The 285,392-nt window shown below is 49.3% G+C and overlaps 3 protein-coding genes and 1 long non-coding RNA gene across 4 annotated transcripts; 1 reads left to right on the top strand and 3 right to left on the bottom strand.

Annotated features, from left to right (window-relative positions):
* Positions 1-59,162: 59,162 nt before the first annotated feature.
* On the bottom strand, positions 59,163-63,632 carry LOC130457061 (uncharacterized). Its single transcript, XR_008916054.1, has 2 exons — positions 63,550-63,632; positions 59,163-59,836 (listed from the first exon to the last, which is right to left on the bottom strand). It is a non-coding gene; the product is annotated as an uncharacterized LOC130457061 (long non-coding RNA).
* ERI3 (ERI1 exoribonuclease family member 3) lies at positions 61,785-204,868 on the top strand. Its single transcript, XM_007507846.3, is given in 8 exon segments — positions 61,785-61,911; positions 61,913-62,069; positions 88,125-88,241; positions 94,677-94,736; positions 109,393-109,484; positions 128,440-128,512; positions 176,428-176,527; positions 204,262-204,868. Coding segments are annotated over 8 exon segments (792 nt in total). The 5' UTR covers positions 61,785-61,801; the 3' UTR covers positions 204,345-204,868.
* DMAP1 (DNA methyltransferase 1 associated protein 1) lies at positions 204,112-221,095 on the bottom strand. Its single transcript, XM_056815255.1, has 10 exons — positions 220,871-221,095; positions 220,330-220,421; positions 219,809-220,004; positions 211,870-212,028; positions 211,525-211,692; positions 211,032-211,217; positions 206,908-206,979; positions 205,835-205,907; positions 205,213-205,496; positions 204,112-205,126 (listed from the first exon to the last, which is right to left on the bottom strand). The coding sequence occupies exons 1-10, from the start codon at positions 220,970-220,972 to the stop codon at positions 205,067-205,069; spliced, it is 1,392 nt and encodes a 463-aa protein (XP_056671233.1). The 5' UTR covers positions 220,973-221,095; the 3' UTR covers positions 204,112-205,066.
* An 8,307-nt stretch (positions 221,096-229,402) lies between these two features.
* Positions 229,403-230,949, bottom strand: LOC103106255 (vasodilator-stimulated phosphoprotein-like). Its single transcript, XM_007480265.3, has 3 exons — positions 230,871-230,949; positions 230,084-230,753; positions 229,403-229,903 (listed from the first exon to the last, which is right to left on the bottom strand). Exons 1-3 carry the CDS (start codon positions 230,937-230,939, stop codon positions 229,809-229,811), a joined length of 834 nt encoding a protein of 277 aa, XP_007480327.2. The 5' UTR covers positions 230,940-230,949; the 3' UTR covers positions 229,403-229,808.
* Positions 230,950-285,392: the final 54,443 nt, after the last annotated feature.

Below are 285,392 nucleotides of genomic sequence, written 5' to 3' on the forward strand. Positions count from 1 at the left end.
ATGGCCAGGCTAGAAAGGTAATATCTTTCATTTTTGAGTGATAAATCTTTTTTTGTTATGCCTGTGTTTGGCTGGCCCATTGTTTAATGGGAAGTGCAATAGGATTTTCTTTTTTTCTCCCTTTCTTTCTTATTGGAATTTGATTTTTCCCTTTTTTTAACTTGAATATATGGAATCAGTATTGATATTTTGATATTGAAGTGATTGTCTCTTTCTCTTTTATTCCCCAAATTATTGTAACTTCTTCCATGAAATGTTCAATATCTTTTCTATTTTTATACCCCCTAGAGAGAAAACTCTATGATTCCCTGGGGAGACCTGACATGTAATAACTAAATTAAATTCCTGTCCCTAATTTCCATAGAGTTTATTAATATTTACTTGAATAAGAGAAGGCAGACAGAGAGAGAAAAAGGTTATTCTAACTAGCCATGTGGGTGCTCTCCCCATGGCTCCCTTAGCCACCTTCCCTTCTCCGTGTGCCAGAAAGAATAGAGAGACCCCCACTTTCTGCATCCCCCACTTTATTTTCTCCCTTTACCGCCCGGATCGATTTCCCCATCATTTTCCCATCAAGTGCCCTGTGACCCACGATGGAGTGTGGCAGGGATGCAGGGAGGACCCCAAAGGTGATCCTGGGAGGGGGTTCTCTTTACACAATGTTAATCTCCTGGAAAAACGAGAATGGGGAGACTTAACATGCTGGCCTCCCAAAGAATCAGAGCAGGGGATTATGTGAAGTAAATTATCTCCATCCTGTGGCACCCCAAGGGTGGGTGTTACTGAGTAAGGTCTGAAGTCCCCTGGACTCAGCTGCAAGGTCACCACAGGGGGAGGAGTTGGAGGGCTTTAAAGGGCAAGTGAGGGAAGGACAAAGTGAACAGACTGATTCCCTGTACTGAGGCTTGGCAAGCAGCAGCATGGAGGGGACCATGCTGGGCTGAAACCTGGGATCAGATCTTACCTTAAATTAATAAGGTTGACATCTCTCTCTCTCTCCCTCTCTCCCTCTCTCCCTATCTCCCTCTCCCCCTCTCTCTCCCTCTCTCCCTCTCTCCCTCTCTCCTCTCTCCCTCTCTCTCCCTCTCTCCCTCTCTCCTCTCCCTCTCCCCCTCTCCCCCTCTCCCCCTCTCCCCCTATCCCCCTCGCTCCCTCACTCCCTCTCTCCCTCTCTCCCTCTCTCTCTCCCTCTCTCTCTCTCTCTCTCTCTCTCTCTCATATTAATAAATATTTATAACTATGGCCAGAACCTCTTTTTATGTTATACTTCCTGACCGTGTGACCTTGGACCAGTCACTTAACCCCAATAGCCTAGCCCTTATCACTCTTCTGTCTCAGAACTGAAACCATGACAGAAGGTATGGGTTTAAAAAAAATAAGAAGGCAAAAGGCTTACTCTCCTCTGCCTTTATCAGACATAATCTAGAGCACTGGGTCTTGGGTGTCATTCAGAGGCATAGACACATCTACAGATGGAATGAATAAATTGCTGGTTCTGGAAATCAAGAAGACCTGAGTTCAAATCCTCTTTTAGATATTTAGTGACTATATAAGTCACTGGACAAGTCATGAAACATGTATTTGCCTCACTTTCCTCAGTTGAAAAATGGGATAATAACAGCACCTACCTCCCAGTGTTGTAGTGAGGATCAAATGAAATAATGTTTGTAAGGTGCCTAGCACATAGTAAGCTCATTATATAAAAGCTTATTCCCTTTCCCTTTCTATATTCTAGGGAGTATATTGAAAAGCCAGAGAGTATCCAAAAGATAGGGCAGCTAGGTGATGCAGCGGACAGAGCAGCCTAGAGTTAGGAAGACCTGAGTTCAAATCTGGCCTCAGACACTTCCCAGCTGTGTGACCCTGGGCAAGTCACTTGACCCCCATGGCCTAGCCCTGACCTCTCTTCTGCCTTGGAGCCAATACACAGTATTGAGTCCAAGGCGGAAGGAGAGGGTTTAATAAAAAAATAAAAGAAATGAAGGATTCTAAGAGGAAGCAATGGGAGATAGAGTGTGGTAGGTGAAGAAAGAGAGGCCAGTTTGACTGGACAGGCGGAGTGACTGCTAGGAAGAGAAGATTCCTGAGGACAGAGTTGATGGGGACCTGGAGCAGGAAGGGGCTTGTGAGGACTGGCCTCAGGAGTCCGACAGAGACTCAATAGAAGAGTCCACACAAGCCAGCCTGCTGGCACAGGCTTGCTTCTGCCCCCCTCTTGGCCAGGGTCCCCCAGGGTGTGTCCAGTGGCGAACAGCATGATTCCCCTGGGAGGCTCTTCTACATCTGCCAGAAGTCCTGATCAGGAAGACCTTCCTGAGGTCTGGCCCAAGTTTCCATTCTCTCAGTCACTTCCCATTATTCCTAGACATCCCCCACTTCCCCCTCCCTGCCCCCTGCCCCAGCTGAGCCCCTTCCACCTCCTCAGAGCTTCTCCTCTTGAAATATTTTCAGACCGAAGTCACATCCGTAGCCAAGGTAGCATTGTTTGGGGGCTCCAAGACAGAGCCAGGATGTAGAGGCCTATTCCGGCTCCCGCTGGCAGCCCGCTGGCTGCATGACCTTTGGCAGGGATTCTAGCTACCACCTGGGTGACTAGGGGAGGCCACAGAACTCTGCTGGACCAGCCTCAGTATTGCCATTTTAAGGAAAAGGCTCAAGAATGCAGCCTTGACCAAGCCCTGGAGCCAGGAGGTCCTGGGTTCAAATCTGGCCTCAGACACTTCCCAGCTGTGTGACCTTGGGCAAGTCCCTTAACCCCCATGGCCTAGCCCTTACCACTCTTCTGCCTTGGAACCCATACACAGTATGAATTCTAAGATGGAAGATAAGCATTAAAAACAAACAGAAGAACGTAGCCTTGGAGATCGACACCGTCACCTGGCTGGGGCCAGCAAGGATTAATGAGGGGTATAGCATATGGACATCTAGTGTGCCAATCTCTGATGGCAGAGGACTGCCCAGGAGAATAGGGAAGGTCTCCAAAGGCATTATCAAAGGCAATACTATTGCTGCCTTGACACAGACTCAGCCCTTTGGGGCGTTACAGGCAGCTCAAGGCATAATACCCCACCAGCAGCAACAACGACGCTACCGTCATCAAAAGAGAAGGAAAAGAAAAAGGATTCTTTCAGCCAAGTGAGCAGAGCAAAGAGAGCCAGAGACTCGCACCTGCAGCACTTTGCCAGAAGCACAAGCTCCCAAAGAAGAGCCCCGCAGGTGGGTCTCAGACAGGTCCTACGTCTCCTCATGTAAAATAAGGACATAGCTTCAAAGGATGCTGGGAATGTAGCTCAGGGGTGGCAGATCTTCCACCTGCACACCACACAGAACCCAGGGCACACGAGGAAAGGCGAGATCTCCTCAGCCTCTCTTGTGTTCTCTCCTTCTAGCACCCATCTCTGGACCGGCGGTTTAAGGAGTCTCAGTCCTCTCTGCTTTTATCTGCAGCTCCCAATGTCAGAGAGGGGCCAGTGCCCTCATTAGAGCTGCTGGGAGCAGCTGCTGCCTCTCTGCCCCCACAGCTCAACTGGCCTGCCTCGGATCCCATGATTCTTGCCTCCACAAGCCATCCTAAATGACATCTTTCATTTGAAATGCTTCCCTTCAAGATCCACCTCCTCTAAGAAGTCTGCTCTGATTAACCCCACGTACCCTGTCTGAGACTTCACGTCCCCTCAGCATTTATCAGTCACAAATATTGAATTATGCTGTAACGCATACAAGAGGGAGGGCAAGAGGTGAAATTCCAATCAGTCAGTCACCTTGGCTCCTCCAAGGAAGCGATGATAAAAACTGGGTGAGAAGGATGCTGACATCACGGGGCACCAGACCCAATAGGTCCTCGGGGCAGGGCAACAAATCTTGCAGGAGGTTACAGAAACCCTGGCTCCCAAGCCTGGTCTGTGCAGTGATCGCCAACATCTCCAGTCTGCGCCCCTGGGATACAGGTAGGCCAGCACCTACCCTACCGAGCCTCCCTCATGGGGCTCTTTTCCATAAGATATCAAAATGGGAGCTGGCAAACCCCCTGAAAGAGGTGTTGCTACAACAAACAGGAGGGTGGCAGGACAAAGAAAGTGTGGCACGGGAGGTGAGCCATAAAAGCGATGTGTAGAAATCAGAGAAACTTGAGAAGACTCCTATGAACTGATACGGAATAAAGTGAGCAGAGGCAGGAGAACAATGTACATAATGGAGTAAAGGAAAACTGCAGAGGTGGGCTTCAGAACTAACTCACCGAGTGACCAATTGTGCCTTCAGGGCTCTGAGAGTGATAGAGTTGCAGAATCAGGTCTATATTTTCAGCCATGACCATTGTGCGGATTTCTTTTCCTTGACTCTATTTATCAGATCAGAGAGGACTCCATGGGGGTTGGGGGGTGGGGGTGGAGGAGGAATGAATTAGTAAAAAGTGTCAGAAATAAAAAGGGGAAAATAAGAAAAAAAGAGAACCAAAAATCTATAGAAGAAATTAAAAAAAAGAATTCCAGAAAGGTCAAAGGAAAAAAAAATTGGGTAATTTTGGGACTATTTTGTTAAATTGTGTATAGAGTTTTTGTAAACAAACTGAATATCATAAAAATCAAGTTTATTTGGTTAGGGGGGAAATGAGCCATACAGGGTCGCTAGGTGCCTCATTGGATAGAGTACCAGGCCTGGTGACAGGAGGTCCTGGGTTCAAGTTTGATCTCAGATACTTCCCTGGGCAAGTGTGACCCTATTGCCTATTATATAGCTCTTACCACTCTTCTGCCTTGGAACCGATAGTATCAGTTCTAAGACAAAAGGTAAGGGAGGAAGAGAAAAAGAGGAAAAGAAAGAAAGAAAGGAAAAGAGAGAGAAAGAGAAAGAGAGAGAGAGAGAGAGAGAGAGAAAGAGAGAGAGAGAGAGAGAGAGAGAGAGAGAGAGAGAGAGAGAGAGAGAGAGAGAAAGAAAGAAAGAAAGAAAGAAAGAAAGAAAGAAAGAAAGAAAGAAAGAAAGAAAGAAAGAAAGAAAGAAAGAGAGAAAGAGAGAAAGAGAGAGAGTGAAAGGAAGGAAGGAAGGAAGGAAGGAAGGAAGAAAAGAAGGAAAGAAGGAAGGAAGGAGGGAAGGAGGGAAGGTGGGAAGGCGGGAAGGTGGAAAGGCAGGAAGGAAGGGAGGATAGATGGGGGAAGATGGTGAACTCATCACATTTCAGATGTAATCAAGTGATACAAATGTAATTTACATAAGTTTGGTTTTCCTTCTGAGTTCCAGTCTCACATCACCAATTAACTGACTGATGGACCTCTCTCCATCTGGATGTTTCCTGAGCATTTCAAACTCAGCATGTCTAAAGCAGACCTCCACCCAAAACTGAACTTTCTCCCATTACTTTTTTTTAACCCTTACCTCCCATCTTAGAATCTTAGTGGAAACAATATTGAGTATTAGTCCCAAGGCAGAATAGCAGTAAGGCCTAGGCAATGGGGATCAAGTGACTTGCCCAGGCTCACATATCAAGAAAGTATCAGAGGCCAGATTTGAACCAGGACTTCCCATCTCTGGGCCTGGCTCTCAATCCACTTAACTACCTAGCTACCCTATCGCCCATTACCTTTAAAGGTATCACCGTTCTTCTAGTAACCCAGACTCCAAACCTCAGGGGCATTCTGATCTATTCCATGTCTCCATCCTCCCATATATGCAATCATTTGCCACATCTTATCATTTCTTACCTCCTAATGACCTCCTAATTGGTCAGTCAACAAGTATTTATTGAGCCCCTATTATATGCCAGATTCTGGACTAAATGCCAAACACACACACACACACACACACACACACACACACACACACACACACATTCTCTTGTGTTCTCTCTCTCTCTCTCTCTCTCTCTCTCTCTCCAACATGCTTAGTCTAATGGGAGAAAGGGCATAGAAACAACTATGTACAAACAAAATATACACAGAATAAATTGGAAATAATCACAAAGGGAAGTCATTAAAATTAAGGACTAGGAAAGGCTTCTTGCAGAAGGTGGAATTTTAGCTGGGATTTGAAGGAAGCCAGGAGATATGAAGAAGGATAGAGAACATTCTAGCCATGGGGATGGGGGGAATTAGAAAATGGAGTGTCTTAATGGCTGGATCCCAGAGCATGTGGAGGAAGTACTTAATTCCATTCTCTACCCACTCCAATCCAGCCGCTATTTAGCTGCCAAAGTGATTTTCCCAAAGAGGTGATAAGGTAACCTTCTGATAACCTGCTCCCCACCTACCTTTCTACCCTAATATAAACCACTCTCCTTCACACTATGAGTTTCCCTCAACACTGGTCTTCTCACTATTCCTCAAACATCACATTCTATCTCCCATCTCCAAACATTTGCACTAACTGCACCTGGAGTGATCTTCCTCCTCACTTCAACCTCTTAGAATCTCGATTTTCCTTTAAGACTCAGTTTAGGCTCTGTCTCCTTCATGAAGCTTTCCTTTAGCCTCCCAGTTACTACTTCACAGGTTTGCTATGAGAATCAAAGGAGAAAATATTTGTAGTGTGACTATCATGTAGTAGGTATGTAATAAATAAATACTTGTTTCCTTCCTTCCTTCCCTCCTTCCCTTCTCTCCTTCCTTCCTTCTTTCCTTCCTTCCTCCCTCCCTCCCTTCTTTCCTTCTCTCCTTCCTTCTTTCTTGTTTCTCTCCTTCCTTCCTCCCTCCCTCCCTCCCTTCCTTCCTTCCTTCCTTCCTTCCTTCCTTCCTTCCTTCCTTCCTTCCTTCCTTCCTTCCTTCCTTCTCTCCTTCCTTCCTTCCTTTCTTCCTTCCTTCCTCCTCTCCTCCCTTCTTCCCTCCCTGAAGCTCCTTGAAGGCAGGAACACTTGCCTGCTTGTGTCTGGATCAACAGTATCCAGCACAGTGCCTGGTGAGGTGGGCACTTTAGAAATGCTTCTTCTTGAACAGAGGAGGGCACCCCAGGCATCATCTGGAAACATGTAGCCCAGCTTCTAGGGCAGAGTTGAGGGAAGGTGTCTGAGTTTAACCTAGTTTAAGCTAGGTGGCCTCAGGAGGTCGTAGGATCACACATTTAAAGCTGGAGGAGAGAGAGGAGTCATGTTCAAGTTCCTCCCCACCGCCAGAAGTGCCCGTTCCAGTGGAGGGATTGAGACACAGACATTCAGAAAAGTAAATGAGCAGCTGCATCATTAGATCATGGCTCGAAGTCACCAAGGAGTCAAGAGTTGCAATGAAGTATCTATCCCAAAGGAAGTTCCCAGTGGGGACCCAGACAACAAAGGCACTCAGAGCTCAGCAGCAAGGGAGGGAGAAGGGTGGGCTCCCAGGGTCTTTGGCAAGGTTGCCCCAGGGGGAACATTAGAGCTGGGAACACTTCTCATTCTGCAGTGTGGAAAGGGAGGGGAGAAAGTGGCTTTGAAGCAAAGGATGCTGGTGCGGGCATCCATGAGGGATGGCATCTCTATTTCAGGGCCAAGCCCAGCACAACAGAACCCAGTCCTCCTAGGCTTGGAAGAGCCGAGCTTCATTCATTTCTTCAAGCAGCAGCTCCCAGCAAGTGTTTGCCTGGCCACACATCAATGCCAGATGGGAGCACCATGCTCCCTGCCCCTCTCAGCCCACTCTGACCACAGCTGTGTGCCCCATTCTCCCCTCCCTGGTTTGCCACCTTCCCCCCTCCCACCCCCAGTTTCATGAGCTCTGAGCCTCTTCCCTCTGCTGTGGCTGTATCTGGATCGATTGCACTTTCCCTCCAGATTAATCTCCCTTCTCGGGGGCCTCCCTCCCTCCCTGTGTCCTCCCAGAGCTGGTGTTCTCAGCTTCTCTCCATTTAGCATCATCTGCGGATTTCATTAACTCTCTACTTAACCCCTCTCTCCCAGATCAGCCCTGAAGATGATAAATAAGGCCCAGGGCTAATCCGTGCAGAGGCCCCCACTCGGCACCTCCTCCGTCTAACAAGACGTGGGGCCTCGCTATTTATCACTCCCCGGGCTGCCAGGCCCTTGGACAATCTTCACTCCAGGTGACAGAGTTATTATAGCCCGGCAGGTCTGAATTGATTTGGGGCGCCAGATTTCCGGTGGGTTTCCACAATGTGGGTTGTGGCCCAACTTTGATTCTCCCGTCGTCGTGGCTCCTTTGGGTTTGTGAGTCGGTCCTCAGATGGGTGAGCCAGAGCCAGCCTTCCCTAGTCCTGTCACCTGCACATGGCATGAGCGATGTCATTACCCAGCAAGCTTGGGGCTAAGGACAGCCTCTGGTTGGTGTATCACAGAACAGTCTTCCTGTGGAGGGGGAAGGACCTCCAGGAAGCTGGTGGGGAGGCAGCTGGGCCTTCAGAGGCTGGCACGTCCCCTTGTGTCCAGAGCATCCTGAAGGTGGTTTGGGGGCATCTGTTTGCTGGTTCCCTTCAGCTTTCTCCCTGAGACAGAATCCCAAAAGCGAAGCCTGCCAGAGCTAGAAGGGAACCTGAGCATCCATCCTGGGCTCAAACGAGAATCCCCTCTAGATTATCTCCTGCCAGTGTCCATCCAGGCTCTAGGGGCTGACCTCCACACAGGGAAAGTTCTCATGGTTAGGAAGTTCATTTAAGGGGGCAGCTGGGTAACTCAGTGGATTGAGAGCCAGGCCTAGAGATGGGAGGTCCTAGGTTCAAATCTGGCCTCAGACACTTCCCAGCTGTGTGACCCTGGGCAAGTCACTTGACTCCCATTGCCTACCCTTACCACTCTTCTGCCTTGGAGCCAATACACAGTATTGACTCCAAGACGGAAGGTAAGGGTTTTAAAAAAAAAGGAAGTTCATTTAAAAGAAAAAGAAAAAAGTCTTTACCTTCCATCTTGGGAATCTAAGGATTGGTTCTAAGGAAGAAAAGTGCTAAGGGCTCAGCAGTTGGGGTTAAATGACTTGCCCAGGGTCACACAGCTAGGAAACCCCTGAGGCCAGATTTGAATCCAGGATCTCCCATTTCCAGGCATGGTGCTCTCTCTACTGAGTCACCTAGTTACCCCAGAAAATTCTTTTTTTGATACCAAATCAAAACTGACTACTTTGCTACATCACCCCTTTGCCTTCTAGGTCCAAGCAGAAAAAAAGTCTGACCCTTCCTCCATTGACCAGCCCTTCACAGGCTAGAAGACAGCTCTTTTGTCCCATTTCCATTCCCCACCCCCTAAAATAAGAGCACCCAGCTGCCTGAGAAAACATTTCTCAGTTCTTCCCCATCCTAATAACCCTCTTCATCCTCTAACGAATCTGTATCTTGCCTAAGCTTTGGTGCTCAGACTTGCACACAATATTCCAGATGAGTAGATAATGCCAACAAGGCCAGAGAACAGAGGAATGAGCTCTTCCTTGTTCCTGGAAGTCTGGCCCCTTGACAGGCCCCAGATCACCCTGGCTTTCCAGGCTGCTCCATCCTGGGGAACTCACAATCCACTAAAATTCCCAGATCTCTTCTAGCTCAGCCTCTCCCATCTTGTCCTTGTGAACTTGCTTTTTTGAGCCCAGATGTCAGAGTTCATTTCTCCCAATTACATTTCATTTTCTTAGATTCATTCGAATGTCCTAGCCATGTCAAATCAATAAACATTTATTAATCACAGACTGGGTGCCAGGCACTTCGGAGAAAGGCTGGGGATGCGCAGAAAGACAAACCAACAGTCCCTGTCCTCAAGGAGCTTCCAGTCTAACAGGGGAGAAAACAGGCAACCGAAGGATACACCAGACAGATATCTGGGAAAGCCTGATAAGATCTTTTGGGTCAGTGCTCCCTCCCTGCTGTGTCACCTGCAAATTCGATAAAAATATCCTCAGTCCAAGGCATTGATCAAAAATATTCAACTCCCAGGGGCTGAGCTCAGACACCCCTCCGGGGACCTCCTACCAAGATGTCACCAAGCCATTCATAATTACAACTTTGTCTTGGCTTGACCTTTCCTTTCTTTCCTTTCCCTTATTTTCTATCTTAGTACCAACTCTAAGACAGAAGGGCAAGGGCTAGGCAAATAGAGTTAAGTGACTTGGCCCGGATCACCCATTTGAGCCCAGGACCTCCCGACTCCAGACCTGACTCTACCTACCCAGCTGCTCCTTGACCCTCTTTTCCACAATCCTGCCAGTCTCTGTCCTGGTCAGTGTGCACTTTGGCTCTGGGCGTTATCCACCGGAAGGTGGGGAGCCCCTTGAGGTCAGAGGAACCAGAGTGATGTAAGGGGTGCCAAAGGAGCCCTGCCTTGGAAACACGTAAGGGCTGTCTTCAGATATCTGAAGGGTTGCTCCCTAGAAGAGTCTTCTTCTGCTGTGCTCCTGAGGTCGGGGACAGGGGCTATGGGAGAAGTCGGGAAGAGCTGTCCCAAAGCAACCTGGGATAGGTCTAAGAGCCTTGGAGTCCGTCCTCCTCATTTGAGGATGCAGCCCAAGAGAAGAGGTTTTCGTTGGGAATTTGAGCCCAGAGTCCTGTCCACTGGGCCACCAGCACTCAAAGGCAGACGTTTGACACCCAACTGAAGAGCCTTCGGGCCAGGATGTGGCTGGTAGGGCTTCCGATGCCTCCCAAGGAGGTCCTTTCCAGCCCAAGTGCTGTAACTCAATGAAAGGGCTCCAGGCTGTGCCTCCCCTGCCCTCCCCCCCTAACCAGCACCCCTCATCCGGAACTCCTTCTCTGCAGACCAGTTGGCTCCCTCCCTCCGGGAGAAATCCACACCTCGCCCACAGGGATGGCTGGTACACAATGGCGCCCAATAAATGCTGCTCTTTTTGAATTGGGCTGCAGGCCCCTTGGGAGTCCTGGAGCTGAGGCCCTGCCCTGTCCAAGCTGCCGCGAAGCTGCGCAGTCCAGCGCCATGCTGGGGGGGGGGGGAGCGGATAGGGAGGGGCCCCCACTTTCAGCCCGCTCCCTCACCTGCTTTTTGTCACCGCGGCTTCTGCAATGTCTCCATTACCTCCTAATTGGCCAAGTCTCTTTTCTTTATTTTTCTTGTTAAGGACAGATTTAAAAAACGGGTTCAGGGCTCAGCGATTTCCGAGCGCTCATTAATTTCCCCCGCGCCGCTGCGCCTCCGGGTTTATTAATGGGGCCGCTTCCTCCCTGGGATTTCTCGTTCCCCTGATGTCCCTGAACCAGCCTCCCTCCCTCCCGCCTGCCTTCCCTCCCTCCCCCCCCCTCCCTCCGCCTGCCAGCCCACACGTCCGCCAGCCCCTTCCCAGATTTGGGGTGTCCTCAGCCAGACCCAGAGGGGGTTATTCTGCCCCCTCCATCTCCGCCAGGGGGAGTCGCGGCTCCCCAGTGACCTCTGGCTCCTTTCTCCTCCCCCTCGCCCCCCATGGGCTCTGACCCATCCTTCTCCCCAAACGGCGGCCCCCTCCCCATATCCTGGCCTCCCCTACCCCGGCCCGCCTTGGCTCCTTCTCCCCTTCCCCACGGCCCCACCCCGTGCCCGTGCCCCTGCCGCTGAATTGTCGCCAACAGACAGACAGCTCCAGCCCTAGAGCGAGCCACCTCCCTTTTCTGCTCCATCCCTCTGGCCTTTCTTTCTCTCTCCCTCCTCTTCCTTTTGTCTTCCTCCGAGCCCTCCGCCTCCTCCCATCTCTGCGCCCATCCCAGAGATAGGAGGCTGAGCCTGGACTCTTTGGGGAGAAAGCTGGGGCCCTTTCCTTTCCCCAGATCTCTCTGACGCCTCCCTAGGGTAGAGAAGTCACGCCCTGCCTTCCCCTGCATCCCCAGGCCAGCTTCCCTCAGCCCCAGGGACTGGGCTCCTAGGGAGCAGGGACTCCCCAGGCCCCCTCCTAAGCCTTCCTTTTCGCGGCTGGGTCTCCCCACTTTCTCTTAGAGGATTTTCCTGTGTGCTTGGCTGGGAGGAAGTGTTGGGGAGGAGGGAGGTGGCCCAGGAAGCAGGATGGGGGAACCACAGGTTTTGGAGCCCAGAGGGGAAGGGGTTTGGGTCCAGCCAGGAGAGGAGCTAGTAGAAGAGCCTGGATGTGAACCCGGGTGATCCTGGTGACTCCAAGTCTCCGGACCCAAATCGCCAAGCCCTGGAGAGAGCTCCAGGCTTAGGCCATCTGGGGAGGAGGAAACCAGACCCACCCAGGGCCAGAGCTTGAGGGAGGAGGCAGCAGAAATGGCAGACTTCTTGGGGCAGTGAATGAGGCAAGATCAGCCCTAGAACCCTGGCAAGCTCTTCTGGGAACTTCCATTTCAATAAGGACTTCTCCATTATGCCCAGCCCCATCTCTTCCGGCTCTCCAACTTTCCTATTGTAGGGTGTCTCCGGCATTGGCCAGTGAGCTCCTTGAGGGCAGGGGCTGTCTTTTGCCTTCCTTGGGATTTAGAGAGTCCCTCCGTCCATCCTGTGGGGGGGCTTGCCAAGCCCTTTTCAAGGCTGCCCAGCCACCTTTCCCCCAACTCTCACCTGTGGCTCCAGGGAGCTGTAGTGTGTGCAGCAGCCTCACCCCAGGAAGCAGAATTCAGCAGCAGAGCTGGCCAAAGAGAAGTGGCAGGTCTGAAACCAGGAGGTGAGTCAGGGGAGACAAAGATGGGGGGATCTTCATCAGCAAATGGGAAGGGTTTGTCCAACAGCCATGAAGGCGGCCAATGCAGGTGCTGTAGAGCCCTTAGAGGCCATCCACTGCATCCTGAGCCATCTCCAGTCATCCTGACTTTGGTCTTGCTCCTGGACTTCCATAGCAATGGAAGAGAGAGTGTGGCTGATGACTTGGTACAACTCTGCCTCAATTAAATCCATGTGAGTTAAGATGTCACCCCGTGATGTCATTGGTCCTCTTCAAAAATGAAGAACAGCGGCCAGCTGGGTGGTTCAGTGGATTGAGAACCAGACCCAGAGACAGGAGGTCCTGGATTCAAATGTGACCTCAGACACTTTCTAACTGTGTGACCCTGGAGAAGTCATTTAACTCCCATCCCATAGCCCTTACTACTACTCTTCCACCTTAGATGGAAGGGGAGGCAGAGCCAAGATGGCAGCATAGTAGCAGGAGGCTTCTGAATCTCCTTCCAACTGATCTTTACAAAGCATCTCAAAAGGATAGAAATCAAAACTGGACTAGTAAAGGGGTTGCACTGGATGCAGCCGTAAAAGTAGGCAATGATGTTTGGGGATTCCCACTCTATAAGGGGGCAAAACTGTACAAATCAAAATGCAAGCTAATCACCCCTCCCCCTATGCTAACTGCCACGCAGGGAGTCAGAGTGAGGGCCAGGGAAATCTTTAAATTCTTGGGGACTGGCTGAAAGCACCACAGACTTAGCCCTGAGGGTAATGCAAGGCCTTGGCAGCAAGACCAGAGACTGGAGGCTGAAGAATTTGGAGCCTGGGCAGTGGAGTGCACAGTTTGGACAGAAACAAGATTGGCCACAGCCAAGGTAGCAGGGGCTGGAAAGATAGTCTCAGGGCAAAATGATTTAAAGAGCACTACACAAAGAACATCACAAATCTACCTGCCCTCCATCAGGCATCTGATTGGGAAGGGAAGATATTACCAAGGCAAAGTCCTGTGAGACAGAAGCTAAGAAAGCCATGCCCACCAACATGCAGGAACCCCAATCCACTAGTGGCAAAAGGAATAAGCAACAACAACAAAAAAAAGAAAAAGAAAAAAGAAAAAATCTCCCGACCCTGGATAATTTCTATGGAGAAAAAGAGCAAAATACAGAAGCAACGGCAGAGAACACATCCAAACTTTAAAAAAAAAAAAGGAAATTGGTCACAAGCTCTTGAGGAACTCAAAAAGGAGTTCAAGATCCAAGTAAGACAGAAGAAAAATGAGAAGAAAAGTGGGAAAAAGAAATGAAAGTAATGCAAAAAGAAAATAGCTTAAAAGACAAAATTGCCCATATGGAAAAGGGGGCACAGAAATAAAATGAAATAATAAGCAAATTGGAGATCAGCATTAACCTACTGGAAGCCAGGAAAAACAGGATAGACCAAACTGAAAAGGAAAATCAAAAGATCATAGCAGAAAATCAGTCTTTAAAGACTAGAATTGGGGAAGTAGAAGTTAATGATCTCACAAGACAGCAAGAATTAATACAGCAAAATCAAAAGGATGAAAAAATAGAAGGAAACACGAAATATCTCATTGAAAAGACAACTGAGATGGAAGGTAAGGGTTTTTAAAAAATGAACAATTTATAAAAAGGACAAACAACCTAAGCATTATGCCTAGTACAAAGCAAGAGCTTAATAAATGTTTTTTAAACTCACTGAGTGCCCAGATGAGCCCTGGGAAAAGAGCTTGAGGCCTCAGTCTTTTCTCTAGCAATATGTTGTGTTCTGATGCCTGAAGGTCAGGGTTAAGAAAGTCTTCTCTTCTCCAGGCTAAACCCTCATCTCCTTCAATTGATTCTTGTTTGGGAGTCCTTCACTGACCTGATCTAGTCACTTCCATCTCCCTTATTTGGGGTTCTGCTATTTATTAATGTCCTTCATGAACAGAGATGGCCAGAACTGAACTTCAGTTACTTAAGATGGGGTTTTACAAGGGCAGAGGTCAGGTTGGGTTTCTAAAGGGGAGCTCATTTTTTCTCTCAAAGTATTAGGAGAAATCCTGAGGAGTCTCAGTTTTTAGGTGCAGTACAATCACTGGTGAGCCCCCATCTGGTGTGCTCCCCAGTATTGATTTTCCAGTTAACATCAACTAACTATTAGAAAGGGATATTTTCTGAGAAGGCATAGTAGGTAATAATATAACAGTAGTTATAAAATGTCCTCTTCCCCCCAGAACAGGAGGTACACTCTCCCCTAATGAATGTAGGTTCAAACTTGAAGCATACACAGAAACTCAAGATTCCTTCTTCCCCTGGGATTCTGTTTCTCCTTTCAGGGAGTCCCCATGCTCTCTTTGGGACGTGGCCTTCCAGTGGATGAGTGGCTCCCTTGACTAGCTGGGCTATTTCCTTGGATGAGTCAATGTCTCAGCTGATGGGTCAATCCACTACTGAGTCAGGTCAGACAGGGCTGACTCTTCAACTCTTGTCATTACTGATTCTCTGATACTCACTCTACTGTTATCTACTTTTGAATCCTTGGCCCTAGGACCTTTTGCCAGATACCAGCCCCCAATCACTCCCACCTCTACCAGCCCCAGATCACTCCCACCTCTACTTGTCTTTGCTCAGGTGTTACTGAACAGAACTAAAGGAAGTCACCCAACTGTGCTGACTTGGTCCATGACTAATTTATGTGATCAGCTCCACCTGAAGCATAAGTGTCCTTGTACTGCTCCTTAATTGATTCCTTATTTCTCTCACTGGCATTCCAAACCTCTCTTCTCTCCTCAAGCCTCCCTCCTACCACTATCCCCCTCTCCCTCCTCTCAGCTAGGGAGCTCATCTCTTCCTTTCTTTTCTGGGTCTCTAGTGGCTGTAGCTTCAGCATCTACAGGAGCAGTTGCCAGGCTACATCTGCAGAGGGTTTCTTCCCAGGTTAATGACTGGGCCCAAAGCAATGCTGTAATTGATTGTCAGATCTCTTGGGTTCAGAGTTCTGGGCAGTCAAGGGCATGGTGGTGGTTGGACTTGCCTGGCTAATGCTGCTTCCTGTCCTCCCTTAGGGTACCTCACTGCTTCTACCCTCCGTGATAACTGCAGGGATTGAGCTGCAAATGGTTCTGGTGGTTCATAAGACACTGCCAATGTCCTCTTGGTCCTGCTTTTTTCTTTTCTTTTCTTTTGTCCAGTATTGCTAAAAAACAACAAAACAAAGAAATCCCTTTCATTGTCCTTCCCCGACCAGCCTCTGCCAGTTCTCAGCTTTAGAATTCCTAACGCTGCTTACAAGACCATGCCATGTGATTATTTTCATCCTCTCTCGTTGTCATGGTGCTGCTCTGTCCTGGTTCTCCTCCTCCCAGTATGACTGACTGTTCCTCCTGCTCATTCTCCAAGTCAGGGCCATTAACTGGGAGTGCTTCCCAAAGCTCTGCTCTCTTGGTCAATTCAGATTCCTTTTGTTACCTTATGAACTCACTCGAGTTCAAGGATCATCCCTAAATCGACATATCCACCGGCAGGTTCTAGCCTCTCTCTTGAGATTCTCTAGTCTCATACCTCAGTTGTTTATTTTGAACTGGACCGTCTCACAGTCATCTCAAACTCAGCACATCCAAAATTAAACTCATTATGTCTCCCACCTTACTCCCTCAAAAGAAAAGAAAATCCTTCCCATCTTCCCAACTTCCCCTGTTACCATCAAAAGAACTACCATCCTCAAAGTCCATCTCTCAATTTCCCAACCCAATTATCCTTCCTTGACTCCTCACTATCTCTCACCGCCTCTCCCCCATATCCATCGGGATGCCCAATCAGGTCACAACAGTTCTTGTGGAAGCCCCCTTGCCTCCTCTAGCCTCACTAGCTAGACCCTCAACCCTGGATTATTGCATTAGTCTGCTGGTAGGTCTCTCTGCTTCTGATCTATCCTCCTCCAGTCAGTTGCTGAAGTAACATTTCTAGAGTGGAGGTCTGATCAAGTCACTCTCCCATTCAGTAAATCTCAGTGGCTCTCTGTGAACTCTGGGATCCAATTTGGTCTTTAGGATGTCTTCACCTGGTTCCAGCCTACCTTTCTGACTTTATTATATATTTCTCCCCTTTGTGAACTCTTCAGACTGGTCAAACTGGGGTTTTTTTTCCTGTTCTTCACACAGAATTTTCTATCTCCCATCCCCTCATCTCTCCTCCCATACTGCTCTCCCTTCTCCCTTCAGCTTCTTAGAATGCCAAATCTCCTTTTAAGCTCAGCTTAGCTCCTATATGAAGTTTTTCCTGATCTCTCTTAGCACCTTACCTCCAAGTTCCTTTGTATCTTCTCTAAATCCATTTTGCATAGACTTATATGGGCACCTATGGCTCCTCCTATAGACTGGAAGCTCCTTGAGGGCAGGTATTGTTTCATCTATATCTTTGTATCCCCATCATCTCATACAATGCCTGGCATATGGCAAATGCTTAATAAATGCTCATTGATTGATTGACTCTCTGTTATCTGTTCTTCCTTACATCATACATATTTTTTAAAAGTCTGAGCTGACTGGTGAGTTCCCTTTGCATCTACATTGATCTCTTTAGACAATTTCTTTTTTTTAAATTAAGTTTATCTATTTAATTAATTTAGAATATTTTCCATGGTTACATGAATTATGTTCTTTCCCTCCCCTCCTCCCATCCCCCTCCTGTATCTGACATGCAGTTCCACTGGGTTTAACATGTGTCATTGATCAAGACCTATTTCCATATTATTGATATTTGCACTAGGGTGTTTTTTTAGAGTCTACATCCCCAATCATCATGTGATCAAGCAGTTGTTTTTCTTCTGTGTTTCTACTCCCACAGTTCTTTCTCTGGGTGTGGATAGCTTCTTTCTCATAAGTCCCTCAGAATTGTCTTTAGACAATTTCCATTTTTCATCCTCAATGGAATTATTTCCCTTTGTGCCCTTAAAATTTGATTTTTTAAATTTTTATTTCTTTTTCAATTACATATAGAAATCTTTTTTCCTTTTTTTTAAACTCTTACCTTCTATCTTAGAATCAATACTATGTATTGGTTCCAAGGCAGAAGAGTAGTAAGGGCTAGACAATAAGGGTTAAGTGACTTGTCCAGTGTCATGCAGCTAGGAAGTGTCTGAGGACAGATTGAACCTAGGATCTCCCATCTCTAAGGCCTTCGATCCACTGAGACACCCAGCTGCCCCCTAGAAATCATTTTTAACACTTTTTATCAAACATTTTGCCATCCAGAATCTCTCCTTCCTCCATTCCCTCCCCCCTCCCTGAGATGGTAGTTTTATGTAGATTATTCCAGGGCTGTCATATTTCCATATTCCTCATGCCATGAAAGAAAGTACATATCACACAGAAGAAAAACTCACGAAGGAAATAAAATGAAAAATGTTGTTTTTTTATAGTACAGATATGGCCTGGATCAAATTGTTTACCATCTCCAAGTAGGAAGAGGGGGGGGGGGGTCAGATGGACAATGTGGATCTTATAACTTTGGAAGATATATGTTGAAAATTTTTATTACATGTAATTGGGAAAATAAAATATCTTTGAATCAAAGAAAATGGTATGTTTTTAGAGTACATTCTTGAGAATGTCAGCCTTGAAAAACACAGAACCACCAAAGTCATTAGAAAGAACAAGTCTTTAATCAGGACAAGGGAGACAATGCTCTATTGGCCTCCACACAGAGTCATGCACAAAGTGACACACAGAGACAAGCTCTGGGACTCCGGGAACACTGTCTCTGAGAAAACGAACCTTGGAAGGGGATTTTCCAGTGAAATGAAGAACTCAGGGGGTCTTATATATATTCTTGGGAATGAAAGAAAGGAAACAAGAGGCTGGGGTACCAGGGAGTGGCCTAAGAGAGGCTAAGAAGACAAAAAGGGTACTTAAAGTTTGGATATTTCTATCACTCTTATTTAGGAAGTTTAATGGATGCTTAATGGTCCATTGGTTCAGTCTAAGACAAAGGTCAGTCTGGAAGTTCCCTGAAGACAAGTTCCCAAGGGGCAAAGGTAAATTTGGGGGTTCCATAAAACAAGGTCACCTAGAATTTACCATCTTTTGTGGTCCAACTTATAGAATTTTTGTTCAGAAGATCCTCCTTATGCTTCTTCTGAACCATTTGAAATAGGGTTTTTAATTGGCATTATTTTATTGGCATGATATTTACCCATTCTGGTTATCATGACCACGCTCTATCCTGGTTCTCTTCCTACCAATATGACAGCTCCTTCTCATTCAATTTTTCTAGCTCATTCCCTAAGTTTCTGCCCTTAACTGGGAAGGTCACCCAAGGCTCTGCTCTCTTTGGTCTAGGGTTCCCCCCACCAAGGTTGCTATCCTTTTCCCTCCAGCAACCAGCTCCTCCCTATTGTGAGAATGAGATATAACATGGAATATTCCTTTGTTATGAATCTGTCCTTATGGCAAGACAAGAATTTCTTATCTGCTCTATTTTTGGCAGAGAGAACTCTGCCTGGTGTCCATACAATGGAAGTCCCCAATCCACATCCCCAAGCACTATTATGCTTTTGTGCAAAGCTTGTGGTCTGTTTCCTGAATTACTCATCTGTTTCTTCCTTCTGTCTGGTTCAATAATAGCAAGCATTTATTGAGCACCTACCCCTTTAATCCCTGCTCTCAAAGAGCTCACAGTCTAATGGGGGGGGGAGGGGGACAATATACAGGACAACTATGTGCAGATGAGCTATAGATAGGATAAATGAGAGGCAATAGATTTACAATTTAAAAGGTAAATTAGACATAATAGTCTGTAGTTTACTTCTATGACAGTATTATAACTTCTTTTTTTCTCTCCGTTGATCTTCACCCTAATGTTTTCGGTCCTTGCTTCCAGTGATTTTTTTTTAAACCCTCACCTTTCATTTTAAAGAGTGGTAAGGGCCGAGCATTGGGGGTTAAGTGACTTGCCCAAGGCCACACAGCTAGGAAGTGTCTCAGGCCCCCCAAACCTAGGAGCTCCTGTCTAGGCCTGACTCAATCCCCTGAGCCACCTAGCAGTCTTCTCCTCTGTGATTCTTGGATGATCTCTTATCTATGCTCTCATTAACTTCTTCTGACCATGAAGTGCACGGTCACACACACACACACACCTCCCCCACTTTCTGTTGGGGGGTGCTAGTGGTGATCCCCTAGGGTTCAGGATGGTTTTTTTTTTTTTGCAAAAAATGCAAGATTTTGCAAGAATGCAAGACTCCATAACTTAGCTTAGAAATAAAAAGAGAAATTTATTCGGAATTCATATTGAATTTGGCTGGGAGGTCAGCATAGATGGGACGCTGCCTCCTCCTTGAAGGGACGAATTCTGGAGGTTTTATACTATTTACAGCAGGTGATACATGACTTGAGGATGGTATGGATTCTGGCAAAAGTGGGGAGGGTTGGTCACCTGACCACCATGGTCCTGAAGACATAGGGCGTGGCTGGGCATAGTTTAGGGGGCAAAGCGATGTCCTAGATTACAACCAATGGAATCGGGACATAACCAAAATCCTTATTTCTATGTCCATCTCAAAACTAGGGAAGAATCCAAGGAGGATACTTCTCTCAAGGGTCTTTCTCACCATGAAGTCTTTGAAGTCCAGGCCCACCCTTTCCTTAGCCTTGACAAGAATGCTGGGAAGCAAAGAAGGAATTTCCTTGCTTATAGTTTGACTTGAAGCACTTCTATAATTTGGGGGTACAGGGTAAACCCAGAATCCCATATCGTTTGTCTCCTTCCCATCATGGGCCCCCCAAAGCCTTAGCACAGCACCCTGACCTCCTTTCCACCTGGTGTCAGCCTCCTCTCTGAAGTCCCGTTCCCTTCTCTTTAGGATCTCGGCTTTATCTTGCTTGTCTCTCATTCTTGGTTCATGTATACTCCTCCAGCAGAGGCCAAGGGTTTTCTTGCTTGTCCCCTCTTTAGATTTGGTGGTTCCCCTCCCCCCAGACTTTCCCAGAGTTCTCCCTGCTGCCGCCACCATCCTTCTTCCTGGGCACAGCTCCTTGCTATGGTCCCGCAGCTGCTGGGTATTTGGAAGCTGTTTTCTTGCTCCCTTCCCCCTCCCCTGGCAGGTTAAAGCCCTTTGGATTAGATTTGCAAGACTCCGAGTCACCAAACTCATCGCTGGAGGGGACCTCACACATCATCAGTCCATCCATCCATCTATCCGTTGAACCTGGCCCAGACCTGAAGCAGAAACTCCTCTCCAACATCACCAATAAATCATTATCCGGCCTTTGCTTAAAGATTTATGAGAAGAGCCCACTACCCCAGAGCCAGCCCATCCAACTCAAGACCCTTCACTAGCTTCCCTTCTCTGGATTCTCTCCATCTCAGCAACCATCTTTGTTAATGTGGTACCTAGAACTGACTACTGTCATCTAGATGTGGTCTAGGGGACTGCCACCTTTCTCATCCTAGAAACTCTGCTTCCCTTAAAACAGCCAAGCTCACAAGAGTGCTCCCCACCCCCCAACCCTCACCTTCGACCTTAGATCAATACTAAGTATTGGCTCCAAAGCAGAAGAGTAGTAAGAGTTGGGCAATTGACTTGCCCAAGGTCACACAGCTAGGAAGTGTCTGGGATTCTATTTGAACCTAGGACTTCCTCTCTCCGGGCCTGGCTCTCTACCCACTGAGCCACCTTCATATCAGCTTTTAAATTTTTTTATCTTCATGCTGACTTATATAAGCTTGCAATCCACTACAATTCCCAGGTCTTGTGTGTGTGTGTGTGTGTGTCAAACTGCTCTCCACACATTGAACTTGTGATGATTCTCTGAATACAAGTGAATAACTTGAGGTTTTGGGTCAGTCGCATTGTTATCATTTGCAATTATTTCCAGCTCTCCCACTAGCAGCTACTCCTGCATGTCCAGCAAGCACTGACATCTTTTTTAAAATTTCCCCTTAAATCCTTATCTGTCTTAGGATCAATTTTAATACAGAATAGAAGGGCTAGGCAACTGGGGTTAAGTGACTTGCCCAGGGTCATACAGTTAAGAAAGAATCTGAGGTCAAATTTGAACTCAGATCCTCCTGACTTCAGGTCTCTTGCTCTATCCACTGAGCATTCTAGTTGCCCCCAGCCCTGCAAATTTAATGTAACCAACACTGAATTTATCTACTGTCCCAAATCAACCTGTCTTGACCCAGCCCCTCTTTCTGGAGACATCAGCATCTCCTCACCCAGGAAGGCAGCTACTCTTAGGCTTCCTTTTCCTTTGCCCCAACATCTGATTGAGCTAAGTTCTGAGATTCCATCTCTAAAATGTGTTTTAAATGCATTCTCTTACTCCCTCCTCCACAGCCTTGATGTTTAGGCATGCTCCTTCCCTGCTCTAGCTACCATTATTCACACATTTTAAGCCCTGGTCCTGCAGATTTCATTCTCAGCACCATCTTCTTCACCAGATGTTGGCTTCCCACTCCTATTTCTTTCCAAAGCTGCTGCCTTAAATTGTTGGCAGTGGTGAAAATGACACTGGTGTTCCTAATCCCTCAGGTTCTTTCATAAATTCTTCAGAACCTCCTAATCTTCCTGAATTCTTTCTAGGAGGAACCCAGTTTCTCTTTTTTAGGGGAGGTCCTAGCCATGAGTCACCTCTCAGCTTTGCATCAGAGAGTGTTCCTAGAACACTTGATCTGTGTTACTCATCACCACATGAGTCATCAAAAGAAGAGAGTAGGGAAAGCTAGGTGACTTAGTGGACTGAGAGCAAAGCCCAGAGGCAGGAATTCCTAGATTCAACTCTGGACTTAGATACTTCTTAGTTGTGTGACTCTGGACAAGTCACTTAACCTCAATTGCCTAGATTTTATTGCCCTGATACCTTAGAACCAATATTTAGTATTAATTCTAAGTCAGAAGGTAAGGGTTTTAAGAGAGAGAGAGAGAGAGAGAAGGAATGGGAGGAGTCATCAAGTCATCAAGTCTGGCAATGCTACCATTGCCTCTTGGAGATGAAGCCCATATGGTAGCAAGCCATTTCTTCTGCTTGTCTAGATGATCTCCTACCTCCCTCATCACCATATCAGGAGGGTCTTCTCCCCCTCATAACTTGATGGAAAAGTAGCTGCTCACTCTTTCTGAGAGTTTCTGAAATAGGACCTGGTTCTAAGAATACAAGATCCTTTGCCATTGTTTCCTCCTGTATTTCAATTTCTCATCATCTTTTTCTTTTGGAATTTAAAAATTGTATTTATTTTAAAAACCCTTACCTCCTATCTAAGAATCAATATTGTGTATTCATTCCAAGGCAAAAGAGTGGTAAGGGTAAGTTAAACCGCCCAAGGTCACCCAGATAGGAAGTGTTTGAGGCTAGATTTGAACCAGAACTGCCTGACTCCGAGCCTGGCTCTCTATCCACTGAGCCACCTAGCTGCCCTGTTAGTTAGTTTGTTTTTTTTAATTACATGTAGAAACAATTGTTATTTTTATGATCCAGATTCTCTCCCTCTGCAAGGAGTTAAATAATTGGATATAGGTTATACCAGTGATATCATGCAAAAAATATTTCTCTATTCCTCCTGCCATGAAAGAAGCCACATATCACACACACAAGGAAAAAACTCATGAAGAAAAATAAAGCAGAAAATGGCCTGCTTTGATCTATAATCACGTGCCAACTTTGTCTGTGGATGGGGTTATCTTGGAACCTTGTTTTGGTGATAATAGTTTTAGTCCTTCACACTTGATCATCGTGCAATATTTCTGTTACTCTGTGATAGTGTTCTCCTGTTCCTGCTCACTTCTCTTTGCATCAGTTCATATAAGACTTTCCAGGTTTTTTTGAACATATCTGGGGCATCATTTCTTATGTTCCAATAATATCATGACAACCATATGCCACAACTTGTTCAGCCATTTCCCAGTCAATGGGCATTCCCTCAGTTTCCATTTCTTTACCACTACAAAAAAAAAAAGCTGCTAAAAACATTTTGGTACAAGTAAGTACTTTTCCCTTATCTCTGATTTCTTTGGGATATAGACCTTATGGTAGTATTACTGGATCAAAGGATATGCATAGTTTTATGGCCCTTTGAATATGTTTCTATATTGCTCTTCAAAATGACTATTTACAGCTCTACAAACAGGGTATTAGTATCCCAATTTTCCCACATCTCCTCCAACATTTGTCATTTTCCTTTTTTGTCATATTAGTCAATCTGATAGGTGTGCGTTGTTATCTCTTGCATTTGTATTTTTCTAATCAATAGTGATTTGGAGCATTTTTCCATATGACTATAGTTTTCATTTCTTCATCTATGAACTGTCTACTTGTATTCTTTGACCATTTGTCAATTGGGGAATGACTTGTACTCTCATACATTTGCATTAGTTCTCTCTCTATATGAGAAACCTTATCTTCCCACTTCCTATCCCAGGTCTGAATTCTTTTCTCCCTCTTTGGATGTTTTTCTCTTGTTTTCTCCTCAATTCTCCTTCCCATTTTCCTTAGGAAATTTCTCATTCCCTCTGATATCATAGAGTGGAAAAATGTTCCTCAAAGCCTTTCCCTTTCTTTCTTTTTACTGAGATATTATAAGAAGACCCAGCAGCCCTGCTCATTCTTCACTTCTGGCTTGCCCTCTTCTCTCTGTCTTTCTCCCTGACACGACACAGGTACAGTCCTTTCCAGCCCCTCTCCACTTTCTACTTCCCCGTTTGTGTTGTGTTCTCCATTAGAACATAAACTTGAGAGCAGCAACCATCTCACCATGCTGTGTTTGTAGCCCCAGCACTTAATATACTGGTAAGTCTCCATGAATCCTCTATCTGGCTATCTTTGAGGAAGGAGATCTGAATCCTTCCCCATCTGTGCCCACCAGAGATCAAGAAGGACCAGCACAGCAAGGTGACATGTTGCACAAGGAAATTTAGGATCCGGATCTGTCCCTTACCTTATTCTGTGACCCAGGCCAAAGGCAGTTGGCATGGGACTCTCTCCTCTTTGGTGGAAATGAATGGCCTGCCCCTCAGGAGAGATAGTGTGGGGTGGAGCTTTCCTCTCTTCAGTCATCTTTGAACTCTCTTCAAGTGTCTTCAAGTTACTCTGGGCACTTTTGGCTTCCATACTTGAAGACAAGAGAGGAACCAGCATCCTCTATCATGTTTCTATTCCCAACTTGCTACTCTGGAGCCTATGGAGATATTCTCTTAGGTGAGATCTAGGACTCTCTCTCTCTTGCTTCAGCCAAATTACCATGTTCCTAATGAGATAGTTCCTTCACTCTATTGCCTGGCATATGTCCTCTTGTATATGCCTTTTCTCATTTCTGTTTTGCTGTGATTGGATAATGGATCTTCTTGATTAAGTGCTTTGTGTCATCAAAGTGGAACTGGTACTTGGTGGAAAAGGAGTCAGGCCTTAGATAGAAAACTTGGGTTCTTCCTTTCCTCCCAATAATGAAAAGTGATCAGAAGTTAGCTTGAACCAGATCACATTCCCTAGACTAACAATATGTAAGAGGGAAGATAGCTTTGATTCTCTCCTGCTATCCATCTTTTCTCTTAAAATAGCAGAGTGGCCTCCTGGCAGGAATGAAAGTCTCCCTTGAAGAAGGGTAGAAGAAGTTAGAGATGTCTACCCTGTTCCTCTTCAGGCTACATAAGGACTTCCTCATGCTATGTGGCGCTGGGAGGATAGGAACAGCCCTTGCGATACAAGGGGAGGCTTGCCACATAAAGATCTTGGGGAGGTTGGGACCCATCTGGCCTCTCTCCTGGGTTTGATTGTGGTTCTGAGCTAGGCTTTAGGACAGTTTTCTTCTGAACTGTCCAAAGAACACTTTGGTCTGGTGGCTTCTATCCAATCAGATCATGCCAATCTATGCCTCTGTCCCAAGTTGTTTATGGTGGACCCAGCAGTGTAGACAGAGAGAGCAGGAATAGTGATCCCAGAAGGGCCCAATGTGGGTTTTGTATGACTTGGGTCTCCTGGGGGATCTCCCAGCCCTCTGGGCCCCTGAAGAGGAAGAGACCAATTGCGCCTGCCCCCCCTTGTCTAGGCAGGCAGGATCCCCACAGTCCTGGCCTGGGGAACCAGGTTTCCATACTCAAAGACCTTGTTCCTTGTCTGGTCCTGGTCATAAACCTGTTTAATAGAGACATTAAGATGAATTATTGAGGCGCACTGCTGGGCTATGGCAGGGGTGGGGGGTGGGGGCAGGGTGGCTCATGAGAATGGCTCTGGCGGCCCATATTCAAGAGCTGGTGGGTGCAGGGAGATGAAGGGGAAAAGGAAGAGGGGCCCACAAAACAAAAAGCATGAACTGAGGGGGCACTGGAGACCAGAAAGAGACACAGAGGAGACATGAACAAAGAGGGGATTCAAGGGGACAAGGAAAGGGCGAAGAGGGGGCCATAGAGAAGGTGATCTCAGAAGAGACCTGGAGGGAGGGAAGAGGATGCACAGGTGACCCAGAGGAGTAACTTGGGCTCCTAGATGGAGGAGGAGAAATGCTGAGATCCAGAAGATTGGCCTCTCCTTCAGGCTCATTCTTCCCTCAAGTGCCTGTCTTCCCTAAACTAGCCCCAGGAAAAGAACTTGCCAGGTAGCCTCAACCTGATTGCTTGTGGCTGGTGCTGCTGGTTCCCTGGGCAGTCCCTTCCTGTCCCAGTGAGCAGGGCATGGGCATTCCTAGGTCCCTGACTGGTCATTCTGTGACAAGAGTTCCACCTCTTTGGTTGACACTAAAGGGCAGGCCATTTGGGCAGGGCAGAATAGCTGGGAATGGAGAAGAGGAGCTCCGTTGTCCATCCCATGCCGCCTTCTGGGGTTTTCTCAGGGATCTGGCAGCAGGGGATGGGGTTCAATCAAGACAATCAATTCAGTTGCCAAAAAGGACAAGCAAGGTCAGCTTCCTTGGGTAGGGAGGTGGGGACCAGAGACAGTCATACTTTCAGCACTTGACCTTTGACTGGGGCTACCAAAGGGATGGGGAGGAGGACAGGGAGGACACTGTTCCAGGAAGGTTACTGGAGCCCCCCTAATCTCCAAACTCAGCATGGGATATCTCCCCCCACTCCTGACCAGACATCAGAGCAGGAATTCCCTCTGTGGACTTTACTTGAGGACCACCATTGGCAAGAGAGAATCCAAGGGTCTCTGAGCTGGAAGGGAATTCTCTGGCCTCTATTCTGCCATATACCTGAGCAGGAAATCCCTCTATTGCATCTCCATTAAGTAGTCATCCAGTTTGTGCTAGGAGGCCTCCAGTGACAGAGAACTCACTGCTTCTCTGTTAAACAGCACTAGAAACCTCTCCAATTTGACAGGGAACCATTAGTGACCCACTGTGCCTTGTGTCTAGCCATTTGACCAAGTCTGAAGTCATGTAGCTGTTCTGTGGTCCAGCCTACATCTCTCCATCTTCTTCACAAGAACAGCAGGAGATGCTTTGTGGAATGCTTGGCTAGAGCTAAATTAATTCTGTCCCCACCACCCCTTTTCCCGGATCTCCCAGGCTATTAAACCTGTCAAAAAAAAGGAAATACTGTGAGTTTGGCAGGACTGGCTCTTGATGAAGCCAGATTGTCTAATTAGAATCATTTCGTCCCTTTCTAGTTACTTACTAACCTTCTAGTTAATAATGCCCAAAGTTAAGCTCATTGGCCTATAGTTTATAGACTCTGTTCTCTTCCTTTTTTCTGAAAGTCTGGACAACATCACCCTGTGATCCAGCCCTCCTTTTCTCCACAATCTTTCCAAGATCTCTGACAGGGGCTCAGCCATCACCTCTGACAGTTTTTCTAGGATTCGAGGATGCAGCTCACCCAGGCCAGATGACTTGAATTCATCAAAGACAGCTTTCTTACTAGCTCCTTACTTATCTTGGGCATCAACTCCCTATTAGTCATGTTTGTTCTGTCTTTTCCTGTTCAAAGGTCGTTCTTCCTGGTGGAGAAAACAGAAGCAAAATTAGAATTGAGTAGCTCTGCCTCCTCTCTGTGGTTGTCAGTTAGCTGAGCTGAGACATTTAGGGAGATGCTCCCGGGGACCATGTAGCTCCTCTCTATCCAGCCATTTTTAGCACTGCTGTACATTATCTGTGTACATAATCCTTTTTCTCTTTCCCCCTCACTTTCCCCCTCTTACTGTGAGAACTGCAATCAAATGAACCCCTCAATTGCCTCAATTTCCCTTTTGTTCCATTTATCAGTTTTTGAGGCTTCTCAGACTATAGGCTACTCCTATAACTTCCTATTCCTATAACTTCCATTATCATGTAAACTTCCTGAGGGCAGATGCTGTCTTAGTTTTGTATTTGTATCCCAGTTTCTCTAAGAGGGACATCTTGGGGGCAGCTGGGTGGCTCAGTGGATGGAGAGCTGGGCCTAGAGACAGGAGGTCCTAGGTTCAAATTTGACTTCAAACACTTCCTAGCTGTGTGACCCTGGGCAAGTCACTTGACCCCCATTGCCTAGCCCTTACCACTCTTCTGCCTTGGAGCCAATGCACAGTATTGACTCCAAGAGGGAAGGTAAGGGTTTGTTTGTTTTTTGTTGTTTTTTTTTAAAGAGGGATATCTCATACCTTAAACCCAATTAATACAACTAATGAGAGGTTATAGCCTTAATACCTTTATAAGTGAGAACCTCTATTGGATTGAGTCATAACCAATCTGTCAAAGGAGTGAAATAGGGATGAATGCCACTGAGTTCAAATCCTTTCTCAGACACTTATTAGCTACGTGACCTGGGAACCTCTCTCAGCCTCAGTTTCCTCATCAGTAAAATGGGGTAATAGTAATATCTACCTTCCAGGGATATTGTGAGGATAATATGAGTTGATGTTTATAATATGCCTTATAAACATTAAAGTACTATATAAATGCTAGATATTATTGGGATTGGCTGGAAGAATTAGACACAACTTTGAGCCTATATAAAATGTGGAAGGAGATTACAAAAAAAGCATTTCCATAGCTGCTTTGAGGAAGCAGATCCCTGCTCCTTAACCATTCTAATCTCCCCCATGGACCATATCTGTCAAAAGTTGGACTAGTAGCAAACACTGTATACAACTGGGAACAGAGAGGTTTAACTAGGTATACTGAAGAAAGGAAGCTTCGGGGAGTATGAACTCTTTGGAATGGAGAGAAGTACAACTTCAAGACCTTAGAGGTGACCCAACTCTCAGGTCCTAGCAGGAGAGGCACGCATACCTCTGAGAAACTTGACAAACACTCCAGGAAGAGAAAAGAACTTCTGTCAAACTAGGAAATGTGTGTTACCCCTTTGCTACTCTCTAAGCCTGAGCTCATTTTCCTTTGGACTATGCACATATTTGTGGGAGAGTTTGTCCCTGATTTTGAGGGGTATGTTTTTTGTAACAACTTAACATACAACTTTACTAAATTCTCCTTCCTAAAATACAATGAACTCTTTGGCTGATAATCAAATGGAAGCACATTTATGGGGGCTCATGAATAACAGAATTGGAAATGCATCCTCTCAATCCCTCTGTGTTACCCCTAAAACCATAAAGGGGAGAGCAGTCTGGGACCTTAGCCTACCCAGTCCAAAAGGGTGTTGGGAAGTAGCCCTAAAAGGTGTGTTACATAGAACATAGTGAGCACTTAAGTGCTTTTCTTCCTTCCTTCATTTGTTACCAACCTATTAACCTGAAGTCATTATCTTTCCTTTCTTTTTATCCTCAATGCCTGGCATATAGTAGGTATTTAATAATTATTTAATAACCAACTCATTGTCTCATCTATCATGAATAATGGTACATCCTTTCTTGTATCCTTCTCTTTCCCAAAATCTAGCTTTTAAAAAGTTTCCTCTTTAATTCCATTTGAACTGGAACAACCTCCAGGGATTGATGCAGAGTGAAAGGAGCAGCATCAGGAGAACCTTATACACAGAGATGGATACATTGTGGTACAATCAAATGTAATGGACTAGCAGCAATGCAATGATCCAGGACAATTCTGAGGGACCTATGAGAGAGAACACTATCCACACCCAGAGAAAGAACCGTGGGAGCAGAAACCCAGAAGAAAAACAACTGCTTGATTACATGGGTCAAGGGGATATGGCTGGGGATGTAGACTCTAAAAGATCACCCTAGTGCAAATATCAATAATATGGAAATAGGTCTTGATCAATGACACATGTAAAACCCAGTGGAACTGCTTGTTGGCTATGGGAAGGGGGTGGGAAGAGGTAAGGGAAAGAACATGAATTATGTAACCATGGAAAATCTAAATCTAAATCAATTATTTAAATAAAAATTTTCAAATGAAAAAAAGTCTCCTCTTTGTTGTCCTTGGCTTCTCTTGTCAACCACAGGTCATTCTGAGCTTTCACACTCCTGATATTATATATTTAAAAGACTGTTCCACATTTTTATATCAGGTTTTTTATTACCTCCTGTTCCTCATATCATCCATATACATCCTTTAAATATCTAAATTAATTGTTAAATAATTTAGTAAATTAATTGGTAAAATACACCCACATCAGTCACCTTTAGCCTTTATGTCAGAATTGTTTCCTTAAAAAAAAAAGTCTTCAGAACTTTATCCTTCAGTTTCTTATCCTTTCTGGGTTAATTCTCTATAGAATTTTAGTATATCCTATCCTTTCTCGGAACTCTTTGAAATCTGCTCAATCAAAATCTAGGTACCATGTCAGAATATGCCTGGATTTTTCTCATTCTCTATCACAAACTCTAGGGGGTTGAGGTAGGAGAGAATGGTCACTTTATCCTAGGGTTCTCATCATTTCCAAACCAAATCAGCTACTCTTTGTTAGTGAGAAGCAAATCCAAAAATAAAATAAAACTTCTTGTTGATTCCTCTGCCTTTTGAAAAATGAAATGATCACTAAGGGGATTCATGAAATTATTAGCTAGTGTGGCTGGGGAAGGGTAAAGGGGTTGAGGAGGAAAGTGAGAGAGAAGAATAAGGAGAGAGAGTGGGGAGGGGGGAAAAAGGGGAGGGGGAAAAGTCCCCATCACTATCATGTCTCTATGCTACACTTGTAATTTGTTTCCTGAACCTAATCTATTTCCTCTTTCTGTACAGGTGGGCTGTAGTCTACATCAATGACAAAATCATTTCTTTTCCTTCCTCCATTTTTTATCCAAATGCTGGGAGAGAAGTGGTAACAATATGAAAATACCTTATCTCCCTACAAACAAAAGCTAGTGATCTCAAGGACAGGTCAGGCAGAGACAATTTTTAGAGATGATATTCCCACACATGGCACTTTCTTTCCCAACTGCATACCTTTGTACTAGGTAACAAGCAGTGTTCTGGTAAATGTTTAAAAACTGGCTCTTTAGATTAAGGTGTGTGTGTGTGGGGGGGGTGGTACATGCACCACAATATCCTTCTAATTTGAATCTGTGTTGTTGACTTTTTCTCCATTACTTTCTTAAGATTATACAATTAACAAAACAATGTATAGTCAGGATTTGTAGTATTTGCTGATTTCTGAAGTATTAATGATGACAATGAAGATTTAACAAATCAGCTCCTTTGAGCTGGTTCAAGATGGCTCCAATAACCTACCTTTACAAGGAATGATGTCCTCCATTCCTGGAACGTTCGCCTTCACCACATTGGTCTCCCATCTTCCCCAAATTTCTTCAAGACTCAGTTCAAAGCAGGGGCAGGTACCTTATGCATAAGACTTTTCCTGGCCCTACCTACTGGATGCTACCTTATATCTGTATCTCCAAAACCTAGCACAGGATCTATAAGCAGTTAATAAATTATAAATGTGTACTGAATGACTGAAAAATGTGGCAAATCAAAAAACCTAAACATCATTAAGGAAATAAAACAAGAAAATTACCCAGAATTTGAGAATATAGAAAATGTTGACAATCAAAAGAATCCAGAGATCACCTTCCAAAAAAAGGAAACAACAACCCACTATGCTTAAAACTCTAAACACATATATGTAATGGCTACATTTAAAAATTCTGATGAAAGAGAAAAATTCTGCAGGCAGCAAAGAAAGACTTTTAAGTATAAAAAAGGAAGGAATTAAAAAAATTCTCACCAAAAACTGAGGAAGGGAATGGAATAACAATTTATGAAAAGCAAAGAAATCTAAGATGCAACCCCAAATATTATATCTTGATATCCCACACCTACCCATAAATGAAAAAAGGCTTTTAAAGCAGTCCATAGCCTTACTTCTATCCACTTATAACAATCTTATTTCCCTGTTTATGCACTTCATGTTCTATCAAAATTGTTGTAATAATTGTTCCCAGAATCCAGCATGTCATTTCCCACCTCTTTGCATTTGTACAGGTTGTGCCCCTACCTGGAATGGATCCACTCCTCATCCCTGCCTTTCAGAATCCTTTTCTTTCTCTCATCTGCTCAACAAATATTTATAAAGTTATCACTATGTGCCATGCACTGGGCTAGGCTCTAGAGATACAGATGTAAGGTACAGTCTATTACAGTTCTATCCACTCCTATGGAGCAAGTTGGCTTTGCTCAGAATTCTAACAGAAACAGTTACTGACTGTTGTGACAAACTGTAGCATAACTGGAGAGATGGACCTGAACTGGTTTATACTTATAGGACAAATAAAATACACCTGACAGTATAACTGAGGATAAGAATGTGGTTATTAGCCATAACCTAAGGTGGGATCATTTGCAGAGAAGACCCAGGATCTGAACTCAAAAAGATAAAAGGAAGGAGAGGAGTGAAAGGAAGATTTCAGAACTGCATCAACTTAGCCGAAAGCTGGAAGTGATTCATATACAATTGTTGCTGAGAAGTAGATCCAACTAAGTAAGGGACCATCTTGGAAGCAGGGAATCAGAGAAGTGACTGCATTGACAGGTCTGGCTGAGACATCATGCTCGGGGAAGTGCTAGTAAAGAAATCTGCATCTTCTCCACTTAGCAATGGAAGCATGTACTGAAGGCAGAAGCTCCATCCATCGGGGAACTTGTACCAGAAAAAGAGATACCGAATTTTACGATTCCAGAGTTGTGAGTTACCTTGAGCATATGAGTATTTCTCATTCATGCTCTTTTTGGCTGTCTTCTTTAAGTGAGCTCATGATTTCCCCAAAGATACTTAGTAAGACAGAATGTGGTCCAAGTTTCTGTGTATGTTATGATGTTATTATGTCTGTCAACAAGCATTTACTGAGCATATACTGTGTCCTAGTAACTGTGTAAAACTGGGGATGAAAGTAAAGACCAAAAAAAAAAATAAAATAAAGCAGTCTTTACTTGCAAAGAGCTCACCATCTGGTGGGGGGAGACAACATTCAAACAACCATGTCTGAACAAAATATAGACAGCATCAATCAGAGATAATCAAAAGAGAGAAGGCACTAGAATGAAGAAGAAAAGCTCAGGGATTAGAAATGGCTTTTTATAGAGGGTGGGATGTTAGTTGGGTCCAGAAGGAAAACAAGGAAGCCAGGAAATACAGATGAAGAGAGAGAGACTCCCAAGCCTGAGGGATAGCCAGTGAAAATGTGTAGATGATATATTTGTTATTCATGTTTTTTTAACATATGAATAGCTAGGATATTATTATTTCCTGTGATTTACTGTTAAGAAAATAGTTATGGCTAAGGACCATAAGTAGCACTATTTTGAATGCCTAGTCATATAAATGGAAGCATACTGGTGGGGGCTTGATAGTTAAGAGAGGTGAGTAGGGGGAATATGTTCTGTCCAAAACAGGGTTATTCCTGAGACTATAAAAAAGGTGAGTGAACCTATATGGTAGTAGTCCACTGTGGGGGCAGTTTGCAATACGCAGGATAGCCTAGAGTAGAAAGTGCTACAATGTGGGTGACCCCCCCCATGCAACTATAGCAAAACCATTGTTGCCTTCAAGGACCTTAGATTATTTTGGACAGAAACAACATGAACATAGATAAGAAACTACAAAATGAATACAATTACACGGTAATTGGGGGAAAGGGATTTGGCGATGCGAATAGCTAGCAATGTAACAGGTTGGACTCCATTCAAGAAAGCCTTATTAAGCACCTAGGAGCTCTGTCCACACCTAACCTTCCCTCAGAGAGCTTATGGTCTTCTTTGAGGAAGGAAAAATGCAGAAAGGACTGAGGCAAGACAGCCCCAGAGAGTCGGGCAAAAGGCTCTGAAGAGTCCACCAGGGAAGAAGGACTTCCCAGCTAGGGGAGAGCTGGGATGGGAGGCTGGTCTTCTGGAGGCCATCTTTCTTGGACCTTGAAAGAGGGCATGGGGATGGACCATGGAGGCATGGGAAGCAAGGACAATTTGCTTAATAAAGAATTGTTGACCAGCTGAGGGGCATCTTAGCAGGCATTTCTAGGGCACTTCAAGATCTCCCAAGGGTGCTACCGACTGTCACTCAGGGGAGCCCCAGGCATGGACATACTCCCATAGTACAAGTGAGGAAAGGATGGTGGTCCTTCTTCTGTACCAGGGAGAACTTTCTCCCCAAGAGACTCTAAGGAGAGCCCAGTAGAAAGTCAATAGGGGCAGGCGTTCTACCCTGCCAGTAGAGAAGATTCTTCGCCATGCCACTGGCATTCTAATCCAGATCTCTCTGCTGGTTCATCCTAAATTTGGCTTAGGACCGGTTGGCCGGGGATTTTTTGCAAGGCTAATGTAGAAGCCACCAGATGAGGCCAGGGTTGGCTGGGGCCCTGTCAGAGAGCGCAGGGGATCTTCTTGGACTGTGGGACGTGGCAGTCCATGATCAGGTGGCGCCATTTGCTTTCCACTTTAAAGGGGGAAGCCTTCAATGGCCCAGAAGAAAGGGGCTAATCAGAAACCTCTGAGAATGTGGCAGCTGGTCCCCAGGGAGCCCCTGTGGCAGCGCTGACCTCCCGGAGTGCGCCATTCGTCCCAGTGCCTGGCAGCTTTATGGGCGCCTGGCCGCCTTCACAGAGCACCAATTTGCTGCTGTAGTTGGTTTGGGGGACTGAAACTTTCAATAAATCTATATTAAAATCAAAGAGGGAATTAAACAGGCCCCCACGAGGGCTACCCAAGATAAGGCAGCCCATTAGCACCCTGGCCTCCCGGCCCGGCGATCTGTCTCTCAGTTCAGGAGCGGGTCACCAGGGTGATGAATGGTCAGGGCCCAGACTGCAGCCGGCTGGGGATGGTAGCCCAATAGCCAGCTGGCAGGTGGGGGAGGAGGGAGGGCAAGGGGGAGGGTTGGCACTTGGACCCACAGCCCCCAGAAGGGCTTGGAGGAGGATAGGAGGGAGACCCAAATGGGTGCAAGAGCCTCATTCTCTCTAACTCCCTGAGCAAACATCCAGTTTAAAAGCAGCCAAGACAGCACAGGGGTCAAGGGTTGGAGATTGAAGAAGAGAGAAAGCCCGTTGGCCCGGGGCCAAGCCACCAAGCTCACAAGTAAGCACATGGTGCATGAGCCTCAGGATTCCAGAATCTGAGAGCTGGGAGGGACCCCAGTGGCAGCCAGCCTAACCCATCACAAAAAGAATCTTCCTCTCCGGAAGGGGAGTTCACAGCTTCAGGGACGCAGCCCATTCCACAGTGGGGCAGCTTGGATTGTGGGGCATTTCTGACATCCAAACTGAATTCCTCTTGGCAGCCTCCTGCCATTGCTCCTGGTCCTGTGCTCCAGGGCCAGGCTGAACCAGGCTAATCCCTACCCCTTGGAGGGGTTTGTGTGGCAGTTTCTGAATATAGGAACATAGCTGTCAAGTCTCTCTTTTTATCCCCTACTCCCAGACTCATCTTCTCCTGGTAAAATTTACATCCCCATTTCTTCCACTCTCTAGGATGCAACCTCAGGGGCTTTTCAGCCAGCTGGTTATCTTCCTCTGGATACTTAACAGTTTATCAATGTCCTCTTTAAACCATGGTCCTGGAACTGAATGCCAGATTTCACATGAGGTCTGAAGGAGGACAGGGAGGCTCTCACCTTCCTATTCCTGGAAGCTCTGCCTCTCTTAATGCAACTCAGTATGATATCAGATGTCTGTCACTTCATACTATTGACTTAGTTTGAGCTTATGGTCCACTAAAACCCCCAGATCTTTTTCAGAACAAGAGAAAACTAGCATAGAGTATAGACAGTGGGTCCATGGCTGGCCCTGTTTGTGACATGTGCTGGCTCTGTCACCCTGGGCAAGTCATTTAATCTCTTAGGGTCCCAGTCAACTGTCTCTAAGGCTCTGGGTTACAAAAAGAGTGCCAAAAAAGAAAAAAATTCTTAGGGACAACTAGATGGCAGCGTGGATTGAGAGCCAGGCTTGGAGATGGGGATATCCTGGATTCAAATGTGGCCTCAGACACTTCCTAGCAGTGTGACCCTGGGCAAATCACTTAACTCTGATTGTCTAGCCCTTACCACTCTTCTAACTTAGAACTGATACTTAATATCAATTCTAAGAGATTTTTGAAATTTTTTTTGAAATTTTTATTTAATTAGTCAATTTAGAATATTTTTCATTGGTTACAAGTCATGTTCTTTCCTTCCCCTCCCCCCATCCCCTCTCATAGCTGCACAATTCCACTAGGTATTCCATGTGTCCTTGATCAGAACTTATTTCCATGTTGTTGATGTTTGCACTAGAATGTTCATTTAGGGTCTACATCCCCAATCATATCCCCCTTGTCCCATGTGATCAAGCATTTTTCAGAAGATAAAGTTTTTTAAAATTACCTGGAACCCAGTTTCCTTTAGGACATCATCCTTCCCTTTCTAAGTTTTTGTAGATTGTTCTTTGTTCAAATATATTCAAACATTTCCATCAGCAGATGTTACAATTTGTCCACTTCTTCACATTTAAACTCCTTGCAATATGGCTTCTGCTCCTATCATGATAAGAAAAAACACTTTTCCTGAGATTCCTCGTGGACACTTCCTGAAAAATCAAAATGTCTTTTTCTTTGTGTTCCTCCTTCTTCATTGAGGCCCTTCTGGGAGCTCCTGCTATTATACGGCCCTTGTTTCATTTGATCACTTTGGGATTCCCCTTAAGTTCCTGGGGTGGGGGGAAGGAAGAGAAGGATGTTTGGTAAGGCTTTCTGCCTTTGCCTTCTTTCCTTACCTAAGCTTATTCCTTCAAGAACCTCCATTCCTATGGCTCCTTCTTCATCTCTTTTTCAATCTCAAAGTCAGGGGCTTCTGCCTTCTTTCCACCCACCCTCCAATTAGCCTTTTCAAACTCTTATTACAATTAATTTGTTTTATTTATTTTTTTATTTTAAATTTAATTTGTATTTATCCGTGTACATGTTGTACCAATCTAGTCTCCACTTGCCCATTACCCTCCTCTCTTGGATAAAATGTTACCTCCTCCAGGGCAAGGACCATCTGTTTTTGTCTTGGTTCTTCCTAGACCCTTCAATGGCTAGAACCTTCCTAGGGTTACCTCCCATCTGTTCTGTATGTCTCTGGTAGATCTCTCTCTCTCTCTTTTTAAAAATATTGTCTCTCCTGTTAAGATGTGAGCTCCTTGAGGGCAGAGCCTTGCTTTGTATCCCCATTGCTCAGCACAATGCTTATTGACTGGCGGAGAACAACTGTTATCGAACTATGTCTCCATCCTGTACTTGTGAAGTTCACATTTTGTGCCCAGGTAAGGCTTTACATTTCTCACCATTGCATTTTATCTTATTAGATTTAACCCAATGTGCTCGTCTGCCAGGAGGGTTCTGGATCCTGACTGTCATCTGCAAATTTGTTGAGAACATTCCATGGATGCCTTTATCTAAGTCATGAATGCATAAGTTGGGGGAAGTCACAAAAATCTTAAGATTCAGAAGGACAAGTAAAGACTGTATAGAAGATAAGTCTGTAGGAGAAGCTAAGTAGCAGAGTAGGTAGAGTGCCAGGCTTGAAGTTAGGAGGATCTGGGTTCAAATGTGCCCTCAGACACTTCCTAGCAGGAATTTTGGCAAGTAATTTAACCCCAATTGCTGAGCCCTTGCTATTTTTCTGTCTTAGGATACTGGGAGAAGGTAAGGGAGAAGAAGGACGAGGTGTAAAAAAGAGGAAGAAGTCATGTTGAGTCATTTCTTTGGGAGGTAGGTGCTATTTTAAACCCATTTCAGATGAGGAAACTGAGGCAGGCAGAGCTGAAGTGACTTGCCCAGGGTCACACAGCTAGTGAGTAGATTTTGAACTCAGGCCTTCCTGAACCTAGGTGTAGTGCTCTCCCCTTTTGGCTGCTCACTTTATCTAGGCTGGGGGCCTGGGTCTTTCCCCCATCCCCAACTCCTTTCAGTTCTTGAACAGCCTTCCCTCTCACAGCAAAGTGGAAGGCCCCAAGGCTCAGGGCAGTGACTGAATGCATGAGAGAAGGGCACGGACTTAGTGAAGGGCAATGCCTAGAAAGGTATGACTCACAGTGGGCCCAACCAATCCTGCCTTCCCACCTGGGGTGTGCGCCCCCAGCTTCGCTAGCTAAGGCCTGGACCTACGGGGCCCGGGGCCCACGTGCCACTAGCCGGACATGCGCGGTGGGCCGAGGGCCTCTTGGAAGCTGATCCGTAGGGACTACAACCCCCATGATGCATGGCGGTCTGGCGGCCCGGAGGGGCGCCGAGGCGCGCATGCGGGTAGAGGAGCGAGGGCCGGGACGGAGGAAGCCCAGCCCCCGAGTTTCCCATTGGCCCGCAGCTCCAGCAGCGAGCTCGGCGGTTGGTCGGCGTGGCCGCCCGTCGGCGGCGCCGCGCGGGGTCAGAGGGCACGGAGGTGAGTCGGTGTGTTGTGGGGACTCGTGGTGCGGGCTGTCGCCGCCGCGGCCGCCGAGGGGGGCGACGGGCAGCGGGCGGAGCTGGCCCCGCCTCGGTCTCCCCCGGACCCGGGCCTGGCCCGCAGTCCTGCTCCTGTTCCCCCGCCGCGGCCCGGGGGAGGCTGGTGCGGGGCCTGCGGGCGCCCGGGGGGCGGGGGCGCGCGGGGCGGTGGCGGGAGCGCGGACGTGGCGGCGGGAGCGCGCTCTGGGGCGGGGGGAGGGGTAGGGTGCAGGGAGGGGTTGCCATGGCAACGGGCACCCCGCTGCGGGGCCCCTAAGCAGGGTTGCCATGGTGACGGCCTCCTGAGGGGCGGGGCTGAGGGGTGGGCCTGGATGGATGGGGGTTCATTTCTCCCCGGGGCGATGGGAATGGGGGGGGGTCTGGATGGGGTTCTTTCTCTTCGAGGGGGAGGGATGGATAACAGGATTCCCTTTCCTGGAGGGGCGGTTTGGGCATTAAAGGGGCGTTTCTCCTTGTTAGGAGCATAATTATTGGAGATGGGGACTTAAGGAGGGGTTTATTTGGGAGCATCCTTCACCCCGGGGCATTGGTGTTAGAGAGGGAAGGCCCCCCTCCCCCCCCATTGTCTGGATGGAGAGACTCCATCTTTCTCGGGGAAGATTGGGTGTTAGTAGGGCTCCGCCCCCTGAAGGGATAAATATTAGAGGAGGTCCCTAGGTAGAATCCTCCCTCACCTCTCCCTCTGTGCTGTGGGTGCTGTTGGCATTAATTGGGAGAGTACCCCAGGTTGGTAGCTGAGTGGCCTCTGAGTCCCAAGAGGCAGACTCATTCCTGTGGTCACCCTTGTCATCGTCTTCTGGTGGGAAGGAGGGGGGAGGGGTGTGTTGGGTGAGAGCATGGTGGCTTTATGACTGTCCCTCTTGGGTAGTGAGAGGGTTGGGGGACAATCTGATCCTGGCCAGTAGAACTCTTTCACCCAGGGTCTCTATAACCCCTGGTCCCAAAAGGGAGATCTCAGCATGAGGCAGCCTCTTCTCTGTGTCCTCTACGTCTGTCTGGTGATGTTGGGTGTGGGCTAGAGAAGGTGGGTCTTTGATTAAGGGCTAGCTCTTTCTCAGATATTGTCCATGGTGCATACAGGTGTGGGTTTCTCTTTACAGTGTATGTGTGGATGGCACTGGGGCTATGGCTGGGCCTTGGACTACTCTAGTTGACTAAGCCCTGTGGTGTTGCCATAATAACTGCTGGGTTAGATGGAAGGATTCTCAAGATTTTGACTTGGCTTGGTGTTTGGACTCTTCTTTTTAGGCCTGGACAGAATCAATGTCTTTTCAAAAGCCACAGGCCCTGACAGTTTAAACTATTACCTTTGCTAATGGTCTCTGGTCACATCCTTAACATCAGCTTTTGCCCAGAGAGATTTACTGGGGTTCCCTTCTGAATGACGGCGCCACATGAGTCTGATTGGCCTAATACTAGACTGTATTTCAACTCCAGTTGGTGGGGATTGGCTCACTGATTTTGATTGTGGAATTTCTAACAGGACTTGGCTTCATCAAATATGGCTTTATCATACATGGCGTTCCTTGTTTTAGTGGGTTGGTGCTTTGAGCTTAAGTCTATAACACCTGAGTCCCCAATCGCTTAAAAGTCCATTTATAAACAGTGATTTGGAGTGTGACTTCAGTAATGTGAGTGTCCGGGAACTTGGTTAGAAACCCACCACTTGGCTGCTGTGCAGGGAAGTGATTGATAAGGCTTCCTTTATGGATTCTGGGGTGGTTCATTGGAGCTCAGAGCACTTGACTCCACTGAAGTGCTCCAAATTAAAAGCTCGTTAACAATTCCCACCCAAAGATCCTGTAAATAATCAGCTGGCTAGGTCAGAGAGTTGAGCAGCCACCAAAGCTCCCCATATCTTGTTAGCTGGAAACTTCTAAATAAAGGTGATTAAAAACATTGAAAAGTGGTGTTTTCTTTGTGGTGGGCTTGTTTGGTAAGTGGCCTCCTGAAAATGTGTGTGTGTGGGGGGCAGGAGGGTGGGGAAAGAAGAAAAGATTCCCTAGTAGAGGTCAGTGCTTCCTGAAGCTTCCCATCCTGTAGTCTTAAGACCACCCTGGGTGGCCAGCCATCCTGCCAGGGGCATAGTGGTCTGCTCTTTGATGTTAAAAAAAAATCCCTGGGGATTGGGCTTCAAGAACCTGGGGTTATGAGTACATCTTGTTTTTGTTGCCTTCAGTTTTCTGAATGAGGAGTCCTATGATTTTACATTTTTAAGTGGCTTGAAACTGGTTTCCTATTAGCTGTTGACTTAAACTCTGGAGCTCTTTGAACAGTGAACCAGCCTAGGGAAAATTGTTGTCTGAGTGAGGGACTGCGGCTGTTGAGTTTGGGGGTGTGAACCCATACTTTGAAAATTGAGGATTCAGGGGCAGTTAGGTGGCTCAGTAGATAGAGCCAGGGACTGGAGTTCCTGGGTTCAAATGTGGCCTCAGGCACTCACTATCTGTGTCCCTGGGCAAGTCACCTAACCTCTACCCATCCTGTCCAATCTTCTGCTTGGAACGGATACTTAGTATCCATTCCAAGACTATAAGGGTTTAAAGAAAAGAAACCCGAGGATCCTCCCACCCTTGGCCTCAGCAGCCTGGCCTTCAGAGTTCAGTTAGACAACCCCTAGTTGACCTTGCCCCATCTTACCCTGAGGGCCGATAGCTCATTTTTGCTCTGCCTGTGCCTGGCTCTGCTGCCAGTGAGCCTGGGGGTGAAGATAAAGATCTCTTACAGTTGTCCAAGATAAACTTTTTAGGGAGGCCAGCTTGCTGCAGGTGCCCAGGCTGCTGCCAGCTCTAGGTGGCCTAGCATTCTTCGCTTCTGGCTCTGAAGGCCGGGGCTAAGGGGGACTTCTAGAGGGATGTGCCCTGCTACATGGAAAGGGCCCCAGAGCCTGCTTGCCACCCAGCAAGGACAATACAAGGACCTCACCCTACTTTTTGTGCCTAAAAATGCAGTTCGTGGGCTGGTGCCATCACTTCATGAGCAGGGCACAGTTGGCATCTTTTCCCTCATCTCATTGATCATTGTGAGGCGGAGTACTGTTCTTATTTTCCTGTGGTACTGAGAAATCTATCAAACATGTATTGAGCATCTGCTTTGTGCCAGGCCCTGTGCTAGGAACTGGGGTTACAAAGACAAAAGCGAAACTTGTCTGGTTCTTGACATTCTGTACCCAGTGGGAGACAACATGGATGCCAGTGAGCTGAAGAGCATCAATGCCCTGGAGGGAGGGAGGCCTAGTGTTGACAATCCCATTTGAACTGAGTTTGAAGAAAACTTTTGAGATTCTAAGAAATAGAGTTGGAGAGAGAGTGCATTCCAGGCTGAGGAACTGTGTGGGAAGAGGAATAATAGAGGTTGTGAAGGGCTTTAGATGTCTAAGTAGATGTTTGACCCAGAGCCACTGGAGGTTCTTTTGGGCAGGGAGAGGGACACGGTCACTTTGGCAGCCCTATGGAGGACTCCACAGGAGACTGATTGGCAGCTATTACAGTAGGCCAGGTCTGTAGTAGTGAAGGCCTGTGCCAGGGAGGTGGCCTCTAGGAGAGATGTGGAAAAAGACCTGACAAGATTGAACAGTTGATTGGATGTGGGGAGTGGGCATGAGGGAAGAGTCTAGGATGACGATGGGAGAATGAGAGGGCCCTTAATGGAAACTGGGAAGTTCAGAGGAGGGGAGATGTAATGGGTAACATTGATGTGTTCTTTTTGGGATATGCTGAGTGTGAGGTGCCTGTGGGTTCTCTAGATCTTCAGATAAAGGCTGATCACTTTATAGGTTTTAGAGTTTGGATGTACTATTATGATCACTAAAGTCTTAATTCTGAAATTTTATAATTTTTTTTGACAAATGAAAAGTACAAATGGACAAGAACAGCTCATCCTGAATATGAATGCATGTATTCATTAAGGGAGTTTCCATGGAGGAGGCAGTGTCAAAACTGGGTCTTGAAAGATGGGAAGGATTTTAGCAGGAAGAAGTGGAGGCGAGGAAAGCAGAATTGGATGAACAAAGACTTGGAGGTGGGAAAGTGCATAGTGTCTTTAGAGAATGATAATTAGTAAAATATTGAGCTTATGAAGAAGGGAAGTTGTAGGAGAGAAGTTGAACTAATTTTTAGTAGGCCTAGAGACTTGAGATAACAGAGAAAGAGCAGATGTGATGGCCCACCTGCTGAGGGTGGTCTATAGGATGCTAGGATGAAGGGCAGAAAGGATAAGTCACTAGTAAGGAGAAAAATATCTCCATGCTTTTTACGAAGTGGAAGGTGAGCTCCATAATCTACAATCTGGTGAACCAGGCATGTTCCCAGTCCAGATTCTGAGCAGGTGTTTATGATTGTCCAGTAAAGGGAGAGCCAGCCTCTAGGAGCCCAGTAGGGGCTCACTCGGAAAAAGCCACCTCACATCTCATCCTATCCTTCTTTGGCAGGGTTACTGAACTGGTTGAGTGGGTCAGTGCAAGAGACACTGAAATGTCTTGATTTTAGCTGAACCTTTGACAAAGCCTCTGGCCTGACCTGGATGGAGATACATACAGAATGCGGATTGGATTAGGTGGAACCCTGGCTGGTTGATTAGTGGGTAGATGTGAACCTGAAGGGATCAGTCTGCTCTGTTCTGATCAGCATTTTAATTTTAATTTAAAAAAAAAATCTGAACTTAAAGACCAGACAGAAACAAGAATTTCCCTATACATAGCAGGAAGGGGGAAAAAAAGGATTTTACATACAGCTTTTGAATCTGTTTTGTATAGCTGGCTTTTTAAAAGTATATAATAAATTCAACATATAACCTGAGCTGTTCTGCTTGTTTGGGATTCCTTCTGGGTTTTTTTCCTGTTCTCTTCTGTGCATTTTGAAAGGATGCTTCAATGATTCCCCTTTTTTGGTGGCAAATCCTATCCCTAATCCTTCTTTTACTCTCCTCTCCTCTTCTTGGAAGAAAAGAAAGAAAAACAAAACTCAAAACATTTAAACAAAGTACAACAAAATAAATCCCCTCCTTGGCCATGCCTAAAAATGCATGTCCCCTGAGCCTGGCACTTCTCAGGTAGGTAACATGTTTGATCTTCTATTCTCTGGAACATGATTGGTAATTGCATTCATCAGAGTTCTTGGGTTTTTCAAAGTTATTTTACTTTATAAGGTTGTTACTATATGATTTGTTCTCCTGGTTTTCATTTCATTCTTCATCAGTTCACACAAGTCTTGCCACGTATCTGATATTATCCCCTTCATCATTTTTAAAGTGCGATAATATTTTGATACATTCACATACTGTGATTTGTTCAGCCATCTCCCAGTTGATGGACACCTCCTCAGTTTCCAGTTCCTTGTCACAAAAGACCTGCCATAGGGGGCAGCTAAATGACTCTGAGGATTGAGAGCCAGGCCTAGAGCTGGGAGGTAGTGGGTTCAAATGTGACCCAAGATACTTCCTTAGCTATGTCACTTAACCCCCATTGCCTAGCCCTTACCACTTTTCTACCTTGTAACTAATATACAGTATTGATTCTAAGATGGAAGATAAGGGTTTAAAAAAAAAAAGACCTGCTATAAATATTTTTTGTATGTACAGGTTCTTTTTCTCTTTATTCTTCTTGGACATGGGCCTATTAGGGGTGTTGCTGCATACAAAGGTATGTAGAGTTTAGTGCCTGGGGGCCCAGTTCTACATTGCTTTTTAGAATGGCTGGATCAATTCACAGCTCCACCACCTGTACATGCTTTTCCCTCAGCCCCTTCACATTTGTCATTTTCCTTATTTGTCATCTTTTTTGATCTTATGGGTGGGAGGTAGAATTCCTCAGAGTTATTTTAATTTGCAAGCCTCTGATAGTGATTTGGAACACTTTCATGAGGTTGTGAATAGCCTGGAATTCTTCCTTTGAAAACTGCAGATTCATCTGCTTTAATTATTTTTCTATTGGGGAATGGCTCTTGTTCTTATATAAATTTGAATCAATTCCTTTATAGATTGGCAATTCCTTTATAGATTGGCTATGAGACCTTTATCAGAGAAACTTGGTGGAATTTTTTCCCCTCGTGTACATATTTCCCTTTTAATTTTAACTATATTGGTTTGGTTTATCCAATACCTTTTTAATTTTATGTAATCAAAACTTTCTGTTTTGTCTTCACAATCACAGATCCTCTCTGTTTCTTGTTTGGTCATGAATTCTTTCCCTATTCACAGACACAAAAGGTATTTTCTTCCTTGCTCCCCCATTTTACGGTGTGGCTTTTAATATCTAACTTAGAGAGAGTTGCTAGGTGACTCAGTGGATTGAGAGCCAGGCCCAGAGATGGGAGGTCCTGGATTCAGATATGACCTCTGATACTTCCTAGCTGTATGACCCTGGACTTATCCCTTAACCCCCAATACCTGTCCCTCCTTGGAACCAATATACAGTATTGATTTCTAAGATGGAAGGTAAGGGTTAAAAAAGTAAATATAATATATGTATAATTTGGAATATGTCATGATATATGCTGCGATATGTTAGTTAATGCCTAATTTCTCTTGGGTTTGTTCAGCATTTTTATCTATGGACATAGACCCATACTTGTCAGATCTGTAGATGACATGGAGCTGGAAAGGATCCCTGTTAGAGTGGGTACATAATGAGGTCATTCCATCATTCTAGCTGGTTGAAGTCTTTTCAGATTCAGATTCTATTTTTTTCTTGATTAATACTGGGGGGGGGCACTTTAAAAAATTATATTTTTCCAGATTACATGTAGATACAATTTTTTTCTTTTCTTAAAAGATATCTTATTTTCCCAATTAAATGTAATAACAATTTTCATCATATGTATTCCAACATTATAAGATCCAATTTGTCTCCCTTCTCTCCCCCCTCCTGGAGATGGTAAGCAATTGATCTACATTGTACATGTATTATGCAAAACATATTTCCATATTATAGGTCATTGTTGCAAGAGGATACTCATATATAACCAAAACCCCAAAATAAAAACATAAAATGAAAAATAATTTCCTTTGATCTGCATTCTGACTTCAACAGTTTTTTCTCTGGAGGTGGAGAGCATTCTTTGTCATAAGGCCTTCAGAATTGTCCGGATCACTGTAACTAAGAGAGTAACTAAGGTTTTCACAGTTGATCATCATACAGTATACAACATCCTGCTGGTTCTACTTAATTTTGCTTTGCATCAGTTCATGTAGGTCTTTCCAGTTTTTTTCTGAAGTTATCTTGTTCATTGTTTCTTATCAAACAATAATATTTCATCACCGTCATATACTACAATTTGTTCAGCTGTTGCCCAATTGATGGACATCCCCTCAATTTCTAATACTTTGCCACTACAAAAAGAGATACTATAAATATTTTTGTACAAGAAGGTCCTTTTCCATTTTTTTATGATCTCTTTGGGATATAGGCCTAGTAGTAAGATCAGATGCATAGTTTTATAGCCCTTTGGGCATAGTTCCAAATTACCTTCCAGAATGGTTGGATTAGTTCACAACTCCATCAACAATGTATTAGTGTCCTAATTTTGCCACATCCTCTCCACATTTATCACTTTACTGTCATATTGGCTAATTTGATAGGGGTGAAGTGGTACCTCAGTCGTTTTAATTTATATTTTTCTAATCAAGATAAATTTAGAACAGTTTTTCATACTGACAGCTTTGATTTCTTCATCTGAAAACTGTTCATATCCTTTGGCCATTTGTCAGTTGGAGAATGACTTGTATTCTTATAAATTTAATAGTTCTAAATTTAAGAAATTGGACCTGGATCAGAGAAATTTTTTTTCTCAGTTTGTTGTTTCCCTTCTGATTTTGGTTTACCTTGGTTTTGTTCATACAAAAAAAAAAAGTTAAAGATAATCAAAGTTATTCATTTTACACCTTGTAAACTCTTTATCTCTTATTTTGTCATAAATTCTTCCCTTCATAGATCTGACAGGTAAATGGTTCTGTGTTCCCCTAATTTACTTATGGTATTACCCTTTATGTCTAAATCATATATCCATTTTGACCTTATATTGGTTTATACCTAAGTTTCTGCCATACTGTTTTCTAGTTTTCCCAGCAATTTTTGCCAGATAGCAAGTTCTTATCCAAAACACTGGAGTCTTTGGGTTTGCTAAGGTCACTTACTCCTAATCTATTCCATTGATCCACCATTAGATTTCTTAACCAGTACCATATTGTTTTGATGATTACAGCTTTATTGTGAGGCTACCTTCCTTGATATTTTTTTCATCAGTTTCTTTGATATTCTTGATCTTTTGTTCTTCCAGATAAATTTTGTTATTATTTTTTCTAGTTCTATAAAATAATTTTTGGTAGCTTTATTGGTATGGCATTGATTAAGAAAATTAATTTAGGTAGAATTGTCATTTTTATTATGTTAGCTTGGCCTATCCATGAGCAATGAATATTTTCAGAAAATTAGATCTGACTATTTGTGTGAAAAGTATTTTGTGATTGTGTTCATATAATTCTTGTGTTTGTTTTTGCAAATGTCAATACAATTTTTAAGAATTATTTTCTGACATTTTGTGAGCCATGTCCTTTCCTCCCTCCCCTAAACAACAGGCAATATGATGCAGGTTATGCTTGTGCTATGTATATACAGTTATTTCCATGTTTGTCATTTGTGAAAGAAGACATACTGTACATACAAGGAAAAACATGAAGAAAATAAAGTGAAGAGTGGTATACTTCAATCTGCATTCAGACTCCATCAGTTCCTTCTACAGTGGTGGATAGCCTTTTTTGTTATGTGTTCCTTGGAGTTGTCTTAAATACTTGCTTTACTGTTAATATTTAAGTTATTCACAGTTTATTGTGGTATATTATTGTTTTAAACTATGTACAATGTTCTCCTGGTTCTGCTCACTTCACTTGGCATCACTTCATGTAAGTTTTCCAGATTTTTTTTTGTGATCATTCTGTTCATCATTTCTTATGATGCACACATAGTATTTCATTGCAATCATACACAACTTGTTGAGCCATTCCTTAGTTCAGCCATTCCTATAGTTTCCAGTTCTTTGCCCCTACAAAAAAAAAAAAACTGCTATGAATATTTTTTGTAGAGTTAGGTTCTTTCTCCATATCTGATCTCTTTGGGATACAGACCTAAATAGTGTGTGCAGTTTGTTGGCTCCTCAGGGATGGTTCCAAATTCCTCTCCAGAATGGGGGTTGTATCAGTTCACAGTTCCAGTGTATTAGTGTCCCAATTTTCCCATATCCCAAGTTCCCAGCATTTATCATTTTCCTTTTTTTTTTCCATAGTCATTCTGATAAGCGAGGGGTTACCTCAGAATTGTTTTAATTTGCATTTCTCTAATAGTGATTTGGAGCATTTTTTCAATGTCTAAAGATAGTTTTAATGTCTTCATTTGAGAACTAACTGCTTGTTCATATCCTTTGATCACTTATCAATTGGGGAATGACTTGTATTTTTATGAATTTGACTCAGTTCTCTATATAGTTGAGAAATGAGGCCTTTCTCATAGACATTTACTAGAGAATTTTTCCCCCAGTTTGTTGTTTCCCTTCTTAGTTATATTGGTTTTGTTTGTGCAAAACCTTTTTAATAGTTAAAATTATGTTTTACATCTCACAATGTTCTCTATATCTTATTTGGACATAAATTCTTCCTTTATCTCTGACAGGTGAACTATTTTGTGCCCCCTTGATTTGTTTATGGTATTCCCCCACCCCTTTTATTTCCAAATCATGTCTTGTTATATGGCAAGAGATTTTGGTCCATGCCTAGTTGCTGCCATGCTATTTTCAGCTTTCCCAGTGGTTTTTGTAGATAATGAGCTATTCTTCCAAAAGCTTGGGTCCTTGGAATTGTTCAACCCTAGATTACTCTGGTCATTTACTATTGCATGTTGAGTGCCTAATCTATTCCATTGATCTGTTACTCTTTCTTAGCCAGTGCCAGATTTTTTTTTTGATGGTTGCTGCTTTCAGATTCTGATTCTAACAAGAGATTTAATATAGGGAAGGGTAAAAAAATCAACTGCTTCCAGACAGTCTTGAGGAGATGCAGCTAGATGGCAGCTCATGAGAAAAATTAGGGGGAGCCACAGTAGGTAGAAAGACCCAGAGTTCAAGTCCTCCCTCAGACACACCGAGGATGAACTTGGTAGATCACTTAAGGTCTGACTGCCTTGGTAATGGCCTCTTCCTTATGGAGTTGTGAGAATTAAGTGAGATAATAGTTGTCAGGGCCTAGCAGGGTGCTAGGTTCTATATAAATGCCGAGGGGGGTGAGTGGGCTGGGCAGAGCCTCCCAAGGAAGGTGAGATTTGGGCTGAATGTTAGAGGTGGGGGTGAGGGGGGAGAGCCAGGGCACAGGTTTAAACACCAGCAAGCAGAGAGCAAGTCTGGAAAGGCAATTTGGGGCAAGGTTGGGAAGGCCTTTCAGTTCCCAGCAGAAGAGTTTGTATTTGATCTGATAGGGAGTTGGGGGCCCCTGTAGCATTTTGAGAAAGGGAATGCATGGCCAACCCCACTGAGGTCATTCTTCCCCTTCCTGTTTTGTGCCTGACACTGTGCTAGTGTCAGTGCTCCTTAGGCCAAGTGTCTGTGAGGCTGGGAGATCCTACACTAAGCAGGCCTTGCCCCAGAGGGTGGTTCTGAGGAAGAGAGGAGGATCGGTCAGAGGCTCCTGGGGGCCAGGGACATGAAGAAAGACAGAAGACAGGCCCTGCCTCCAAGGAGCTCCCAGGCGAATGGAGGAACAACACACAAACGACTACGTACCAACATGCTATAGACAGGATAGATTGGAGATTGTCCAGAGGGAAGACCCTCGAATTAAGGGAAGGCATACCAAGAAATGTCCCTGTAGACGGTGCGGTTCTAGCCGGAATGTCAGGAAGCCAGGAAAGCCGGGGATGAAGATGAGGTCGTGATTCCAGGCCGCACAGGGGAGGAGGGAGGGCATCAGGTGGCAGATTGGAAAGGTAAACCGGGACTTGGAAGTGCCCACCTTTCTTTGGTTTAGGTGATGAGTGGCCACATGTTACCGGCTTGGGCTTAGATCGAAGGTGATGGCTTTGTCTAGTCTTTGACTCTCTTGGTATTGAGCAGCTCTTGTGCCCTCCTCTGGCTGGCACAGGCTTTCCTCCTGATGTAGCCTTGGGTGTGGCCAGCGGACCACTCGGTGGTCCTCGCATCTCTCCCACCTCCCCGACCTCAGCCTCTGTGGAAAGGGTCCCGAGGAAGGGTGGAGAGTCCTGAGCCTCTTCTGGGGGGGAGGAGTGTCCTTCCCTCTGGCACAGGGCTGGAACCCCTGCTTGTCATAGGGCTCTCCAGTAGCTGTTTCTTGCCCCTTTTGGGGTCCCAGGTTTGGCCTCCCCAGACAGAAATGAACTAACTGGGCAGGGAAAGGAATAGCAGCCCACCTATGCCCCTGACCTCTGGCTTTGCCTGTGGTCCTGCAGCAGAAACGAGGGTGATCAGAGGCATTCCCCGCACGGTCAGCAGCCAGCTAGCAGGAGGCCAGAGTTCATTAGACAGGGCACAGCTCTATTTTGGAACAGGGAAAATCTGTGACCGGGAGTGGTTTTGCGGGGCATCTGCACCACACTCGGCTTTAGCATTAACAAAGGGAATTCAGCTCCCAGTCTTTTGATTGGCTTCCTGATCAAAATCCACCAAAACATGTCCATCCCCACCCTGTCTGGTGGCTGTGGTTTATTGTGGGTGGTGGCTGCAGCCCATCATTTTAAAAAAATGATTATTCTTTGTTTTTCAATTACACGGAGAAACAATTTTTGACAATTGTCTTCTGACATTTTTTCATTCTGGTTCTCTCCCTCCCTCCCTGATAGGTCCTATCAATGCTTTCATGCATATTTATTTCCATATTCCCCATGTCGTGACTGAAGACATATCACACATAATAAAAGACTCATGAAGGAATACGTGCTTTGATCTGCAGTCAGCTTCCAACAGCTCCTCCTTTGGCTTGGAGAGTGGTTTTTTTTTAATCATGAGTCTTGTAGCCCTGCATCTTTGTGAAAGGTCTCCTTCAACACCTCTTTGGGAGGTGGGTCTGGTCAGTATTCTTATCCCTCTTACTCATGTGAGGAAACAGGCTGGGGAAGCAGCAGTGAGTGGCCCAGGGTCGTGCTGGGAGGTGGAGGTAGAAAAGCCGGATGAGATTTGCTTCTGCAGTTTTTCTTCCTTGGAGGGAAAGCAGAGGAGGCATCCGCTTAGACCTGCAGTCTAAGACTGAGAGGAGCAGCCTGGCCTCATCTGGGCCCCAGCTGCCCTGCTGGTGCCAGCCAGTTGTGGATGGGTCCATGTTTGTAGAGTTTGCTAGCCCCCCCCCCCCATTTGGGTGTTTTTTTGTCCTGATCTCCCTGGGGTGGTCCTCAGGAGCCCCAGGGGGGGCAAGGATTGCTCTGGTGGGTGTTCAGACTTGTGCATATACCCCACAGCTCCAGGTAGAATCCAGAGGCACATAATTTATGGGAGTGTCAGAGCTAGCCGCCAGCAGGCACCTCAGCGACTTGAGAGGCCATTAGTATGCCTGTTCAGACCCTGTCCTTGCAATTGATTCTCCTTTGCATGTGTCTGATTTGGGAAGTTGTAGATCTGTGAGTAGTGATTGGGTGTGACAGTCCAAACATGGGTCCCTAAATTAATCCTTTTAATAGTATTCCACGCCCAAGGTAATGCTCTCATCTCCTCCCCGGGGGGCGGAGGAGGAGAGAGTAGAGATCAGCCTGGCCTGCTGCTTCAGGGCACCCCAGCCCAATAGTCCTTGGTTCTGGAGAGGAGGGCTGGGAGAACGTAGGTTTGGAGCTGGACTTTAAGGCCACCTCTCAGGTTACAGAGGAGGAAGAGTCGGGCCAGGACAGGGAGTGCCTTCGCTTTGGCAGTGGGTACCTAGGTGAGGAGCCAAGGCAGGATTTTAACCAAGAACCTTGGCCTCTTTCCATTACTCCTTACACCTATTGGCTGTTTCCTCATTGTTCCCTTCCTGAAATAATTCCTTTAGAATAGTATTTGGCAAGGAATTTGGAGATGCTGGCATTAACGGTGTCTAAGTCCTGCTGGGTAGGTGGGTGAGTGGGGGTCGGGGCTAATCTTTCAAACAGATCTCAAGTCTTCTATTTGTCTTGGCTGCTTCTAGTCAGTCAGACTTTGTTTCTACAGGGAGCCGAATTGTAGATTTGGGGAGGTAATTCTTCCCATTGGTGAAAATTCAGTTCAGTGAGCTGGGCCCAGGGATAGGCACTGAGAGCCCCAGCAGAATGCCCCCCAAAAGGCAAGGCAAGTAGAGGAATGCAGTCCCAGATCATTCAGGTCACAGGCCGAGACAGTCAGGGGCAGGTTTGAGTGATAGATGTAGGGAGAGACATGGCTCCCGGGCCAGGGAAGGAAGGTTGCAGGAGCCCAGGGCTCTAGGCCATTTCTGCATTGAGCTCGGCCACAGGCCAGCAAGGTCATTTATTAGCCACATGTTCTTGGGCCAGTTACATTTGTCTCAGCCTCAGTGCCCTTCATTGAGCTGTGCGGCCAATTCTGCTCACACCATGTGCCTCACGGGTGGCTGGGATGAAAGCACCATAGAAATGTGAGTTATTGTTAGTTTCCTGGGCCCATTTGTCCTTCAGCTCTGATTGTCTCTGATGGCAACACCCAGGCCTGGGTGCTTTATCAGCAGGTGGGACGAGCTGGCAGGGTGGTAGCCACTGGCCAGGGAAGACCGAAGCAGTGCAGCCCTTCTCCAGATCATCAGGGAGTTTGGCCAAGGGATAGAAAGTCGGCTCTCCTCCTTTTCCTCTAACTAGTTTACATGGTCCTTGCTCAGGGTGGCCTATGTCCTTTGCTGCTTCCCCTCCCCCGCCCACCAGGGCTTGGGGTTTGAGCAGGAGAGCCAGCCCGATGTGCCAATCTGCGACAGATGAGCCTCCATCCCCAAGTCTGCGTGACTGGGGCTGGGGAGCAGCAGCGATCTGTCCGATCTGCAATTATTCTGTCGTCCAGGAGGCTCAGAAAGATTAAGCTGCTGGTGGATCCATGTGTGGCCTGAAATAAAGTGGGTAAAAACAACTGTTCCTTCCCAGCTGTGACCCCAGATGGAGGCTGCCCAGGCTTTGGGGAGTTGCAAACTGGTTAGTAAATGTTGGGTAAATCATGGGACACATTTCCTCTTATTGTGTATAGTCTGATGATGATGGACGCCAAAGGGGAGTCTCTGCTCTCCCTCTTTGCTCAGGCCCATATTGTTACACACACCAGCATTCTGCATCTTCACCTTCAGCTGGCAGCTAGTCCTCAGTGTCAGATATGTTGTGGGTGGTTTGGAAGGTTCTGAATCCTCTGGTTCTGTGGGGGAAAACAAGACTGGAGGCTGCTCTTGGATAAGAGAGCCAGCTAAGACAAGGACAGTAATATGCTGCAGGGGCATTGGCAGGGGTGGTTTGGACTTTGCCCAGCCCCATCATCACCCTAAATCCTGAGGCTAGCCTAAGTGTTGTAGAAGAAGATTTGAGTTATGCAGATGATGGCAGTCAATTCTACCGTTTCCCTAGCACCATCTTGGAAGAGCTGCTTGAATCACATCTTTTTTTTGTGGTCCCCTGAGCACTCTCTTTGCTCTAGGCCCCTGCCCCCACTTCATCATCATCACTGGGTGGGTCAATGTAGTTGCCCTCTTTGCCTTTTGTATGGATGGGATTTTGCAGGTCATTTGATCCAACTCTCTTTTCTTATTTTTTATTCAGTGGGTTCCTTGAAGATGGAGGGTTGGCTGGTGGCAGAAGGACTTACGGGTAGAGTTGAAGGGACTTGGTATATTTGTGGCTACAGGCTTAGACTCCTATTCTGTGAGCACTTCCAGAGGGGAGGTTGTAGATTCCACAGGCTAGTGATTTGACTACAATTCCTGATACAACTTAAAAACATGTTATTAAAGAGATGGTGAGCATTTATGGAAAGAAGTGTAGATAGAAAATGGAAGCTCGGACATGTGAGGAGCAGATTCTGGACATGCCCCTCATTTCCTTTTCTGATAGGGTCACCAGGAAGGTAAAGTAGAGGATCTAACATACTTGTTTTTCAGGAAATTGTTTGTTAGAGTGTCTGATGCAATTCCTGGGAACAGAGTGGAGAGGTGTGGGTCTGGATAATGGTCCAGTCAGATTAGAACTAGTTGAATGACTGGACCTGAAGAGATTCTCTCACTATCCTAGTTACCTTCCTAAGGACATATTCCAACTCATGAATATCAATCCATAGATTTTCTGCCTCTGGGTAGCTTAATAATAAATGTAAAGGAGGCAGCTAGGTAGCTCAGTGGATTGAGAGTCTGGCCCAGAGATGGGAGGTCCTGCATTCAAATGTGGACTCAGACACTTCCTAGCTGTGTGACCCTGGGCAAGTCACTTAATCCCCATTGCCTAACCCTTACCACTCTTCTGCCTTGGAACCAAGACAGAAGGTCAGGGTTAAAAAAAAAAAAAAGCAAATGTAAAGTCCTCCAATTATGGTTCAAAATGCCAATTGCAAAAATACAAGATGAATTCATCAGTCAGCAAACATTTTTAAAAAATAATTTTAATATCTTTCATTTTTATATTTTTCTTGCCTAGAGTTCCATTCCTTAAAGTTTAAAGAGAAAAACTAGTTCAGTGAAGCTAATAAATTCATCAAAATATAGTTCATTCCATCACCACACACACACACAAACACAAAAGAGAGGGAAGTGCCTTCTCTTGCCTCTACTTTGGGCCTGACTTGATTCTCATCATTTAAATTATTTTGTTTTTCTTTCTATTAATATTGTTAGTCATTGTTTTGATTGTTTTCCTGCTCCTTTTTGTTCTCATTCTTTCCCAGATTCTTCAGATTCATCCTTCCTTATATCCCAGTAAGATTTTCTTCCATTCATGTTCCAGAACTCCTTAGCCATTCACTAAATGGATATGTATCTGTTTCATTTCCGATTCTTTGCTACTACTGCTTTGTTGAATACGTTGGAGACAATTAATTTCTACTTTTGGTCATTGATATCCTTGGAGTAAATGCTGAGCAGTGGGATCTCTGGATCAGAGGGTATAGACTTTTTAGTTGCTTTCTTTGCATAATTTCAAGTTGCTTTTCAGAATGTTTGGACCAATTCACAGCTCTATCAACAATGCATTAGTGTGTCTGTCTTTCCAAAACCCCTCCAACAAATGACTGTTCCCATCTTTTGTCTTCTTTTCCAATTTGATGAGGGTGAAGTTAAACAATAGGATTCATATTTAGTATTAGTGTCAGAGTTATCTTTCGTATGGTGTTTAATAGTTTGCAATACTTCATTTGAGAATGGTTTGTTTTCATCCTTTGCCTATTCTCTATTGATGAATGGTCAGAGATTCCATTGCTAGGGACTTTTCTTCTTACATAGCCACTAACCTGGTGTAGGGCCTTGTCACTCTCTCCCTCCCTCCCTCCCTCCCTCTCTCTCTCTCTCTCTCTCTCTCTCTTTCTCTCTCTCTCTCTCTCTCCCTCTCTCTTCTCCTCTCCTCTCTTTTCTTTCCTTTGTCTCTTTCCTTATCTCCTCCCCCCTTCACCTTCTCTTCTTTTTATCTCTCCTTGTTCACTCCTCTCATTCTTTCTGTCCCTCTCCCTATTTCTCACCTCTCTCTTCTTCCTCCTGCCCCTTACACCATGCACATACATATATATTTCCTTTAGAGGCCTATATTTATCAGTTACATGTAATAACAAATTTCCACATAAGTTTTCCAAAATTATATGATCCAAATTGCCCCCCCCCCAGCTTGAAAGCACTTTGATCTGGATCATACATGTATTATCATGCAAAACATCTCCAGATTGTTTATTTTTGTAAGAAAATAAATCATATAAAACCCAAATCTCAAAATAAAAACCCAAATAAACTAAAGTGACAAGTCATTTGCTTTGATCTGCATTCTAACTTCAGCAGTTCTTTCTCTGGAGGTAGATAGAATTCTTTGTCATAAGTCCCTCAGAATTGTCCTGGATCATTATATTGCTGAGAATATCTAAGTCTTTCACAGTTGATTATTCCACAGTAGTGCTGTTGCTGTGTACAGTGCTCTCCTGGTTCTGCTTATTTCACTCTGCATCTGTTCATGTAGGTCTTTCCAGCTCTTTCTGAAACCATCCTGTTCATCATTCCTTATAGCATAATAGTATTCCATCACCATCATATACCACAGTTTGTTCAGCCATTCCCTAATTGATGAACATCCCTTCAGTTTTCAATTCTTTGCCACCACAAAAAGAGCAGCTATAAATATTTTTGTACAAGTAGGTTCTCCTCCCCCCTTTTCTTTTTATCTCTTTGGGATACAGAGCTAGTAGTGTATTACTGGATGAGAGGGTATGCATTGTTTTATGGCCCTTTGAGCAGAATTCCAAATTGTCCTCTAGAATGGTTGGATTAGTTCACAACTCCATCAGCAAAGCATTAATGTCCCAATTTTGCCACTTCTGGGGGCCTATATATCTCGGCTACAGTCAGTGTGACCTTAGTCAGGGAGTCATTTTTTAGAATGAGAATTCCTCTGCTCTCTGCTTGGTTAAGAACAGTTGTCATGGAGGATTGTGTCTAATTCTGGGCCATTTTGGGTAGGATCAGTTGATAAGATGAAAAGAAGAGTGATTAAACCAGTGAAGGGCCTTGAGCTTAGACTATGTGAGGATTTGCAGAAGGAACTAGAGATGTTGACTCTGGAGAAGATCCTGTTGCTGGCTTCAAGTACTGTACTGTACTGGAAGGACTATCTTTTGGAGGGAGGATTAGCCTTGTTCTGCTTGGCCCCAGAGGACTGAACAATGAGGGGAAACTATGGAGATGAGATTGAGACTTGAGATTGTAGGATATAATAGGCCATCCTTCTTAAAAGGGGTTCTTTCAGAGACCTTGAGGGGGACATTGGGGTCCACTTGGCAGTGGCAGGGTAAAAGGGAAGTATGGATTCTGATGTCTCTGATGTCTGTTCCTGCTCCATCATGATTCTATCTAACAGAGCTTGAGGCACTGAGAGAAGAGGGAGGGAGGCAGGCAACCCTGACTTCATTGTGTTGGATGCTAGATGGGTCTCTGCTCAATGAATGTCTTGTTGGCATGTTTAGCTGGCCTGGGTCTTGGATTAGCAGAGGGGGAGAGAGGTGGCATTTTTCTGGAGCTGGGTAGAGTGTTTCCTCCAAGATTTAAAATTGTTTCACATACACAGAAAATCACAGAAGTTGCTCTGGAGGATTATGGGAATGAAAAGAGATTTGAGACTGGGAGACAGACCCGCCAGCAGGCTATTGCAATCTGTAATGAGACCCTGAACCAGGATGATGATGATGTCAGAGTTGGTGAGGCGATAAGTGTGAAGAGTTAAGAATGACACCTAGGTTGCCAGCTTGGGAGGCTGGGAAGATGATAGATAATGCCCCAAACTATTAGCCAGTTGCCTAGTCTTTACTGCCTTGGAACCAATGCTTAGTATTGATTCCAAGACAAGGGTTAAAAAACAAAAAGATTCTGGTATGGGGCAAACAGTACTTGTTGGGTTGATGATTGCAACTTATAATGCCCTGTGATTTATGAGGAACTTTCTCTGGCTCCTGGCATCTTCTCAAATGTGGCACCAGATGTGCCCAGCCTGGCATCCATCCAGGCAGCCAGGCAGAGGCCCTGGGTTGATCAGGGTCCTGAGTGCTAATGAATGTATTAAGAGGGAACTTGCTGCCTGGCCTGGATCGTGATCTTTAGCTTCTAGGCTGCTGTTAGAGACAAGTTTGGGGCTCTTTTGGGTTTCCCTGGAATGGACATACCTCTGGCCATGTTGAGTTAAAGTGGGGGTACTAAGGAAAGCTTCCCCAGCAGCTCTAGGGGGAAGGGACCTTCCTTCATGGCCCACTTCTCATCCTTCTGCTCCATAATCAGCACTCTGCCCCCCCTTCTCATTCCTCCCCTCCTCCCCAACCAGACACTCTTGTGTAATGGAATGCAGTGAAATGTCTGTTTACCCAAGACGTAGGGCCGAGTCTGACCCCTCTCGAGGTCTCCTCTAGTCTGGGGATGCCTCGTTTTCTTGGTCTCTCCGGTAAATACAGATTGAGTCTTTTTATAAAGGCATATTATTTACCTCATTAAATGTGTGTTTTGGCACATGTGTTATTTACCTGATACACACTCAGGGCTTCAGAGCAGCCATTTCTCCTGGCTGTGTAAATACTGTTCACAGATGAGCCCTCGGTGGGTGCTGTGGGGAAAGCCCCTTCCTCTGTCCAGATCTGACTGTCCCATGGTGGCATGTTGCTTCATCTATTCTCCCTACTTCCCCTTCCTTCCTAAATGGGTGACTAAGTCTGTTTGGATATTTGGGCCAAGGTGTGGGCTGTAGGCCTCTCAGCACACAGGGGTCACTCATTCATTTCACCTTGTTTGAAGAGCCTTTCCAGCCCTGGGCAGCCCAGTGGGGAGCTTCTCTGTGGCATTCATCTGGCCTTTGGGCTTTCTTTCCTAGGCTTGGCTCCCCCTATATTGGCAGAGGGGAGAACAGGTGGGAGGCTTCTGGAGTACTGATGTGCTGGGCACTGGATTTGTAATCAGACCTTGTCCTCATCCTGTCTTAGCTATGTCCTGTCAGCATGGCTTTGGCCCAGTCACTTCATACCCAGACCTGCTCCATCTATCTACCCCCTCCATATGTTTTCCTACTCCTCTTCCCCTTCATGGCTGAACTCCTTACAGTTAGTGCCTCTACTTTGTCTCCTCTCTTCTTAACTCTGTAGTTGGACTTCCAACCTCACCATCCAACTAGAAGAGCTCTCCAAAGTTACGAGCTTTTCCCAGGTCTCTCCCTCCTTGACCTTTCTCATTGTTGATCACCTTCCTTTTGATAGTCTCTTCCCTAGATTTGGGTGACACTGTTCTCTCCAGGTCCTTTGACTTGTCTGGCTGCTCCAATGTCTCTTTCTCCTAAGTTGAACCAGCCAGCTGTGGAAATTCCCCAAGCTTTCCCCTAAGGGTCTCTGCCCTTGGCCTTCTCATCTCCTTCTGAACTATTTCTCATAGTGATTTCATCAGCTCCTATAGATTTAGTTATCATCTCTGTGCTGAAAATTCTCAGATCAGTATCTCCAGCCCTCGCCTCTCTCCTGAGCTCCACTCGAGCCTTTAGATTCTCAGACTGACTATCCCATCATCAACTTAAACTCAGTGGGTCCAAACTCCTGCTCTTTCCTCCCAATCCCTTCTCTTTCCTGTTCCAGTTGAGGGCAACAGCATCCAGTCTCCCAGGCTCACAGCTTAGGTGTTACCCCTCTCTCCTCACTCATCCCCCCCCAAAGCCAGTCTGTCCTGAGGCCCAGCTTCTCTCCCAATCCAACATTTCCAGCCTCCTGGTGCAGTTCCTTCATTATGAAGATAAGTTTTTGGACTGGTTTCCTCAACTCTTTTCTTCTGCCCTCTAATCCATCCTCCACCAAACTCTTCTAATGTGCAGGTCTGACCAGGTCCCCCTTTAAATAAATCCCAGGACCTTCCTTTCACTTCCAGGATCAAATCTAAGCTCCCCTGTCTTTAAAGCCCTTCATACCTGGGCCTGCTCCAACTTTTTCAGGCTTATACCTTATCCCTCTTCACAGATTCAGTGTTCTAGTGAAACTGGCTTCCACACTGGCCTTAAACCCTACGCCGTATCTCCTGACTCCTGTCCTCCCTCGTCAATTTTGCCTCCTGGCTTCTCTGGCTTTCTTCAGTGCCCAGTTAAAACCAACCTTCTGTAAGAGGCTTTTCCTGATTCCCATAGTGCCTTTACTTGGGAATTGCCTCCAGTCTTCCCTGTCTGTGTCTTGCTTGTACATAGATATTTGTATGTAGTTTTCCCATCATACTGTGAGCTCCTCGAGGGCAGGGAATGTTTTTGCCTTCCTCTTTATTCCCAGCACTTACTGCAGAGCCCGGCACATAATAAATGCTTGTTGCTTTTCTCAGCTGCTGTTTCTAGACTCTGCAGGTGTCCAGTGAGTGAGGAGATGGGCCCTAAAACTGCTCCTGGGCTTTGAGTCAGGCTCTAGGCCAGATTTGAGGGCCTTAGCTTTGTAGAACAGCTGCAGTCAGTGCCCCTAAGTCTTGGTGATGTGACTAAGGCATGGCACCTTCCATGGAAGTGATGCAGTCATGGTGCCTCCCGGTAAAGCCCGAAGAGCTGATGCCATTTGTCCACAGTTGTCTGGCTTCCCCCAGATATGGGAGTCCAGATGTGGTCTTTGGGATGAAAGCAGCATGCAGGCAGACCTAAATGGCATGTGAAGGAGGGATGAATCTTGTCCTGTGTGGTCCCAGAGGCAGAACTAGGAGCAGTGTGGAGAAGGTGCAGGCAAGCAAACTGAGGCTGGACACCAGGAAAGCACCGAAGGGGCCTGGACTGCTCCAAGAGGTGGGGTAGTAAGCCCCTCATCCCCAGAGCCATGCAAGATGGGCCTTTCCTTTCTGGTTTCAGCTGGATCAGTCGAGATGCTCTGGTGGTCCTTAGACTCAGATCTGGGGATTTCTGTGAGGCTGTCCAGACATTCGTGTGGTGCCTGATTGCCTAAAGGAGCAGACAGAGATGGGTGCCCAGACTCAGCCCTTGCTCTGGAGACTGATCACCCCAGAGTGTGTGAAGAAGAGCTACGTAATGCTATGGATGTTGGGAAATGGCACTGGGGGAGGGGGAGGCACCAGCCTCTAACAAGCATTATATTATAGCCCGAGGCCCAGAGAAATGAGAGTCAGCTTCTGGCCCCAACAGCTGTTTTCTTATGGGCTCCTTTTGCTGTTACTTGAAAAGGCTGTAAAATAACCCTCTTCAGGTGGGACTTGTGGTAATACCTATCAGATTGCATTGAATTACCCATTTCATAGAGAGGGAAATAGGCTTCATGCTGGGCTGGAAGAGTATCAGCATTGATTGGCCCAAGCATGGCAAGAGGGCCTCTGGCCCCAAGGGCTCACCAAGGACAAGTGGGACTGGCCCTATCTGTGTCCTGAACAGTGCTGCCCTGCCTGCCTCAGTGGGTGGGGCCTTGAGCCCCTGACAACCCCTATTCCCCATCTTTCAGGTCCTGGGTGCTGCACTGTCTATTTTAGAACTGCCCCCTCTTGTCCCCTCTGACCGGAGCTGTGGTTCTGTGGGTCTGTGACTGTCTGTGGTTGCCCACTAAAGGACTCTGACAGCATAGAGGTGCCCAAAACAACTGGAGCTCCATCTGGGCTTAACTCAGGAGGCTTCCTGCCATAGGCCACTGATTTAGTTGAAAGGAAATAGGCCTTGGGTGAAAAGGAGGGACAGAATCCCTGACTCTGAGTGTCTTGTTTTCTCCCTAGAATTGCTGGAGCTTAGAGGGTAAACTGGCTGAGAAGTAGAGATTCCTCTTTCTTTGCATGTAGGCCCTTAGATAATTAGATTAGAGCCCTAGCCACATTACTCTTCCTGCCCCAGCTGGTCCTACTGGGCCTTTGGTAGTACAGTAGCCAAAACTTCTGATCACCAGGCTTGCTGTCATGAGTTACCCAAACTGGTAGGGCACTGAGGCAGAAAATGGTCATGTTTTTGTCTCACAGGCAGACTGGGGACAACTGTCCCCTCCCTGATTCTGTTGTACAGGCCACATTGGAGTGAGGAGGATGGACAGGTCCTGTGTAGGGAGTTTCTAGAGGCTGAGGGGACTGGTGAGGCCCCCCACTCCTATCACTGTCCCTAGCCCTCTTCTCCATCTCTCTTATCTCCTTTGGTGCAGTGAATCATGACTCCCAGGTCTCTGTATCTGGCCCTGACCTTTCTCCTGAGCCACCATTCCCTTATCTAGAACTGGCTCTCTTATGGGCATCTTAAATTCAGCACGTGCAAACATTCATTCCCTTTCCCCAAAATTCTTTCCTTTTCCTAGCCTCTGTGTCAAAGGCTTTACTGTTGTCTTTGTTGCCTGCCCCCTCCACACAGGAGAGAATCCAGCAACGATGGGCTTGCTGTTCCTCGAGGGTGCCATTCCCCCTCCCCTCTGGGACCTTCCCCCTGTCTGATCCCCGCTTCCCTTCCTCTTCTCTGCCCCAGCTTCCCTGGCTTCTCTCAAGGACCCGTTCAGATTGTGCTTTCTGTGGGAGCGCCTTTCCTCAGAGATGGCCTTCCATGGATGTGGCTTTGACTTGGGAACCTGGTTCTTTGCATGATGCTCTGGCTGGGACCGTTTTCCCCACTTTGGGGCAGTGCGTAGTGTGTGGTGGGTGTTGACTGACTGGTTCTCCCTCTTCTTGACTGCTAGGCCTGTTGCTGTGTGAGCCTGGGGAAAGGGTGTCTGAGCCGGGGGTTCTCTGTTCTCAGGGTTCCGGGGTGGGGAGGCGCCAGCATAGTGCCTCATTTCTTGTTCCTTTTCTGGTGCCTGGGATTCTTCTTGGCCACCACTCTGGGTAGCTAGGTGTGGGCGAGCACCCTGGGGAGGACTCTCCTGGGGGTGGTGGTGGGAAAGTAATGGCTGTGTCTGTCCTTTCCTCCTCTCCAGAGACTTCTGCATGTTCAATGGTAGCAGCACTTGGCCGTCCTGGGACAGTGAGGCTTTCTCTGGACTCGCTGTGGAAGGCGAGGACAGTGTTGGGCTCTTCTCTGCCTCCTTCTTCTTCTCCTTCTTGTCGTCCCGGAGCTCAGCTCCATCACCGTCAAGACGCTGGCGACTCACGGCTTCGGGGTGGCCATGGCAGCCATGGCGGCCATCCCTCCGCAGAGATACCACTACTTCTTAGTGCTGGACTTCGAGGCCACGTGTGATAAGCCGCAGATCCATCCCCAGGTAACTGCTGGGGCCTTTAGAGTTGGGAGGGGCAGGGGCTCTGGGGATGGGGTTACCCCTCATCTGATCTTCTGCGTCCTTTTAGACCGGGGCTCTCTCCAGCCCCCGGGGAATGCCCACTGAGTGTGTGGGCACTTCTTGTCCAGTGTACAAGGCAGTGCTTGGTCTGTGGGTTGGGCATGCTCATTGGCATGCAGGGGCTCTATCTGCGAGGTGCCCTGAGAAGGCATGCGATGTAAGGGTTGTGCACGACTGACAGAGTGTTATGTTCTTGCCTGGTACACAGTAGGGCCGTGGTGACGGTTCACAGGCTTGGCTTGTTGTTCACAAAGGGTTTTTTTGCTCTTTGGCTTACCATTAGCATGGCAACCTTTTGAGTAAGGTATTGAGTCTCAGGCCAGGCCTGGAAGATGGCTGTAATTTGGAAAAGCAGGGAAGCCTCATACTAGGGATGCAGCTGGGCTTGTTAAGACCCTTTGGGAAATGAGGAGTTGACCTGTGATTCTTGGCCTGAGCCAGGGGCTGTGGTACAAGAGGGATTGATTGGGACGGTGCTCAGGTTCCCAGAAGGCAGTGGGTACCTCCAAGGGGGAAGATGGCAGAGGGAAGGTGGCACAGGTAAGTTTGGGAAATACTTGGAAAGAGGGAAAGCAAGACTGGATGACAAACTGAAACCCTGGTAGACAGAATCAGAGCTGATTGGCTCTCAGGCAGGTCCTGAAGCATTCCTGAAGGAATGGAGGTGAGAGTCAAGTCCATTCCTAGACAAGGGAGTCTGTTGAGATGCTATTTTTGAGGAGCACTGAGTGGTACCTCCTTTTGGAGCTGCTCTACAGGCCTGCCAGAGGGACCAGGAGAGCCATGGTGATGGGTGGCAGGCCAGGAAGGTACAGATAGAATGAGACAAGATGGAAAGAACCAGGGTAATGGAGTATCAGAGAGGCCAAGGGGTAAGGTGCCAAGAGTGAGGAGAACCGTATATGCTTGGAGCTAGTAGGGTGAGAAGGAAAGACTCCTCTGGGCTGGCTAGTGACTCCTTAGGGCAAAGGGCACTGTGGAGTCAGGAGGACCTGGGTTCAAGCTGTGTGATTCTCAGACCAGTCATTTCACTTCAGCCTGCCTCAGTTTCATCAACTGTAAAATGGGGATAATAATAGCACCTACTTCACAGGGTTGTTGTGGAAATCAAGTGAGATCGTATTTGTAAAATCCCTTTGCTGTCCTGAAAAGACTATAGAAACACTTGTCATCATTATTATTTTCTATTCAACCATGTAGAAAGCTATGAGATCCAAAGTCTGTCAGGCCTTTAAAGCCCCCTGTAACCTGTCTCCAATGCCCTCTCCAGCCTTGTTATACATTTCTATAAAGATATTGTTTGTGAAGAGCAAACACAGACCTCCCCTCCCTTCCTTCCCCCTTGGCAGAAAAGTAAGACCCTTAGAACAGATATGCATGGCCAAGCAAAACCGATTCCCACCTTGGAGATGTCCTTCTGTGCCCCTGAAGCTCAACCCCCCTCTTTCTGGAGGTGGGGGGCCTGCAGAAGCATTGGGCTTCTGGAATCTTGGTTGGTATTGTGTGGTCAGAGGCCTCACTAACCTTCTAGACTCCTGAGAATCCAGCCAAACAGCTCTTCTTGCTATTCAGTTTGTGTGACCCTCCAGACATTTTGCACAGGCTACGTGTGCCCCAGGCCTGGAATGCCTTCCCTTCCCTCCTCCTCATCACCTCCATCTCTTAAAATCTCTCGTTTCTTTCAGAGCTGACCCAGGTTCCACCTCCTCCATGAGGCTTTTCCACAAGTCACATACACACACACACACACGTATACACTCCATCACCTTTTATTTCCTTTGCAAACACTTCTATCTATACACAAGGTCTCAGTTGCTAGAGATATTAACTGCTTGAGGCAGGGGCTGAAGGGACTCCCCGGGCCCTTCTCGGTGCCTGCATAAGACCCTGCACTCGGTAGATGCCTAATCAGGGTTTGTGGAGATTTATTCCACACGCCTCTGGGCAGTTAACTTCTCTGTCCCTTGAGTTTCATCTGTAAAATGAAAGTATTGGGCAGGAAAGCTTAGCTATTTAATCTTGAGGGTGTGATTGAGAAAATGCTGTGGAACCAGCTGATGCCAAGACCCTCTGGCTTTGGCCCCGGGGTGGAAAGAAGCCCGATTCTTGGGATCTTTGAAGGTGGTTAGATGAGACCACACTGGAGCCCCAAGCTTTGGGTAAGACCAGGAAGCTGTGTGACTTAAGGGCAGAGGTTCAGTCTCAGCCCCGATTAAAGAACCCTCAACTATAGGGTTGTAAAAAGGCAGCTTTTTCAGACCTTGGGTATCTTTCACTTGCTCTCATCCCGGTGAGAAATGAGCATCAGATGGGGAGGAGTGCTCCTGGTCTTGTTCTGCCCATGACTGGGCCAGCTGCAGGAGCAGCAGGGCTTGTGTGTGAGGCCCCCCTGGTGGACATCCCCAGCCTGGAGCACTGGCCTTCCACATCCCCTTCTCCCCCTAGGCTCTGCCCGGAGAGAAACAGATCTCCTCATGGGAATGAGGAGAGCTTAAAGAGCTGGGACAGGATTTGCTTTGAGAAGACTCAGAGAGGGCATGGGAGCTGTCTTTTAGTGTTTGAAGGATTGTGTTCCGTGGAGGGGGGATCAGCCTATTTTTGTTTGGCCTCAGAGAAAAAAATCAGGAACAGTGGGTGGAAAGACATAGAGGGCAGGTGAGGCTTCATACTGAGAGCTATCCCAGTGTGGGAAGGACTCTCTCCCAAGTAGGTTTGTCCTTTGAGGTCTTCAGGCATAGGCTGGTGGCCACCTATGTGAGGACCCTTCCATGTGAGCTTCTCCAAGGAACGTTGTGAAGATGGCCCAGGGAAAGGCAAGAACACAGGGACATGGAAGTGAAGGAGCACCGGCTTTGGGCCTAGAGGGCCCAACTCAGATTCTGGCCAACCCTGTTACTTCTTAGCCATGGGATGCCAGGCAAATCGCCTATGGTGTTGGACTAGATGACCTCCAGGTTCCTTTCTGGCTCTGAGTTCTCTGATGCTGCTTCAACACAGAAATGACCCAGTCTTTGGAAAGACAGCTATGGGGAACTGGTGCCAGAAGCCCAAAGCTGTGCAGACACTAGATCTCCCCATGGGCCATCATTCTTCTTAGAGACACTCCCTTAATAGTAGACCAGGTTTCCACCTTCCCTCCAGTCTTTCCTGGGCTTTGCTCTCAGGAACTCAGTGGGTTCAGGGCTGGTTCAGGAGCAGGCCCAAGTCAGGGGGCCCTACAGGCAGTAGCTGTGAGTTGGGAATCTCTGAATGCCTCAGGGAACCTCAGCTGTTGCTTCTAAATGCTCAGATGGGAGAGGCTCCTAGCCTGTTGGTGTTGACAAAGGGAAAACTGACCAGGGGCAACTCCTGAGACTTAGAGACCCTTGAGTGTGCTAGGATTCTGAGCAGAACCTTGACCGGGTGAGTTAGCCAAGAGCTGAAAGAGTATGGGCTTCCAGTGATAAGTGACATACATTAGGGAAGTTCAAATCTTGCTAGAGCAGTCTCATTCCTTCCTGTGACAGTGTGATGGAGCTGAAAGAGATCCCAGTGAGGTCATACGCATCCCGTGCCTGGCTCCTAAATCCCTCTTGTTCCACAAAGAATTAGCTTCCCTGTGTGTTTCTAGAAGTTTTCAGTATCTGTCCTTTCCACTGGCTGGGCCGTGTTGGCAATGCCTTTGGTCAGGCTGGACCTCACCCAGCAGTGTGGGTATGGGAGCTGGAGAGAAGCTATGTGTGAGAAGCCTCTGGGTTAAAAGCAGCTCCAAGCTAATGTCCCTGGCCTAGATTTGTGAGGAGGGGTCCAGCCTGGCCTTGTAAGTACTTTTTTGGCTCCCAAGAGTTTCTTGCTGGCCCCACTGCTATGAAAACTGTCTCTGCTCTCCTACTCTGTAGTCCAGGATCTGTAACTTTGGAGAAAAATGACCTTTGGGATGGAGGTTTCCTAGTGTTTGGTCTGAGTCCGGTGGGGATTTCTTTCCTTAAGAAAATGTGCAGAAAATCCATCTGCATTTTGAGTTAACCTTCTAGTAAATGACTTTTGCTTATAAAGAGAACTGTTAAGGTGCTGTTTTTAGAGGTGGGGGCAGAATCGTGGAGAGGGGGTGGGTAATTGGAAGATTCCAGAACAGTTGAGATTTCAGATGTGTTAGACATGGGCATCCTGGCAGTCCTCTATGAGGAAGGAAGGAAAGTATTTTGGAAAAGTTGGAGGAAATTTAAGATTTTCCTCCCCACACCCTGGCCTCCCTCCTAGCCACAATTAAACTATGTCTCCTCCTTTGGGTGTTCCTACCCTGGGGCCCCAGCCACAGTCCCTTTTGCCCAGCTCTGCTCTGGAGTCCTTTTGAGTATTGTAAAGAGGACCCTGAGCACAGACTTACTTCCCTGCTGGTCCTCTGGCTGACCAATCCTCCTCCATGTGAAGGACTGGGCTTGGAGTACCCCCTGGACTTACTGTGCCTAGCCACGTGTCTACATGGAAGGCCCTGGCGCTCTTCTTTTAAGCTGGGAAATGAAATGCAAAACTGACGTTAATGTAACATTATGGTGGAGATTAAATGCACCCAAATCAGGAAATTCAAAGTTATGCTTAGCACAGCCTCAATAACTCAGGCTCCCCTGGCGCATGCCGTATTTCCTGTTAGTGTGGAGGGGTTATATGTTATGGCATTAAAAAGCTGGCTCTCTCTGCTAGACAAGCAGAGTTGAATGATGGGTGGGAGAGCTCTGGGAGTGGACTTGCAGATGTCCCCCACTCAGGGAACGTTTAATTTCTTCCAGAGTCACTGTTAACTCCCCAGGGATGGGGGCTCCCTTGACTGGCTTTAGTTTTTTTCACAGTTCAATGTTGTAGTCATCTGTTGGGGGGGGGTTCAGAGGTATGGGAAAGACAAACTTGTTTTTTCTTTGGTTTGGATTGGGGGGGGCAGTCCTCCTCCTGCCCATCTGGTGGGTGTTTTAGGGGCCCAGGGGTGGGATGTATCTGTCAGCCTTCTCAAAGCTGTAATTTGCCTCTGTTTTCAGGCAGCTCAGAAATGCAGGAAGAAAATAGTTACATGGGTCTGGGAAGGGAAATGAGGCAATTGTGGGGTGTGCTCAGGGTTTGGGCTGCTCTGGAGACCAGACTCCTGCTCCTGGGCCTTCCCTGGACCTGCCCCACCAAGTACTTTCTTTCCCAGGCACAGCCAAGAGGTGATGCTTTGGGCCCTGCCAGCTGACTATCCCTCCTGGATTCTCCTGCCACTCTTCTTTGCTCACGTTCTTCCTACCTGTGACTGCTGCTTCTTAGTCTCCTTTACTGTGCCCTATTTAATTAGACATGGGGGTTTCTAGGGCTCAGTCCTGAACTTCCTTCTCCTCTCTCTACTTATCCTCCCTTTTGCTGAACATTAGCTTGTCATCATCCCACATCCTTTTATTGGGCCTCATTTCTTATTTGAGCTCCAGGTCCATGTTACCAGCTTCCTTTCGGACATTTCCATTTGAGTGTCCCATCATAGGCCTCCCAACTTAACATGTTTAAAGTATAACTCAGTGTTTTCCCTGCTAAATCTATCCCTTTCGCAGACTTCCCTGTTTTGACAGAGGATACCACTTTGTTTCTCTTATCTCTGATGCCCAGGAGTGTTTGGCACTTAGTAGCCATTTAATAAATGCTTGTGGATTGGAGTTGGAAAAAGCTCAAGAATAGGAAACTCACCCAGCAGCTACTGAAATAATGTAGGCATGAGGGGATGAGGGCTTATACCTCTTGTGGAAGTGTCAGAGTAGAGAAGGGGGCACATATGAGAAAGGTTACAAAAGTAGAAATGACAGGACTTGGCCACTCATTACATGTGGGGGCTGAGAAAGAGTGAGAAGCTGATAATGACACTTAGAGTACCAGCCTGGATGACTGGGAAGATGGTGAATTATCTTAAATTTGAGATGTTTGAGATGTCCAATAGGCAGTTGGAGATTTGAGACTGGAGGTCAGCAGAGAGGTTAGGGCTGGATAAATAGATCTGAGAATCTTCAGAACCCATGGAAGCTGATAGGCTCACCAAGAAGAGATAGGTTAGAGGAAGAAGAGAGAGAGCCTTGAGGACTTAGTGGAAAAACCAGCAGTGTCACACACATAGGAGAACCAGGAGGGAGTTGTGCCTCAGAAACCTGGAGAGGAGAGTATCCAGTAGAAAAGGGTGATGGACAGTGTCACAGGCTGCAGAGAGGTCAAGAAGGATGGGGATGGAATGGAATAAAAGCCATTGGATCTGGCAGCTGAGAGATTATTACTAACTTCAGAGAGAGCAGTTTTACTTGTATGATGCAGAGGGTTAGAAAAGTATGAGAGGAAAGAAGATGGAGGCATCATTGTATGTAGTCAACCTTTTCCAGGAGTTGAATCAAGAAGGAGAGGAGAGGTGGAGTGTGAAATAGCAGGGAAGGTAGGGCCAAATGAGGGTTAGATAGATGTGGGCTTGTTTGTAGGTAGTAGGGAAGTAACCAGTAGGAAGGGAGAGATTGATGATGAATGGGGATGATTACTAGAGAAGAGATGGTATGGGTTTACTTGTGTGTGTGTAGACCAGTTAGCCTTGGGAGGGAAGGCACAAAGACCTTTGAAGAGAGATACAAAAAGCATTTGAGTGATGTGAGATGAGGAGGAGGAGAGAAGAGAGAACTCTTGGCAAATGATCTGTCTTTTCAGTGAAATACAGACACAAGGTTCCTTTTTTTAAAGTTTTATTAATTAATCAATATTTTTACATGGTTACATGATTTATGTTCTTTCCCTCCCCTCCTCCCACTCCCCTCCCATAGCCAATGAGCAATTCCATTGGGTTTAATATGCGTCATTGATCAAGACCTATTTCTATATTATTAATATTTGCACTAGGGCGATCTTTTAGAGTCTACTTTCCCAGTCATAGCCCCATCAACCCATGTGATCAAGCAGTTGTTGTTCTTCTGTGTTCTACTCCCACAGTTCTTTCTCCGGGTGTGGATAGTGTTTTTTCTCAGAAAAAGTCCTCAGAATTGTCCTGGATCATTGCATTGCTGCTAGTAGAGAGTCCATTACATTCGATTGTGTCACAGTGTATCCCTCTCTGTGTACAGTGTTCTCCTGGTTCTGCTCCTTTCACTCTGCATCAATTCCTGGAGGTTGTTCCAGTTCACATGGAATTCCTCCAGTTCATCATTCCTTTCAGCACAATAGTATTCCATCACTATCAGACACCACAATTTGTTCAGTCATTCCCCAATCGAAGGGCATCCCCTCATTTTCCAATTTTTTTGCCACCACAAAGAGAGCAGCTGTAAATATTTTTGTATGAGTTTTTTTCCTCATTATCTCTTTGGGGTACAAACCCTGCAGTGGTATGGTTAGATCATAAAGCAGGCAGTCTTTTAAAGCTCTTTGGAAAAGGAAGGAAAGGGAGGAAAAGGAAGAGCCACCATGGTCATTAGAAACATGAATTGATTAGGGGAATAGAAGACTTGCCTTGTAGCAGTGAAGGTCCAGTTGATTATGACACATACATTTGTATGGAGATTGGCAACCTAATTTTTTTATTTTCTCCTGTTTCATTTAGCAGCACGTGAATAGGAATTCAGGCAATATTAGGTGTTGGGAGTAATCCAAGGCTGAGACATAGCAGAACAAGATCAGTAATTGCCTTAAGGGGCAAGGGTCTTCAGAAGAGGATAGTGGAGGTTTGAATTGATTCACCAAGAGGTCAAAATGGAGAGGGAGGAGAGTGGCCAGGAAAGGAGGGAGATGGCTTTGGAAAGAATTGAGGGATTGGAGGTCAAATTGAGGATGAAGTACAGGCCTAAAGGTCATAGGCAAGAGAGTGAGTTGGAATGATGGAATGATGTGATCAGATAAAGGAATTTTGGGTCAAAAACTTTTTTCATGTTGTTGATGTTTACACTAGGATGATCATTTAGAGTCTATATCCCCAATCATATCCCCATCAACCCATGTAATCAAGCAGTTGTTTTTCTCCTGTGTTTCTATTCCCACAGTTTTTCCTCTGAATGTGGATAGTGTTCTTCCTCGAAATCCTTCTGAGTTGTTCAGGATCTCTGCATTGCTACTAAGGAGAAGTCCATTACATTTGATTGCACCACAGTGTATCAGTCTCTGTGTATAATGTTCTCCTGGTTCTGCTCCTTTCACTCTGCATCAATTCCTGGATGTCTTTCTAGTTCACATGGAATTCTTCCAATTCATTATTCCTTTGAGCACAATAGTATTCCATCACCAACATATGCCATAATTTGTTTAGCCATTCCCCAATTGGAGGGCATCCCCTCATTTTTCAATTTTTTGCCACCACAAGGAGCGCTGCTATGAATATTCTTGTACAGGTCTTTTTCCTTATTATCTCTTTGGGGTATAAACCCAGCATTGCTATAGCTGGATCAAAGGGCAGACAGTCTTTTAGCATCCTTTGGGCATAGTTCCAAGTGGCCCTCCAGAATGGTTGGATCAATTCACAACTCCACCAGCAGTACATTAATGTCCCAACTTTGCCACATCCCTTCCAACATTCATTACTCTCCGTTGCTGTCATGTTAGCCAATCTGCTAGGTGTGAGGTGATATCTCAGAGTTGTTTTGATTTGCATCTCTGATTATAAGAGATTTAACAGTTTTTCATATGCTTATTAATAGTTTTGATTTCTTTATCTGAAAATTACCTATTCATGTCCCTTGCCCATTTATCAGTTGGGGAATGGCTTGATTTTTTGTACAATTGATTTAGCTCTTTGTAAATTTGAATAATTAGACTTTTGTCAGAGGATTTTGTTATGAAGAATTTTTCCCAATTTGTTGCTTCCCTTCTAATTTTGGTTGCCTTGGTTTTGTCTGTACAAAACCTTTTTAATTTGATGTAATCACAATTATTTAATTTCTATTTTGTGACTTTTTCTAAGTCTTGCTTGGTTTTAAAATCTTTCCTTTCCCAAAGATCTGACATGTATACTATTCTGTGTTCACCTAATTTACTTATAGTTTCCTTCTTTATATTCAAGTCATTCACCCATTCTGAGTTTATCTTGGTGTAGGGGGTAAGATGTTGATCCAAACCTAATCTCTCCCACACTGTCTTCCAATTTTCCCAGCAGTTTTTATCAAATAGTGTATTTGGGTCCCAAAAGCTGTGATCTTTGGGCTTATCATAGACTGTCTTGCTGAGTCTATTTATTACCCCAAGTCTATTCCACTAATCCTCCTTTCTGTCTCTTAGCCAGTACCATATTGTTTTGATGACCACTGCTTTGTAGTATAGTTTGAGATCTGGGACTTTGAGGCCTCCTTCCTTCACTTTTTTTTCATTATTTTCCTGAATATCAGATAAAGGAGTTTTTGGAGGTGTCCTAGAGTGCTGAGCCAGCTTCTGAGACATGGAGAGTGAAGGAGAACTCTGCTTGCTCTGTGCAATCCAGGCTAATGAGCCATTGGACCCATTGCCTTTAAGTGTCTCTCCAAGGCCCTGGTTTAGGTGAATAGGCCCACCTTGGCATCCTGTTTGGTCAGGTACCTGTTTCCTGCTTGCTCACCCTAGGCCTGAAGTCAGTGAGCCAGGTGAGAAGCTAGGAGAACAGGCTGAGAATACCATGAGTGCAGCTCATTTGCACAATGGAAGCTGGAGTGGCCAGGAGCTGAGCAAGAAGGCCCAGGACCGAATACTAACATGGTGCTCTGGGACAGCTTCTCCTGCTCTCACCCTCGGCCTGTCTCTACCTCTAATCCTCTCCTCTGAGAGAAGGCCCAGCACAACAAAGCAGATTCCGGTTTCAGGACTGTTCTTCTCGTCAGCCTTATTTGCTAGGATTAACGAAAGGGAGAGGGGACAGGCCTTGAGGACTGCCCCATAATGAGAGATGGGTAAGGAGGACAACATGTATGCCAGCCCTCATCCAGGGAAAATATAGACTGAGGCATCCCAAGGCCAGGACTGGAGAGGAACCATAGGGCTTGGGAAGCCTGGCGGAGGACTCTGGGACAGTATACAGAAGAAGCCTGGGCAAAGAACACAGGCTTCATATGGCACATGAGCTGGCACAGTTGTGAATTAACACTGGGTGCTGTGAGCTCCTTGCGCCTCCCCCCTACTCTGCTAAGTGGAAGAGTGGTGAGTGGGTCTTCCTTGGCAGCTGTTTGCAAGCTGGGACTGGGGACTAATATCCTATCCAGAAGGTGGTTGTGGCTTTGGGGTAGGACTGTCTAGTGTTTTCTGGGGAGAGTGGGACCCAAGGAAAATAGCCTGTGAGGGAGGCCTCAGGGCTCCAGGGACATTGAGCAGGCCAGGATTTTTAAGAACTGGGTGTGGTGCTTGGGGGTGCCCAGAGGAAATGCTTCCTAGGTCTTCCTTTCTGGGTGGCCCTTTCTTGTTAGGGGGTCTGCATGCTTGGGGGGAAGGATTTGAAGGGAAAGAAAGGAAGGAAGAGAACTCTGAGGAAGAACGTGTAGGTGAAATGGGAGAACTGGGCAGAGAGGGCACTTGTGCCTCTTGCTATGGTGCTCCCCGAGTTCATCTGGATTTGGAGCCTGCCCTGGGTTTTGTTCTGGCAGACAGGAGGCCTAGAAAAGGCCTGACCCACCTGTCCCTTTGTAGAACTGGGAGCCAGCACAGGGAAGCTAGTTTTGACAGGAAGGGAGGGGAGGAGACAGAAGATGGATCCCTGAAGGCTAAAAGAGTTTGTCCCCCATGAGGAGAGCCTCAACCCAGCTCTCTTTGACTGTGACTTCTCTGTGAGGCATGCAGTCTTCTGTCTTCTGACCCTTAGCAATGGGGATATGAGTGGAAGGGTCAGGTTGTCTGGGCAGTAGAAGCAGCATTGCCATCCCATAGTGATGGGCAGTCTGGTCAGGGTTTGGCCTCAGTGCTGTTGCTTGGATAAGAGCCAAGGTCCAGAGAATTCAGACTAGACCAAGATCCCAGCCCTGTCATATTGCTGCCTTCCTGGGTGACCTGGGGGAGGTTCTTGCCCTATTCAACTCACAGGAAAGCAGAGGGAGCCCTTCAGGAAGTGGGGATAGAAGGCATTGTTGCTGCCTTGAGGACTGACTCGTTGCCCACTGTTCCCTGAAGTCATATTGACTGTCTTCCTGTCACTAACCTTGTCCACATCTGGGGACCCAGGGCTGACTGCAGACCACCCCATCCCTCCAGCACCACAGCCCAGCACACTGGTTGTCTGATTAATAGAGCAGTTGTTGGGGATCCCTCACTTACTGGGGGACCCTAGGCAAATCACTTTGTTGGGAAATTGGCTAATTGGGGCAGTTTGGGCGTGTGCACCGAGCGTGGCCTCTGGGGATTCCTGGTGACCTTTTGCTATGAGCCTCCCTGGTCGGTGCCTTGTCTTCGAGGCGAAGATAGGACCCTCCCTTTGAGGGGAGAGCAGGAAGGGAGCCCTCAGATGACAGATATGTCCTTGCCAGGTGAGTCTGCTCTTGGATTTGGCTGGGTCTTCTCCCTGCCTCCCTCTCTGCTCTCCCTTTGATTGTTGGTGCCCAACAGAGCCTGCATAAGAGCAGTAACCTGCCTCAGTGGCCCCATGGAGCTGTGTCCTTCCTGCCTGGGGGTCCTGAAATTTGTTTCCATTAATTTCACGATAGATGGATGTGTCCTGGCAGCTGCACAGAAATCTTTGGTGCCAGCTTCTGCTTTGAAGGATCTGCTTAGCAGAGGCTACTAACATCCCGGCACTTTTTATAACCAGCTTTGGAAAAGATTGGAGCCCGTATGCTTTAGTGTGGTGTGAGTTCAGGCACCTACATCCACATATCCACATATATGGCATCCCAAGGGACGTGTATTTTTCCAGTGGGCTGTGATCATTGGACTTTATTTGTGACTTGTAGCATCATCTGTTTTCTAAAAACTCAGGTTGAGGTAAAGTAAATGGTGTGTGTGTGTGTCTGTACACATACACTCTCTCTCTCTCTCTCTCTCTCTCTCTCTTTCTCTCTCACACACACACACACACACACACACACACCTAGTTGTCTGTGTTCAAGCTCTTTAATGGCCTTGAGGTTGACATGGGGTGGGGGGAGAGGAAGAGAGGAAGAAATAAGCCTTTTCAAGCCCTGATTTCCTCACCGTCCTCCCCCTGAAACTTGGAGGCGTCCGCTCTCATCTGTCAAAGTGCAGATCAACAATTAAAACACAAATAGCCAAATGCCAAAGATGACCTGGAGCACAAAGCAGCTGACAAACAAGTCCGGACAAATCGACGGATAATTTATAAGCTTGGCCCTAAAATCTAATTATTTGGCAATTCGAATTTGCAGCCAGCCAGGGCTCTGCAATAAATTTAACCCGCCATAAATTATTTAGGAGCCGTCTTCGGTGTAAATCAAAACCACGAGTGTTTGTTTAAGAAATAAGCTCCTTGTGCATAAAATGACTTCAAAAAAATACAAACCAGAGAACTGAAACAAACTGGGTTGTTTCTTTCCAATGCAGAGGTGGCACCTGGATCCCTCAGGTACTGAGACCCCATCCTCTGCATGGACTGACTCCCTCTTCTTTCTTCCTGCCCTTGTGTGTACTGAGTGACTCCACCCTTGCTAAGCTTGGCTCCCATACATGCACATTCTCTCCCCTCCATCCCATTCTTTACAGAACTCTGTTTCTAGGACCTGCACCCCCATCCCCATTGACCTGCCCTCCCCCCTGAGGAAACTGGCTCTCTGGACTTTCCCTACCTCTGAGGTACTGCCCCTCCTCAGGGATCCCCCTCTTTACAGAGCCTGGCTTCTAGAACCTCTTCTCCAAGGACTTGCCCCCTAAAGAAACTGACTCTCAGATCTTTCCCCCTCCCCACAGAGGTTCCCCCTCTTTACAGAGCCTAGTTCCCAAGACATCACCCCACAACTCCCTGAACCTCTCTCTTGAAGAAGTGGCTCTCAGGACTCTCCTCCTCACTGAGGGATCCCCTTCCCCACAACCTTGCTGCAAGGCATACCCTCTTTACCACCACCACTGAAGGACCCTTTCCCATTCAGAGGTGCCTCTCTCCAGAACTTTTCCCCCCAAACCCTACTTGGGTTCTCTGGGCTTTCAAAACTGGCCATGCTGGGAACCTCTTTCCTTTGTCTCTTTTTCCTATTGTTGATTATCCTCATCATCTTCTACCTCCTATTCATGCTCTATTGAACAGAGCTGGAGAAAAATCGCAAAACTATGCTGATGAGGTATTTATGGCATTATGTAAATTGTATTTTATTATACACATTCATATTATTATACAATCTCAACTGGGCTCTCACTGCAGTAAGACAATCCTTCTATACTTCATCTTACACTTTCTAAGATGATTCGCTTATCCCACTCTGTACAGCAGCTATTCTGAATGTTCCCACCTCTCCTCAAGCCTCTGACATCATCTTTCCCCTTAGTCTTTCAGCAGACCTCCTCACCACATACTTGACCCCAAAAATTGACACCATTAACCAAAAGTTCTTCTTTCTCTCCTCCTCATCCCACATTCCTCATAGATTCCCCCTCCCACTTCTTGTGGGTCACTTGAAGAAGTTGGCTCTTCTCTGCACACACACTTGATCCTGTCTCATCCCCTCTTCTCCTAGCCCCCACTGTCATTCCCTACTCTCCTATATTGTTCTCTCTCGATCAGCTGGCTCCTTTCCTGCTGTCTACACACTTCATGCTTAAAAAGCCCTTGCTTAATCTGATCATCTCCACTAATTCTTGTCTTATATCTCACTTCCCCTTCTTGACTAAACTTTTTTTTTAACCTTTATCTGTCCTCTTAGAATCAATACCAAGTATTGGTATGAAGGCAGAAGAGTGGTAAGAGGAAGGCAATGGGAGTTAAGTGACTTGCCCAGGCCACACAGCTAGAAAATAGAGGTCAGATTTGAATCCAGGACCTCCCATGTCCAGGCCTGACATTCTATTCCACTGAGCCACCTAGCTGCCCCTTTGACTAAATGTTGTAAGACGGTCATCCATAATTGATGTCTCTCCTTCCACTTTCTCCTTAATTCTCTACAGACTGACTTCTTATCTCATAAACTACCCTCTCCAAGTTCCAGCAATCTCTTAATTACCAAATCAAATAACCTTTTCTCATCCTTATTCTTCTTGACCTCTGCAGCCTTTGACATTGTCCACCACCCTCTTCTCCTGGATACTCTGCTATAAATGTTTGATTCCACTGTTTCTTGGTTCTTCTTTTACCTGCCTGACTCCTCCGTGTCCATTTAAATCACACCTCTAAGCATCACTCACTGTGTCCCTCAAGGCTCAGTCCTAGGCTTTTTCCCACTATCTTATTTAGTGATTAGCTTCGCTGTCAATTATTATCTCTATGCAGATGATTTCCAGGCCTACACATTCACCCTGTCTTCTATAACATCAACTGCCCAGACATCTTCAACTCAATGTGTCTGAAATAGACCTTGTTCTTTTCCCCACCTCTTCCTCTTCCTCCCTTTCCTTTTGACTCCTCTCAGGCTCCCAGGCATTCAATCCTTGACTTTTCAGTTGAACTCAAAAGGTTTGTCTCCATTCCCACATTTGAACAATGGAAATGAGAATGACCACTGCCTTCTGGGCTGGTGTAAGGACCGAATGAGATGACAAACGTAAAATGCTTTGCAGATTTGGTCCAATCCAGATGCTGACGGTATCTGTCTCTTATAGACCTAGTTCTTTGACTGTTGTCTCTCCCGTTAGACTGGGAGCTTCCTAAGGACAGGAGTTGTGCTTAGCACTAGGCCTGGCACATGATTATCGTTCATTCTTCATTTTGAAGAGGCCCAGTGACATCATGGGGGGGATGTCTTTATTTGGGCATGAATTGAATTGAAGGGAGGCAGAGGTACATAAAGTAATTGGCCTTATTCTTCTAGAGTCCTTGAAGTCCAATGATGAGACAAAAGTCAGGACAACACTGGCATATAGTAGGTGATTAATAAATGCTTGTTGACTTAAGTTGCAATGCTCGTATGAAATACAGTATTGTCTGCCCAGGGCAAAGTACGGGAGGATTATTTCCTTATAACTGAAAGCTAAGATTCTCTTAATCTAGTCTAAGATCACTTAAGCTTTTTGGGCTTCTACGTGGAAATGCCTTCAGGTGCCCAATTTTCTTGCCAAGGCTCCTTCTCTCTTAGGCTGACCATAGACTCCTTCCCTCCTTTACAACCCCTGGGGACAAAATCCAGAACTGTTGCTCCACTCCCCACCCACCCTCATTCTCCTCTCCCCCTTCCTAATTGTCATCGAGGGCACATGTGAGAATATATGGACTACATATAAAGAAAATAAATACCAAGAAAACGTTAAGGAAGGTCATTTGGGAGGGGGAATCAAGAAAGGCTTCATGTGGTAGCTGGCGCTTGAACTGCGTATTGAAGAAAGAGGTGAGGAGGGAGGGAGTTCTAGGTGTAGGGGACTTCCTCGAAGGCAGAGACAGGAGATGGAATGCCAGGTGTGGTGAACATATAAAAGTCAGATTTGCCTGGATTGTAGAGCACTGGATGGAGAGTAATGTCCAATCAAGCTGAAAGATAAGTTGGAGCTTATTTGGGAAGAGCTCTTTAAAAGCTTAATGAAAGGACAGCCAGGTAGCCCAGTGAATAGAGCACCAGGCCTAGAGTTGAGAGGACCTAGGTTCAAATCTAGCCTCAGACATTTCCTACCTGTGTTACTCTGGCCTAGTCACTTAACCCCCATTGCCTAGCCTTTGCCACTCTTCTGTCTTAGAATTGATACTAACATAGAAGGTAAGAGTTCAAAAAAGAGAAAAAAAACCTAAATGTGTTTATATTTTATTCTGAAGGCAATGTTGAACCACTGGAGTTCACTGGGAGGAGGACTGCCTCCGCCTAAGGGAAATCACTTGGTGTTAAATATGGAAATGGGGAGAAATTTGAGGCAGAGAGACCAATTAGGAGATTAAGTAATCTAGGAAAAGCATGCCAATAACTAGAACTAAGGGAGTTACTGTGTGATTGGAGAGGAATCAAGGAATTGTGGGAAGATGGTGATGTGTTAGGATCTGAAAGAGCCTTGATTCTACTGACACCCCCAGCAAATCTCTAAAAATGTACCAGAAGGAGCAATGATGAAGAAAACCAAAGAGAAGTGGCTGGAAACTCTTCTCTCCAGATCAAGACTACACAAAGACTGTCAGAGTCTGGCACAAGGCCTGAATTTAGGAAACAAGACCAGACCAGCACCAAGGCAGGAGGACTTAGGCAGACCTTCCCCCCCCCCCCCCATTCAAGCTATAACTGAACCTCAGTGGATCAGAGGGCCAGGGAAACATCTGGATTCTTGCAGGATGCCTGTTACCAGAACAGTCAGTGACATTTGATTGGGACCTGACAGGGTCACAATAAGGGATGAAGCTGTTTCTGGTTTGGGGATTATGCAATGAAAAGGAACAGAAGTAGCCAGAGCCAAAACCAAAGTTAAGACACCAAAAGTTCAGCCCAAACCTAGGACTTCCTGCACAGCCCAGGGTTTTAGTTACTGCTAAGACCATCTGAGAGTCTGAAAGAGGAAAGCCTAACCCAAACATAAAACCCTGAGCCATAAACAGAGGCTGGAGATAGGAATAAACAGAAGACAATTCCTTACATAACTAAGAAATATTCTGGACTTAGAGAATCTCAAGTTAGAACCCAGAAGAATGGAGGATTTCCATTAGAAGTCCAGGTAGAGCCTCAGAGAAAGAGCACCCTATAGCCACTACCTGACTACCTGGAAGAAGTGAGACAAGAGATAAAAGATGGAATGCTCAAGGAGACAGTAACAAGAGAGGAAAGAATAGAAAGGAGAATGAGGAACTTAAAACAGCCGGTTTTAACTTTACCTATGTATTGAACTCTTCTAAAATTAAAATGGACCAAATAGAAAGCAACAACTCTTGGAGACAAGATACATGTTTTAAGAAAATCAAAAGATAGGAAAACCCGAAGAAAGCACAATGTCAAAAACAATTGACCTCAGGATAGCTAGGTGGTTCAATGTATTGAGAGCCAGGCCAGGAGACAGGAGGTCCTGGGTTCAAATTTGGCCTCAGACACTTCCTAGCTGTGTGACCCTGGGTAGGTCCTTTAACTCGCATTGCCTAGCCCTTATGCTCTTTTGCCTTGGAATCAATACTTGGTATTGACTCTTAAGATAGGAAGACAAGGGTTTAAAACAACAAAATAATCGACCTTGAAAACAGGTCTAGGAGAAAGAATCTAAGGATCCCTGGGGCCTGCTCTGGCCTTGCTGAGGCTGCTGAGTATTGACCTGGCTATGTTGGTGGGAGCGTTTTTTTTTTTTCTTGGAAGCTAATTTACCTCTCTTTTAACTTAATTTTTCTTTCTATTTCCACATTGTTCATTTTTGTAAGTGAATAGTCATATAAAACCAAAACCCCAAAACATAAACCCAAATAAACGAGTAAACAATTGTATGTTTTCATCTGCATTCTGACTTCAACAGTTCTTTCTCTGGAGATGGATAGCATTCTTTGTCCTAAGTCCTTCAGAATTGTCTTTGATCACTGTATCACTGAGAGTAGCTAAACCTATCACAGTTGTTCATTCTGTAATATTGCTGTTACTGTGTACAATATTTTCCTGGTTCTGCTTAATTTCACTCTGCAAGAGTTCTTGTAGGTCTTTTCTAAATTTTTCTGAAATCATCCTGATTATCATTCCTTATAGCATAATATCACCATCATATGCCACAGTTTGTTCAGCCATTCCCTAATTGAAGAACATCCCTTCAGTTTCCAATTCTTTGTCACCACAAAAAGAGCAGCTATAAATATTTTTGTACAAGTAGGCCCCACCTTTAAAAAAAAAATCTCTGGAATACAGAGCTAGTAGAGATGTTACTTGAAGAAAGGGTCTGCATTTTTTATATCCCTTTGGACTTAATTTCAAATTTCCCTCCAGAATCATTGGATCAGTTTACAACTCTACCAGCAACACATTTGTGTCCCAATTTTGCCACATCCCCTCCAATATTTATCACTTTACTGTCATATTGGTCAATCTGAGAGGTATGAGGTGGTACCTCAGAATTGTTTTAATTTGCATTTCTATAATCAAGAGGGATTTAGAACATTTTTTCATATGATTATTGATAGCTTTGATTTCTTCATCTGAAAACTGCTTATTCATATAGTGGAAGTGTTTTTGTAAGTGCTGTTTTATTCTTGTCTCCTGCTCCGAGACCATTACATTTGCTGCCTTGCCTTCTACCTCCTCCTGCTTGTCTTTACTCAGAGTTTCTATAGAATTCCAACAGACATTTTGTGCACTCTTGGTTTGTATGGAAAAGTTTATGAAAATCATACCCCATTCCCCAGAGCCTGGTTTGGTTTCAAGAAATCAAAAAATCCGTTTCAAGAAATCAAAAAGTGAAAACTGCCCTGATCTCTTAGAACTAGAGGGCAAAGTAAAATTAGAAAGACTCTTAACCAATCCTCCTGAAAGAGACCTCAAAATGAAAGCTCCCAGGAACATCATAGCCAAAATCCAAAGCTTTCAGGGTAAAGAGAAAATGTTACCATCAGCCAGAAAGAAAGAATTCAGGTACCAAGGATATACAATCTGGATCACAAAAGATTTGGCAATTGCCACTATAAAGGAAAGAACTTAGAATATTCTATTCTAAAGGGAAAAAGAGAAAGACTTACAACCAAAAAATAACCTGTCCAGCAAAATTGAGTATAACCTTAGGGGATAAAATGGACCTGACTTTAGTAAAGCAGAGGATTTCTAAGCATGACTGATAAAGAAGCCAGATGGAATAGACCCTCTGAAATGGAAACATAGGAATCAAGGGAAACCTAGAACAGTAAGTATATTTCATCCTCTGGAAGGACCTGACTGCCTGATAATTTGTTCACATTCTAATAGGAGAAGAAGAAACACGGGTCTTCTCAGACCCTTGATGTCTTCAGGGGCCACAGAGAACATTAAATAAGACAGGGGGCCTGAGGGGACTCTATTCTGTTTTGATGATCTAAGAAGAAGCAAGAAATGAGAATATGCTGAGGATTTGGGGATTGAGGAGGAGAGGAAGGAAATAACTAACTCTCTCTCTCTCTCTCTCTCTCTCTCTCACACACACACACACACACACACACACACAGACACACACACACACACACAGACACATGAAATACATGAAGTCCAAACTAAGTAACTATGGATTTCATCTTACTTGTGTCAGCCCAGTATTCTGGCCTGTCAAGGTCTTTTTGACTCTTGATTCTGCTCCCTTCTAGCATTGTGCCCTCTGTAGATCTGATTACATGCCAGCTATTCCTGTATCCTAGTCATGGATAAAATGTTAACTAGCTCAGGGCCAAGCATAAATCCCTTGGGTACTCCACTGGAGACTTTCTACCACACTGACATCAAGCCATTTAAAAGCTAGTCTTTGAGACTTGAGACTGCTGATCATTACAATGATCGGCTCTGATTCCAGGGGACTCTGGAACAGGCTCCTGACAGGAAGGATGGACTCAAGATGCAGAATCAGACAAGACATTTTCAGACACAGCCAGAGTGGGAATTATTTTACTCATCTGTAAATATTTGTGATTGAATGTTGTGAACAGAAAGCAAAAAAAAAAAGTGTTACTAGGGCATCCTTTTTAAAAAAAATGCAGAGAAGACAGAAGGAAGGTTAGAAAGAAGCACAGACAAGCAGGATAACTTTGAAATCTACAGGTTGAACTAATTATTGTATACTTCAAAAGAAAAGGAAATGACATAATAGGGACCTGCAATTTCATGCGCAGTCCTTTTTCTATTCTATTGTGTATGTGGAAAGGTCCACTTTGTTTGGTGTCTAAATTCAGAATTAAAAAAAAAAAACCCAATAACAGTATTTTCTGAATCTAGCCATTTAGCCAGTTCTGAATATATCAGATTATTTTATTATCTAGTCTACATTTTTCTTCTCTACGAGAATGGTCTTGAGCTTTTTTATGGAATGCTTGATAAAAAATTAGGTCAGCTCTCTCCTCAGCATTCTTCTGATCTACCAGTTTAGTAACCAAGTCAAAATATTGGTTTGGCAAGACCTATCCTTGATGAAGCCGGACTGGCTCATCCTTGTCACTGCTTCCCTTTCTAGGTGTTTGCCAACCATCTCTTTGATGTTAATGATCTCTGTTACAAATTTTCCAGGAATCCAAATGAAGCTCCATTGACTTTGCAGACTGTTCTCCTTTTTCAAAAATCAGGACTTTCTTTCCCTTTTCTAGCCTTGAGGTCCCTGTCCTATTTTCCATAATCTTTGAGGTATTTCTAACAGTGTCTGTCACAGTGTTGACTCATATTGATCTTACACTAATCCTCCCTCCTTCTCTCCACCAGCTCCCCATCATTTTCTTTTTTTCCTTTTCTTTTTAAGCCCATACCTTCTACCTTGGAAACAATGCAGTATATGGGTTCCAAGGCAGAAGAGTGGTCAGGGTGAGACAATAGGGATTAAGTGACTTGCCCAAGGTGGTACAGCTAGGAAGTGTCTGAGGCCAGATTTGAACTCCATCTCCAGGCTGGCTCTCTATCCACTAAGCAAGCTGCCTGCTCCTGCCTCTCCCCTCCACCCCCCAGGCATTTTCAGTAAACTGCTGTTTCCCCCATTTTGTCCCTGAGAGGTTGATATCTGTATTCCAAGTGGAAGACATTTTAGTTATTCTCCATACATTTCTCCCTGTGTGACTTGGCTCCATGGTACTGGCCTGCCAGGATAGGTTGTAATAGAGGTGAGCCTAGGGAATGCCTTCTGGACACTGGGGGTGGCTTGTGCAAAGGGTGGCTGGAACAAAAACTGGGTGGGGAAGAATTGTGGGATGTAGTACAGAACAGGTAGGCACAAGCCAGATGGAACCTGACTGAGGAGTTGCTGTTTTATCCTAGAGTCAGCGAATGAACAGATTCCCAGGGTGATTGGAATGGTGGAGTTTGGGTTAATGAGGAAAGCAGGAAGCAGGAAGTTCAGAACAGGAAGCTGAATGAATGCTACCATTAATGTGGATACTGAGCCTGTTCAGGATTACCGAAAGACATACCCACTGCAGCCTTGGGCCTGGCTGTTCGTGTCCATTGGAGGTGTGGGGTCTCTGGCGGGGTGATATTAGTTTTAAAAAATTCAGTTCAGCAGATAGATCCGTGCTGTCCAGGCAGCCTGTTCCCTCTGGGATGGAGACTGTTTTAGAAGAAGGAAGGAACTGGGCCTGGCCAGGAGAGGACCAGGGCCACCAGACATGTTGGGGAAAGGCAAACCTGGCTGTCTTAGGAACACAGGATCCAGAGCTTTGAGATCACCCTACCCCAGCCTCTCATGGAGGAGAGGTTGCAGCCCAGCCTAGACAGGAGGAAGGACTTGTATCTTCCAGGATCAGAAGTCAAATAACAGCCAGGACTCAGAGCCCAAACCCTCGGACTCCCAATCCCATGGTCTTCCGGAGACCCTCCACTTCAGAGAGGCTTGTCTTCTGTCTTGTCAATCATCAAACATTTATTAAGCATTTGCTGTGTGCCAGGCACTATGCTAAGTCCTGGACATACAAAAAGAGGCATAAGACAGGCCCGGCCTTCAAGGAGCTTGCCATCTAGTGTGCTTGGAGTCGCAGAGGAGTCCAGCCAGTAACTGCTTGGATGGCCTCACTTGGATGACACTGGGGGCTTTACAGACTCCTGGACAATCTTTGTTGGTGCCAGGTTGAGGGGACCAGCTCTTGCCTCCAAGCTTGGAGTCTCCCACAGGCTTCACAATAGAAGCTCGATTTGGAACCCTTTGGTCACTTCCCCCCTCTGCCCGGTGCTGCCTCCACTTCAGTCACTATTCTCATCTCTCCCTTCCCTCGCCTCACCTAGCCTTGGACACTGGCTCTGAGAGGGGAGCTTTTACCTCATCTTGTCCTGCACCAGGCCACGGTGCCATTTCCGGGCAATCTCCACCCCATGCCATCATGGCTTACCTTTTCCCCCCGAATCTCCCTTGCTTCCCACCTCCCCTCATGTTTCCCTCCTATTAAAAGAGAAGCTTCTTGAGGGCAGAGATTGTCTTGCTCACTTGTATTTGTATACCCAGGACTGGTCTATGCTAAGTGCTAATTTAGTGCTCCATCCATCCATCTATCTCTGGGTTTCCCCAAAGTGGGTGCCTGTGGATCTTGTTATACCTCGTGGGCGTCTTGGCTCTTGGCTTGGTGAGCCGGGCAGCTTGTCTGTGGTTGGTCTGAAGGGGAATGTGTGGACCTGTCTCTCTCCTCCCGCCTCCATCACAGCCCATCAGTTACCAGATCATCCCCATCCATTTTCTCAGCCACCATCCTAATCCATCCCAGGCGAACCTGCCCCGCTCAGTCTGTGATCCACCAGCAAACCTTTATTAAACACGGACTCGGGGTCACTCAGGGCGGGCCTGAATGGGTTCTCTGCCTCTAATCTCTCCCCTTTCAGGCTGTCCTTTGCCCCGTTGCCAGAATCCTTTTCCTGATGCACAGATGTAGCTATGGTGCTCCTCAACCTTCAGGGGCTCCCTGCTTCCCTAAGTCCCACTCCTATACCTGGCCTTGAAGGCCTGACATGACCTGGCCTCCTTTCCTTTCCAGGTTTATCTCCTTTTAATATACTTTTCATATACTTGGAATTCCTGGGCACCTTGTCCCTTCTGCATTGGATGTTCCTTGGCCTTCCCAGGCTCCTTCTAGCTGTTCATTGTGGGTCCTCATTGGGCCTGCAGACCTCTCTGGGCATGTTGTTCTCTGTTCTCCTGAACCTAAACTCTTCTCTTCACCCCCTACCTGATGGCAGTTCCTGGGTTAGTCTAACCATGGCAAGAGGGATGGTTTTCCTGGGTTATTTATTTCTCTTCCTGCCCTTCCCTCTAGGGTCTGGCCAGGTCTTTCCTGGACAGAGGGAGAGGAGACCATGGGGTGGTGGCCAGTGGTGGCCAACAGTGTCTCTGTTCCCTTTGGCACTCTTGGTCACGGGAGCTGAAGTGCTTAGCATTTCATAAGAAATACTAATGAAATTCTCAATCTGTAATAGCATTCTGGATATCTAAAACAAGCCATGTGCTTGTACCAAAGTGGAAAGAGATCAACTTTAAACCATAAATTCTTGGTAATAGCGGTTTTTCCCCTTTTATTTATGTTTGATAGATATTTTTGTTTCCAGAGGAATGTCAACTCTTAATTTCATAATGTATCATGGGCTTAAGAAAATTGAATTTAATAAAGGCCAAAGATGAATGGCACCCTTAAAGGTCCCAACACTTGTCTTTATTAGCAGGACAAACTGCAGGTCTCCAAACACTGCTTCTCTCCAAATGAAAGTTTAAATGAAAAGTACCCTTGTGTCACAAGTTAAATTTCATTGTGGGTCTGGCTAACGTGGTTAGTGAGGAGTTGCCTTAGATACCAGGGCAGCAAACCCTGTCAGACAGTTGGGGAGGGAAATGTTCCCTGTTAGGGAGGGGGGCAGCCTACAGAGAGGGGCCAGTCCCCAGGAGGGCCTCCCTCTCGTGAATATTGTCTCCTGGGCCAGGTATGCGGGAGAGCCCCTGCGATTTAGCTGGATGTTTGTTTTGTCAGAAAACCAGGTGGGCTCCAGCCTCCCCCTGGGCATTGTCTGTTGTCAAGCCTGGGAAGAAGCCCAGGCCCCCTTCCTACCCCCCCCCCCCAACCACACTGTTCTGCGGTCAGTCAGCTTTGGGAGGGTGACTTGAGCTGTCCTCTGCCTGGGCCTAGGCTTTGGAGATTGTATTGGAAAGAGAGGTATAGCCCACCCAGGGTGGTGCTGACAGGGGGCTCCACGATTCTTGGGCCCAGGAGGATCTCTGCCCCCATTCCTGGGAGAGCCTTTTTCTGGACTGAGGCTGGCCTGTGTGGTTATTGAGGGGGGCCGGCTGCGCAGGGATGGGGGCCGTGAGGGTGTGCTGTGGGGCCTCCCTCCAGGCCCAGAGCAGTACCATCTCCTCTCTGCAGTGGCTGCCTTTCCCACATGCTAATTTTACTCGGAGGAGTTTGCTTTTATTTATTTTTTTATTATTTCCTATTTGTCTCTTCCAGATGTTTTCAGGGCAGTTTTTTTTTGTTGTAAACTAATTCCATTCATGTTTTAAAAATTTATGAAAGCGCTAATAAAAATGTCAAAGTGGTAAAAATGTTAGCTTTTCCTCTGTTTTGATTAAATTTCGCAAACTGTTTTTGAATATTAAAAAGCAATAATTTTTTGTATTCTCTCCCCTCCCCCTTGCTCTCCCCTACCTCCCCTCCTCCTCCCTCCTCCCCCCCCACCTTGGAGCCCCCCTTCTCCCCGAGCGGTTGGGGAGGCAGCGGCTCCAGGAACCATCACTCCACCGGCTCATTTGCACGCCAGAACCTTGGTGCTGTGCATCTCTATTAAATAACGGAGACAAATTAATCTTGGAGACACCAAACAAATTGTCCCTCCTGCTCCTCCTCCTCCTCCATTAAGTTCCTGGGCTTGTGGGGGGGGGGTACTGGGCGGGGGAAGGGGGCTCTTGGTGGTTTTATCCAGTCTCTTTCTCCTTTTTGGCTTCAGACTTTCTTATTTTTTTAAGAAATAATTAAGGAGCCCATCTCCCTGGCACGGTGTGAACTTTCTATGAACAGATCGGTGCCCATTTCTGACGGCGGGTCATTTGTATCCTTGGCGGTCCTGTTGATAAATCACTGTTCTTTGGTTCCCCTGCCGGCTGCCAGCAGAGACACATGGGCAGGCTGGCAGGCAGAGGCTGGTGTTTGGGTACAGGCGGGGGAGACTCTCGTCCCCCCCCCCCCCCCGCAGGGCTGCGGTTCTGGGATCTAGCTGGGGTGGAGACCCCCTTCCCCATCTTTGAGAAAAAGCTTCATTTCAGCATGAATATTAGCAAACCTTCCGAGTAGTAGACGGGTGCTGACGGGAGCCCCTCTGTCCCGGGGCCCTGGACCTCTGACCCTGCTGACCGCCCTCTTCTTGGTTTGGGGGCCCTTCTCCCTCCCCTGACTGGGGGGGGCGCAGTGTCGGCAGGGGCCCGGGTCCTGGCGTCCCAGTTTGGATCCAGCCTCCTACCTTACGTAAACGGGTGTCATTGACCCTCTGCCTCCATCTCCTCAGCGGCCGCAGGGCCCCTGCAGCTTGGCTTTAAGATATTGGGACAGCTCTGCGTCCCTGCCTGCTCCTGGGCACGCCTGCAGGAGGAGACGCGGCTAGCCCTTCCTGGGACCTGCCCGCCATCTGGGAGCGGGATGCTCCCCAGAGCCCGGGCCAGCCCAGCAGCTCTGCCAGCACCGTGCTTGGCTGTGCACAGCAGAGCTTACTAAATGCTGGCCGGCACCCTGGGGGACTCGCTCGCCCCAGGTCACCGAGCTGAGTTAGCGAGCCACCACGGGGGCTTGGGCCTTCTGGGGCGCTCTGCTGGGCTCTGCCTAGAGCTCGGAACAGCAGTTGGCTGAGGGGCCTCCTAGCAGTCTCCTGCCACCAGGCCTTTGCTTGGACTGGCCCTCCTGCCGGGAATGCCTTTTAGAAGTTCAGCTCAGCTGAGGCACATCTTCTGTCACCTTCGCTGTTCGTTTTCCCTCTGCCTCCTTTATGTAGCTCTCCTGGAAGGAAAGCTGCTTGAAGGCAGGGACCATTTCCACGTTGCCTTCACGTCTGTGATGCTGATCCCATTTCCTTTCTGGTCCAGATCTATGATTTCATCAGTCTGGGGAAATGCCAGTGAGGAAACTCCCTCTGCCCTTGCAGGTGGTTTAGAGAGCGGCCTGGGGTCCGAGGGGGGGCTTGCCCATGGTCAGTCTAAGGCAGAGGCAGGACTGGCTTCCAGGCCGTCCTGAGGCCGAGGCTTAGCCTCCCCATCCTCTAGGCTGGGCTTCCGCACAGGAAGGGATTCCCAGGTGTATGTTGGGGGGCAGCCGATTATTCTAAAGATGTCTCTCCCCCCTTCCCCTGCCCCGTCTTCTCTCTCCTCTCGCTGTAGGAAATCATCGAGTTCCCCATCCTGAAGTTAAACGGCCAGACGATGGAAATCGAGTCCACGTTCCACATGTACGTGCAGCCGGCTGTCCACCCTCAGCTGACCCCGTTCTGTACGGAGGTGAGGAGCGGAGGGGGTAGATCGAGGCTGGGCAGGGAGCTGGGGGGATGGGCTGGTTCCCTTTGCCCGAGGTCCCTCCTGAGGCCAGCCTCATCTGTGCTCTGGCCTCTTCCTGCCGCCAGCAGCCTCCCTCGAGCACAGGGCTTGGCTCTGGGCCCCGGGCCGGGCTGCCTGGGCACACACTGCCGTTGGAGTGGGAGCTGCCGGGCTTCCTGGAGCTTTGTCTCCCTGAGAATCTCTAATATTGCCGCCCCACTAATGTCACTAAGAAAAATTGCCCTCTTTTGGACAGTCACCTTCTCCCACATCCATATAAATGAAAGAGACAGGGCGCAAACAGCGCCTAACCAACCAGAAAATGACATTCCTGCTATGTAGAAGACCAGAGCGAGCCGAGCCGCCGGGCCCCCTCCATCGCCTCCTCTCCGGGCTGGGAGCTGGGCCCCAGCCCGGCCAGGACCGACTCTCACGCTCTGTAAGGCTGCGGTTAGTAGCGAGCTAGCTGGCGTTTAGGTGGCGCCTACTGTGTGCAGACACCTTACAAATAGCCTCTCGGCCCTTGGCAGTGTAGCCAGGTTCTCCCCGAGTCCTTAGAGCTTGCTCCCTTCCTCCCCTCTCCCCACCTCCTCTCCACCATCAGCCCCTCCGTGCCCTCCAAGGACCCTCCCTTGGGGTGCAAGGCCAGACTGTGGCCCCTCCTCCACGCTCGGCCCTCGGGATAGCATAGCCAGAGCTATCTGGACCCAGCTGGGGAGGTCCAGCTCTGTGCTGGGCATTGGGTGGGAGGGAAATGTTTGGGGGCCTTTGGGGAAGGGGGGAGGGATTTGGTGGTGTTCAATGAGGCCCTGACCCAGGGTCACCTGGAGAATGTTTTTAGTGGGTCCCCTAGATGGCTGCTGGACAGTGCTGGACACCAAGTCAGCAAGTGAGCTCCTTAAAAGTGCTTGTGGGCTTCCTGAGAGGCCTGTCTTGTCTGGCATCTTCTCCTCTCCCTCCCTGCCCAGGTCCTTTGTTCCTCGCCACCTTTCTCCGTGGCACTTTCTTCTCTGAGCCCTGAAAGGGGGGGGAGGGGACAGGGAAAGGGGGAGGGAGAGAGAGAGAGGGGGGGGGAGAGAGAGGGAGAGGGAGAGTGGGGAGGGAGAGAGAGAGGGAGGGGGGAGGGAGAGAGAGAGAGAGACAGAGAGAGAGAGAGAAAAGGAGAGGGGGGGGGAGAGAGAGAGAGAGAGGGAGGGAGAGAGAAAAGGAGAGAGAGAAGGAGAGAGAGAGAGAGAGAGAGAGGGAGAGGGAGAGTGGGGAGGGAGAGAGAGAGGGAGGGGGGAGGGAGAGAGAGAGAGAGACAGAGACAGAGAGAGAAACAGAGAGAGAGACAGAGAGAGAGAGAGAAAAGGAGAGGGGGGGAGAGAGAGAGAGAGAGGGAGGGACAGAGAAAAGGAGAGAGAGAGGGAGGGAGAGAGAGAGAGAGAGAGAGACAGAGAGAGAGAGAGAGAGAGGGAGAGGGAGAGTGGGGAGGGAGAGAGAGAGTGAGGGGGGAGGGAGAGAGAGAGAGACAGAGACAGAGAGAGAGAAACAGAGAGAGAGACAGAGAGAGAGAGAGAAAAGGAGGGGGGGGGAGAGAGAGAGAGAGAGAGAGAGAGAGAGAGAGAGAGAGAGAGAGAGGGAGGGAGAGAGAAAAGGAGAGAGAGAGGGAGAGAGAGAGAGGCGGAGGCAGGGAGGCTTATCCTCATGCCACATTGTTGAGGCTGTTTCTGGGGCCTGTGCCTCCCAAGGGGACCCTGGTCTCTCCTTGGGTCGCTCCTAGCATGAGGATCTTTGCTCTCCTCCCAGACCCCTGGTGCAGTTAATGGTCCTGTCAGGAGTGGCAGCCTGTGCCAGGAAGATTGAAACATGAACAAGGAGCCCGTTAGTCAAACCCAAGCCTGACCGTGGCCGGCCGGCCCCTCCCCTTCCTGGGAGCAGTGGCCGGAGGGTGCGGGGAGTGAGCCCTCTTGTCCCCAGCTTCTCCGTAAGCAGTATGTGCCCTGGTCCAGGATGCGGCTTGGCCAGAGAGCGGATGAGATGGGCTCATCCTCCGCGTGTGTCTATCCATTCTGTTAAATGCCAGGAAAGGGTTTTGTCTCTCACATCTGTACTTAAAAGGGGGAGATTTATGGGTCTCTTTGTCTGGGAAGAAAGAGCAGACCTGATTGTCAGATTGCACGCCAGAGTCAAGTGCTTCTGTAATCAGCACACCGTCTCCCTGTTGCTGGCAGAGTCTGATGGTCCTAGAGATAAACTCTGCAAGGAGAAAGCCCGGGACGGACGCTGACATGGGTCTGTGGGCCGTGGCGGCTGATGCCCGCTCCTCCTCCTCTCCAGCTCGGGCTCTGAGGGGTCCCTCTGGAGCCCCCGAGGCTCGTTTGTAGTGAGCAGCCTCTGGGCCTGGAGCCTGCCTAGGGCCTGCTTCTCGGCTCCCAGTCCTTGGTCCAGAGGAGGAAGCTTTGGAGAGTCAGCCACAAGTGGGGATGAGCCTCTGCCGCAGCGAGAAGGATTTAAGGCCAGGCCCAAAGAAGGACTTCCCCACAGAAATCATTGGCTGCATGGAGCCCAGGACCTCGAGTCAGGAAGTTCAGTTCAGGTCCCTTCTGGGCAGCCTGGGCAGATCCCTTCATCCCTATCACCCTGAGTTTCTCCTCTAAAACAAGGGCAACAATGGCGTGTCTCCCAGGGTTGTAAAGACAAAGCGAGATCTCTGGCAAACTTTAATGTGCTCCTGAAAGGCTCACTATCTGTAGTAGGAGGAATAACAGTGCCCAGGCACCCTCTCCCTGGGACTTGCCAGCAACCCTAGAAGCAGGTACTGTAGGTATCATTGCTCCCATTTTACAGGGGAAGAGATTGGAGTTTGTGGCCCCATTCACAGGTCCTGAGGGTCCCAGGTGGGACCTGATTACAGCCCCAGCACTCTGCCCTCTGCTCGAATGAGCAGGTCTTGGCATGGGAACCTCCCTGGGGACCAGGGAGGAAACATCCTTTCCTCTCACTCGCGCCCCCACTTTGCTTAGACAATGTGCCCACAGCAGGTGCTCACGTGGTCTCTTCCCCCGGAGTGTCAGCGCAGAGAGGCTACCTTCCTCATTGCCCTCAGGGCTATCTCTTAGGGGCCTGCTGTGGTCTCTGCCATTCTGTCCCTCTCCGCTGGGCTTCGGCTAACCCAGAGAAAGCTGTGCTTCTCACCTGACACCCAAGCCATTTTCCCACTGGAACTCAGCAGAGTCCAGAGCTCCTCATATCTCCTTCCTCTCCCAAGGAGGCCAGCCTTTTCCACGCCAGGAGCGTCCTCTCAGCCTTGGCCCCAGATCTCTTCAGAGTAGCTCCTGACCTAGGGAGGATGTGCATCCCTCTCTGTCACCCCCATACTCAGTTCCAGTGGCTCCCCAACACCTCTAGCATCCAGCATACAATTCTGTTTGTTCCAAGTGCATCCTAACCTGCAACCTCCCTTCTAGTCTTCTGACAACTCATGCCCCCTCACATGGTCTGTGATCCCAGGGCACTGACCTCCCAGTTGTTTCTCCAACAGGATCCTCTCTCCCGCAGCTCTGGGTATTTTCCCCATCGCCGAGTACTCTCCCTCTTAGCTTTGCCATCGGGCTTTTCTGTCTGCCTGCGTGTCCCCACCACAGTGGCCTTTCTTCCAGGAAGCCTTTCCCAGGCTCCCTTAATGCCAGCACTTTCCCTCTATTGATTCTCTCCAGTTTTTCCTCTATACATCTTGTTTGGACCCAGATTTCTGCATGTTGCCCCCTGTTAGTCTGTGTACTCCTTGAGGGCAGTCACTGGTTCCTGCCTTTATATCTACAGCACTTAGTGTACGCCCTGTGTGCTTCATCAGTGTGACTGATTGATTGACTCGTTAGGCGCAGGCAGGATGAACCCACAGAAGCCAGAGCAGGGAGAGCTCTTGGTCTTATAGGCCCCTGAGGCCCTAGCCATTGACCCGCTTGGGATGAGGTGCCCAACATGGACTCCTGATGAGGGACCTTCTCCTCTGTGGCAGGCCCTGGGCTGGCTGCTGGCAACACAAATAGGGACACAAAGGAAGCGGACTTTGCCCCACAGGGAACGGACATTCTAATTTATACACAAGTACGTTCAAAATAGGGACAAAGGAAATGCCAAGCATCTGGGGAAGTGCCTAGCCTAGTGCCCCTGGGTGGCATTGCCAACACCAGAGGAGCTCTGGGTCTGAGGTGGCCTGTCCTCTGGCTGTTAGGATTGGTAGGCTCTGGCATGCCCTGTAGACACAGAGGCTCCAGCTCTGGCTGCTGCTTGTCCGTCTCCCTGGGCAGTGAGACCTTGGCACTGCCCCTTCTGGAGTATTTGTGCCCCCTTCTCCAGGGCTTTTCTTAGGGCCACCAGCCTTGGCCTTGACCCTTTGCCTTGGACTCCCTAGACAAGGAAAGGGTGCAGAGGGGACTTTCCTCTGAAACGAAAACAGGGAGGGTCTGCTGCTGGTGAGAATGGAGTAAAAGAATGGTGTCGTTAATCTTTTTAATTTATTTTCCTGTTCGACCATGGGAAGTCTGTAGGCAGTCGCTGTTACCCAATTAAAATACAGATTAATATAAAAACAGTTTCCAGAGTATCAAATGGAGTGCTATGGCCCTCCACTTCTTTAAGATTCCACCTAATAATGACTTGAGGAACTCTAGGGCCCACCTGGAGGAGTGTGGCAGTGGCATCAGGGGCAGCAAGGATCTTGCCCTTAGAGCTGATCGCTCTGCCCTTTCAGTCAGGGGTTTGGTATTCTTTAAATCTAGTGAGAGGGGGCAGCTGGGTAGCTCAGTGGATGGAGAGCCAAGCCTAGAGATGGGAGGTCCTAGGTTCAAATCTGGCCTCAGACACTTCCCAGCTGTGTGACCCTGGGCAGGTCTCTTGACCCCCATTGCCTAGCCCTTACCACTCTTCTGCCTTGGAGCCAGTATACAGCATTGACTCCAAGAGGGAAGGTCAGGGTTTAAAAAAATAAAAAATAAATCTAGTGAGAACCTAATTAGTGTTTGATCTTAAAATCTCTGCCCCCTCCATGAAAAGAGGTGGTTGGTGGCTCCAGTCCCTTCCTGGTACCACAATTGGAACTGTCCCTCTGAGCTGGCCTGAGATGACCAGGATAGGCTCCTGGGGGGGGGGGGGGGAGATACTAACCCATAGACATGGAGGATGGGCTAGGGCTCTGCATTTTGTCTCTGCCTTGTATAGCTGTTCAGCTTCCTTGCCTCAGTTTCCACATTTATAGTCTCCCTTTCTGCTACCTGAGAGGTGAATGCTGGAGACGGGGCTGTGAAAACCGTGCTTCCTCCTGCCCCTCTGCCCCCAAGCTCCCTGTTGGTCAAGTGTGGGAGTGTGCAGGAACAAGACCCCAGGGGGAGGGGGGAGGAGGTAGGGAATGGGCCAGCCTCCTTGCAGAAGGAAGAAATTGTGGGCCTGTTGGGGTTGGTATTATTCCTGTTATTTAGAGCACAGGTAGTTTTGGGAATGCCCCTCATTTCTCAGGATATTTCTGAGGCTGAGGAATGTGGCCCTAGTGAAGAGGTGAGAAAATGAGCCTTCCTCCCTTCCTGTAGAGGTGGGCACTGAGGGTGCGGAGTATTGTGTGTCCTAGTGGTCTCTGTTGTTGGTTAGTTTTGCCAAACTATTGTTCCTTTTTTCCTCTCTTTGTTATTAAAGATGACTCCTGACTAGGGGACCAGGATGGGTTATATTTAGAAATAAATAGGATATGAAAACAAACCATGTCCAGAACTTAAGAGTGGGCATAGCCAGACATCTGTACTTAGACCCACCCACACAGCACAGAGGTATGGGCACTTCCAGGGTGCAGATCCTTCCTTGTGCAGAGGCAGGCCATTGCCCTCCTATGTCTGGTCACCAGCACTGGGTCACTGCTGTCTGGGCAGGGCTGTGAGTGCCAGCCTCCAGGGCCATGCCCAGGGATTGTGCTGGGGCTTGGGCTGAAGGTTCCAGGGAGCACCAGCTCCCAGGTGTGAGGAAATGGATACAAGGGTAGAAAGCCATAGGGGCCATAACTCCTCCAAGAGGAGTTTGGTCTCATGGGGAGAAGATGATGTGTTTGTGAGTGGAATCAGGCCAAAGGTGGGGTTCCAGAGGCTTGGGGTGGCTTCCTGGAGGAGGGGATGGCTGAAGGAGGCTTTGAAGGACTAAAGACAAAGAGAGGGCAGAACAGCAATCAGGAGACAGCTTGGGTTCTGGGTTTGTCCCATGGGGGGCTGCTGCCAGATTGGGGAGGGGAGGGCCTCAGGCATCAGCTAGAGTTCTTGTTGTATACTCTAGGCAGTGGGGAGCCACAGTTAGAGACTGAGGAGGGGAGAAGCTCCTCTTTAGAGGCCTTGGGCTTGCTGCTTCTGGGTTCAATATGCTGTGTTTCTCTCCTTTCAGCTGACTGGAATCATCCAAGGCATGGTGGATGGCCAGCCGAGTCTCCAGCAAGTGCTTGAGGTAGGTCTGCTGACCCTTCTGTCCTTTGTCCCTCTCCCCCGGGAATCCAGCAGGGGCATCGGACCATAATATGGCTTCACTAGAATCCCATTTATTGTCTCTGTGTGGATGTCCAAAGTCCACCAGCGGCCAGGTGAGGCCCTGATGGGCACCCATCGTGGGCAGCCTTAGCCCTTCGGAGGTCTTGCTTGGGCCAGGGGGTGGCTCTGCTAGCTGCTGACTTCTCCTCTTCCTCCTTCCCTGTCCCCTCATCTCTCTTTTTCTGTCTTCTCCCTTCTCTGGTATCTTCTTGCCGTGGCCTCTTCCCTCTCCCTTCTTCCTCCCTCTCCTCCAGGTGAGCTTCCAGCTGAGCAGACATCTGTCCTTTGGCCCCCAGTGGGTTTGGGGCTTTGTTTTTGTTTAGCTGCAAATGTTGGCTCCTCGTGGCATGTGAGCACTTCATTAACTGCACAGCCTCGGCCCCGTGCCCTCCCCGAGGCTGGCTTTGTTTGCTCTCGCTCCTCCAGGAAGGGGCCGGCCGCCGGGCTGGCACCCCCTCCCTGGGCTGGGCTGCCTGTCAGGGTGTGCAGTCTGCACCAGGTAATGATTCTTAATCAGAATAATTACGATTGCCTGTGTGAGGGAAATCAAATTAAAGGCTTTGGAGGCCTCGCGGAGAGCACACGTGTAGGCTGGGCTTGCTCCTCGGGGAGTGGGGAAAGGTTAAGGCGGCTGTTCCTCGTCCTTCCGTCCCTTGGGGCGTGAGGCAGCGGTTGAGCGCCGGCTCTCTGGGCAGAGCCATCCCTTCCTCTGCCCCTGCACCGGCCTGGCCTCAGCGGGCAAGGACATCTTAGAGATCTCTTAGCTGATGGGCTCCTGTGGCTTTTCCTTAACCCAATAAATAAAGCCAAAACTAGGCGGGTTCTGGGGGGAGGGGAGGGGGAAGGCCCGTGTGTGGCCCCTCTGCCACTGGCCCTGCCCTTGGTGGCGTTGGGGTGGGGTGCAAATAGGAGAGCAGGGGCCATCCCCCAAAGCTGCTGCCTCTGACTCCTTCATGCGTTGTGCTGGGTCTGGGCCTGGGGGCTCCGGAAGGCTTTTTGGTGGGTGGTAGCTTGGTGTGCATGTCTTACCTTTGGTCTGAGCCTCCAGGGGCTGTCCAAACCAGCTGTGGCCACATTGGGCCATTGCCCGGATCTAGCTCAGTGGCAGCCTAGGCAAGAGGGATTTGGGTGGGACTCGCCCCAGCAGTCATTGGGCCTGCTCACTGCAGCCGGTGGGGGTGCCGGCCTTTTGGAACGAGGCTATTAGATGTGGACATGACTGGTCTGGGTTGTCAGAAAGCCCCCGTGATGGAGCCCCTTGTGCTGGGTTGTACAGAGGATGGAGGAGTCTGACAGCAGGCAAGTGAGTGTAGTGCGTCCTGGCAAGCTGGGAGGAAAGTGGAGGACTCCAGGATGGTGCCATGGGGTGAGGGGGGAGGGGAATCGCATGCACACCCTCACTGTGTGACTCCTGAGCAGGGAACCTCACTGAAAGCCATTCCCTGACCTCAGCTGGCTTTGCCATCCACTGCAACCCGCAGCTCTTCTTGTACCGGTGAGGCTGATTCTTTTTGAACCCAAGGGCAAATCTTTATCCTGGTAAACATTATCTTCCCCACTTTGGCCCAGCCTTCTGCCCTGCTGGGGCCTGGGGATCGGGGAGCTCTGAGAATGTGGCAAGAGAAACAAATAGAGGGGCTGTGACCTGCAGAGGCACTTCTGGGGGAAGGGAATAAGCATTTCTATAGCACCTACTGTATGCTAGTGACAAATAACAATCCTAGGAAGTGGGTGCTATTGTTATTCCCATTTTCTAGTTGAGAAAACTGAGGCAAACGGGGGACATGCCTTGCCCAGGGTCACACAGCTAGGAAGTGCCTGAGGCTATATTTGAACCGCCCCACTTTCTCCAAGTGTTCTTCATGTGTCCTCATGGTCACGTCCAGACACTCTCAGCTTGTGAATTCCTTCCAGAAATACGGGGCCCAGGACCAGGGACAAATGGAGCAGCCCCTCTGAGCCCCTGCACATGCTGATTCAGTGCATTCTCTCGAGTCCACTGACTGTGGACCCATATGAACCTTGAAGCCCACCGAGACCTGCATGTTTTCGGATGACCTGCTTGGTTGGCATCTGCCTTTTACTTGTGAGATTGATTTTCTGAACTCAAGAGTACGGGACTTGACATCTATTCCTTTTGCATTTCATATGATTAGTTATGGCCCAGTGAGCCATCCAGCCTGCCAATACCCTTTTGGATCCTGACTCTTACTGTTGTGTTAGCTCTCCCTCTCCTTCAAATGGGATGGTCAGTGACATCCCTGCAGCATTAAACAGTGCAGGGCCAAGCCTAGAGAGAGTCCTGAGGCACTCCACTGGAGACCTCAGACCAATAATAACTACCCTTTGGGCCTGGCCATTAAGCTTCTGTCTGAAGCCAAATAATCCCGTTACCAGTCAACTTCTGTCTCTCTTCGTCTTCTGACAAGATTGAGAAATACTTTGTCAAGTACTTGGCTGAAAACTCAGTGCCTGGTCCTCCCAGGTAGTCTTTCCTGGCTGGCTCTCCTGCCCACTTACCCTTTAATAATCTGCTAGAGCATTTGTTCCTTGGCCTGGAGATGGCTGATTTCTCCCCTTCTCTTGGTTCCAGGCCCCTTTTTCCCAGAAGATGCTCAAAGAGGACCAAAGTGACCTCAGTATGTCAGTTAGTGTATGGTAACCAGTCAGACCGTGATAGCCACATGAGCCTTTGGGCTGGGCCTGTCTCTGAATTGGTGCATCTTATGTTTCTTTTGAGCAGTAATACTGTAATTCTGCTTTGCTCCTAGAGCACAGGGCTGCTTTTGTGCCAGTCTCTCCCATGTCTTACAATGGACGCCAAAGCTCTTCAGAGAGACCTTGAGAGTGCCCCTTTAGTGTTTCTTCTGATCTCCAGGTGAGGTCTCTGTAAAAGTCTTTTAGGCAAACTTAGTATGGAGCCTCAATGTCCCATCTTCGGACCATGCCACTAAGCCCTTGGCAATTCTCTGCTTTTCCACCTTGTTCTCTGTTTTTCCCTGATTCAGACTTCGTGCGGGGAATTCCCAGATCTCTCTCCCAAGCTTCATCCTTGATCTCTGACAGCCTCTTGAACTGATTCACTTGGGTGTCCCATTGGCTCCTCAGGCTGAGCATGGCCAAAATAATTCATGATCTTTCCCTCTAAACACCTTTCCTAACCCTTTTCTAAACACCCTTATTTCTGCTAAAGTCACCACCCTCTTTCCAGTGCTCCAGGCTTACAACCTTAGTGGCATCCTCAACTCCTCATTCTCACTCACCTCTTGCCAAATCCTAGCAGTTTTGCCTTTGCAGCATCCCATACACAAGTCTCCCCACCCCACCCCAATCACTTCTTACCTAAACTGTTGCCACTGGCCTCCCTCCCTCCTTTAAGCCTCTTCTCTAATACGTCCTCCATATAGATATCAGATTCATGAAGCAGAAGGTAGGCACTTCCCTGGAGAAGAAGCTTCAGTAGCTCTTAACTATCTCTAGGACCAAATAGAAACCCTTCTGTCTGGCTTTCAGAGTTCTTCATAGCATATCTCTAAACTATCTTTTCATGCAGAAGAAAACACATGATTTATAACTTGCTTACATGGGTATATGATTTGGGGTTTTGGTTTTGTAAGATGCCTCTTGTACAAATAATGAATATTATGGAAGTAGGTTTGGAGTGACAATACATTTATAACCCAGTGGAATTGCTAGTTAACTCCGGGAGCAGGGAGGGAGACAACATGAATCGTGTAATCTTGGAAAGCTTATGGGTAAATTTATTACTGAAATAAAATAAAGAAATTAAAAATAACAGCTCTAAATAGATATAAATAAACAAACTATCTTTCCAGACTGACTACACATGGCTCCTTCCCCAGGGTGGAGAAAAGGAGACTAGGAGCCAGATCAGAGAGAGGTTGTGAAGGGTTAAATGACAAGACTTGGCAACATACTGGCTGTGTGGGGTCAAGAATGCTACCAAAGTAGTGAGCCTGGGTGACTGGAAAATACTGGTACCCTCGACAGTAAGGAAGAAGTTAGGGGGAAAGATAACTCGTTATCTCTTTTGAACACATCTAGTTTGAGCCCAAAATGTAGTTGGTGATACGGGACTAGAGCTCAGGTTGAATTTATAGATCTTGGAATCATTTGCTTAAAGGTGATTGAAACCATAGGAGCTGATGAGATAGTATTATATAACTGGAAGAGGGCTGAGGACAGAACCCTGGGGGACACCCAAGGGGCAAAGTATGGTATGGGAGCACCTTGGGAAAGAGAAAGACCAGTACTTCAGGTGAAGTGGAGACAAGGACAAGAGAGTGGGGGAAGGTTGGTAAAGTGTGAGGTGAGGTCTTCAACTGAGGGGGAACTATGAGAAGATTGAGGAGAGATGAAAAGATTTGCAAGAGTTGCTGTGCTGAGTGGAATGGTGAATGGATTAGGAAGATGTAATTCATTACACCTTGCTGCAGTGAGGGTCCACTTGAGATTATGGAGCATAAATTTGTTGTGGATCCAGTTAGCACAGTTTCATGATTCTCTCCCCACTGGGTCAACAAAACGTGACCAGGTGTTAAGGCATCAGATGGTGGGGGTGATCCAAGGCTGAGGCTTGACTGGACAAGCTCAGCAAAGAATAAGGGGGTAAAAGACTCAAGAAAAAAGGACAGTGGAGAGTTGAATTGGTGCAGCAAGGGGTCAAGATGGAGAAGTGAGCATAGGGGTGATGACCTTGGAAAGAAAAGAGGAATTGGAGGCATCATGCTGAGGGTGAAATGCAGGGCCTGGGGATGCAAGCAGAGGGACGGGTGGGATGACAACAGATTGTGATCAGAGAGGGAATTTCAGGGTACACGGATGAGGAGGGAGTGAATTTGTGGGTGATGGTGAGATAAGACACTTTCTATGGCTTCTGTTTAGCCAGCTTTGTATGTTTGTTTCAGTAGAAGAAGTATAGTGTGATAATCTTACACTTGAAGATTTGCAAAGCACTTTCCATATGTTATCTTATTAATCCTTACAACTCCACTGTGAGAGAGGTGCTATTATTATCATGTTCATTTTCAAGATGAGGCAGGCCAAGGTAAAGTAACTTGTCCAGAGTCACATAGCTAATAGGTATCTAAGGCAGGCTTGATATCAGATCTTCAAGTCTGGTGTTCTTTGCCACCTGACTGCCTCAGAGGGGAAGGACTACCTCATTTTTGTCTGTGCCTAGCAACATACAGGGCACAAAGTGTGCACTTAATTCCCAGCTTGCCACAGTTTTTCAATCAATCCATTACATAACTCCTCAGTGCATGGTATGTGCTGGGGTCAAACAGACCCATTGGCCATTTCTACTTCGCCTTTTCTGGTCCTAGATTATTCCCCTTGGCAGTGGGCAAAGAGGGAGGGATGTTTTCATGTCAACAGACCTGCTTGTGGCTTTTCAGTCTGGCCATTTAGTCAGTTCTGAATTTCCCTGGCTGCAGTGATGCCTTTTGCTGTTTTTTACCATTGTCCTTTCCCTCCCCACTGCATCCTCCCCCTGCTCCCCACCCACCCTCATAAACAATTAGGTAAGGCAGAGGGATTGTGCCAGGCAGGCTGTGTGCCACAGTTTTTACCCAAAGTTCCTTCCCTCCCCTCTTCTTCTTGACTACCCTGCCCTCCTTCCCTCAGGAATCTGTAGGAGGCCTTTCCCAGGCCCTCACTGCCCTGGCTAGGGCCTCCTCTCTGAAATTACTTTCCATTCACACTCTGTTCATCTTTTATGGACCTAGTTCTTTGGGCATTACCTACCCAATAAGACTGGGAGCTATGTTCTTGCCTTACCTTGTATCACTAGAGCTTAGCATCAGGCCTGGTACATGGTAGGAGGTTAATGAATGCTTCCTGACTGTCTATGAGGCTTGTTTGCCTTTAGAGATGTTCACTTGCCAACTTTTTAATAATATGTTTTATAATTTTCCCAAGAATGGAAGTCATATTCACTGGCCTCTAGCTTGCAGTTTCTCTTCTCTTCCCTTTTAAAATAGAATTAGGATATTTATCTATTTCTAACTTCCTGCATGCATTCATTCTCTGTCTCTCTTCCTCTCCCCCTTTGTCTCTGCTCTTTGCCTCTCTTTCCCTTTTCCTCTGTCTCTGAGTATCTCTCTCCATAGGTCTCTCTCCCCTTCTTTTCCTATTCTTTAGTCTTTCATTGACCACTGCTATTGACCCACCGATCACATGTGACGGCTCTCTCAGTACAATGACTTGTCCTTCATCTGTCTTCAGCTGGGCGGAGCTGATTAAAGGGCAGCAAAGAGCCAGCTTGCATCATCAATAAAGCCTCCCCACCACACATCCCCATAATGCCCTTCAGTGTGGTACCAGCGTCTCTTTCCAGAAGACTTCACATCATTCCACACTGTCGTGTTTATGTGAAATGACAACTACCATCTTCACACCTTCACATGGGCCCAGAAAGATCTCCTCCTCAGCCTCCACCAGGGTTAGTGCCCTTTCCCCCATAAATTACTGCATCTATACCCAGAAGCTCCCGGAGGGCAGAAACTTCTCAGTCTTATCTTTGGATCCCATTGCCTCTTCTTGGGCCTGGCACCTGCAGGTACTTAATAAGTGTTTGTTGCATTGAATCGTGGTCAGGATTCTCTTCTTACCTTCCAGATTCCTTTTCTTCTTTGTTTTTTATCCTGGAATTGCCTTTCCCTACTTTGTTCTTCCTGATAGCCTGGAGAGAGAAGTGGTTTCTGAGCCCTCTGCTCCCTCTCCCAGGATGGGAGGGCCACCCTACCCCCTTTTCCAGAATAGGCATACATCTTAGGAGCTGTGCAAGGATTAACTTGTCTAGGCCATCAAGCAACAACAAGGAGCATTGTGGGATCAGAGTCTTAGAATGGGGAGGGACCTTAGAGGTCATCTCCTCTAACCCCCAGTCTACAGAAGACCTAACTGAAACTCAAAGTAGCCTGTCTAAGGGCCTTCACGTGGCGGGGGGGGGGGGAGAGAGGCTGGGCTTCACACACGTCCTCTGAACCCAGATCCCATGTTTTCTGCTGTATTGCCTTGCTTCCTGGAGAAAGTAGCATGAGGGGCATTGGACCCCTCTTTTTCAATGTAAAGAAAGACTTGTCATGAAAGCTATTTCAGAATTCTGTAGGTAGTGAAGTAGCCACCACAGGAGTTCTTTCTGAAGGGGAAGATCACTTGGGAGGTATGTGGAATGGGATTCTGGTTCAGGTATCAGGCGACATTATCTGAAACCTTTTCCATGTGGAGGTTCAGTGATTTTGTAGGAAGGAAACTTGGGTTGTAATCCCTAGTCCCAAATGTGAGTCCTGGCTTTCCCGTGCCTCTGTGCAGGTTATTTCATCTCCCCAGGTCTGTTTCACTATTGATAAAATGCTAATAACAATACAGGAGTGTGGATGGAGGTCTGGGCCTAGAGCTTCCTTGGAACTTTGGGCTGCCTGGGTGCAAGGAGCCCAGCCTTTCAGCTTTGGTTGTCTGGCCTTCTGGGAGGCACCACCCAGCTCTTGCCCAGGTAGGGTCTGCCACCCAGAAGGTGATAAGTCAGATTCACCACAGGAGAGGTCTACCGAGGGCAGGCTCTGACTCACCGTGCCCCCTGCCTCCTCCTAGACTCTGCTCCAATTCCAGGCATGGCCCTAGGAGCAGGGGGCGCAGGGCCAGGTGCCTGGGAACTTGACATCTGATCCCAGCATTTGCTAGGCTTACCCCCTTAGCCCTGTCCTCTCCTTGGCTCATGGAAGTCACTGGCCAAAGGGGCTTCTCACAGGGCCCCTTGCCAGGCACGAGTGGCTCTAGCTTACAGGAGTACGGATACCTGGCTAAGGGGATCTTGACCTGAAATGGGGATGGGGGTGGGGGGGTCGGGAGGGACCATCTTGGAGTAGAACTGCACCAGCGTAGCACAGTGTGCTCGGGGCAGGGCTAAGCTGAGGGCAGCCCTTGACCAAAGTTAGGAGGAGAATGGCCTAGCGACAACACGTTCCTCTCCTAGCCCATCCTCTTGGGGGTCAGGTAAAGGTGGGCGTGGAGAAGCTTATCTTTGCCCTGCTTGTCATCGCTGATTCTTCTGCCCTGATCAGGGTCTCAGGCTAAGAAGGAAGAGGAAGACTTTGGGCTTTTCGAGCCAGGGCTGGTTGCGTTTGGACTGACTGGGCACTTCCAGGGATGAGGTCATCTTTGGCTCATATGTGCATTTAAAAAATAGCCTGCTGTGTGTGCATGTGTGCACGCACACAGTGGCCCAAGAGTCGGAGGATCTTGGTTTGATTCCTGCCTCAGATGTTTTCTTGCTAGGGGAATTTGGCCAAGTTGCCAAACACTAAACCTCATTTTCCCGGTCTGTAAAATGGAAGTAAAATGACTTCAGATCAAGTCAAATAGCATTTATTAAGTGCCAACTGTACGCCAGGTACCATGCTAAGTGCTGAGGATGCAACAAAAGACAGAAAACAGTGCCCTGGTGGAGACAAGATGCAAAAATTCTGTCCTAACAAGATGTCTGCAGGATAAACTGGGGAAATCTTAAAGGGAAGGCCCGAGACTAGAAAGGCTCCTAGTAAAAGGGAGGGTTTGTTTGAGGAGGCCAGTGTCACCGGGCTGATGAATATGCAGGGGACAATAAGGTGGAAGAAGCCTGGGAAGGCAGGAAGCGGCCAGGCTGGGGAAGACTTAAAGCCAAACAAAGGTTTTTCTCTTTGCGCCTGGAGGTGACAGGGAGCCCCTGGAGTTCACTGCCTGGAGGTGGGGGGCGGGGCGACGTGATCAGACCTTCATTTGAGGAGATCAATGTGAGAGCTGAGTAGAAGATGGGTAGGAGCAAGGAGACACTTGAGGCAGGGAAAGGGACCAGCAGGCTGTTGGAGTAGTCCGGGCTCCAGGTAATGAGGACCTACAGATCTCCTTGACAGACCGTGCTGTCTGCATTGTCAGAGAAGAGAAGGGGGCATGTGGGAGAGATGTGGCGAAGGTAGAAAAGATGGGACTTGGCAGCGCATTCGATATGGGGGGGTGGCAGCAAGAGAATGAGTTCTGAGCCTGGGTAGTAACTAGGAGGATGGCAGTAGCCTCAACAGCAACAGGGGCCGTAAAGAGGGGAAGGGTTGAGGGGAGAGATAACGAATGTCTAACGGGAGATTAGGGTTGGACAAGCAGATCTGAGAGTTGTCTGTGTAGACTATGGCAGCTCATGAAGTCACCAGATGAAATGCTGCGGGGTGGAGGGGAGAAGAGAAGGGAATGATCTGGCTAAGGAAACTGAGGTGGAATAGTCAGAAAAGTAGAAGGGGCACCAGCAGAGAACAGTGCCGTCAAAGCTGGGTGAGAACAAGTATCAAGCACAAGAGGGTGTTCAGCACTGTCAAAGGCTACAGACGAGGCCCGAGAAAATGCCCTGGCTGGCTCACCAAGAGCCGAGGAGAGGACAGGGCTAAGGGGGAAAGAGTGGTTTTCATGGAGTGATGGGGTCACCAAACTGTAAAAGGGGAGTCAAAGGAGGGGAAGTAGAGGCACTTACTCTATGGCCTTCCAAGGGATTCAGCCAAAAAAGGAGGAAAGACATGGGACGGTAGCTGGCAGGGGTGGGGGAGACACCCTCCAGATGAGCATGTTTATAGTAGACAGGAAGAGATTAAAGTGAGAGTGGGGATGATGGGGGGGGGGGGGTGGGTGATATACTGGAGAAGATTGGGATAGATGGGATCATTTGTGTAGTGAGAGTAGAGATTGTTTCCCTCTTTGTATTTGCATCCCCAGTGCTTAGCACAGTCCCTGACATATAGTATGCTTGTTAATTGGTTACTGAAAAGTAAAATTCTAGGACAGGAAAATCACATTCCTGATCCCTGTCATATTTAGCATTGTTGTCACTGACTCAATTGAAGGCAGCATGTAGCCTATTGGTCTGATTTGGAGACGGGATAAAGTTTAGAGGGACAGCTACTACTTTGGATGTCAGAAGATCCCAAAAGCAGTAGAGAACATTGGTTTAATATGAAACCAATGGGAATAAGTATAAAGGTTTGTTCCTGGTTCAAAAAATTATTTGTGTAATTACAGAGTGGAGTTGTTGCTTCACAACAAACAGTTTGGGTATAGAGGGGGCGAAATTCTATATCTAGTCATACAGCTACATACCATAAAGAAATTACGATATAAGAAGAACTTGAAATAACCACAAGTTTACAGAAGCCATAATCTAAGAAAGGCTCCAGAAACAAAATCTGTGGGCTTAAGAGTCTATGCACAAAGCACACATTGTGGGCAACAAACAAGAGCTCCTAACTTATAAAGGTGGCAACCTTGACCTCACAGCATCTCTCAGACTTTGTGGGCTAATTTTCATGACTTGATATACTTCATTCCAGAGAAACAGGAAAGGTCAAAGGAAGGATCCAACCCCCTTTACTTTAAGAATCAGTACTCATGTGAGAGAGAGAGAGAGAGCTGGCCTGGAAGAGGTCTGCTCAGAAGGTTCCAAGTGATGCAGGCTGCCAGGGCTCTAAGTGGAAGGTGTCAGGTAATGCCTGCCGCTTTGCCATTAGTTGGAATGACTTCTGTTAGACTGTGATGGTGAATTTGGAACTCTGAGGCTAGTGTCTGACTGGCCAGGACCCTGGATAACAGTGATTGGTGCCCAGCCAGATCTATGACAGAATTGAGTTTAGGAAGTTCCACCCAACCCAGAGGATCACTGCTTCTGCTGGGCTTCTGTGACCACCATCAGAAGAGCTGTCTGTAGATCCAATTCCAGTTTATAATATTCTTGTCTGCACTAGTTACCTGTCTTCCTTGGTCAGTCCAGCACAGGTGGTCCTCCTCAGCAGCAGTCCACATCTAGCGAGACACTGTCTGGAGGCAGAAACAAGATGACAGGGTAAAAAGAAACATTTTACCCAGCACATTTCCTCTACAATGACCTAGAAAATTTACCAGACTGAATTCTGATCAGGAAATCCAATAAAAAGTCACAGTGAATCATTTCTTCAGCTCAAGGCAGCTTAGGGAGGCACAATGAAAAGTAAGTTGACACTGAAAATGGGGGTTTGCCAGGAGTGTGCCCAGTGCCAGCAACATGAAGCATTCTAGCACCAAGGGCCTAAAAATGGACCAAGACAAAGTGCCAAGGAAGGAAGCACCTGGGGCAGAAAGAAATACCAGGGGATTCCTGTATGAGTGCTGGGTATAAGAGCTGATGCCATCTGGCATTTTTGTTACCCATTACCCAATTCCAGATCACAGATCCAAGGGTGGAAAAGAGTGGTCCTGAGCTAATGTGGACCTTAGCTATGTTCTGAGCAAGGAATAAGTTCCAGAAATGTAGCTATATGGTTTTGAGCCCAAGAAAAGAGCAGTGACTTAGTTCTAGCCTTTAGTCCAACACAAAAACCTGCAATGGAATAACCAGGGCAGGAGTCCCAGAACAAAGTGGAGCCAGGAGTTCAATTACTCTGAACCTACAGAACTTCCCATCTGCTTAACAGTGAGAGAGTCCAGCAACAGTCCATTGAAATTCAATAATGCACAAACCTAACTCAGACCTGAGTCAGGAACTTGCAGAGTTTAAACCAGAGCAGTAAGCAGACCTCTCCATCAATTTGAAAACACTGAAAGCTTGCAAACCCCCAGACAGAACTGTAAAAGCTCAGGCCAGACATTCCTGCCACAGATAAGCAGAACCCACCACTAACATAAAAATCAATAGTGAAGATATAAGCTGGAAGAAAGAACAAGCAAAAACAAAAAAGAATCCAACCCAAAAGAATTACTCTGGTACCAGGAAAGCTCAAGACACAAACACAAAGGAAGAAAATTACTTGAAAAAGTGTACAAGAAAAACCTCAAAGAAAAATGCAAATTTGACATTAGCCCAACAAGAATTTCTAGAAGAGATAAAAAGTTTTCAAAAAATAGAAAAAAAATTAAAAAAAAAACAAATGTTATCTACGGAAGAAAGCTTTGAAAAGAGAATAACTTGGAAAAAGGAACTAAACCATACTGAAGAACATCACCCCTTAAAAACTTTAGAGTTGACCAGGTGGAAGCTAATAATTCCATGAGACATCAAGAAATAATAAAGTCAAGAGACTCAAAAGAAAAGAGAAGAAAATGTGAGATCTCATTGGAAAAAACAGTTGACCTAGAAAAGAGATTGAGAAGAGATAATTTAAAAATCACTGGCCTACCTGAAAGCTATGAACAACAAAAAAGAGGCTAAACATTATAATATTTTGAGAAACAATAAAAAGAGAGGCAGCTAGGTAGTACAGTGGATAGAGCACCAGGCCTGTGAGTTGGGAAGACCCGTGTTCATATCTGGACTCAGACACTTCCCAACTATATGACAAGTCACATAACCTCAGTTGCCAAGTCCTTACTGCTCTTTTGCCTTGGAACCAACTTGGTATTGATTTTAAGATGATAGGAATGGGTTTAAAAAAAAAGAAAAAATATAAGAAAACTGCCCAGACTTCTTAGAGTCAGAAGACATGGTAGAAATGGAAAGAATTCAGCAGTCACTTCCTGAGAGAAATCTCAAAATGAAAACTCCTAGGAATATTATAGCCCAAATCCAGAGCTTCCAGATCAAAGAAAAAAAAATTCCAATTAGCCAGAAAAAAAATTTCAAGTAACTAAGGATAACACAAAATTCAGCAGCCACAATTTTCAAAGAACAGAGAGCTTGGAATGATATTCCATAAGGCAAAGGACTTAGGTTTATAACCAGCAAAACTGAGTATATTACTAGGGGGAAAATAAGGCTTTTAATGATATTGAAGACTCAAACTTTCCTGATGAAGAGACTAGATCTGAGTACAAATTTTGATGTACAAAAACAGGATAAAGTATGAAAGGGTAGATATAAGAAATCATAAGGGACTAAATGAAGTTAAACTGTTTATATTCTTATATGAGGAGACGGTACTTAAAACCCTCCAGAACTTTATCATCTCTAGAGATTTTAGAGGGAATTAAATAAGACAGGGCCTGAGTATGGTTGTGTTTAGATAATCTCAAAAAAAAGAATGGAAGAGTAGAGGAAGGAAAGCACTGTGAAATAGAGGGAAGAATGGAGAAAATTATCTCACATAAATAGAGTACAATAAGAGAGTTTATATAACAATAGGGAGTGAGAGTGGATGACTCTAAACTCACTCTCATTTGAATTAGTTGAAGATACATACAGACAAATGGGTATTTATCTTACACAGAAGAGAAGTAGGAAGGAAAGGGAGGGAGGGAAGATTAAAATAAGGGAAGCAGTAATCAGAAGCAAACCATACTCTTACAGAGTGAATAATGAGGGGACAGCTAGGTGACTCAGTGAATTCAGAGATGGGAGGTCCTGGGTTCAAATGTGACCTGAGACACTTCCTAGCTATGTGACCCTGGGCAAGTCACTTAACTCCCATTGCCTAGTTCTTACCACTCTTCTGCCTTGGAACAGATATACAATTGATTCTAAGTTGGAAGATAAGGATTTTTTAAAAAAAGAATAAGGGGAAAAGGACAATCATAAGAATAGAATAGAGGGAAATATATACAATTAACAATTATGTTATTCATAATTGTGAATGTAAATGGAATGAACTTACCTGTGAAACAGAAGAGGATAGCAGAATGGATTAGAAGCCAGAATCCAACAATATGTGTTTATAGATGCCACCTGAATGTGAATGTCTTTGTTCCATATGCTGGTCACATTTTTCAGATTCTTGCAGGGTGGGCAGCTGCCAGCCCAATGACATTTGCTGTTTATTTCAGTAGTACAGTAGTCATTTTCCCCCCTAAAATGTTTGAAGGAAACCATATAGCAAAGAAAACAAAGAAAGTTTATTTATTTGAGGAAATTCAGGAACCAGGAGGGAGAAGTATGTTGGAGATCATTTGAGTGAAGATCAAAGGAGGGAGAGGCAGAAGCAGTTTTGTCATTGATGTAGAAGTCAGAAAGCTGGGGTCTGCCCCCGTCTCTCTCATTTGGTGCTTGTGTGGCCTTCTGCTCTAGACTTCTCTGGGTCTGGTATCCTTCTAGGATCACAGATTTGGATCCTTTGGTTCTCTGCTGAAATATTGCTGCACTGCATGGGAGGAGGGCCTTTGGCACCCATCTGTGGGACACCCACTGTTGGTTTCCAGACCATCCAGCTCCTAAGAGTTTGATCCTGCTCAGGGCTTGGGTCCAGAGCATCGACTCCTAGCATCTCTAGGGAGAGGGCAAGAAGAGCTCAGGGGAGCTGACTGGATGGGAGAATTGGAGCACCAGGAACTGTCCTCTTTTTGTTTTCGTATCCTTGGCAACTGGTACCCTAGTAAGTGCTTAATGAATTTGTGAAGGATTGACTTCTGCCTTCAAGATGTGGGTTTGAGGTGCTTTTTTCCCTTGGTGACAGGTACTATGGGGGAAGCCATGGAGCCCTTCTGACTGGGGAGCAGGAGTTGCATATTTACATGGGCCCAGGGTGCCCAAGACCCCACTTGCTCCTGCTTTGGTTGCCCGTCTGCATTTGCTACCAGCTTCCTTTGCTCATTTCAGAAAAGAAAGAAGCCAATCTCCTCTCTTGTGTTCTTTCCAGAGGGTTGATGAATGGATGGCGAAGGAAGGTCTTCTCGACCCAAGTGTCAAGTCAATCTTCGTCACTTGTGGAGACTGGGACTTAAAAGTGATGTGAGTATGAGAAGGGCTCCTCAGCCCCAGCAGATCAGCCTGGGGGCAGCTTCTAGGGAGATGGGGCACCTGGGCAGGCCCTTATAGGGGGAAGCAGAGGTTCAGTTGTGGCTAGGCCTTCCTGCTTTGCTGTGTCTGGCCCTAGCACAGGCTCTGTTGCTCACAGCTCCTCAGAGAGCCCAGCCCAGACGTGTTGGATCCACGTATTTGGAAAGTGGAGGGGTGAGGGACTGAGAAAAGAGTGGGGTTCACCTGTCTTCTACTGCTGTTGTGCCCAGCCTCTGGAAAGGGAGTCCCTGGCAGTGAATTTGTAGGGATATAGGGTGGGATGTCTCCATTTTATTCTGTCTGCCTCCCCTCGCCCCCTGGGCAGTCCAGGGGGAAGCTAGTTCCTAACTCCTCAGCATATTTACTATCCTTACTGGCTCTGGGGCTTCTACTAGCCTGGGGGTTGGGAGGGGCTGAGAGGACTGGGGCTATTTGCTGAGGACTAAGAGTATTGATTCCTCTCTGTTATTTGTGGTGGAAGGTGGAGAGCATTCCCTCTGGCTCACCTCTGACCCCGGCATTTTCTCTTCAGGTTCCCCCATGCCTGCTAGGATCATAGACTTAGAGCTAGCAAGGACCATCAAGGCCAACTTCCTTGTTTTACAGAGAAGGAAACTGAGGCACTGTAGGTCAAATGACTTCTCCAGGTTCCCACAGGGAATAGTCATCAGAGATAGAGGCTGAGCTCAGAGCCAGGGTTCCTTCTACATGGTTCAGGGCTCCCCTGTACATTAAGTATCCAGAAGATGGAGCCCCTGCCAACTGACCTCTCCCCTCTTAGGGGAGAAAAGGTGAAGGACGGGAGCCACATATTATACTCAACTACTTCCTGCTGTTTCACCCTGCCCCCACTCACAGCCTTCCCCTCCTGCACCCAGATACACACGTGTCCTTGAAACCACAGACGTGGGGGTTGGGAAGGTGGATTATGGAGGAAGGGACTCTGGGATGCTCAGGGTAGGATGGCAGAGGAAGTGATGGGGGAAAGAGGAGGGAGTCAGGCCCTTGGGGCTGGGGGAGCCTAAACAAAGGGCAGAGAGAACTATGGGGGGGGGGGGGCAGGAAGAGTTCAGAGATGTGGTGAAAGAGGCCGGAGGGTTGTCCCAACCTGTATGCCCAGGACCAAGCCAGCATTCCTCGCTGAGACAGCTGGGATCACCCTGGAATCCCAGTTCTGGGACAGCCCATCTAGGAGGGATGTGGTGGGGGCCGTGAGCCCCGGCCTGGAAGCAGCGTCTGTGGGGGAGCGGGGGCTGGCTGGGAGAGGGAGGCAGCTGTTTGGGAGCTGGCTGCCCGGAGACAGGGGTGTCCGAAGGAAGGTAATGGGGTGCTCCAGGGGCCTTGTGGCTGGCAAGCCTCTGACGGCCTCTTAGCAGCCAGACCCGCGTTAGCTGCCGGGAAGGCAGCCTCTTAATTAAATGTCTAACAAAATAAAAGCCGCCCAGGCGGACATCCGCACCATGCTCCGTGACAGCGCATCCGATGCAGCGGCGTTCCTGTAACCGCCCATCTGAGTCTCGGCGCGTCTCCACGCCCGCTCACCGAGGGGGTTTTTATCCCCCAGATGAGCCAGGCAAGCTTGACACGTGTGCTGCTAAATTGACATCCATAACTTGTTAGTGGTGTGGCTCGGGCTGCATCTTGACGTCCCTGGTGAGATTCCGCCGTGCCGTCGGTCCCTGGGAGCCGGCAGCCTTCTGTGTTCTGCAGGGCTCTCCCACCCTCCCCGGAGGCGCAGGCTCTGCCTGATTAGCGAGGCTTAGACAGGTGGGGGCCGCGGCAGCCAGAGCCTCGGAGGGCCCGCCTTCATCAAAGGCCAGATCAGACCTGGGCTGCCCACTGAGCCAGCGCCTCGGCCCGAGTGCCTGGTGATGCGCCTTGTCATTAGCGGCCCACACTTCATCTGGCTGGTAAACCTCTCTGCCCCCCATTTGGGGTGCGTAAAGCCTGGGGGGCCGTACGGACCCCGAAGGATAACAAAGGCGATGGCCGAAGCTAGCTCTCCGGGCTGAGTGGGAGTGGGGGGAGCGACCCTCCCTTCTGTGCTCAGCATCCAAGGGCTTCCCACCTGGAGGTTGGGGGAAGAGCTGCGCTCCCACCTCTTCCCCCATACTTGGGGTTGCTGCCCTCTGACCTTTGAGGCGGGGTGGCTGGGCGCTTGCTCTCAGTTGCTTGCATGGTCTGGAATGGGGGCTGAATTCCCCGGCAGCCTCTCCCTGGCACCTTCCTGGCAAACTCTCGGTGTGGCAGAGGCCGGGAGCAGCTCGGGAAAAGCTTTCAAGCCAGGAGCACCGGCCCCTAGTGGAAGGAGGGGCTTCGGGGAGCTGGGGCAGAAGCGAGGCGCCCCTGGCTGGGGCATGTTCCTGTGAAGAGAGCGGTGCATGGCGGAGCGCCGTGCCCCGGGGGTGGTCGCCAGGCTTCTGGGTGGGGTCTGTCAAGAAGGAAGTCCCTTTGACCCCCCAGTTTGGGGGAGGGGGTGGCCGGGGGACCATGGTCCTAGCCTAGCCTAGGGTGGCCACCTCCCGAGTCCTTGATTGAAGGAAATGGCGCCAGGTCTTGGCTCAGAGACGGTGGGCCCGGAGCACTGGTCTCGGGCCGAGGGGAAATGCTGTTGCTGCCGCCGAGGCCGGGGAAGGAGGCTGTTAGCGAGGTGCCCATCACCCTGCGGCGTGCCGATTGGCTGCCGCCGCGAGGCGAGTCACCTCTGATTAGCGGCCTGCCAGGGACGGAGCGTGAGTGAGAACTCCCTGCCAGCCCTGACTTGTCTCATTTCCCATTACTTTTATCCATCACCACAAACGCCCAGGCTCCCCTCCTGAACTAATTAAGTTTGCATGTGTTTAGACACACGGCCAAATAGGGTTTAGCAAAGCGGAACTGAGCTACATCTCTTTCTGGGCAGGCGAGGAGAGGAGGAAGCTGATCCCTGGAAGGGAGGGAGGAGCCCAGCTCGAAGGGGGAGTACGTGGAGGGCTGCATGCCCTGCCCGGGCCCCTTGGCGGCAGCAGCCTTCTCTGGCCAAGGGAGCCGCCTGCCTGGTAGGGCCGGGGAGGGGGCACTGGCTGGGGAACGGGGCAGTCAGCCAAGGAGCACTGATGAAGGCCTGCTGTGGGCCGGGCCCTGTGCTAAGTGCGAGACATACAAAGAAAAGCAAAGAGGCCTTCCCTGCTCTCAGGGAGCTCCCAATCTAATGGAGAGACAGCTTGCAAGTGACTGGACAAATGAGCTACAGATGGGACCAAGGGAGTGGAATGACAGGCGGACACGTTCAGGGGCATCAGGAAAGGCTTCCTGGAGGAGGTGACACTAGAAGGAAACCAGAAGCAGAGATAAGCAGGGAGAACGTACCAGGTGGGGGGGGGGGGGGGAGGTCAGCCAGTAAAAATATTTTGCGAGGAGGCCAGTGTCTCTGGATCACAGAGCTGGGGGGGGGGGTACCCTTGACAGCAGTGAGAAGTTAGAAAAAAGGGAGGTTTGGGGGAAAAGAGGAGTACTCTTAAGACATCTTTAGGTTAAGAGCAGCTAGGTGGCTCAGTGTACTAAGCCTGGCGCTGGGAGGTCCTGGGTTCCAATTGGTCTCAGACACTTCCCAGCAGTGTGACCCTGGGCGTGTCATTTCACCCCATTGCCTAGCCCTTATTGCTTTCGTGCCTCAGAACCCATATGCAGTACTGATTTGAAGGCAGAGGGTGAGGGTTTAGAAAAATAAAAACATCTTTACGTCATTGCATTTGAGGTGGCTGAAAAGCAGTTTGCGAGGCCAGACCAGAGGCTTTCGGTGCCAGTGAGGAGGTGGCGGCGTATCATTTCTCTGGAGCCCTTTCAGGCTTGTACAGCACTGCAGAGGCTGGCTCTGGGAGCGGCAGGACAAGCAGGGAGTGGATGCTATTTTTAGAGCCATTTTGCAGGTGAGGAGACAGAAATCCAGTGAGTTCCTGGAGTCCCACAGCCCAGAAGTGTCTCCAGCAGGATTCCCACCCAGCTCTTCCTGCCCGTAGGCCTCCCCAGGCCTTCTGACTTTCAGCGTGTCTGGCTTGTCCTTGCACTAAAGGGAAGGGAATAAGCATTGCGCACCTGCTGGGCACTTTACCAACATTCTGACTTGATCTGGTAAAAGCCTCGCTTGGAGCCCCAGGAGGGCTGCTGGGGAGGGCCCAGGGTCAGCTTACTCTGCAGGCGGGATAGCCCTGCCCTCCGGGAGCCCCTCTTCCCACAGGGGAGACTGAGAGGTGGGGCCCGAGGCCTCCAGCAGCTTTACCTGGCCTCAGGTGGGCCTCTTGGGAAGGACCTGACCCGGCGCCTAACCACGGGCCCAGCATAGTCATCCTGAAGAGGATCTGGGGGTGAGAGGACCTCCTGCCTGATGGCAGAATAGCCAGAGAAGAGAAGGCCATCTTGGCACATTAGGGAGAGCAGGGCTGGCACGCCAAGGAGGGGAGAGTCCCTCCATCCTTGGACTTGTCCTGAGCCCCACGGAGGGTGTGAATGGAGGGCAGCCGGGACGAGGGAGGCCTTCTCCAGGAGGGCCCACTGAAGGAAAGAGGGATCACCAGCAGGGGAGTCCTTCCAGGGTCTCTGCCTAGTTCTGGACAAGTGTTCTCCCCTCTAGGAGCTGGGGCGTCGCCATTCTTTGTATTCCCAGGGCTCGGCCTTGTGCTGCTCTTGCCAATCTGTGTCCTCCCCCGCCCCACCGGATTTGGCCCTTGGCTCCTGGGCAGAGATCACCCTGTGGGAGAAAGATCTGGCTGGGGCAAATCTTGGATTTGCTGCCTAAAATGGTAGCCAGGGAGATGTGCATTCAAGGCCCTCTCCAGGCTGGCTTCCCCTCCCCTTCATGCCTTGCCCATGACCAGCTCCTACCCCATGAGCATCTCTGCCCCCAGGACGAGTCCTCCAGGGCGCCGGGAAGCTCCTGGGTCCAGGCCTGGCACATAGGTAGTCTGTGCTTAATAAAACCTTTCCGACTGAATTGCATGTTTCTGGTAGTGTTGGCCTTGGGGCTGTGTAGCCTGGGGGGCTCCCTTGGCCTGCCAGAGAGCCGGGTGCCCTGGGGGAGGGATCAGGCTTGTCTTGCTTGGCCCCAGGAGGCCGCTGGAGGCTCTGTGGCTGCAAGAGCTGTCCCAGAGGGGAGCAGAGATGGGCATCCTCCTCCTGGAGGGGCTCCAAGCTTGTTGGAATGAGATAGCCCGAGCCTCCGTGGGGGCCTGAGGCCTCCGCACACCCTGTTTTCCCTTCTCGGGCTAGTTATAAAGGAGTTGCTTGGAGCTGGCCAGCTGGGAAACCTGAAGCTGCTTCCAAGCAGGGCTCAGATTGTGTGGGACCCCTTCCCCTGGCCTCGGTGCCCGGTGGAGATGGGCACCTCCCTCTGCACAGCCATTCCACCTGCCACCTCCCTGCCCACCAGAGGATTCAGAAGTGGAGAGTCTGGCCCTCCCCTTCCCAGGATTCCTGGCCTGGTCTGTGTAGGTGGCCTTCCAGGCCTGGCCTGTGGCCGTAGCGGGTGAGACTCAGAGCAGAAGCCCCAGACAGCTTGGCAGGGCCACGCTGGGGCAGGCCTTGCCCTATTTGCTTACCTGTTCTCAGAACGTGCCCAGAGCTGAACTGCTCTTTCCAGGTCCCTCTAACGGCCTCTCCGGGGCTCAGTGCCGGGCCTCCAAGGGGGGAGCCCCGGGCAGGAGCCCACAGCGGGCACCGCAGCCGCTGCCCCTTGTTAGCAGAGGCTTCGTGTGTCCTCCGCCTCCTCCTGAATCTATCAGCCCAGCTCTAATGAGAGAGAGCCATTCATTGTGGGTGACGTTCCCTGCGGAGACTCGCCAGTGGTATTAATTAAAGGAGAGATACCTGGAGCAGCTGATGGGGGGGAGCGCAGGCCTGCCAAGCTCAAATGCATTAGTGGGGAGATGGCCTCGTTAGCCTAACAGGGCCTTAGGCCTGCGAGAGCTCAGGGAGAAGATTCATTTCACCTGCTGTGAGCAGCCTGTGGGAGGAGGTGCTGCCACGGCGCGGGCGGCCCTCTTCCCGCAGCGGTCTCTGCTCTGGGCCTGGCAGCCCCAAGGGGGCCGTGACCGGGGCTGGGCCAGCCTGGGCCCCCTTGCAGCCGCCCCTGTCCTTGTTGGCCGACTGCACTCTTCTGCAGGCAGGCTGGTGCCCAGGCTGGACTGGAGCTCCTCGGGCCTTCGGGACGCGCTGCTTTCCCTGGTGGCCCCGGGGGATGGGAACCTCCTTGAAGCCCCCTCCCACTGACTGGGATCATGGCATTTGTTAGCAGCTTGTGCAGGCTGAATTTGATTCTGGAGCCAACCCTGGGGACAGGGCGGGAGACAAGTATCCGTAAGGGCCATTATTTCTGATGAGGGAACATCCTGGGAGAGGTTCAGCAACTTGCTAGTTAATGGTGGAGATGGCACTAGTCCTGGCACCTGGTCCATTGTGGCCCCAGATGCCTTAAGAGGAGAGCAGGAAGGAAAGAGAAATTAGAACCCTGGTGGGAAGGCCTTGAATGCCAGACTGAGGATCTTGGCAGGAAGAAGCTGAATCTGCTGTTCTCTGGGTGGTTCGCTCTGCCAAGCCAGGGGAACGAGTCCTGGGTTCTAATCCTGGCTCTGCTACGTCTCAGCCCGCCCATCCTTGGAAGGAGCCTGGACTCCATCCGACTCGGGAGCCAGGCGGGGGGCTGTGCAGGTGCCCAGCCCTTCCCCCGTGCGCAGAGGGGACAGGAGGGCCCGGCGTTCTCTGGAGCTGGCGCCGTTCCAGGAGACCACTTGCCCACAAGTTCTCCCTGGTTATGTCTGTGGTGAGAGGGAAGTGCTCTGGGCCTGCTGCAGCCATAAAGCACCGGCCTGGGCTTGAAGGCTTTACGGCTGGGGGCGTGGCTCCCGGCTCACATTAGCGAATTCTTAACCATGAGTTATGCCCAGGCTTAATTTTATTTACCATTTTAATCCTCTGTGTGCAGGCTGGACCGGCCAGGCAGATGTAGTTTATGAAGGCCCTCCTTGGCCAAGCCCCACCTTGGGAGCCAAAGGTCGCCCCCTCCTCCCAAATGAGGCTGTTTGGGGGGACAGGAGAGGCTTTTTTTAAGCCCTCACCTTCTGCCTTAGAATCCATACTGGGTGTTGGTTCCGTGGCAGAAGAGCAGTAAGGGCCAGGCCATGGGGCTCAAGGAACTTGCCCAGGGTCACCCAGCTGGGAAGTGTCTGAGGGCAGATTTGAACCCAGGACCTCTCCTTTTCAGGCCTGTCTATTCACTGGCTGCCCCGGGCAGGGAGGAATTCTGCCTGCCCCCCAAGAAAGACCTCTGTGCTGGTGTGCTAGAGCCCAGCTTGGGTCACTTCAGCCAGAGGCAGCCCTGCATCCAGCATGGATGAGCTCTCAGGCCTCAGGTGCCACCCTGGAGCTTCCATTCTGGAGGGTTCAAGTTCTACAGAGCGTATGTCTCATGTCGGCACCGTCCCTCCCGTTTTACAGAAGGAGCCGTTGAGGCTCTTCTCCAGGCACTTAGATCCTGAGCGGCCCCGCCTGGGGGTCACCAGGGCAGAAAGAGGGGTGAAGCGGGGGCCCGGGGCCCTCTCCCCGCAGCCCCTGGCTCTGGCGCGCTTGCTGCCGGCAGCTGCGGCTGCTCCTGCTCCGGTGTGAGGTAGGGAGAGGGTTTCTCAGGTCCACGTTTCCCCGTGAGCATCCTGGAGGCTGATTCTGTCTGCTGGAGGAGAGAATTAATCTCCAGCTTCCCATGCCTGCAAGGTGAGTGACCCCTGTTTTGTCAGCCCCTGACAATCTGTTCTCTAATTCCCAGCCAGGGTAATGGAGACATTAGGTGGCTCTAAAGCAAATCGGCTGCCTTTGTGCAGACGGGGCTCCGGGCAGCCCGGCCCAGTGGGCGCCTTTCATCATGGGGACACGCACACACAGACATGCGCACCCGTGCCAGCAGGTGACGCCGCGCCATGGCTGAGGGCTGGTGTGCCGCTCTGGGAGTGGCCCCTGTTGGCTTTGGGGGGCTGGCTTCTCCGGGGCGCTGGGCTCTGTCTTCAGGGGCCAAGGGGACAGTGAGGGCGCACTTGCCCCCAGAGGTGTGCGGCCCCAGGAGACGGTCTCTGGGTTGGGTGTCGGGCAGCGAGGAGAGGGGGGCAGGCCAGTAACGAGATGGGAGGCTTCCGAAAGCCCCTTCCCTGTCTGCTGAGGGCTCTGCTTTGGGGAAGACGCCGCCGCCGCCGCCCGCTGGGGGAGCCTGACAGGCCCTCCTTCCTCCTCCTGATTCCTTCTTGCACGCAGCCTCAGGCAGCCTGTCTCTTTGTTAACTGAGTGACAGCATGTGACACGGTGGAGATAATTACTAACAAATCCCGGGGCTGACTGCAAACAGCTCTCAGGCTTCAGAGGCCCGTCAGGGTGCAAGGAAGCCGCTTTGGGGGAGGGCGACGGTGCCTGCCTGCCTGCCCACCACCATCCTGTCCTTCTGGGCCTCGAGGCCAGGGGCTGCTGGGGAGTCACCGATGCCCCCCACGCCACAGGGCGGGCTCATTTTTGACAAGCGGACCCTAAGTGGAGGGAGGGATCTCCCTGACTGTCAGCCAGGAAATAACGCGGCGGCTGCTGCTTTGGGGTCCGGCTGGAAGCTGCTGGACTGTACAGGGGGTGGGGGGAGCGCTGGAGGAATACTTGAGGGGGCTCAGCCCGCGCCGCCTCATCCAATATTTATCCAGGGATGGGAGTCGGCTGCGGTGACCTCCTGGGTCAGGCTGCTAAAGAGCTCCTGAATTGCCCTGCATTCTAATTGGTGCAGCTGTCCTTTGCCCTCCCATTGTCTGGCAGCGATGCGCCAGCCCTCGGGAGGGCCACAAGTGCCAGTGGCAGGAAGGGCCCGAACAAAAGCTCGGCTTTCCAGCTTCTGGCCCCCTTGTGGGGCGGCCCTGGTGTGGGGAGAAGGCTTTGAGCCCAGGGGACCTGGGTGGTCTTGGGGGATTCTGGAGGTGCCCTTTGGTGCCAGGGTCCTGTCCCGCTGCTTTGACTCAGATGGCAAAGCGCAGTGGGTTGCGGGACATTCGCTGTTGGATGGCCTATGCCGTGCCCTCGGGCTGCTCAGTAGTACCCCGGCCCCCCAAGCCCCTCGGGCATTCTGCTGCAGTCAGAGAGCCCCGTTGCCTGGAGATGTGCCAGCATTAGGACAAGGCCAACGTGTCCGCCGCAGAGCAGCATCCAGAGCGGATGGGCTTGTGCCCCACCGTGCCAGCTGCACTTAGGACCCGTCAGGGTCGTCGACCACCCCAGGCTCCAGATCTGAGCCTAAAGTGGTTGGGCCAAGTGTGACGTGTGGCCCAGGCCCTGGGAGGCGCTTTAGGAGCGCAGCGATGGCAACAGGTGCCATTTGTGGATTTATCCGAGGCAGACGACACTGCTTGCAAAGGTCGCCTCCATGATGTGCGGCTGCCCGGGCGGTCCTCGCTGTGAGGGCGCTCTGCCTCCTCGCCCCCAAGGCAGCCATCTTGGGCTGAGAGCTGCCCACCTTCCCCCCGGGCGGTGTGACATTGCCCCCGCCGGCCCAGAACAAGCGCCTCTGGAGGGCGCTAGCTTGGAAGGGCAGGGGGATGAGTGGACAATGAAGGAGGTGCTCACACTTCCCAGATGGCGGTGAATGTGGTCCAGGCAAGTAACCGCACTCACTGTGTCCCAAGCGCAGAAGTGAGTGGGAATAGCCTCCCCTGCAGCCCCCTGCTAGCCAGACATGCTCTGGGACTAGAGCAGGATATGGGTGGGCTTTGGGAAGCTCCCTGGAGGTTTGGGCCACTCTGGGCTCTTGACCCAGAAAGGGGATTAGTGTGAGTAGCTCCTGGAAGGAGCAGCCCCGGCCTGCCCCTGCCCCTGCCCAGCAGGGCATGCCTGGCTGATTTCCTAGCATGTTCCAGCAGGAACAACCATTGCCTGCCAGCCCCGGCGCAGGTGACGTCCTTTCATCTCGGCCATCGGGAGCCAAGCGGAAATTAAATGCGTTTTGCTCCCTGGGTGTAGGGTTGGTGCCAGGGCCGAGGCTTCTTCTGGAGCCCGCCCACCTGCTGCGCTGGGGAGGCTGGGGAGGCGCCCCTGGGATGGGAACTCGGGATACCTGCCTTTGGGTTCCTGGATGGGCACAATCTGCCGGGGCTGGGGTGCGTGGCAAGCCAGGAGGAGCCTTGGCAGAAGCAGGGGGTGGTCGGGCCTGGCCCCACCAGAGGACAGGAAGGCACAAGCCCCTACGGCTTGGTCAGGCTGCTGGGAGGAGTTGCCCCCCCAGAGAGCAGGTACACTGGCACACAGAGCTCAAGAAGCCATAGCACATGTCCAATGTGACCCGTGGAGCCCGAGGTGTCTCCGCAGCCATCCCCATAGGATGTTGACCGAGCCCTCCAACGTGGCTCGCCCCTAGTTCTGCAGGTGAAGAAACGGGTCCAGAGACGAGGCCCTACAATTGCGGGGGGCGGGTAGGGGGTGCTTCTAGTGACAGAGGAGCCCTGGCCTGGCTTTCCAGGCATTTGCCCAGGTCTGGTACATGGCAAGGCTCTTGTGGTTCCTTCCTTCTAACCTTGAGTTGCTAAGTTCATTCCCTTTCACAGATGAGTCCTGAGAAAGGGGTCCCGCTGAAGGCTCTCGTCCTCAGTTTCTCCTCTGGCCTGGGTGTTAGACACTCCCCAGGGCCCTGTGCAGGCAGACCATCCTGAGCATTTGGGCACAGGATCCAGGCCATGCCCCATGAGAGGAAGGGACTTGGTCAGACTCCCCTGCCCAAAGGTGGGAAGCCAAAACACACGAGGGGCATTCAGGTAGGACTTCTGGTTCCTTCGTGCCTCCCTGTACCTTGAGCCCCAAGCCCCAGCACACGGTTCTCTGCCCTTCCCTCCGTGGATGCAGTGTTGGGTGATCGATCCAGGGGTCAGGACCTCCAGCTTGCTCCCAGTCCCGGGGCCTCTACCCAGGCTGCCTCAGACCTTGGCCTTGTTGAGGTGGTGCCTCCTGGGACCCGCAGAGCACCTGAGAGCTGGTCAGAGAAGGCCCTTGAGGACAGGGCCTGGGGGGAGTTTTGTGTTCCCTGGGTCTAGCACATCATAGGGGCTCAATCAAAGCCTATTGAACTGCCAAGGCTAGATGGCCAGTTCTGCACGTGAGGGCTTAAGGTAGGTCCCCCTTGGGCTCTGCTTTCCTTTCTCGTGCAGCCTTATGGGAGAGCAGGGGGCACAGCAAGCTGCCCTTGTACCCTATGCTTTGTTGGGCTCTAGGGCAGCTGGGCTTCCCCTGTTCCAGCAAGGACCTAGGCTCCTTTTTCCCTTCCGGTTCCCCTCAATGGCTTTGGGTGGGGGGCTGGCGCCCTCCTTGACTCCGCAGGGCTTCAGCTGGAGGTGCAGCTGGTCCCTGGTCCCAACAAGTCAGATGTTGAGTTGTCCATGGGCAGATCCACACTCCATCATCTGCTTGTCATGCCAGAAAGACAAAGAAGGCTGGGGCGCCCGCAGGGGCGTCCCAGTAAGGGGGTCCCTGGCCTGAGCTCTCCCTTTGCAGAGTACCCAGTGCTCTCCGGCCTGGTCTTCACCAATCCCTAGGAGGGACACGTGTGGGTGGGAGAGGGAAAGCTTTGCTGTTGAGCAGAGGACTGGCCTCCAGGCTTAGTCAGGGAGCCCCCCTGGCCCTTGACGTGGCTTGCGCTGCCCACCTTGGGTTTTCTTTCTGACCCTCCCTCCCCATCTGCGGCACGTTCTGCTGCCTCCTGGCAGGCAGCTCCTTTGTCTGTGGGCCAGGTGGGGGCTTAGGTGGCCCAGAGCCCAGCTCGCCACCTCCTGCAAGACCACCTAGGCAGCTCTGGGCTCTGCAGTGACATTCATTAACAGAGGGGCTTCAGAAAGACATTTCCCTGCTGTGTAGACCTCTCACTGGAAGGCTTCCTCCTCCTCCTCGCAGGCCCCCTCCCACCCCCACCCCCACCCCCAACGGGAAGCGTGGCTGCTGCTGGTGAGATTCATTAGCGCACCCTGACAGCCAGCGACGGCGGGCGGGCGGGCAGACCGAGGCGCTCACTGTCTCCTTCCCGCTCCTCCGCTTCACGAACACTGATATTTAAAGCTGATGGCTGCTTATAGACTTCTTGTACCATGACAAGTTTGGAGTGGTGGGGGGAGAAGACAGACAAGGAGCTGGCTGTCAAGTTGGTATTTAAAACAGCCCTCTCTTCTGACCCTCTACAGTCCCCGGCAAGTGTATCATCTCTGCAGACTGTACTTGTAAAGGGACCCTGCCGCTCTCCCTCGGGGCGAGGGCGAGGGCTGCAGCAGAGGCTTCTGGGGAGCCGAGGAGGAGGGGCTAGATTCCTTCTTCTCTGAGGGCTGCACCCCGGAAAGCAGAGGTGGCCATGGCAGGCCCTGCCCTTGGGGCGCCCCCTCAGTCCCAGGTGCTCAGCTGTTGGGTGTTGGGGGCTCTCCTACAGGGGAATTCATTCCCAGACCCAAAGGCAGCAGGCTTCTTGACGTGGCCCACGAGGAATGCCTGGAGCTGCCCCTTGCCCCTCTCACCTGTGTCACCAGTAGGGAACTCACATGGAGCCCTCACCCAGGAACTGCTTGCTTTGGGGTGAATACAGCTAGTGCTGCCCTGTCCTGGCCTGACCCTCAAGGAAGCACCAGCCCCAATTCAGCTGGGCCTCTCCTAGCAATGGGAACCAAGGCTACCAGAGGGGAGGGCTAGGGACGGCCCTGAACCACCTACCCTTATCCCCCCATTAGTAAGAAGTTTAGGTGGCAATTGGGTGTCTGCCAGCACCGCCCATATACATGGCTTGGTCCCAAGCCTGCCTGCCTGTGCCTCCCCTTCCTTCCCTTCTTTTTCCTCCTCCCTTTCTCCTCTCTCCTCTTTTTCCTCCCCTTGCCTCCCTTCTCCTTCCCTTGGTCCCTCTCCCCCCCCCCGCCCCCCGCCACCCCTCCTCTCCACGTGGTTGGCGGCTGAGAGCTGAGATGGAGGAACCTGTTGAAACGAGGCCCCTATTTCCTAGTTTGACCCCCTGAATAATTAGGGTTAAGCTGATATGCTATCTCAGTGGTGACACATTTTATCTGTCTCTGTTTGTACAAGAGGATACAATGGGGGAGGAAGGACCAATTTGTGCCCTGTGCGTTCTAACCAGGCGGAGATAAAAGGTGTCACAAGCCCGATAAGGGCCCAGCCTCACGCTCCTCTCTCATTGTTGCTCAATTGGCTCCATGTTTAATCCCATCCTTTCTCTCCTTCCATTCGCTGGGTCATATTTCATCTCGATGCCATCCTGTAATGATGCCCTGTGCGGTGTGGGAGGAGATAGGCACCCCTGGCTGACAGCCCGCCCTGATAACCAAACTCCAGCCCATCCATCATCAGCCACTCTCCTCAACTTAAGGAAAAGTGATAACGAAAGCGGGGCCGTTTATCACCGGGGCTGTTGATTTCTTCCGGGATTGGAGAACTGCTGGCTCCCGGTGACAGACAGAGGAGCAGAGAGACAAAGACGCCAGCGTCCCCCTTCGCTCTCCCCTACCTGCCCGTGTGCGGGCTGAGATCACCAGGGCCTCCGAGGCAGCCATGACCGAGGGAATCCCCCAAATGCCCAAGATGTCTGCTGAAATGCCTCCAGGGATTCGTCTTCAGACTGAATTTCTCTCAGGCCTCAGTCTACTTCTCTGTAACCTCCATCAGGGTGCCTGCTTCTGCCCCGAAGGGCTAAGCAGAGCCCATGGAATGAGCGGAAGCTTGTCAGCATATCCCATCCCCTCTTCATGGTCTCGAAGCTTTTCTGCCCCTGCCCAACTTCCACTGCATTCTTTGTGCATTCTACAGCACGGTCCCAGCGGTGCAGGGGGCGAAGGGCCCCAGCCTTCCCTTTCCCTCGCCTCTGCTCGTCGTATGCCCACGTTAATCCATGGAGGAGGGGCTTCACCACTGAGGCAGGCTCAAGATGGGGTCTGGGCAACGGGTCATCGTTAATAAATTAGCATTCTGGCTTGCCAGTCAGCTTTTTAAATTGTGTTAGCATGGATCAGCCCCAGAAGAGAGGCAAAATGGGGTTCCTGATGACAGAGATGCCTCTATTTCCTAGTGTGACCCTCTGAATAATTAGGGTTCCTCTTTGGGCCTTCAGGCTTCTGCCCTAGACCTTAGAGGGATGGGGGTGGCGAAGATGCCCGAGTACTTGTACCAGGGAGAGCCTCTGCCCAAGAACAATTCTCCCTGAAGTCTAGTCCAGATGGCATTCCCCTTACCAGGCAGCCTGGGGGTGCTTGTGCAGACTCCCCAGGGATAGATATAGGAGGAGCCAGCCAAAGGCCCATGGTACAAATCCCAGACCATTCTTTTTTCTTTTTAACCCTTTATCTTCCTTCCTAGAATCAATACTGAGTATTGGTTCCAAGACAGAAGAGTGGTCATGGCTAGGCAGAGGGTCAAGTGACTTGCCCAGAGTCACCCAGCTAGGAAGCATCTGAGGCCAGATTTGAACCCAGGATCTCCTGTCTCTAAGCCTGGCTGTCAATCCACTGAGCTACCTGGCTGCCCCACAAGACCACTCTCAATGTCCTTTGCCATCAAGTGGTCCTTGTGGGAGCCTCAGACTCTGGGTTTGTAAAACAAGACAGTACTGTTTGTGGCCTGCCCATCTGCCCAGGGTGGCTGAGCTCTAAGGAGCCGTCTGTCCAACCTCAGGGCCAGCCAGTCCTAGCTAGGGAATCCTGTGCCCATCGCTTTCCTGCTCTGTGCCTCAGTTTCTTCCTCTGCAAGTGAGGATCATTTTAGCCCCTCCCTCAGAGACTTCTGGCCATTCCGGGACATCACAGACCTCCCAGGTGTGCCAGCGGAGCATCCCTGCTTGTTACCGAGGTGGCCCCATCTGCCCCCCTGGCACTGGCTTCTCTGCGCGGCCTGTGTGAATATGGGTGCTGGGAGGTTTGCCTGGACAAGGGCCCAGCACCGAAGGGGCCCCCCTTGGGGAACCTGCAGCCGGAGCTGAGCCGTCTGAAGAGTCGCCCAGGGGGTTTCTGTCTGGTGCTCTGCTTCCCCTCCCTTCCTCTCTCCCCTCAAACCTGCTCTTCAAAGCACAGCCCCTTCCCCTGATGGGTCTGCCAATTCCCTGGGCCCATTAGGCAGCAGGCCGTGGGGGAATGTTCCCGCATTCTCCATTTAATGAGCGCCTCACTCTGGCACACCTGTTTGCCATCAGGGCTGGGGGGGTGGGGTGACTCCGGCCCACTTGGCAGGTGGGGCCTTGGGCTTGTTCAGCGCCAGAGATGTCGTCTCCTCCGAGCTGGGGTTGGGGGTGTCCTTCGCCCCCTTTTTGCCCCCTGCCTCTGCTTTATACTTCTAAGTGTGTAGCCGGGGTCCAGAGGACTGTCGCATGCCGAAGGGAGAGAAGGGTCTCGGGTTGTTCCTTTAGTTTGAAGTAACAGCCTGCCAGGGATGCGTATTTGGAAATGGCCCAAGAGCACGTGTGCCTCTTCTGTTCCTTGACCCAGACCCCCAACTCCCGCGTAATCCCGTGGAGGGGGCACGGCGGGAGACCGTGCCTCATGTTTGGGGGGGCCTGGGAGGAAGCACGGCGTCCCCATCCCCGCCATCGCTGCGGCTCGTGTTTGGATAGTGCTTGGCCCGCTTTACCCGCTTACGAGGTTTGGTTTTGGCTCTCTCTAGAACACCCCTCCGAGATCGGTAGTGTGGCTGTGACTGGTTTGCAAGCCCCCATCTGCACGGGAGCAAGCTAACACTGTGAGAGAGGGTCAATGGCTTGTTCAGATGGTCCCTGGCTAGTAAGGGTCAGAGGTGGGACTGGAACTCGGCTCTCCTGACTCCAAGGCCACTGCTGCCCCCTTACTTCTCATTTGCATGGAGGGAAGGGGGGGCTGCTCATGGACAAACAGGGTTCTCCCCCTGGTTGGGTTTGTGTGCTGGGCAGGGGCCCCCCCTTAGCCTCAGCTAGAGAGACGGGTCTACCCTGAGGGAAGGCACTCCTGTTCCAGCCCCTCTGGAGCCAGGAGCAGAGGGCCGCTGCCGTCCAAAGGCCCTGCCTAGGGAATGAAGCCAGTTATGTGTGCAAGAAAGTGGTTCCATTTTACGGCCGAGGCATAATTGGCTCTTCCCCATTGGCTGCCAATGACGCCATGCAAGCCCCTCGTAAAGCGAGGGCGGGCGGCCTGCACCTGTGGGCTGGCTGCGTGTATAAAATTTCATTTGACGGCAGCAGTAAGCACGACCAGATGACAACAGGCCCAGCCATGCCAGCCGCCAGCAAATCTGAGCCCCTGTAAACCTGGCTGGAATGGGGGCGGGGCGGGGCCCTCCCGGGGCTTGGGGGTGCCGAGGAGCATTAGGCAAGATGTCGGCAGGCCGGACTTCTCCATCTATTTCCTTGGGGTTCCCTTTGCCCGGCTGCCGTCCCCCCGCCAGGGAGAGAGCCGAGGAGGCTCCTCTGGGGGGCACCCCAGGGCAGAGGGCACCAGCCCTGCCTTCCGGGAGCTGGCCACCGCTCTGCCGAGTGCCCACCTCCCGTGTCTGACTCTTCATTTGTTGGTGCTCCGACGGGCTCCCAAGGCTGGCCCGACCTTTCCTGGCGAGGCCCAGCTGCCCTTTCCAGATGCTCCTGAGCCGCCCTTTAATCACCGCTTCTAGAGTTTTGCCAGAATCGAAGGCCGGCTTACTGACCTGAAGCCTGCGGGTGATGTTCTGGCTGCTTTTGAAAACCCGGAGACACTTTCCTCCAGGCCATCCCGTCTCCCAGGCCCTTGAGATGCTCTGGGGCTCGGGCTCACCGAGGGCAGCCCAGTGCTCTCGGCCTCCCTCCCTGCTCCCCTTGGGTCTGACTTCACTGACCACTAGCCCTGTGTGTTCTGCCGCGCTCCCCTTGGCAGAGGAAGGGGCTGAACCTGGAATTTCCTGGGTAAAGGGATCTCCCGGGGGAGGAGATTCCCTCTGTCATTGCAGGTGGCGACCTCTTAGCAATTTGCCTTGAAGAGTCTCCTGGGACACTCCCTGCCTGAAAGGGGAAATGACTTGTCCAGGGTCACCAGTCCCTAAGCTGGCATCAGACCCAGCCCTCTGTGCCTTAGGCCAGCTCTTGTCCACTATGCCTCTCTCGGCCTTCTGCCTGTGATCTGGTGCCACCATCTCGACCCAGGCGGCAAGCCTGCTGTGCGGTAGGCACTGTGCTGGGGACACGGCCCACGCCTGCCTCGAATTCGTGTCCTCTAGGCCAGTGTGATGCGGAGGATACAGACAGCAAAGTAGGCACTGTGTTCACACGACGGAGGAGAGTGTTGCGGGGTGCCTGGGCTGCGCTGGGCTGGCTCAGGGACCCTGGACGCGTCCCCTCCTTCCTCTGAGCCTCCGGGTCCTGAACCTGAGAATGATAGCAAGGATGGGGTTGAGGAGGAGCCCTCGCTCGTGAGGCTTTTGGGAAGGCAGCGGAGCAGAGGAGACTGCAGATCTTACAGCATCATGGAAGTGGGAGCCGCCATTAAGGAAGACAAGGCGTCTGGGCTGTGGAGAGGAGAGGAAGGGGAAGGGGAAGCCTGCTGGGGGAGATTGTCCCCCTCCAGGGGCCCTAGGGGGCAGCCTCGGAGGGAGAAAGCCCAGCCCCTGGACCGGTGCCCACTCCGGCTCAGGCCAGGGCCTGTGTTAGGCTGAGCCCTGCCTTCAGGGAGCTCCCATGCCCCGGGGGGAGGCAGGCACGCAGCTTTGGCCCAGGAAGGCCAGAGAAAGCATTTCAGGGGCTCCTCAGGAGAACAGCGCCCCGGGGAGGAGGAAGGACCTCGTGCTGGCACAGCTTGGGCAAAGTTACAGAGATGAAGAGTGAAGTGGGGCATAGCCGATACAATGCGGAGAGTGCAGACCTGGCAGAGACTGCCAAGGGCAGCCGGGGGCACGGAGTGCCCAGTGGGGGAAGGAAGAAGCCTGGAGAAAAAGCAGGACCGGAGTGCAGGGAGGCTAGGGTGGAGAGGACAGGACCCAAATGGCCCGGCGAGAAGGCCCGCCCCGGGAAAGGTCAAGTCCCCTGGCCCGAGGCCCCCGGGCCAAATGGCCCGGCAGCCGCGACTGCCAAGCAGGCTGGGGAGGGCCATCTTCAAGCGGTAGTCTAGAGAGGGGAGGCCAGCAGGGGCCTGAGGTTCAAACGAAGCCCTGCAATCATCCCAGATAGATCCATGTCCCTTTGAGGGTCCGCAGTGGTGTGCCCCAGGGGGCTGTGCTTGCCGGATAAAGCCAAAGGCGGCGGGTTTCGTGGATGACCCAGACCTGGGAGGGGCAAGGAGCCACTTGGGGGTCTGTTCTCTGGAAGCATTTCCAATCATGAGAACAGCCCCAGAGTGGAACGGGGCACCCCCGGAGATGTGGTGGGCTCCTATCCCTGGTCAGGGCGGCGATGGCTCGTCAGCTATGATGGAGTGGGCATGCTTTTCTGCTAGGAATATTCTTATACTCGTGTGGGTGCCCTCGACGCTGACCCGTAAAGGAAGCAGGCCTCTGTTTTCATGGGGCCTTGGAGCATGATGGCCAAAGCACTAGTGGATGGGCCCTGAGGGGAGGGATAGAGGATGATGCCACCCTCTCCCCAACCCTTTCTAAGGCAGTGGCTCCCTGCCTTCCTCCCAAATTGACCCCGGGCACTCATGGGCATGACTTTTCTCAGTGAGACTCATCTCAAGTCCTCCCTTTGATCTGTGAGGTCTCAGCACAGGAGCCTCTTCCTCCTTGAAGCCCACCATGACCCCCCCACTCACTCTCCCACCCCTGAGGCAGCTCCCAGAGGGCCCAGGCAGCTTCCCCTTGGTCTTCATACCTTCCTGGCACCTCCTGGAAGGGTTCAGACACAGGACTCTGACAGCCTTTGGCTTCCTTGGAAGAAGGTAGCTCCTGACCTGTTCTCTCTGCTCTCTTGCAGGCTGCCTGGCCAGTGCCACTACCTGGGGTTGCCAGTGGCTGATTACTTCAAGCAGTGGATTAACCTGAAAAAGGTACCCGTCTTCCTTGTGCATGCTTGGGTGTTGCCCCTTGCTGATGGGCATGGGGTCTGTTCCACCAGGCCCTACGGAACGTTTCCCTTGCCCAGGCCTGCTTTCTCCCCTAGCTCTGGTTGGTCCCTTGAGTGCTCTCAGAGGAGGGAGTGGGCAGAGCTGAGCTGCTGGGCCTCCGTAGCCCCCAGGGAGCCAGGCTGGATGGGGCTCCCCAGGAACTCGCAAAGCCAGGTGCACCTTCCCCGACAGGCCTCGGGACGTTGGCAGTTTAAGAGCTGAGCTTCCCTCAGATGGATTTCAGGACTGCCCTTAACACGGACCCAGGCTGTGCAGAGGTTTCTGGGGCTGGCTGCACGGTCTGAGCTGGTGAGGGAGCCAGAGGGAAGAATGATGAGCTCCTCCGACCGTGTGGCCTGGCCACGCGGGCCATGAGGGTGCACGGCCAGAGCCCCAGGCCCTCAGCTTGGGCCCCTCCAGATGGCCTGCACGCAGACTCGACATGGGCAGAAGGGCTCAGGGGTGAGCCTGGGGTGTGGGGCAGAGATTCAGCCCTTTGGGGCCAGGAGAGCCAGGGGTGCAGATAGAGCTCCCCGAGGAGGAGCAGATTCAGCCCTCGGCCAAGGCGAGTCCTGGAGGTGGGCCAGGGCCTAGAGCGAGGGAAGCCGCAGTGGGAGAAAGGCTGAGCCATGAGCAGTCCTGTCGGGACCATACAAGGACCCGAGACTTGAAGGGAGCCTGGGGTCCTAAGACACGGAGGCAGGAGGGAGGGCACAGCTAGTGTAGACAGGAGAGGGCAGATGGAGTGGATGGTGGGGAGCGAGCGCGGAAGGGCAGCTGGAGGCGGATGAGGAAGGATCTTTGATGCTCGGGGCACTGGGGAGCCATGGAGAGCTTCCAGAGTTAGTGTGAATTTGCTCCGGATTGTTTGGGGCGCTGACCGTTTGCTTTGGGAAGGACTTTGGTCTGTGCTCGGGTGGGGGGCTGACGGTGGGACCCTGGCCGGCCGTCTCCATCTGGGCTGTCAGAGTCGATCTGGGGCCTCGACAGATGGGTGGCCCCGGAGGCTCAGCAGGCGCCGAGCCGCGTCAACCGTGAATGATTGCCCTGTAAAGTTCATTCCCCTTTCAGGTGGATGGGCATCAGGGCACCGAGTGCCAGTGGGCGCCTGCCAGAAAGCCAGGATGCTTGGGTGTGGCAGAGACGGTGGTCAGAGCAGCAGCCCCAGCGCCTGGCCGCCGGCCCTTCCTGCCCCCCCAGCCTGGAGGATCTGCCTCTTCTCCCGCAGCAGGTGCCACAGGCAGCTTGGCATGACCCCCGGGGGCAGGAAGGGCACCCACAAGGGCGCGGAATCTGCCCCCTGGGACTCCGGCATCTTCTCTCCCCACCCCGCTTTGCAGAGGAGCCGGCTGCTGGCCCAGATTTCCCAGGAGTCGCGGGAGGAGAGCAGAGAGTGGCAGGGCCCCTGGCAGCCCCTGAGCTCACACATCATGAAGGATGCGCTTGTCTGATCCTTCTTCCCCTGCCCCATGCTGACATTTATAATGTCACTGAGTGAGCAGGAATCCCGGCCCTCTGTGGGGTCTCCCTGAGGAGCCCCCCACCCCACCTCACCTTGGGCCAATCCACAGTGGAGACTGGGATGCCAGGTCGCCCAATGCCCTGCCACGAGTATCCCCCACGAGGGGCTGGAGATCTGTGGGGTCCACTGTCTTGTGGAAGGGGCCCCAGGCTGGGGAGTCAGGAGTCTTGGGTTCCAATCCTGCCCTAGCCACCATCCTCGCTGCCCGATCTTGAGAATGAGAGACAGGTGGCTCATGCCTTCTGTCCCATTGAGGTTTGCTCAGCCCTCTTCCGAGAGGGTGCTATTATTGTGCCGGTTTTGCAGGTAAGGAAACTGAGGCTGAGAGAGGGGCGGAAACGGTCTTATCCACGGCCTGACGCAGAATTCAAACTCAGGGCTCCCTGAGGCTGAGGCTGATGCTCTGCCCATGGTGCCACCTGGTGGCCCAAAGTGGGAGCAGCTGGTTTTGCAACAGAGTGCGTGTGTTAAAACCCCCAGGCTCCTTACCTGGCGCCCCCTCCAGGTCAGAAGACCTCCTCTAGGCGTGCCCCCCCTGCTCCATCCTTCAGGGATGCTGCAGAGCCCTGAGAAAAGGGGAGCCCAGCCAGGAGGGGAAGCCCAGGATCAGGTCTTGGTCGTAGGGCCCCGGTAGGCACTTTGCCCTGCTGCCTTGTCTTACACTGGACACCTAACAAGATGGGATGATTTGCTCAAGGACACAGGAGCCAAAGTGGCATAGGTGAGATTTGAACCCAGGTCTTCTGATTAAATCCAGAGCCCCGGCCAACGTTCACAAGGTACCAGGTCTTTATTTCCCTCTCCTTGGCCTAAACGTTTTAAAAGTTGGCAACTTTTGGAGATTCCTGGGCCCTCTGAGCCTGGCCGGGCGCTCCCTCTGGAACTGGGCCCTCTGTGCGGCCCACCCCCAGTGCGGATGGCCAGCTCGGGGCGGCAGGTCCTTCCGTGCACCTGCTGCAGGCCTGGCATTATCCCTGGTGCCCCCGACCCCCTGCCCAGGGGCCCCGGCAGACACAAGCAGCTCCTTTGGGCAGGGCTATTCCATGAGGCTCGGGCATGGGAGGCGCTTGCCAAGGTCCAGTGGGCAGCCAGACAGCCTGGAGGTCCAGGGCTCCGAGTCGGGACTTGGCTGTTCTCTCCCTGCCGGCCCAGGCCCAGGCCAGAGGCATTGTCTTGTCTGAGCAGGCCCGGCCACGAGCCTTCTCGGTTCTTCTCCTTTAAATATGTCGTCGTCGAACAGCTGTCTGAACTCTGCAATCTCTTTCACTCCTTCCCTCGCCTTGTTAACATGTGTTGCCTTTGGGGTAATCAGGGAAAAAATATTATGTCCTTTTACAATTACCGGGTTTTGGAATATTAAAATGTCTCGCTGCATCGGCAGTGTTATTTTGATTGGTATTCTAACCTTTGACTAGCCCATAAAGCGAGCCGCTCTTGGAGCCAATATTGCAGGGCTGAAATTTAATTCCGAAATGATTCCAGATAATAGGGAGACAGATAATATATGCATGAAGGATATTATGTTTGGACTGAATGCAGCAGGGCCAGGGCTGGGGAGCTGAATAATAGCCCAGAGTGAGTTATAATCTGTGGGACAGAAGGAAGAGGAGCCCCTGGATCCCAGGCAGGGGCCAGACCCCAAGAGGAGGGTGTAGCGGCGAGTACTCAAGGTGATGCCCGCCTTGCCCTGCCTGCTCCATCAGAGCACTCGCCGCATACCCTAACACCTGGCCTGGGACTTCTGAGGCAAGGCTGGGCCATCCAAGCCGAGCCTGGGGGAAAGCGAAGGATTCTCCCAGGCAGGGGTGAGGAGGGAAGGCATGCAAGGTATAGGGAATGGCCTGGGCAAGGGCCCAGAGGCAGGAGATGGGAGGCCTCATTTGGGGAACATCAAGTTTGGCCGAAACACTGAGTGCCTGAAGGAGAATCCGTACCAAATAATTCTGGAAAGGTCAACTGAAGCCAGATCAAGCTGAGCAATTACATTTTATCCTAGAGGCCAGGAAGGTTTTTAGTGGCGTGGTAATAGTCTAGGCAGAAGGAGTTGGTAACCTGTTGGAGCCACCATTTTAAAAGGGCATCAGTGATGTAGAGAGCTTCCAGAGGGGGCTGTTTGGGCTGGAGAAGAGCAAGGCTGAGATGTGGCAGAGGTGAGCCTGGTTCTGCTTGGCCCAGAGGCCAGGAGCACCGCAATGCTGCTAGGATCTCTTGAGCCTGGGGCAGGGAAGAGTGCCCAGAAGGGAAGGAGCGGCCCGGCACTGGAGAACCAGTGCTTGTTGGGACTATCGGAGGACCCTCAGTGCGCCCAAGGGCCCTTCCAAGGCCTAGGCAACAGGAGCCCGAGGGCAGGAAGTGCCCAGGACGGAGAAGGCACACTGCCTTGTTCCCTCTGGCGGCAGAGACTTGTCACTGCTCCAGCCCACCCTCCCTGAGCTTCCAGGAATCCTCTGTGGAGGCCAGGAGGCCCGAGGCATAAACCTTCACCCCCTCAGGGACCAGGAAGAACCGATTCCAACAAGAGAACTTTCCTTGCCCTTTCCCATTCTGGATGGTCCTTCCCTGGACAGCCCCAAGGGGCGTCTTCCCTCCTGGGCCTCTGGACACAGGCTGGATCATCCTAAAGGGCTTTGCTCGCATTTAAAGGAACATGTATCAAGTAAAACAGACTCCAGGGAGCAGAACCATCACCAAAAGTGGGGGTCTGAGTGCAAGGGAGCGCCAGGGTGGCCAGTTCCCAAAGGCCCTGGGGTGTTCTCCGGGGACCAGCAGACACCCCAGAGTGACGCCAGTCTGGTTTTGGTGCACAGGCGGCGTGGCAGACATCCCAGCCTCTCAGGCCACAAGAGGCCTCTGCGTCCACAGGGTTCAGCCACAGCAGCTTAGAATGCTTGGCTGAGTGAAATAAGATGGAATTTAATAGAAATAAACGCATGTAAAGTCTTACACTTGGGTTCAAAAAATCAATTCTATACGTATTGATGAAAGCTGTAGCTCACGTTTATATAGCATTGTGAGGTTCACAAAGCCCTTTCTGTACATTAAACAAGCCTGTGAGGTAGGTGCTGTTATTAATGACTTACTCTCCCAGGTGGAATTTGAACACAGCTCCTCCTGAGTCCCAGTTCAGCATTTGAGATCCTGTGCGCAGTGTAAGATGAGGGACACGGGAGGAGAATCAGAAAGATCTGGGGGTGGCAGGGGAGACCAGGCTGGATCTCAGAAAGCTGAAGTGATCTCAGACGATGTATCTGAGGCCAGATTTGGGGAGCGGGGCTACCCAGCCATCCTGAGCCATTGCCCACCCCAATCTGGCCTATTACTTTGAGTTCTGTGGGCCGTGTTTTAGGGAGGACATTCATAAGCAGGGGAATGTCTCAAAGGGGGTGGCCAGGACGGGAAAAGGCTTCAGAATCGTGCAGCGAGAGGATCAGCTGAGGGCATTCGGAGTATTTATTCTGGACAAGCAAAGGCTTAGTAGTGGCAGAGAAGTGTCTTCACTTCTATTCCTGTCCTTGATGCCCTCCGACTTCTGAGCGCGCCATTCATCCAGAGTCCCCCCTTCAGGTAAGAAGGATCCCTTCATTTCCCAGCCCCGTGGCCTTTTCTCGGGCCTCCTTCTCCACCTTCTCTGTAGCCTTTCCCTGGATGCCCTCTGACTTTTTGTGACACCCTTCTCATCTGGTCCTCCTCCTACCTCTCTGACCACCTCCTTTCCATCTCTTTTTCTGGATCTTCATCCAGACTGAGAGTTGGTCTACAAAGAGCTTCCCAGCAATGAGAACTGTCTCAGAGCGGCAGGGCCTGGGGAGGTAGTGAGCTCTCCCTCACTGAAGGTCTTCAGGTAGAAGCTGGATGTCCCCTCATTGAGGGTACTGTAGGAGGAGTTCTTAGTCACTTAAATTCGGGCTAATGGCCTCTGCATCCCCTTTCAGGATTCTGTGAAGAGGTTCATACACCAATTTATAGGCAAACTAAACTGGGGACCAGTTCTTCTGTTGACCATTTCTGTTTGCCTTGGACCACCCAAAAAAATAAAAAGCCCTTTGTGTGGTCCTTCTCTTGTCTCCCCAGCCTTGGCTCCTTCTGCACTTTAGCCCTCCTGACCTTCTGCAAGATCATGCTTTGCTGTTGCATTCATTCTTCTGCCTCTTCCTGAGTCCATTTCCTGGATGTGATGAGTTCGTGGGCTTCACTTGGGGTCTCTTTGTGTGCCTCCTCGTCAGAAGGGCTCCTCTGTGGCCTCAGAATTTCATCCTTAGGATATGCCATTCAGCCTGTTTTGACTGACAAGTCATCCTTCTTACGTTTCCTTGGAGTCCTTTGAAATTTGCTCTCCACGAATCTAGTGTAAGGTCAGATTGTCCCCAGCATTCTTTTCTTTATCATAAATTCTGACATGGAGGGGAGCCACCCTTCCCCCTGAAGATCCCCATAGTCTCCACCCCAGAACCATTTGGGGGAGGGTGTTGGATACGTACCCTGCGCTAAATGCTGAGGATACAAAGGCAAAAATGCAATTCCTGACCTCAAGAGGTTTGCAGTTCCAGAAGAGAACATCCCAGGATGTGTAACCTAGTGTTTAGTGCCTAGAAGGTGCTTAATAAATGCTTGGTGGTGGAAGAGGTGAAATCACTATTAAAGCAAGTCAAGTAATTGTTAGCTAGGCTACTTTGGGCTCTATCGGATGTCCCTCAATAAACATTTATTAGGCACCTACTTTATGCCAGGCACTGTGCTACATACTGGAGATACAAAAAGAGGCAAAATATTGTCCCTGCCCTTCAAGGAGCTCACGGTCCAGTGAGGGAGATAACATGCAAACAAGTATGTACAAACAAGGTTATGAACAGGCTAAATGGAAAATGATGGAAGGGAATGGAATTAAGATGCCTAGATAATTGAATTTCCCTTCTCTCTGTCTGTCTGTCTGTCTGTCTGTCTGTCTGTCTTGCTCTTGCAGACACACATAACTATTGTATCATACTAGACTTGTGATCTGTTTCAAACTCTTCATCTGCTTCCTTTTCTGCTAGGCAGTCTGTTACAGACCCCACTAACAAGATTGCTTGTCACCCAAAGTTCTACCATTCTTTCCCCCCTCTGCTTCCTGAATTTCTTTATATTAGTGGATCTTCTTAATAGACTGTACTTCTCTGCCGTTCTTCCTCACCAGGGCTTAGGAACAGCTATGGTTCCAAATTTGCCTCCTATATATTAGAATCCATAGTTCACCCTGCACATTGTCAAAATAGACTTCTATATGTCTGGCGAACACTTCCAGCTCATTAGATGATGTGTGCAGCCATTTTGTTCTGTTCTTTCCAGTCCAAAAAATGAATGATTAAAATAACAATTTAAGTGCCAATCACTGCTTAAGTGTTGGGATTATAAAAACAAGCATAGACTTCTCCCACCCTCAAGGAGCATGCACTCTAATGGCAGAGACAATACACATAGAGTAGTGGATGGTGAATGGAACCAACCATAGGGGAATAGAATTGAGCAGCTCTGCCTTCCTTCCGTAGTAGTTATCATTTTATCCACCCTGAACACCAGCTCTCTACTACCCCTACCCCAATTAGAGTAAATGTAGAAGACTCAGAGTCAATGATTCAGAAATACACATAGGTGCCAATAAGTCCTAACTTATTTTAAGAGGAGTGAAGTGCCTTGAATCATTGGATAAAGATATGCTAAGAAGAAATAATTTGTGATTGACTAAAACAATCAGACTTCTGCACAACACAGCAAGCCAGTTTGGAATCATGAATTGAGTGGTGATGGTTGAATCCAGTGATAAAGGGCTCCTAAGAAGAAGTTACCTTTTGTGAGAAAAAATCACATTTCTATGTTCCTTTCATTAACCAGCTGATGACATTGTGAACTCCAAAAGATCACAAGATTTGAGATTTGAAGTGAGTAGTATCCCATAGAGCCAGTAGGATCTAGACCTAAGAAACACACTAAGACAAACTAGACATGTCAAAGAAAGGCAGCTTCAGGGTTTTACAAATTCATTGACCCTCAGAGTTCAGGGAAGAGCTCCACCTAAAGGGAACAACAATGCAGCCTTCATGGCAGGTGAAAATTGTTTCAAGTAACCAGAATTTTTGAGTTTTCACTTGGACCATTATATATTCTTTAGAACTCAATCCCCACCATGGTTTGAGGATTGTTTCTATATCAACTGGCTTTGTTATACCTACTTAATGAATATCTTTTCTAAAATCTCATTAATTTTCGACTGATAATCAATAGAGAACATACCAGTGGGGGCTCAGGATCAACAGAAATAGAAATTTCATCCCTTTAGAGGACCCCTAGAACCCTGTAGAGAAGAGAAGTCTAGTTGTCCTCTAGGGACCCAACCCACTGATTCAAATGAGAGTTAGGGAGGAGGGGGATACATACTTATTTATATTAGAGCTATTCATATACACATTACTGCTTCCCCCACACTATATCCCAAGCTCCTTAAGAGGAGGAATTATATTCTCACATCCCTGCACTCAGATGTTTTACCCTAGCGTGGAGGTGATCTTGGGTACAAGATCAACATGGTACAAACCCATCAGGTTCTGTCGTACAAGAACAGCTGTACCAATAGCCTGTGAATGTCATCTGAATGCCAGTCTAAGGTAGGAGAGGCTGATGAAACCATCACTGATGAAGTCTTTTGTGTATGCTACAGACACGCACCAAGTAATTTGAGAAAGGAATGAGGCCTAATTGCTGGGTGGATAGGGAAAAACCTTGGTTAGGAGCTAGCACCTATCATAGGTGCTAAGGAAGCACCAAGGGAGCTTGGGAATTCCCTTCTCTGCACTTCCTTTTTTCCTCTTCAGAGTAATTCCATTTTATGGGCTATAACAGAGCACCTTAGAGCAGTCATGGTGGTAGTGAAGGAAAGGACTGGGCTTAGGGTCAGAATGGAGAGTAGAAGGATAGACTGGAGAAGACGGTAGGGGCTGCCCAAACACCCACCCATCATTTTTTAGATCATGCGTGGATGGTAATTGAGCTGTTGAGACTCAATTAGGTATAAGGTGGCATTGTGCTTGCATGTGGTCTGTGGTCACTCAAAAGCGTTTGGCCCCACCGTGCACAAGGACTAGCCAGGGAGGAGAGGAATGCCTCTTTTCCAAGCTGGATGGGCAGTCCGGAATTGGACAGGAGGAAGAGAGTGGGCTGGGTCGCATTTGGGATATTGAACAGCATTCTCAAGGAGGCTGCAGCAGCCTCATAGATGTCCTCTGAGAAGCACATGGGCCAGTGAGGGAGCCAGAGGGAAGAATGATGACACGGGGTTTCCGTGCAGTGTTAGGAGATGGAGAAGAAGGCTCTCAGGGACTGGGGGGAGACAGCCCATTGTTGGGACAGCTCCCCAGTTCCTGGGCCTGGTCCTCTGGAAGTGCTGGATGACTCTTCATTGGGCAGGACCAAGTGCAGTGAGGTAGACTTAGTTTCTTTGGTGTCTCTGACCTTAAGAAGAGGCAGGGATGAGTCCTTGTCTATTCTGCTGGTAAATATAAAGTCCTATGCTTAGGTGTGGGGATGGTGGCGCTCTGGCAGGCAGGGATACTACCTCCACCCTCAAGGGAGACCTGCTGGCTTGCTTCTGTGGTGGGTGCAGCTGAGGCCTGGAATGTTTAACACTGCCAGGTGCAGGAGCGCTGACTAGCTAGACTGATCCTGGAGAAGAGGTGGCCCCAGGGCCGGGACACAAGATCAGCCTAGAACGTGCCTGCACGTATTCACCCTGCCGAGGATACTAGAGAGTCCAAGTTTGTTCCACTATTTTCTAGGCCCTGGGCTAAACCGTGGGGTTAGGAAAAGGGACAAAGGCAGGCCTTGTCCTCTAGGAGCTCAGCGCTAGGCAGGATTAAGAGGAAATAATTCCGAGAGAGAAGGCCGCTGAGACTGGGGGGCCACGCCATCATATTTTTGGCTTATTCAGAATTTACGGCCCCTTCCTCCAAGCTTGAGGTCTTCATCTGTTTGGCCACTTAGCTCTGGAGGGTATCCTGGGTTATCTGCCACAGACCTCATTTTATAGACAGCTTTAAGAGATGAAGCTTAGGGTCACCCAGGTGGAGTATGGCATGCCATCTTCTCACCCGGTCACATACCCTGAGTGTTTGCTTCCTTTTCACGTCATCTCCTTTTCAAATGTGACACACGTCCTCTCTAGGTCTTTTCCAAGCTCCTGATCAGGGTCATGGCCAAGAGTGGAGCCCTAGACATTCAGGGTCGTCCCGTTCCCTGGCACTGTCCCCGTCCCTCAGAGCGCCCTCCCTCCCAGGCTCTCCAGGCGCCCAAAGAGAAGCTGTTGGGCCCTTTCAGTGCCACTCGTGCCAGATCCAAGAGTGCCGGGGGCAACCCAAGGCCAAGAACAGATCTACCAGAAGCTGTGGCAGCCCGTGGTCTAGGCATGCTGGCCTCCTTCCTGCTGTGGGTATGGGGAGGGGGGCAGGGTTCGTCTGGATTTTTCTACTTTGCCTTCCCCTCTGCTGCTAGCCAGGGCCTTAACTCTGATGAGGGAATGGGCAGGGCTGGACCTCCCTGCACCTCTAGAAGATGATGGTGATTGTGAGCCCATTCTCCCCTGATCCTCGAACCCTCTGCAGCCTGAAAAGGGAGGAAGTAGAAAAGAAAGAGGCTCTCCCCAACAGGTGGCTTCCATCTTCCCCCCTGGCCATACAGAGGCCAGTAAGGGAGGCTGAAGACCTCGCTGCTTCCGTTCCAGGTCTTTGGGCAGGTCCCTTCCCCTCGCTGCAGGGTCCACAGCTATGGAATCAGGGCTCGCTTGGATAAGTACCATTACCGATAAGAGAACCGGACCTTAGCGTGTAAGCTGACCCGCTGTGCACCAGAGCTGACCGATGCCTGGCTCAGGCCAATCCCTCCCTTTCCTTTGACCACCCAGGCCAGATGATCATGGTCCTAAGTACCTCAAGGGCAGTCAAGGCAAATTGACAAGCATTCAAGTGCCTTCTGTGTGCTCAGCGTTGACCTAAACTCTTGGAATAAAAAGAATGACAAAACACAGTCCCTGCCAGTCTGGGGGGGGGGGGCAACATGCAAACTCTACACAGGACAACATGGGGTGTGGGGAGTGAAATTCGGGGGGGTTGTACCCCAAAATCACTTTGATGAGCAGACAGGAGACTTGGTGCTGGCAGAATTCATGTGGCTTTATTCAGAGGTGGGGGGTGCATAGAGTGAGGAACACTGCCTGGTCTAGACAGCATCCTCAGAAGGGGCAGGGCTACGGGTGAGAGAATACTGGACCGGGCATAGCCAGTATTCCTGGCAAGGGGCGAGGGTGGGGAGAATGGCAGGGGCAAAGTCAGAGGAGAGTGTGAGGGAGAATACTGAGAATCACGCATCAATTTCATCCCACCCAGGGTCATCCCACAGGGCAGGCACGGAGTTCAAGGGGACGGGAAGGATGGGACCATAGAAGGCAGGACGGAGCCGAGGCTCTAGGGAAGCCAGGAGGCGGAGATGAGAGGGAAAGCTATCTAGGCCTGCGGTGCAGCCGGTGCCAAAGCCAGGCAGGAGATGGAGGGGCACCCCAGGGACGGCCGGGAGGCCAGTGTCCCTGGGACCCAGAGGAAGTCGGGAGAAAGAAGCTTGGCTGTTCCCATTGAGGGCATCTCCATCCTCCCTAGCCCCCAGGCCGCTATGTTGGTGTGTCATCTTTGATTCCTCACTCTCGCCTCCCATTAGCCAAGTCCTGCTATTTCTGCCTTTGAGACCTCTCACATATCCCATCCCCCAGGGCAGGCCCCCAGTGCCTCACCCTGAATCCCATACCTAATGGCTGCCCAGAGTGTCTAGAGGGCCAGAGTCAGGAAAACCCATGTTCAGCTCTAGCTGCAGACACTAGCTGTGTGACCCTGGGCAAGTCACTTCCCCTCTGCCTTAGTTTCCTGGTTTAAAATAGGGATAATAGCATCTCCGTTTCTGGGTGGTTGCAAGGACCCAGTAAGATGATATTTGTAAAGTATTTAGCGCCATGCCTGACACATAGTAGGTGCTTAATGAATGTTTCCTTCCTTCCTGGAGAACCTCCTGAACTCCCTGCCCTGTCTGTAGGGGCAGCTGGGAGGGGGGTGTTGGCTTCATGCTGACTTGGGCGGGAGGGAGGGGTGCTGCCCAGGGAAAGCTGGCATCAGGCTTCATTAGTGTGGGGGGAGCCTGGAGGTGGGGGCCTTAGGAAGGCTTAACCTTTGCCCCCTTCAGACATTAATTGGAAGAAATTAGTTGGAGACAGGGCTGCCTCTCACTACTGCTGTTCATTAGTTGGCTGATCGGGCTCCAGAGTTTCTATTCCTCACATTTCTGTGTCTGACAGGCCTGGTCCCTGGAGAGGCACCCAGACAGGGGACGGATGGACCAGGCACATGTCAGCCCCTCTGCCAGGTGGCGGAGCTTTGCTGCCTGTCCTTGGCCAGGACCCTGGTGCTCACGCAGGCTGCCCTGCCAGCCTGGCCAGGTATTGGGCCTGGCACTGAGTGCTGTCACCTGGGGCGGCACTGACCAGGGCGAGGCTGGCTCCTTCTCATCTCTGAGGTGTTCAAACAGGTGTGTGATATGACAGAGATAAGAAGGGGTGATTGTTCTTTATTCCAAAACTGAGTGTATTCTCTCTAAAAAAGAAAAAGACAGTCTGACAATTTGTCACCCATTATTTAGGCTTTGTAATGAATCCGAATTTATAGGGTAGGGGGCAGCTGGGTGGCTCAGTGGATAGAGAGTCAGGCCTGTATTCAAATCTGGCCTCAGACACTAACCAGCTGTATGACCCTGGACAAGTCACCTAACCCCCTTGCGCAGCCCTTACCTCTCTTCTGCCTTGGAACCAATACACAGGATTGATTTTAACAATCTACAGGTTGCTTAGATTCCGGGGGGGTGTGGTATGGTGTCCAGTCCAAGCTTTTCCTCCTCTACAACAGGCGGCCACCCAGTCCCTGCCTAAAGTCCTCCGGAGCATGTTGGCTTGGCAGGAGATTAGGGGAGAGAGTCTGAACACCCTTCTGGGGCCTGGGCCTGGGTACCCCTGAGTGGAGGGCTGACAAGGCCCCCTTCCGGGGGCGTCTCTCACTGGATCCCATAAGCAGCTGTTGGATGGGGGCTACTGTGGAGCCTGGCACAGGTCCCCTGGGGGCTGGTGTTTGCTTTGCCTAATGACTGCAGGCGGGTACCAGCTCCAGGGCAGGTGGGGAAGGAGGGGGCCTGGGGTGACTTTGTTATGCAATGTGCATATTATGCCCTCATTGTAGTGTAATTACGCCAGCTGCCGATGGGGAGTGTCATAAAAGGATATAAAATGCCCATTATCTGTCTAAAGAATTCCTCCTGTGTATAGTGAGGGCTTGTATTTTATTTTATTTTTATAGCTCTAAGGAAAAGAGAGAAGCCTGGCCTCTGAGAGCCCTGCGGGAGGCATAGGGCTGGGCACAGTCTTGCAGAGACCAGCACGGCCCTTTGAAGGGTCACACTGGGCACAGGTAAAGGGCCTTGGCCATCCCTGAGCCTCGGGGCATGCGCTGGGAAACACAAGGCTCCAGATGCTGGCCTCCCCCGCCCCAACTCCCCGGAGGCCTTGGCACCAAGCCCTTAGAGAAGGTTCCAGCTCCTGCCTCCTGTCAAATTCGGTTCAGTCATTTGTTGGGGGCCTGCTGATTGCCAGAGCCTTTGGGTGCCACTCTAGGACTGCAGAGTCAGAAATGAAATCACCCCTCCCCTCGAGGGGCTTCTCCCAGCCTCCTCTTCCTGTTCTCTGTCGCCAGGGCAGCTGTAGGCCCCCAGCAGGGGCTGGGTGGGCTCTCTGTTCTTGTCATCGCTGCCCCAGGCCCCAGGAGAAATGTGTTCATCTGGTGTGATTGCTGAGTGTTTCAGGGGCACGTTCAGTCATTGATTAATCAATGCCAGGGCTGCCCCCCCCCCCAGGCCCAATCTGTATCTATTAGGCCAGTGGCCTCACAGTGACCGACCGCTTCAGCTTTGTCTCTCCTTCAGCTCCCACCCAAACCACGGACCCATGGTGGCAGGATCCTGGGATGGGAAGAAGACTGGAGAGGAGAGAATGCTAGAGCACTGGCCGAGGTGGCTGGCCCTCTCCTGTTCCTGCAAAGGGGACCTTGGGTCCCCTCCAAGCCTGAGGCCGTAGGACCCTTGGCCCAGCCTTAGTTTGGAGGAGAAGCTTAGTACCCTAGCTTTATGGGTCTCTTCTGGGTTGGGGATCCTTCTGCTCAGTGTACACAGCTGGGTGCCAAAGTGACCCTCCCCCTGCCTAGGGGCCGCAGGGAGATGAGGCAGGGGAGAATCAGGGTTGTCTGTGCATCACCTCATGTAACCCCAGAAAGGGTCTGTGCCTCCGGGGAGGGAGCCAGGCTGTTGGGGGGAATTCGTGCAGCTGCAGTTGCAGTTCATTGTAGGAAGAGGACCCTGGCTGGGAGCTCAGAGGTCCAGCCGAGCATGGATGCTGCCATGTGTGCCCCGTGCCTAAGGTCTGCCAATGACTGGACAGGAGGTAGGACCAGGTCCCAGCACTGTTTAGAGGCCAAGTAAAAAGGAGGATCCTTGGGATCCCCAGAGTAGCAGAGGAAGAGGAGGTGTCTTTGGGGGCCCGACCTGCTTCCTTAAGGGGCATGCCTGGAATTCTGGAGGCAGAGAAGGCAGTCTCTGTGGTCTTCTGTGGACCCCAGAATAATTGGCTCTCATCTGCCAACAAGGCCAAGCGATCCAGGTTTTAAATGGATGCTGCAGAGTCTCAAGCGTGGCTATCAGTGAAGGTGCCGGGACCCTGAGGTGGCATTCCAGACCTGGGAGCCTTTAAGAAAAAGAATTTCCCAAACCAAGCACATTTTAGAGGTTAGCAAAACCAATATTTCTCCATCCTCTGCACTTATTCACCCTAATAGTTTGGGCCCCTAATTGGAAACGGGCTTTATTAGGCTCATTAGGAGCTTCGAATGACGGCAGGAAGAAATGTGGAGATGCATCAGGCTGGTGGGTACTAAATCTGTAGCCTTAATTGGCCTGCTCCCTAATCAGGTGGGTCTGGAAGGGTTGCTTGGCTTGGCTCAAAGCTGCCCAGACCTGGAGGGTCAGTCCAGCTAGCCAGACCTCCTGTCCTCCCCACATGTCCTAACCCCTGGGCTAGGTGTGGGACTCCTTGAAGTGGCCTTCACACTCTCCAGCCCAGCTGGCAGCAGGTCCCCAGGATGTGGGGGCAGTGAGGAGGGGAGCCCCTTCCCAGAGCCTCATTGCCTATGCACACGCCGTCCGGGCCTGGCGGCATGATTACCTCGCTGCGGAATCCGTCCCTGCCGGGGCTGCTGATAGCAATCATTGATTAAGAGGGTAATTGTCCTGAAAATTCAGATTGATCAAAAGGCAGAAATGATAACTTGTGTAACTGTGTTTAAAGCCACGTCCTGTCAATAGAGGAGCCAGAGATGGATCATGCAGAAAAAGGAGGGCGGAGGGGCTCTGGGCCCACAGCAATTCTTCTTGGGGGTCCGTATCAGGATGTTTCTTGTCAGTAACCTGGGCTATTGGAGATTCAATCACTTTTATCTTCCCCTCTCTCTCTCAATCCAAATGCCTTTTCATATTAGAAAATTAGAATCCGCTCTGCTCATGCAAGATTTATTAGCTCTGCTGAGCGATGGCACCCAAGACTAAATGATGGGGCTTTTCAGGGGCTTTTTACACGTTATGACCAAACTCGCAACTTCTCGGCATTGTCACAGGGAATGCAGGGCCTGAGGGAGCTGCCTCCCTCCCCTCACTCAGGGCAGCTGGGAAATAAATGTCCTCTGGGTCGAGTTCTCAGATTGGCTAGAGAAATTGGCTCAGTCCCACCTTCCAGCCCATTTCTATGGGCATTTGGGGGTTCAGGATGCCTTCTTCTGGCATCTGACCATCAGACATAGGATCTCTGGCCACTCCCTGAGGGTCAGTGGGTCAGGAGTCTAGCTGGCCTGCTCAGCCAGCCAACAGGCATTCATTAAGTGCTCCTCCCCCCCGCCCCCAGCAACAAGAGCTCTCCCTGATCTAAAAGGGCTATGTTAGGAAGGAATGGGTTCTTAGGGGTATTCAAGAGTCTGGAATGTTGTGGAGGAGCCACCTTTTGAGTATCTGTTGGCCACAGTGAAGTCTGTTCTGAGCCCCAAGTTGTGATTCTGTACCCTGATTGCTATATTCCAGTATTTGAAGAGTTGCCATGTGGAAGAGAGTTCCCAAGGGAAGAAGGGTGGCAGCTGCTAAAAGGTAGCATAAGCTGAATAGGAGGGAAAATTTCCCATCCAGGAGAGCCTTGGGGGACATCCCCAGTCAAGGGGTTTGACCTGAATGATGATCTACCATAGGACATTGGGAAGGAACAGTCAGATTGGCAGAAGGAGAGTCGGGAGAGAGCTGGGTCATGAAGGGAGCACTCAGAGAGGGTGGTCCCCAGTGTTGGTGTAGCAGAAAGGCTGCATCCTTTGTGAGGAGGATGAGAACTGAGAAGAGATCACTGGGAACTTTGGAGAAAGCAATTGCAGTGGTGTGATGGGGTGGAGGCCAGGCTACCCAATATAAAGGAGAGAGTAAGATGAGTCATATTGGGAAAGAAAATTAAAGAGGAAAAAAAGGATGGGGGAGAGTCAAGGCACCCAATCTAAGCTGCTTTTTCAAGAAGTCTCTCTTTGAAAGGGAGGAAAGCTAAGATTTGTAAGGCTGGGGACATGTGAGCATGTTTGTAGGTGATGGAGAGGGAGCCAGTAGTCAGGGACAGATTGAAGATTAGAGTTTCCAGGGGCAACCAACTGGAAGAGAGACAGGATCAAGGCTATCAGCAGAAGGGTTGACCTTGTTGAGGACGTGGGCATGTCTTCATCAGAGATTGTAGTAAAGAGGGAAATTGGGGCTGACAAGGGCTAAGAGGCAGTGAAGGTAGTGCAGTAGATAGTGCCTTGGACCTGGAGTTGGGAAGTTGGAAAGACCTAGATCAAACTCTGCCTCAAACCCTTACTGGGTGACCCTGAGAAAGACCCTTAACCGCTCCCTGCCTCAGTTTCCTCCTCTAATAAAACAGGGCCCTTTCTGGCTCTAGACCTGTGGCCTTGTGGTGTTAAGATGGAGAAAAGGGAGCTTGAAAGAGGGATTGCCTCCTCCTTTTTTTCTCATCGACTTCCTAAAACGTGGTGCACAGAACTGAACACAAACCTCCAGTTGTGGACTAACCAAGGCATAATAGGTAGGCTGTTGGCCCTGGGGGTTAGGAAGACCTGTTCTTAAATCCCACCTCTGATACTTAATAGTTGTGGGACACTGGGCAAGTCATTTAGCCTCTGCAAAATAGGTAGGTTGGACGATGCCTTAGCCCCAAGTCTGAACCTATGGCAGAGACAGAGGCTAAAAAGGCTAGGCATTTGGGGTTGACTGACTTGCCCAGGGTTACACAGCTGGAAGTATCTGAGGCCACATTTGAACCCAGTACCTCCTGTCTCCAGGTGTGGCTCAATCCACTGAGCCACCTACCTGCCCCTAGAGGCCTCTGTGTGCTGTGACATGTACATAGAAATCCCCTTTTTGGGTGTTTAAGTTCAAAATAAAACATGAAAAATTTTAAAATAAATTTAATTTTTAAAAAACAACAACATGAAATGGCAACCCAAAGTCCATGTGTACTCTCTCTGGAGGCCAATACTTAAAACGCTGAAACATGGAACATTTACCAGAACCGTGAGTCGGCATTTCTTCACCTCAAAGCCTGTGTGTCCTGTCCAGCCAGGCCCAGCCTTTTGTTCATCATCCCTTCCTCCTCTTTTTCTTCTTCAAGAAGGGTTTAATTGGGGGACAGCTGGGGGGCTCAGTGGATTGAGAGCCAGGTCCAGAGAGAGGAGGTCCTAGGTTCAAATGTGGTCTCAGACACTTCCTAGCTGTATGGCCCTGGGTGCAAGTCACCTGATCCCCATGGCCTAACCCTTACCACCCTTCTTCCTTGGGACCAATATGCAGTATTGATTCTAAGATGGAAGGTAAGGATTTTTTAAAAAAAGTATTAATTGCAGAAATTCCCACTTGCTGGGAATAGAAACACCGAAGAAAAACAACTGCTTGAATACATGGGTCAAGGGGATATGGCTGGGGATGTGACTCTAAAGGAACATCCTCGTGCGAATATCAACAACATGGAGATAGGTTCTGATCAAGGACACATGTAATACGCAGTGGAATTGCGCATCAGCTACGGGAAGAGTGGGGAGAGGGGAGGGAGGGAAATAATATGATTCTTGTTACCAAGGGAAAATGTTATAATTGACTAAATCAATTTAAACTTAAAAAAAGAAATTCTCACTAAGCTAACTGAAGGACCCAAAAGCACCCTACCTTTCATAGTCAGAGTATTGCCTCCAAGGATCAAAATGGCCATCTCAGTATCACTCTATGGTCACTTAGGCTCAGGAGGGGAAAAAGGACCCCAAAACAAAGGGGAATTCAGGGATACAAGGCCTTGGTCTGGCTTGTCTATGCCGTACAACTGAGAGGTGTCCCAAGAAGACCCAGAGACTTGCACAGATCATATTCTTTAAGATCTACCAGGTGGACATTTCTTCCTGCACAGTGACTAATCGCCTGACCCCTACCCAGAGGACCTGTAAAGAGATTGCTTTGGCATTCCGGATTGGGGGGTGTCTGCACATGCTCCATGGGATGGCCTTACTCCTGCTCCAGCCTCCCCTGCTGCCTAGACTGTCATCCTAGGCTGCTTCCCCCATCTTCTATGTGTAAGAATGATTTAACTGAAGTCTAAGATTCTCCAATGGTCCATATGAAAAGGCCTTTTAAATGTGGCTCGGTGTTCTGGCCTGCCAGTGTCTTTTCAGTCTTGACTGTCATCCAGTCTGGTAGCTGTTGTCGGCTGAGACTTGATAGGAATGTATCTAATGCCTTTTTCCAGGTCCTTGAAAAGAATGTTTCACAGCATGAGGCTAAGCGTTGGAAGACTCCAGTTGCCCTTTTTCATGGTGTGAAAAAGAGATGGGGATTCCAGGGGACCACAGTCTCAAGATGAGGCAACTGGGATGTGGCAGCCACAAAGACTAACAAGCCCTTGGGCTTCACTAAGGGCCTGGGAATAAGGAGGAGGCTGGTCTCCCGTTCCCATCTGGAGCATTGTGCCTAGAAGGCTTCTAGGAAGGAGGGCCTTTCACCTTGGACGTCCACGTGTGACCCTGGGGAAGTCACTCGATGTCTCTGAGCCTGTTTCTGACTTGTGAAATGCAGGAGGTTGGACTAGATGGACTGGTACCTTCTGGGACTTGGTCTTTGATCCTAGGGGAGCCCTTCTAGGTTCTGCTCTAATCAAATTGTGTCCAAAATATGATGGTTAGTTCTAGGCACCAAGATTTGGCAAAGATGCTAATAAACTGGAGAGAGTCCCGAGGAGGGCAGCCAGAGTGGAAAGGCCTTTGTTCCTTGTCTGAAGGAATTGAGTGTGAGGAGGTTAGCCTAGAGATGGGAAGGGGGTGATGACATATTATTGGTCTTCAGAGATTTGAAGGGGGCCGACTCATGGAAGAGGGATCAGACTTGTTCTGCTTGTCTCCAGGGGTCAGGACCAACGTGTTGCAGGGAAGCAGATTCACACTTAATGTCAGGGAAAACTTTGTAACAATAAAAATCTTCCCTAGTGAGAAGGGCCGCCTCAAGAGATGGTGAGCTCCCCATCCTTGGCTGTCTTCAAGCAGAGGCTCTTTGTTGTCCTGGAATTCCTTTTGGGTCTGGGATGGAGAAGGTCTAGCTCTGTGGTGTCATGAGGGCAGATTAAGCCTCTCTCGAGGCTTTCCTGGTATCTAGACATGCTCGGGGTTACACTGAGGTGAGAGAAGAAAAAGGCCTATCCCAGTTGTGGACCTCAACAGCTCCCAGACAGCAGCCCAGACAGAGGGCAGCGGAGTCCAGGGACAAGGTTGGGGCTTTCTGGAGAGGAGTCTTCAGCTGGACCTCCGAGTGACTCTGTAAATATAGATGCGCCAGCTCTGCAGTTAGACTGCGACGGCCTGGAAGGCAGGCCAGGGCCCAGCTCTGAACCTGACCAAGTTACTGAGCTGCCCACAAAGCCGATTTCTGTGGTAGGTTCTCAGCTCAGAGGCCTCTGCCTTCTGCCATCTCTGGTCCGTGAGCCACCCGACCTTCTACGTGAAGAAGGCTGGGGTCTGGGGCCTTGGCTCTTCCCAGTGCCCCCCTCTGTGAGGAAGTGCACACTGACCTGGGAGGGAAGACAAACAGCTCATTTGCAGTTTTGTGGGAAGGCAAACCCACTGTAAACCGACTGTTCTTTTATGCAGGGTAGAGCAGGAAGAGGGGGACAGTGGCTCATATAGGAGGGTCTAGGCAGGGTGTCCTGAGCTGAGGCCCTGGTGGGCCTGGAACCTCCCTCTCCCTCCCCAGCTAGGGACACAGGAAGGCAGGGACATGGACCGGCTATAGGAGGCAATCATGGGCCCAGCTGTGGGCCCTTCATGGTGAAGGAATATTAGGCCTCTGGCCTGGAACTCCTGACATTTACTCCCTTGTAACCGCCTTGGGAATTGTTTCTAAATGGGGGTGTTGTTTGAACCCTCAGATTCTAAGTGATCTAGTCAGTCAGCGAGCACTGAAGTTCCTACTGTGTGCCAGGCACTGGGTCGAGTGATGGGGTTACAAAGAAACCCTCCCAATTAAAAAGACTAAAACAGCAGTCTCTGCCCCCCAAGAGCCCCCAGTCTAATAGGGAGACCACATACAAGCAGTTCTTTACAGCAGACTCTATACAGAGTAAATTAGAGATAGCCAACAGAGAAGGCACCAGCATTAAGGGGGTGGGGACAGAGAAAGGGGATTTAGCTGGGACTTGAAGTCTTGGGAGCTGAGAGACCTAGATGAGGGAGGAGAACTTTCCAGGCAAGGGCACGAGTGAGGAGATGGGAGTATCTCGTTTGAGGGACAGCCAGGGGGCAGGTAAGGGGCATACGGGGTTAGAAAATTAGAAAGGATGGAAGAGAACAGGTTATAAAGGACTTTAAAGATAGTTTTCTATTTGATCCTGGAAGACATAGGGAGCCACTGAAGCTTTTTGAGCAGAGGAGAGACATGGCCAGAAATACTCTCTAAGAACATCAATTTGACAACTGAGTGGAGAAGAGACTGGAGTGGGGAGAGACTCGAGGCAGACAGATCCCCCCCCCCCCCAGCAGCTATCACCATAGTCTATGAGGCAAGGAGGGCCTGCGCTAGAGGGGTAACAGTGTCAGGAGAGAAGGGGGTGTTTGCGAGAAATGTGACAAGTTAATCCATGGGATTTGGCAACAGATTGGATGTTGTGGGAGGAGGTTTGGGTGTGATTCGCATCACACCAGATGCAGAATGGGGGAGGGGGTACCAATCATTTGTCCATATCACTGCCAGACTAGCTCTGTTTCGGTCTCCTTCCCTTCCTCCCCTGTCTTGGCTCACCTGGGACAGTGGGGGGGGGGGCTGTTAGGATAGCATCTGGTTTGGGGTCTGACTGGTCACCCTCCCCCGGTGGCCATACCATATCTTGTCCTCTGCCTCTGTTTCCCCTGGGCTTAGGAATCATGAAGGGCTAAGCAGGATCCTGTGGGTGATGAGCCAGATCAGGTCTGGTGCTCTGCCCTCCCTGGTCTGCAGGAAGCAACAATAGCCTGTCTAGCACCCCCAACAAGTGGCCTCCCAAGACAGCCCGTTTTACCTTTGAACACCTCTGGTTAGTAGGAAGTTTTCTTTTGAACCAAGGAGTCTGGTCAAGCCTGGACTTTGGGGTTATTTTGGCAGCTGTGTAGGCAGTGGATTGAGATAGAGACCAATTTGGAGGCTATTGTAGCAGTCCAGGTAAGGAATCTTTAGATTTAAAGCCAGAAGGGCCTATAGAGGTCATCCAACCTCTTAACTTCACAGATGAGGAAACTGAGACCCACAAAGATGCCTATTGACTTACTGACCACAGAAATGACACAGGTGTGTTATAAAAGTAGAATTGAAACCCAGGTCCTTTGACTCCAAAGTCTATGCCCTTTCCATTTTACTACATTTCCCCTCCAGGGATCAGGAGGGTGGCTAGATGGGGAGAGAGAAGGGGATGGGTTTTGTTATAAAGATACAAGCAACTGAATAGATTGGGGGGGGAGGGCAAGTGAGGAGTCACAGTGTGAGATTTCAAACCGAAGAGACCAGGAGGATGGTCACATTTTTTACAGAAATAGGGGAGCCTAGGAAGAAGGACAGCTTTGGGGAAGAAATAATAAGGCCTGTTTTTAACAGATTTGAGGTGCCCATTAGACATCTGAGTGGAGCTGCTCAGCAGGTGGTGAGAGGTACAAGACTAGAGTTCAAGAGAGATAGGGATTGGTAGATGTATAACTCAATGTCACAAGCATAGAGATATCCAATCACTATGAGAAGCAGCAAAGCACAGAGCCTTGAAGAATATCCATCATGAAAGGGCAAGATCTGGATGAAGAACCAGCAAAGGAGACTTGAAAGAAGTCAGAGAAGCAGGAGGAGATCAGAAGAAAGTGTATCACACAATCTTAAGTAGTTAGAAAGTGGACAAGTGAAGGAGGAAGTCTGCAGTATCTGAGGCTGCAGAAGCTGTGCGCCATGCATGGGATAGACTGTCTTTCCAGAGAGCCATCATTCCTTCTTAGGTCACCAGCTCCCCCTTACTGGTCAGAGCTAGGTACAGAAGAACTAAAAATGAGGCCTGCTCTGCTTTCAGCAGAAAGAGGAAGCCCCAGCAGATGTCTGGGAAGGCAGATGGCCTTCCTTTGCCTTATGGTATCATGTCTCTGGGAGGCCTCCCTTCCTCCCTCTGGCCAGATGGTCTGTAGTTACTCACACTAACCACATTGACTTTCTCTCAAATGCACTCCATCCTGGCTCGCCATTTCTACTTCCCTGAATTTATCACATCTTGATAAATAATACAGTCCCACTGCTGGGCAGATGTACCATCCTGTTGTCAGATTCTGGCTGAAATACTTTGATGCCTTAAGCCCCCTGATTCCCACTGTTTATTTTTGCACAAACATCTGAGGGCTTGACTTGTGCCTTTCCTTTTCTCCACTATTGTTTCCTATGAGTCACTGCGCCTGCCATCAGCAAATTCAGGGTTTAGATTAGGGGCAGTGTGGTTCAGTGAAAAAGAGGTCTGCGTCATAGAACCTGAATTCAAACCCCAACTGCATGCAGGCCTGACCCCAGGAAGTCACTGTGTATGCCTTTGATCCTCCACTTTCTTCTCTGTAAAATGAAGGGTTTGGAGGTAACAGCGGCCTCTAATGTCCCTTTCAGCTCAAAGTGTATATTCTCGGGTCCCTAGACCCAGGCTGCCTGTAAGGAGCTCGTGATTGGACCTCAGGACTGTCCGGCACATGCCACCGGGAGGAGCAGGCCCAGGGCCATGTGTGGTTCATGCAGGAGTTCTTTGTGTGCCGGAGGTTCGTGGAAGCTGTGGCTGTCTGGGGATTGTCTCTCTGGAACGATGCAGGGCTCTCTCTGGGGATGGTGGAGGGTTTGTGCCCTCATTGAGGGAAGGACCATCTTCCCACAGGCGTCAGTGTCTCGGGGGTCTCAGAAAGGAAGAATAGGCGTCTCGGGGGTATTTGTTCCTCTGGGATGTGGCAAGAGGAGACTGGAGATACGGGAGTTTACCTCTGAGGGAGCCACTTGGGGGCCTGCAGGCCCAGGACCGCCTCTCCTGTGCCCTGGGCTCCCCTGGCCTCCCGGGGGGGAGGGGAGGAATGACTCGGGATTTGTCAGAAAGACTAAGGCTTCAGAAGGGACAGGTGGGTGTGCTTGCTAGACTGAGCCCCGGCTTCTCAGCACTCCTTTCCTACCTCTCCCGGGCCAGCCCAAGCTTCCCGCTTTGGAAGGTTCATCCTCAGCCCGGCTCCACAATCCAGAGGCCCAGGGAGGAGGCAGCCGAAGCAGCGGGCGTCCAGGGGGTGGGGGGCTGGAGACTCCTTTTTGCTGGGATTTGACCTAAGCCAGCATCAGAAGGGAAGAAAAGAAGCCATACAAAGGCCCAGCCTGGAAGGCTCCGTTAACGAGCCTGTGCCTTTGAGGGTGGCCTCTCCTCTCCAGGCATTCGGCACAGCCAGCCTGGCCAGGCGTGTGTCTCTGCCTCTGTCTCCCTTGTTCCCCAGCTCCTCTTTCTCGTTCTCTTTATTATGTGGAGTTCGCCCGGCTCCTTCCCTCACTTCTCTTTCTCCTTTTGTTCTCTCTTTGTCTATTTATCACACTGTGAAGGTTGAAAGAGATGTTATTAATCTGCGAGAATGAAGGCAGGATTAGTGGTATGAAGCGGATTTTGAGAGGTGTAATGATAGAAAGACTCGCTCGGCTGGCGGCCTGCGTGAGCTTGATAAATGGGGAGCACTCCAGACTGACTCGCGCCTTCCCCGCGCGGCGAGGCCTGCCCGCTGGGGCGTGCCGTGCTCTCAGATCTGCCAGCCGTCCCACGCCGTGCCTACCTGAGCTAGAGCCCAGAGCCAAGGGTAAATCGGAGACAAATATCTCCCACCGCACGTGAAGACATCATTGCTCTCGGAGCCGTCTCAAGGGGAGGGAGGCACGTTGGGCCCTTGCGGGGCGGGGGGGTGGCGAGGGGGGCCACTCTGTCCGTCCTGCCCAGCTGTGGAAGATGGGGCCTGGCCCATCCTGTGAGGAGGGGCCTTGGTCGAGGCAGCTGACCCCAGGCACCCCCCCTCAAGGCATGCCTGGTCCTGTGCTCTCCAGGAGGAGGGGCCACGTCTGTTGGGCTCTGAACCCAGGGGAGCACCAGCCTCAGCTCTGGGCACCAGAGAGCAGCCAGAGGAGGTCAGGGCCTTCCATCTAGGTCATTTCGGGATCATGAAGTCGGGAGGGGGGGTTGCAGGAGGAGAGAAGGTTCTGGGGCTGTCCTGGGGAGGAGGAAATGTCCAGACCAGGGCATTGGTGGGTTCAGCCACTGCCCTGGGAGCAGACAGGAGGGGAGTGAACCTCAGTTTTCCTCTGAGCAAAACAGAGAATGGTCCCATCCTTTGTGGCCCCCCAGAAGTTTGTGAGCATCCACCCCACCGGGTGGTCCTGGAGCTTTGAGACTAGGCCTGCTCACAGGACTTGGACCCTCATTCCCTTTTAAAGGCATACGGCAGTCCTCATTCAAGGCTGTCAAAGACAGGCAGGGGTAGTGTTGGCTGACATAATCGTGGAGGGCTTCATGGAGGAGTTGGAAGGATGGAGGAAGACTGCGGATGCTGGCCTTGGATGGACGCTGAGGCCAGTGAGTCTCATTCCCTTCCCTTACAGATGAGCAGTCCCAGACAAAGGCAGGGACTAGACCCAGATTACAAAGCAGCAGAAATAATAACAGCACTTATGTAGTGCCCGTTCTGTGCTGACCCCTTCGGACAAATCTTCTCTGTGAGGTCAGTGCTGTTGTTGTCCCCATTTTACAGAAGAGGAAACGGAGGCATGCAGAAGCAAAGTGACCTCAACTCCAAACCTTGCTGTCTCACACTGCAGTTTTGACCCCCCGGCCCTAATTCAGCTCCTCCCTCCTTCCCCCAGGACTTCCTTGTGGAAGTGGCAGCCTGGGGAGGGGCCCTTGCAGGTCAGGTCATTCTTCATCTGTATTCTCTGTACGGGTTCCCGAGAGAGGAAAGGAGCCTGGAGCTGGGGACGGGGGCCATTGGCAGCTGCAGTGTCTCAGCTGACCACCCGGGCCTGAGGCCTCAGGGGAAGGAGGGACGAACTGCCTCTGCCAAGGAGGCCTCTGTCCCTTCCATCCCCAGAGAAGGTTTGCAGAGACCCAGCAGGAGAGGGCTGGGGTGGATAGATCAGTGAGCTGACTTCCCTAGCCTAAGATCTGAGAGATGAGGGAGACAGAGAGAGATCCCGAGAGAGACAGAGAGAGACAGAGAGAGTGTGTGTGTGTGTGTGTGTGTGTGTGTGTGTGTGTGTGCGTGCGCGCACGCGCATGTGCGTTTTCTGTCGCACGCCCAGGAAAGGATTATATTTTAATTTGGAAAGCACTTTAGAAACTTCAAGTGACCAACTAAGTGCTGAGTGCTATTAGTGTCTTCCTTTTTATTAGGAAAAAAGCCTTGGTTTTGTGCTTTCATGTCTAGGCCTGTCCAACTTCTGAGAGTCAAACTTAGCCAAGCCGCTGAGCCGCCCCTCGCTGAGGACGAGTTCCATGCCAGGTTCAAAGGGAAGAACTTGAAATGCACAGAATTGTGCTTCCCAGACTAGCCCCTGTGCCCCAGCCGCGGGATTAGCCCCTGCTCGGAGCCTGCCTGGGGGCTGGGGCAGTGATGGTGGGGTCTGTGGCCGGGGGAGTGGCAGCCCCCCCAGGGTCCACCACCTGCAGGGCCCTGGGCTGGGGCCTGCCCTCCTTCCGCACAATGGCAACACTGGACTGTTTGCAGACTTGTCCTCATCAGCGGGTCTGCAGAGGGAGCATCATTGGGAGGAATGGGCAGGGTTGAATGTGCTTGTGGCCCCCTTCAGTTAGTGCCCCGTGGGAGGGGTGAGGAGGAAGGGCTTCCTGGAGGAAGGGGCCTCTGAGCTGGACTTGCAGAGGGAGACCCAGATGTAGTAAGAGAAGGAGTGACTAGCGCCATGGATACAAAAGGGAGAAGATGAGGCAGAGCAGGGAAGCCAGGGGCCACCCCCACCCCCCCACCAGGGACCAAAGAAGTTTAAACTAGGTCCTAGGAGCTCTAGGGAGCCCTGGAAGGTTTTTGAGCAGGGTAGTAACATCTGTGGATTGAGAAGGTTATTCGTGTGGTGGTAAGAATGGATTCGTGTGGAAATGGAGGGAAGTTAGAGGGAAACCTGTAAAGAAGCGATTGCAGGGGCAGCTAGGTGAGGGCCAGGCCTGGGAATGGGAAGCCACCCTGGCCAAACCACTTAACCCAAGGCCTCAGCCTTTCACTCTTCTGCCTTGAGACAGATACTCGGGATGGATTCCAAGATGGGGGTAAAGGGTTAAAGCCTGGGTGAGTCCTCATGGGAACAGAGGGCCGACGGGTGATGGGAGAGGGGCCCCTGGGCTCTTGCTAGGAGGTCACGGAACAGAACAGAGGAGGGCAGAGCCTTCGGGAGGGAGAGACCAGACTTTGTCTGGGGAAGAGCTGCTGCCGGGGGCTGTGGATGGGGATAAATAACACAGACTGTCCCATGGGGTTGGGGGGTTCTACTGAACTGCTTCATTTTTCCTCTTTGGTACCAGATTTGTCTTGGGAAGGGAGAGAGATGTATCTGGAAATGAAGGTGATGTAAAAGCAAAAGACATCAATAAAGACAAAATAGGGGGCAGCTGGGTAGCTCAGTGGATGGAGAACCAGGCCTACAGACGGGAGGTCCTAGGTTCAAATCTGGCCTCAGCCACTTCCCAGCTGTGTGACCCTGGGCAAGTCACTTGACCCCCATGGCCTAGCCCTGACCACTCTTCTGCCTTGGAGCCAATGCACAGTATTGACTCCAAGACGGAAGGTAAGGGTTTAAAAAAAATAAAAAGTAAAAAAATAAAGACAAAATGTTTTTAAAAGAAAAATACAGTGGCAGCTGGGTGGCTAAGTGACTAGAGAGCCAGCCCTGGAGATGGGAGGATCTGGGTTCAAGTGTGACCTTAGACATATCCCAGCTGTGTGACCTTGGGCAAGTCACTTCACCACAATTGTCTATCCTTTACCACTTAGTATTGATTCTAAGACAGAAGGTAAGGGTGTTATATAAGGGGGAAGGGAGAAAGGAACATACACTCTTGTAAGGAAATCCAGGAACCGAAGGGGAACCTATTATGGGGAACATTTGAGTGAAGATTAACCAGGGAAGAAATATGTTGTTTTGGTGTCAGATTATACTGCTGACCACCTGGACAGAAAAAAACAACACCAAAAAACACAAGAGATAAAATTCAGAAAACAGATTCCAGGCTGGGCAAAGAGATAGTATAGAGGCGTGATGAGAAAGACTTCACTCATCAAGCTTCTCCTCCTCCCCCTCCCCTAGCTCTGTGTCTGTCTTTGTCTCCCTCCCTCTCCAGACTCTCTCTCTCCCCATCTCTCTCTTTATCCTTTCTCTCTTGCCCTCACTCTCACACTGGGTAGCCAAGAACCTCTTGACCTCTGTTAGTGATCATTTCATCCTTCAAAATATGGAGGAACCAAGGGGACATTCTCATTAGCAGAAGTGAATTGGCTGCCAAAGTAGAAATGGTGGGTACCCCAATACTGTCTCCTAGATTTTGTGATAGAGAAGAAAGCCAGGCACAGTCTAAGAGATCCTCTAGACTCTAGGAAAGCAGATTTAGAGGAAGGATAGGTAGGATCCTTTTGACTCAAATTCTGTAAGGGAAGTCAGCCCAGGAAGGGTGGGAGATGCTCAGGAATAATATTCTGAAGGCAGATAAATAACCATCTCGGGAAACTTAGTCAACCAACAAATATTTATTAAGTGCCTACTATGGGCCAGGCGCTGTGCCCAAGCTTTGTTTCCTGTGTTTTGTCCAGTGCCTTGCACATAGTAGGTACTTAATAAATGTTTACTATTGACAAAGAATAAAACAATCCCTACTTTCTTGGACTTATTTCCTAACGAGAGAATCAATAAGGATGTGTATGAGTATCTGCAGAATAAATAGACATAAATACAAAGTAGTTAAAATACAAGGTAGGTAGTAGTTTGAGAGGGAACAGGCACTAGCAGTTGGGGAAAATCAGAACAGACTTTGTGAGAAGGCAGTGCTTGAAGGAGAAGGATTCTATGAAACAGAAATAAGAAAGGAATGTGTCCCAGAAATGGGGCAGCCAGCACAAAGGCACAAAGATGAGAGATCTTATACGGAAAAGAAAGAAGGCCAGTTCAGTAGAATGCAGAAAGGGGGATCATCTCCAAAGAGGCTAGGAAAATATCTGGTTTTGTCTGGCTTTGTCTGAAGAGACTAATGTGAACTAAATAAGATGATATTTATAAAGTGTCTGGCACATAGTAGGCCTGCATAAATGCTTATTCACTTTCCCTATCTCTTGGATCCACAGGGAATTCACTAACCAAGTTTATTTATATGTGTGTGTGTGTGTGTGTGTGTAATTTTAAAAGAAATATGCAATCCATTAGGTTGGCAAAAATGACCAAAGAAAGATGATGACAAATGCTGGAGGGGCTTTAGGAAAGCAGGTACAGTAATGCCCTGTTGGTAGAGCCATGAACTAACTGGTCTAGCAATTCTGGAAAGCAATTGGAAACTATACCTGAAAAACTATTAAACTGTACATTCCCTTTGACCCAGAAATATCACTGTTTAGTCTGTTCCACAAGGAGATCAAAGAAAGGGGGAAAAGGAACCATATGTATAGAACTGTTTATAGCAACCCTTTTTTGTGGTGGGAAAGACCTAAAACCTAAGAGGGTGCCCCCCAATTAGGAAATGGCTGAATAAGTTATGGTATATGAATGCAATGGACTATTGTTGGTTTTTTGTTTGTTCTGTAATTCATTTCTTAAATTTTTCAGTTCCACATTCTCTCTTTCCCACCTGTCCCTTCACCACCCATTCATTGAGAAGGCAAGAAGAAATATAGCTGTTATACTTATGAAGTCATGCAAAACATCTCTATTCACAATGCAAAAACAAATAAATAGAAATAAAATCAAGAAAAGTAAAGTTTAAAAATAGGCTTCCACTTACATTCAGAGGCCATTGGCATCGTATTGATCAGATTAGCTAAGTTATTCACAATTGAGCATCATTATAACATTGCTGGCACTGTGTACAGTGTTCTCCTAGTTTGCTTCTCTTTGCATCAGTTCATATGTTTTTTCCAGGTTTTTCTGAAACCAACCTCTTCATCGTTTCTTATAGCTCAATATAGTTCACTATCGAAGATAGTTTCAGAAAAAACCTGGAAAGACTGATACAAACTGATGCAAAGTGATGTGAGCAGAACCAGGAGAGCATTGCACATAGTAACAGCAACATTGTAAAGATAATCAGCTTTAAGAGACTAAGAAACTCTGATCAACACAATGACCAACTATAATTCCAAAGCACTGGTGACCAAGCATGCTACCCACCTCCATTAGAGAGCCGATAGATTCAGGATACAGACTGAGGCATGTGCATACAGAGAGAAAGAGAGATCATATGAACTATATGTATGTATATATGCATATATACATATGACATGGCAAATATGGAAATGTATTTTACTTACCTATACGTATTTGTAATCATGATTTTGTTTTTATTCCTTTCTCATTGGATTGAGGAGGTAGAAAGGAGAGAATTCAGAACTGGAATTAAAATTAAACTGCATTTTAAAAAAAATGTTTTTTAAAAAGGTAGAAAAAAAAGATGGAAAGGAGGCCAGGTCATAGAGGATGGATATTAAAGCATGTCACTCACCTCTGAGTTGGACAGCTAGGTGGTACAGTGGATTACGTGCCAGACTTATCTTCCTGATGAGTTCATATGTAACCTCAGACATTTCCTAACTATGTGACCCTAAGCAAGTCACTTAATCCTGTTTGTCTGAGTTTCTTCCTCTGGAAAATGAGCTGGAGAAGGACGTAGTAAACCAATCCAAAGTCTGCCAAGAAAACCCCAAAAGGGGCTAAGAAGAGTCACATATAACTGAAATGACTGAACAATAACAAAATAATAAAAGTTCTTAATGAAAATAATAGCCAGCACTTACATAGGACCTACTATGTGCCAGGGTTTGCACTAAGCACATCACAATTATTGTCTCATTTGATCATCACAACTACCCTGGGAAGGAGGTGCTTTTATCCCCATTTTACAGTTGAGGAATAAGGTGGGTAAGGGAGAAACTAAGGACAAGAAAAGGAATATTAAATAAAAACTATTGGGAGAAAGAAGAGAATCAGAGAAAGAAGTGGACTTCCATTTGGCAGTGGATGGATAGCATAATGATAGTTGACAATAGAGAACTTTTTCCTTGCTTCTTTCTCTGCCAAGGAACTGTGTTCCATGGAAGTTATAGAACAAAAAAATGATTAGCCAGGAATTGAAACTTAAGAAAGGAGACAAGAACAGATCCCTCAGCTTTCCTGAATGAATGAATCCAAGTCACCTGGCCCAGATGAATGCCGTCCCTGGGTCCTGAAAGAACTGACAGAAAGTACTACAGAGCTACTCTCAATGACATTTAAAGAGTATGGAAAACAGAGGAGATGCCAGATTATTAGAGATGGGTAAATGTTCCAATATTTTTTTAAACCTTTAACTTCCATCTCAGAATCAATACTGTGTATTGGTTCCAAGGCAAAAGAGTGGTATGGGCTAGGCAATGAGGGTTAAATGACTTGCCCAGGGTCACACAGCTAGGACATGTCTGAGGTCAGATTTGAACCCAAGACCTCACATCTTTTAATTCTACCTCTCTATCCTTTGTATCACCTAGCTGCTCCACGTTCCAATTTTTTTAAAAAAGGATATAAAGAACATCTTCTAGCTAAAGAGGAGGACAGTCAGCAAAATATAGACCAGTGAATGTGACTTTGATTCCTGGGGAAATCCTAGAGCAAAACATTAAAAAGACAATTGGAGAAGGTTTAGAAAGGAAAAAGCGTGCTTCAAAAGGTGCCTCGTTTCATAAGGCACTGCTCACACCAGCCTAATCTCATTTTGTTTTCTGAGAGGATTACTAAGCTAGGAAATGTAGGGAACTCTCTGGATATTGACTTCTACTTGACAAAAGCTTTTGATAAAGTTTCTCAGATAGATCTTGTGAGAAAGCAGCAGAGAGACAAACTAGATAGTAATATAATTAGCTGAATTTGGCAGTCATTTGACTAGAAGGGGTCAAAATAGTTTAGTGTTGGTATGAGAATGGTCTCCAGTGGAGGGCCGTGGGGATCTCTACTCAACCCTGTGCTGTTTAATGTTTTTATCAGTGATTTGGAAAAAGTCATCTCCTTTTTGGATAATACCAAACTGGGTGGGATAGCTAACATAGTGGTTGCCTGAGTCAGGATCCAAAAGGATCTTGGGCAGAATTTAGTAAATAGAAATTCAACATGAGTAATAATGAGGAATCATAAAGGAATCATTCTTAACAGTGGGCTCAGGCACTATATTAAGGGCTACAGTAGAAAGACAAGCAAGCAAGATATTCCTGCCCTCAAGAAGTTTACAATCTGGGACAGGTATGAAGCTAGTCTAGTAGTAGTCTCTCGGCGATCGAGAATGACTATTGTCTTTGTGCAGTTTCATCGACGGTGTACCCTCATGTGGCTTTGAAGTCCAAAGGCTGATGCACAGAGTTTGTGGCACATGGGGCATGGGACTCCAGTTGTTACGGGAGGTGCCTCAGACACTTCCTAGCTCTGTAGCCCTGAACAAGAAACTTAACACCAAAGATTGGAGATCAGAGATTCTTATTCAAGAATATCATCTCTGTGGCAATTTGGAACTATGCCCAAAGGGTGCTGAAAGACTGCCTGCTCTTTGATCCAGCCATACCACTGCAGGGTTTGTACAACCCAAAGAGATCATAAGGAAAAAGACTGTTACAAAAATATTTATAGCCACGCTCTTTGTGGTGGCAAAAAATTAGAAAATGAGGGGATGCCCTTCAATTGGAATGGCTGAACAAATTGTGGTATATGCTGGTAATGGAATACAATTGTGCTAAAAGAAATAATTAACTGGAGGGATTCCATGTGAACTGGAACGACCTCCAGGAATTGATGCAGAGTGAGAGGAGCAGAACCAGGAAAACATTGTACACAGAGACTGATACACTGTGGCACAATCGAATGTAATAGACTTCTCCGTTAGTGACAATGCAGTGATCCAGGACAATTCTGAGGACTTATAAGAAAGATGCTATCCCTATCCAGAGAAAGAACTGTGGGAGTAGACACAAAGAAGGAAAACAACTGCTTGATCACGTGGGTTGATGGGGATATGACTGGGGATGTAGACTCTAAGCGATCAGCCTAGTGCAAATATTAATGATATGTAAATAAGTCTTGATCAATGACACATGTAAAACCCAGTGGAATTGCGTGTTAGCTATGAGAGAGGGCTTAGGGGAGGGGGGGGGAAGAACAAGAATCTTGTAACTATGGAAAAATATTCTAAATTAATTAATGAAATAATTTTCAAGTTAAAAAGAATATCATCTCTGATACTAAGACAGGAGGTAAGAGTTTTTCTTTTAAAAAAGCAGGGGCACCCTAAATTCATGGCTCAGTGGATTGAGAGCCAGGCCTAGAGATGGGAGGTACCCAGTTCAAATCTGGCCTCAGACACTTCCTGGCTCTGGCTCTGGGCAAGTCACTTAACTCCCATTGCCTAGCCCTCACTGCTCTTCTGTCTTCTAATACACAGTATTGAGTCTAAATTGGAGGGAAAGGGTTAAAAAAGGTGCTCACAGCCTAATGAGAAAAGATAGTACATGATTGGGGGAGATGGGCAGCCAGTCATGTCATTTTGAAATGGCAGGAAAGCAGTAAAATAAGTGAAAGCTCCCTTGTCAGAGCCTGGTGTTCTAGGGCAAGGTCCAAGATTCTTGTGGAAGAGAAATGAGAAGGATGCCCACAGTGCAGGTGCCATGGGGAAAATGGGGATTAATGAAGTCTTACACTTACGTTCAGTAAATCCGGCTTCTCATATACAGTGCAGGAGAAGGCATGATCAAGGAGTGGTTTGTCTAAAAAAGATCAGGGGGTCTTAGTGGACTGCCAGCTTGGAATGAGCCAGCAGTGGGAAGCAGAGGCCCAGAAAGCACCAGTGAATTTGGGCTGCATGAAGAAGGGCCAGACCTCCAGGAATGAGGGCGTGTTGTTGGGCCTTGTTTTCAGCTCTGATCAGGCTTCATACAGAGCCTTGAGTTCCATTCAGGCTCTGCCATTCAGGAAGGAACACCCCAAGATGGGCAGCCGGGACAGGAGAGGGCCTGGAGATGAGGACAGGAAGATCAGTTGGAGGGAGCTGGGTTTATGGACTCTGGAGAAGAGAAGGCTCAGGGGGATCTGAAGGACTGTCCTGTGGAGTGGGGAATGAGACTTGTTCTCCTTGGCTCCAGAGGCCAGAGCCAGAAGCAGTGGGGGAGAGCAGTAGAGGCCATAGATTTAAGCTCCATGTCAGGGAAATGCAGGCCAGAAGGGAGAAGCTGTCCCAGGGTGGGAGCTGCTGAGCTCCCTCTCCTTGGAGGTCCTCAAGCCAGCTATCTCGGTGCTTGTTGGGGGATGTCATATATGGATTGGGCCAAGGGGCCCTGAGATTCCAACCAGCATTGACAGGCTGTATTATATGATGGCACCTGCCCCTCTGGAGGCTGCAGGATGGCCACGTGGCCCAGACAGAAGCATGGAGCTTGAGTGAGACCCTCACCCATCCCGGGGCTGTCTCAGCTGGGGTCTTCTGGGGAGAAATGGAGCAAGGGTAATAGAGGAAGCCCAGCAGCCTCTGAAAAAGACTCCAGGAGGCCAAGGGGAGAGGAAAGGGGGAAGTTCTTGGTGGCCACTTCCCAGCCAAAACCCTTCTAGTGCCTCCCCTCGTCGATTATCTCATTTATCCAGTTTGTATCTTGTTGTTTGAAGGTTGTCTCCCCCACTCAATTATCAGTTCCCCAAGAGCAAGAACTCTTTTGTCTCTTTGTACCCCTTGCCTTAGCAAAGCCCAGCACATAGTAAGAGCTCAGTAAATGTTGGTTGGTTGGCTGATGAATTGGTTCTGGAAGCAAGGAAAGAAGCAGGAGTAAAAGGGTTTATCAGGGTCCTGGGGAGGCCTGGGGGTGGGGGTGGGGGGCACAGGGCATGTGCTTGTCACGGAGTAAGTAGCTGGGGCTGGCCTTGGGAGCGATCGAGCATAGGATGAACAGCAGAAGTCTGAGGTGAGCTTGGGCCTCTCTCGGCATCCCTGAGCTCTCCTGGGCTGCAGTTGCCCACAGGCCCTGTTCCCAGTGAGTGGGGGGCTGCTGCGCCTTCACTGACTTTCCATACCTCCTGTTGTTAATTATAGAGATGTAATAATGTGATTAGCGCACTATTAAAAAAATCACTGATATGATTACCATGGATTTAATATCACATGATATATCATTATATCGTTACACGGTGACAGATGTAATTGAAATACACTTATTGGAGCTGGGGGTCGTGTTTCATTCAATCCAAGGCCCCCTGGGGCGAAGGAGAGCGCTGGCTAAAAATAAGTGCCAGAGAAGGAAAACAAAGGAAGGTGTGTAGGAGGCTGCCCAGCCAGGAAACCCACCAGACTCACAAGCCCAGGGCCTGCTGCCATTGCCCCTGCTACCAGCCCTGGCAGGGCCAGATGAGCACCTCTAGGGGCCTGGACCCCAGGCTGATCTGGTATGCTTGGGTGTGTGGTCTCCTCCCCCTTAATGGCCTGGGATGTGCTCTTCACTGCTGTCTTCCCCTGTCTGCCAGCATGATGGCTTAGAAGAGGAGAGGGGCATCCCTATCCCCTCACAGGTGGTGGGAGGCTGAGAAACTACTTGAGAATAGCAGACCAAGGGTGGTCTCCATGTTTCCTAGGGCCTAGGAGGACAGGGTAGGTGTCTGTGTTAGTGGGGAGGCTTCCCCATGAAGGAGGGGTGGCCCCAGGGGCAGAGCCAGGAGCCAGGAAGGGCAAAGGGCCAGGAAACAGGTTGAGGCTTGCTAACATGGAGAGCCATCCCAGGGTGCAATGGTCTGCCTCATGAGAGAGTGAGTGAGCTTCCTCTCCTTGAAGGGCTTCAAAGAGAAGCCAAATTACCATTTTCCTGTGAATAGCATTGAAAAGCATCCTGTCTTGCTCCTTTTTCATGGGTGTTCCCCCAGAGCTCTTGTCCTGGACCCTCTTCTCTTGGTGACCCTCTCAGCTCTCATAGGTTTGCCTTCTCTCTGCAGATGATGCCCATATCTGTCCAGGCCCAGTATCTTCCCCAAGCATCAATCTTGCACCCACAGCTGCTGATGGGGCATCTTCACCTGGATGTCCTATCAAATTCATGTCCAAAAAATAACTTCTTTCCCACTAAAATCTGTCCTCTTCCCAGCTTTCCTATTTCTGCTAAGAGCATCTTCCTCCTCCTCCTCCTCCTCCCAGCCGCCTTGGCTTGAGACTTCTAAGTACTGCTTTATGCCTCCTCTCCCCCCACCCCTCATACAGCCAGTCTGTTGGCAAATCTCATCTTTTCTACCTTTCCAACCTCTCTCATGAGATAGCTAACACTTATATACCACCTACTCTATGCCAGGCATTGTGCTAAATACTTGACAATTATTATCTCATTTGAGCTCTCATAGGAGCTATTCTTATTCCCATTTATAGATGAGGAAACTGAGGTAGACAATTTAAAAGACTTGCCTAGGGTCACACTACTAATAAGTGTCTGAGTGGATTTGAACTCAGGTCTTCCTGCCTCCAAGGCTGGCACTCTATCCATCCACCATAACATCTAGCAGTCTCTGATTTTCCTCTGACACTACCATCATCATAGTTTCAGGCCTTATCACCTCTCATCAGTAGTGTTGCTATAGCCTGCAAGTTGGTCTGGCTACCTCAAACTTCTCTTTCTTCCTAAAGCTCAACGTTGGCCATGTTAAACCACCCTCATGCCCACCCATATTCAGTAAACTTCAGTGGCTCCCCATTCATTACCTCTAGGATCAAATATAAATTCCTCTCTTTGGCTTTTAAAGCCCTTTATCATCTAGCTCTTTCTTTCCTCTCCAACTTCCTCCACATTCCTTCTGACCCTGGCGGCCTCCTAGTTCCTCCAACAAGCCTGTCTGTCTTAGAATTGATACTAAAGGGGGCAGCTGGGTAGCTCAGTGGATTGAGAGCTAGCCCTAGAGATGGGAGGTCCTTGGTTCAAATCTGACCTCAGACACTTCCCAGCTGTGTGACCCTGGGCAAGTCACTTGACCCCCATTGCCTAGCCCTTACCACTCTTCTGCCTTGGAGCCAATACACAGTATTGACTCCAAGATGGAAGGTAAGGGTTTAAAAAAAAAAAGAATTGATACTAAATATTGGTTCAAAGGCAGAACAACAGTAAGGACTAAGCAGTTGGAGTTAATTGACTTTCCCAGGGTTACTGGGAAAAAAATCTGAGGACAGATTTGAACTTAGGTCTTCTCCCTTGTTTTCCTTTTTTATAAGGTCTCCCCGTTACCCCTTATACTGTCCATTCTCTGAGACTGATCACAAGTGCCTGATGCCTGATGCCTTTTTTCCATATAACAGTCCTTCAAATAGTTTATCATGTTTCTATTGAGTCTTGTCTTCTCTAAACTAGATCCTCATCCAACATAGTCCTGAAGTCCCTTTCCCAGCCTGCTTGTCCTCCTCAGGACAACCTCCAGCTGGTCAATGTTCTCCCTAAAATACAGTGTCTCAGACTGAACCCAAACCTACATATGAGGCCTAACCAGGGCAGGAAAGCACAGGAAAGCACTGTCACCTCCCTATTCCTAGAAGCTGGGCCCTCCTAACACAGCTCCAGTTTGCATCAAGATAGAAAGATAGCTGCTATATCACTCTAATGACTCATTGAGCTCCAAGCTCCAAGTCCACTGAAACCCCCAGCTCTTTTTCAGAACAATGACTGTCTCATGGTGCCTCCCCTTGTACCTGTGAAGTTGACTTTTTGAACTCAAAGATAAGATTTTACATTTACCTCTATTGAATTTCCCCCTTTTAGATTCAGTCCAATTCTGTAACCTGTCAGGATCATTTTGGATCCTGACTCTGTCATCCAGTGCATTAGTTAACCATCCCTTCCAGCCGTGTGTCATCCGCAAAGCCTGACATCTATGCTTTTATCCTAGGCATTGATAAAAATGTTAAACAGCAACAGGGTCAAGCACAGATCCCTGGGGCACTCCACTGGAGACCTCCTGCCAAGCTGACATTAAAACCATTAATGACTACGCTTTGCCTCTGGCCATTCACACAGTTCCAAATCCATCAAATTGTATTTCATCTTTTCCACGTGAATAGTCTGAGACATTTTATCAGAAGCTTTGCTAAAATCAAATGCCCAGCTGAAAAAGAACTACACATTCCCATCATCATGATCTCCAGCCTCAGACACTTACTGGCTGTGTGGATAAGTCCCTTTACCTCTGTCTGTCTTGGTTTTCTCATCTGTAAAACAGGAATAATAGCACCTCCTTCCACCTCCCCAAGGCTCAAATGAATAATATTTATAAAGGGCCTTACAAACCTGTTTAAATGCCCACTGTTATGATCTGTCAAAAGAGGACTAGGCAGTTGAGTTAGACTGGCAAGTCATGAATTTAATTGTTGAAGCAATAGATAGCGCATAGACAGATGGATGGACAAACATCCATCTGGGTGGATGGATGGATGGATGGATGGATGTAGACAGACTGTCACTCAAACATTAATCAAACACCCATTTTGTGCCAGATACTGTGTTAAGCATCAGATAGAGAGGTGGTATGGTGGTGGTGGTGGTGGTGGTGGTGGTGGTGGTGGTGGTGGTGGTGGTGGTGGTGGTGGTGGTGGTGATGATGATGATGATGATGATGATGATGATGATGATGATGATGATGATGATGATGATGATAGAGAGGGCAGACAGGAAGATAGGTAGATAGGTAGAGGCAGCTAAGTCTGGAGTGAGGAAGACCAAAGTTCAAATCCATTCTCAGACACTGTGTGACTCACCCTGGGCAAGTCACTTCACATCTACCAGCCTCAGTTTCCCCATGTAAAATAGGAATTGTAATAACACCCTTCCTCAGGGTGAGGATGAAATGAGATAATATTTGTCAGGTGCTTTGCAAATTTTAAAGTGCTATATAAATGCTAAGATACAGATACAAATAAGACACTCCCTGTCCTCAAGCTTATATTCTAATGAAAAGAAGATAACACAAATAGGAGTTTGAGGGGATAAAGTGAGAGTGAGCCAGGTCAGCTCTTTGGAGATACTGTCTCTCTTTCTAGATGTTCACCAAACACCATTTCTCTAATCCTTCATTCTTGAATTTTCCCCGGAATCAGAGGCAGCCTCTCTAGCCTATTGTTTGCAGACTTAGAACAACCCCTATCCTTCTCCAGACTTGTGATACTTTCCCCTTTTTCCATGATCTCTCTGATGAGCCAGACAGGTGCTCTGCACTCCTCTTGGCCAATTTTTTTTTTCAGGACCCTAAAGTATCTTTCTTCTGGGCCATGGCAACTGAGTACTATCTCATTGTCCCCTTAATTCTGGGTGCCCCTCTTTTGTTCTGTTCTCTCCAGTGCTAAGGCCATTCTTGGCAGAGAACACAGAAGTAAGGCAAGAAAAGAACCTCTCTGCCTTCTGTCGGGTGTCCAAAATGAATGGATGAGTGAGTGGATGGATGAATGAATGATAAATAGATAAATGAATGCATGAAAAGCGTTTAAGTGCATACTTTGTGCTAAGTGCTGAGGTCACAAATACAAAAATGAAGTAGTCCTTGATCTCAAGGAGCTTACATTCCAAGAGGAAGACTGAACATGCAAGGGATTAATGGCCACAAAAAACTTCTTTGGTCCAAGAGTCACAGGGGCAATAGGTAGAAGAACCATAGGACAGTCACCTTTGTGTGCCTTTGCTAGTAGCCAAATGGTAGAATGGACTTGATTATTTTTCTTGATGCAGAAATGGAGTTTACGTTTAAGGGGAAAGTCAGGACAGTACAGCTATAGGGTGGAGGGGCTTATCTCCCTTGGGGCACAGTCTATAGAGACCCTAGATAGAAGATCTTGATATTGGTGTACTAGTATCCCCAAGCTGTGTCTGGGCCGAGAGTTGGTATGTCTGGTTTGTGTTTGCTGTAGCCATTGGAATGTTTGCATGTACGCTGGGCCTGATGTAGCTGGGCTAGGACTTGATGAGGCTGTTCTATGTCTGGACTGGGTCTTGGTGAGTCTGAGTAGGGCATTATTGTGCCTGGGATGGGCCTTGGTGTGCCTCTAAAATCAAATACAAAGTCATATTTGATATTTCAGGCCCTCTACAACCTGGCCCTTTCCTAACTCTCCAGACTTATTACCCAAATTCCCCTTCATGCCCTGTGCTCCAGTGCCCCTGGCCTATTTGCAGTTTCTCATCCAAGACATATTCCCTATCCTGTCACTCTGCCTTTGCACAGGCTTCCTCCTAAGCTTGGAATGCTCTACCAACTCACCTTGGCTAGTTTGGAGCTCCAGGCTCCCTTCAAGGTCACCTCTTTCAAGAAGTCTTCCCTGATTCTCTCAAGTGTTAGCATCCCTCCACACACACATGTCCCCTTCATCACTGTGTATTCATGTACTATTGTGAACCTGTTGTGTCCCTCTAGCAGACCCTGAGCACCTCAAGGGCAGGAACCATCTCCCTCTGGCGTTTGCAGCCCCAGCACCAAGGCCAGCTCCTGGCACCTAGCAGGGGGTGGTGACTAAGGGCTTATTCTTGGATTGAGGTCAGCCCAGTGTAGCCTATTCTTCATGGAGCCCTGCTCAGCCCTAGGAACCCCTGTCCCTTTTCTGGCTTCTCCCTAACCAACTCCTTAGTACTTTGCTCTTCCGTGTTCTCAGCACTCAGAGTCAAGCTCACCAGCCTGGTGTCTGCCAACTCTCCTAGGCATGTTGTGTGAACATTGGATTAGCCTTCTCTAGGCCTTTCTAGTTCTCCATGAGATCATGACTTAGGGCACAGGCCTCGTAACTTTTCACCCAAAGATGGACCACACTTGGACTGGGCTGCTGGAAATTGCCATTGAACTGCTCATTCCTTATCTTTCCTATCTGCTCTCTCAACCCTTTGGGGTCTGTCCATTCTAAATGCTTAGGAGTCCAATAGGTCTAGCTCCTCTCTCTCCCTGCCATCTTGAGTGATAAGCGTCCCACCTACCCTGAGCTATGATCCTCTATAGATCCCCTGATCTCCCATCTGTCGTCCTTCTCTGCTCTCCATCAGGCAGCTAGCTCCTTCTGACCTCAGGGAAAGAACGCTCAGAAGCTCCTGTTCCCTTGCCTGCCCTGACTTCCGTCCCTCCAAATAGCCCAGACAGTTGGGGGGATGGATGTCTCTGAGGGATAAATAGAAGGAAGGCCTCTCTCTAAAAGGAGTGGAGCAGGCTTCTTGACAGACAATCAACCATCTCTGGGACTGCCTTAACCCACAGACACACACATTCCGACCCCAGCAGAGCAGGAAAAGAGCCAAAGGCCAGGGAACTTTCCTGATGAGCTGTTATCATTTGAGCCTCAAGACCACCAGGTTTCCTGGCAGCATTTGTGGGCATATTCAAGAACTTCAGGCTCCCTTAGGTGTAGGGATTGGGGGGACACACAATCTGTTTGCCTCGTCCATAGTCCTAGGTGGCACGGTGCAGTCAGCAGAGTAGCAGATGGATGGATGAATGAATGAATGAATGAATGAATGAATGAATGAATGAAACCTCTGTCAAGTGCTTCATCCTCTGGGCTAGACCTTGTGCTCGGTGCTGAGGAATTCAAGGACAGAGGTGAAACAGTGGAGGTCAAGAAGCTTCTATCTAGGAAAGCCAGGGGAGGAATTTTGGACCTGGGCAGTCCCTGTGACAGTCAGTGAAGCCACAGGGCAATGGATTGTCAGCCACCTTCTAGTATCAAAGGGAGGTTTGTTGTTCCCGATCAGAGATGGAAGGTGCTCTCAGATGCCTGAGGTGGTCACTGGATAGGATGAAAGAGATCCCCAGAGGCCAGTGAGACAGAGCAGTTAGGTGGGGATTGCTCACCTACCAATCAAGATAGTGCCCCTAGGTAGAGTCCAAAGCTGGAGAGATGAATGGGGGTCAGAGGTGGCAGAGGCATGGTCCCTGAAGGTTTGGTCCAGAGCCTGTTCCAGAGTGGACTTTGGTGTGAGGTGGGTGGGTGGGTGGTGGTTGGGGAGCAGAGGTGTGATCCAGAGGGTGATGGCTGTTCCATTTGGGGGGAAGGACTCAGTTGACATGATGATGATAGTGTTCTGACCCTTACCCTCTCTCTGGGGTTCTAAGCACCTCATTGGACCCTTTAAGAAGAGGCTTCGCAGCCACCCGTATTGGAATGAGGGGGCCGCTCTGTCCTGTGACCCTTCCTCATCCCTCCTTCCTGGCCCTGTAGCCCAGACCCACCTCTGAGCAGTCAGTCTGAGGGGCAGGGGCCCCCTTGTCTGCTTGGGATTCCAGCACCCGGGCTGTGCTCTTCAGTCGTGTGTGAGGACGCTCGGCCCCTTCTCTGACCTCCCGCGTGCCCAAGTGCCCCGGCCGGAAAGCTGCCAAATCCGTCTTTGTCTTGGGTAAGGGCTGGACAGGGCAGGGTCAGCAGGCTGGCCTGTGAGCGAGAGGAACCAAGTGGGCCTCGAGCAGGACGGCTTCTGGGCCTCTTCCCCCCCTTGCAGGGAAGCTGCCGATGAGGGCTACTTCATCTCTTAAACCCAATACACTTGGAGCAGCTGCTAAGCCCTGGGTAAGCCGGCTCGGCGCGGGCTTGTGATGGGACTGACAGTGCATGGAGCAGCCTGATTATACACAATTCCATTTTCGCAGGCCCAGCAATGTAATTTCACAGGGCGATCAGTGTTTGCATGTAATAGCAGGCTGGGCTAAGGTGTCAGAATATTAAAGGCGCTAATGGAAGGCTCCCGATACACTGGGGGCCGGCCTGCCCGCGACGTCGCAGATGGCTGGGCACTAAACTAATGGGGCAGCATCCAGGGAGGGAGAGGCTTGGGCCGAGGAGCTCCCGGGAGGGAGTCAGGGCACCTGCTTCCCAGCCCAGGCACGGAAATTAAACTGAGACCTGGGGGGCAGGGCGGCGGGGGGAGGCGGCGGGGGGGGGGGGGCGGTACTACAAGCTAGATACAAGTCAAGCAAGTATTTATGTGGGGGGGGAGATGCTCTGCGCTGGACCACCTTTGGCCAGCAGGTGGGAGCAGGGGCTGAAGAGCCCCGGCCCGTGCCTTCTGGCCTGCGGGAAGCCAGGAAGCCCAGGGAGGGGAGTGGGCCCACCATCATCCCAGGGGCAGCAGGGTTGGAATCGAGGTCAGCCCACTCCAAATCGTCCGGTTCTACCATCTCCCCTCACAAAACGGGCTCCCCTTGGGCCCCGATGGGGAGAAGATGGCCGGGGCTGCCGCCGGGAGTGTAGGCTGAGTCAGAGGGGAGGCGCCTTCCGTTCTGAACCAAGTGTCTCCGCGTGCCTTGGCCAGGGCAGCATCTCACATGGACGGTTTTAGGATTTCACAGTAGAAGGGCCCCAACGGCCATTGGGCCCAGCCTAAAGGTGTAACGGATCCCTTCTGCCCAAGTGCGTCCAGTCTGCTTCTCCAAGCAGACGCCCAGGGAAGGGGCACCCACTGCCTCCCACTCACCGGGGTGGGACTCGCAGAAGCAGCTTGTCCTGGCGTGCTGCCTCAACGTGCCTCTGTTGGTCCTGGCTCTTGGCCCACGACCTGGTGACACTGGCAGCCTTGGAGCCTCGGGGAGGAGAGGGGAAGGCTCTCCCGAGGGCCGGGGGACAGTTCTGTTCCCACGTCATGCCTGAAGGCTAGGAAGGAGGCCCTCTCCTGGACCTCCTCTCTCCGGACCTTCACTGCACCATCTCAAGTTCTCCCCCAGCCCCATTCCCAGGCCAGCCCCTCCGCTTTCCCTCTCACCACACCTTCCTGCAGGCCTCCAGCAGGTACGGCCATGCGCTCCGGCGGTCGTTTTGTCTCAGTCTCGGCACCTCGCACAGGCCTAGGCACAGAGTGAGCCCTAAATCAAGCCTTGTTCATCGACTGATAGTGCCCCCCCCAGACTGGGCTCTGTATGTCCATTTCTGTGGAGTGTGTTAATTCCCAGAGAGTAGGGGTTGTCCCTCTCTGTCAGAATCTCTTCGTGACCAACCCAGTTCCAGGCACACAGAAAGGCGCACTTAGTGCATCCGTTCTGCTTGCGCACTGTTCTTGATGGGAAGGTAGCGCTAAGGCAGCAGCTCCTCTGCCCCAGGACCCGGGGCCAGAGGAGCTGGGAGGAAGGAAGGGGCACAGGGCAGGGAAGCGGTGCTTTACTGGCTCCGTATTAGCTGAGAGGACCCTAGATGTAGAGCTGAAATGGGTCATTTAGCCCAGCTCTCGTGTGATGCATGAGGGAACTAAGACCCAAAGAGGGGAGCCAGGGGCAGAGCCAGGGTCTGAAGCCAGTTCCGGGAGGCCAAATACAATGCTCTTTCCTCGGCACGCCTCCCTCCCCCTCCCCCCTGGACCCAGGGTCCAGCGGTCAGAGCCCATCGAGGGGAGGATGGAGAGAGCATCTGGCGGATGGTTGTTAGTGTCGTTCTGGCCAGTAAGCAAAGGCCTGGAGAAAAAGAGCGGACGTAAAGATCAGACCCGTCCCATTGGCCCTTAGCAGGTACAGACAGGAGCACGGGGCGCAGAGCCTCCAGCCCGACCCTGTCATGGACACTCTGGGTGACCGGGCCTTATCTGGGGATAGGAAACTGCACAGCATGACAGCCGTGGGCCGCTGCCGAGATCTGCCCATTCATCTCCCCCCGGGCTCTGACAAGCTAGACTGCCCTTCTTGAAAGACATCAGTCAGACGGGAGAGCTGGGCTGGGGGCCGCCTCGCCCTGCCTCCCTCCTTTCTTCTCCCCCCTCCCCCCAGCCCCTCCAATCTCACTCCTCGTCCTTCAGCTGAGCCCTGTGGAGTGGGGGGGCCTTTGGTGATAATCCAGTGATGATCATGGGAATAAAGGGGGCTCCTCGTCTATGCTGTTGGTGCCCCAAGCCCCTGTGTCTGCGGCAGCCCACCACACGCCTGTGATAAGGGTCCTCTGTCAGCCTTGGGATGAAGGTGTCGAGATAACATTAAGGCCCCAGAGAGGCGGGAGAGAGCCGCCGCTGGCAGGGGTTGGGTGCGTCGCCGCCGCCGCCCGCCCAGCGCTAAGCTGGGAAGCGGGCTCGGCACCTGCTAATACGGGTGTTTAATATTTGATGTGTTGGGATAAAGCAGGATCACCTTCGAATTGAATTGAGTGTCAGACGAGAATCTATTACTGAAATTCGGGTGTGATTTGACAGCAAAGTAGACGATGTTATTCTTCACTAGTTACTGCAATCTTCTCGCCGACATCACTTAAATATTTTTTTCTTTGCTTGAGTAAACACACATTATCCTTCTTTTTTCCACCCTTCCTTCCTTTTTTTCCTTTTTAGAGAAAAAAAAATACCCAGCTTGCCTTCTCAGGGCTGATAGAGTAGATGGTTATTTCTTTATTTGTCCTATTAAATGGAATTTCTGATCGTTTAATCCTGCCTTTGTAAGTGATTTTAAAGTACTTGGAAGCTGGGAAGGGGGCCCCCCACTTCTCCCTCCCCTGCTCAGCTCTGAGCAGGTCCAGCCGGCCAGAGGTTTGGCCACCCTGAGTTCAGGAGGCTGACCTCAAGACTGGCTCCCCAGCTCCTGAGCACACAGCTTTCCAGGCGTGGCTCTCGGGCCCTGCACCCTCCAGGTCTCTTGAGGACCCTTGGCCTGAGCCAGGCTCCAAGAAGGGGGTTATTGAGTGGCAGCATGCCTTGGGGGCAGGCAGGGGGGCTGAGCAGGAGGGGCTCTCCCTGATGGACCTCGCTCCTCTCACCGCTCCCCAAAAGGATTCCTGAGGCCTGATTACAGGGAACACGAAAGAACTTGGCTTGAGACAAATGAACGCTGGCCAAGCTGCTGCCTGGTCTTCCTCGCCCAAGCAAGGTGACCCCGTTCCTGCACTAGGACAGACCCAGATCCTACCACCTTGGCCTGACCTGCTGCTAAGCAAGTCCATTTAGCCCAGTCCACTATGGGGACCCCTTGGACCGCATGAAGTAATGGCAGTTCAGCCATCAGTCCCCCCTGCCCACTAGACCTGGGGAGGGGAAAGAGCCCGGCCGCTCTCTTGGCTTCTGGCTTGACATGCTTTTCCCTCCAGGGATCCCCCCAAAATGAGACTGTTAGAGAGAGCTCTGAGGCTTGGAATCAGGGAGACCCGGGTTCCAGTCCCACCTCAGACTCTTACCACTTGTTGGCTGGGTCACACCAGATAACCTCTGAAAGCATTTCGCAAACCTTAACGCTCCCCAGAAACACTGTTATTTCTGGGGTTGTTATCACTGCTAATGGCCTGACCTTGGACAAGGCCCTGCAGTTCTCTCTTCCTTCCTCTAGAAACTGAACTTAGACTTGAAGGGTCCCTTTCAGCTGCCCCCCCTCTGGTCCAGTCTCAGGAGGCTTCGGGCCCCCTGGGCTCCCTGCTCCCCTACATCCTCTGGGCCAGGACTCCCCTCTGTCCTAATGCTTCAACCGCTTTCCTTTACCAACCTGTGCCCCTTGGCCGGTGCCAGGCTCCCCCACCTGCCCGGCCTCCCTGCTCTGCTCTTCTTTGGGGCTCCAAGGACTGGTCCAGCCCCTTGGGGAAGAGAGCATGAGCCCCGCTCACTAGAGGGGCTGGCATGGGAACCGGAAGTCCCAAACTGAGGCCGCCACAGCTCTCCCCCTGCCTCAGAGAGCCCTCCCGTGTGGCTGCTGCCCCAGGCTCACAGTGACCCTGGTAGCCCCAGAGAAGACCCCCGCCCCTCCCCTCCTCCCCCTCCGTGCTGAGTTAACAGTCAGGAGCCGAACTTTGCTGTTTAAAGATTAAAGGCTCCCTTTAAATATTAAACACCAGAGCATCTCTCCTGATGGGCGGGTGGGGGATCCAGTCAGCAACTTAGAGCCGAGCAAGGTTAGTGCCCCCTGCAGACCCTGCCGGGGGAGGCCAGGGAAGCGGCCCCCCAGCCCCCAGCCCCCCAGGAGGCTCCACAAGGTGCAGGACTCAGGGAGAGAAGAGCTGGGGGGCTGGAGGGGGTGGGGGAGCAGATCGATGCCCCTGGCACTTCCTTCCCCAACCCCAGGAAAAACAATTAACAGCAGATCGATGGGCAGTGGGCTTTGAATATGCATAAGTGTGCACTTGACCTTCATCAGGGAGCAGAGACAACCCCCCCATTCTCACACACATGGACGGACACACACAGAGACACACGGACAGACAAACACACGCACCCACGCACGCGCTTCTCTGGGAGTTCCCCAGGTGGCCCAGAGACCTAACTGAGCACTTTGACTTCAGGCAGGTAGGCCAGGCCAGGCGGTCTCTGGGACAGCAGGGGGCAGCCTATGGGATTCCCCCCAAGAGAGACAAAGACTTTGGGGAAGCTCACAGTACAGTGGATAGACCATGAGGGGCTTCCAGTCAAGAAGAGCTGAGTTCAAATCCAGCCCCAGACACTTTTGGACATGTGGCCCTGAATGCCTCGGTTTCCCCAAATGTGAAATGAGGATTATAGGACTTGCTAGCCAGAGCTGTTATGCGGATGAGATGAGATAATATTTGTAAGAAGCACCTTCACCTACTGGCACATGATAGGTGCCCTATAAATGCTGATTCCCCTCAAGAACAAGCTGGAGGCACTGTTCTCCTGGGGAGATCCAGCTAAGTTCCAGGCCTGGGACCCTCCTGAGCCCAACCTCGGGACCCTCCTGCTCTTTCCCTTCCACTCCTGGCCTGCTTACTCTGACCCAAAGCTTTTCCTGTCTCCACATCTTTGCTCAAGCTGTTCCCCTTGCCTGTAATGCCATTTCTTCCCTGCAAGGCCCAGCTCCCAGGCCCCGTCTAAGATGCTGCAGCTCTGTCCCCCCCGGCACGGCAGCTCCCAGGCATTTATGGGACGCTTCCTGTTTGCCAGTGCAGGGAGGAGGCAGGCTGTCCAGTCCTATGAGCAGGGGCGCTGAGCCCCAGGCCTGGAAGGGGTGCCGGCTGGGGGCAGAGTTGCAGCCCGCTAGCCCCGAAGTTTCTTTGGGATTTTCTGGGGTGCTTGGGAACCCCCGGGAGAGCCCGCAGTGCCCCATGCAGCCGTGGGGAGGCCCCAGGAGGGAGGAGCCACGAGGTATGGGACAGGCTCGGCTGGAGAGGAGAGAGGAAAGGAGGGGAGGGGGGAAGGGGCTGTGTACACAGCAGGAGGGCTGGGAATTAGGCATTGACTTAATTAGAAGTTGTAATTGCTAATCACCTCCCTCCAGGACCCACCTCATGTGCTATTAATTACTATTAATTATGTGGGCCCTGCATAGCCTGAGAGCCAGGCTTGGCTTAGGACTGGCAGGGTCCGCCCTGGCTCGGGGGTGGGCCCGGGGGGCCTTTGCCAGCACCTCTGGAGAGGAGGGAGGGAGGGTGCAGGGGCGGGAGGCCTCCAAGAGGGTCTGGGCCACCATTAACCAGGCTCCTCTTCTCTTTCAGGCCTACAGCTTCGCCATGGGCAGCTGGCCCAAGAATGGACTGCTAGACATGAACAAAGGCCTCAACCTGCAGCACATAGGACGGCCTCACAGCGGCATCGGTCAGTGTGTGCTGCCTCTTCCCCCTCTCCCATCCCCCTGCCCTGGCCCTGTCTCGGGGCGGCATCTGGAGGAGGGTGGGCTGTGTCTCTCCTGAGGGGGGCCTGGGCCTTGGTGGCTCTGGAGGCTTTGCTCTGGGTGCCTGGGTTGGGGCTCGGGGTCGGCAGGGCTCCGAGGGCTGGGCTCTCCTGCCCACACCCCCCACTTGCTGCCCGCTGCCTCATGTCCCTGCTTAGGGCAGGGGAGGGGGTTTGGGGGAGACCTCCTCGGAGAAACTGCCTCCAGCTCTGCTCCTGAAGGGAGCTGTTTAATATTGTTTCAAGGCTCTGGCCACTAAACTCTGGGATCGATACGAGTTAAGGAGATGAATTATTTAAACCTCACCAGCTTTTAATTAGTAAGGTCCTTCTGAGCGATGACTCTGGCTGCATTATTGACGGCGGTGGCGGCATGAGAACGTGGTCCTCAGATGCAGAGGGTGGGGGGCAGCTGTGCTTGGCGGGGGGCTGTGAGAGCCAGCGCCTCGCGTCCTTGACCACACACCGGCCTCCGGGAGGCCCTCTCCTGCCTCCCGGCGCCTGGGGAAGTGTGCTGGGCCGCCCAAGGCCAGGGCCTGTCCGCTCGACAGGTCCAAGGTCAGTAGCATCAAGAGGTGGCGGGTCGCTCGTCAGCCGTCGCTGCATGGCCAGGCTTTGTGGTGGACGAGATTCAAGGCAGGCCCTGCTGTGTGGGTGGGAAGGAAGGCAGAGAGACAGACAGATGGGGAGACAGACACAGAGACCGGTACGGAAAGGAGACGGGGACCAACAGAGGTGCAGGAGAGAGAGGCAAGGAAGGCGCTCTCGGGGTCCATTTTCCATTTGAGGAAACTGAGGCTAAAATGGGCTGTGCCACTTGCCAAGTCCCAGCTGCTAAGTTTCCGAGCCCGTTGCAGCCTCCGCTGCGCCACCTAGCGCCTCAGTGCGGCATTGCTTCGATGCTTGCTGTCTGCATGCCAGGCCCTGGGCTAAGGACCGAGGCAGACGGAGGTAAGCAGGCCGCTTGCCCCTGCCCCTGCCCTCAGCGAGCTCTCCTCCTGCTGGGGAACCCTCACTCCTAGAAGGGAGCACTTAGTGGCTTCCAGTGAGAGCTCACTCATCACTGGCAGGCAAGGAGAGGGAGGCAACGTGCGGTAGAGATGAAGATTAGCCCCACATCGTCGATGAGTAAACTGAGGCTGCCGAGGACAAAGGTCAAATGAAGTGGAAGCAGCAATGTGTAATACTTTGTTGAGTATTAATAAGTAATTATTAGTTAAGTGAGGCAGAATGCATTTACCTTCCTGGCTCCGAATCACAGTGTCCGCCATGTGGCTGGGGTCTTTGGGGTCTCTGCCCCCTCACTCAGCACCTCCCTGTGTCTCCCTCCTGAGAATGACGCTGCCCCTGCCAGCCGTGGGGAGGTGTGTTTGCTCAAATCAGGATTTCCACATCTCTTTCCCAGAGACCAAAAATACCAGAGAGAGAATTCTTTATTAAGCTCGTGGTCCCCTCTGTCATTGCCATTCAGTCATGTCTGACTCTCTCTGGCTCACTTAGGGTTTTCTTGGTAAAGATCCTGGAATGGTTTGCTATTTCCGTCTCCAGCTCATTTTACAGATGAGGAAACTGAGGCAAATGGCGTTAAGTGACTGTTAAGTGTCTGAGGCCAGATTTGAACCTGAATCTTTCTAACTCCAGGCCCAGCACCCTATCCACTGGGCCACCTGGCTAGTTCACTGTGATGCTTGGGTTATGTTCTGCCATTGTAATGCTTAAAAGTTACAGATGTCTCACTGAGTCTCTCCAAAGGGCAGCTACAGCTTTCCAGAGTCAGCCTCCTGTTCCCGTCTCCATCTACACCAGGGCCCTTGGCCCTATCCTACAGGATATACTGAGCCAAGACCATCCCGTCCTAGGGCATAGGTTCGTGATATAGCTGGTAGGGAAAAGGCCTGGTGGGGGCAAGGATGGAGTCCCATTTGGAGGCCGTTTGTGTGGTGGGAGTGAGGACAGGATCGGTGCCCTTCTGCACTTCTCCCCCAGGCCTCCCTCCTGGCATGGCATTTCAGTGAGCTTCCGTCCACAGGGACCCTCCAAGTTCACCGTGCACTTCACACATGCCATCGTGTCTGTAACAGCCTTGGGGGATAGGCGCCACCATTTTGATTTTATAGGCAAGGAAACTGAGGCAATCGGACACCACGTGACTTGTTCCCAGGCCAGTAAGCATCAGCAAGGCCTGAATTCAAGTTCCCCAAGCCCCAGTTCCAGTGAATGACAGTGAGCTGTCTTCCACAGCCACCCTCCTCCAAGAGTCAGAGGGAAAGAGGGGCCACACAGCCCCAAGGCTCATGGACAGAGAGACAGAATGGGGTGTTCAGGGCACACCAGCAGACCAGTTTGTCCCCAAGCAGCAGTTAAGTCCATAGCGCCAGACATACAAATAGTCCCTGCCCTCTCATGTTGCTGGCACTCCCTCAAATCCCCTAACTGGCCAGTTTCTCAGGATACTCCATGCCCCTAAATTACTTCTTCACTGCACCTGAGCTCTACCCAGTATGGTCACTGATCTCCCCAAGAACCCTGAAACCTCTTACTCCAGTGGTTGTTATTTATTAAATGACATCTCTGTGTTTCACACTTCCTTTCTGCCTCAGTTTCCTCAACTGTAAAATAACCCCTACCTCACAAGATGGCTTTGAGGATCCAATGAGAAAGTTCTTAGCCTAGTACCTGGCACTGAGTAGGCAGTGTAGAAATGCTCGTTTCCCTCTCTCAGGAAAGGCCCTCACCCCATATTCATCATGAGCTTTCTCCATCATGTCTCTCCTTGTGCCCTTGATTCCCCCCACCTTCACCCTGGTCTACTCCAGAAGCTTACCCTCTCTCCGGGCCCCCATTTTGATCCTTCTCTTGGTCATCTTCAGTTTCTGGTTCTCTCCCGGCTCTTCCTTGCTTCCTCCAAAAGGAAAGCCGGAACAGTTGATTTCCTGGTTTTTTCTATCCTTAGAAGCCCAATGCAGCACCTGGCACATAGTAAAGACGTAAATGACTTTTAAAATTCTGTATTCTGCCTTGAACCCTCCCTTTCACAGCCAGATCCTCCCAAGATTCAGCTTCACTCACTGCTTCTACATGTTATCCCCTGAAATCTGGCTTCTGATCATTCCAGAGTTACCCGTCTTGTAGCTGCCACATCGGATGGCCTTTTCCTCAGGCTTCATTCTATTTGACCTCTACTTCCTTCTGGTTAAGGCTCGCAAGCTTCTGGCTTCTGGCCTCACCCCTTTCATGTGAAAAACCTTCCATGTGTCCCCATTGCCCCACTCACCAGATTCCAGGCAAACAGACCTGCCTGGTATTCCTCAAACGCTGGGCTTTCTTCCCATGTCCGTCATCCTTCACCCCTACAGCGGCCTTCCCTCCTGTCCTTCACTCCTCAGGGTCCCCAGCACAAGTGATAAACCCCCGGGGCTTTCCAGATCGTCCTCTCCCTCCTGCTGCATCTTTTGGAGGACCAGAAGGTAAATGGCCCACGAGAGGAAGAGGTCTGATCAGTGAAAGCAGCTTTGTTCATTAGCGAGCAGGAGTTCAGAGGGCCCGGGGGGAAGGGCAGGAGAGAGTCTGCAGGGGCTTTGTTCTTCCCTAGTCAGGGTTATCCCTGGGACGGGGCGAGGAGGAGATGGGACTGGCTTAACCGCTAGGGAGTGAATTTAGGTGCAGCATCAGTGGGAGGAGGTACAGTGAAGGAGGCAAATGAGAAGGTTGGGCACCTTGGCTCTTGTGACAGGAGTGTCTCCGTGACCCAGGGTGTCCAGAAGCCTGGCCAAAAGGCCAAGAAGAACAGGTCGTGGTGGTGATGATCAAAGGATGTCTGAGGGTTCTAGCTTCAGTTCCAAGCAGGGCCTGGGGACCAAGAGAAAGGTCAGGGGCCCATGCCAGCCAGCCACCCAAAGGGAACGGGGCAGAGGCACACTCTCAGTTGGACATCAGAAAGAACCTGGTGACATCAGGACTGGCCAGAGTAATAGTGAAGCCCTCCCCCCAGAGGTCCAGAGTAGCCACTGGATAACCACTCTCCGGTTCCCTTTATTGGCGAGGGACCCCTCAGGCACAGAACCCTCGGGAGCTCCTTCTGATTCCAGGATGCCTTCGCCCATCCATCCAATGTCCTCCCTTCCTCCTTTCCTACTTCTCTCTACCAGCTTTTGGAATCACAGGTATGCTACATGGGTAGTCAGGCATGGCATACAGGCCTACATCCCTTCTCTTGGCATCTCCAGCAGGAGAATGGTGCTCCTCTGCCTGCCCCCTCCCCCTGCCAAAGCACCTGAGGCACAGCTTCTCCTAATGTCCCTGGCCTGCCCTGTGCCCATTGGTTCCCCTTCCCCCCCCATATGATGCCACTAATGGCTGTCACATTAGGTTCAGCAACTGGCCCCAGTTTGCTGCTAAAAGGTCCTTGGTGCCCCCAACTGGAGTTTAGGAACCACAATGCACATTAATGGGGTCCTCCAAACAGATTGCCCAGGATCTGACCCTGCCCACATTTCCTTGTCCCCCAAGGTCCAGGAGTGACACCTCACCCATTGAGAGGGTCAGTGGCCGCTCCCGCCCCGTCTCTGGAGGAGAGGGTGCTGGGGGTGGGAGGGGGCTAGCCCGGGGCGCTAATTAGACCAGGGAGAGGAGGAGATGGCGAGGCACGAGTTTGGAGCAGCGAGGTTAATGGCGTGCTCACGGAGTTGGCAGTTTTAATGAGCTCCAACTCTCCATGCGCTGAGTTCACTGTGCGTGTTAAAAGGGTCTCACTGTGGGAGTTTGATGGGGACTGTCTCCCGGTCCCTGGGTCAGGGGTCATCGCCCGTCACTGTCCACTCAGGCATATGTACTTGGTGACACAATTCTAATGAACTGCTCAGGTTGGGGAGTGGCATCCACCCAGCAGCCAGGTTCTGATGGCACCTCGGTTTGTGGTTCTGACAGCAGACCCTCACCCAGTGCCCCTCTTATCCAGCAAGGATGGGACTCCAGCAAAGGTGGGCCAGATGCCCCACCTGATGGGGATGTAGGAAACCAAGCTTGTAAAGAGGAAGGAGGAGAGATGGCCCACGAGACCGGGTCATGGAGGCCCTTGAACGCCAGGCCGAAGTTGGCTTTGGTCCTCTTGGCCACGAGGCTTCTGACCTGGCCAGACCTGTCTGTGCATGAGGAAGATAGTCAGGGCTGGATATCTGGAAGGGGACAACGTCTAGTTCCGAGAAGAGCCATGAGAAGGCTTGGCAGCAAATCAGCTGGGACTCATTCCGTGCCCACTGTGTGCCAGGAGCTATGGTAAGGGCTGAGGATACAAGGAGCTCACAGCCCAAGAAGGGAGACAGCATGCCAGTGGCTGCCTGCAGACAGGCCACGGACAGGGAAATTGGAGACAGTCAGTAGAAGGCGGGCCCTGGCATTAAGAGGAATCAGGATTTTAGCCGGGATTCAGGCGCCGAGGAAGCTGAGAGGAGGAGGGAGAGCCCTAGGCATGGGTGGGCAGCCCGTGAAAAAGCTCCCATCTGGGAAATGGAGGCCAGTGTCATTGGATTGCAGAGTATAGTGGGGGGTGGGCGGGGGCTCTATATGAGGAGACACTACAGAAGCTGGGCCAGTGAGTGACTCAAGTCGAGAGAAAAAGGGGGACCAGAACGGTCCCCCCAAAGTCAAGACTAGCCATGGCAGTCCTTGAACATGCTCCCTGGGGTCAGTCTTTGTCCTTTAAGAACTTCTTAATTTCTGGGCACAGCCCAAGAGTCTTTGGAAGCCAGAAACCAGAGGAGGGCCTTCCGCCCCACAGTGCCACTGAAGCTCCTCCCTTGGCTTCCCCGGTCCCACCAAGTCCTGCCGCTTCCATAAAGCCCATTCTGAGCCTTCCCTTCAGGCTGTGGAGTAATGCTGGATTTGGCTTCAGAAAATGCCCTTGAGCCCCATTCTCTAGGATCTTGGCCTGGGCTCCATGACTCCTAATGGGGGTTCCTAGCAGCTCAAAAGCCATGAGCCTGGACCCCAGGATCCTGTCCCTGGCTCACCCGCCCTCTGGCTCGGCATGGGCCTCCCGGCCTCTGATGAAACATCCACCCTTCTCCGCAAAGCCAGCCTTGGATCCCATCTAGCCGCCACCCTAACCTTCAGATCCCTCCCTGCTGCCCTGCTGACTCTGCTACAAATGGGCCTCGAGATTCCCCAATCCTTGGGAAAAACCTCCTCTCGCCTGGCCTGACCTCATCACTCTGAAGCTGCTGCTGCTGACCCCCGGCTACCCCGGGGCTCACCCCCATCCTGGCTTATAACTCGGCCCACTTGCACGCCATCTCCTTGGCTAGGTCGTCGTCTTGTTCCACCCCTGAATGCAGGTGTCCCCCCACTCTCCGTGCTTCCCCTCCGAACCGTCCTGCCCACGGGTGGGTTCCCCGGCTGTCTCTCTGCCCGATTCCCTGTCCAGCCCTAGAGGCTCTCGCCCTCCCCGATGACCTGCCTGTTGGCCATCTCCAACTCCAGCTGGCCACAGAACTTGTTCTCTTATTTGTGGGGAAGACTCGTACTCAGGGCTCTCAGGGCTTCCTTAACGTCCCCTCACTTTGGCCAAGTCCTTCCATTTCTGCTTCTGCATTTCTCTGAGAGGCAGATGCTCTTATTATCCCCATTTTACAGTCGAGGACCCGGAGGCAGGCAGGTTAAGTGACTTGACCAGGGTCTCCTGGCAAACAACTGAGGCAGGACCTCCAGATCAGGACCTGAGTTCAGATCGCACCCGGAGCCTTTACTAGCTGTATGACAAGCCCCTTACCGCTCCGTGCCTCGGTTTACTCACATGTAAGATGAGCATCCCAAGAGCCCCCTCCTGGCTAATAAGGGGGAAGCCAGGTTTGGACTCAGACCGTCCTGCCTCCAGGCCCCGTGCTCGCACTGCCTAGATGCCTGTGAAGGAATGATTATTTATAACGAGGTCCATTTTCACAAGGTGTCATAAGCTTGGAAAGGCGGGTTCTGGCCACATCGCGAGGGCCTTTCAGAGCCCAGCAGAGGCCTGGGCGCCTGCTCCTGGAGGTGACTGACAGACAGCCACTGGGGGTCGGAGGCAGGACAGACAGACACTTCAGGAAAAGCCCTCCAAAGCTGCAAGGAAGAGGGCCGGAGAGGGGAGAGCCTGGAGGGGGCGCCGAGGGAGGCAAGGAGAAAACGGAGAGCATTTAAAGCTCCCCATAACCGGCCGTGCAAACGGGCGTGTCTCGTGGGGGTGCCCCTGCACCCATCTTCTCCGGGGCGTCGCCAGGGTGGGACGGCTTGGCCGCTGTGTCTGTGTCCCAGAGCCCGGCGCCAGGCAAGCTGCCCTCCTCCGACGGGCCGGGGTGGCCGGAGCAGCGCCGAGCCCACCCTCGGAGGCAGTGCCAGGGCCCGGGCGGCCCGCGCGGGGGCGCTTGTCAGAGTGCATTAGGGAGGCTGCAGGGATCTAATTAGCAGCCTTGAGAGGTGTCAGCCTGGAACGGGGGCGGGCAGGCTCCGGGAGATGGGCTTTTACCCAAAGGAAGAAAGGACAGTGACAGCCTTTTCTGCGCGCACCGCGGTCCCTCCCTCCGCGCCGCCCGCCCGCATGGGGGGAGCGCGATAATGAGGCTCTGGAAGGACGCCTCGGCCTCCCCTCCTTGAAGTTTCCCAGGTCCCTGTGAAGGGCCTCGGGCCAGGGGATTAGTGCACACCAAAGCGTGCCTGCGTCTGTCCGGTCTCCTCCCTGTCCTTGCCCGCTGCCCCCCCTCCCCGCGCCGGCCAGCAGGGGGTCCCTTCTGATCATGCAGGCTCTGAGCAGGAATCTCAGCTCTCCTGCCGCTGACAAAGGAGGGAGGGAGACAAAGACAAAGGGGGACCGGCTGGGCCATCCGGCGCCGAGCCGGCCCGGCCCAAAGAGAGCCCTCAGAACCACAGCCGCTGGGGAGGGAGGGGGAGCCCTTGTCATCTGCGGGGACCCTACCGGTCAGTCAGTTGGTCAGTCAGCAGGCTTGCGATGAGAGCCTGTTCTGTGCCGAGCACCCTGAGGACCCAGAGACAAACGTCAGACAGTCCCTGTGCTGGAGAGGCCTGCATCCGTGTCTCCTAATAGAGCAAGAGCATTCCAGACCCAGGCAGTGAGGGGGGCAAAGGTGTGGAGGTGGGAGATGGGTGTTTGTGCGTACACAGTAGGCGGAAACTGAGGAAGGCTTTAAATAACAAGCAGAGGATGCCCAGCCCAACAGAGGAGGAAGCTGAGGGCTGCCTGGCTTCGCCGACTCATCCCAGGCCCCACAGGTGGTCCCTGGCAGAACCGGGTCTTCCCAAATCCGGAGCATCTCGGCCCCGAGACCCGGGCTCCTCTGATGACTGCAGGGCAGCGAAGCCCTCTCGGAGGACAGGCAGGGAGGTCCTTCAGGCTGCCTTTGCACCGGGACCCAGGCTTGGGGAAGGGCTGCTTAGCCCAGCCCGAGGAGCGGAGGGGGTGCACCCCCCCCCATGTGGTCCGGGGCAGGGCCGGTGGGCTGCAGGCCCAGGAGGTAACACTCGTGGCCCCCGGCCCGGGGGATGCCGGTCCCGCCCGCGCCCGCTCCTTTTTGTCTGCGTTCCGGCATCGTAACTACGATCTTTGTTTCTGGGCTGCCGCCCCGCCGGCCTCCCCTTGTCTCTCTCTGTATCTCCTGTCAAACCGTCGCCGACGTAAATGACAAAGAAATCAGCAAGACAGATCAATGCCGGCCAAATTAGCGCTCGCAGATAGACTGTGGGCCCGTGTCAGCGCCCTGACCCCTGTTGATCCGCCGCAGCCTCCGCCTGATATTATGCAAATTGCATCCATCTGGCAGGACCCGGCCCTGGTCGGCTGCAGGAATAATGGGCCGGGGAGGCGGGGAGGAGGCCCGCACGGACATGCGTGTGTGTGTGTGTGTGCGCCACGCGTGTGCGCGCTCCCGGCCCGTGATTGACAGGGCAGATAAGGGGCTTCTCTGGATTCCTCGGGGCTGCAGGATTAGGGCTGCTCCAGATGGGAGATAACTCAACTTCATTCCGACCCCCCGCCGCCCCCTCCCCAGCATGCCCTTCCCTGTTCTGTCGATATCCGCAAGTCATTAGCGCCGGGTTAAGGTGAGAGACAATGTCAGAGGGAGCGCGGCCAGCTGGGCCCCCCATCCTCGAAGGTCATTCCGGCCCCGGCACACACCCACACCAGTGGGGTCCTGCGTGGGGAGGGTGCCCCCAGCCGAGCGTGTTCTGGGCCCTCCGGAGACTTCCGTTTGGGCAGGCGCGTGGCCTTTGCTGCAGCTCTCCCTGGGGCCGGGAGCCAGGACCCGGACAGCCCAGGCCCTGGCACACAGGACACACAGACCCGGAGCCCCCTGATGCCCCAAGGCTCCTGCCCTGTTTCCTCAGACCCCTGCCTGTGGAGCACACAGGCTGAGAGAGAGAGAGAGAGTGTGTGTGTGCGCGCGTGTGTGTGTGTGTGTGCGCGTGCATGTGTGTGTGTGAGTGCATGTGTGTGTGCGTGTGTGCAAGGCCCCAGTCTGGGGGGGGCTCCACAGCCGGGTTCGGGCCTAATGAGAAGAATATGGCTGCTAGTTAGGTGAGGGGCGGGGAGGCCGCCGGGCTGCCGGAGCTGGGAAGCGGCACTGATTGAAGGCGGAGGCCAGGGGTCAGTACAATTAGGCCCCAGAAGCCGGGGCCCCTTTGAAGCTCAGTTCTAAGCGGCCGGCTCCCTTTGGTTCAGGCTCTCTCCGCTCTGCCTCTTTCTTCTCCCTTTTTTCCTCTGGCCCAAAGACAGGAAGGCTGCAAGCTCGGAGACGGAGGTGTTACTATTATTAAATTCCCGGGTCGCCCGCGTCCCCGCTCTGGGGAGGGAGGAGGCGGGCTCGGAGCCGGCAAGGGGGGAGCTCGGGATCCTGGGTGCTCCCCTCTCCCCTCCCCGGCCCGGCTCGCTCTTGCGCCCCTCCTGCCCTGGAGAGAGAGACGCGGTCACGCTGCCTGTCCGGCCGCCGAGATGGATGTGGGGATGAGCGGCCCGGCCCTGGGGGCCCCGATTCCCCCCAGCGCCTTCCCCGGGGCGCCCCCCCCTTGGTCTCCCCGGCGGCCCCGGGCCCCCGTACACGGCCTGCTGCCCCTCCACGGGTGGGGCGGGGGGCCCGGGCCCTGCCACCCTCAGCCTGATTAGGGAGGCTGCCAAAGGGAGAGGCCCACCGAGGGCATCGGGCCGGGATGGCTCTCCTCCTCCTCCTGGAAGAGATAAATGTTAGCTCATTTCCTCCGTAATTAGTTACTCCCTCATCCCCGCGTTGTAATTGTGAACAAGCTGTAATGTTTAATTAGTGTGTAAATGAAACCCCAATTCCATAATGGCTGGGCTGACAGTACTAAGTGAGGCCTCTCGGGCAGAGGGGGCTGGGGCCCGGCCCGACGCTGCCATTGTTCCCGGGCGCCGAGGCACCTCGGGCCGGCCCGACCCAGGGAGCCCGGCCCGGCCCGGCCCACCGCCGCGCTCCCCCGGAGGCCTCTGGGTCCCTTGTTTACAGAAGGCCCTGACAGAGCTGGGGGCCGCCCTGTATTATTCATCCCCATAATCTGTGTAGATTGTGATAAACTGGAGCCTCCGACAGACTCAGACACGGCCACAGCGGCCGCCGGTGACGCTGCCACCGCCTGGGCCGCTCCCTCCCCGCCCGCCCGCCCGCCCGCCGCAGCCATAAATCTCAATTTACGAGGGTGCCGGGGAGGGGGGGCAGGGCCGCGCTAATGATCGCTCCTCCGCCTTATTTTTCATGTTTCAACAGAGTCATAAATTTTTAAGAACAGCCGGAGCAGAGTGTTAGTGACTGAGCCTGGCAGCCACCTGGGGGGCTCCTCCTGCCCCCCAGGGTCGGGCCCCGGGCCCCGGGCCCTGCCAGCCCTGCCCGGACCGAGCCGTGGCCCCTGGGCCTCCCGGCCTCCCCCCAGCCCTCCCGGCCCAGCCGGGGCTCAGGATGGCCACATGGGATGATGCTGCCCTTCTGATGGATGTCCCAATTCAGGGACTTGACACCGTGATGTACTGGCAGCCTCGAGACATATGGATTTGGAGATCGGCCCTGGGAGCATAATTGTGAAGCTCCGGCCCACACCCACGTGTGTTCCTGGATGCACCACTGCCCAGGGAGGCCAGTGCGAGCCCCGGCCTCAGCACGGTGCTCCTCAGGAGCCCCTGGAGGTGGGGGCGGGGGGGGGGGGTGGCCAACACGCGTTCTCTGCTCACTGCGGCCTCCCTTCCACATCTCTGGTTGCCATCATCCCGGCCTTGGGCTCCACGCAGAAAGACCCGAGTTCAAGTCCTGCCCCAGGCCAACTGTGACCTTGGGCCTCAGTTTCTCTCTTGGTAAAATGACGATGGGTTTTTAGTTCGCTTCTCCTCTTCCATGACTCTTGTCCGGATGTTTCCCCACCCCAGACTTCCACCCCTCAGCCTGGGATTCTCAGAACTTCCCTAAAGTCTGGGCCTCGCTTCAGGGGACCTTGTGATGCGAGGCTCCAGGCTGCAGCCAGCTGCCCCTGAGGAGGGCTTCTTGGCTGGATCTCCATCCGCGTCGCCCCCTAACGGCGAGAATCCCCCGAGGCTCCGCTCCAGCTCTGAGCTCTCCCCCAGTGGCCCCACGCGATTCCCGGCTCACGTGTCCAGCCGCCTGCTAGATGCATCAAGCCGGACGTGCAGAAGCCTCTCCTCCTTGCCCTGCCTGGAGCAGTCCTGCTCTTACCCTGTTCCCAGGGTGCCGACAGGCAGGCACTGCCAGGCTCTCCCTCCAGGTATCATCCTCCACTCTTCCCTCTCCAGGGGAGAACCACCGCCCAGGCTCGGGGCCTCATTAGCAGCAGCCCCAGCGGTGTCCCTGCTGTCCACAGCCGCTAAACTGACCGTCTGACCAGGTCCGCTCTGCTCGGCACACTCCGCGGGCTCCCCGATGCTTCCCACCTCCATAGAAGCTGTCCTGGGGCCCAGCAGTGGCTGCCTTGTTCCCTTCCAAACCGAGCCCAGGCCCTGCTTCCCAGCACCCAAGCCACTGGGGTCTCCCCTCAAAACTCTCCGGCAGTGATTTGTCTCGTGAGGGCCTGTGGTAGGCCTCTCCCAGCCATCCCCCCGAGAACGGGCCCTCCTCGAAGCAAGGAGCAGCCTCTCTCCTTGGTGCCCACGCCGGCAGTGGGTTCCTCGGCACCGCCTGTCGAGAGCCGAGGGAGGGCAGCAGGCTTTGCCCAGGGCACCCCTTGGTGGGCAGGCCCTTGTAGCTAAGGACAGCTCCTGACCCTGTCACTAAGTTCACAGCCTCCCCCCACATCCTGGGACCCAAGCCAGGGCTGGGCCTCCTTGGACTGCTTCCTCAGGCCCCAGGACATCTGGGCAAGAAAATGTGTGGGCAGGACCTGCCTGTGCCTTTCCTTGTTCTGTAGCAATGGGCACAGTGCCTGGCACAGAATACGGGCTTCGTAGACATCAGACTGGGTCAGGGGACGGGGTTGGCCTTGTGAGTGAGGAGGAGGAGATGTAGGCTGGCGAAGTTTGGTGGGTTTGGTCAGACCTCAAGTAGGTTTATTTTTGTCATTCTTTTTTCCAGTTATTTTCTCCCTCCTCCCTCCCCAGCTGGAAAACTAAGAGCAAAACCCTCATAGCCAGGAAACCATCTCATTCTGCCCTTTGTGTCTGCCGTCCCCAGCTGGCAGGAGGTGGCGAACCTCCTTCCTCCCGATTCCTGGCTGGGCACGACACGGGTCAGAGGTTCATCTCGACCGTGTTGCTGTGTCGCTCGGTCGTGCCGGGCTCCTGCGCTCGGGACTGCGGAGGCCGCCCTGATCGCCCCCTTCATGCAGAGGATTCCAGCCCTCTGCCGCGGGCATAGCCTGGGGGCCATCCCCAGCCGGTGGGCATCCCCCCCGTTTCCAGTGAATGCTTTTACACGGACAGGACTTTTTCCTCTCAAAAGCGGGTGGCAGCGTAGAAGGAGGCTCCGCTGACTGCCCCGGGGGTTCTGGTTCTGAGCTCAGTCAGGGTGAGGCGCAGAGGCAGCGCCTGGGGGGCGGCCGGGGCCCCACCGGCCTTGTCTTCTTCCAGAGTAGCCTGGAGGGGAGGCCGTGAGCATAGGGAAGCCTGGAAAAGAGAAGGTCTAGGGGAGGGGGCTGGCATGTCGGAGAGTCATCAGTCAGCCTCGTGCCGGCTAGTTCCAGGAGGCACAACCAAGAGCAAGATGGCAGAAGGGGGCAAATTCAGGCAAGGTCCCCAACCTTTGGAACTGTGCTAAAGGATGCCTGGGCAGGTAGTGAGCTCCCTGCCTCTGAAAGTGCCCAAGCAGAGGCTGGATCACCACTTGTAAGGGAGCTTATAGAGGGAATTCCTGTTCAGCCACAGCTTGGCCCGAGAGCCTGTGTACGTGGGTGAGAGTGTAGCTAGCTGGACCGTCTCCCTCAGTGGCGAGCTGGACCCCATACAGTGGACAAACTTGGGACATTTGGGGAGTTAATTTTATGTCACCGGCTGGGACTCTGCCTTGGAGGGGAAGGCCGTCGTTCTGCCCCGTCTGCGAGCACATGCCTAGGCACACAGAGCGGTCCGTGCTCCCATGGTCACGAGTGTCTGTGAGCATGTTTCCCCTTGTGCACTTACTAAGTGCCCACTCGGGATGAAGCCAGGGTCTGCCCCGGGGCACCACGGATGCCGCTGGGCCCAGAATCTGCAAGGCCCAGGTTCCAATCCAGCCTCCGACCCTTCGGCAGATCACTCCATCTCTGCCTGACTTTTCTCCTCGGTAAAATGGACATGATAAAAGCCCTACCCGGGGCTGTTGGGAGGCTAAAGAGACCCTCTGCAAAGCTCCGGCAAACCGTCCAGCTTCAGGAGCTCCCCGTCTCTCCCCTGGGGGCCCAGGCTGGAAGGTGAGCTGAGGTGGGCCGTGCAGCCCCCAGGGAGCCTGGGCCCAGCCACAGCCGCTGCCGAGGGCCGAGTGTCGAGGGGCAGCCAGGCCCCAGTGCAGCGTGGGAACTCCAGAGCAGAAGGGAGGGCTCAGAAGCCATGTTGATTCACCGTCCTTGAGCGGCGCTCTACTGGCCAGGCCCGGGAACGCTGCCCTCCAGGAGCTTCCCTTCTCCCGGCTCTGACCCAGGACAAAGCTCGCCGGCCAGGCAGGGCCTGACCAGGGGCCGGGAGGCCTATTAGTCCTCATTACTAATTAAAGGCACGAGCCATGGCGGGCGGCGGGCGGCGTGATGGAGTGAGTCTGTCCCGGGCGGCCCCCCTACCTGTTAGCTACAAATACACAAAGCTGATAAATAATAAATAGTTTGATAAGCCGGCCCGGCATTATTTAAATTAATAGGGATTATCCGGAGCGCCCTGAAGTGCAGGCCTCAGATGAAATATTCACCAGGCGGGGAGGCAGGCAGCAGCCACGGACAGAGCAAGGCAGGCGGCTGTTTATCACACACCCCTGGCCCGTGATTAACTGGCCGCCGCCGAGGGCACCACCGCCATTGTTAAAGCGGCAGATCCCTTTCCAGGCATCATTTTCATCCTCCCCTTCCCTCCGGTCCAGCGTCTCTGAGCCCCGGCGAGATGTCCCAGAGGATGCTGGGACACCCCCTCCCCCGCACCTTGTGCCGCCCGGCCGGATCTTCAGTCCCGTCTGGTCCTCTCCTTCTCACTACTCCAGAGTCGCCTCCCTCCAGCAGGCCCCCCTCCCTAGTGAAGGCAGGACAGCACGCCTCCCAGTGCGCTGCCTGCCTCCCTCCCTCTCCCCGTGCGCCCCTCGTCTTGGCCCCAGAAGTCCTCATCCTTCATCCAGGCACGTATTAAGCCCCGGCTCGGGGAGCGGGAGGTGTCAGGCGAGGCCTCCGTCCGCCCACGTTGAGCCTGTTCCTCTGAGACTCTGTAGTGAGCCCGGAGACCCTCAGGAGGCTGACGTTCTCCGGGGGATACAAGATGTGCCCAGAGAAGCCAAGCCCCGTGGATTGAAGGAGGCCGAGAGCTCTGACCGGGAGACACTTCCCTGTGCACACCACCCGCAGGAGGCCTTCCCTGGTCCTCTGCTCCTGGTGCCTTCCCCTTCCAGATCACCTTCCTCCGTCAGACTGCCAGCTCCTTGGCAGGGATCGCCCTTCTCGTCATCTCTCCAGAACTCGGCCCGGTCTAAGCTCCCAGGAAGTGCTTGATGATCGCCCACGGACAGAAAAGGCTTCCTGGAAGAAGTGGCCCCAGAGCTGAGGCCTGAAGGAAGCTGATCAGGCATCCTAGGTCCGGGAAAGAGCCTAGGCAAAGGCACCGAGACAAGAGATGGAAGGTTGCTCCCAGGGACCAGGACGAAGGCCAATCTGGCTGCCGCTTAGGAGGAAGGCCTCCTTGTTTGTAAGAGAATCATGAGCAATAGGAAAGAGGCCTGAAGGCACAGAGGACAAGGATGCCTTCTACCCTCCAGGCAGTAGGGAGCCACAGGCGATTCTGAAGGAGAGGGAGTAGCGAGGTTACAGAAAGACTAAGAGAATGGGAGAAGAGAGGGTCAAGGCTGGCTAGGGGTGAATGATGGATGCTGGACTGGCAAAGGGCACTGTCCAGGAGGGATGAGGTGGGAGGTGAGGGAGGCTGCAACTGCATCAAGGCCACCAGGAAGCAGCAGAGATCAGAGGATCGAGGCTGAGAAAAGCCCCTGGGTCTCAGCCTCCAGGAAGGCATTGCTCACCTGCAGAAGAGCAGCCTGAGAAGGTGAGGAGAGCACCTCCTGTTGAAGGTGGAGGCCACCAGCAGAGGGCAGAACTATTGACAGGGGAGAGGCTGCCCTCAGCAAGAAGGACCCATCTTCAGCAAAGGCTGGCATGCCAGAGAAGGGGGGACATGATGGATGTCCAGAGGTAGTGTTAGAGTGAGGAATAGGAGGTTCACCACTGTTTTCTCAGCAGTGAGGGCTGGCAGCTTGGCAGAAGGAGAAGCCAGCCCCAATCCAATGAGCATTTATTATGCACCTGTTGTATGTCGAGAACAAAGCTAGGGCTATGGAGACCGCAGTGAATCCGCCTTTCCCCTCAAGGAGCTTACATTCTACAGAAGTAGACATAAATATGGGGTAGGACACAGTGGATAGAGTGCTGAGCTTGGAGTCAGGAAAACTCTTCTTCCTGAGTTCAAATCTGGCCTCAAACACTTCCTAGCTGTGTGGCCCTGGGCTGTTTACCTCGATTTCCTCATCTGTAAAATGAGCTGGAGCAGGAAATGGCAAACCACTCCAGTATCTGTGCCAAGGAATCCCCAAATGGGGTCCCAAAGGGTCAGATACGACTGAACAACAACAAAATATATAGGGTATTCTAGGGATGCAACATCCATACCAATCCTATGAGCTTATAAAACCCCAAGGATCACAGTAATACAGGAGACGTCAGTACATAAGCATTCAACCAAGAAACAAGTTATGTCCAAGAAAATGATCCGACTTGTAAAAGAAACACTGGAAAAGTGACTATCCAATTACAATCTAAAACAAAAGAGAAAAAAATTGTATTGGATTCTGCAAAACAAGGGTATCAAGAAGGGAGGTCCCCCTGGGTCGAGAAACTCTCCAAAGGATCCCAGCAAATGTGGAGGAAACTCAAATACATACTGAACCAGCCCCCACAGTCAGTGCGGCATCCCCTCTGGGCCACGTCCTTAACTTGCATTCCAGTTGTTTTCCCAGAAGGTGGCTACTACTCTGTTTATTCTGGCCTTCCCTTTAGCTCTGCATTTTCAAAACAATAACTCATGAGCCCCAACCAGTGTACTACCCATTAATAATCAACCATAGGAGTCATCGGTTTCTAGCAAAGGCATTTATTGAGCAGCACAGTAGGAACCATCTAGCCAAACGTTACCTCCCGTAATCCTGGAGTATGACTGTCCCACACAGTACCCATGATGCAAACTCAGAATACGTAATAGGAAGCCTGACATGGAGAGAACCCGTGTGGGTACCTGACAGCTCCGGGACTCCAAAGAACTGATGTCCCTTTACTCCTCCATAGAGTCATCACATTGTTTTCTTTGCCCCTCTGAGCTTGCGCCCCACTCCTTTCTCGCCTTCCCAGGCCTGGTTTTCTAGAGCTGGTTCTCTTGAGGCCATAGATGGCTCTCTTCTGCCAGCGGTCCCACTCTTCAAAGCTGTCCCTTCTCTCTCCCGAGGCTCTCTCTGCTCCCTCCACTGTGTTCCAGGCTTTCCATAACTAGTTCTCCAACTGCTGAATGAGGTCCTTCTGGACCTTGTAATGCTAGTGCTGGATACCATGACCAGTCAGAGAAAGAACACCATCCCCTTCCACGCCCCCACAGAGGCCTTCTCTGAAAGACGGCTGCCGGGCTTAGATTGGTAAAGGTGCTCTCAGGCATCAGGTCTAGGGCCTGGAAGAGGTGACCCCGGAGCCGGGTCTTGAAGGAGAGCCTCTATCCCAGCCGCAAAGTGGACATTGCAGGCATGGGGGGCAGCAGACACAAAGGAGTGGAGGTGGGGGGCCAGATAGAGATGGAGAAGGAAGAGCCTGGAGAGGATCTTTGGAAGCTGCAGCAGGGCAGATGGGACCATCCTCAGCTCTTCCCTCTCACTGGAGGGATTACAGATGAATGAATGAACTGCTTAGAACATGAAGAATTGCACGAAGCCCTGAGGACACACATAGAAAACGCTGCTCTCTAGGAGCTCCCATTCTAACAGGGTGAGCAGCCATCCCCACTCCTGCAGCAGCCCCATCCACCGCCCTCAGGAAGGGGGCCTGCAGGGCTGCGAGGAGGCTGGGGAAGTGAGGCGGTGGCGGCACCCTCCACAGAAAAGAAGACTCGGGTGGGGGAGGATGCTGACTCGGGCCCGTCGCATCTGAGATGCCCCCAGAACATCCACTTTCCAGGGTCCGGGAGTCGGTCAGTCGTGTGGGAATGGAGCTCAGGAGAGAGCCGGTGGCTGGATCTATAGAACTGGGGGTTCTCTGCCGAGAGATGATCATTCAGCCCCTCTGATGAGCTCCCAAGACTGCAGGGGGAAGAGCCCAGGGCAGTCCTGGGGGACAGCCACTGTTGGGAAAGAATAACAGAAATGGGATTTTCTACCCACAAGATGAAGAAGAAAGCAGGGAGAGAGCAGGAGAGAACAGAAGGGGGAGGAGAGGGCAAAGGCCTGCTGGCCTGGCCTTGACGAGGGAAGGTCACGTCCAGTCAAGTCCCGGACGTGGGAACCCCACTGCAGACGGTGAGAGGAGGCTCCTCGCCTGGCCAGCCTTCTCCGCACCTCTGGCTGTGAAAGGCAAGCGAGGCAGGCCGAGTCACGGCTCGGGCGGATGGTGCTGGGATGCAGAGAGGCCAGCGGCGGCTCGCCATCGGATCTCACAGGGAGCAGGCCGGGTGGAAAGGCCCACCCTGGGGGGAGGAGGAGGCCCGGAGCTCTCCCACAAGTCTGGAGGCCCCTCCTTGGGCAGCCTGCGGTCTGGAGCCCCAGCTCCGAGCCTGGGCGTCCAAGTATCCGCCGCCTCGGGGACGTGTGTCCTTGTCTGCTGCCCACTTAGGGAGGTCTGACGCCGCGGGGGTGCGATGGAAGGGGAGCCCGGGGCCACCAGGCCCAGTGGGCTCCGCTTCTCTGTCTCTCAGACGCACGCCAGAGACCCCGTGTGTACGCGGATAGAAAACCGCCCTGTGCCGACCGAGGCTAGATTTTCTCGTATCCCTCAAGGCTGGCCGGCTGGTCACTGTGGGGTTGGGTGTGCCCGGGCTTAGGCATCCCCCCACCTCCCAGAGGTTCCAGGTGTGAATTCAAGGCCAAGTGTGAGCGCACCATCAGAGTGCCCGCGTTTAGCTTCAGCCTTGGCCACCTGCGCCCCTTCCCCGATCAGCTCGGGCTCTGGGTGGCCCCTTTGTCCGTCCGTCCTTCCAGCCTCCCCCAGGCAGGTGGGCCCTGAGGGGGCGGGCAGGGGCTATAACGCGTAATGGCCTGAGTTGGGGCCGTGGCCATGTTAATAAAGTGTATTTCACTTTTAATTTTGACATCTAATGTAATGATCTTTTTTAGGGCCCGGTCATATTATCTGCCTCACTAGATTATTGAGTCTTCATCATCTCCAGATAAATTTATGGCCAGGACGGGGCTCGGGATTTATCATCAGTCAATAGAGCTCAATACGCTAACAAGGCGTGTAATAAGATATACATATTTAATGATCCGCAGGGAGGGAGGCAGGGAGGGAGGGGGCAGAGGAGCAGCTTGCCAGCCCATTGCCCTGCCCCTGCCAGTCAGCTCCTGCCCAGGGGCAGCCACGGACTCTGAAAAGAAGGCTCGGGTCACCGTGGCTGGCCCTGGGGGCACAGGAGAAAGCAGAGGTTCTGACCTCGTGGACTACCTGGGCACAGGACAGAGGGTGACCCAGAGGTGCAGAGACAGAGAATGAGGCACGAGAACAAAGGAAGAAGAGAGACAGACCGGCACACAGGCACACAGACAGACACACACACACACAGACACACACAGACATACAGACACACACAGAGACACATACAGACACACACACACAGACACACACAGACACACACACATACAGACACAGACACAGACAGACACACACACAGACACACAAATACACACACACATACAGACACAGACAGACACACACACAGACACACAAATACACACACATACAGACACACACAGACACAGACACACAGATACACACACACAGACACACACAGACACACAAATACACACACACAGACACACACAAAGACAGACACACACACACAGACACACAGATACACACACATACAGACACACACAGATACACAGACACACACACAGATAGACAGACAGACACACACACACAGACACAGACAGACAGATACACACACAGACAGACACACACACACACAGATACACACACAGACACACACACAGACACACAGATACACACACAGACAGATACACACACAGATACACAGACAGACACACAGACAGACACGCACACAGACAGACACACACAGATACACACACAGACAGACAGACACACACACAGACACAGACAGACAGATAGACACACACACACAGACACACACACACACACACAGACACACAGATACACACACAGACAGATACACACACAGATACACACACATACAGACACACAGACAGACACACGCACACAGACAGACACACACAGATACACACAGACAGACAGACACACACACAGACACAGACAGACAGATAGACACACACACACAGACACACACACACACACACACACACACACACACACACACACACACACACACACACAGACTCCCTCCCTCCCTCCCTCTCTCCCTAGGCTGGGTGTTTGCAGTTTGCTCCTGTGTGTGCCCCAGTCTCTCTCTGTCTAGGGTAGGACCCTGGAGAGCTCTGCCCTCCTGAGGCTCGGCTGTGCCCAAGAAAGCCTGGCCAAGGGACCCCAGAGAGAACCAGCCAGTGGGTTTGGGGGCAAAGGCTGCCCTAGAATGTGGGTCGGTCCATTTGGTGCCGGCGCTGGTGCCAGCATCTGGTCTGCACCACCCGCCCGCCTGCCCACCCGCCCGCCTGGCTGATGGTGATGTATGACTTTTCATTACGGCCTCCCAGGCCCTGCCCGGGCCACGGGTGGGAATTCTATTTATTCTCTAATTTGTAAAAATTCCCTCTTTATCTGATCCCAATCAGGGCGGGGTAATTGGCTCTCTGGGGCCTTGATGAAGAGCTATGTGTGTCTGCCCAGCCCGCCCAGCACCGGCCCCCCTGGCCGGCCGGCCCCCAGCCCCTCACCCGCCGCCGCCGCCGCCAGGGCCCACAATTAATAATGATTTGCAAATGGCAGACAAGCAATAACGCAGAAAGATGTGTCGCCCACTCCCGCCTCTTCATTTCCTCTGCTGATATAAATGGCCCCGGAACAAAAACCCAGCACCATCAATTCTGAAATTAGTTATTTGCCGTAATAAATGGGGCCTGGGAGCCACTGACCGACCCCGTTTTGCCTCCCTCCTGCATTCTTTCCCTGATCCCCGGCAACCTGTCCTGGAGCTGGGAGTCCAGTCCCAGAGCCAGCACCTGAAGCCCAGCCCCAGGCTGTGCCTCCTCCCCACCCTTGGGCTTTTCTCTGGTCAGGAGGGTTCCTGTCGGGGGCGTCTGCCTCCCCGGCTTACTTCAGCCCCTGCTCCTCCCCAGTCTCACCTGCAGCCCAAACTCCAAGTCCAGGATCGGAATGAGCAGAGCAGGAAGAGGGCTTGCTTGGAAGCCCCTCGGCCCATCCCCATCCAGCTGCGCAAACCATCTCACGGGCACTTCCCTGCCTGGCAGCCAGGCTGTCCTGGCTGCACTCTTGGTCCCACTCTGTGCCTCGGACTCTCGGGGTCATTCCAGGCATTTTCTCTGGGCCTGAAATGGAGGGATTATCTAAAACCGGGTTTTCCAGCCCCTGGTCCACGGCACCGTTTCCAGCCAATATGCACAATTTGTCTTCCAAAAGGTCCTTATTCCTTCCACCCTCTGAACCTCCAGGAGGTCCCCCTGGTTCCCGGGAGCCAGATGGAGGCCAAAGGGACAACTTCGCTCTGTATTTTTCCTGCTGGAGAAGAAGGAAAAGGTTCAGAAAATGTAGCTGGGGAGACTCTGGGCTTTGGGGGGCCACCTTGTAGGGCCTCTGTGGAAGTGCTGAGCTTGGCCTGAGGGGGCTGGGGCTGCGTGTGCTCCCGTGTGGGCCTGGCTTTGCGGGGGGCGCTGGCCTCTGATTCTGCGATTCTGGCATTGCAGGACCGTACTGATTCCATGTGGTAGTGGCCGTGTGGACCTGGCATTGCCGAGGGTGAGGGCTTTGTGGTAGTGCATGGCACTAGCGTGGCCTTTGTCAGTGGTGATGGCACCGTCTTCATCCTTCCTTCCATCCATCCATCTCGCAAATTCTGAGTAGGATGCCTTGTGCTGGGGCATTCAGAGCAGAGGCAGCCTGGGGGCCACTAAGACCCTCTGGCCTTCTACTCCAACTCAGCCCTGACTCCCAGACCCTCCAACGGGCAGCTCTCCCTACTGGAACGGCTCCTCAGACAGACTGGCCGGCAGGCGTGGGTACTGAGGTGGTATCTGACTTGGACATCCAGGCCTGGTTCATGCCAAGGCCGATGCTGGGCATCAGAGTTGGTCAGTGCGGGGGGCCTGGGGCAGTTGCCCATTGCCAAGTGGCCTGGTCCCATCCCCACCCCCGCCCGGTGCCCGGCTGGCCAGCGACTTAATCGGGCCTGGATAATGGATGTCTAATTGACTCATTTCCATGCTCTGCCTACAGGAGAGCCGCATTAAATGTTTGATTGCCTTAATTTCCAAACACATCATTATCCCCGTCTTACCAGCTCTTAATAAACACTTTATGAGGATTTCTTTAAAAAAAAGATCCGCGGCCGCACACTTCTCTGAAGTGATAAACTCTAATTAAGTCTAATATTTAAAAATATGGTAATGGCGAGTTCTTTGAATAAGTGGACTGCATTTCCATAATTTCATTATTACGTAAAACACGCTAATTATTCGGAGTGCGCTTATTACTAACGGAGCAATCTCCCGCTAATAAAGATGAAATTGGCTTTTCCCTTATTGTGGGGCTGGCCACCATCCTTCACCATCAGCCCCGTGGCACCGCCGGGCACCCAGGGGGCTGGCCGGGGCGCCCAGAGAAAGTGCTGCTGGGACTGGGGGGGGGGGTGACAGTGAGGGGAGAATGAAAGCAGCTGCAGGTCAGCAGAAGGAAAGAAAGATTCTGGGGGTGCGATGGGGCCTGGGGAGACTGAGGAGGAAACCGAGGAGCGAGAGATCCCAGACAGGAGCTCCAGCACTGCCCAGGGTGTCCCGGCAGAAAGGGGCCTGGCCCTGCCCCTCCGTCCTCTATTGTCCAGAATGGTCATTAGCACTCGGGGACAGAGCAGGGAAGCCCGCCCGCCAGCCAAGCCAAGGTCAGGGGCCTGGGCCAAGGGCGAAGTCCAGACCGATCCCCAAATCTCCGGCCTGCAGCAGCTCTTGTCCTCCTCTGGCTTCCTGCAAGGTCAGCTCGCTCCCTCTCCTACTCCCCTGGCCATCCCTCCTTTGCCGCCATCCCCAGGCAGCGTAAATGACGCTTCGGTCCCTGCTTAGCTGTGTGGCCCCGGGCGAACCACTTCACTTGTCAGCCTCAGTCTCCCTCACTGTAAAATAGAGCGTGGCGCCTGCCTCCTGGGGCGAGATCATTGTAGCCTGCCCCGGACCCTCTTCTCTCTGGCCCCTTGCTCAGCTCTCCTGCTCGGCCTCCCCAGCCTCCTTGTGTGTGTGTGTGGCTTCCTCGGGCCTCTGAGTCTTCCCTCCCACTGTGGCACGAGCCCCTTCCCGCCCTGGGATGTGCCCGAAGCGCACGTGCTGACCACGCGCCCTGCGGCCTCTAGAGCCACATACGAACTTGGGATGCAGAGACCCTCCCAGACCGGTGCCAGCGTCGGCCTCGTTTTGGGCTGTTGCCGGAGCTCCACATCCCGCGCCTTTGAATGAAAGAGGAAGCGTTTATTGGGTGCTTACCGTGTGCCCAGAAAGCCCCGTGCTGAGAGCCGAAGACAGGCAGAGAAGCCGGGCAGTCGCTGCCCTCCAGGAGCCCCCACAGCCCCAAGGCAGATGGGAACACGCCTTCTCCTGAGAAGATCCTCGTTGTGAGTCATCTGGCAGCGCCCAGCTTGGAGCCATCCCCGGGCAGGGGGCAGGGTGGACGTGCCTGCTCCATGCTGGCTCCTGTCCCTCCCTCAGGGCGCCCCACTGCTTCCCGTGCCCAGCATGCCCCCCTGCCTCATCCCCACCGCTGGGCCCAGCTCGTGGGTCCCCCCCCCCCGCTTTGGGAAGCCTTCTTGGTTGCCCCGGATGCCATTTGTGTCCCTCCCCCTAGTAAGCCGGAAGCTCTCCCAGCCTGGGCCTACATTCGCGTTTGTATAAGCGCGGGTTTGGAGTGTGTGCGCTGCCCGGGACTTGGTGGAAGGGAAGTTCCGGGATGGGCTGGTTCCTCCCCGCTCACCATTTCCTCAGCCCGCCTCCAGGCAGTGTCGCAGGAGGGTGAAGGTGCCCTGGATGGGCCCAGAGAAGGCTGGGAGAGGACAGGTTTGGAGAGAGCCAAGGGGAGCCCCAAAGGGCCGTTGGCGATGGGGGGTCCAGAGCTCCAGTGGGGCCTGAGCTGTATCGCTCGGTCTGGAAGGCCTCTGTATGCAGGTGATCTTTGAACTCTCAGCAACTCATGAGGAAGAAGGGAAGAGAGGGAGGGCCTGGAGGGAGGCCGATCCAGCCAAGCACCCTGAGGAGGAGGACGGAGAGCCAGGCCCCGAGCCGCCAGGGGGAGAGCGCGGCATGTGTGTCAGGCACTCCAGAGACAGCCAGAAGGATGCCGGCTGAGAAAAGCCCCTTTGATGGGCCACGAGGGGGTCATAAACCAGACTTCAGGAGGCTTCTGGGCGGCTGCCGAGATCGAAGGAGCTTAAACGATCTGCCGAGAGTCGTGGTGGTTGTCCGGTCAGACATAATCTGAACCCAGGTCCTTGGAGGCTGGAGGGCATGGAGGAGTCAAGGGAAAGTTTAAAGATGGGGGGATGTGTGTAGGCAGCAGAAGAGGACCCCAAAATGGGGAGATTCAGATTGGGGGACATTTGCTACGGGAATGGAGGTGCCCCACTGTGCCGAGCAGTGCCAGCAGAAAGGGGGAACGGCCCCTGCCTGCGAGGAGCTTGTGAGGAGGGAGTGGAGGAGAGGGAGCAGCAGGCACAGCCTGGAGAGAACCGGAGGAGCCGGCCAGTCGGGAAGAGGCAGGGCCAGGAAGGTGCGAGTTTCTGGGGTGAAGAGCACGTTCTTGGGCCGTGGCCGTCCTGCCGTCTCTCCAGTCTCCCTGGACATGGAGGGCGTAAGCTTCCCTGCGCAGCCCGGGGAGGCCCCCTGCTTCCTCGCTCTGGGGGATACAGAGGCCCTCAGGAGCTTCCAGCCTGACAGAGGGCGGCCTCGAGCTTCAGCGGGCTTCCGGTTAAAGGGATTTGAGTAGGTCTGTCGTGTGCAGGAGGGTCTTGTCGGGGAATAGCCCAGAGGCTCAAAGCGGTCAGGCCTGGGGGGCGGAGCCGCCGGCTCTTAAAGGGTGGGAATGACCCAATCGGACCCACTTGAGGGTGGAGTTGCCCTCTATAGTACAGGGAAGGTGGGAGCAGGGGCGGCTGGGGGGGAAAACAAGCTCTGATTCAGGCATGCGAGTCTCTGAACGTCCGGAAGGCCATGGGGGAGACACAGGGTGGGATACGGGTTTGAGAGGCATCCGCCTGGAGGAGGTCGTTGAATCCAGCAGAGTTGAGGTCAGCAAGGAGGCCCAGGAGAGCCCTGAGGGACACCTTAGTGGGTGCCCCGGATGAGGATGAGCAAAGGAGACCAAGGAGTGGTCAGAGAGGCAGGAGGAGAACTGGGAGAGAGTGTCCTGAGCAAATCCAGGACAGGGTCATCGGCAGCGTCAAGGGCTGCAGGGTGGACAAAGGCCAGTGGACCAACGAAGAGGCCATAAGCTGGATTGCAAGGGATTGAGGTGAGGAAGGGGACCCTGAGGTCAGAAAGGAGAGGCCGGTCACTGGCGGGAGGAAGCATGACTGGACTCTGCTGGAGGCCTAGATAGAAGGGGGGGCTTCTGGGGGGCTGAGATGCCAACTGTGAGGCAGTGCCTCAGTTTAGCCCCCAAACGCCCCCCAGCCCTGCCTGCATAGCCTCCAGCAGAGACAAGATGGCTCCTTTGAGGCTGGAGGTTTTGTGGAGGCCCCCATGCCCAGGGCAGGAAATGGATCTGGCCTGGGCTGTGTCCCCACTGGGGGTAAAGCCAAGGCTGGGAGTGACAGGGAAGGGGCTGGTGAGAGAATGAGACATGATCAGAGAGGGAGGAGGGTCCAGGAGGAAGAGGATCACAAGGGTTGCAGGGGCGATCCTCAGGGGGGCACCTGGGAGCTCAGAAGCGAGGTGGTATTGAGGAAGCAGGAAGCGGCTTTGGAGAGGGGCCAGCAAGTGGGGAGCCCGCGACAGATGCCCGGTCAGTCGAGGGAAGTAATTTCCCCTTCTTGTGGAAGGAGGCAGGCGGCCTCCTCTGGTCAGACTTTGGACAGGGCCAGGACCACAGGTTCTCCGGAGGAGACGGAGACAGGCAGCAGAGAGATGAGATGGGGAGAGTCCCTTGGGCACCTGCTGCAGGCTGGAGGCTGGGATGGGCCGGGCCGTGGCCTCTAGTTCTGGCCCCGGGGACCCCGAGAAGAGAGCCCAGCCCGGCCCCCTCTGTCCTGGGGCTGACCCCAGCCGCCTGCTCAGCCCCTAAATCAATCCCCAGGATTATTACAATATCAATATACAATATTCCTACACTCACACCATCGATTTTGCAGTGTGGGCCTGGCTGGCCGGCCCGGCTCGAGGAAGGTGGGGCCCTCATTAAAAATCCATAGCTCGTCTGCCCGCCCCGGCCGCCACACGGGGCAGTTTGTATTCATTAGGTCCGAGAATGAAGCCCGTCTGTGCCCCTCAGCCAAAGGGGCAGCCGCCCTGGGCCTGGGCCTGGAGCCGACCCCTCCGGACCTCTCCCGCTCTGGCACCTCGGCTGGGCAGGTCTGTGGCCTCCTCATTCTGGGCTGGGCCCGCCAGAGCCGGGGCTCCAAGGCAGAGTCCCCAGAGCTGCCCAATCAATGGGCGCCTGTAATTGCGTGCGAGACACTTGTTCCCCCGTCGTTGGCTTTTATGGGGGTAATTATAAGCAGCTCCTGTGGGCCGGGCTTAGAGCAGCCCATCTGGACCCGGGACCTCCCCACGGGTGCCCTGGCCGGGCCCGTGGGGGGCTCTTCACACCCTGGGCTGTGGCGGGGGTGGCCTCGCAGGGCCCAGCCTGACAGTGACGCACAGGCACAATGAGCAGCCTGCTAAGCTGCAGCTAAGCGGTCTCCCCCCATGGGTGCCCCTCTGCTCTCCTACAGCCCGCCACGACACACACGGGCAGCCAGTCACCCTGGGCCGCAGGGCAGGCCGCCCCCGGCCCCCGCCCCCGCCGTCCCCTGCCCAAGAAGGATCGCTCGGCGGCCGAGCTCCGTCAAGGGAGAAATTACACGGCAGCCCTGGCTTTTTCTTACGGCGACGGGGCCCATACATCACGGGCCGCGGGGAGGACGCCGCACAGGCCAATTTCCAGCATGAAATATGGGGCCGCCTCGTCCTCCCTGTGGGCTCCCTGCTCCTCTCCCTTCCCCTCCCATTCTCAAGGGGGGTGGGGGGCTCTCTTGCCGGGCACTGAGCTCCCCTCTCAGCGGGGGTTGGTTATCACTGCAAGGGAACAACCAGGATGCCCTGCCTGCGTGGGTTAGAGCGGGGGGGCTCTGATCAGGGGAGGGAAGAGGCTGGGGAGGGGGCGAACCCCAACTCCCCAACTAGGGAACCAGGCCAAGAGGTGTCCTGGGGGAGGCCGCTTCTCCCACCCCCGACCCTACCCCAGTCAGGAAACTGAGGCTTCACAAGTGTTCTGACTCAATTTAATGGAGACAATCAGAAGCTCAGGACCTAGAGACCCCCCCCAGCTGAGGGGGAACGACCGCCCAGGGGCGCTGGCCAGTGAGTGGCCAGAGCCCCTGGACTGGACGGCCGCTGACACCCTCCCCTCCTCCACAGATGACTGCAAGAATATCGCCAACATCATGAAGACGCTGGCACACCGAGGCTTCATCTTCAAGCAAACGTCCAAGCCCTTTTGATCGGCCAACGGAGGGGGAGTCGGCTCTCGCCACAGACCCCCCCAGCCAGCCCCCTGCCTGTCCCCGGTCCCCAGCCCCCTGCCCAGGGCATCTGGAGGCGAGGAGAGTGAACTCCCTTCCCACCCCCCTAGTCTGGTCTCATTACCTGCCCACCGGCCTGCCCGCCTGCCCACCTCCATTGTGGGGGGGCCCTGGGGCTGGACAGCTGGAGGGGAGGGGTCCTGAGCCCCGGCGGGGGCCAGGGGCAGCCTGGGCTCCTTCCCGGGGTGGGTGTGTCTCTAGTCCCAGTATTAGGCCGTCCCCTGGGGGTCCTGGGGGGGTCAGACCTCTGGCACAGGACGCTCCGTTGAAGGGGTGGGGCCTGAGCCCAGTGCCCCACCCTCCCCATAGTGCATGGCGTGTGGTTGTCCCCACCTGGGCTCCAGGACCGTAGCCCCTCCCCCTCCTCCCCCCCTCCCCATCATTGTGTCTGTCAACCCCACCCGCTGTGAATGTGCCACAGAGAATAAAAGTCTGGGGGATTATGTGGAGGCCCTGTGAAGCCCTGGGGGGCCGGGTGGGGGGGTGGCAAGCACTGGGAGGGGTGGGGGGGCAAGCCCACCCAGCCCCCAGAAGAGAGCACCAGCAGCTGCTCTATTTGCCCAGCCCCCCCAAACAGCAGTCCATGTCTGCCCGCCCGGGCACTGCCCAGACAGCACGCACCCAGCTCAGACCTCGTCACTTCAGGGTTTCTTGGCCTTTTTCACTGAGGACGAACTGGAGGCCGATTCCCTCCGCTTCCTCTGTAGGGAGAATATGGGGGAGGATGAGCCCCAGGGAGGCCCCAGGGAGCCCACGTGCGGGGGGTGGGGTGGGGGGGGCTGCTCACCGAGTTGGGCGTGAGGGGCGCCCCCACGACGTCAATAATGGCGTCCTTGGCCAGGTCGGGGCCGGGTCCCTCGCCGGGCAGGGGCGGCGGCTCGGTGCTGGGAGGGGGTGGGGGTGCGGCCCCCAGGGGCCCCACCCGGGCCAGGGCCTCGTGGCGGTGTCGCAGCATCTGCAGCTCGTACTCGCAGTTGGCGCAGGCCTGCTTCAACTCGTACAGCAGCACCAGGTCACTGCGGAGCTCGTTGAACATCTGGACCAGCTCCTCCGTGGGGGTGGGGCTCAGCTCTGCGGGCACACAGCTGCTGAGGGGGCGCTCGGGGACCGCTCTGCCCTCTCCTGGCCGTGACTCCACACAGGCCATCTGTACCCCCAGAGCCTCCCCCAGACCTCGGGGAGCCAGCCCGGAAGCAGGCTCTGAGGCCACGGCAGCAGAGCGCTTCCAGGCCCGGCTTCAGGAGGCCGGAATGTCCCATCGTCGACCCCCTCTCTGCTCTCAGGCAGGGCCCGGGGCAGAACCCGCTGTCTGCCTCCTGGGGGGCACCGATGAGCCTCACACCCCCGCCCCTGGCCTCCATGCCCACAGCCTCCACTCGGCGAGAGGCCCAGGGCCTGGCCAGACTCACCCACTCCGAGCTCCAGAAGCATCTGCTCCAAGGCCTTGATCTTCTTCTGCCCCACAGAGCTTGGAAGCTTCATCTGCAAGAGGCCAAGCCCCGCTCAGTCTCCTCCTCAGCACCGCCCCCTCCCCCCCGGAGGCCAAGGAGCAGAGAAAGACCAGACAGACAGACAGACACAGACACAGACACAGACACAGACACAGACACAGACACACACACACACACACACACACACACACACACACACACACACACACACACACACACACACACACACACACACACACACACACACACACACACACACACACACACACACACACACACACACACACACACACACACACACACACACCCCCGCCCGGCTCAGAGAAGGGGCAGGGAATAGGGCTTTTAGGCTAGGCAGGGGACCGCACGAGCGGGCCAGCAGCCAGCTAACGGGGAGGGAGTCAAAGCAGGAGGGAATGTGGGAAGGTGCGAGCCAAGGCCAGAAGGCCTACAAAGATTTCCCCAAGAGCTCCTCCCGGGGTCGCACAATGGGCGAGGAGGTGGAAGGCCCCCAGAGCCGTACACCAAGCCTGGGCCAGGCCCCTCGAGCCCGCCACCCCTCTCTTCTATCTCCTGGTTCCACCTGGCCGTGGGCAGGCAGCCGGGCAGACTCCATTGGCTAAGGCACAGAGTATATTCTAATTTCACCGTCATTAAGAAAATGTTCTGATTTATGGGGCAGGCCCCACTGATCCTCGCTCTGCATTTAGCGGGCGAGCCGTCCATCTCTAAGACGGATGAAGGTGCTCGTTCTCTCTGGGAAATGCTATCAGCCTGAAATGAGGACTCCATCACTCACCCCCTCAGCAAGGCTGGCCCCCATGACCAGTGCCCCGAGCCCAGGGAAGCCATTAGCTGCCACCAAAGGCCACGGCCAACCCCCACTCAAATGTTCCGGAAGTGGTGCCAAGGCTGGCGGCTGGCGTGAGGCAGCACTCAGGCCACAAACTAAGCGGACCAGAGGAGACAAGGCTAGAGATGAGGGAGGACAGCGTGGAGGGCCAGCAAGGAAACCGAAGGACAGGACTTACCCTCTGACTACGAAGGGTGACACCAGCAGACTTGAAGTCCGGAAACTTGATGCCAGCTGTCTCTGGGACAGCCTGAAAGGAAGAGGAGAGTCGGGGATCAGATGGCAGGGGGTCCAGTGGGGGTCCCTTCAACCCCCAACAGCAGGGCAGAAACCTCCCCCAGGGTCCCCGTAGGAGGGCTGGGCCTCATGGGGCGACAAGCAATGCTGGACACATCCCAGCTGGTCAGCGCTCTGGACAGCCTCCTGGCTCTTCAGATGGCTCGGCCTAGTAAGGAATTCTTTCCTCCACATCAAAGCCTCCTCCTCTGCCTCATGTCCAGGGCAGAGGAAGGGTCCTCGTGTAGCCCACCCCGAGATCCACCCCAACTTCTAGCCTCCCCCGGGCGGAGATACAAGCCAGCTGGGCAGGGATGTCTGAGCAGAGCCAGGGGCAGACATCCAGGCCCAGTCATGAAGGGCTGAAAGGGCCCTCTGCAGCCCTGGAGGCCAGAGCCAACCAAGGGAAGCCCCAGGAGAAACAATGGTGAGAGCAATCACTGTCTAAGCCTTCACGATGTGCCAGGCGCTATGCTAAAAGTTTTACAATTGCCTCGGCATCCTCAGTGACCCGGGGAAGCAGGCACTATTATCCCTGCTTTACAGTTGAGGAAAGTGAGGCAGAGGTGAAGTGGCATGTCCAGGATCACCCAGCTGGTCCATGTCTAATGCTAGATTTGAACTGGGGCCTACCAGACTCCACGCCCAGCACTCCAGTCCCTGCGTCACAAAGCCGGGGGTCATCCAGCCTCTGCTTAGAGACCTTTGGCCTGGGAATCCTAGCTCTGCCACTAGCCCCTTCCTGCCTTTGGGTCTCAGCTTTACCTTCAATCCTGCCCCCCTGGGGGCCACCCTTCCCTTTCTCAGGAAACTTTCCCTGATAGTCTTTCCTGGCGTCAAGCCTCCCCTCTCCAAACAACCTAAACTTACTCATTGTATAGATGAGGAAACTGAGACCCAGGGAGAGAGGCAGAAGCCCACCTCCCCTACTGCGTCCTGGAAAAAGGGTGCTGCTTGGAAGGTTGACAAACTAAACAAGGCAGCCCAACCTGGAAGCTGACCCTGGGCAGAACCTCCTAGAGGGTATGGAGCTGGGACACTGCCTGACACTGACCTCCCCCCAAGGAGGTACAGGCAGGTCATGGAGTCGGGCCAGGGGAAGGCCTCATGCCATGGCAGGGCCCGCACCATGGTTTGGGGGACAGCCGACTGAAGAATGAGGATCCCATTCATGGATGAATGGACTTCAGGGAGAAAGGAACCCAGGAGAGGCTGGAGAAGCTCAAGACCCTGAAGGGCAAGAGCTGAGACAAGGATTGGGGGAGCCTTGTCCACTGTGGCCACACAAGGGGCTCTTGGACCACCCCCACCTCCCAGGGAGGACAGAATCCCGGGGGGGGGGGGGGGGGGGCCGAGCCAGCAATCCAATCCAAGCTTTGCCCCTGCCGCTGCACTCTGCTTTCACACCAGGCTGTGACTGGCCTGGGGCCAGGATGCTTGTAGAACCAGAGTTGGTTTCTGCTAAAGGCCTGATATGGAAAACCTACATGGGACTGACCTAAATCTATTGGACAGGAGCCCTCTCCCAGCGAGGCCAGAGAACAGTCAACGTTGGAATGACAATGCTGGAACGACGTGGGCCTCCAACAACTGAGCAACACGCTCCGGAGCCCCCCGGACGGCCCCCAAGCCCCTCAAAAACAAGGTGGACTCTGCAGAAAGTTGCTGCCGTTTTAGCTCCGAGCCCTCTCCCTGCCCACCGAGGACACGGGCAGGGTCTGGAGGGCCTGAAAGAGGGTGGCCGAGTCGGGGGGCCTGAAGGCTATGGGAAGCCAGGGCTTTCTGCCTTGAGGCACCAGGATGACACCCCATATGGCCTCCCCACTCAAACCCCCCTTCTGATCCCTAACCAATTTGGAGACCACGGTCAGGAAAGAGCACAGTGCTCGCGTGGGGACAGCTCTCCCACCCCCCACGAGACGCAGCATTGGGCGGGCACAAGCCTTGGTGCTAACACTGCTCTCTCAAGCCTGTTTGGTCATCTGAGACAGATGACTAATGAGTCTGGAAGGACCCCATCCCCTTGAATGAGGGCCATGGCAGCCAGGAGGGGCATGTCTATACTGGGATAGTGTAGACGGCCGTCCCTAAGTGTCCCCAGACTTGTTCCTTGGCCACGAGCCCCAGGAAAGGTGCCACATCCCCCCCTCCATGCCAGCTGTCGGGGCAGAGGGGAGAATACCAAAGCTGGCGGGAGCCCTAGTGGTCAGCAGGCTATGCAAGGCCATAGTGACCCAAGATGAAAAGTGACTGTCCCTGCCCCGTGGGCACACAAGGCTGACGCTCCAAGGGTCAGAAGGACATTCACGAGTGCCTGGGGCATGGGGCCTGGCAAAGGCACTGAGACAGGAGGCAGGAGCCCTGACTCTGGGGGAGGAAGAGGAGGAGGACCTGGGTTCTAATGCTGCCCTCAAAAGCAGTTTCTAAACCTGTGAGATGAAGGACATGGCTTAAGGGCCTCCAACATCAGAGCCCCAAGACCGAGACTGAGGTCCCATCAACACCCAGATGCCGCCAGGGCACATCGTGTGTTGGCAAACACCTGAATCAAAGGGGCTCACAGGATAAGGAAGGACAAACAGAATGAGGAGGCAAATCTGGACAGGTTGGAGCTGAGCAGAGCCACAAGAAGCTCCCCACAAGGCCTCTGATACATAAAGGAAACAAAGGCAGTCAGGCCCAGGGGGGTGCTGGCCTAGATGCCAGCTCGGGGTAGATGGGATGATGGGAAAGAGGAGAATGACGAGTTCTAGAAACAGCAGCATAAAAGGGCACTGAGGGATGCCCAAGGCAAGGAGGAGATGGACAGCGAGGGCTCCCTCAGCTGCCTAGACAGAGGACATCTGTGGGCCCCACAGAAACAGGCCGTGGGGGCTGTCACTCCTATCAGAAGATGGTCGGCCACAGGCCTGGCCGAAGGCGAGAGTCCAGGGCTTAGGAATGTAAAGGGATCCGACTAGAAAAGGAAGCAGGGGCCCCAGGAGCCAGCCTGGCTTCACCAAAACCAGGCTGTGGCCGAGCAGCAGAGAAGAGACCTAGATTTTAGCAAAGCACACGACGTCTCTGCCAGGCGTTCTCGTGGAAGAGATGGCGAGATACGGGCAGAGCCATCCCCTAGTTAGGTGGGCACTGAAAGGCCTGAACAACCAACCCCAAAGAGCAGTCATCAGTGGCTCAGCGTTTACCCGAACTCCCTCAGAAAGTGTCCTTGGGTCGGGGCTGGGCCCTAGCAGTGCTGCTGAACAGAAAAGCTGAGACTGGGGTCAAAGAACCCATGATGTCTGCTCACCCCCAGGTGACCCTGGAAAGTCATGTTCCCCCTCTGGCCTCCGCTTCCTCCTCTGTAAAATGAGGGGGTGGCCTCTGGCTCTAGGTCTATGGCCAAGGGTTAGCTGGCACATGCTTGGGCCCACAGCAAAGCATCAGCCGCTTCCCTCTTGGGCTTTGCCCCCAGTAAAGCCAGCACACAGGATCAAGGGCAGGGCAGCCCTCTGCCATAGGCTGGCACCCCGGATGAAGCCTGGGAGCCCATGCCTGAGGGTAAGAAAGTGACTTGCGAGTCCAGGATGGAGGGGGGGGGCATGGCGGGAGAGCTGATGCTGTGAAAAGATCTGGGGGTTCCAGTGGCCTGCAGGCTCAGGAAGAGGGGATGATCCCTGTGCCCAGCACAGACCTCATCAGGCACCACAGTATCAGAGCGACACTGGTCAGTGACAAAGGAGCCAGTGCGCCGAGGGCCTGGAGGGCTTGCCATGACAGGACGGGTGGAAAGAGCCAGGGGTACAGCGGAAAGAACGACGGCTCCAGAGTCTGAGGACCTGGGGCCGAATCCTGAGGGACCTGAGGTTCTCCCCTTTTGGGGTCTCAGTTTCCTGCTCTGTAAAATGAGGGAGCTGGCCTGGAGCCTCCAAAGTCTGTTCCATGTCCAGGGCTCAGGCTGCAAGAGGACCACTGTCCTGGGAGGGGAGAGGGCAGGGCCCTGCCTGTGCAGGGGGTCAGGCACTCAAGGCCCCCGAGATTACTCACCGGCTTCTCCGTCTCCTTCTTCTGTGGCAACTTCTTCTTGGGAGCCTTGCGCTCAGTGCGCCGCTGCTCCGCCGTGGTATCGGCGGCTGTGATGAGCTTCTGCAGGTCCTGGCTGCGCTTCTCCCGTTCCTTCTTGCGCGCCTCAATCTTGCGTAGCTCCTGAACCAGGTACTCCTCCTCTGCCACCTGCAGGCACAGGGAGGGGCCAGAACCTCAATGGGGCCTCGGCCGGGCCTGTCTGAATTAGGAGGGCGAGAGCCCAGCCGCCTGGACCACAGCCACCACTCTAACTTGTGGGGCTACAGGGAGAGGGAAGGCAGCTTCCCCTCCGAGCTGCAGGAGCCTGAGACTGCGCCCTCCGGTCACCTCTAAGTGCCAAGACTGGGCCAGGGTGCAGCTGGTTTGTTCCTCTCCAGAGGGTCAGGACTAAGCCCAGGCCTGTCCAAGGGAAGGTCAGGGGAGTGGTGCCCACTGCTACCGGGGCCAGCCTCACCTGCTCGGGGGTGCGGTTGTAGAGCCGCTCCAACTGCTCCTTCCTCCGCCGTTCGTGCCCAGCATCAAAGACGGGCACCTTGAGGTCAGTGCCTGGCACAGCCCGGACATTGGCCAGCCTGGCACAGATGTGGTAGTAACGCTCCTTCAGGTCCTCCACTGACCGTTTCTGGGATGGAGGAAGGACAGTCAGGAGTGTCACGGAAGGGACCCTGGTGTAGGGCAGGGACAACACCTGGGGCACGAGGAGGAAGAGAGCCAGGAGCTTTGGGGGAAGGCGTGGGTGCACGGCCAGGCCAGGCCAAGGTCCGCAGGAGGGGGAGGGAGCACCGCTGCCCCCACTGACCTTAAACTGCTGGTGGTCATAGCGATCATGGATGACCACGAAGCGCAGGTCAAAGCGACGGCTCAGGTCGAAGAGGTGGTCAGTCTCTGCCTTGGTCCAGGCATCATCATGCAGGTAGAGCTGGTACTCCTGCTCTGAATAGACAGGCACCTGGACAGCCTGGGGAGGAGGCCAACAGCCTTGTGTTGGGCGCAGGCAGGCAGCATCTGGGCCAAGGCCCACAGGGTGCCCCCCAACCTGCCCCCCCTCCATCCATCCTACGCTGCCTACAGCCGGGGCCTGGCACAGCCGCTCTGGCAGCAGGCGGCAAGGCGTCATGCCACAGTGTGGCCACTCGGGGGCAGAAGAGATGCACCGGACGGAGAATGAGTCACAGAATGGGCCCGGGACCATCTCTCCGACTTCCCCCAGTAGCTCAGTTTGGGGAGGACAGGAAGACTATTTAGCAGATGGCAAGCCAGAGGACAGAGATTATGCCTCAGGGCCACGCAGGAGCTGTGGAGCCCGGAGAAGAGAGGCCCGGGAGGACAGAGAGCAGGGATCTGCCACCTCCTGCTTGGTCACAGGCTGAGCCAAAGGGAAGAGGGGGCAGATTTGCCTGGGAAAAAGGGAAAGCTTCCTAGCTCGCCTGCCAACTTTGAAAGTGCTCTGCCAAAGGGTGGCTGGACCCAGCTTCACCTGGGTCACAGGCACAGAGCCCATCCCCACAGCCTGGGCTCCAGCGGAAGAGGCGGGGTGGAAAAATGGGGAAAGAAAGACAAAGGCAAGAGGGGGCCTCTTGCCCTTCGCTCTGGGGCCTGGGAGAATTCAGTCAACTCCACCTGTCCACTGATCCTAGGAAGGAGGAGCAGAACCTGGAACCATGCTAGGAACCTGAGGGAGCCAAGGAGCCAAACCTGACGGGAAGGAGGGTAGCCAGGCAAGTCTCACCCAGAGAAGTGTTGCTCCAGGAGGAGGAACATGAGGAGAAAACGGTTCACACAAAACATCCGGGCCAGAAACCAGGACAGTGAGTGGCCCCTACCCAGAGGATGGCCAGAGACACTCATTCCGTCTAGGAGGTGAACACCAACAGACATTCCAAGGTTGCCCAGCTTGCTGTGGGCCTCCAAGAAGGAGCAGAGGCTCCCCACTCTGGGACTGCTCTCACTAGCAGGTCTTCCTTGACGTCAGACTCCTGACTGCCCTACAAAGCCCAACAAGAAAGCCTTCTTCCCCAAGTCAGCCCTTCTAAGACCCAAGACATCTATTCCCTCCCCAGGGTCTTCTCTTGTCCAGGCTCAGCATGCCCAGTACCTTCTCTGGCCTTCCTACGTCATGCATTCAAGGATCTTCACCACCCTGGCTGCCTTCCACACTCTCCAGACAATCAGGGTTCTTCTTAAACTGTGGCCAGAGCAGAGGGCACTGGGACCCTTATCTCCTTATCCCAGGAAATTCTGTCCCTCCTGCTGCAACTCAAAGTCACATCAGTTTTCTGGCTGCCCCATCACCCTGCTGACTCCTATTGAATTTACAGGGCCTAAGGTCCACTTGAACCCCTAGATCAGTGATGGTGAACATTTTAGAGATCATATGCCCAAACTGCACCCTCAAACAGCCTGTGAGCCCCCTGCATTACCTGCAGTCACGGGACAGAAGTGCTTGCATTGGGCTGCTGGGTGGGAAAAGATATGTGAAAATTGTCCTTGGGCAGAGTGAAAAGGGGGAAGGGAGCAGCTCCCTCCAGCACACCAGGGCACACATGCCACATCTTCGCCAACATGGCCCTAGATCTTTTTCAGAACACCTGATATCTATCCTGTCTTCCCCCATCTTACATTTTTGGAGTTAATTATTTTGTGTCCAGGGATAAAACTATTTCCACTGATACCAAATGAATTTTATCTCAACTCAGCCCAGGGCTCTAGCCCATCCAGTTCTGTTTGGGTCTTGCCTCTGTCTTCCACTGGGTTAGCTCTCCCTCTCAGCTGTCTGCCATCTATATCTTTTTCCAAGACACTGATAAAAATGCTAAAAAGTCCAAAGACAAGCACTGATCCCTGGGCCCTCCACTGAAGACCCCCTGCCCTGGAAGTGCATTAGCTGAGCCACTGAGGGGATGAGGGAGGCTTGGCTGCTGCAGAGGAAGCCCTGTTTCCCTTTCTCCTTGTCCCCCTCAGGAGACCTTCTAGAATTTCCTGGGAATTAAAGTCAAGCTTCCACTGATTGGAATAACATCCCCTTCTCCCATGCTGTGGCACCTCGAGGTCTCATCTGCAGATCTTTCAGGGCCCAGGCCCAACAACTTGAATCTGCTCCATGGGAGAAGGGGCCTTGGGACTACAATGGGAGCCTCCCTCCACCAAGCTCCCCCTGCACCTCTCCTCCAGAAGCCCTCTCCAACTCTCCCTGGCCACTCACATCCCCAACAAAACCATCTCTTTCACAGAACATGGCCTTAAGTCCAGCCTCAAGGAGAAATTGGGGATTACTGCACCTGAGGCCCCCTCAACTCTTCTCTCCCACTGGTATTTGACTCACACTCTCCTTTTTGCTTCCTGTTGGAGAGTAGAAATCTCTCTCCCTGTGCCCTTATCTCACTTAACTGGCCCCTCCTTTGGAGCACTACAACCCAAAGTGCCCAACAATGGGCCAATGAACCTAGGGATTGTCTTCTCCTCCTAGACCTGCCAGGAAGTGGCCTCCCTAAGCTCACTCCCCTCCCCATCCATGCCAATGCACCCTCCCTGAGTGCTCAGGAAATGCTCGCTATATAACAGTATTTGTAGCTGGGCCCTTGGTAACTGCAAAAAATCTAAAAACAAAATGAGAATTGGGGAAGAGATGAAGGGTCTTTGGTTTCTGAATTCAATGGAATAGAATCTTGCTAGAAGAAATGGCACAGGCCTAGAAACGGGAGGGGATTCAAATCTGATCTCAGACTGTCCCTGGCCAAGTCACTTCACCTCCATTGCCTAGCTCTGACTGTGTTCTGCCTTGGAACCAATACACGGTATCGATTCTAAGACAGAAGGTGAGGGATTTTTAAATAGAAGAATAGTGAAGATGTGATGCTCAAAGAAACATGAGGTTTATAGAGCTGATGGGGCACAGCAGCCCTGTGACATTATTGGCTTCTGAAGTCAGACCCATTGCAATGAGCAGTCCTTGTTCTGAAGAGCAGAACCACACCTCCACCTGCTCAGGAATAAGTGGGGGCTCACCTATCATGGGGGTACGGGGAGCTTTATCAGTTGGATTGGCTTTGTTACAAAGTTATCAACTGGTTACTTTGCTACAGGGAATGGTTCGATGGATGGAGGTGAGGACCAGGATATTAAAGCACTAAAAAAGAATTCCTTCAGAATAAAAAAAAAAAACAAATTTGGGGGCCTAGGGTGACCTACTGGGGCCCTGCTCTGACTTCCAGAACTGCCCATGGATAGGTCCCAGAGCATGGTGGAGGCGATCAAGGGACCCTCAATAAATCCATGGGCCTCTCCTCCATGGGAAGCACAGTGCCTGGCTTGAACAAAATAAAACATGTTCACCTGCTTTCAAGGAGCTCATTATCTGACTAGGCACAGAGAAGACACACTGAAGCAGCTCAATAAAAACATGAGGCAGAGTAGAGTGTGTTATAGCTGGTCAAGCTGTCATGGCTGGAAGTCAGAAAGCATGGGTTTGTATTCCAGGTGAAAATCCCTGAGCCTCAGTTTCCTTATCTGTAAAGTGGTAAGAATAGTCCCTGCCCTGCTGAGCTCATGTTGGATGGGAACCTAAGGGGAACAGTGGATTCATCAATAGAAAAAATGATTTATAAACTGGGGAGGAAAGTCTTCATTCAAGATAATAAAAAAGGTCCTCACCAGGAAGCAGTCAGGCCTGGAGGGAGGTAGAGCACTTCTCTAATGTCTTCTGGCCTTGGACATCTCATCCATTTCCATGGTATCACCCCCTCCTGTATATAGGGGCTCCTCTAATCCCCAAGCATTTGGTGGGCACTTGGCCCATCCCTCTGCCACTAGTAAGGTGCCTGGAGCTCCAGGGGCCATTTAATAGCTGGGTGAACATACTAAGAGAGACCTGATGGACTCTGGGTGTAGCCCGAAGCAGGCTGGTTTTCCCTTTCTGTATTTTTCTTCCTTTTTTACCCCAGTATGCTTAATATGGAAAGGTTCTGCATGACTTCATATATATATATATATATATTAAAAAATATATAACGCTTGCCTTCTTAATGAGGGGACAGGAGAGGCTTGGAAAAGAATTTAGAACTTAAAAATTTTTAAATTAATCCTGAGAATCGATTAAAGAAGAAACAAACAGCCCTTGTAAGTCTGTTTTCTCATCTGTCCCTATACCTCAAGTGGCCCTTAGTAGGCCCAAACCAGATCGAGAATGTATAGAAGGGAATGTGACCTACTGCAGCTCCCTGGGGAGAATGTACAAACCACTGTGAAAAGGCTAAGGCCATTTCTTGGGCCCAAGTACCATTCCCACCTGACAAAGAATAAGGGGCAGGGGGGTGGAATTTATTAAGGCCTACTTTGTGCCACTCACACTAACCCTCCAAGGTAGGTGCTATTGGGATCCAATTTTACAACTGAGGAAACTGAGGCAAGCAGAGGTGAAGTGATTTGCCATGGGTCACCCAACTAGTCACTGTCTGAGATAGGATTTGAATTCAGGTCATCTTTACTCCAAGTCCAGGCATGTACCACCTAGCTGCCTCTCCCTTTAGACTGTAGCTGCTTTGATGGGGGGTGGCGGGGGAGTGAAGGTTGACTGTCGCAGGGACTGTGGCTTAGAACCTTCAGATACATAGGTCCAGACCTCTAAAAGGCAGCCAAGAGACATACCAAGGCAACTAGGGCTGGCTGAGCCCAGAGACCCTGGGAGGGTCCCTTCTTGCTGAAGAGGACTCTGGGGATCAGGCCCCAACCACAGAGGAGCAAGGCAGTGGGACCTGAACCACATACCCACAGCCAGGTAGTTGGTTAATCGGTGAACTACTACAAACAGTACATTTTGGCCTGCTCCTGAAAATAAGGCCTCTGAGAAAACTGAGCCTTCGTTTCTGAGATGTTCCTAGTATCCAAACCAATCTGTTAGCAGCCACGAGGAAACATCTCTCGGCTAGAGGAACTACCCACCAGGCCAAGGCCAGGCAATGCTCTCTTGAAGAGGGGGGACACAGACAAACACCACGACAAGATGTAAACTGGAATAAGCCCAGAGGGAGTCCGCTAGCATTAAGGGAGTAGGTGGGACTACAGCTGAGTCTTGAAGGAAGCCAGGAGGTGGAGATGATGAGGGAGATGTCAGGTAGGGGGCATAGCAGATGACCCCCTCTGGAGGAGCAACAAGAAGGCTAGTGTGACTCAATCCCAGAATACACAAAGGGAAGGAGTTTCAGAAGTCTAGCAAGGCAGGAAGAGGCCAGGTTAGGAAATGCTTCACATGCACCCCAGAGGATTATTGATTCGATCCTGGAGATAACAGGGAGTCACTGGAGTCTCCCAAATTCGGGGTGACACGATGAGAGCAAGATCTACCTGACAACCAAGTGGGGGGAGCTCTGCCACAGGGAGAACCACCTACAGGCTATTGCAACAGTCCAGGGGCCTGGAGCGTCTGAGGAGTGTGCAAAAGATGTAGCAAAGGTAAAATCAACAGGACTTGGCAAGTGACTGGCCTTGGAGGACAAGGGAATAAAGAGATGGAAGCTGCCACCTAGGTTGTGAGCCAAAGAGGCCAGGAGGATAGTTCTGCCTTCGACAATAACAGAGAAAGGCAGGGGTGAAAAGATCATTTCAATCTGGGGCTTGTTGAGTTTAAGTGTCTATATGGGCATTCAATTTGAGACACCCAACAGGCAGATAGAGATAAAAGATTAGGGGTCCAGAGACAGGGGAAGGCTAGAGAAAAAGACTGAGAATCATCTACAGGAAAACGATGCCAGGAATCACTGGAGCTTGGCAAAGTAGGCCCCAAAAGAGTCTCCTGTCTGCTACCTGCCACCTGTTTTGGCAAATCCAAAGCTAAGAATGGTTTTTACATTTTTAAATGAAGTTTTATTGTACTGAAAAATGCAAAAATCATTCTTAGCTCAATGGTCACACAAAAACAGGCACAGCAGGCTGACTCCTGGTATACAGGAGAAAAGAGGCCCCAGGAAAGAACCTGGATAATGGGCATGACCTGGATGAAAATTCAACACAGAAAACAGAGAAATGGTCAGAGGGAGGAAGAGAGAGGAGAGAGTGGTGTCACAAAACCCTAAAGACAGTATCTAGGAGAAGAGGGTGATTTACAGAATCAAAGCCTACAGGAGCAAAAAGAATGAGGGCTAGAAAAAAGCCATTCAATCTGGCACTGAAGAGGCGATAGTAACTTTGGGGAGAGCAGTCTTATTGAGTGGGAAGGTTGGAAGCCAGAATATAGAGTTAAGAATGAAAAGCAGCACAGGCATCAATTGTAGAGAGCTTCCTCTGAGAGTTCAGCCACCAAAGAAATGGCAGGGGGTGGGGAGGGAGATGGTTTCTGAAGGACAGGGAAGACATGGGCAGTGGGGAAGGAGCCAGTAGGCAGGAAACAATTGAAGATTAGTGAGTAGGGATGAGAGAAAAGAAAACTGGCTATGGAATGGGAACTTTTAAACAAGGACAGAGGTTGGCCTTGGCCAAGCGTAAGGTCCCCTCTTCATGTGAGACACAGGTTAAGGAGAGTAGCAGCAAGCACCTAAGTGATAGAGGAGGAAAAGGGAAGAAGGAGCTCATGGTGAATGATCTCCATTTTTTCTGTAAAATATGAGACAAGGATCTCAGTTGAGGATGATAAGAGGACAAAGAACAACAGGAGCTTCACAAGCTTGAATGTAGCTTTTACTCCTCTCCCAGGGCTCATGTCAAGCCTGTCCCCAAGCCCTGTCCACTCCCCTGCTAGTTCTGTCTTCTTTCTCACACAGCCACTGGCTCAGTCTAGGCCCTTCACTGGCACTTGCCAGGACATCTACAATGTCATTCCCTCATTCTCTTGATGCTCTACATCCCTGCCTGCCCATCATTCCTAGGGTTCAATTCTTCCCACTTATACATACTACCTGGGCACCTAGGCAAAGCATCTCATCTCCTTCAATTTCTTCACCCGCACAATGAAAGCACTGGAGACAAATGACCTCAGACATTCCTGCCAGTTAGATCTGATGCCAAGATTCAACACAAACCTCTTAGCTCCCTGCTCAGAACCCAAAATCCTTTAGTGGCTCCCAGCCACCTCCTGGAACAAAGTTCAAGCCTTGTATCCTAGCAATGAAGGACCTTGGCCATCCAGTGGCCCTTTGACCTTCCCATTCTTACTTTTATGTGACTTTCCCTCCAACAGCTTCCAGATGCCAGACTAATTCCATGACCCACTATACTGCTGTCTCCATGCCTCAAGCCCAGGGGGTCCCACATACTGCATGAACTCATCCTACCCCCTGTTCTGGGTCCTCCCTAAGTCTTAGGACTCAGTTCAAAAACCACCTCCTTGGGGGCAGCTGGGTAGCTCAGTGGATTAAGAGCCAGACTTGGAGATAGGAGGTCTTGGGTTCAAATGTGGCCTCAGACACTTCCTAGCTGTATAACCCTGGACAAATCACTGTCTAGCTCTTACCACTCTTCTGCCTTGGAACCAATATATAGTGTTGATTCGAAGGTGAAAGGTAAGGGTTTGGAAAAAAAAAAAGCAACAAACCACCTCCTCCCTGAAAACCCCCCAACCTCCAATGCCCTTTCCCTGGGCCTTCCCCTAGGCCTTAGTCTGACTCTCGTTGGTGATACCTCTCCAAAGACATCATGTAAGAACAGAAACTGTTTTATACTTGTCTTTTATGCCTGCCAAGCCAAACCAAAGGTTTGGTTGGGCCCAATCAAAGCCAACCCCAGTGAGAACAGAAGCAAGGAAGCCTCACCTTATTGAACCTGGCAAAGGGATAGTCCTTGCCTTCCTCAGCTGCACGCCGCCAGTGATAGAACATGGCCCCATCTTTGCGGGCAGGATTAGTAAAAGGCATCCACTTCCAGGGTCGAACTTTCTTGGATCCTAGCTTGGCCTTCACCGTGCGGTATCCTTGAGTGGTATCGCTGGGCAGCAGAGGGGGTGCATCCCTGCCAGGAAAGTGGGAAGAGTGATTATAGGGAAGCATCTGGAGTACCCCATGAACCCTCCTCGATTCCTTGATCCTCCTCCCTCAAAGGGAAAAATCTATGCGTATGGAGGTGGGAAGAGTAGCCCAGTAGAAAAGGGACAAGAAAGCTTAGAAAAGCTGTTCCATATCTGAGTGAACCCTAAAAAAAAATCCACCAAGACCAGCCCTGAAGAAACCTCAGACAGATAGCAGAGGGGAAACCTGGGCATCTCAGTTTACAGAGGAAAAGGGGAATAGAGCTTGGACTGGTGGGGACAGGGAAGTAAAAGGGAGAATCCACTTGCTTTTTGTCCGAGTAGAGCAAAGCGTAGACCTCTCGGTGCATGCCCTCTGGCCTCTTGAACGTCAGCGTCTCTGATGACTTCTTGGACTTTTTCTATGGAGGGACCAAGACTCAAGTGGAGAGACCAGGCCAAGGAGCCCCCCCATCCCTCCAGCCTGGCACCCTCAGCCCCTGACCTCTGCCCCACCTTTGCCATCAGCCCCTCCCGCAGAGATGCTTAAAGAGACTTTAAAGGGCATGGAGCCTGCCCCCACTTGGGCAGGGGTCAGTCTGTGTTTACTTGGAACCCTGCAGAGACGGGGAGCTCACTACCTCCCTGGCACAGGCTGGCTCTTCAGCAGGCCTGAGGCAGGTCCAGGAAGATGCTCAGAAACCCCGCCCCTTTCTTCCAGCCCCGCCCACCGAGGCGCGCAGGCGCACAAGGCACTGCCCCGATCGGGGACCGGCTCACCTCACACTACGCAAGCGCCCTCGGGTCGGGAAGCAGCCTCGGCCCCACCCCTCGAGGCCCGCCCCGTCTAAACGCGCAGCCGCAGACGCACCTTGTCTGGGTTGATGATGTCCTTCTTGCTGATGGGCCCCGGCGCATCGCCCTCGGGCCCACCCAACTCCAGAATGTCGCGCACGTCGGCGCCTGTCGCCATGGCGGCCCGCGGACAGCTCGGGCCCGAGTTCGGCCCCGGCCCCTCCTCCTCCCTCCTCCCGCCGCCGCCGCCGCCGCCACTGCCGCCTCCCGGCACCGCAGGCTCCGACTTCCGGCCCTGCAGAGTCACCGCCTAACCGGCCCGTCCGGACCACTTCCGGTACAAGCGCGCCCCTGAGTACGGCCGCGAGCGTAAGCGCTGTCCAGGGGCGGAGCCTGCGCGCACTTCGTCCCTCGAGCCTTCATCCTCCCCTGTCTTCGCTGATTTCCTAATGTGTACCTAAAGGCCTCTGGAGGCTCCCCTGTTCGAAGCCAAGACGCCTTCCAACCCCTTCACACATATCTACACACACTGAGAACTACGCTCAAGGGAACGAGGAGCGCTCTTAATCACTGAAGGGAGGACTTAAGTGGATCCCGGGGCCAATAGGGAGCCACTGAGGTTGCATGGGGAGAAACTCCAGACGGGGAGACTGGTGAGGAGAATCAGTGAGAACTTCTGCTATGGGAGTAGCTGTAGAAGGGAGAGAAGGGCAGTGCAGAAATGGCAGAGGCAGCTTAGAGAGAGCTTAGTGATTAGAGCAGGAAGGATTGAATCCAAATCCCGCCCCAAGCACTTCCTAGCTTTGTGACCCTGGACAAGCCATTTTATCTCTATGCCTCAGTTTCCTCACCTGTGAAATTGGGATAATGAAACCACCTACTTCCCAGGGTTTTTATCAGGACCAAATTAAATACCACAGGAGTGGGCATCCTATAAATATTCATTCTCTTCCCCTAGAATCCGAGACTTGGCAACATCAGATAGGCAGGATGACAGAGTGAAGATGCCAAGCTAACACTTGAGATAACTAGGAGAAAGGACTAATGCTGGCCAGGGCCTTTAGGGAGGTTAGGAAGAGCAAAAGGTTTTTTGGGAGAAAGATAATTAAGTTCAGGGGGTACAGCTGGGTGGCTCAGGAGACAGAAACAGACCTGGAAATGGGGGATCCTGAGTTCAAATGTGGCCTCAGACACTTCCTAGTTGGGTGACCCTGGGCAAGTCACTTCACACCCATTGCCTAGTCCTTAAGGCTCAGTACTGATCAAACTCAGTATTGATTCTAAGATAGAAGTTAAGGATTTGAGGCTTTTAAAAACATTTTTTAATAATTGATTTCTGTGTTGGACACTGAGTTTGGGATACCTCTAGGACTTCTGTCTCAAGCTTGGCTGGAGTAAGCAGTTGTTAATTCAAGGCTGACACTCAGAGAAGAGATTGTGAGGCTGGAGAGAGAGTTCTAGGAGTTGTTTGGAGAGATGACAGAGAGGACCTAGGGTAGAACGGTGGAAAACATGTACCGGGAAGGGCAAAATATGGATCTGGCTTCAGCAATGAACTGGCAGCTGGGCTGTTAGAGTCAAGAACATCCAAATTCAAATCCAGCCTCAGATACTAGCTGTGTGACCTTGGGCAAGTCATTTAACTCTGCCTGCCGCCTCAGTTTCCTCATCTTTCAAATGACCTAGAGAAGGAAGTGACCCATGGTTCCCATTTCACTGCCAAGAAAACCCCAATTATGGTCATGAAGAGAGGGATGGGACTGAAATAACTGAAAAAACAACAGGGTTAAGTGACTTGTCCAGGGTCACCCAGCTAAGCAGTATCTGAGGCCAGATTTGAACCAAGGTCCTGACTCCAGTCTTGGCACTCCCTCTACTGTGCCACCTCAATGACCTAACAAATCTGATCTTGATATCTAAACCAGGGTGAGACAAATCAGAGAAGAAACAATAGGATAATCAGCATTGTTGCAAATCATTTAAATAAGATATGATTAAAGAGATTTTAGCAACATAACAAATGTATAACTACATAGATTTTATTTTTTAATTTAATTTTGCTTGTTTGTTTTCAACCAGTGGAAAGATGTCTTCTCTTTCTCTCACATCTGCTCCCCACTCCATTGAGAAAAAGAAGAAAAAAACAACAACCAGGTAGAATTTGCATAGAGAATGCAAGATTGGTTTATTATTGATGGTTATTCAGCCTTGTCTAACTCTTGGTGAACCCATGGATCATAGCTATCCATGTGGTTTTCTTGGCAAGGATATTGAAGTGGTTTGTCATTTCCTTCTCTGGTGGATCCTTTTGTCAAGCAGAGATTAAATGACTTGCCCAAGGTAATGCAAAAGTAGGAAGGGTCTGGGTCTGGATTTGAACTCAGGTCTTCCTGACTCCAAGCCTAATGCTCTTCACCTTGATCCACAGCTCCCTCTTGGTTCAATATTAGTGAAACCATAACTATAATAGACCATCTTAAGAACAAAAACAATTAAAACCACATAATTATGTCAATAGGTTCAGAAAAAACTTTTGGCAAAAAAAAAAAATCCAAACAACCCTACCAACTAGTAGTGCCAAACTTGAATAGAAATCCTTGTGGGTCAAATATTGACTTAGAAACAGCACAAGTTAAGATTATCTATGTTTTAATGTATTTTTTTGTTAAAACATTTCCCATTTACATTTTAGAATGATACAACACTTCTGCCATCAACCTTTCTCTCTCTTTTCCCCCCAAGATAGTATGTGTGATAACATATGTTTTCTGAAATTATAAGATCCAAATTATTTCCCTTCCTGGCCCTGATATATTCACAAAAGAATTCTATCAAACTTTAAAAGAACAAGTAGTACCAATACTACACAAAGTATTCTCCAAAATGAAAAAGTTTGTTCTTCCAGACTCTTTTTATTATACAAATATAATCCTGATGCCTAAATTGGGGAAGGAAAAATCACAGGAGATATAGACCAATATCATTAATGCATATTGATTCAAACATTTTCAAAAAAATGCCTGTCAGATTATAGCAATTCATCCAAGAAATGAATTTCGACCAAGATAAATTTATAACAAGGAAGCAAGGATGGTATAGCATTAGAAAATCAAACACAATTAATCATATTAAAAACAAAATCATCTCAAGCTACTTGCTTATTTCAATAAAGCAATATTCCTCAAAATTTTCTGGTATTGGTTAAAAAAGAGAAAAGTCGATCAGTGAAACAGACTAGAGAAGGGAAAACCAAGGTCAGTGGAACTCAATGACCCAGATAAACCAGAAAACTTAAACAACTCAGCAGAAAATCCTCTATTTAATAAAAAATTTCTGGGGAAACTGGAAAGCAGAATAGCAAAAATTAGTCTTGCATCTACATCTTTTGCCATATTTGCACAATATGGTCTAAATGGATATGTGATCTTAATATAAAGAGCTTACTATTAAGAAATTAGAAGAAAAGCAAATGATACACTTTTCAGTGGTGTTGGCCCCCCAAATCCAAACTGCAACAAAAGGTAACTGAGGCAGAGATCTGCATATGGAACAATTTATTAAGATGACTGTTATTCCCTAAGTAATTGGTTCCAAGACCTGCCCATGGATCAAGGATCCCTCTGCTTATGGTCTACTGGTTTTATAGATCCTGAGAGATCCCAGGAAGGTCTCTCAGAAGCCAGGGAAAGGTCTATGATTGCTTAAGGGCAATCACCAGTATATAGTCAGTATTTGGTCACCAGAACTCTGGGACTCAGTTTTGAACATTAGTGTGAAAGGGCAGAGAAATATAAGGAAACTGGTTTTTTGAGCATTGTTCTTTTACAACTGGAGGGAGTGGGGCAGTCTCTACTGCAGCAAATCTCTTATCTCTAGCACAAGTCTGTATAGATCTAACAAAGCATAAATCTGTAACAAAGAAAATATGTCTACCCTACAAATCAAATAAAAATAATGTAATCATCAATACAGAGGAAGATAATTAATTCTTGAACACATAACTCCTATTCTCTAACAATGTTAAGAAACTCAAACTCAATTGTACCCTACTTAACTCACTAAAGCAATCATTGAAGCTGAGTAAATAAATACCGACTAAATTTGCGTAGAAGTATCAAAATTATTCTCACAATTAGAGATTACATATATATATTTTACCCAGACAAATGATAGAAGCAATTACAAAAGAGAAAACACGTAATTTTAATCACATGAAACTGAAAATTTTTTGCACAAAAAAAATTAATACATTTAAGATAAGAAGTGAAGTTGTTGAATGGGAAGAAAATTTGTCCTCAGATAAGAGTTTGGTATCCCAGATATGTAGACAATTTACATATGTATTTATTATACATATGTACATGAAAATATGTAACCAAAAGCTATTAAAAGGATAGAGACATGGTCCAGGTACACAAACAAATGACACCAAAAAATTGATGCAAATTATTAACAATCATGGAAAAGAATGGTAATAAAAGAAATACAGAACAAAACAACCCCAAGCTTTCACCTCAAGATTCCAAAAGACAAGAATAGTAAATGTTGGATGGATTATAGGAAGGTAAGCATACCAGTGCATTGTTGGTGGAGCTGTGAATCTATATAATCATTATGGAAAGTAATTTGAAATTATGTATATAAAGTTCCAGAAATTCCATTACTAGGCTTAAAGCCTGATAAGAAATTCCCCACATATTCCAAAATACTTCAAGCAGTACTTTTTGTGATTGTAAAAATTTGGAAACAAAGTAGATGCTTCTTGCTTGGAGGTGTCGGTGTAGTTGTTGTTGGCAACTAGGTTGCACAGTGGTTAGAGCACCAAGCATGGAGTTGGGAGGACATGGGTTCAAATATGACCTCAAACACTGCCTAACTATGTGCCCTTGGGCACAATTGCCTAGCCCTTGCCCTTCTGTCTTGAGTTGTTTGTGTCAATGTGGAATCTAGCTGTCTGGGACTTGTCGCTTGGAGGGATTTGGTGATCCCCAGTTTATTTAGTTTGGAGGCAGAAACCCCAGGTTTTGACCTTGTCCTGATCTTAGACGAACAATATAAGTTGAATGACTATAAGATTTGGCGCAGTAGGCTTCAGCGTCTCCTCTCGTCTCAAGTTGCAGAGGATAGACCTCCGGAGGAGGGAGTGATATACTGGGAGAGACTGCTGGAGAGGAGGAGTCATTTGACATCTTAGTCTATTGTTAGTAAGATCATGAGGTAGGAGTTCCCTCAAGGAGGAATTCTCCTGACAAGGTCAAAACGTGGAGTTTCTGCCTCCAAACTAAATGAACTGGGGATCACCAAATCTCTCCAAGTCGGGGCCTCTAGATTCCACTTGACATGACTAAGTTGTTACAGGAAGAGTTAAAAAAAAAGGTATGAAAATATGCCCTACTCCTTTATAGAGGTGAGGTCCATTGCATATTTATTTTTAAATTGCATATATTTTAATACTTTTTTCCATATACTGATCATTTTTGTTACTTTTTCTCCACTTTCCCTTTTTTCTTCTAACAAAATTATTCTTTATATGAGATGACTCACCGAATGCAAAAAAGAAAAGATATGAATAAAATTTTATTTTTAAGAGAGCTTCTTTCTACACCAAGATAAATGCAGAAGGCACATGAGTACAATTACAAAACACTCCAGAAATAATACAAACCTAAATAGAGGGAGATTAATTGCTTTTGCTTGGGCTAAAATATAATAAAAATGACAATACTACGTAAATTAAATTTTATGTTAAGTGTCATACCAATCAAACTACAAAAGGATTACTTTAGAGAGCTAGAAAAAAATAATGAAATTCACCTAGAGAAATAAAATTCTCAAGGGAAAAAAGTGAAAAGAAAATGGGAAGGAAGTAAACTAGAAGTGCCAGGTCTCATACTGTACTACAAAGTGTACTATGAAGTCATAATCATAAACATAATTTGGTCCTGGATTTTGAAAAAATAGAAATAAAGAAAAGATTACATCATAAATAAGAGGAACAAGGAAGAAAACCTCTTTTATAATGATGGCAGGAAAAGAATTCACAATCAGACAAGAGAAGGGGCGGGGTATAGAAGTGTAAATAGACTTTCAATCACAAAATTGAAAATTTTTTGCACAAACAAAATCAATGCAGAGGAAATCAGAAGGGAAAGATATCTAATTTTAAAAAATCATTGCAATGAGTTCATAGGATATTCAACACATATAAAGAATTGATTCAAATAAATAAGAATGACAGCCATTGATTTCCCAAAAGATAAATGGTTAAAGGATATGAATATATAGTTCTCAAGGGGAAAAATCCAAGCAATCTTCTCATCTAAAAAAAATGCCAAATCACTAATACTTTAGAGAAATGAAAATGAAAACATCTGAGGTTCCATTTCAGGCACACAAAGTTAACAAAAATGGAAAACAAATCAACAAACAAACACTAAGCACCAATTATGTGCTAAGTACTGGGAGTATAAAGAATGACAAACAACAGTCCTTGCTCCCTAGAGGAACTCCTCAAAGGAGGGAAGATATGCTGAACAAGCTCAACACAGGATAAAAGGCAGATAATCAATTGAGTACCAGTACAAGCTTGAAGGTAAGGAGGTCCTAATTAGCATGGAGGCCAACAGGACAAAGGTTTCCTCTAAAAGGTGAGATTTTTAGCTAGGACTTGTAAGTCAGAAAAGCCAGGTATAGATGAGAACAAACCAGGCATGGGAGACAGCCAGAGAAAATGTCCAGAGCCAGAGTCACAGGTCTTATTTCTTATCTGGTGTCACTGGATGAAAAAATACAGAGAGGGAATGGGGAATAAAATATTAGGGAATGAGTCTGGAAAGATAAGAAGGCATAGATTTATGAAGGGCTTTAAAAACCAAGATGAAGTGCTGCTAGGTGACTTAGTGGATAGAGCCAGGCATAGAGACAGAGGTCCTGGGTTCAAATATTACCTCTGACACTTCCTAGATGACCTTATTTGATCTTGAAATTAATAGGGCATCACTTTAGTTTATCAAAGGGGGAGATGGGTGATATGGTTCAGAGCTTTAGGTAGGTCATCTTGGCTACTTAGTGGAGGATGAATTAGAAAGGGGAAAGATTTGAGGCTGGGAGAGACCAATTGAAGGAGGCTCTATCTCGTTAGTGGAGCTGTGAAATGGACCAGTCATTGTGAGAATTCAAAACTATCCCCAAAAGGTCACGGAAAGGAAACAGTGGCCAAACTAAACTGTTCACCAAATTTTGACCCATCCACAGAACAACCAAGACTATATCCTACATCTGGAGAGCAAAGAAAAAAAAGAGTCTTAAATGCAAAAATATTTAGGACATCATTTGTGGTAGCAAAAGAACTGGAAATCAATCAAGAAAACATTCGTCAAGCACCTTCTGTGTGCCCAGCACTGTGCTTCTACCCTGGTTCTAAAAGGCCTCCAGCTTTATCCACAGTTCCTCACGCTAGCTGGCACCTCTCACCTTTTACCCACCTCCCCCTGAATCTCTGAATTGAAGCCCATGGTTTCCCTGCCTGGTCCTGTCCCTTAGGACCCCTGTAGCACTTAGAGGGTTGAGTCCCCCATTTAACTGAGGCTTTTGCTAAGGGTGTCTTCCCTGTTTCCTATTTATCCTGGATATAGCACTTTGCTTGCCTGTTGACTTACCGTTAGATCATAAGCTGCTTGTGGACAGGGACTGCCTTTTACCTCTTTGTAATAAATGTTCATTGATTTATTGATTCTCCACCTCAAATTGTGGGCTCTGAGAGGACCTCTGAGGCCCTCCAGTCCAACCCCTTCATTTGACAGGTAAGAATTCTAAGGCCAACATGAAATGACTTGTTAAGGATCACAAAGCTCATAGATAGGCATCTGAGGCAGAGTTTGAAGCCTCCTCTGGAGTCCGGATGTCTCAATCGAGATACCTAACTCCTTCCTGTCCCTCTGGTTAGAGCTTTGAGATTCCCTCATGACCAATGATTCCGGGAGTATACACTGCCCCCCCTCCCCCCATCCTAGAAACTAGGGATGTGCATGAAAGGTGCTTTTCTTGGAGGCCTGAAGAGGGAGAAATTCTGGGAGTTAAGCCTCTAGAAACCCACCCAAATTAAAGATTCAGACTCCCCTGTCTCCTCTTTCGGGAGTCCCTGCAGGCATAGGATGACCGGTTAGGCAATAAGGTGTCTCCCCAAGTTCCTACCTCTGGAGGATTCTGTGGTGTCTGAGTGGGCAACCAAACCGTAGACCCCAGAGCTGGGGGTGGGGGTCAGGTGTTGGGGTCCAGCTAGGCTATCTAAGCAGGCAGGGCAGTGAGAGAGAGAAGGCTCCAGGAGGCAGCCAGCCCCTGTTTTGAGTTTCCCCTGTCTGTGGCTGCCTCATTCTCCCCATAGCATTAGGCTGCCTCCCACCGTCTCCTTCCTTACAGGAGCAGCCATTGGCTCAGAGGATAGTCAAGATCTGAGTTCAATTCAGGCTCAGACCAAAGTTCACAAGTCTACTGCGGGAGCTCCTTTGAAGATAAAAGGCTAATTGCAAAAGGCCCGAGGGCTGGTTGGGAAGGGCTGAGCCCTAGGCCATAGGAAGGATCACAAAACACTCCCCTCCGACTCGCCCACTGTAATCATTTCCAATTTATTAAGATGCCATTACAAAAACTATGTACAAAGATTCATTTTCTTTTGCATGTAACAGAAGAAAGGAGACTAGAGGAAGTTTTCCAGGCTCCCAGGAGGAGAGGGTGGTGCCTCAACCTCATCCTAAGAAAAAACTTTAAAAAATGGGGGTGGGAGATGGAGGGGGGGGGGTTTAAGAGTGGGAGGGACAGCAGTTCCATCCCAAAACAAAGCAGAGGCCTGGGGGCGGGGCGGGGCGCGGGACGGAGAGCTCACAGGGCTCAGGCCTGGCTAAGCCAAGAATCTAGGTCCCTCCAGACCCCAACTCTAACCACTATGGCACCTAGTGAAGGGGGAAGGGGGAGGGGCCAGCACCACCAGTCCCCGGACCAGAGGTGGGTCTCACAGGTCAATGTTTCTTCAGGATAATTAGAACCGTTGGTTGCTGCGATTCTTGGCCTCCATGCCTCCTCTCCCGTGGGAAGGTCTCAAAAGAAGAGAAGCCTGCAAGCACAGACCAAGAGGCCCAATGGTTAGCACAGGGTGGCTGAGGCGGGAACCCCGCGCCCCCCCAGTTATTGTAGCCGCCCACATCCCCCACCTCCCGTTCGGTGACTCTTCAGGTCTCCCCCCGACTCCCCCCCTCCACTAGGAGAGCCGTAATGTCCGGCTCTCTGGCCTTACCCAGATGAGACGCCAGGAACAGATGGCGACGGTGGTGAAGGTGTCGACGGAGATGGTGGTGGCGGCGGGGCTTGTTCTTACACGGGCACTTGGCCACCGAGCCAAGGGGCCGGGGCCTGTCGGGCAGCTGGGCATCCTGTCTCCTAGAGGAAGCCCGGCGCGGCTGCTCCTGCTGGAGGTCCGGATTCCGTTCGGGATCGGGCGCCGGGCCAGATCTGGTCTGGGCCTGGTGGCCGAGCCCCAGGTCCTGGAGGCTGCAGGTGAGGGCAGTGACTTCCGTCCCGAAGTCGTGGGGTCGGCATTCAGTCAGCGGGATCTGAACGCGGGAGAAGGGCCTCCTAATCCCGGAGGTGCCCAAGGAGGGGGGGTCGTCGAGGAAAGGGGGAGGGGGCGAGGGCTGGGGCAGAGACCATGGCGGCAGCCCCACAGGCTTCGAGATGGGGCCTCCTTGGCCACTGTTCCGCTGGGGGCTGCCCACCGGGCTCTTAGGGCTCTGCCGCTTTAAGGCCTCGGGGGCCTCCTCCGGCCTAGCAGCTGGCCACGAGGTCTCCAGGGTGCTGCTGAGAAGGTCTATGTCCGGATCGCTGGGCTGCTTTTCCATGGCGCCGGTGGCGGGAGTCCGTGGCTTTGGCCCTGCGGCACTGCTCGGGTCCCAGTGCCCACGGGGCTCCTGAGACACAACAACACACAGCGGTTAGCCCCAACCCATCCAGCGCCCACTTGGCCAGCTTCTTCCCCCCTTCCGACAGGCCCAGCTAGGATCCAAGGCGCCTCGGGCGCCACTTACCAATGGCAGAGATGAAGCGGCCAATTGAAGAGAAGCTGCTGAAGATGCCCTAAGCTCACATGAGCCCATATCTTTTAAGGCACTTGGGCGCCAGCCACCAACCAATCCCAGCCTCCCAACCCGGGCGCGAGTTTCCATTGGCTCAGCCGAGGAGGGTGGAGAACTAGGCGGGGCTATGACCCCCGACCTATGCGGATTTCTTCAGGTGTTTTGTTGGGTTTGATGAGATCAGGCCCCACCCAAGAGCCCAAGGTGGTGTCAACTTGGCTGAAGGTCAAGTGACCTCTTAGCTGGTCTCTGACTGCGACCCCATTTGAGGTTTTCTGGACAAAGACACTGGAGCGGTTTGCCATTTCCTCCTCCAATTCGTTTTACAGATGAGGAAACTGAGGCAAACACGGTTAAGTGACTTGCCCGGCGTCACAAAGCTCCAGGCTCCGTGCTAGCTGTCCCGGTGGTTGTTAGATCAGAGATCTGGGTGCCCAGAAGGTTCTGGCTCTTGCTCTCCCTCTTGACAACCTCTTCTATCAGCATTTAGAAGAATACTCAGTCTCCTTTCCATCCCTCCGGGCTCTTCCAAGCCTTAGCTGGGATGCTGTATGCAAAGCAGGCTATCTGTTCATTTCAGAACGTTTATTAAGCACCTACTGTGTGCCAACCCCCATACTCAGTGCTAGGGATCCAGAGACGTTGGGGGAGGGGGGAGAGACGGGTGACAAAGTACCCCCAAATTTGGGAGAGGGTGAGAACTCTGAGAGCTGAGATCTTTGGAGGAAATAACACCTGAGTAGTATTCTCCCAGTTCCTAGGTCTGCTGCCAGGCTAGAGACTCCTCAGTGCTGGTGGAAGGGCAGTGAAGGCAGCCACGGGGTGGAGGAGGGTTTGAAAAGTAGGGCAGGGGGTGAATGAACATTTCTTCTCTTCAACAAAATGGTTTTTGAAGCCTTTTGAGTAAGAGAGAGGATGATTAGTAGAACAGATGGGTATACAATATGCAGGAGCAAATGAACAAGGTAGCCTCGTGTTTCATAAATTCAAAAATAACTGGGGAGCAAGAACAAAAACTTTTGAAAAAACTACAAAATAGTCTAGCAGAAAATAGGTATAGACCATCATTCATACCATACACTAAAACAAATTCAAATTGAGTACATGATTGAGACATAAAATATGACATCATAAACAAATTAAAGGAGTATGGAAGAAAGTATCCACCAGATCTATGGATAGGAAAAGAGTTGGTGGCCAAATAAGAGACAGGGAGATTCACAAGAGGTAAAATAGACGATTGATTATATAAAACATTTTTAATTGCACAAACAAAACAAATGCAGCTAGATTTAAATAATAAATGGATTTGGACAAATCTTTGCAGCAAGTTTCTCTAATAAAGGTTCATTTCTAAGATATATAAGGAACTGATTGAATTTTTTAAGAATGAATGTCATTCCTCAATTGATAAATGATCAAATGATATAAATAGGCAGTTTTCAGAGGAAGAAAGAAAAGCTATCAAGAGCAATATTTTAAAATTTTTAAGGCAACTCTAAAGTACTACTTCAGAGTCATCAAATTGGCAAAGTTGACCACACACACACACACACACACACACACACACACACACAGAGGATGTTAGAAAACAGGTCAATTAATAAACCTTTTATTAGAGCTAAAAAGAGGTCCAAATATTCTGGAAAGAAATTTGGAACTATGCCCAAAATCTACGTATGCCCTTTGATCCAGGGCTACTAGTGTAAAGTCAAAGAAGAAAATGACCTATATGTATACAAATATTTATAGCAGTTCTTTTTGTGGTGGCAAAGAAATGGAAACCGAAGGGATATTTATCAATCAGAGAATGCCTAAACAAGTTATGGCATGTGTCGGTGATGGAATACTCTTGTGCTATTAAAAAAAATGATAAAGGGAAAGGTTTCCAGGAAACCTGGGAAGATTTGTATTAACTGATGAAAAATGAAGTGAGTAGTACAAAGCATGATTTATACAATAACAATATAGTAAATGACAAACAAGTTTCAAAGACTTAGTAACTGATCAATGTGATGTCCAACCACAATGAAATTTGCTTCCTAACTCCAGATAACAAGATGGTGGACTCACTGCAAATTGAAGTGATATTTTCTTCTCTTTTTTTCTTTTATTCTTTTAACATGGCAAATTGGGAATTTATTTTGTTTGACTAACTTTACCTATTGGTAGTAAGTCTTGTTTTTCTTGCTTTCTTGATGGATGGGGAAGAGAAGGAGATATAAGGGAAAGAATTCAGAACTGAAAAGAAAAAGAAAATGCATTTTTAAAAAAGAATTCTTTGGAACTATGCCCAAAGGGTGATAAAAGACTGTCTGCTCTTTGATCCAGCCATAGCACAGCTGGGTTTGTACCCCAAAGAGATAATAAGGAAAAAGACTTGTACAAGAATATTCATAGCTGCACTCTTTGTGGTGGCCAAAAATTGGAAAACGAGGGGATGCCCTTTGGGGAATGGCTGAACAAATTGTGGTATATGTTGGTGATGGAATACTATTGTGCTAAAAGGAATAATAAAGTGGAGGAGGTCCATGGAGACTGGAACAACCTCCAGGAAGTGATGCAGAGCGAAAGGAGCAGAACCAGGAGAACATTGTACACAGAGACTGATACACTGTGGTACAATGGAAGGTAATGGACTCCTCCACTAGGGACAATGCAATGCAATGTCTCTGAACAATCTGCAGGGATCTAAAAAATACTATCCACAAGCAGAGGACAAACTGTGGAAGTAAAAACACCAATGTAAAGCAACTGCTTGACTACAGGGTTGGAGGGGATATGACTGAGGAGAGACTCTAAATGAACACTCTAATGCAAATACCAACAACAGGGAAATGGGTTCGAGTCAAGAACACATGTGATAACCAGTGGAATCGTGCATTGGCTATGGGAGAGGGAAAGGTGTGGGGGGGGCGAGGAGGAAAAGAAAATGATCTTTGTTTCCAGTGAATAATGTTTGGAAATGACCAAATAAAACAATGTTAAAATTAAAAAAAAAAAGAATTCTTTGGTAACTTTGGAGAGAGTAGCTTCAGTTGAATGATGAGGTTGGATGCCATTCCACAGAGAGTTAAGAAAAGAGGGAGAAGAAAGAAAGCAGATGCACCTATTGTGGGTAACCTCAGGAAGTTTAGTTACATAGGAGAAGAAAGACAGATAGATAATAATAACTAGTGAGGATGGACAGATGAAGTGAGTTTTTGAGGATAGTGGAGACATGAGTGCATTTGTAGGCAGTAGGGAAGCAGCTAACGGACAAGGAGAGATTGGAGTTCATTGAGAAAGTGGGAATGATAAAAAAAGGAACAATCTACTAGTGAAGTCAGGCTGGAATAGGATCACTGGCAGAGGGCTTTGCTTTGGCAAAGAGAAGGGCCACTTCTGGAGATACAGTGAAGGGAGAGACAGAGGCAAAAGGTACTTGAGTTATGTGAGATGAGAAAGAAGAATGGTTGGGGAATGGTTCAGTGAAATATGAGGCAAGGTTCTCAGCTCGGAGAGTGAGAGGAATGGGAGCTTTGAGGAGGGATGAAAAAGTCTAGAAGAGTTGCCCTGAGGAGCAAAATAGTGAATTGATTAAGGACATATATAAAAAGACTGCCTTAACTTAAAAAGGACTCAGGTCCTTTATATAACATAAATGTGTAGTTGTGATGGACTCAGGTACAAGAATTTCATGGTTTTTCCCCAGGTTTGTTCAGCAGAATGAATGTGGGAATGAAGGCACTGAAGGATGATGAGAGAGTATAGTTGGTGTAGGGACGATGACCTGAGAAAGAACAATAGATTAGAGGAATTAGAGACCATGGTGTGGAGGAAGAACAGGTCACAAATTGGGTTACCAGGCCAAAGAAGAAGTAGCCTAACAAGAGATTAAATAAGAAAACTATGGAGTTTATGAGCATGGATGTAGAACACTTGGGAGTGATGGCAAGATCAAGGGTACGACCATCAATCTGTGTTGTTGAGGTGAGGAGTATGTTGAGGAACTGGGAGGGTAGGATGTTTAAGGGAGCAAGGATATGTATGTTGAACTCTCCTAGTAGAAGGGCAGGAGCTGAGGAGGAGGGAATGTGAGCCAGGGACTGAGTTCATTGAGCAAAGCCTAGAAGTGTCCTAGAGGTCAGTAGACAACAGCTATCAGAATATTGATTGGGTGGTAGATATGGATCGTATTAACTTCCAAGGAGGAGATGTTACCTAGTGATGGTGATAGAGGGAAAGTCTAGAAATGGCAATGGGGAATAGTATGACTCCTCCACCAAGACCAGTGAATGGGGCATAGGATAGAGAAGAAATGAAGAAAAATATAGTCAGTGTTGGAAAGGTTGGCCAGAGAAGCTACATCATCAGGAAGGAGGCAGGTCTCAGTGAGTGCAAGGAGATGGAGGGACCAAGAAGGAGAAGGTTTAAGATGAAAGCAAGTTTGTTTCCTACGATAAGAAAGATCATTTGCTTGCTTGATTGTGGAGCAGACATCTGGAGAGCACTAAGGAAGGAGTGAGTAGCTTTAGAGTAGGACCTTGGGGAATTGCTGGAGAGATATGGGAATAAGGGAGTAATTGGTAGGGGTCAGAGAAGAGGGTTTAAGTCACAGATTCTCTGGGATTAGGCAGTCATGATGTGATGGGAATGTGTTAACAATTAAGGAATAAATTCAGGTAGATTATCATTGTTCATAGAGGTTCAGTCTCTGGGTGTAGTTGTCCCAGTATAAATCTTGAAATCTCTCAGACTTGTGAATGTTAAAAATTTCCCCATCGGGGAATTCTTAATTGGAACAAATTCCCTACTGAGAAACATTCCCCATTTTGATGTGAGAACTCGCCAGGATCAGAAATGGGAGGACCTCTACTCCAACCGTACTTAAGACTGCTTTAGGAGAGAAAACTCCTTGCTAAACAATGAAAGTACTTGGACCCATGCTTATAATAAGGCAAGGAGTTCTTTGAGCCAGGCCTGTTTTTAGAATTGATACAATGATATGCTAGGTACCTAAAAGGGTCGGGCAAGTTTTCTCTTGATGAGATTAGTTGACTCAGCTGTGTTTTCTCTAGTTCAGACTTACTGAGAAGATTGGTCGACTTAGCAGGAATTTAAATGGGCAGTCCTTTGGAAAGCATCTACAGTGATTGGTAGATATAGGGACTTAGGGGAGGTGACATGAGAGAAAAACCCCTATATAAGAAAAAGCAGAATCTCTTGAGGATATATCCTTTTGGAGGAATTCCTTGTGGAGGATCTCTGATGAGGACCGCTTGGGAAGAATCTCTTGAGAGGGGCTCTGGAGAAGGGAAGCTCTTGGAGGACAATCTTTAAGGAGGTCTCGCTAGAGCTCCTCTAAGGGGACTCTGTCCCTCTGGAGGCTCTGGAGAGAGGCCCTTTGGGACAGTCTCTGGCTAGAAGGCTCTTTGAGGAGGACTCTCTCTTTGAGGAGGACTTTGAGGCTGGAACTCTCTCTGGTGAAGTCAGCTGAGATGGAGCTGGCCTGGTGTCACTAGACATCCTTGCTTAAGACAAATCTTGTGGTGAGTGATAAAAAAACTGACTGATTCTCTCTCTCTTAAGACTCAGGTCTAGGCCATGTTGGCTTAAGGCCCTTCATACTTATACTTTTTCTCTCTCTCTCTCTCTTTCTTTGATTACTCATTGTATTGTTCATTAAAATCTCTATAAAACCCAATTGACTTGGGTATTTGAATAATTGGGAATATTTCCCTGACGACCACCTTATATTTGATTTAAAAACCAAGACACTGTAGTGAAACATATTTCTGCGGTCAAATTTACTCACCCTCTCTTATATCTATCACAATTTATATCTTCCACTATTTTAATCACTACAGTTTAAGACCTCAACCATTTTAAATCTCACACCAGGACATCCCCAGGAGATGCTGGCAAAGAATTGGAAACTGAGGCTATGTCCATCAATTAGAGAATGGCTAAAGATATTGTGGTATATGATGGTGATGGAATATTATTGTGCTATAAGGAATGATGAACAGAAAGAGCTGGAAAGACTTATATGAACTGATGCAGAGTGAAATAAGCAGAATCAGGAGATCATTGTATACAGTAACAGCGATATTATGGAATGATCAACTATGAAAGACTTAGCCACCCTCAGCAATACAATGGTCCAGGACAATTCTGAGGGACTTATGACAAAGATGTTCTCCACCTCCAGAGGAAGAACTGCTGCAGTTAGAATGCAGATCAAAGCAAACGACTTATCCCTTTACTTTATTTGGGTTTTTATTTTGGGTTTTTGGTCTTATAAGAGTATTTGCTTACAAAAAGACTTCAGCAAGTGATCAGAAGGGTCATCCACCATGATCAAGTAGGATTTATACCAGGGATGCAGGGCTGGTTCAATATTAGGAAAACCATCCACATAATTGACCACATTAACAAGCAAACCAACAAGAACCACATGATTATCTCAATAGATGCAGAAAAAGCCTTTGATAAAATACAACACCCATTCCTATTAAAAACACTAGAAAGCATAGGAATAGAAGGGTCATTCCTAAAAATAATAAACAGTATATATCTAAAACCATCAGCTAATATCATTTGCAATGGGGATAAACTAGATGCATTCCCAATAAGATCAGGAGTGAAACAAGGATGCCCATTATCACCCCTATTATTTGACATCGTACTAGAAACACTAGCAGTAGCAATTAGAGAAGAAAAAGAAATTGAAGGCATCAAAATAGGCAAGGAAGAGACCAAGTTATCACTTTTTGCAGATGACATGATGGTCTACTTAAAGAATCCTAGAGATTCAACCAAAAAGCTAATTGAAATAATCAACAACTTTAGCAAAGTTGCAGGATACAAAATAAACCCACATAAGTCATCAGCTTTTCTATATATCTCCAACACAGCTCAGCAGCAAAAACTAGAAAGAGAAATCCCATTCAAAATCACCTTAGACAAAATAAAATACCTAGGAATCTACCTCCCAAGACAAACACAGGAACTATATGAACACAACTACAAAACACTCGCCACACAACTAAAACTAGACTTGAGCAATTGGAAAAACATTAACTGCTCATGGGTAGGACGAGCCAACATAATAAAAATGACTATTCTGCCCAAACTTATTTATCTATTTAGTGCCATACCCATGGAACTCCCAAAAAATTTCTTTACTGATTTGGAAAAAAGCATAACAAAGTTCATTTGGAATAACAAAAGATCAAGGATATCCAGGGAAATAATGAAAAAAAACACTAATGAGGGGGGCCTAGCAGTACCAGACCTCAAACTATATTACAAAGCAGCAGTCATCAAAACAATTTGGTACTGGCTAAGAGACAGAAAGGAGGATCAGTGGAATAGACTGGGGGAAAGCGACCTCAGCCAGACAGTATACGATAAACCCAAAGATCCCAGGTCTTGGGACAAAAATTCACTATTTGATAAGAACTGCTGGGAAAATTGGAAGACAGTGTGGGAGAGATTAGGAATTGATCAACACCTCACACCCTACACCAAGATAAATTCAAAATGGGTGAAAGACTTAAACATAAAGAAGGAAACCATAAGTAAATTGGGTAAACACAGAATAGTATACATGTCAGACCTTTGGGAAGGGAAAGACTTTAAAACCAAGCAAGACATAGAGAGAATCACAAAATGTAAAATAAATAATTTCGACTACATCAAATTAAAAGGCTTTTGTACAAACAAAACCAATGTAACTAAAATCAGAAGGAAAACAACAAGTTGGGAAAAAATCTTCATAAAAACCTCTGACAAAGGTTTAATTACTCAAATTTATAAAGAGCTAAATCAGTTGTACAAAAAATCAAGCCATTCCCCAATTGATAAATGGGCAAGGGACATGGATAGACAGTTTTCAGATAAAGAAATCAAAACTATTAATAAGCACATGAAGAAGTGCTCCACATCTCTTATAATCAGAGAGATGCAAATCAAAACAACTCTGAGGTATCACCTCACACCTAGCAGATTGGCTAACATGACAGTTATGGAAAGTAATGAATGCTGGAGGGGATGTGGCAAAGTAGGGACATTAATTCATTGCTGGTGGAGTTGTGAACTGATCCAGCCATTCTGGAGGGCAATTTGGAACTATGCCCAAAGGACGATAAAAGAATGTCTACCCTTTGATCCAGCCATAGCACTGCTGGGTTTGTACCCCAAAGAGATAATGGACAAAAAGACTTGTACAAAAATATTCATAGCTGCGCTCTTTGTGGTGGCCAAAAATTGGAAAATGAGGGGATGCCCATCAATTGGGGAATGGCTGAACAAATTGTGGTATATGTTGGTGATGGAATACTATTGTGCTCAAAGGAATAATAAAGTGGAGGAGTTCCATGGGGCTGGAACAACCTCCAGGAAGTGATGCAGAGCGAGAGGAGCAGAACCAGGAGAACATTGTACACAGAGACAAACACACTGTGGTATCATCGAACGTAATGGACTTCTCCATTAGTGGTGGTGTAATGTCCCTGCACAATCTGCAGGGATCAAGGAGAAAAAAACACTATCCAAAAGCAGAGGACAAACTGAGGGAATAGAAACACCAAGGAAAAGCAACTGCCTGACTACAATGGCTGAGGGGACATGACAGAGGAAAGACTCGGAGCGAACACTCTGATGCAAATACTAACAACATGGCAATGGGTTCAAGTCAAGAACACATATGATACCAGTGGAATCACACGTCGGCCACGGGGGGTGGGAGGGAGGAAAAGAAAATGATCTTTGTCTTTAATGAAAAATGCATGGAAATGATCAAATAAAATACTATAAAATTTAAAAAAAAAAGAGTATTTGCTTACAAAAATGAATGATAAAAAAATGGGTTTTATGCAATAATACACGTATAACCCAGATCAAATTGCTTGCCAGCTCTGGGAAGGGAGAGGGAGACAATTTAGATCATATAACCTCAGCAAACTTATGTGGAAAATTGTTACATGTAATTGGTAAATAAAATATAAAAATAATAAATATATTCTACGTATTTATTATTGTCAGAGGTTGATATCTCTGGGTCTATCTTAGATAAAGATCTGAGAGCCCTCCTCAGAGGTTGAATTCTTAGGGTCTGTCCATCTTCTTTTAGCTTCCCATAACAAGATTGCTGACCATTCCATGAACACCAGATGATTCCTGGAACCATTATCTTGCCCCAACCACTATCCTACCAGCTGCACTATCTATATTCTTGTTATACTTTCCTATGGACCTTTCTCATGGGTGATTGTAATTCCTGTGGTTTTTACCTTTAAAAGATCTACCAGTCTTCAATAAACTCGAACCCATTGCCATCAGCACTGGGTCCCTTCTGACTCCACACTGTGATTGTGACTGTGATTCTTATCATTTCCCTCACCCTTATCTTCAGGTGAGGTCCTTCCTATTTCTACCTTTATATTTTCTCTTACTATTTTCCCCATTCATTACTTGCAGAACCCTGGTCCCAGTCCAGTCCCCCTCTAGGGTTTTAACATATTATACACACACATACAATGTACCACTCAGTCAAGATTCTGGTAGCTCTTGTCTACTGACAGCATGTATGTTTTATGCATATATATATAATTACACACTCGTTCATGTGTGTGTGTGTATATATATGTATACATATATATGTATATATCTCATCTTTTAAAACTCTTACCTTCTGTCTTAGAACTAATACTATGTATTGTTTCCAAGGCAGAAGAGTAGTAGGGGTATGTAACTAGGTTAGGTGACTTGCTCAGGGTCACACAGCTAGGAAGTGTCTGAGGCCACATTTGGACCCAGGACCTCCCATCTCCAGGTCTGACTCTCTATCCATTGAGCCACCCGGCTGTCCCACATAGATGTCTTTGACATACATAATTGTTAGTATTTTGTCTCCCCCATCAGATTGTAAGCTCCTGTGGACCATTTTTGCAGTTTCTTTTTGCTGTGTCCCCCACAGTTTAGCACTGTCTGGCAAATAGTCAGAGCTTAAAGATAAATGTTTGCTGACTGAAAAACAAATCTGATGAAATTGAACCTAACAGCAGCAGCATCGCCTGGCTCGTCTGGGTCCCTTCTGGACTTCATTTGGTTCTGATCCGTCTCTTGGAACACTACACGGGATGGAGAGCTGCTCCCTTCTAGGAGAACATCCCTAGAGCGGTGGTCTTTCAAAGGGGAGAAAGAGGAGGAAGAGAAAAAATCAATGCACTGAGTAAGAGCGAAAGCATAGTCCGGGGCCTCGCCCAAGGACCCCCTCCCAGCCCCCTCCCCTCCACCAGGCCGGGAAAGGCAGAAAAACCCTTTCCCTTCTTCCTTTCCTCCAAGGAGCCAGAGATGGCTTTCAGCATGCAAACTCTATCCAGCCTCCCCATCTTCCCCAAGCCCCCTCCAAGCTGCCGGGGACGTCAATGGCCTGGGCAGGAGGGGGAACATGACAAAGGACAGCCCCCTTGGGCAGAGGGGGTGACCGGATGAGGGTGAGGGTGGTAGGAGGGGGCCTGAAGGCCGTCCAGCTTCCCCCATCCTCTCCTGGCCCTGGCTGGCTGCCCCTCTTCAGTCTCCTTCCCTCCCTGGGCTCTGAGAGTGGGCAGGTGGTCCGGCGGTGTCCGCTGCCCTCTGGTGGCCAAGGGCCTCCTTGCAGTCGTGGACTCTGCTTGGACCAGCCTAGAGGACTCCTGGCTTTCCTCTCTTTCTGACCTGCAAATTAACCCTGGTCTTCTTTGGAGGGTCCCCCCGCCTTCCTCGGAGCCAGAGGCGGGACTCCTCGATTCCTGGGGGAAGATAGTGAGTCAACAAGTCACTGTCTTGGGGAAGTAAAAATGGGGAACACCTACGAGAATCACAAAATAGGAATAAATAAAGTCAGTTAGCATCGTTGCAGCCTTTGAGGTTGGCCAAGTGCTTTACAAATATATCACTTGATCCTCCCAAAAGCCCAGGAGCGAGGTGCTATTATTATTGACCCCATTTTACAGGGGAAGAAACTGAGGCAGATCGGGATGTGAATTGCGCAGTTATACAGATTCAAACTCAAGTCTTCTGACTCCAGGTCAGGCCCTTTACCCACTGCATTGGGGAACCGGTGGGTTCAGACTTGACTGACCAGGATGACTTTGAGAGCTCATTGGCTTGCGGGATGGGGGGCAGGATTTGGTTTGGGTGGGTTGATATCCTGATCTTGGTCTTTGTGCCTCTGAGTATCGGTCTCAAGAGAGAATGCTTGGTACAATGGAAAGTGTGCCATCTCCCACCTCCGTGCCTTTGCCCTCTGTGGCCTTTCATGCCGGGGATGCTCTTTCTCCTCACCGGGGACTCTCAAAATCTCTGCTGCCTTCAAGTCTCTGCTGAAGCTCCTCCTTCTCCCAGGAAGTCTTTCTGGATTGCCCTTATCCAGCAGGGCCTTCCCAGCCAGCACCGCTTGGCATTCGTCTTTCTCATCTGGTCTAGCAACAGTTAGCTGCGTGCTTCGTCAGGCTGGAAGCTCCTTGGGAGCCACCTACCCCAACACCGAGTATGGAGCACCGAAGACGGGTTTCAGTCATTCATCCCGTCTCCTTCCTCTGGCACTGCCCCATCTGTGACCTCTGAGGAGTTGTTCCCGAGGAAGCGAGAGCCGGGATGTCCAGGGACCCGAGCAGGAGACAGCCAGGGCCGGGCTTGGCTCGCCCCTTCTCGTGGGGAAGTTGGAGGGCAAAGCTCATGGTTCAGCACCCCACCCCCATACTGAGCCCGTCTGAGACGGGGGGACCTTTCCCCTCTTTCCCTCTGACCTGGGTTCAGAGAAGCGGGCCTGGGCACTGGGCTCCTTATTGGCACTCCTGAGTTTCAGGAGGTGATTTCCAGCCTCCTTCCCAACCTGGGAGTTGTTGCTGGGGAAATCTTGGGAGCCAGGATTCGGGGCAGGATGAGGCAGCCGGCCAGGCTGGCAGGGAAGCCCAGAGATGCCCCAGTGTCTGGGACTCAAGCCCCAGGGGAGTTCTGGACGTGGAACCGGGTCTATGAGCCTCATAGGAAAGGAGCTAAATTGTGAATATCCACCCGCCCCCAAGTCTTCCTTAATGGTCCTAGAGATCCCTGGGGGAGGGTCAAATATAGCATCCCTGGCTTCACAGGCAGTGAGGGCCGGGTGGTCTCTGGCACGTTACCCACAACTCAGCACAGGCTAGCTGCTCATTCACCTCCCTACAACCCCTCCTCATGCTCCAGGATCCTCAGCATCCTGCAAGATCACCCATCAGCCCTGGTATTGACACCTCATTGCATCCCCTGCCCCCCGGCCCCTCTGATTGTAGAAGGGGGCAGGAAGACTTCCTAAAACCTCTAAGGAGGGTGAACAGGACAGCCATCTCTTCGTTTTCCACCCTGCTCCTGGACTTCATCGGTCCCTGTCCCCCCTCCCCACCCCCAGCCAACCAGGTGCCTTGCCTTCACGCCCCCTCCCCTTTCCAGCTTCCTTCTGTATATGACTTTCCCCATTAGACTGTAAGTTCTTTGAGGGCAGGAGCTCTCTTTTTCATATCTGTATCCACAGTGCTTAGCTACTATAGTATCATATGAACACTCAGGAGGTGCTTCATACATTTTTAATGACTGACTCATCTGAAAAAGATCTAGGTGTCTGGTGGGCCTGAAAACTCACTAAACCAAGAAGGGAGTCAGAGCCAAGAAAACTCGGACCATCACAGGCTGTAGTAAGAGTCAGACAGAAGCTCCATGAGGAAGGAAGGAAGGAAGGAAGGAAGGAAGGAAGGAAGGAAGGAAGGAAGGAAGGAAGGAAGGAAGGAAGGAAGGAAGGAAGGAAGGAAGGAAGGAAGGAAGGAAGGGAGGGAGGGAGGGAGGGAGGGAGGGAGGGAGAGAGGGAGGGAGAAAAGGAGGGAGGAAGGGAAGGAGGGAAGGAAGAGAGGGAGGGAGAAAAGGAGGGAGGGAGGGAAGGAAGGAAGGAAGGAAGGAAGGAAGGAAGGAAGGAAGGAAGGAAGGAAGGAAGGAAGGAAGGGAAGGAGGGAAGGGGGAGAGGGAGGGAGGAAAGGAGGGAGAGAGGACAAATCCCTCTAAGTTGCCCAGAGCTCATCCGCAGTACTGTGTGGGCCCCATATTTAGGAAGGACATTGGCCACTAGAGTGTCTAGAAGGGCTTTGAGTCCATGTCATGTGAGAATCATGGAAGGATATTAGGAAGAATGGAAGACTGGGATGGGGGGAGGTGGAACATGACAGCTCCCCTCCTGTCTCCATTCCTCCATCTTCTCAGCCTGAAGCTGCCTCCTCTAATTGCTGAGTTCCTCCTTGGAATCTCCCATTTGCCAAAGTGCCTAAGGCAGGACATAAGAAAGGCCTGATAAAAGCTTTGTCTAATCCAATCATTTCTAATCTTCAAATACTTGAAGGACATATTAGATTTGTTCTGCCTGTGTCTGGGAGCTAAGCAGAAATACAGTGGGGAAAACTGTCCAGAGGCCAATTTAGGATCTTTGTGAGGAAATACATTTTTAACAGTGAGAGCTGTCTCAAAGTGTAATGGGATGCCTCAGGGCACAGTGGAAAATCCTTGCCTAGAGGTAGGGAAACCCAATGGTCAAAGATGGGCCAAAGGAAAACATGTGAACAAGATGATCTTTGCAAACTTTCCAGCTCTGAGACTTCACCCCCTGTGCAATGACAGCTAATGGGAAGGATAAGCTAGATCCTGGAATAGAGGGATGTTCCAGTGGGGAACTTGCAGGATGAGAAGGCATGCTTGAGGCTTGGTGGCAGAGTCTGGAAAGTTGGAGGTAGAGTTGGAAGAGTGTAAACCTTAAAATTTCTTAGACTTATGAATGTTGGAAATTTCCCCATTGGGAAATCTCATACTGGAAAAAAATTCCTACTGATAGTAAGAACTCTATTGGAATGTGAACCCCCTTGGCATGGGAGGATCCTTCTCCTCCCTACCTAAGACTACTTTAGGACAGAAACCTTTTGCTAAACAATGGAAAGGGCTTTGACCTATACTTAAGCATAGAACAGGAAGTTCTTTGAGTCATGATTGATTTTAGAATTGATACAATAGAGATACTTGGAATGACAGAACCAGGTCTTGAAACTACAATCTCCACCCTACTCAGAGTAAAAGGATTTAGGAAGGGCTGCAGCAAGGATCAAGATTTAATTATTTGAGAATATGACCTTCAACAGACATGTGCAAAGGGGCAGACCTCTGGGTGGTCCTGGGTTAAGCTAGAGCCACCATTGGCACAGGGAAGACATGGGCAGTGATTGGTAGATGTGAGAACTGAGGGGAGGGAACTTAGATGGTTTCCTTAAAGATAGCTGGGTCTGAGGAGAGGAGGTTTTGCTCTGAGCGAGGTGGCTCTTGAGGAGGACTGAGGAAGTTGCTCTGTGGGAGGACCAGGAGAGAAGGCTGGCTCTGGAGGAGAATTCTCTGGAAACATTTCTTGAAAGGAGGCTCTCTTGAAGGTGGAGCCTAAGGTTGGCATGAGAAGCCTTACCTAGAGAGATCTTGGGTGAGTGATAAAACCAACTGACTGATTTATTCATTCTTATTCCTTTCTTACTTTCTCTCTTTTTCTATTGATTAATCAGTGTATTATAAATTAAATTTCTCTATAAAACCCAGTTGGCTTGGGCACATTCATAAATTGGGAATATATTCCCTGGCGACCATCTTATATTTATATAAAACCAAGACACAGTAGAAAACATATTTCAGTGGTCATAATTGATATATATATTTCCCTTGCTCCCAAACATTTTAATTATCACAAGAGGAATGAAAGATGGCTGGCTTGGACAGGCGATGGTGTCTGAGTTGAGTATTTTTAAACTCTTACCTTCTGTCTTAAAATCAATACTAAGTGTCAGTTCCAAGGAAGAAGAGGGGTAAGAGCTAAGCAACTGAGGTTATGTGACTTGCCCAGAGTCACACAGTGAGGCCAGGTTTGAACCCAAAGCCTCCTGTCTCCAGGTCTGCTGCTCTATCTCCTGAGCCTAACCTAGTTGCCTCTTGAGTTGAGTCTTGAAGGGATTCAAAGAAACAGAAGTGAGGAGGAAATGCTTTCCAGGAGAGGAAGGCCAGGTTGGCTGGACCATTCCATTCATATTAGAGAATATTAGGAAAAGACAAGGAAAGGGGGGGGGGTAATTGGAGGGAGAGGGAAGTAGGAGGGGTTGATAAATAGCAAAACACTGGTGAGGAGGAGCCCAGTGAAAGGGATTAGAGCAGGATCAAAAGGGGATAATAAGATGTAGGACAATACCCAGTGAATACAACTGTGAATGTAAATGGGATGAACTCACCCATAAAACAAACGGATAGCAGAGCAGATTAAAAACCAGAATCCTACCATATGTTGTTATATGAAAATAAAATCATGTATAAGAACAGGAAAGTTGGTTGGGACCAAGCCAGAAAGAACTTGAGAGACCAAAGAGAGGAGTTTGTATCTGATTCTAGAATTGGTTACTGTTGAGAGATTATTCTGTAAGAGAATGATGTGATCAGATTTGTGTTTTTAGGAAAATCACATCAATAGTTGTGTGGAGGATGAGTTAGAGTTTGGCAAGACTGGGGCAAGCAATCAATTAAGAAGCTATTGCTAAAAAAAAAAAAGCAGCTATTGCTATAGTCCAGGTAAGAGGGAAAAGGGCCTCGATCCAGACATGGCTATCTGAATGGAAGGAAGGAGACGGCTGCCAGAGATGTGGGGAAAGTAGAAAGATCTGGCAACTTATTAGTTATGTGCAGTAACTAAGAGTGAAGAGGGGAGGATGATACCTGTGAGCTTGGGCAGCTGAGAGAATGGTGATGCCCTCTGAAGAAATAGGAGGACAACTTCCCTTGGCCTCAGCCCAAATATGGACCGATCACTGCACAATTCCCTCTGCACTCCATTCTTATTTGAAGTAAGATTCTGTCTTTGGTGATTCCATTGATACCCTGTTAACCAACTTGTCTGCCACATCCAGCTTCCTTTCCCTTCTCTCTCTAACCAGCTCTTTCCTCATCTTGTCAGTTTTGTTCTCCTGTTTAAACCTTTCTCTTTCAATTGCTCAAGCCCTACCAACTTCTCTAATTTCAGCCTCCAGCTTTAAAAAAGTATTTAAAAAGTTTTAAAAAATTCCTAAGTTTCCCCTTTAGCAAGCCATTAACACCTTATCTCCTTCACCAATACTTGGCACCTCCTTAGGTCCTTAAGGCCCAATGTTGAGTATTAGTCAATAAACATTTATTAAGCACCTACTATGTGCTAAGTGCTAAGAAGACAGAAGAGAGTCTCTGCCTTCCAGGTATTCACAGTCTGGTTGGGGAGATAAACAAACAAAGATGTAAGTGTATGCTATATCCAGTATAAATAGGAAATAATTGAGGTGCTAGAATTAAGAGCATTTGGGAGAAGCTTCCTTCCTACAGAAGGTATGATTTTATAAGATGAAGGAGCCACAGTCAGACAGTAGAATGGCTGAAAAAGATCTGGAGGTCTGGATGGATTGCAAGCTTGGTATCATCATTGTGGTAGGCTAACCAAATAATGTAATAGAATCTTGGGCTGTAGTGAGAGAGTGATTATTTCCAGAAATAGGAAGGCAAGTGTCCCATTTCCCTCTGCATTTGAGAGATATCATCTGGAGTCTTGTATTTAGTTCTGGACCCAACATCAATAAACTGGAGAGTGTCCTGAGGAGGGCTGCCAAGATAGCGAGTCTATGCCATATGAGAATTGTCTGAAGGAACTGGGTCTATTTAGCCTGAAAGAAAAAAAAAGCCAGGAATGAGTCCTGGGTTTGCCAACAACTCTGTACAAACAAGATATAGACAGGATAAATTGGGAATAAACTCAGAGGGAACGCACCAGCGTTAAGAGGAGTCAGAAAAGCGTTTTTAAAAAAGATGAGACTTAAGCTGAGATGTGAAGGAAAGTATCCAAAAGGCTATCTGAGAAGCAGGAATCAGCTTTTTCAGCTGGCCCCAGAGGACAAAATCAGGATCAAGGGGGGAAAGCAACAACCCAACTAACAAAGACTAGACAGCAGGAAGGACTCCTCCTGAGAGCTGACAACAAAAGTGGAATGGACGGATGGCTTCAAGAGGTGGCCCACATCCAGAGAAAGAACTGTGGGAATAGAAACAAAAAAGCAAACATATATGATTGATCACATGATTCAATGGGTATATGACTGGGGATTTGGACTTTAAAAGATCTCTCTACTGCAAATATGAATAACATGGAAATAGGTTTTGAACAATGATCCATGTCTAACCCAGTGGAATTGCTTGTCAGCTCTGGGAGGGGGGAGGGAAGAGGGGAGAGAAAGAACATAAATCATGGAACCATGGGAAAATATTCTAAATTAATTAATCAATTAAAAAGAAATAAATTGATTTTTTAAAAAGAGGTGGCCAACTGGTTTCTCCTTATTGGAGTAAAGGCCAGATTCCTCCACTGGTCAGGAATGGTGTAGGGCAGTGATGGCAAACCTTTTGGAGACCACATGTCAGTCCCCCCACCCCCTACAGAGAGAGAGAGAGAGATAGGGGAGGAAGCACTCCCACTTGGCTGCTGGGCAGAGGGGCAGGTGATGTGAAAAAAATATATATCTTTAGGTGTGGTGGAGAGGGGGAAGGGAGCAGCTCCCTTCAAGTCCCTCTGCCTTTCTAGTAATGTACTGGGGGGAGTGGCACACATGCTGTGAATCTTAAAATTTCTCAGACTTGTGAATGTTAAGAATTCTCAGACTCTACCTTAGAACATTTGGTTAAGACCATTCCCCAGTTTAAACAATGAAGGTAATTTGATCAGGAATGTATGTGAGAACTCTAACATTACTCCACCCATACTTAAGCATACTTTAGGGGAAGATAAAGTTGTAAACTCCTTACTGAACAATGAAAAGTACTTAACTCATACTTATAGTGAGGCAAAAACCCTTAAGCTAAGTCTATTTTTAGATCTAATACAAAAAGGTGCTAAGTACCTATAAAAGGTCAAATTAATCACTAAAAGGTCAGGCAACTTGCAAACTTGCAAGGGACAAACTTAACAAAAGAGGTGTGAAGTTTTAGTCTACTCAGGTGTGAATTAAGAATGGTCAGTCCTGTGCAAATGTCTACTGTGACTGGTAGATGTGAGAACTTAGGGGAGGTGACATAGGAGAAAATTCTCTTTAAAAGGAGGCCAAAAGGCCTCTGAAGTGGGGATGATGCAGCCTTGGAAGCTGAAGTGGAGCTTCCTGAGCTAAACTGGAGGGTGTCTCTGATCACTAGAGTTTTGCTTGGAAGGATCTTGTGGTGAGTGATTAAAGACTGACTGGTCTCTCTTAAGGCTTAAAGCCTAGGCTGGCCTAGGCTTTTTCCTACTATTCCCTCTTACTCTGTTTCTCTCCCTTTCCTTAATTCCTTTATTTGTATTAATTAAAATCTCCATAAAACCCAGCTGACTTGGGTATTTCATATTTGGGAATTTTTCCCATGGCGACCACTTTATTTTTGATTTAACACAAGACACTGTCTTGAAACCATATTTTCGCGGTCACAGTTTATAACAACCACTCTTTTATTTGTAACAATGCCCACAGAGAGCACTCTGGGTGCCATCTTTGGCATAAGGTGTAGAGAAATCATTGTTCAGGAAGGGGTTGGACTAGATGCCCCTGCCAAGCCTGAGCTTCCAAGATTCTCCTTATTCAGCAAGGAGCATTCTTCTGCCCCTTCTCCCACTAATCTGCCCAGAGTATAGGATGATTTCAGAAGACCTAAGAAGAGGAAGATGGTAGCAATAGAAAATGTCCTCTGAAATCAGACAGCTGTATCATGAGACTGAGATCTTGGATAAAATGGACTGAATGGTGGAGGTTATGTCACATTCCCTTATATGTCTTCCTCATGTGCTGTTATTTTACTTTGTTTGATAGACCCTCAGGCCCCAAATGGGAATGCCACCTAAGGGGGCATGTCAACACATATCAATGAACCTATTAATGATTTTTTTTAAAACTCCTAATCTGCCCTCAGACACTTCTTAGCTGTGTGGCCCTGGACAAGTCACTTGAATTCCATTGCCTAGCCCTAGGTCAGGGTTTAAAAAAGATAACAACCAAAAAAACTCCTTACCTTCTTCCATCTAAGAATCAATAGCATATATTAGTTCCAAGGCAGATGAGCAGTAAGGGCTAGGCAAAGGGAATCAAGTGACTTGCTCAGGGTCACACAGCTAGGAAGTGTCTGAGGAGTGAAAGGGAATTCTTTGTTCTCTTTGTCTATTCTGAGTTTACACATGTGAAAAGGGAATCCTTTATTATCTTTGCCTACTTGGAGTTGACACTTTGGTTAACATTAATTTAAGTACCCCAACTTAGTACCTCCCTAAACTGAAGACAAGGTTAATTCTCCTTTGTCTACCTTTTAAACTGAATTAACAAAAGATTGAATGCCCTACTTAGTGCTAGGTGAGAAGCCAGCAAGATACTTGGAGAGCTCTACCCTTTTTTTTTAACTCAGTCAGAAACTGGTGAATTCTTTTAAAAGTTCACAGAAGAGTCCACACCCTCAGAAACTCTCTCTTTCTAACCTCTACTAATAGTCACTTGAGCTCCAGGCCTACAATCCAAGCCGGAATCTCCAGCAAAGCTCTGAACTCCCTCAGAGAAAATTGTGTCTGAGAAGATAGTCTGAAGAGATTGTCTCCTGGAGATAGTCTTCTAACTGGGGAGAGTCTTCAAGGGAGCTTCACTGGAGACTGCAGCTTGGATCTTGGGCTTGGAGCTCCGCTTCAACTTAGACTCTGACTCCTGGACTACTTCACTGGTGAGAGAAAGGCTGACTCCTTTCCTAGTTTCCTAAGAGACTAGCTTCCATCTTGGAGGAAGCCGAATGGCTGCTCACCTCCAGCCTTGTTGAGAGCTAATTAATCTCTGCCTGGATTAAACAGACCCAGGGCAAAACATTTAGGTTGATAGGTTAGATAACTTCTCTATCCCCCTCACATTTCTCATCTTTATTGTTTCCTCTATTTATAAATACTTGTAAATAAATTTATGACTCGAGATATAATAAATATTGGTGATCACATAATTTCATAAAATTATTGTCCAACCATTAATTTTCACCTTTACAGAGGTCAAATTGAAACCTAGGACCTCCCATCCCTGGTTGTGACTCTCAATCTACTGAGTCACCTAGCTATTGATCATTTCTCCTTCCCTCCATCTCTTCTTCCTCTCTCTCTCTATTTTTCTCTGTCTGTCTCTCTGTCTCTGTCTGTGTCTGTGTCTTTGTCTGTCTTTCTATCTCTGTCTCTGTCTGTCTGTCTGTCTGTCTTTGTCTGTCCCTCTGTCTCTGTCTGTCCCTCTCTGGATGAGAGCCACCCTCTCTCCATTCTCCAGGATGGGCATACACTGGCTTTTCTCAAAGTCAGCCAGCCACTTAAACTGTTGCCACTTGGAGCTAGAGCTGGAAAGCATGAACGTAGTTTTTAGTTAGGGGTAGACAAGTTATCATGTGATCTTTCTCCTTCTCTCTTTCTAACCTCTGCTAATAAATAATTATAAATTAGGATACAGTGACCAAAGAATTTTATCGTAAAAAGCTATTGATTGACCTCTGACCTGTGTAAAAGTAAGATGGTTCAACCACGTAACTAGGAAACATTTATGCTGGCATCTTCCTTGTGAGACTTACCTCCTGTGTGATGAAATGATGAGGGACGAATTAAGGTCTCTAAGCTCTCCTCTTTTGAAATATCCACTGTAACTGTTGGGAAAGGTCCTAAGGGCAAGCTGTCAGTCCAATCAAAAGGAGAACACAACTTCCCTTTATAAGCAAGAGGCAGAACTCACTTTTTCATGGAAGGAGGCTGGTGAGGAGATCCATTGTCTGTTAATGGGAACTGTGTGTCGCCCCCTTAATAAACAATGTTATTATTGGAGAAATGGCCTCATAGTCTTTATTGGTTAAAATCCGATCCAATCCCTATTCTCTAAACTAGCCTTCTTCCTGCTACGTCAGACTTCCAACCAACCTTCTTCTCCAGCACTTAGTATATTACCTAGTACATAGTAGAGTTATAAGTAAGAGAGGGTATAGCATGAGAGGAGAGTCTGCAGGGGACAGATGCAGAGAATGAAGGCAGGGAACGAATCCTGGAATGGCGAAAAAGGGGGTTAAGTGAAAAACTCAACAACAGGGAGTCTCTCTGGGGGTTTGCTATCTGCAAGCATCTAGGAGGCTTTGCTGCCAAGCTACCTGGTGGATTACCTTTACATGTCCATTGCTGTTAAGACCTGTGATTCCCGAGAAGAAGATCCCTGAACTACAGCTAGACTGACTCAACATCTGTCAAGTGCAGCGGTTGTGAGTAAGATCTGCGTCCATCTGGAGGTCTTGGGCTCTTCCCCTTGGCCCTGCTAATCTTGCCACAGGCCATTACCCTTCAATGGCTCTAAAGCAGGATTAGCTAGAGCAGGGATTGGGAATTTTAAATAATTGTGGTGAGGTATAGTATAGACCAACTCTGTGTCAACTCTCTATGAAGAGACATTTAGATGTTGGAGACTTTAGTTAGCAAATTTAATATCAGGATTACCTTATTCCCCTTTCAACCTGTCCCTGTTTAATGAAATACTTTCCTTGTTACTCAGTGGTCTGTGTGTTGATCTCAGACCAGGCTCTGCCCTGGTTTGAGTTTCTGTTGGCCTTTCAACCCACAGTTAACAACCTGATACTGGTCCAATACAAACCATCCTGCTACATCCCCCAAACCCACCTCCCTTTAACAGTAGTAGAACCTAGAACACAGAAAGTTCAGTTCATAATGAGTAAATGTCCCTTGGGCTTGGCAAGATGTTTTAGATGTCTCATATGGGTCAATACACCCTTCTGACCAGATGTGTTCCTCTATAGAGACATATAGGGCTCTCAGAATCATAGCCGTGTCTTTGCTGAATATTCTTTCCATTACGAAAACTTCTTCTGATTAAATGTTTAATGGTAAGAGAGTGTAAGATTTAAATTGATATCCAATACTCCAAGTATTATATTTTATAAAGTTTATTAATAATCACTTGAAGTAAAGGAATAAAAAGGTAATTATCTAACAAAATATAAGGCCATGTAAAATAGATTCTCCTGCCACTCACCTCACACCACCTCCACCAAACAGGGTCACAGGAAGAGAGCTTGAGAGGCAGACAAAATTTATATCCTGCCTATATCAGCACATAATGTGAGAAAGAGAGTGGGAATTGTAGTTCTGGGGTTCAGATGAGAGGAGAGAGGAGAGAGAAGAGAAAAGAGAGGGAGAGAAAGGAGAGAATAAGAGGAGAAAGAGAGAGAGGGAGAGAGAGGAGGGAGAGAAAGAGATAGAGAGAGGGGGAGAGGGAAAGAGAGAGGGGGGAAGAGGGGGGGCAGAGGCAGAGGTAAAGGGAGAGGGAGAGGCAAAGGGAGAGAGAGAGAGAGTTCATGCTGACACTTGTACACACATGGACCCTCCTTTCCTCCTCTCTCCACATACCTAGGCCTCTGTTTTCATCTCAGTTCTCCCTACCACACCTCCCATCCCATCCTGAATCTGGTTGGTTGTTCTCCACTCTGATTCTACCCGGCTGAGACTCAGAAGCTCTATGATTCAGGAAGGGATCAAGTTGGTCTCACCTGGAAGAACCCAACATCCTAGTTTCTTCTAAGCATGCAGAGCTGTGTGCCCCTGCCATGGACCATGTGATATACCCTGAGCTGTAGATGCTCGCTGTGCCATGTCCCAAGGTTGTGGGTCCCGGGAAGCTGGTCCTGGGCTCAACCTTCCGGAAGGGGAAGACACAAAATGAGGGGTCAGCTTCCCCGCAGGCGGCTCCTCAGAAATATCTGAGGTATCCGTACCTCTCGCCCTCTGATCTGAGAGGCTCATATTTACAGTTGAAGTCCAAGGGCTGGCTCTGCCACTGACTTGCTCTGAGATCTGGGCAAGCCTGTTCCTCCCAGGGAGCTTCCCCATCAGGGTGGGTGCATTCCAAGGTATTCTTTGCCCCTTTCACTTCCGACCCTTGTGCTCCTCCTCACAGGGCCTGCTTTGATCTTCCCCTAGAGGAAGGGGGAGCCTGGGACTAAGAGAGGCTGCCTTTGGTTGGGGGGAGGTCAAGTAAAGGGGGGTTAGAGGCAGTTGATGGGAGACTGACCAGCACACTGGGGAGAGCTTCAATCTACTAGAGCTGATTAATGTGGCTTGAAGAGAGGTGGGGATAGGAGTTAGGGGGGAACTTGCTGGGTAGGAAAATAATGACCCGGACAGGCTGGGCCCCAGGGAGCTCCCAGCTATAAATACCCACCCAGACTCGCCCTTTCCGGCGCCCCAGAGGTGATACCAAGAGGGAGAGGGGTGGAGCGTGTCACAGACAGATTTCCCCCAGCCTTGCCAGAAAATATTTCTCTTCCCCTTGTGGGCCCACCCAGAGCCTGCATGTCCTCCCCCAGGAGACCCAGGCAGGGGCTCTGTCAGCCTCAGGTTTCCCACACTTGGCACTCCAAGTCTTTTCCCCCCTAAGGCCACATGAGGAGAGTTGGAGGGACCTGGGCATGCTGAACCTGGAGAGGAGAGGGTAGGGGGTGAGGAGGGGAGTTGTGCAGGGCAGGACAACAGTGATGAAATCTGGGAAGGGCTGTCCCATGGTCAGCCTTGCTCAGCCTCAGAGGAAAAAACCTGGAGCAGAGGATGGGAGCCCCATGGAAAGGGGCTAATTTAGGCTGGGTGTCAGAAAGAACTTCTCAACCAGCTCTCTCCCAGAGCTGAAGTGGCTCCTGGGAGGGAGGGAACTCTTTTTTGTTGGTCTTCAAGAAGAGGCTAGATGGCTCCGATCTCTTGGAGCCCAGGTTCCTTCTGGGTATATCTGGGCTGGATTAGATGCTGCTGAGGTCCCCTTGGACTCAGAAATTCTCTTCTCTGTGACCTCGTTTCTGACCTGATCTATCTTGGAGGCTGAAATTTAGCTTCACAGGGTAAAAAGCATGCCATGCCTGGCTGGGTTCCAGGGAGGGATCCTGAATTCTTCCATTCCCAGCCGAGGAGATGGGGCCTCTGCTTGGGGAATGGGATGATTTAGCTGGACTTCCTCCTCTCCCTTAGCCCTCGTCCCCATAAGGCAGGCTGCCCCAGTGAGTTTTGGGGGTCAGAGGTGCCATGGAAGGCAGGCAGGGAGATGAAGAGTAGCAAGAGGGGGAAATGGCAAGGTAATGTGGGGGTACCTGAGGCTGGCCAAGGTGGGAACTGGGATGGGGAGATGAGAACCTGGGCAGACAGTGATAGATGAAAGAAGGCCATTGTGGACCTTTGGGGTAGGAGACAACAAACATTCTCTCTATACGGGAGCAGCATACACAGAGAAACAGTACCCAAGTGGGCGCCAATTGCAGGACGATGGTGAAAGCTGGAGGCCACCTTCCAGGCAGAGGAGACTAGAGGGTAGACAGCATGATTCAGGATAAGCCAGGAAAATATGGAGGGTGCCTTGAGGTACAAAAGCAGCTCCTAGTCCACTACTTGGAGCCTTAGGGAGATGCCTGGAGCACTCAGGGTTGGGGGTCTTCATCAGGGTCAGAACAGCCAGTGAGGGTCTGAGGGTGGATTTAAACCTAGTCAGGGGGCAGTGAGGGAGCTCAGTGGATAGAGCATCAGGCCTGGGGTCAGGAGGTCCTGGGTTCAAATGGGACCTAAGCTACTTCCTAGCTCTGTGACCCTGGGCAAGTCACTTAACCCTGTTGGCCCAGCCCATGCTCTTCTTTCTGCCTTAGTTACTAGGAGGGAAAGTAAAGATTTAAAAAGAAAAAATAAGCCTCATTCTTTTATACTTGGAGGTAACAATGTAAAAGTGCCAGTAACAAAGTACCAGGCATGGTTAGAAAGCTACAGTGAGAATCCCAGGGAAACAGTGACCATCTGAGCTGACAAACTAAACACTCAGTGACAGGAATTGGGGAAACTCTGCTAACCTGAGAGGAACAGAATTAGTAAGAACTTCTGAGGTCCCCTGAGGCTCAGGGCGTTGATGGGAGGTCCTGGGTTCAAATACACAGTACAATACCAATGCACGGTATTGATTCTAAGATGGGAATTAAGGGTTAAAATAGGGGTGGGAGTGAGAGGAGCCTGTGACAAATGAATGGTCGACATTATAGGCTATCTTTGAGATCAATTACCACATATAGTCATTGTTTTCTCTAATCAATCAATCAATCAAAAAGCATTTATTTTTTAACTCTTGCCTTCTGTCTTGGAATCAAAACCAAGCATTGTCTCCAAGGCAGAAGAGTGGTAAAGGCTAGGCAATTGGGATTAAGTGACTTGTCCAGGGTCACACAACTGGGAAGTGCCTGAGGCCAGATTTGAATCCAGTGAGCCACCTAGCTGCCCCCCTGAGATTGGATTTGAACACAGGACCACCCATCTAAAGGCTTGGCTTTCTGTCCACTGAGCTATCCAACTCTCCCTCAACAAGCATTTATTAGGCCTCTATAATATACCAGGCACTGTGTTAAGGACTGGGGATAGAAGGGCAAAAGCTAGTCTCTATTCCTAAGGAACTCAGTCTAATGGGAGAGACAACATATAAACTATGTACACACAAACTCAGAACAGGCTAGATGGGAGATAATTGGGGGAGGGGTTCGAATTAAGAGACTTCTTACAGAAGGTGGAGGGGTGAGACTTGAAGGAAACCAGGGAAACAAGGAAGCAGAGATGAAAAAGAAGAGAATTCCAGGTCAGTGAAATACTCCAGGTTGGGATTTCAAGTGTCTTATGCTAGCAAAGAGCAGCTAGGAAGTGTAATGGAGAGAACACTGGGTCCTGGAAGCAGAAAAACCCGAGTTCAAATTCAGCTTCAGACACTTTCTAGCTGTGTGACAATGGGCAAGTCACTTAACTGTTTGCCTCAGGCTCTTTATCTGTAAAATGAGCTGGAGAAGGAAATGGCAAACCGCTCCAGGATTTTCTGCCGAGGAAACCCCAAATTCGGTCATAGAGAATCAGCCAGGTCTAAACAACAACCAAAACTCTGAACGACATCCAGAAGCCCAGTTTGACTGGATCTCAGAGCACAAGGAGAGAAAAGTGAAATATAAAAAGCCTGGGAACCCAAGAAGAGGCAGGTAATGAAATGCTTTGAATGATCAACAGAAAGTTTTCTAGGTGATCCTGAAGGCAGGAGGATCCCCTGGAATTTCTTTAACGGGACAAGGGTGGCATGTTTGATGCCATCAGACCTACACTTAAAGATCACCAGGGAGGAAGGACTGGAGCCCGAGAGCCCAGGCAGGGATGCTCTTGCAGTAATAGTGTGAGGTTACAGGGGATTGATTGCCCAGCTGGTAGCAGGGTCAGAGCCCAGAAGGAGACACCAGGCAGAGATGTTACAAAGGTAAAATCAACAGACCTTGACAACTGATTAGATAGAAGGGTGGAGAGGAATCAAGGATGACACCAAGGCTGGGAGTACCCTTGGCTAAAGTAACAGGGAAGTTTGGAAGGGGCAAGTTTGGCAGATAACAAGTTCAGGGTTTGTTTATCTGGGGTTTGGGGGTTGGTCTTTTTTGTCTTCTTTAAAAAATAATTAAGTTAGCACAAATCTGCCTTCTTCTTCCCACCCCACCCCCCAGACAGAAAGAAAAAGAAAAACCTTGTTACAAAGATGTTACAATGAGGCCAAAAGAATTCCCACCTTGGCTGTGTCCACCCAATACATAGGTCTCTATCAGGACGTGGGTGGGAAGTTTCCTTATCAGGGCTCTGCAATTGTGGCTGCTCATTATTCTTTCAACAAAGCTGTTTATCTTTTAGCCTATTGTTGCCACTGTATAAATTCTCCTGCTTCTCTTCACTCTTCATGAGATCATAGGATTTCCCCAAACTCCTCTGAAAGCATCTTCTTCATAATTTCTTACTGTACAGTGGCATTCCATCACATTTCCGTCTCATCACTTGTTCTGCCCTTCTTTAATTGATGGATGAGATTCTCATTCTTTGCCACCTCAAAGGAACTAGAAATATTTTTGTGTATCCTTCGTGTTTGCTTTGGATTAGTCCCTCTTTTAATCTACTTTTTTTTTTTAACCCTTACCTTCTGTCTTGGAATTGATACTAAGAGTTGATTTCAGGGCAGAAGGGCAGTAAGGGTTAGGCAATAGAGGTCAAGTGACTTGCCCAGGGTCACACAGCTAGGAAGTGTCTAAGGTAGAGTTGAACTAAGGACCTCCCATCTCTAGGCCTGGCTTTCTATCCCCTGAGCTACCTAGCTAACCCCTCTACCATCTTTTTAATAATTCTCCTTCTCATTCTATTTGTCCACTGAGTAAAATGTATTTCTATATTCAACTGTAGAGGTGTGTGTAGTCTTCCCTCTATTGCCTAGTTCAGATAAGATCAAGGTTCATTACCTTCCTCCTTGTTTGAACAGAAGACTACTTGGACTCCCTGATTATAAGAGACAATTGTCTTTAACCTTCTTTTCTCTTTTTTCCAGTTTATTCCTCTTCCCCTCTCTTTCCATTCTTCTCTTTTTTAATGTTTTTTTATTTCATTTTTACTAATGATATATAATAACCAATTTCCACACAAGTTTTCCTAAATTATATGATCAAACTTATCTCTTTCCCTCTTGTATAAGTAGAAATTTTGTATTCTTTGGACTTCATCTCCCAGTATTCTTTCCTCATCCCAAAATTCCCTTTTCCCATTTGTTTCAAGATCTAGTCTCTTTTTTTTCTATTTTCTTTCATGATGTGACAACTTACTATACTATAGTCCAGGCTGCTAAACTGGGTTAGTGAATGATTGTAGTTGCATGCTTATGGGACATGGATCACTACAAGAACCTGTTGTGATTTGTAAATTTTTTCTTTTTTCATTCTTCCCAGAATTATTCAAGTTTTTAAAAAATATTCTGTATTTCACTCAAAGGATATTTAAAATTTTTCTTTGGAATCTTTCATGTTTTTGATAATTGATTAATATGCCTTATGACTCAACCATGTATCCCTGTGTGATTCCTATGTGTATCCCTATATTCTCCTGGGGGGGGGGGAATGTGTTATGAACTTTGATTGTTGTGAACTTTGATTTCAATTTGAACCTAGTTTATGACCTCTCAGAATCCAGAAGGTGAACTTTTTGGAGAAAGCGCCACAAAGATGCCTGCAGAGACCACACACTGCACCAGAAGATCCAGAGTGAACTTTGAGATATGGTGAATTTGAACTTTGGGGGGATTCAATGTATTTGTTTTGAATGTACACTCTTATGTCCAAGGGGACTGCCCCCTAATTGGATTTTTGTCAATGCACCTAATACTGGTTTTGTTCTTTTTCTCTTATTCCAAAATTATTGTAATTTCTCTTTAAAAACTGTGATATTTGTATAACAAACAGAGGACAAACTGTGGGAGTAAAAACACCGAGGAAAAGCAACTGCTTGACTACAGGGATTAAGGGGACATGTCTGAGGAGAGACTCTAAATGAACACTCTAATGCAAATACCAACAATATGGAAATGGGTTTGGATCAAGAACACATGTGAAACCCAGTGGAATCACTATGGGAGAGGTGGCGGGGGGAGGAAAAGAAAATGATCTTTGTTTCCAATGAATAATGTTTTGAAATGACCAAATAAAATATTGTTTAAAAAATAAATAAAAGTACAAAGTAAAGGATAAAAAAAACTGTGATATTTGTATATACCTCTTAAAGTTTCAAGTTGATTATGTTTCCATGATCCATTGGGGAGACTGGTCTCTCAAAGGATCACAGGGAGAATGTATAAGTGGAAATTTTGTATCCTTTGGATTTCATCTCCCAGCATTCTTTCCTTATCCCAAAATTCCCTTTTCCCTTTCTGTTTACATGCATCCTTTATGTTATGGGTTTTAAGCTGTGGGTAATGCCTCCCTTGTTTTCTTTCCATGTGGAAAGCTGGTGAGCTCTCTTGGTTTCTCTAGCCTTTTACTTTCCCTTTGTTTCAAGTTAAATATTAATAAATATTATTAAATATGCTACTTAGAGTATTGCATATTAATTTTTAAAATTTACACTCCCTTACCTTCCCTATCCTGGTGTTGTCAGGTGATTCAATCTGGGCTATACATGTATTATCATGCAAAATATATTTCCATATTATTCATTTTTGTGAGTGAGTAATCTTATAAAACAAACCCCAGTAACTTTCCATTTTTCTCTTAAGATCATAGAGACATAACAGGACCACTTCTAGATCTTGTCTAATTAGATTCCCTGATGATGAGAGAGTTCAGAGGGCACACATGTATCTTCTCTCCATATTGGAATGTGAGCAGCTTTTACTTGTTTAGTTCCTTGTTGTTGTTTATTCATGTTTGCCCTTCTGTAATTCTCTTCACTCTTATGTTTAAACTTCAGAGTTTCTATGCAATTCTTGCCTTTTCATCAGAAATACTTGGAAGTGCTATTAAAAAATCCATTTCCCTCCTTTGGGATTATACTCCATTTTGCTGGGTAAGTTTTTCTTGGCTGTAAGCTTATATTCTTTGCCTTCTAGAATATTTTATTCTAAACTTTCTACTTCTTTATAGTGGTGTTTGCTAAATCATTGTGTGATCCCGATTGTGGTTCTCGTGGTATACGTGGTTCACATGGTACATGAATTTTTTCTTTTTGGCTTGTTGTAGCATTTTTTTTCCTTTTTCTTTTTGTTAACCAGAAGCTCCAGATTGTGACTATGATATTTCTGGGAGCTTTTATTTGGGGGCTTCTTTTAGGAGATGACTGGTGTGAAGAGTGAATTGAACACTCTGTTTATTTGTAATGTCAACAGCCTTTCATTTAATCAGTCAAGAATCTGAAGTACCCCTACTTAGCACTCAGTAGGTCACTAGGTAAGAGAGTTCATAAGTCACTTACTAGAAAAGCCACAAGCACTGCCCTCCCCCCTTGGGTAGTGCCAGGCAAATTGGGAGGCTATGATTGGTTCCCGTGAAGAGGAGAGACAGGAAGTGATGTGGAAAAAAGGACTATAAAAGGCCAGATCAAGAAGACTGAGGGGGCTTTCCTTGGCTCTTCAGTCAGATGTCCCAGTGGTGTCTTTAGCAAGGGTTCCACCAACGTAAGCCTCATCCTTCAGCTCTAGTCACTCACCCAGCAAGCCTCTCCAGTGCAGCAATCTCCAACCCAGAATGAACCCATGAGAAAATTCTCTCCCAAAAGACCAGGAATCTATCCATCTTCTTTTGGGTTTCACCTTTTATACTCCTTTTTCCATGTCACTTCCTGTCTCTCCCCCTCTTCACAGGGACCAATCACAACCTTTTAATTTGCCTAGCATTGCCCATTTTTGGGGCTAAGAACTCTTTCTGTTAGTGATTTACTCAGTGTTAAGTACTTTAAGTTCTTGATTGATTAATTTAAAATGGACAGAGAGAATTTTAATTCTCTCTTAACACTGGTGAATCCTTTCTATTTATACTTTGCCATCTGGTTCTAAGAAATCTGATTAGTCTTTTTTCAAGATTTTTTTGAAATATGTTTGGTCCCCCCCTTTTTTTTTTTTGATAGAACAAAGAATGTTAAATATATTCTTCTTAATCATTTCCCAAGTCAGTCATTTTTGCTTTCCTTCCTTCCTTCCTTCCTTCCTTCCTTCCTTCCTTCCTTCCTTCCTTCCTTCCTTCCTTCCTTCCTTCCTTCCTTCTTTCCTTCCTTCCTTCCTTCTCTCTCTCTCTCTCTCTCTCTCTCTCTCTCTCTCTCTCTCTCTCTCTCTCTCTCTCCCCCCTCTCTCTCTCCTCATTTTCCTCCTCCTCCTTCTAAAAACCCCTACCTTCCATATTAGAATCAATACTGTGAATTGATTCTAAAACAGAAGGACAGTAAGGGCTGGGCAATGGGAGTTAAGTTACTTGCCTAGGGTCATACAGCTAGGGATTGTCTGAGGCCACATTTGAATCCAGAACCTTCCATCTCTGGGCCTGGCTCTCAATCCACTGAGCTACTTAACTGCTCCATATACTTTCTTCTTTTTCCTTTGGTCCATTCTAATTTTAAATTTTGGTACTTGGGCAAAGTGTTAGGCCTCTTATGTCAAGCTATTAATTGTCTTTCCAATTCTTTCTTCCATAACTCTCATTTCTTTTCCAGTTTCCTCCTCTAGGCTCTTTTCATTCATTAAAGAAGCATTTTTTAACTCTAGCTGAATCTCTTCTAAGAATTCTAGTTGACTATGCCCATGTTATGCTTTGACTCAAGACTATACTTGTAGATGTTTTGGAGTCAATCTCTTCTGGGTTTGTGTGTTGTAATACCTTTTTATGATGGGATTATTTTTATTTGTTTGCTCATTTTTATATATTTCCTAACTTAGATTTGATTTTAAGGCTTGACTTTGTAGCATTGTTTAAAAGAAGCTCTGAGCTAGTTCTATTATAGTTATTTTTAGGGGTATTGAATATTGTGTCCATCTAGGATCTCAAGGTCAGCTCAGACTGGGGACCTGAAAGCTTTCAATGCTCCCAAAGAGATCCACTACCAGGCAAAGTCCAATTACTGCCCTGGCCTGAGCTCTAGGAATTCTTGATCTGTGTTTGTTTGATCAACCAAAGACTGCAGCTAGATTCAGCCCCTATCAGTCAGCTAGAAAAGTTCAGAGTAACAGAATCACAGATTTCCCTTTTGATCTGGAATTCCTGCCCTGGTTATTTCTCTGTAGGCCTGGACTAGAGCCTGGAACTGAGACCCTGCCTCACTCCTGGGCTCTGAGCTACACTGCTGTTGCTTGTTTCTGAACGTCTTCATCTCTCTAAATAAAGCTTAGAGCCTTGTGGCACTCCTTACTCTTTCTGACTCCGCTCTTGATATGTGACCTGGAACTGGGTAGTGGGGGACAAAGATGCCAGTTGACTCTTGTTCCTGCCAAGGTTAAGGTGCCCCATGGGTCTGTTGAGGGACATGGATATGGGCCTGGAGCCTCTTCTTTCTTTAGGGCACAGCCTCTGTCCAAGTGCTGGAATGCTCTCCATGGGATTCATCTCCACAGTCTGCAGGCTTTCCTGTGTGTCTTCCTATACCAACTTGTGCTGGAAAAATGACTGTCACTTTTATTGGATTCCCCCATCAGGATGTGGTTTGTTTCATTTTCTAGGTCTTTTTGGAGTAGTTTGGAGGTGGCAGGGCCCTCTGCACTGCTCCCTATGTATTAGGTGGTTTCCTTACTGGTGTTTTTGTGGTAATTGGAGATGATGGGCAAACACACAGAGAAATAAGGTCATGGGAAGACAGAATTCTCCCCCCCCCCCCAACTTCTGTTGTCCTTTTCAATTGGAATTCAAGCTGGGATTCAGAATGGGTAAGTTGACTGAAAATTTAACTGAAATTTGACTGAAAATTATTTTAAGGAAGGAGGGGTAAAGGGAATTTGGATAGGAGAGAGGGAATTCAGGATTTCCCTATTTATTATAAATCTTAAGATGAATAAGAAAAGTTGTATAGTCTTTAAGAGGAATATTATTAGCAGCTTTCAAAGGTCTTCAGAGCCAAGCTCCAGGTCTATCAGAGAGAAAGGCAGAGAAAAATCTCATTTAGCTCTTTCTCCTCAAGTTCCAGGAAAAAGAGTGACCAAGAAGCAGTTTGTGTCTCCTTGTTCAATTGCCTTCTCTAGGTCACATTCTTCTCTGGAATTTTCTTTGATGGACAGATCTTCAATCTTCCATTCATTGCATTTGCTTTTCCAGGTTTTCTGCAGCATTAATCTCTTACACCTACTACTTTTGCATTGTGACTCTGCTCTTTTGATGAGTTCATTAAAAAAACTGAACAAATAACGAACCCTTACCTTCCATCTTAGAATTAATATTGTGTATTAATTAATAATTAATAAAAATATTGTGTAATAATATTCCAAGGCAGAAGAGCAGTAAGGGGTAGGCAGTGGGGGTTAAGTGACTTACCCAGGGTCACATAGCTAGGAGAGTTCAATTTTAAACATGCTGAACTTGAGATGTCTACAAGACATCCAGTTGGATATTTCCAATAAGCGTCTGAAAATGAGAACCTGAAGGTATGGAGAGAGGTTAAGGGAGGACAAACAGATTTAATAATCAGCTGCATAGAAATGATAGATGAGTTCATGGAACCTAATGCACTCACCAAGTCAAACTGTATAGAGGTGGAAGAGTGCTCAGATCAGAGTCTTGGGAGTCACTCGTTAGCAGGCATCAATTGGATGAAGACCCAGCAAAGGAAACTGAGAGAGAGCAGTCAGAGCAGTAGAAGGAGAAACAAGAGAGAGCCGTGTCATAAAAACCTGGAGAGAAAAGTGTCAGGCATCAAAGATCAGGTGATTGACACTGTCAAAGGCTGTAGAGTGCTCAAGGAGGATGAGGGATGAAAAAGAAATATAAGACCGTAGGATTTGGTGATTAAGAGATCATTGTACCCAGAGCGAATTGTTTGCCATCTCCGGGAGGAGGGAAGGATGAAGGCAGGGAGACAATATGGATCATTTGACCTTGAAAAACTCACGTGGAAATTTGTTATTAAAATAAAAAATTAAAGAGAGACCATTGGTAACTCTGGCAAGGGCAGCTTCAATTGAATGACGAGATCAGAAGCCATACTTAGGGTTCAGTAGAGAATGAGATGAAAAGAAGTGGAGACCCCTGTTGTATATGGATGGCTCATGCAAGGAGTTTGGCCCCAAAAGGGAGGAGAAATATATGATCATACCTAGCAAGGATGGGCAGAATAAGTGAGGGTTGGGTGGGGTTTTTTTGAAGATGAGTGTGATATGGGAATGTTTCTAGGGAGTAGCTAATAGACAGGGAGAGGTTTAATAGGAGAGAGAGAGGGAGAATTAGAGGGAACCATCTGCTGGAAAGGATGGGTGGGAATGTAGCAGGGGTTGGCTTGGCAAGGAGAAGGGCCACCTTTTCACATGAGACAGAGGTGAAGAAGGAGATAGCTGGGAAAAGGTGGGAATGACATGAAAGGGGTGGGGAGAAGGGGGAGCTTTCAGTGAATGGCCTCAGTTTTTTTCAGTGAAATATGAGGCCAGGTTTTCGGCTGAGGGAGCAGGGGAAGAGGGAGCTTATGTGAGGTTTGAGGAGGAATTAAAAGATCTGGACAAGTCATAGTGCAGCTAAAATTAGAAGAGAAGCAGGAAACTGCAGGGAAATATCTGCAGCAAGGTTCTAGGATAATGATCTCATTTCTAAGATATATAGGGAACTGTGTCAACTTTTTAAGAATAAGAGTCTTGGGGGCAGCTGGGTGGCTCAGTGGATTGAGAGCCAAGCCTAGATATGGGAGGTCCTAGGTTCAAATCTAGCCTCAGACACTTCCCAGCTGTGTGACCCTGGGCAAGTCACTTGACCCCCATTGCCTAGCCCTTACCACTCTTCTGCCTTGGAGCCAATACACAATATTGACTCCAAGATGGAAGGTAAGGGTTTAAAAAAAAAAAGAATAAGAGTCTTTCTCCAATTAACAAATGGTCCAAAGAGATGACTAAAGTTTTCAGAGGAAGAATTTTAAGCTATTGAAAGCCATATTTTTAAAAAAATGCTCTAAATTACAAATAATTAGAGAAATGAACACCAAACAACTGTGAGGTACCATCTAACACTCATCAGATTGGCAAAGCTGGCAAAAACAGAAAATGACAAATTCTGGAGGTACATTAATGAAGTGTGTTTAGGGAACTAGGAGAGGGCAGTGTGACAAAAACCTAGAGAGAAGAAAGTATCACTGAGAAGAGGGTGAACAACATTAAAGACTACAGAGACGTCAAGAAAAATGAGGTTTGAGAAAAGGCCATTTGATATGGTGATTTGGAGATCATGGCAGGGTAGTGAGGGAGTGGTAACTAGATGTCTCAGTGGATAGAGCGGCAGGTCTGGAGGTGGGTAGTCCTCAGTGCAAATCTATTAGACACTTCCTAGCTGTGTGACCTTGGGCAAGTCACTTAACCCCAATAGCTTAGCCCTTACCTCTCTTCTGCCTTAGAACCGATACTTAGTATCAGTTCTAAGACAGAAGGCAAGTGTTTTAATAAAGAGACAGAGATTATTGGTCAAGACATTGCGGAAGGTAATTTGGAGCTAAACCTCCCAAACTATTAAATTGTGCATACCCTTAGAGGCAGTGATTGATTATTGCCATTGGGTCTATACTCCAAAGAGATCAAAGGAAGATGAAAAGGATCCAGGTACACAAAAATATTTATAGCAGCTTTTTTTTTGTCATGGCAAAGAACTGGAAATGGGTATACTTGTCAATTAGGGGATGGCTGAACAAGTTATGATATGTGGAGGTGATGGAAACCTATAATTTATAAGAACTAATGAAGGGCACGGTTTCAGAGAAACCTAAGAAGATTTGAATGAACTGAAGCAGAATGAAGTGAGCAGAACCACAGAAACAATTTGTTCAATTACAGCAATACTGTAAAGATTCACAACTTTGAAAGACTTGGGAATTCTGATCAACACATTGACCAAAGCGCAATTCCAAAAGACTTAAGATAAAAGGATGGACACAGAGTACAGAAGGTGGAAGCATACTTTTTCTTTTTTCATTTTTCTCTTCTCTTTTTTTGGGGGGGAGCATGGCTAATATGGGAATTTTCTTGCTTAACTTATATATATATATGTGTGTGTGTATGTTTATATATGTCATATATAAACACATATATGTAATGAGTTTTTTTTCCCTTCTTAAGGATGGGAGGAGAGGTGGGAGAGAGATAATTTGGAACTAAAAAATAAAATTAAATTTAAAAATATAAACAAAAATGAAAGAAAAGAAAGAGAAAGGAATGAAAGGATGAAAGAAAGCCACTGTGGTGAATGGTAGAGTGAATTGATTTTGTTGTTGTTCAGTCATGCCTGACTCTTCATGATACATTTGGGGTTTCCTTGGCAAAGATCCTGGAGAGGTTTAACATTTCCATCTTCAATTCATTTTACAAATGAGGAAACTGAGGTAAACAAGGCTAAGTGGCTTGCCCAGGATCACACAGCTAAATCAAATGTAAATTCGAACTCAAGAAAATGAGTCTTCCTGGCTCTAGGCATGACATCCCATCCCTTGTGCCTCTTAGCTTTCCAATGAATTGATTAGGAGCATGTAAAAAGATTGTTCTGCTACAGTAAGAATTGATCAGTAAGATTTTTTAATTTTCCCCCACCTTTGTTTAGCATCATGTGAGTAGGAATTAGGGCAGCAAATGGTAGAAGAAATCTATGGCTAAAGTTTGGCAAAGAAAGATCTTTGATAGCATAAGTGGTCAATGGGCTTGAGAATACAGCATATAGCTTCATTCAACTGGAGGTAGAAATATAGGCAATATTGTCACCATATTATACTATAAGCTATCTAGCCAGATACAGAAAAGAAGCAAGGAGTTGTTGCACCTAAAGTTACATTTGGAATTACCCAGTTGTGAAGGAAAACCTCCTAGCACATTCATGGTATATCTTGTGTTTAGATTTCCCCAAAGGAAGTTAATAAGGACCTCAGCTCCCATTCAAGCATTCAAGGGACCAAATGCATATTGAGTATAGGACAGCTTTTATTTTAACCCATTTAAAATTCTTAAAGGAGCTCATAAACATATATGTAAGATTTTTTAAAAAATACCTAGCTAATCCTTATCATAACACTCTCTAGAGAAAAAGTGAACTTAGTATTATTATGGGCAACTCTTTGATTTTCCAGTGAGTTCTTCTTTCTCATAGAGTCCTATCCAGCCTTTTCAAAAATGATTTCATCCTATAGCTTAGACTCCCACCAGAAGGCAAAAATACCAAATGGAGTACCAAATAAACAAACTCCTTCCCATTGGACCTGCACTATATGAGTAACTCACTGGTTTTGTTCTCCAAATCGGACACCATCTTCATGGTGTCTCTCCAAGGAGCTCCCTACATCAGGAGAGGTCCTCCTCCATCTAGGAAGTTTGGTGATCTCCTCAACTTTCTAATTAGGGATTACCTAAGGAGCTCTGTTTAGGAATTCTCCCTTTCCTAATTATGTGAAAGGGAATTCTTTATTCTCTTTGCCTCCTAACACTTAGTCAACTCTTTCTTTTAGTACCCCTACTTAGTACATAGCTAACCACTAAGTAAAGAAAGCTCTACCCTTTTAACCCAATCAGTCAGAAATGTGTGAATCCCATGATAAAAAAGGTTTATACCTTCAGAGACCTATAATAAGAATGAACACCTTCAGAGGTGAGAATTGGATCCCATAAGACACTGCTTCCTGGGCAGTGCTGGGCAATTTGGGAGCTGTGATTGGCCCTTGTGAAGAGGGGAAGGGACAAGAAGCCACTATATAAAAGGCCTTGAATTTCTGGGGCTGGGAAGTTGGTTTCAAGAAGAGAGTCAGCTTCAGGAAGAGTCTGCTTCAGGACTCATCTTCAGCTCACGTTGTCTTGACCTGCCTCTTGCAGGGAATGTGGGTGAGTGAATAGCTGGTTTTCCTTTGCTGACTTCTGGAGAGAGTTTAACTTCAGTTGAGAGGGTTAACAAATTGTGCCTGGCTGAGTCGAGCACCAGAGAAATTTTTAGTGTGATAGGCTAGACATCTTCTCTATTCCTTTTTTTAAAATGTCTCTACTTTCCCTCTTTCCACCTCTTTTGTAAATAAAAGCTATTAAAAGTCATTTTGACTTTGAACTATAATATTTTAATTGGTGACCACCATATTATTTATAATTTTTATATATTTTAGTCAAACCATTAAAATTTAACTTCTATAATTAGAAGGTTTTATTGTAGGATCACACGGCCCAGGGCATTCATAATCCTCCATCCTCTATACGGAATTTGGGATTCTTGACAACTGTCAATAAACAACCTTCTCAGATTATATAAACACAGGACCTCTGCCCTATGCTCCTGCTAGAAATCACCATGAACTGATTTCATAGGAGGAAATTTAGCATGAATACAGTCATTTTTTTACTCTATACCCTTTCCTGCTTTACAACATAGAATATTCTATTGTGTGCTGGTTTGTTTACTTGAAGACAAGAGTAAGAATGATACCTGATTGGTTAGTTCAATCATAGACTATGAAGAGAGATAGCTCCTCTAACAAGAATCTTTTCTCATGAATCTCAGCCAGGCAACCACGTCAGATCCCCAGGGCTTCATCAGCAAGGCACCAATGGGCATGCATATACTCTGATAGGGATGTATTCCTCAGGTCCTTCCAAACATTCAAGCCCTATGGTCTTGAATTCATTTAATTGTGGGATTCATCCAGTTTATCCAGGGCCTCTGGCTACATTGGATTAAATGGACTGCTAATGAACATCAGATATTCAAGAATGTGGTGATGGATGAACAACCATCTTACCTTCAAGGATGAGTTACCCTTGTCTCACTTTATTTCCTGAGATTCTCTGGTCTGAGAGATTTTATCTGGGAATTCTATAGACATGAATTACCTAGTTTATAGTTATTGATGGCTCCCATGTAGAGGCTGCATGTGTCTTTGGTGGGACACTTTGGGCCCTTCTCTAGTATAAACAACCTTTAATAAGGGTTATTTACCCTAGTGTGACTTAGGACTCCTTTCCATCCAAGGTCAGAGAGGTAATGAGTCACTATATTAGTGATTCAAAAAGAATGTAATATCTGATTTGTTTGCCAGCCAAATAACTTCTCTATGCCTCATGTTCTTCATTTGTAAAATGAGAGTACTAGATTCAGTAGAAGGAGGTTCCTCCATTAGCTCTAAATTAATGATCCTATGATATTAAATATTCTCTATAGCACTGAATTTAGAAATGCTGTGATATTCAAGCTGATCACATCCTGCAAAGCTCCTAAGCTTCTCACACAATGGGGCCACATGGGTTGTTGTTGTTGTTTTTTTTAAATGAAAAACAAATGCTCAAGCCAAGCACCCCTGTCTGTATCACCTGGTCAACAACCTCAAGCCTAGGGAACTGAATGGAGCTCTGCTACATCTCAGAAATATCTAGATAAATAAAAGCTCCAGTACTAGATTCAGCCAGGACTTGTCAACTTTCAGCTGGAATGAAACTCTCTCCAGAAGACAAGAAAGGAAAGCCAGCTATTCACTCACTCAAGTTCCCTCTAAGAGGTAGTGATGATGATTCAAGCTGAAGATGACTCCTGAGGCCAACTTTCTTCTTGAAGCTAGACTTTCTTTTTGAAGCCTACTTCCTTCTTGAAGCTGCTGTCCTTCTTGAAGTTGACTTCCTTCTTGGAGATGACTTCCCTAGCCCAGAAATTCAGGGACTTTTATATTGGCTTGCTTCTAGTCCCTTCCTCTCTTCACAGAGGCCAATCACAGCTTCCAAATTGCCCAGCACTGCCCACGGTACAGTGTTTGTGGGACCTTCTGGAAAGGTGAATACTCATCAAAAGGGCTCACAGATTCTTGGCTGATTGAGTTGAAAGGGTGGAGAGCTCCTCCACATAGTGCTAAGTAGAGTGTTCAAGTTTTTGTTGATTCAGTTCAAAAGTAGACAAAGGAGAGTTAATCCTGTCTTCACAATCTAGTGAGGTAGTAAGTAGGACTACTTAAGTTATTGTTAACTCAAAATAGATAAAAGTAAAGGATTCCCTTTCACAAGAGTAAACTCAGAATAGACAAAGAGAACAAAGAATTCTTTTTTCACATTAGGTGGTATCATAGTGCCTAGAGTGCCAGACCTGGAGTCCAGAAGACCCATCTTATCTGATCTGACTTAACTAGCCATGTCACCCTGGGTAAGTCATATAATCCTGTTGCCCTTAGTTTCCTTGGCTGTAAAATAAGCTAGACAAGGAAATGGCAAACCACTCCACGATCTTTACTAAGAAAAACCCAAAAGGGGTCAGGAAGAGTCAGACATGGCCTAAAAACAACCGAACAACAGCAATAATGACCGAAGAAGCCAACCTAATCATGATGAAGACCAAGCAGAAAGCTGAGGGAGGCCTGGAAACCTTGACAATTAGACAGGGACTGAACCTGCAGTTTCACTGGTATAGGGAACTCTCAGATGGTGAAACATCCTTTACCAATGCAGGTTTGCCCATTCTCTCCAACTTTTGGTCTCAGTGTTGCCTGAGGCAGTGAGAGTTTTAAGTGATTTGGCCAGGCTCACACAGCTGATGAGTATCAGAAGTGAGACTTGAACTCAGCTCTTCCAGGGTCTGCAGCCAGCTCTCAGTGACTTTTCCACAGGATCTCTCTTTTATTCAGGAAATAACTACTTTTGTTTATTAGAACCATGGTTTTTTTTTTAATTTTTAGTGTTAAAGATGGTTTATTGGTGTTTTTCCACTTTCTTTTTTATTCTTTGTTATGAAATATGACATTCTGGGTCGGGAATGGAGGCAAGAAACATTTATAAATAAAGGGGTTCTTTTTTTTTTTTTAAACCCTTACCTTCCGTCTTGGAGTCAATACTGTGTATTGGCTCCAAGGCAGAAGAGTGGTAAGGGCTAGGCAATGGGGGTCAAGTGACTTGCCCAGGGTCACACAGCTGGGAAGTGGCTGAGGCCAGATTTGAACCTAGGACCTCCCGTCTGTAGGACTGGCTCTCAATCCACTGAGCTACCCAGCTGCCCCCAATAAAGGGGTTCTTAAGTAATGATTTAATTTATAAAGAAAATATTTTAAAAATTTATCAATTACATGTAATAACAAACTTCTACACAAGTTTTCCTAAGTTTTATCTCCCTTCCTTCCTCCCTCCCTCCCCTCCCTTCCCTATCCTGGTGCTGGCAAGCTATTCGATCTGGGTCATACATGTATCATCATGCAAAATATTTCCATATTGTTCATTTTTATAAGCAAATAATTGTGTAAAACCCAAATTCCAAATCATAAATTAAAGTGAAAACTCGTCTGCTTTTATCTGCATCCTGACTCCAGCAGGTCCTTCTCTGGAGATGCTCAGCATTCTTTGTCCGAAGTCCTTCAGAATTGTCCTGGACCACTGTGTTGCTGAGAGTAGCTGAGCCTATCACAGTTGGTCATTCCACAACATTGCTGTTCCTGTGTACAATGTTCTAGAACCACAAAGTTCTTGAAGGCAGGGACTATTCCATTTTGCCTTTTTCTCTATAGTGCCTGTGTGTTGTCTTATGCATAATAGGAGATGAAGAAATGCTTGTTGAGGAGAAGAGACAAAAGATGGAGAAATACAGACTAAGTTATTCCAGATATAATCTCCTCTGCCCCATGGTGGGTCTGCTCTCCAATAGGAGCCCTGAGGGATTGAAGGTGGACCTTTCTTTTTCTTTTAATTAAAAACATTTTTTAAATCCTTCTCTTCCAACTTAGAATCAATACTGTATTGGTTCCAAGGCAGAAGAGTGGTAAGGACCAGGCAATGGGGGTTAAATGACTTGCCCAGGGTCACCCAGCCAGGAAGTACCTGAGGTCAGATTTGAACCTTGGACCTCCCATCTCTAGGCCTGGCTCTCAATCCACTGAGCCACCCAGCTGCCCCCTAAAGGTAGATGTTTCATAAGCCCCCATCTAGTGTATTACCTCCAATATCAATTGATCAGTTACCATCTCTCCAGCCTTGATGGAGCAGTAGAGCACTCTTCATTATTAGTTAACCAATTAACCTCAATTAGCTTTTCTAAAGGGATATTCACTGTGAAGATAAAGCAAGATCCAAGATATAAAAATCCATGAAACAAAAGTATATCAATATGTAAAAGAAAATAATATATTGATTAAGGAGCAGAAAGAATGCATCCCAGGGGTATAAAGAATAATTTATTATTATTATTTTAAACCCTTTCCTTCCAACTTAGAATCAAAACTGTGGAATGGTTCCAAGACAGAAGAGTGGTAAAGGCTAGGCAATAGAGGTTAAGTGACTTGCCCAGGGTCACATGACTAGGAAGTGTCTGAGGTCAGATTTGAAACCAGGACCTCCCATGTATTTTTTTTTAAACTTTTACCTTCTGTCTTAAAAATCAGTACTGTGTATTGTTTCCAAGGTAGAAGAGTGGTTAGGGCTAGGCAATGGGGGTTAAGTGACTTGTCCTGGGTCACACAGCTGGGAAAGGTCTGAGGTCAAATTTGAACCCAGGACCTCCCATCTCTAGGCCTGGCTCTCAATCCACTGAGCCACCCATCTGCCCCCTCCCATGTCTTTTGAAGGTCTAGTCACCTACTTGCCCTGAGCAATTTATTGAATGGGAGAGTATTGAACAAATTACCTGAAAGCATCATAATATTTATGCTGAAGTTTGATTCTCACATAGACTCAATCTCATATTTTGGCTTGTTCACATACACCAGATCTACTGCAGACACCCAAGCACAAGGAGGAGGCCAGAGTGTTTCATGTCCACTTGGAAAAATTCTCTGTTTAAAGCATTCTTCCTATAGGCATGCCAAGAACAACTGATAGAAAATGGCTCTCTGGGAAGATAGTTCAAGCTCATTCCACACATGGCTCACCTAAAATCCATGACCATCTCGTCTTCCAAATTGGGGAGTGAACCCTTTACTAATTAATTAATCATTTAAAAAAGTCAATCCTTTATTAATCACTTGATGATTGAGGTGGACAGTGTCTCGTTCCATGACTCCGCACTCCTCGAGGCCATCAAGCAGCTCCTTTATCTCTTGGGTCTTTCTCTAATGACCTCAAGATGTCATTTGGGCTCAATGAGTGCAGAATTCTTCATTTAGGACAAGGAAGGAGAGACTTAAGGCTTCAGGCTTGAATCTGCAGATCAGATTAAATCTGTGGGAAGACAATAACTCGAGCATAAAAATAGCAAGAAGAAGGGGGTAGTGGAAAACATGGAGAGAATTGGTGGCGACCAGAAATCAAAGCTGAATGGGAAGAATCTGTTTAACGCAATGACCATCCAGGCAGCATTATTCTTATTGCACACCTATATGAGTGTGAAACTGAACAGGACAAATATGGGAAATCCCCTTAGCTAAGCTCATACGATAATCATTTTTTAAGCCTGTCCCTTCGGTCTTGAAATCGATAATAATATTGGTTCTAAGGCAGATGAGCAGTAAGGGTGAGGCAACCGGGGTTAAGTGAATTCCTGAGAGTGGCACAACCAGGAAGTCGTACAATATTAATGAAACCAATCCTAGAGACACTTATAGAAAGATGAAAACCCCACACATTTTTTTGACGAGGGAGAGAACTGGTAGACTGTCTTGGAATACACAGTAAACAAGTCACACTACTACAGAAATATTGGAATAGGCAGATGAGAAAATTGAGACAAACAGGGTTAAGTGACTTGCCCAGGGACACGCAATTAGGTCTGAGGTCGGATTTGAACTTAGAAAGATGAATAGCCCAGGCACTACTGTATCTACGGTGCCATCTAGCTGGATAGCTGTAGCTATTTTTAAAATTGTATATTTTTTACAATTGCACATAGAAACAATTTTAACAGGGGGGCAGCTGGTGGCTCAGTGGATGGAGAACAAGGCCCAGAAATGGGAGGTTCTGGGTTCAAATATGGCCTCAGACACTTCCTAGCTATGTGACCCTGGGCAAGTCACTTAACCCCCATTGCCTAACCCTTACCACTCTTCTGCCTTGGAACCAATATCTGCTTTTGATTCTAAGACTGAAGGTAAGGGTTCAAAAAAATAAAAAAAGAAGAAACAATTTTAATATGTATTTTCTGCCATTTTGTGTTCTAAATTTTCTCCTTTCTTCCCTCCCCTCCTCTCTTCCCAAAGCAGCAAGCAATATGTTACACGTGTAATATCATGCAATACATAGTCTCATTTTCTTCATGTTGTCAAAGAAGACACACGTCGTATGTTCAAGAAAAAACTATTGAAGGAAATAAGGTGAAGATTGTCTGCTTCGGTGTGCAGTTCCTTCCCTGGCAGTGGAGAGCCTTTTTCATCACGAGTCTCCTGGGATTGTCTTGGATCCTTGCATCATTGATCATGAAGTCACCCACAGGTGATCCTGGGACAATATTGAGGTAACTCCGTCTAATGTTCTCCCAGTGCTTCCCACTTCACTTTGCATCAGTTCATAGAAGTCTTCCCAGGTTTCCCTAAAAATGTATCCCTCATTATTTCTTATAGCACAGTAGCATCCTGTTACCATTGCATACCATGACTTGTTCCGCCATCCCCCATTGATAGACATGCCCCCCCCCAGTTTCCAATTCTTTGCCCCCACAAAAAAAAAAAAGAGCTGGATGGCTGCTATTACTGCCTCTGGATGGAGCTGACGAAACAGTCAAGGTCCAAGGATAGGCTCAAAAGACACTCCCTGCATATCTGCACGGACTTGTCCAATAATGTGTTGGTGGAAAAGTGGTGAACAAATGGCTGAGTCATGCGGATTTGCTTGTGGGAATGGAATTCGGGTTGAAATGAACCATTCGGGGCCAGTAGCAACTACAGAAGAATTCGCCTTAAGTACCCTGGACTTAATCACCAAGGTGGAATATGCCAGGAAATGGCAGAAACCACACCGTCCAGCATGTGCAGCTCAAGTTCTACAGCAGAAGCTCGCTACCATTTAAGGGCTGAGAGCTGGCAAGATCGCACTCCTCCAGATGCAGACCTCAAAGTCTCCTGGAGGACTCCGTCAATAAAGCGAGTTGGGAGCAGACCGTGCCCACAGACTGAACTGTGGCCCCGACATAAATTTCACAGATAAAAACTTAGAAATGATGTTTCTATTAGATGTCACCATCTCAAAGCCTTATAAACTTCAAGTTACAAGGAACAAAAACTTTCCACATATAGAGAGACCCAGAAGAGGAGATCAAAGCCGTAGATCAAAGACTCTACAGTGGTTCCCTATTGCCAGTAGGATAAAATGCAAACTCCCTGGTTTGACATTTAGAGCTCTTCACAGTCTGGTGCCAACCTACATTTTCAGGTTGATTACACTGTAAGCAGGGGCACAGCTGGGTGGCCAGACCTGGAGTTGGGAATCCTGGCATTCAAATCCAGCCTCAGATACTTACTTGCTATGTGTCCTTAAACAAGTCACTTAACACCCCTGTCTGCCTCAGTTTCCTCATCTGTAAAATGAATCAGAGAAGGAAATGACAAATCACTCTATTATCTGTGGGCAACTTGCAAGGGGCAAGCTTAGCAAAGAGATGTGAAGTACTCAGAAGATATAATCTACCCAGAGAAGGTGAGAACTAAAAACTAAGAATGGGCTGTCCTAGGAAAATCATCTACTATGATTGGTAGACGTAAAAATTTAGGGGAGGCGACACAAGAGAAATTTCTCTTTAAAAGGGGCTGTCTGAACCAGTTCAAGGTAGTTAAAATTAGTTCAGCTTTGGTAGCTGAATTGCTGGGTCTCTGAACCTAGAGTTTTGCTTGGAAAGATCTTGTGGTGAGTGATTAAAGACTGACTTAGTTTCTCTCTTAAAGAGAAAGGCCTAGGCCATTGGCCTAAGCCCTAGCCTTTTCCTACTATTTCCTCTTACTCTGTCTCTTTCCCTTTCCTTAATTCCTTCATTTATATTAATTAAAATCTCCATAAAACCCAGCTGACTTGGGTATTTCATATTTGGGAATTTTTCCCATGGCGACCACTTATTTTTTATATAAAATCAAGACGCTAAAAATTATCTTTACAGTTTGGGCAATTCACAGTCTTGAAATCCATATTTTCGTGGTCACACCAAGAAAACTCCAAAATGGGGACACAAAGAATCAACTGAAATGATGAAACAACCCCCTTAAGCATTTGTACATTCCAACTATCCTCTGTGTCTAGAATAGCCTTTTTCCTCATTTTCACTTTGTAGCATCCCTACCTGAATTCAAGGACCACCTCCTATATCAAGGCATTTTCTGGTCCTCTCAGTTATTAGTCATTTCCTTCCTCATCCTCTCCCCAAATTTGCATTTTTGTTTGTATTTTCTATTTACCCATCTGTGTGCATGTTGGCATCACCCCTTCCCTTAGAATATAAGCTCCTAGGGGCATGATTCACACAAACAGATCCTCTGAGAGAAGTCAACAGAGAAAGGAAAACCATAGCAATGAGAAAGAAAGAAAAGCAGCAATCACCAAGCGATCAGTGAATATTGTGACATTCCAGAGGCCAGGAATGGCGCCACTAAAGGGACCGAAACCCTGAACCTGCACCCCTTTACCCAATGGGGGGAAGTTCTCAGGTATGGCACAAGGCATGTATTTTCAGACTTAAAAAAAAAAAAAAGTATTGATTGGCTTTACTGATTTTTCTCCTTTCCCCCCTTTTCCTTTAAAAGCTGTTCCTTATTTCTATGGGATGGCTCTCCTGAAAATGATAGAAGAAAACCATTTTTGGTGTTCTGAAAAAACAAAAATGTAGTTTGAAAATAATGTAAACTCTGGGAAGGCAGGAGCGGTTTCATTTTTGTCATTCTATCCCCAGCGCTTAACAAAGAATCGAGAGCCTAATAGGCACTTAATGAGCGTGATGAATGATGGAGGTGGTGTTGGTATAGCGGGCAGTTAGTGGCGGCCATCCTGGAGCTCTGCCCATCCACGCTTGGCTTGCTTCCCAGCTTTCTGCCATGTACAGAGAAGTTGGCTGGCATGAACTGTGGAACAGACTTCGGCCACCAGGGGGAGTCAGTGCAATGCCGCAAACTCGTCCGACATCTGTAGTGTCTCCACTGCTCACCAGAGGGCGCTCGCCCTCAAGCTCTTACACGTTTCCCTTCTCCCAACGCCAGAAACTTCCAAACCAGGGAGTCAGTCATTGGATTCAGTCTGCATTGATCCGGGCCGAGAATGAAAGGGCCGCATCACTCTGAATCTGGGAAATGCCCTCGAGTCGCATGATGCGACTTCCTTCCACTGGGAATCCAGGCAGCCGGTTTTATTATAGAGGTGGTCCTGCCACTTCTCCACTTACCTCGGCACCACTTGGCTATATCCGGGGTCAGCAGAAGAAATTAATGAGAATTTGGGGGAACCTTTGCTGAAGCCACAGAGGACACAGAAAAGGTTTCTGAACCCAGAAATGCATAAACTATATGTAGAATGTTCTAGAATATCGATATATTTTCTCTTTTTATATGTACACGATTTCTTTAAGTGTAAAAAGTTAAAGCTTGAGAAAAGAATGAGAAAGCCACACATTTCCAGATTCCACACATTTTCCAGATCACCGGATGCCACGGCTCTCACAAAGGCCAAGCAAAGGGTTACCCATAAACCCTTGAGACTAGTTAGGGGCCACTCCCTTCACAGGTAACTTCTGTTGCATTAAAAAAAATTTTTTTTAATTTAAACTTATTGAAATTAAATTTTAAATGAAAATTATTATGACTTTAAAATTATTATGAGTTTACTGAGTATCAATAAACATCACTCAACCTTTATTAGCACCACTATACGCAAGCGGCATGAACATTTCAGCACCAAGAGTAGGAAAGGAGGCTTGAACATGAAACTCTGTCTACTGCATAGAACTTGGTTTGTATTTGTTTGTTTTTTAAGCATAGATTCAATCGAACATCACCATTGCCCCATTGTTCAAGAAGGTCAACCTGATCTGTGGTCAAAAGCAGTTTGTTTGTTTTTTAAACCCTTACCTTCTGTCTTTGAGTCAATACTGTGTATTACCTCCAAGGCAGAAGAGGGGTCAGGGCTAGGCAATGGGGGTTAAGTGACTTGCCCAGGGTCACACAGCTGGGAAGTGTCTGAGGCCAGATTTGAACCTAGGACCTCCCATCTCTAGGCCTGGCTCTCCATCCACTGAGCCACCCAGCTGCCCCCCAAAAGCAGTTTTCCTTTTCTGGCAAATCCTTCCGGAAGCCAGACCCCAAGAACCATTGAACCAAAGGACACTCGTCCTTTCTAAGGTGGCCTTGATTCATTGCAAATGTGGCTTCTGGGAAATGCAAGGCTTGACCCCATCCATCACGGGCACAGCGATGGACTGTCTGTCCTTCGGTAGGGGAGGAGGGTCATGCAGACAGATGCTTGCTCTCATTGGCAGGCTGCCCTAGCCTCAGCCGGAGGGATTGCAGGATCCCAAACAGCCTGACGTGACATCCCAGAGCTCTCCGTCAGGTTGGCGATGGACCCGCTTCCCATCTTCGGGGATTTTCGTAACTGTGTCAGACTGGTTGTTCAAGCACACCGGAGGGCGTACGGCGTCTCCTATGGACTGTGGACATTGGCCCGATGGCACGGGACAAAGCCACTTCCTGAAGTGTTTCCTGGTTCCTTCGCTGGGGATTGTTTGTTTCTGATGTGAATTTCATCATGATTCCTCCTTCCAGCCCATGAGAACATCCTCGGTCACACTCCACCCACCATATGGTCTAAGTTCCAAAGGTTCAGTGTGGCCATTTACTAACGCAGCAACCTCTGGGCTGTTGGATTAGATTGTTGCCATTTGCATGTGCCTGTTCATTGTTGGTGGATGTGGCACGTGATGGCCATCTGGTCTGTGTAATTGTCCTTCGCGGCCTTTATTTGTTCCCTGCGCCTGCGAGTCTGGCTATTTTGCTCTCCCATTCTTGGTTTGTGGGTTACAATTTTTACTCATGTGAGGCAGGCGGAGGGCAGCCGGGATTGTCCCTCCCTCGTCAGCTGAGGCATCTGGAAGTGGGGCTACTCTAGAGGGAGAAACGATATCCAGCAGGCGGATAGAGAGAGTTACGGGCACACAGGAGGGAGCGGAGACCTCCAGACAGACACAGATGCAGAGGGACAGCGTCAAAGCCAGGCCCAGATTCCAAGAGCCAGGAAGAGGTCAGATTGGACTGAGCTGTAGAGGGAGAGTTATGCAGAGAGGAAAGCCTGTGAGTGTCTGCCGGGTTGGAGTTCGTTCGGGGTTGCTTTGGCTACCAAAGACCCTAGAAATGGATTCTTTGTGTTCCTCTTTCCATCAGGCCTTAGCACCCATCTAAGGGAGACGGCCGAATCCACACGTATGTCTCACTACCATTGAAGTCTACAGTTGGGCCCAAATTCTGGCTGTGTGGTGGGAAAGTCACCCCAGGTTGGGGAGCTCTTGTCTTTATAGTAAGCAGCTACATTAAAAGCCAGTTGGGTCTATTGGCCCACTGCTCATGGAAAACTCACAGACAAGGTCTTTTGGGGTATATTAGCAGGAGCTGAACAGAGAAAGTGCCCTAAAACCCAAGGCAACAGACTCCTTCTTTCTGGGGACCTCATAAACTAAGGTGAGTACAAATTAGGGGGAGCCTCCCAGAGCAGGTGTGTCATGAAAACTATAACAAAATGGCAGACCCTGAGTGGAGAATTACAAAAAAGAAATTTCTTAGCTGTAAGAACACTTATTTGGACAGGTGGAGAACAGTCAGGAAGATGTCTGTCCAAACTGGATAATGCCGTCCACGCTGAAAAAATGAGTCACTGAACAGAGATAATTCTGTTCCCATTGGTGGTTCCCATTGGTCTCCCCATCTCCTGCCTTGGAAGAGGGGCTGATCAAAAGAGGAAAAGCCTTAATGAGTGGAGAAGGCTCCCACGCTCATCTCTGGGGCACTCGAAGACTTGTTGGATGGGGGAAAGATGTCTGTTCCCTGGAGAGTCTGAATCTGGTCTGCCCTGAAGAGAACCGTCTGGAGAAATCCTGTGTCCACCAGGGCAGAACCAGCAGACTTAGACGGGCCCCACGATGACAGAACTGTGGTGCCAGAGAGCATTGGTTCCAAAAAACAATGCAAAACCCAGGGGAGACAGCATTCAAAAGCCAGCATTGGCGTTTCTGTGACAGAAGCTCCTAAATCATTGTTGCAAAAGCTCGCCAAAATGGGCAGGGCCCTCTGGACCCCCTGGGTCTCCCGGCCAGACCTGCGCTTTAAGGAACTTGTGACTGAGTGGAGAATGAATCGAAGTGCCAAGGGACTGAAGCAGGATTACAGCAGGCCCAGCATGAGAAGGTGAGGCCTTGCACCAGGGGGGGAGCATGGCCAAAGGAGAGAAATATTGCTAAAATAAACAAGACTTGGCAACCCACTGGAGAGCGGGGTGTGGAGGGTGGTGAGAAAGAGTTGAGGGTGATGCCTAGTTTGCAACTTGGGTGACGGTGACGTTAGTGGAACCCTCCACAGTAATAGGGGAGGGATTGGGGGGAAACATAATAGATTCAGTTTTGTCATGGCCATCTAGTTCATATGTATGTAACGGACCATTACGCATCCTACTGGAGGGTCAGAAGAGAGTGAAAGAAGAGGAAGTGGAGGCATTAATTGTAGGTAATTTTCCCAAGGCGTTTACCCTTGAAAGAGAAGAGATAGAATGTAATTTTATTTGGAGCTCGTCATTTCCATTGACCACCATCCATTTTTTTTTAAACTTTCAATAGCTTGTTTAAATTATTCAGGGTTAAATCTTCTTAATTGTACACCATTTCTTTTTCTAATTACTTCTCTTTCTTCTGGTTTAAAATAAATTCTTATCTTACCTCCGATGAATCAGTGATCTGACTCGTCCCAGACAGTTGACTCAGAGATAACACCCACGTTCATTTTAAGTCTTTTCCTTTCATTAAAACATAGTCAACTTCATTCTTTGGAATTTTTTCTGTTTTAATTTTTTTCATTCTGAATTTCAAAGATCCAAAAAAAGAGCACCACCATACACCCGGCAAAACACGAAGGATTCTCTATGAAACTGTGAGCCTTCATTTAACAATTTTGGCTTTTATACATATATAATATGATTAATACATTTTACAGTTAATTTAAAAACTATTCTGCTTTGGATTCCTTCTGAATTTCTTTCTGTTCTCTTCTTTTAGAAATTGCTTAGAATTAAAAATGTTTATAATTGCCATTTAAAAATCTTACAATGGCCTTATTGCTTAACCCTCTTTCCCTGATCTCCACACAACTCCCACCACCACTTAACCTCAATTAACTGAGTAAAAGAAAGAACCAAAAAAATTGGGGAAAATCTTTTAACAAATAAGCATAGTCAGGGAAAATTAACCCGTACAGCAGTCTTGTACAAAAATGTGTCACCTCTGTACCTTATGTCTTTTCCCTCTCTTTTAGAAGATGGCTAACATGTTCATCATTGGTCATCTGGAGTGGTTGGCCATTGATTTGCTCAAGGTTCTTAAGACTAACCAAAATGTTTTTCTTTATTATATTGTTGTTCTTATATAAACTGTTCTCCAGTTCTGCTCCCTGCACTCTGTCATTTTATATTACTCAGGATTCTCTGGAATTGTCTTTTTTTTGGCATTTCTTATAGAGCAAAAAGAGTCCATTGTGTTGATATATCCCATTGGTTCAGCCATCCTCCAACTGTCTAAGAAGCAATTGAAAGCACTCTCTTGGATTCCAGTTCTCCTCACACCTCTGAAATCACCCATTCAGGATCAAGAAGTGTGATGTGCCTGTGACTGTCCCCTTCCAGTTATTATTTCTTAATTCTCCACCCCTTCCTCTACCTCATTCCTGATTGTTTCCATGTTGAACTGACATATTTCAATTTTTCCATGTTCCTTTCAGATTGAAGTGATGCTTGTCTGATGTCTTCCTCCCTTCCTCCAAGTTGTATAATTCTTTTCCTCACTCTGCAATTCTGAGAAATAGAAAGCTCTTCCCTCTTTCTCTTATTTCCTACACTAGCATATTCTTCCTTTTGCCTACCTATCTCTTTCCCCTCTTAAAACCCTCAGAGCAGAACCAGTCCAGCCTCAGAATCTCTATTTTTTAAAAGCTCTTTCAATACCCTTTGAAGACATTAAGCCTATGAGAAGTCATGGAAATTTTCTCCCCATTAGGATGTTAGCACATCATCTACATCAGCTTCTTTCAATCCCTCAAATAAATGTCTCTTTGTAGGTTTCTCTGGACTCATGTTTCCGTGTTCTTTCTATCAGTAACACATGAAAGTTCTCTCTTCCATTAAAGATCCATTCCCCATCCTCTCCTTACTGGATAATGATCAACATTGCAGGGCAATTGATTTTTAATTGTAAGCCTACATCTTTTGTCTTTTGGAATACATACTGTATTGCAAGATGTTAGTATCAGTTTTCAGGACTTATGTGATCCTGACTATCGTTCCTTGATACCTGATCATCTTCTTTCAGGATACTCACTATAGTTTTCCCTTTGATGTGAGAGCTGTAGATTTTAGCAATGACATTCTTGGAACTTCTCCGTTGGGGGTCCCTTTCAGGAGGTGATCAAGGAGTTTTTTCTATCTTTACTTCCTCCCCCCAGGTCTCATAGCTCTGGGCAATTTTCTTAAAATAGAGTCCAAGCTTTTAAAAAAAAATTCATGATTTTCAGAGATTCCAATGATTTTAAAATTATCTCTCCTTAATCTATTTTCCAGATCAGTTGTTCTTGACACCAGACTCTTCAGACATCCTGTCTTTTTAATCTTTTTGGTTTTGTTCTAATATTTCCTATTGTCTTCTGGAGTTATTGATTTAAGTTTGGTCTGGTCTATTCTAGTTTCCAGGAAGTTTATTTCTTGAGTACCTTTTCTCTTTTCCATTCCTTATTTTCCTTCTAGTTCTTTCCTCCAAAGCTTTTTTAAAATTTTCTTTTGTTTCAACCTCTTGCTTCATTTCTTCTAGGTTTTAGAAAAATCAATTTTTTTTCTTTGACTCTTTGCTTGTAGTTGTTACAGTTAGTCTCTCTTTGGGGACTTTTTAGATTTGCAATAATTTTTTCATACTGGTTAGTGTTTTCTTTTTCTTTTAAAAAAGCCTTCCTTTCCATCTTAGAATCAGTACTGCGTATTAATTCCAAGGCAGAAGAACAGCAAGGGCTAGGTAATGGGGATGAAGTGACTGGCCCAGGATCACGCAGCTAGGAAGTGTCTGGGTCCAGATTTGAACCCAGAATCTCCTGTCTCTGGGTCTGGTTCTCTATCCACTGAGCCACCTAGCTATCCCAGAGAGAGTAGTTTTGATGAAATAATAAAAAAGATTGTAAAGGGCTAGGAAGAGAGTGAGAGGAGAGAAAGTAGCAGCACCTCTTGTCGGCTTTTTAAAGTAATTTAGCCACAAGGATGGTAGTTAGGGAATGGCTCTTTTTAATCCATATCTGAATCAATTTTCCATGAATCTTGAGGATCAGATCTTCATATATTGAATATGAAACATTTATTAGAGCAATTTACTACAACAATTTTCCAGTTAACTACTTCTCTTCTTATCCTAAATGTGTTTATGTTTTGCATGATCTCACATGTATAATGGATATCATATTGCTCACTTTCTCAATTTGTGGGGGGAGACCTGGAGGGAAGGAGAAAATTTGAAACTCGAAAAAAAATTTTTAAATGAATGCTAGGGGGGTACAGTTAGGTGGCTCAGTGGATTGAGAGCCAGGTCCAGAAACAGGAGGCCCTGGGTTCAAATTTGACCTCAGACACTTCCTAACTGTGTGACCCTGGACAAGTCACTTACCCCTTTGCTTAGAACCAGTATACAGTATTGATTCTAAGATGGAAGGTAAGGTTTTTTGTTTTGTTTTGTTTTGTTTTTTAATGAGTCCTAGGAGCAGCTAGGTGACTCAGTGGATTGAGAACCAGGCCTAGAAATGGGAGATTCTGGGTCCAAATCTGGCCTCAGATACTTCCTAGCTGTGTGACCCTGTGCAAGTCACTTAACCCCAACTGCCTACCCCTTGCCACTCTTCTGCCCTAGAGCTGATACTTGTATTGATTCTAAGACTGAAGGTTAGGGCTTAAAAAATATAGGAAAGGGGAAAAAACAAGGACAACTAAGGCAGATACTGAAAAAAATCAGCCTCTTAGAGAAAGATACTCAGAGTATCCTTTGAGCTCTGATGAGCATCCAATCAATAGACCACTGGCGGGAAGACTGATAGCCGAGAACCAGAGGAGAAAATGGTACATGCCCAGCTGGGCTATGAGTGATGGAAATGTGGATTGGGGCTTTTGGCCATAAGACAAAGAGGAGTCCTTTCACCCAAGAGACCCTGCATTCGGGGTCCACACGCTTGACAAAGACCAGACCTCTGAGGGGGTCGGAAAAGAGCCCTCCCCATTGGGTGCAAGAATTATTGCCAGGCCGGGATGGATCTCCATTGGCTGCAGGAAGTTAGAGGTGTTACAAGGGAATCACTTTAAAAGACTGATATATATTAATTTAAGGTCGCCAAGGAATTCAGCTATGTAATTCCTAAATGAAAACTCAAGTCAGCAGTAAATCTTTTATGGAGTTTAATTACAATAGGAGTAAGAAAGGAATTAGAGATAGAGAGAGAGAAAAAGGGAGAGAAGGGAATAGGGCTTAAATACCCCTTCTGTTTAGGCTGGGCCAAAAGGCCCAAGCCCTTAGATAGCTGGGGCAAAGAAAGGAGATCAGTCCCTATTACTCACGTGACCAAAATGGAGAAACAGTCTCAGAGGCCCCCACCTTCAGCTTCCTTCAGAGCAAGCTTCTCAGAGTACACTGCCACCACTCCGATCAACTCCTCAACCACCCCAAGTCTCCAGACCCCCCTGATCTTTAAGGAAACCATCCAAGTTGCCTCCCCTC

This window comes from Monodelphis domestica, chromosome 2, assembly GCF_027887165.1.
Source record: "Monodelphis domestica isolate mMonDom1 chromosome 2, mMonDom1.pri, whole genome shotgun sequence".
Taxonomy (NCBI): domain Eukaryota; kingdom Metazoa; phylum Chordata; class Mammalia; order Didelphimorphia; family Didelphidae; genus Monodelphis; species Monodelphis domestica.

Coding starts and splice junctions, on each gene's coding strand:
- LOC103106255 (XM_007480265.3), bottom strand. CDS start 230,939: ATGGGCTCATGTGAGCTTAGGGCATCTTCAGCAGCTTCTCTTCAATTG. Junction 230,754..230,870: donor CCGCTTCATCTCTGCCATTG/GTAAGTGGCGCC, acceptor GTTGTGTCTCAG/GAGCCCCGTGGGCACTGGGA. Junction 229,904..230,083: donor GTTCCTGGCGTCTCATCTGG/GTAAGGCCAGAG, acceptor CTGTGCTTGCAG/GCTTCTCTTCTTTTGAGACC.
- DMAP1 (XM_056815255.1), bottom strand. CDS start 220,972: ATGGCGACAGGCGCCGACGTGCGCGACATTCTGGAGTTGGGTGGGCCC. Junction 220,005..220,329: donor TTGCTCTACTCGGACAAAAA/GCAAGTGGATTC, acceptor CTTTCCTGGCAG/GGATGCACCCCCTCTGCTGC. Junction 205,127..205,212: donor CGCCCCTCACGCCCAACTCG/GTGAGCAGCCCC, acceptor TTCTCCCTACAG/AGGAAGCGGAGGGAATCGGC.